Genomic DNA, 288358 nt, shown 5'->3' with positions numbered 1-288358 from the left:
GTGATAATTATAAACCTGCCCTGACTTACTAGAAGAGTAGATGACCTAGGTTTGTTCTCTCACAGTGCAATTGGCCCCAGCACCTACATTAGTAATGTGTTCTCACTTATCTAGTTTAACTCCACAATTACAGTAATATGGGGCCACAGAGGCACAGTGGCTACCTGAAGTGTGATGTGCTCTTGCAAAGGGGAATACAATACAGTTTTTTTCTCAAATTATTCCTGGATTTGGCCAGTTCACCTCAAGGTCCATCAGGTTGGAATTAAATCTGTGTTTTGGCCTGGCAGCTCAAGGATAGTCACATACTTGCTCAGTGTTGTCTTGATTGAATGCTTCAGGTCACTGTCGTGCTGAAAAATGCAATGTTGCCACCAGTATCAGGTCTTGCTCACTCTGGAGCAGGTTTTCCTCAAGGGCGTCTCTTCATTTAGCTGCATCCATCCTTCCCTAAATTCTGAATAGTGGTGAAATATGCCCATTGAAACAGCACCATGCCCTCAATGTAACCGGTTGTTGAAATGTATTGGACATGACCTTCTTGTCCTCTAAGGTAGATATGACCCTGTGAAAAATTACCTTAGAACATGACATGAATAAAAACAGCTTCATTTCAGATGGCCACTGGCTAAAAAATGTTAAGAGGAACTGGTCTAAGCTTATCAAAAATAACATTGTTCCTGATATCCGTCCTGTGTTGCATACAGGATACCTGCTGTACTTAATCCCATCCTGATACCTGTGGGTTAACGCCTGCTACGTTGCTCTATCCTCACTCTCCAGGCGTGAAATTACTGCTTATCTATTCTGTGGCTTCTATTCCATGTGCATTGTCCGACTAAGCAGATTCCCATCTTGTCCTCACAGAGGTAAACACACCACGGTGCATATCTGCTCCATCATGGCTGAATGATTACACACTGCAATAGGAGCCCAGACAAAGGCAAGCTATGTATAGGTGATATAATGTAGTTACTCTCTGTAAGAAAGGTAGGTATTCCCAAGACTGCAAACCATTAGAAGCTGCACACATCTCTCAGATGGATGTGAAGATAGAGAGGGTCGCCCTTTGCTTTGACAGCATTTGGCAACTCATTCCACAATCGAGAAACCAAAAATTAGAACAATCTAGACTGGGATTATCTTTTGTGCAGGAATGGCAGTGTGAGAGGACATTCCTTGGAGGAATGAAGTGGCTGTGAAGGAGCCCATACACATAAATTCAAGTAGACAGGTACAACATAGACTTTATAAAAAAAGCAGTCACGGGGTCCAGAAAGTGAAGCCAATGCGGAAGTTTGTGAAGACTGTATTCTCTGAAATGACCTCCTGGTTGCAAAAATAAAAATCATTTTGTATCGAAGTCTATGAGTAAACAACCCAACTTTTCACTTGATATATAACGTTAGTTAACATTTTCCAAAGGAGTTTATGGTCTCAATCTCTAGATTCAAGTCTTCTTCAAACAGCATGTTGTTCATTTAGTAAATTATGGTCTCATTTGGAGTAGGCGATAAAGTACCGTATGGAAACGTATGTGATTGACACCTAGTACTGTCCAATCGATGCTTGGTTGCAGGTGTATATGGACGTGCAGTGGAAGAGCTCTCGGTCAGGCCCTGCTTCTCCAAATATGGTTAGCTCTTCCAAAAAAACAAAAACAAGATGGCGCTGGTCAAAAATAATAAAAAAAAAAAAATCGAGGGTTTAAAACAGGAGTTCACAAACCGATGGGTGACATCACAGTGGGTTGCCACTTGGTGCAGACCCATGTAGCTCTTTAGGCACTTTGATTTGGGTAGCCAGTGGAGGTCAATGAGCACCATTGTGACCTGTGCTGGTAGGATGATTGTATAGAATATTGAATCATCTTTAATGGTATCACTTCACATGAAGGGAGGTCTGCCATAAGAGCCTTGCAGTAATCGATATGTGAGAGAGAAGAGTCCTGTACCAAGAGCTGGGAGTCAGGTAAGGCTTAATTTTTCTTATATTGCATTGTTCAAAATTGCACAACCAGGAGACATATGCAACATGGTCAGAGAAGAAAAGCCATCAAACATGAAACCCAGGTTTGTTTTGACCATGGTTGGGGTGAGAGATGAATGACTTGAATCGAATTCTTTATCCGTGGTGGGAACAAAATGTAGCTATTAGGAGGTGTTGACATCGTGGCAATCACACACATAGATTCTCTAACAACCACTTCCAAATCTGGTGCTACCAGACCATCCAGGCCATGCTCTGTTTTACATACATACATACACTCGTAATACAGTATATAATTATGAACATGAGCCACCTGCCACTGGTACCCTCCTATGGGTCCTATTAAAGGGTAGTGACAGGCGATCCATACGGTCATTTACTTGACTGACTCCAGGGCCTCAGAGAATACAAAACAAATGTATTCATACGCTATAGTATTTCTCCCTGGGATGCCTGAACTGATAAGACTTTATGAGTGTGCATTGCTAAATGCTTGAGTGCCCTTTCAATCTCAATTGAGGCAGCAAGATTTTCAAGGTTCTAAGGGGTTTTAAAGCCCCAAATCTTACGACCTCCATACGGGCCCCCTAGAGGGTGCCTGGAATCTCACGAGAGCAATTTGTCCTGTAATGGATCATTTAATAGTCTGACAGAGGTCTCACTCTGCTGTTTTTTTAAAAACCACAGACTGGGGCTTTTTAATTTTCCTGCTTAAACTGTTAAGACTCGGTGTCAGGCCAAAGCATGCATGCATGTAATTACTCCTGGGCTTACTTTTCTCTCTCTCTCTCTTTCTCTCTCTCTCTCTCTCTCTCTCTCTCTCTCTCTCTCTCTCTCTCTCTCTCTCTCTCTCTCTATCTATATCTCTGTGTGTGTGTGTCTGTGTAATTTTGCATCCATGTCATGGCATGCAGAGTTGTTGATGTGCAATTTTCAAACTTCTGTTCCACTTCCAGTGGAATCCCCTGCCCGATGGCCGCAACTTGAGCTGAATCTTAACAGCATTGTTGTGCAATCTGTCAAAACAATGCGTAAGCCGATTTGTATACAAAGGAACAGAATGTAATTGGGAATAAGAATGTGGGCTATTCATCCCCTCTTCACAGCCTGTGACAGGTAATTCTCCAGGGTTCAAATATTTCTGGATAACATAATCATATTTTCTAAGTCCCCCCCCCCCCCCCCTCCACCATTGACCTGCACTTCTTTGAGTTAAATCACATCACATGGATTAAAGGCAGCTATATAAACCAAATCCACCCATGTTTGCTAGAGGATGATATCAAACTTCAATTGGAGTTTGGGCTTTAGCAGTTCCATTTTGATCTCGATTGGATTTTCTACTCATTCAAATAAAGCCACAAAAAGAGTCCTCCACCTGCCACGCAGCGAAATTAATATGAATGTTTTATTTCATAGGGATTGGAAGAGTCAATCATTTCCTGGCAGATGAATTGTAATGTGTGGAGCCACACACACACACACACACACACACACACACACACAAACAAACACACACACACACACACACACACACACACACACACACAGGCACACAGGCACACAAACACACACACTGAGTCCAGTTCATGTGTGGAGTTTCAATGTCGTGGTTTCACCACGGCCCCCCCATGATGAAATCCATATTTTGGCTTTCATACTGGTCTGATAATTATTGTGTCTGTTGCACCAAACTATTATATGGTTAATCCCCACTTAATAATAATAATATATATATATATATATATATAATTTTTTTTTAAACCATTCAAAACACAGATAAGGAGTTGAATAATACAGAATGACATGTTATGCCATATTTAATTTAATTTTCAATTTTTATTGCTGCCAATTAATGAGTCGAACAAAATGCCTTTTAATGCAATGACACTGAGCCAAAAATGACATGCACACTCTGCAGTATGATATTTAGTGAATTTCTATTATCTAAGGCGACATCATTTAGCAATAGAGAATCACAGTGACATCATTAAAAGGGTTTTAAAATCCCCCTTTATGATTGGTCCATACATTTTCAGATGTTCGCCCATTTTGCCATATTAAGCGGAAATCAGACCAACATGATGCTGTTAAGTGCGGTGATTTATCCTGATTTAGCTGATGGAGTACGGTTGATGGTGTAGATGCTGACTGATTATGGAAATCAACAGTAAATTGTTTTTGAACGTGGGCCTCTTCTCCTCAGCACTCCATGAAGGGCATGGGGAGTTTCATGCCGTAACTCGCCACTGTGATGTCAGACTTGTAAGGTAATTACAAACCCATCTGTCTCTCATCGTATGACAAGCGCAAAATGTCCAATTATGGTTTCGTTTAAACTGTAATTAGTTCGGCCCAATTTGCCGTCCTCCAGCGTGCTGCATGTGCCTAATGAAAGGGAGATGCATGATTCTGTACTACAGAACCTGGGAGATTTTTACTTACTACACACTATCTGTTAGACACACTCTGCTTTTTAGGCAAAGCAGAAATTTAGGTGGCTACATTCTCATGCATGCTTCTCACTTGTATTTATTCAAGGGGGGCAGCAATATTTCTGGTGCCTGAGGCCAGACATCCACTGGCACCCCTGAGGGGGTTGATCAAATCATAGCAAATTATTTAATCATAGTGTAGTTTACTTCAAATGTATTCAACTTTGGGTGTAAACGCACACTGCTGTCATATCCCTGAGTAATAGCCATATCTCTTTTTGTCAAATTTGGGATGTGAAATATAAAGATATGTTATTTAGCTGTTGTTAATAGCTCCCGACAGGCCTAGTATACGCTCATTATATCTCAAGTGGCGTAGTTCGGCCCCACATGAAGCAGATGTTATCCTCAAAGAATAATTGGTATAGGAAATGGACAAATGGCAAGTTTTCTACATTTAGAATACTTTAAATGTGTTATGTTTTGCCATTCGCTGTCTTTCAAAATGACACAATCAATGTATTTCTCACTCCAGCAGATTACACATTTTAGAATTTGTATGAACACGTTTGTACGGCTCCGGATATTGATGATTTTCATTATCCATCAATCATTAACTGTTTTGCTGCAAATGCTATAAAAAGTACAAAAGTACCAAATGACACGTCCAAAAGATAACACTGATTATCTTGTTACATTGGCAACTTGTCAGTGGGTTGGGATATATTCAGCTGCAAGTAAATATATTTAGTCCTCAGGGGTGCCCAAGACTCATTAATGTGCGTGGGGAGCCCGTGAGACCTACACAATATTAGGCAGGTGGTCATAATGTTACTGCTGATCGGTGTATGATATTAGATATTCGATTTTTTTCTGAACAGGAGCAACAGACACTGACACCAAATCCTTAAATTAGGTGCTTCAGTTATGGAGGAGACACTGGTGGTGAGGGATGAAGTTCTGGGATGGCAATGTTCTTAGAATATTGACCCTGTTCGGTTATTAACATCCGTCCCAAAAAATATTTATCTTGGGCCACATTGAAGGTCCACCTAGTCAGCTGACCTTCTCTGACCAGCTACAGTTTCGTAATGAATCAAACACATTTTACACTTATCCCAATGTTAACACTGACCACCACGTATTGATTTATATTTGTATTAGTTTCAAATTAGTAAAATCTTTGTTAATCTGCAAACTGCACAGATTGATTCACTAAGCCCCTCCTTTCCCCGCTATCTCCCTTTTACTCCGACACACACAGACACACACACACATACACACAAATCAACAACAGACCCATAGCCTTAATGGTTATGAACAAGGCCAATGACGCACTTACGACCAACAGTACATACTCCAAAATTTAATCTATTTCTATGGTACTTTTCTAGTCTTATCGACCACCCAAAGCACTTTTAAAGTACAAGTCACATCCACCCATTCACACACACATTTATACAGTACTTCTATACACAGCATTCGTACACTGCCGGCACAGCAGTCAAGCCCAATTTAGGGTTAAGTGTCTTGCCCAAGGACACACGGACTGGAGTAGCCAGCGATCAAACCACCAACCTTGTCTTTAAGTGGACGATCCTCTCCAGCTCTCGATCCACTGCCTGCCATTGTTTCTTTGGCAACGTGGAATTAGTGGATATTTGAAGATTAACCCAATACAACAATGTTCAGTGCCCCTCCAGCTGGTGACAGCACGGCCTGGCTATGGCTAAAAATGCCAATTTGGTGGAATGATACATCTGCTCATCATTAAAGTGAATACTACTGTTTTTGAAATAATTGTAATATTCAATGTTTGTCATGGTGAGGGGGAATCATTTGAACAACCTCGTCTCTTCTGTATTTTTCACTGTTGTGTTTACTCTTGGTTTGGTTCTGTGTTTATTTGGATGCAAACTCGGCGATTCAAACAAACACACACTGTAAATATTATCTGCCTCAGAACTCCGGGGAAGCTCCTTCAAAGATAATGGACATTGATTTCATTCTCCGCTCGCTGTGGATTGCTCGTCATGTGGCGCAGGAATGAGGAAATCGAGTGGAAGCACGACGGCTGTAAATGTATTCAGGGCGCTGGTGCCGGCATTCAGGCCGTGATTAGCCCGTAATCAGCAACGTACAAACTGATTATTAACGCTCAGTTATTAGCTCAGCTGACTTCCGAGAATCTGCTTTCTAACCACCTATTTTCTCTCTTCTGCATATCTTTTCTTGACTACAGCACACTCCTCTGATTTCTTTAGCAGAGGCAAGGGCACTGTCTTATGTGTTCTACGAAGATTTTCATACCTTGCCTTCTCTGACATCCTCAGGATCCGTGAGGACACATTATTGCCTGTGCAGATGTGCCATATGACTGCGCTCTATTTTTCAAATACAGTTTTGGATCGGTCCGTGTCGTCCACCTGGGCAGAGCAGAGGTCTCTCATGAGTTTGTAAATCGGAAAACCTCCACTGTGACTCTGAAAAGGCAGTGAAAGCCCCTTCAGATTATGCAGCTGCGTTACTCTCATCTATGCTCTTTGAAAATTTTGGGATGATATCCCCAGGGTGCGCCTTCAGTCAGATATTGACACGGGGTCAGAGGTCATCTGTGCAGCGGTTTATTTTGACCCCTGAGTAATGATTTATTCTCAGGCAAAACTACAAATTATGGCGGAGAAGGAAGTCTGAAGTGACAACGGACAGGGAGGTTGAAGGGTCCACCATTTGAGAAAAATGTTGGCCATTGTTTCCTTTAACCATGTCCTTTCTACAACTATAACTGTGTGTTTATTATTGTCACCATGACGACACATGTCTTGTGGGCTTGCCTTGCATCAGAGAGCAGGGATAATTGACCCATGTGTATGGCGGTGTTGTTGTAACATCAGGCTGCCTCCACTGTGCTCCACCACTAACATCAATGGACTCATGCTATTAAAAAGCTAAATAGCCACTTGCAGACATCCATCCATCCATTATCTATACTGCTTTATCCTTTAAGGGTCGCGGGGGGCCAATCGCAGGGACAACATACAGAGACAAACACCCTTCACTCTCACATTCACACCTAGGTCAATTTAGAGTCTCCAATTAACTTTAGCCCAATCTGCATGTCTTTGGACTGTTGGAGGAGGCACAAGTACCCAGAGAAAAACCATGCAAACATGCAAACTCCACTAGAACTTTGATTTGAACCAAGGACCTTCTTGCTGTGAGGTGACAGTACTAAACACCAGACCTCCGTGCAACCCCCCCCCCCATGCTGACATGTCCAGTTAAAAACTGTTCCTGACCTTGTGATCTGAGTACTTGGCCACACAGAGGAGAAGGAAACAAGGTTTGTGCCACCCCCCCAACCGTATGAATCTGTTGGAGTGCTCTCCAATCTTGACTCACAGACTGATAACATCTCAAACTTGTGCCAGCTCGGTGGTTTTGTCATTCATAAACTGCCAAACAAAAGCGCAAGCCAATTTTATTTTTCAGTGGAAATTCGAAATGCACTTCAAGCGCAGAACAACATGGCCACTGCTCCTTCTCTGTTGAACCTCCACATTTTATGAGCTGAACCTAGCGCCGTAAGGGAGCAGGTCAAGGGCCTCATTGATCTCAGTCTCAGATGGCTGTATTTTGTTCAAAGCCCTTCGGTGCAGAGTGTACTGTGTACTTCGATCTATGGGTGATTTATCAAGTCCGCAGTGCCTGCGACTTGCTACAAGTCACAACACACTGCCACGGTGATTAATTATGTTCTTGAATGGCAATACAGACTGTAAGCTTGTACATGATGTGACAAGACGGGTCAATAACCAGCAGTCATTAGGCGCCTTCAGAGAGGAAGGACCTCCTGGTGTGATATTATTTTACAGCACCGGGCGGGGGGGAGGGGACACGTGGAGAAACATGGCATAACCCATATGCTTTATATACATAATTAGCACGATTACAGGTTGATTGCATATTATTATTGTTAAACACAACAACAATGACACATGCCGGCCTTGCTGCTCTCACATAGTCAGTGTCGGGGGGGGTAAAATGTATTTCACTAAAATGTATTACAGAACACATGGATTTTAATATAATTTCTAAAATATTCTATTGGATTATTCAACGTTATTAATTTTTTTTTATTTTGGTTTACTCCAACATCACTTATATAGTGTTGAACACTGTCAATGAATGTAACATTTACACAGTACAGCCACCTAAAGTTGACTGTCTCTCTGATACACACACACTCGTATACATACAGTATATACACACACATTTGGAAACCAGGACCACAACATGAGACCACAAATTTTCTTTGCAATGACTGCAAAGTCTCTGACATTTCAGAGACTTTGGGCACACTGGCTTCACTTTCCAGACCCAGTGACTAAATTAATTTTCATATACAGCCTATGGTTAGAGATAGACTCTTGATGTCTCACTTCATAAATTACCCCTTTTATATCACCATTCCACACAGGCCATGACTCAACAATTTATTTCCTTATTGATTAACTTTTTCCACTGTGTTCTTTTTCAAAATCATTATGAAGAGAATGCATGGAGCCAGAGTTGTTTCCCTCCATTAGATCAAGGGTTTTTCATGAACTAAATCTCAGTGTTGTAAAGGTTAATTTCTATTCATCTTTTCTGCAGTGAATGAGAGAATTTGTTGGGTCCCGTGGTGCTTTTCATTACAGAGTGAATTGATCAGCAGATGGGTTCAAGCTGTTGCTCTGAATCTGAATGACTTCTCCAAACATCATATTTTCCGAACAAGAATTTATTGAATACCGTCATGTCAACCCAATATGGGGCACTAAATCAACACTTTTAGCACTGTTAGGCATTTTAATTGCATATGTGTAATGATGCCACTTCACTCAGAAGTGTTTGCTTTTATAAAAATGAGGGGTATAATTACAAGAAAAAAATCATACTGTCTATTGTACCTTTTGCTTTGGTATTATCTCAATCAAACATATATATTTTTTCTAAATACATCTTTGATGGAATCACTGACTGATGGAATCTATCTGCCAATGGTTTGGACTCTGTTAAGCTTTCTCCTTGTCATCAAATCCGTTTGTAATATTCATGGACAGGATTTCAAGGTGCAGCTGAAGTGGGGATAGTGTCCAGTTTGGGAAACTCAGCATTGCGTCCCTGTTTTTTGCAGATGAGGTGGCTCTGTTGACTTCATCACACTGTGACTTCAGGTGTGTACTGGGGCAGTTTGCAACCAAGTTTGAAGCATTCAGGATGAGAATCAGCACCCCAAAGTCTGTGGATGCGGTAGATGCTCTCTCTTGGGGGTGTTGGGGATGAGTTGATAACCTAAGTGAAGGAGTTTAAGTATCTTGGGTATGTGTTTACGATGGAGGGGAAGATGGAGTGGGAGATGAACAGGTGGATCGGTGCAGCATCAGCAGTAAAGCCGGCGTTGTACCAGACAGTTGTGAAGATGGAGCTGAGCTGGATGGCAAATCTTTCTGTCGATACAATTTTTGACCCTCAGCAATGGTCATGAGCTTTTGGTAGTGACCGAAGGAAGCAAAGAACACAAACAGATGACATGATCTTTCTCTGTAGAGTGGCTTGGCTCAGCTTTGGAGATAGGGTGAGGAGTTCGGACATCCAGCGGAAGCTCAAAGTAAAGCCGCTGCTTCTTCAAGTTGAAAGGAGTCAGCTGAGATAATTCAGACGACCACTTTGGTTGGAAGTTTTCCACGCAAGGCCAACTGGGGGGAGACCTCGGGGTAGACCCTGAACTTGTATATCCTCACTGACTTGGTAAGGCCATGGGATCCCCTGGGAGGAGATGGAAACATTGCCGGGGAGAGGCACATTTGGAACACCACGCTTGGCCGTTTTTCACCTTGGCCGGAACTCGGATAAGCAGACAAAAATAGACAATGTGGGTATCTGTTTATGTCTGTTCTATCACAAGCCTTAAAAATCCAGTGTTAGGATGTTTTAAGGAATAAAATGTAAGGGATGTAAGGACCCTTGCTCAGAGTATATAATATATATTTTTTGACAAAACAGCCTTTAAAGTATGCTTTGTGAAATGTATCCATAAGGCGACATTTAGTACAATAAATACCTTGATGTGTATTTTGGAAATTTTCTTGTCACTAGTCTGAAAGCGTATGCTGTGGATGCAAACCGGTCCAAAATTCCAAAAATTGACCAGTGCATGACAAAACTATGCTTTTGCTTGTTGTATCTACTATTTGACATATTGTTTTGGCTTCATGGCTCACATACTCTAGAAAACAGCTGCCTAGAAATGGAATTGATGAGATCCTCAGATGTTTTTCTGGGGGAAAATAGAATTAAAATGTTACTGGATATGTAAATTGGCATCTGTGTGTTTCTTATTAGTAGTAAGTATGACGCGGCATGTTTCTTTATTAATCTGTGCCGAAAGAGATTTCTAGAAGTACTGTCTATCATCTCAACCAACCATTTAATTGTAGATGAAGAATTTTTACTATTAGAAATACATTAATCTCAGAATAATAATTGTTTAAAATTCAAAGAGATTTTAATTATTCACCTATTTATTTTACTTAAACTGATTTATTCTATCTACATAACTGTTTTTGTAATAGCAAAGTAGCAGCTAACATGACAACAGATAATGGGGATCAACATAAATGAATTGAAACAACATTATCCTACAATTTTAACCTCTGTACTGAACCCTGATGAATCAGTAGAGTAAGCTCTTTGAGGTGGAGTTACCCTAACAAAGAAGTAACAGCTTAACTCCGGTACACAGGCATTCACTCTACCCTCCTCTGTCCACATATTCCAGCAGCTCTCTCTCTCCTCATTGTTAGGATGCTTCTCATTTTAATGACCTTGGTTTCATGCCAATTGCGTTAATTTCCTCAATATGTAAATTTTGCTAATGTGAACCCCCCTTTGACTGGCAAAACTGTTGTTGAGTTAATGAGCCTTTTGTAATTACAATTGCTATAGCAACAACGGTACCTGGGCCCAGATAATATTACATGCAGTCTATTTTCACAGTCAGCAGACACAGGAGACCAAAGCCGATTAAAAACGTCTCATAATGCAGAGACATTGCCTCGGAGCGCAAATAGGTAAAAGCACAATGCATCGTTAGCCTCTGAAAAACTTAACACTAACGCCATTAAGCCCACAGCATGCAGCATTACAACAGGCCCAGTATTTTCACAATAGCTTTTCATTAGATTTTGTCTGGAGCTGCTTGGCCTAATGAAACCAACAATGAACCAAATCAGAACTTGACAGTCTAGTTCAGAATAATACAAGATGCGCACAGCACTTCATAATTACTGAATTGAATGTGAAGACATAAAAATGACGAATGAGAGCCTGATTAACCTCTATACTAAAAGATGAAATGAATACAGGAGCTCCAGAAGAGTGACGAATGAGAGCCTGATTAACCTCTATACTAAAAGATGAAATGAATACAGGAGCTCCAGAAGAGTGAATGAGGGGAGATGTTTCACTCAGGTCACATTGTGATTTTATATCTTCTTTAATTAATTTTTTAAATGTATTAGATAATAAAGCCATGGACGTACATTTTTCCCAGAAGTAATTTCCAAAAGACCTTGTATAAATGATTATGCTATTATAAAGAAGTGAGCTTTGGTTGCGAAAATTACCTACTTTACTGTAGTTTAGAAAACAATAACTTCAAGGTCTACTTAGTTGCTGTCTGGAACTAAACCTCCTTTAAGAGCTTATTAAAAATAGAAATCAGTGACAGATGAGCAAATTTCATCTGTAGGTATGCAATTTAATCACGCTGCTCCTTCTTCTTCAAGCACCAATTGGGTTTGTGAGGCAAGCGAAGTGGACCAATATATGTAGTAATATATATTGCTATTGTCACTTATTGTTTTCATGGCACTAAATGATCTTGCTGCTCACCATGTTGTGCGTCATTCCAAGATCTTGAGAATTTAAGAATAATTTGGTGATTCCACCACTAAGTATGGGTGATCAGTTAACCTATCCCTTCATATATAACCAAGCTTTTGGCTTGTTTGTGGTAGTCACTGACTGAATATACAAATTGACAATGTGACATCTCCCAAAAGTCAAGTCCCACAGGTGGCTGGCCTTTTTCTTTTTTCAAAGATGGTTTCTGGGATTTTAGGTATATCATAGTGATATATGTTAAAGTGTTTCCTATTCTGAGACGTTCAGTTTTGATTAGTTATTTGATGCTATACAAAAGGGTTGAGACATCATTATTGACAGCTGAGGTTGACCTGCGATTCGGTTGGATGGGTGTATCATGTGACCTTGATACAGTGACCCCCCCCTCGATAACAACTGTAAATGACGACACCAGCACAAGATGGCAAGCGCCTATATCAAGGTTATGTTGGCTTCAGAGGGAGGAAGTGGAGAAGCGTCATGCAAATGTACTTTGGTGGTAGTAATTTGGTGTAAAAATTATCACAGAAAATCCTTAGTAGAAAATCGGTTCTACTTTGCCACTACATCAAATTCACCCTCCAGTGACAATAAAGATCTCTGATCTCTCATGATTCTTTTTTTGTGTGTGTGTGTCTAATCCCCGTCAATACATTTGAATATTTCGTTTGATGGAAGAAATATACCCGTCTGCCATCTCTCAGACTCCCCTTTTAACATTTTTTTTTGGGCTTTTTCCGCCTTTAATTTGACAGGACAGATAGGTGAGAAAGGGGAGAGAGAGGGGGGAAGACATGCAGGAAATCGTCACAGGTCAGATTCGAATCTTGGACCTCTGCGTACAGGCATAAACCTCGAAATATATGTGTGCCTGCTCTATCCACTGAGCCACCCGGGACACCTCAGACTCCCCTTTTAGATCCACAGAGTGAGGCACATTGAGAGAGGAAGCCCAGCAGCTGACAGCCTGTCATAGTGTTAAACTCGGTGTCGACCGGGCGACACTTTCTCACTGACATTAATTGCAGGTGACAGGGCTAAGTACAAGGCTCTGCACAATGACAATGATGACTCTGGAGGAAATTCTTCATGGTCTCCACTCCGCCTGCTGTGACAGGAGTGATTATGCAGACTAGGAACTTGTGAAGACCGCATTATTCGACTTTGGCTGACTGAGGAGACCTAATATTGGACAACTGACAGAATCTAAACAGAATCAGTAACCATTTTTCCCCACTTTGTCTGATTTTGCCTATGGTGTCCATTTCAGTTAAATAATAAACAATGTTTATTTTTTTAAAATCCAGATTCTGGAGTGTTTACTCCAGTTTTCCACAGAATAGGGATTTTTGTTCCACCTACTTCCCACCAGGCATCCTGTACACCTTACCCCCCATCCTCCGATGCTTTTTTTAACGCCTTCACTTGTTATCCACGGAGCCAAAATGTCTGTTTTAATGGCCCTGATGAAAGTGCTTTGAACTCATTGAGTGTAATCACCTTAGAAATGTCCCACTGAATCATTTCACATATTTCTACTGTTCCAATTATTCTATAATTTATGCCCTGCTCTGCAGTCAGGGACACTTGCACTCATGACTGAAACTCTGGGCAATAACAATAATTGTGCTCTGGTCATGAAAATTATATGGAATTCAAATTTTCCATTGGAATAAATTAAAGTTCAAGATATACAATATAACAAATAAAAAATAAAAAGCAAAAAACACCCAACTGAGACGAGGAAGAGAACTTTTGTTTGAAACTGTTTGGAGAAGTGCTGGTGCTTTAAAACATATTCAACAGAAGCTTGAGTCAGTCAGGAAAACACATTTCCATTGAGAGAAGCTTTTTTTGTCATTATTTGTTTGTCTTAAATATTCTCCAGTTCTGATATATATGATGCTATAGCAACATCTTCACTTACCTCTTTAGGAGCAACCACTGTTGATAACAAACAGTTGCTTCTTGCTGTCAAATTCCTCAACTTGTGAGCAGATAATTACAAGAAAAATAAAGTATAATGTGGGCAGCAACGTGAGCCATATTAGTTTACATTCAGGAAAATTAAGTTTACCGTATCAACTGTAATCTCTTTTGCTGTGCACGTTTGATTATACACATACATACATGGATTGGTGTGGCCTATAACATGCGATGCAGTCAAATGTAACCAGTGTGCAGATTTAACCATTAGTGTCAGTCACATTTCTGAATATCCATCTCTATACAAAAGTATGAGACTGAATTAGATTTCTTTTTATAAAATGCCCCCTGGAACTCAGTGAATATTGATTGCATTTGCAAGTAGATCAATATATGGCACGCCTCGCTAACATATGTGCCGACTGCAAAGAAAGAAAGTTAGAAAGTTATTGACCAAAATACGCTTGGCTTTATTGTAACACAATCTTATGATGGACCTGGATTATTTCTATACATCTGATCCACTCTCTGACCTCAATGCCCACCCTGAAGATTTCACTGTTGCACATTTCCTTTTTTAAACTTGAATTAAATATATTAATGTTAATTAATAATTTGATTATTATTACTACTATTATTAGTACACATAACCCACGTAAAAACATTTAACCCCACACTGATTTATTTTTATTTTTTTACGAAGTCAAATTCGACATTATGGTCTAATGTTTGGTTCATGTGTGTACTGTGTCCGTCGGGGTTGGCGCTGCATGAAAGAAAAAAAATCCATCAGACAGAGCCAGTGTCTGGTGTGTGATGAGCCTGTCACAGGAGGAGAGAGCAGAGTGGATATTAATTCTCCTTTTGATTCATATCTCCCTGTTCTCAGGGAGTCACAGAAACCCTTGGCTCACCAAAGCATCCCATCTGATTGACGGAGATCCTATTTAAGATAGGCTTCCATGCTCGAGCTGATACCGGCCGCCTGTCCTGCACATTCTGCAGCAGCTGCTGGCAGCTGCTGTAGCAAGTCTTTCCCTCACATCTTACTCAGCTCTCAGGCTGCTCAGTGTGCAACCTGCTCAACTCTTCTTTTTCTCCCCTTACAGGACAGTGGTTTACAAATGGTTCCTCAATGGTGGAACGAGCTACCCATTGACATCAGGACAGCACAATCCCTTCAATGCTTTCATCGCAGACTGAAAACTCACCTGTTCAGACTGCACCATACTCTTACTTATATTATAAATTGTATATTTCTGTACTCTTATTTATTATTTAAAAAAATACACAAAACAACAATTAATTACAAATAGCGCTTGAAGCATTTTTTGCATATATGATGAATCTTATTTATTTTTGCACTTTGATTTATATCTTCATGGTTGAATGCACTTATTGTAAGTCGCTTTGGACAAAAGCGTCTGCTAAATGAATGTAATGTAATGTAATGAATCCTTTTGGATTTGTAATATTAATGCCTAACTTTATGTTTTGCACTATTTGCATAATAGTTGAATTGTGTGCAGCATCGTTTCGCTTGCTCTTTCTCACTCTAAACTGCATCCATGCAAACAGTGTTTTATTTATATAAAATAAATAGAGAGAAATTGGTGACCAGACTCCAAATAAATGCTAATGCTAATCAGGTTTAGCAGAAAAAAAATGTATCCACTTTCGAGCAAGATACTGTATATACGGCAAAAACTACTGGACACAATGGCATTGCATTTTCATTCAAATTCTTTAGATATTAGACTAGATGAATTTTTCATGATCCAAAATTTCCATGGGACCTACCTTTGCATGGTAAGGTTTCTCAAAATCTAAGGGCTGCATTTCCATTCAAATTGATTTGGATATTTATGGTCCCCAGAGTGTGAATCCAAATGTTTACAGTAAAGTACAGCCTCACAAAGCTGCTGGTGTGGCAGCAGACATTTAGCTTTGTTTTTAGTGTTGAATATCCCTAATGCAGACTAACACACCTCTAATGTATCTGTAATGACAAAACTCTGGCTGCATTATTGCCTTTAAAAATGAATTAATACAATTTTTTATGTAGAGAATTTTAATCAAATATCAACATTTGTGAAGATTATCTATATTACTATTACAAATTTATTAGTGACATGTACGCTCCTGTTACTATGAGCCTGCATGAAGGTGTTGTATGTGCACAGTATAGAACAAGGATGGAGCTTTCAGCACAGTCCCAGCTGCTGTTTTGGCTGTTCAAGCATGATTGCCCTTTGAAATTATGAATAATGTGATGGAGAAAATATGGAGCCCATTGAAAAGATGGGGGTTTTGGAGGCTTCTGAACACAGGCAGGCCGGGGTTTCCATCACCCAGTGTGAGGAGGATATTGAATAACATGTATGTATCAGTAACACTTAATCAGGTAGTCTTATTGAAATGAAGCGGAGGTTTCCAAAGAGACACCAGACCTCCACCAAGGATGTTATGATTTCAGCCCGTTCTAATTGTTTCTTGGTTTGTTTGTAGGCCAGCGAGATGAAGCAAAAAACTACTGAGAAGTTTTCCACAACACTTGGTGGACGAATGTAATACAGACCAAGAGAACCTATACAATTTTGGTTAAGGTCCTGTCATTCCTAATTTTGGTATCAAGTTAAATGGGCAACAACATTTTCAAAGTTTCAAAGTTGTGACTGTTAAAATGTTTGGTTAGAAACGATTACGTTTGTCAGTTGAATGTTGGATGGAATGCATGACATTGACCAATCCAAGAAAACTCCAAGACACTCGCCTTAAAGCAACTGTAAACATGTAACAATTCCAGCTGATGGGGTTTCAGTGGCCTTCATCATTTATCAAAATGAAATAAAAGGGAAAACAAAACTAGCAATTATATCCAATAGATGTTTGCAATAAAAAATGGCAATAATTATACATAACCATAACCAAGTGTGTTGGTTAGGTCCTAAACCTAAAGGGTCCTACAAGTGAAAACACTGTAACCACTGCACAAATGTAATGCAGAAGGCATTCATGGATTTTCCTTCTGAAGAGGGAGCTTGCCATTAATCATTTCATTAACAGTATAACTATTTTTGTTTGGTCTTTAATTTGATTTTGATAAATGTAGCTGGCCATTGCAACCACATCTGCCTGAATTTTTATGTCCTACATGTACATATAAAGTAGGAGATCTGATTGACGAGGCTTTATGCCTTGACATTGTTTGGGTTTCATATGACATGATAAAACAGTCATAATAATTGTCGAAAAGGAGAGTGACTGAGTTTTATGTGTTAACATTTTACATCCGTTTCAGATCATTTCACACTACAACAAACAACAAACATAAACACCATATTGCTGTATAATTCAACGCAGCATAGGAAGATATTCAGCTATGGGCAGTTCACACTTGTTTATTTTGCATCCGAAGTTGACCTTTTGTTGACTGAGCCACATATATGATTCATTTACATCCCGTTCTACGTTTGTGTGTCAGATACACAGGCTACTATTAGAAAATTAATAATAATGGGTGAATGTTCGGCCTTCTACTAGGGCATCCACAAAATACTGCTATTCACGTTCTTTTCTGTGTGACACCTAAACCTATAATCCATTTATTATAGTTGCCATGACAAAGTTCCGACATTAGTATGCACATGCAAGCATATCATCGTTACCATGGCGATAAACATCTGGAGGCTCCTACATGCTTATTTAAGATTATGGGATGTATATTGTGTCATAAAACTGAAGAAAGAAGCTTTGAACGTGTTTCAAGCGTTGAAATCCAATAAAAAAAGTTTTTGCAAGATTAAAACAAAGTTTTGAGATTCAGACCTGTCGCTTTTCCCATGGTGTACTCAGTACATTGTTTGGTTTGAAACCTAAGAAATAATCATTTGAAAACTGAATATGCGAGTCACGTGATTTCTGGCAGTGTCACATAGGATTGGACTGTACTTCAGCAGAGGAGACTAAAGAGCAAATGCCCCTGTCTCTAGGATTACCTGTCTCAGAGTTTCAGAGCAGAGATACGAGACAGATAGAGGAAGTCTGCTCTGCAAGAACAGTCTGAAATACAGTAAAACGACATTTCCAAATAATAAGCTCCAGTGTTCCCCAACTCATGCACACCAGTTTTCAGACGATTTACAAAAACTTGGTACCTGGAAAACAAACGACATACGCACATGGAGAGCTGTTGAAAATGTGTGAAACACTGTTAAAGAATTTTCCGTCTTCTACATTATGATTATTGAAGAGATTAGAACCCTAACCCTAATGCTGGTACAGGTGTGTTCTACCATCAATGGTGGCTGAATTCTGAATCAACAGGTGCAGCAAGAGTCAAGTCAGATAACAGACAAACAAGCACATTGACCTATGATTAAATGCATTGGACATGGACATACATACATGGAAAGAAAAACATGAATGAACTTATTTTTGTGATTGTGGCTGAGTGATTGATTCATCAACACAGAAAGTATAATTGTTAAGTGCTAAAATTGTGTAATTTTAGAAGATTTCTAAATGTAATTTGACATTTGTTGCCAAACAGATATTTTCAGTCGAAAGAATATTAGAGCAGAGTCATCAGAATGGAAAGGAAACAGGCAGACATTTGCATTTATAGGGTTTGCTCAACAACTGTATCTAATAAGCAACCTATTCGCCCGACTTTGTTTTTCTTTTTTTTCTCCTTTTTATTTGCGTATGATGGAAAAATTAGTTCCTGTCCGTCACATCTCGCACAGCTGTCACAACCAATGAAGGACTCCATTTGTTTCTAGACATTCCCACAGTGCGCATTTACACCAATACCAGGACACAGGCCAAGGTAGGCCAACAATCAATAGAGAATGGACACAGTCCAGCTCCTGCCTCAATTCTCCTTTTAAGCAGAACGACTGCTGGGAGAACACACCTATAGAGTCCAGAGGTAAACTGGCCTCACCTGCAAATCTCACTCCCATACTGTAATGAGATGAGCGAATGTATTCATTACTGCATGTGGAAAAATGCGTAAGATATCTAAATATGTTTGTTGAAACTTTGATTTCTTTCTTTAATATTGCAAGTCGTGAACCTAGAAAATTGACATCCGCAATGGGGAGGCAAGCTAGTTAGTCAAGGTGAAACAAGAGCAGTACATTGTGTGTTTGAAGGTAAATATCTAAAGGAGCCAGAGAAAAGGGACGAATATCATCTGATATTTTATTAATACTGCACAGAATATTTTCTTTCTAACCCATCATTCTCAAACAAATTCGCCTCATATAATTTAATTAGACCTATACATATTCAGGTTAAAGCCGTAGTCACAGGAAAAAAGATGGACTACATTGTGAATGTTGGAGCAAAACCCTTTTTGCACTGCAGCCTGTCTACAAACAGAGCTCGGTACTCTCAGACCATGAAAATATAATGAAAATTGTTCAACAGGCCACTTCAAACAGTGTGTGTCAAAACATTAGCCATTTGCACGTTTTCAATGAATTGTTTTTCTTACAAGTAAATTGTGTGTCAAGATTTTTTGTGGGTTCTGCCGGTTGAACCTTTTCTCTATATTTGAGTGTGTTTTATAAAAAAATTTTTTTTTACATTATTCTTATCACAGATAAAAACTAAAATATATCAACACTAAAATAATGACAACAATCATACATTATTTTGCATAGTAATTCTCAATGTATTCATAATGAGACTCCTCACTAAGGACATGGCTGAAAATTCCCTTGAGCCTCATGCTTACACGTCATAAAGGTTTGGACATATTCCCAACTGGACAATGTGTTGTAAATATGCCAAACCTCATCTAGCTGGCCTAGCTGATACTTTTCCAAGAGCTGTCTGCAGCTCCAACAAGAACAAAACACCTGATTGTACATCTCTTCACTGCTCTTGTCTCCATCATTACATGTACAATGTATGTAAAAGATGCCTGGATAGAACGTGCAGACGATATGTGCAAGAAATTGTTGGTCCCTTCTTGTACCCCTGGACGAAGAGGGACCAGTGTTCATGATGAACTTTGTCTGCTGGAGCACCCATTCACAACAGAGATGCCTATTGGAAGGGACTGTGACAAAAGACGATCCAAAGACATATAGAGCAGGACAGGGCGACAAGTTAAGTACCAATTTGGTGACCAGCTCACAGGACATGGATGCACATGGAGGTAGCAAACAAGGTGTTGAGCTAATTTTAGGAGTTCACAGATGCCCTGTCTGGTGAATGCATATGTAGGCATCTCATACCTCAAGCCAGTACTCCACATCTTCAGTGAAACAATTCAGGGAGAAAATGACACTCAACTGACCAATGGCATGAAGACAACCACTAAAACCTACTTGAATGGAATGTACTTAGATTCTTGCACAGATCACCTTGTAGATATGGCTGCTCTTCTTGATCCCTGCCTTCAATACAACGTCAAGAGTGGGAAGGTTGAGCACATCAAAACTAGCACAGTAGAAGAGATCAAATCACTGCAGACAGAGCAACAGGCATGCGCCACTGGCACTTCATCAGCTCTCCCATGGAGTCTAGCAGTAGCAGTAGAAGCTAAACCTGAGGTAAAATGAAAAAAAGACTTTAGCCAGCCTTTTTTTTCAAAACGCAGGGCAGCAGCACAGCTTGGAGGAGAGCAACTCTCTCAGATGAGGGGACTATTAAAGTGGAGCTGAGAAGCCACCTGCAGACCGTGGAGGTCGACGGTGTCACAGACACTTTGGAGCGGTGGACCTGCCACCATAAAATTTCCCTTGTGTAATAAAGCTATACAGGAAGGACCGCTGGAAACATTGTCAACTGACACACGTCCGCACTGTGGACAAGCTGGTTTTACTGGCACAACATTTCTAATGTCTTGATGAGCTTCAAATTACCAAGGCCTTTTTTGTAAGGGTGATTTGTGCTGGTAAGCTTCATAATGTTTCTTGCATAAATATACCATGCTGACATCAAAGGATTTAATTTCTGTGAATGTTTAATTTTTCTAATGGCAAAACAAGAGAAATAGGGCCTTGAATGCTTGAATACTTCACCTTGAATAACATAATGTAAAGTAATATAATCATATAAATACATAAAAAATGCAGAATGCTTGTTAGATACAGACCCACGGGAATAGAGACTGGTAAAAGCCCATTTTGATACAATATAAGATATTGTGAATCAGTCTGGATTTTGAAGTCCCACAGGATCCTAGCTCATCCATTCTCAACCAGCTTTGGAGGTGTCTTCCATTTTGACCTTGGGACTTCCAGCCCATACTCAGTCAAGATCGTCCTGTACACTATGCCGACCACTTGATTACGGCATTCCTGCCCGCACCTGGTGTCCTTTCTGGTGTGGTGGACACCAACCTCAATCCATCTTGTGCTTAGTGCCTGTTCTTGTCCTGCCATGATTAGTGCCTCTGTGCTGTCTTTCAGAACAGCCTTTTCCAGCCATTGGTAGGATTTTGCGATATCAGACACTTCTTCTATCTGTTGGTGGTATGTCGAGTAGGGGCTTGTGATGGTTCCTCCTTCCCATCGAGTTTTTGTCTGAGGTATTCTCTTAGCAGGTCATCGCCTGGGGCCATCTTCCTGATGTACTCATGGATCGTTCATTTCATCCTGGATTGAGGCTCTGATGCCCACTAGTCCTAGGCCTCCTTCCTTCCACTTAGTGCATACCCTCAGGGTGCTGGACTTGGCATGAAACCTCTCCATGCATCTATATATACACACAATATCCACAAAACCTTTAGCCCTGCAGCCTGCTGACTAAAGACAGGAGATGTAATACAAAACATATTTTAAGGAGATAAGACAGATATGAGAAGCTTGCTCATGTAGACTTTTGTAACTCATCAAAAGCTCCCTAAATGTTGATCTAACATCAAAGTTAATTTTTGATTCTTGGGTTTTAAATTAGATTCTTGGATGGCAAACTGATGTCTATGTTTGGCTTGGCCAATGACAATCATCTCAGGTTTATCTGAATTTATAAGCAGGTATTGAATTTTAACTCTGTTAAAGTATGCAGTATCAAATTATTTTTGGTAAAAGTTTCACGTTTTTTTTTACCTGGACCTCTCTGGACATCTTTGATAATCTATTAGCATCGGATGCAGCTATTCACACCCAATGTTTTCTCATTATCAAATGTCACTAGTTATCCTGAAAAAGAAAAGGTGTTATCCATCCATGTTTGAAGCAACTGAGAAACTCTCAGAGGCTGATAAATGGAAGTAGTTTGTCCTGGGACTGAGTTAGAAAAGTATTAAATGGGTACTCAGTCAACCAATGAATGTATATTGTTAAAGAGGGACAATTGCTCTGATTTTACATCATGAATCCACATAAAGAGGTCAAACCAAAACAAGTGAAGCTATTTCCCTCACTATGGTCAGCACAATTTTTAAGATCAAAGTTGGACTGACCTTGGGGACTTTTATTTTGCAATCTGTAATAATATCAAAGATGATGTGTAGTCTTATGAATTGTATTTAATGTCAGTGAAGCTGTAAAAATATCCCTTATTCTCCAGGATCCAGATCTGCCTGTGTTGACCCTGTGGAGTCACCTTGGATGTAACAAATAATGCAGACAGCTCAGGAGTATAACTGCACAGACTGATGCCATTTGAATTCTGGCACGGGTCACTTCTTGAAGAATATGCCTTCCTTTTGTTTCTGTATGAGAAACACATGGATCTAAAGAACAGTGGAAGGAACCAAATGATGCAAGGATTGCATGGTTATCCCGCAATGGCCTCACAAATATGAGTGATCATCCACAGCTATAGTGCTAAATGAATGGTTGACATGGCTTTGTATGTCAGAGAAGTGTATTTTACATTTCACAATTTGAATTCACTCACAGGATACACATCTACAGTATAGTAAAGTATCTGCTTTTAATTTAAACATGCTTAAACAACACACAGAGATAAACAATGCAAAAAGCTTAAGCACTTGTCCTACATTTTTAGCTATTGTAAACAAGTATTTCTTATATACAAAAACCATCCCATTAAAAAAAATTAAAACATTCACATAAATAAAATCCTTTGATGTCAGCATCTCGGTATATATGCAATAAAGATTTTGAACCAGCACAAATCACCCTTACAGTCAGGTGATCACCACAGTTATTAGGACTCATCCTCTATGAACCAAAAACTGGAAACCCTCAACCAGAGACGGTAGTGAAACGCTGCTCCCAAGCGTAAACCAAGAGTAAACATTTGTGACTCCAAAGGGTAAGACCCAAGGAAGAGAGTTACAACGTTTAGGAGCTGGTTAATAGTCACTGCATTGAGTAAGACTTAGGTTTCTGAAAGAAATATTCCACAAAAGAGGATTATGGATGAAGGTCTGCAAGGACTATTGGCCCATTGTCTGCTGAGGAATTCAAAAATACTAAGTGGTGAGAGTTTATCGCCATGCCATGTTGTAATAATGTTTAGACGGTGGTGAAGTTTAAACAGCTATTTTTCAAGAAGAGTTAAAGAGGACGTGTTGTTGGATATCATTTGCATAGGAACCACACAAAGGGCAAAAAAATCCCAAAAAATAGCCAATGGGCAGAGCCCTCCATAAATAAGCGTATAACATGTTTTATTCTTTGAATCCCAAATGTAACGTGAACCCGAATAAAACAAATGAGGAGAAAGAAATATGAAGGTATATTTCTGAACTGAATTACTTTTACTGGGTGATAAGAGGCTAAGTCAGGTCTGCAGACACAACATTATCAGTACTTCGGCAGCAGACAGTCATTGGACTCAGATGAACCTCCGTGTCCTCATAGTAGATTTAGTGTGAGTGAAGAAGTGGACCACAGTGCCAGCCGTCACACAACTCACCTTAAGACTCAAAATACTGTGTGAGAGTACTTTCTAACCCCCAGTCAGAAGACATCTAATTGCTAATCTATAATCCTTTTAATACGCTTTTGCCTTTTTCCGATTGATCCTTTTCCAACCGGAACAGCAGCACTGGGGGCAACATTAATCCTGTTATTGAAAGCCTGGAGTGTAGCTCTAGAAATCCAAATAGCTCTTTTACCCTTGTCACCCACACTCCCCACCCATCAGGTCCCCTATTATTGTCTGTAATTGATAACCCCATCGTAACGAAACAAAAGGAAGATAAGACAACAGAGGTTGTTTTTTTTCTCTGCATTGTTTCTGTTGACAAATCTTTCCTTTTGGAGCAATACATACCGCAGTGCTTAAATCATACTACTTAAACATACACACAATGTACTGTGGGCTGTTGAACTATAAGTGATGAAAAGTGTTGAGGGACTACACAAAAATTACTGAGGAGGGAAGAGGGGCTATACTTCATGTTCCACTTTTTTTCTGATGCAGTGTTGTGAGTGGATAAACCAGAGTATAAGCCAGCTCAACCAGCTCCCGACTACCGAGTCCCCAATGCCAATAACCGTAATGGCGTCTTTCTAATTCTAAATATATTCCAGTTCTAAAATGTAATTGCCTAAAAGCTTCTTTTTTTTAATCACAAAACCAGATGTGTACCCGATGCATGGTGTGCTGGTGACAAGATGACAAGAATGTGTTTAAAATCCACCCATTTGTAGAATAACTGTGTGATACCCATTCTCCAATTGGCCGTGCTGTGGATGGTCATGTAATATGTTCGACTTTAAGACCATACATGGTGTTATACTGTATGTCGTGGTAAGCTCAGCCGCTGGCCCCGCTATATATATTTTATTATCTTTCATCACCTTTGATGTGACCTCATGTGTAAGAGAAATATAGAACTATGGTATCACCAGCTTAAGATAAAGGGTAACAATTGTCTCATTGACTGTGCTATTACTGTTAATATGACAGTGATCCATTGATGCTTAAAACTGACTTGTGGAGAATATTTAAATGGCAGCTAGTCGAGCATTTAATTTTTTTTTTTCTTTTTCAAATATCAGTTCTGTTGGTTCTATGACTGCAGGCAGAGGATTTTAAAGTGCAGCATCTATCATTTATCTTTTTTATGGGCTCTGAGTTTTAAACTTATTAGCATTTAAGCATCACTGTGGACTTTTTTCTTTTATTAAATATCTCCTTAGCACATATGTATAACCCTGCACTGTAATGGTATATACAATCATTTAACCTGACCCTTGAGGTCACGTGTGGAGAAAAGTGACTTGCCCTGCAATGGACTCAATTAAAACCCGAGCCATTTAGAACACAATGTTTCTGTTGGCGCTGAGCTCCTCAGTCAGAAAGGTTGTACATAGGAGTGCTTCACAACGGTTGTGGAATTAACTGTGATGAAATCAGAGAGGAGGAAGGAAAAGGTCAAAAAGATAAGGTCAACGGGGTGGGGTTGGGCGGTTGAGGCAAAAACGGTGTGTGTACTTTAGCAGGTAATTAATTCTCCTGGATTAAAATGCTACATGTTTCATGAGACATTCTCCAAGGCCCTAAGGGCAGTGCTCTTTCAGACAAAATAGTAATTAAATTGTTTTCCAAGGAGTTATTGAACTTTTAATAAGGATAACAAACACCCATTGAGAGGCCCCTTCAGAACTGTCTAAAAGTCCCTGGGGAAATGTATATCATTAAATATGAGGGTAACCTTCATCTGCATATCATTTCAGACTCACTGAGGTCTAACGGAATATGGGGACTGTCAATGGGAGTGGGAGGGGGTTATAAATTTGATAAAGGCTGTCAAAATGTATTAGCTCAGGTGATTCACACTGATGCATCCCGATGACGGTCGTCATATGTTCAATAATGATCACGTCAAAACATAATAAGTCCTTAAAGATGTCCTGTGCGATGGACGTAACTGATGGTCATGATGTGCTATCAGACCAAATGGTCCTTGAGTGATTTCTTTATACATTTACTGAACTTTAGGTCAAGGTAGCAGAATGCTGGAAAATGGTATAAAATGTTTCACAATGGCTACACAGTCATAGTATTGAAACGAGATCCTGAGTTTGACCATTCAGATACAGGATGTACTTTAGCTATTTTTTTGTTGTTTTTTTGTTTAGTGAACAGGATTGGCAGTGTTTTTGCTTCAGGACAAATACTCATGGACTGCTCTAAACCCTCAACTTTATACTTTTTGTTTTGTTCTAAGGTCATTGTCATTTAAAGCAGCATTTAACCTTGTGTTAACAAAGAATCACATGGCTGTATTTCATGAGAAAGGTATCACTTTCTAATTTGGCATGTGGACCACATGAGCCTCTTTGAGTTCCTTGTTTTTGTTCGCATGAGTCCACAAACTCTGCTTTTGTCCGCCTGAATTTCAGCAGCAGCAGATTTTAGCTTTGATAAACCAACTGCACATAACCACCAAACAGTAGTTGATGAACAGTGCAGTTTGAAGTTTAAATGTGAAACAAACAGGAAGCTACGTACTGTATATCGGACAAACTGATGCAACATCAGGGCAACGTTTTCAGTTTGTCTGAAACTTTGGTTTACGAGGGGTGATCAAAAACTTGGGCCCAAATTAGTATGGGTGGTGCTGGCTGATACATGGGTGTACCACAACACTACACCAATGCATTCATTAAGCGTTTGGCCTAATAGAGAATATCTGTAAACTGAAACAGTTCTGACAAATAATCCACCACTGCCATTTAAATAAAACTTCATGAAAAGCTTCCTGCTGACTTTTTCATATTAAATTGCTTATTGGTACTAAATGCCCCTTCCTTAAAATTCACAAAATGCCAGAAAGTAGAAAATAAAAAGCACATTTTCAGTCCACCTTTGTCCTTTAACAATTTCATGCAAGTGCTGATGCGTCATCTTCTTGCTCAGCTGCAGTTTGGTATGACATTCAGTGACTAATTTGTTAAGTTGAAGAAAGAAGGTGGACAAGCTCTTGCTAAGAGCAAACATGACGGATGCAGAAGGAAACACAGACGTAGAGAGAGCCTGTGTCCCTGTAGAGAACCCTCACCAGCTGGGAGAATTCTAAGGGATTCAAATATCTCATCCTGTGCAATTTTCTTTTTTCAATGTCTTGAAGAGACCTCCAGGGACCTCTATAAAAAACTTGGAAATGGCTGTTTTTGTTATATTAATGTTTCTGTAATTATATTGGTTATTTCAGCACAGTAGTCTTTGAGTGCCTTATCGGAAAACACGAGTTTCCTGTAATTAAAGTTACCTTACATTCTCCCTCCATTCCATGTGCTATCTGTCTCGGCCGGCGTCGTCCAAAACCAACCAGAAGCAACAAGCAACAGTTTGGAGAGGATTTTTGTAATGGCCGGTCCTTTAACTGTGGAGATTCAGAGGAGATTGATGAAAACTAATATTTCATGGAAATTAAAATGATTAAAGCTGGAGGGCTTTATGCTGTAATTCTGAATTGCTGCAGGAATGAGGGGCAACAAAGCTGAGAAGCAAATTGCATTAGTAAGTTGAAGAGAAGTGTATTAAAATGCAAATGTACAGCTGTTAATAGTTCTTCAAAAACCAATAATCCCCCACAGTCAGTCATGTGTCAAAATGGTTAATGGAAAAATATCCCAGAGGCACGGTGGGTCCTTTTTCCATTCCACTTTTGATTAAAGCAGAAATTCTGTTTGGGGAAAACCGCAGTGTAGGTCAGGATTGGATTGGCAAAGATGGCTTAATGTGGGCAGAAACCCAAAGTCATTGTTCTGATGCCCTGATTTTGCAGATATGTCCCCTCATGGTAGGAACCCTTATCACGAACAAGAGGACACCAGGCTGCATATCAGATCTCCAGTTATTACAGGCATTCATCTTACAGCTGAGTGGAACACAATCTGTGAATGTAGAGGCAGAAGGCAATACTAACCACAGGCTGTTTCTCTTAATATGACTTTAACATTATTATTATTATTTGTAATTTTCTGAATTAAGCCATATGAATGAAAAGGCATGAGGCTTAAATATATGTTATTACATTTAAATGTATTTAAATGTTTGTATTGTAATGTCTTCACAAAATGACATCTTGTTTATGCCATGTGATGGTGAATGACTGATCATGTAATATTATTGTTTGCAAAAGTTAATGACATGACATCATTCCTACCATGTGATCATAATTGATGTTTTAATCTATGAGCTTTAGGTCTGGTTTATAGTCCTATAGGATGCAGAGACATCTCGAAAAATGCATTTTTGAACTGTATGCTCATTTTCTGACTTTTGAGACTTCCTCATGATGTCACTTATATGACATCATACAGTATATGACAATATATGACATCATTATCTCGCCATTATTTGCAGAGATATCTTGGAAAATGTTTGTTTTTTGTTGACATCAACCTTTGTCTGTAGTCTATTAGAGGATTGTTAGCAGGTTAGGCCATTTAGTGTGTCTGTGATAGTGGTGGTAGGGGAAAGGTAAAATGCTCATGAAAATAATAAGGGTTCATCCTTTGGGGAGCATTAACTCACTGCAACTTGGCAAAGCTATGGAGGATAAAGCTATAGAAATGTTCAGGTAGTGTCCAAAATAGAAGGTTTGGTTTGGGTTTCTTCTCTGGGACACCTTGTATGCTTTTCTTCAATGAGGAAAAACTCTTGCAGTTTGGCCATCAGTGTCAAGTAATCTGTGGTTCTACACAGTGTGCAGTTCTTTAGACCATTGTGGAAGGCAGCTGTCGTCAACTTGGATTCACAAATGTAATGATGGATTCCACCTGTGACCTAGTTTTGACCTTGACTTAGGAGCTTTCTCCAGCAACAAGTTTTTCCTGTGTCATTTCATACAAGTGCATGTTTCAAAAGTCCTCTTTTGAAATAATATGAAAATATGAACAGTACAGCTTTGCAGCCACGCCAACATGACTGAAGACATTTAAGTCATGCCACAAGCCTACACAGTGTCATAGATATCCAGAATCCAAACACAAATAACATGCCTATAAGGAAAGAAAAAAACGAAGCAAACCACTGAAAGAAATGCAAAAAGAAGACGCACGAGCTCAGGCTGCTGCCCAGCTGGTATCCAGGCCTGCTGGCTCTCTGGCAGCCTGCCTTAATGCAGCATCACCAATCCAGTATAATATTGTACCGCATTCTGCTCCAGTTGCCTCCCGATGCCAAGTGAAACCGAGTCATTATGCAGCAGTACACTCAAATAGGCTGCTTTTGTTGGACTTAGTTGCTGAGGTGTTCTTTTGGCAAAGGTAACCTGAAACTGAGCACATTCGCTTCCCTGTGGTAATGAATGGGTTACCTGGGGATATTTTGACGTACAGCACAAAGGTCTGTAATACCACTTTTATACATGGACCTCATGAACCGGCAAATGGTATTCATTTTAATCAGGATCTATGCTGTTCCTCTGACATCATATCAGTGTCATTAAACAAGCTGAACACGTGCTGATTGGCTCACAGTTATGCTCACAGAGTCATAGAATGTAAAAACAGCTGTTACAGTGTTGATATTGTGCCGTGTGTGCCATCAAATGTTAGTTGATAGACTGGTTCATGTTTAGTTTTCACCAAGATCAATTCCCAGAAATGGTGTTGAAACACTAAATTGTTGACGGGCTTAATTATGTTCAGAGGCAAAAAAAAGAGTTGTTTTGGGTGGATGAAGGGGAAACAACCGCAGGACAGTGAAAATAGAAACCAGGGTTCACATTCACACACTCATGTGTGGTTGGGTTTAGTCAACAAAAGGACTTTGGATAAGGTTAGGGGAAGATTGTGATTTTGGTTAAATGTTAATAAACACATTGGGTTTCAACTCACTGTTCCACTTGTCCCTGCAATAAACCAGAATACCACATTAGAACGTTGGCATTCCAAGACATACTAGTCACTAAACTCAGGGCACTCGGTCTGGTCACTAGTAAGGTTGCGACAGCTACATAACATTTATAGCCCTTTTGCCCAAAGTCTCATTTAGGGTTGTTACTGGTTACTTGGTAATGTATTTGTATTGAGTCATTTATATTCTGTCATATGTACCAGCCAGATGATACATTATATTCTTCATTTCACTCATTGATCGTGTTGTCAGTTGTTGTACCTCTTTATTCTGTTGCGTATGATTTATCAATGTCCATACAAGATGCAACATTCCCCTGTAGAACATCGGGGAATTCATAGACAATGAAAACATTTCCTCTACAAGGTAGCAGTGAGATGGAGGGGGAAAAAAAACTGACCTTGTATCCATCACACTTAGAATTAACACAAGGCGTTGCATTACGCGTTTGCCTGTACACTGATGGGTGTTTAACCATATACTATCACATGTTCAAGAAATCCCTGCTGGCTTGTTAAAAGTGAGCATGGAGGGCAAACTGTTGGAGGAAGCTCCTTAATGAGGACAGCTATAAAAGCACCCTGCAGACCGCCAATGAACACACAAACCTGGCATCCACTTTAATTACTGATAAGTTGTGAGCTAGCTAAAGGCAGCGGCTTTCCCTCCCCCAGAGGCTCTAATCTGTTTAAAGCCGACTGCTGATCCTAACTGCCTGAGTTGGAGGATTCAATGGCAGTTGCCACTGTGGAGTCCCAGAACAGACGCTATCAGTCTCGCATCCCGATCTGCACATCTCCCAGGGACCGAAAAAATACAAGTTCGCCTCCACGTGTCCAACTTTCTGGCACGCTGGATTATTAGGAAATCTGGTCAATCACACTTGGTGCGAGATCAGAGGAAGCTCCAAGAAGTAATTAAATTGAGGCGCGGGGGCTTTTGTGTTCTGGGTCGCTTCCACTGTTAAAGCAATGTGATGCTTTTCCACAGACACTAGGCATATGAGAAATATGGAGCCTGCGTAATTTATCATGACACATACTAAGTAATTAATCATTAGTTTATTAGTCATTTCCTACATACAGTAAAACAATAAATTGTATTTGTGAAGATAACTGGGTTTCACCAGGTGATAGCACAACTGAGACACATTTTAAAAGCATTGTATCAAATAACACATTGTGTGGAAGCACAAATGTTCAATGATTATTTATTTGTTGTCTTCATGGAGACTTCTGCTTTAGCACCTCTGTGTAGTGACTGGTTTCGGTGCAGCATCTGCGTGATCCAGCACTCTGTGGCAACCGGCACACTCGAGTGCAAAGTTTGTTCTCCATGGGCCTGCATCCACAAACACAAACTGCTGCAAACTTCCCTGTGGTCAGATTATGTATTGCATTTATTTGATTAGTTATTTTTTAGATGAAGTTAAAGGATGAGGGAGCACATTAGTAAGTCTTGGGCCTCATGTGGACAAATGAAAACATATTGCTCGACAGATGAACATCTGGCACAATCGCATAACTGATACAATTCTTTAGACTGAAGTTAAATGTCATCATATAAATTACAATGCATAGGGATCTGTACTGTTGGCTTTCAATGTAAATTCAAAATAATTTGAAAGCCTTCGAGTAAAAATCCAAGAGGCAGAAAATACTGAATAGCAAAGCAACCTTGAAGTGCTCTTACCGCCACGTGATTACATGCTTACCTGTTGGTGTTTACTCTTTCCAGACTATATGGACACAGGCATATCTTCTGTACATTTGTCTGTTCAACAAGGACAAACACTTGCACAGTACAGTGTCTTCACTGAAATTAAATTCAACCATGGTTTTCTTTCTTAGACACACAACACGACGGTAAGGGACTGTCTCTGTTCCAGACTCCAGTTCATACTGTTCCAGCAAAACAACATGTCTTGTTTAAGTTAAGTACAAGTGGGCTCGAGGTTGTGCATGTGATGATCTTTCATATAATCCGTTTATTTTTTATTTTATTTTATTTTGCTCTTTAAAAACACGGCTTCATCATCTATATGTATTTTTAGCTTCTGTAAATACAATGCTTTGGCCACAAATGCATTCATGTGCGTCAACCCAACATGAAGCACTCAGTCCTCGGCGGCTGTGGCTCAGGAGGTAGCAGAGTACGAATGAGAGGGTCAGTGTTTCGTAGCCTGGGACACAGACGAATTCTGGGAACTCATTTGAATTTGCTCTGCCAGAATACGGTCTGGATCCCCTCCATTGGAAGGTGATTTCCCACCGGCAGAAATGTTGCCGGTCCAATCACAACCGATTATCTGATAATGGGCGGGGTTAAGAGCACGACGCAGACAGAAGCGACTTCTGAAAACAACCAAGGCTGCCACTAAAGAACGAGAATTACATTGAAAGTAACAGCTATTTTGAAAATTCTCCCACAAACACGGCAATACTCGTTCGCAAACATTGCGGAATCATCATCACAGGAATCTCCTCTCTGTACGCTCTACTCTGTTGACATTTTTTGCATCGCTAAACAGACGTACCATCAGCGTCCATTGGTGACGCCTCTTGGAAATCGAAAATGAACCGAGAGGCCCCAGACTATCACGTATTTGAGTATTGGTCTGACTACGCCAGGCTAGGTGTTTCATATCCTGGCATGTCCGCTCCACATGCCGAGGTGTTCTTGGACAAGGCTCTGAACCCCGAATTTCCCCTGACACCGTGCGGGCAGCGTGTCAATGAGATGCATGACTGATAGACAAAGCACATGTGCTGTATGAATATGTGTGTGAATGGGTGAATGTCAACAGTTCTGTGAAGTGCTCTGGGTGGTTGATAAGACTCGAGAAGCGCTATATAAATACAGTCCATTTACCTTTATTACTTGATCAGTTTTAATTGTTGCTTTTCTTACTAAATTAGAATATGCATTACATACAACATCAGTACCTGGAAAAAATGGGGTGTTACAATGGAAACTGATATGTATCTTGTCTCTGGTTACAATGCTACAGAGGGAATTTAACTGTAAATCACTTGGTATACATTCTTTAATAAGAGAGACAGTAAAAACAAAATATACAAATATAAGTCAAGTCAAAGTCGTTCTGCTTCAGAGCTGACTTTGGCTGGTTGTGGCACAGATGCACTGTGGGCTTTTTTTGTACCTTTGATGTGAAAGTCTGCTCTGGCAGGTAGCCCTCACCACGAGGATTTTCTCCAGGGTTCTGTACCAGAGAGCTGGTTTCTACAGCTCTGATTTTATACCTGAATTCTGAGTTGAAGAACCCGGGGATGAGAAAAAGAGTTTTCAATCCTGAGCACAGTTAGTTCACTCTGAGGTAAGTACGTGTTTGGTGAATGAGAGACAGTCATCATCAATGGGGTTTCAATACTACGTGGCAGCGTGGCAGCAGGTGAATAAATTACCTTTGAGTGGACCCAGAAATAATGACGTGTAGCAAAACACATTTATCTTTAAAAAGCACGCGGCAATAGTGAAAGAGTGAGTTGTGTCAATGAACTGTGTCAATTCATAAAAAAAAAATGTTACATTGGATTCAGCCTTGACTCGAATGTCTTTTAAGGATGATGGTGTCGATGAAATTTAACTACGGCCGGCGTTTTCTTTTTTCCATTAATGATTACAAGAGTAATGAGACAGCGCCTAAGCTGAATAAATGGATAAAAAAATAGGTCAAGATTTCTCTACTGCTTACAGTGCTGCATTATGGGTTGTTTGTGGCCTTCATGTTAAGAGGCTTGCAAGAGTTGTCATGTCCGTTAATAAAAGTGTTAATAGTAGCAGTAGCAGTAGTAAGTATAGATGTAGCAAAGCACAAGACGTTGATGAGGGCCCCCATTTGCCCGCAGGCCAGACAATGTATATCAATGGTCTACAGTGAGAGTTTCAGATAGTGTGTGGTTGGTGCAGTTTAACCTGGACTAACTGGTTTTGAACATTTTGCAGCCACAGTTGAAATATATCATTGACCACTGGTGACGACTTCTTAGTGCCTCCTGACGTCTTTTCTGCAGAAATGAACCAGAAAAAAAATCTGTCAAAGAGCAAAGAATTATAGCTGTCACAGACGATGAGCTCAAGAAGACTGAAATCTGAAATAAATTTCTCTTCAAAACTTCACTCAGTTTGCTGGCTGGTGGCCACACCCACTGATTAGTTGACATAACAGAATCACATTTCTTCTGCTTGCGTACAGTACAATGTGAGATACAACAACATAACCCCCATGTGATGTGTATTTAGTAATAGTGTAATGATAATGGTCCATGATGTGAAAATGCAGTTTTTATTAAAAAATTACATTTTCTAGAGGTGCCATATTTAAGTAAACACATTTCCTCAGATCAGGATTTTCACTAAATGTGCTTCCTGTAATACACCCCATGTTAACATGGACATAAAATTATTGATTAAAACTAGAGAACAAGATCAATCAGACAAACATAACAAATTATTACATTTTACGTTACATTTTTTGTACAGTGGCAAAAATAATCCATTTATCCAAATCTCATCATGACCCATAACCATTATATACTGTACAGTTGCTATTACGAACATTACACAGAACAAAAAACGTATATGATTATATTCTTTGCTTTGAATGACGAAATAAATCAGATACTCTGCATAGCATCCGGTATTTGTATTTGTTTACATATTTATCATATTCACAATAGTGTTAACATACCTATCTGTATTACTTCTGGGGGCTGGATGACAGGGACCATGGAGGGGGACTGTCCTCTTGTCCAGTTGCCAGGAGCTGGGTGGGGCAAAGTGTTTTGGCCAGTACTGCAATCCCACTGGAATTTATCGATAATGTTTCAGTGATACATACTGTACACTGACCGTCTACAGCTTCGGTAAACTTGAGTTAGTTATGCCAATGAATGTTATATTGCGCAAACTCTGAACTCAAGTTTGAGATGGCACAGGAGAACAGCACAACACTGATATTTTTCTTCAGGGTTCTGCACACCAAGGGTCCAATTTCTTTGTCGTACATATGGATAAAGGTTTTCAGTTTGAAGGAAAAGTTGAACCGAGGGGCACTGGACTTGGCTGTAGATACTTGAAGATGTTTCAATGATGAACTAAAGATGAGAGTGGGGAAACATCTCAAAGTACTGTATCTACAACCCAGTCCAAATTCCACTGATTCACTTTTCTCTCTTGGATAACCATGACTTGGATGACTGAGAATCTGTTTTCATGAACAACCATTGCCATTTGGGAGAGATAAACAATAAATGTTCTATTTGTTCTCGTTTCAAACCATAAGCACAATCTTTCCTGGACACTCGCCCTAACCGCCACAACAATTTTGTTGTGAGTATACACTAACCATAACTCCATTGTTTATTTGGCAGACGTGATTAATCCCTAATCTTAATCATATTGTGGCTGCTTGGGCATTTATTTGTGTTTAAAAAAATCTAATCTAATTGCCTGAGAGCAGATTTCTGTGATCAGAGATTTTTCCGTCATCAAGCATCTGTTCAAAATTATCCTAATACGAGATATGAAGTGACTAGGGAACAACTTTTTCACTAAGATATCACCATGAAACCTCCCCTGTTGATTACTGAGAGTAAGACAATTTATCTTAGTATGATTAGTTTTCACAAATATTGAATTTAAAAAGGGAAGTCAGGCATTTTCTAACAAAACACTGTACTAATTTGGATACATACTATAATTTCCAAGTTCATTTCTAATTTAGTATATTACTACACACTGGTGTCCTTCCACGGCTGACAGGTGTAGTGATATGAAACCAGACTTCATTATCACAACAAGACTCACAGCAAGAACTCAACCAACGGGCATTCACTTGATAAAATTTACTGTCTTCTTTAATTCATATGTACATGTCCCACCCCCCACCCCTACCCGACACCCAGTAAAGAAAATTCTTTACTTAAATCAATACTTTTAATATATTTAATCAGTTGTACAGCTTCTTTACAGGACTGCTGTTATCATGAAATTCACATCTAGGGCAGCAACATCATTTTCTTTGCTAGAAGAACCAAAAACGAGCATAGATGGGGTGAACAAGAGGATTTAGCGCAGAGGGGAATACAGCTCATGGGGGCATGTATAGAAGCAGCGCAATTGGGATAAACTATGTACAATACAAACCATTCATACAAATTAGGCTCTAGGATATAGAATTCAATACATTACAGTTGATATATTAAGTGACAATGAGCAAGCCCCATCTCCCCGAACAAGTCACTGATCAATCGGTCAGGTGATCGGACATTCAATCAGCCGAGAGTGAAGCAATCACCCAAAGAAATCGACGTCTGCCTGCACTGGAAGGAACACAGCAGACGATTGACAGTGTTACAGTGTCTGAGCATGTTACCAACAGTTTCCCTCCTGAATGAGAATCACCTGAGGGAGACGCGTGCTGAGTCCAAGCTCACCCATAGATAGATAAGACCACCTCACATTTCTAAAAGCATCAAACTCACATTAATGTCTTCACTCCCCCTTTTCAGACGCCTCGCGGGCATCCAACTAGCATTTTTTTTTTTTATTATTATTTTTAAGTGAGGAGTTAATTTTCGTTTTCTAGTTATGCAGGATGAACTGCGGAGCGTAAATAGCACAGCAGAGGCAAACAATCGATATGATGGTGTCCAGAGAATTTAAGTATTATATATGAAAAATGCTTCGAGAGGAAAACAAAGTTGGTAACATTTAGTTTGACAGGGAGTGTGAACTAAAGCAAACAACAATAGGTAGAACCCAAAAGAAGAAAAAAAACCACCAAAGGACCAATGAGTTCCAACAAACCCTACACATAGTTTAACAGGGATTAAACATAATTCAGGAAAAAAAACCTTCTAATTAAGAATAACTATAGTAATCAGAGTTTCTTCATGTCATTGTATGCACATTACAGTCTTATGTTCCAACTTCTTTCAACAACAGTTAACAGATAAAAGTAATTGCTATCTCAAAAACGCCGGAATGCTAAAGTGGGAAATCGTTTGTGATGATTGACACTCTGGTGTGGACACGTATCAGGACAGAAAGGCTAATGTACATATTTCTCTGGAATAGGTAGACGCCCCATTCTGTGCTCCGCTCGTCCATGTTGTGACTGGGCGTATGGGACTGTCAGCCAGAGGGGAAGTAGGGTGTGTCACTGTGGTAGTTGTAGTCCGGGCACACTTTCTGCACCAGTTTGTAGTCGGTGCTGTAGAAGGAAATGAAGATGCAGATGACTTTGAAAGGTTTGGAGCAGAGCCAGGAAACGTGGCTCTGGGTCTGCTCCTGGTAGCAGGTCTTGGATGGGTCGAAGTTGCAGAGCGTGTTCTTGGCACCTTTCTCCACCTTCTCGTATTCAATACGACAGTTGAAGGACTTTGAATCCTTGGCGTCGATGACGGACTGCTGTGACGCCACATCGAACTCCACTATTTTCGTGGGAGGGACCAAGCTGACGGACACGTTGCCCTGACCTGTGGAGTTGTGGCGGAAGTAAACACTGAAGGTGCCATTGCCATGATCCACAATCTTACCAGTGATCAGCAGGTTGAGTTTGACCGTCTTGATGTTGGAGTGGAAGTCCCCCCAGCCAAACATCTTCTTGAATTTTCCCGTCTTTACCATGGGCCGCCGTTTAGCCCGCGGCCGCGAATCCTGCAGGTCTGTGGAGTTCCTCAGCCAGTCCCACAGGTCCTGCTCCGAGTAGGGCTCTGGAGTGTCATAGTGAAGGTCCAAAGCTGTGCTGTTTTCTTTGCCATGCAGAGTCTGTGTCAGCAGCCTGCTGATTGACATATCCTTACTGCTCTCTGTCCATATATGCTTTAGCGTTGATTTGGGGCTACCTGACTTGACATGGGCACTTGTAACCTGGGAAAGGGAGAAAAAAAAAAAACTTATATCAGCTGATATTTAATATATGTATTTTGGTGACACCACCTACAGAGTCAGCAGCTAGTACCTCACTTTCAGTCGGAACAGAAATCCAAACGTGTTTACTGACAATGGGAAAGGACTCATTTAACTTTTAACTGAAATCTGCATAGACACAATTTTTTGGTATGAAAACTTGTATGTTTCCAAGAGGTTTTGCTGGTAAAATCTGTGTTATTTAGAATTATTCATGGGCGATCTTCAGATAATTCATTCCAAGGATGTGTTTCGTCAGCGGGACATGCAAACATATGAAATTTGTTCACATGCAAGCATACAATTCATCATATACAATATAGAGAATTGTTAAAATCAGTTAAGTCACTATTATTTTTCATGTCATGCTCTTTACAGGCACATTAATACTTTTCTCAGCAAGTTCCTGTGACCAACTGTGCGTCAGTGCATAACAGCTCATTACTGATATCAAGTAAGTCTATGCTACACACACTATGTGAGGCGCAGAATTTAAAGACATGCTAGTTGTCTGTGTTGACAGTGCCAGTTAGTTCTACATTAGATTAGCCCTTGTATATAACAATTAAGAATCCTGTGGAATTTAAAGGCATTACTAGCTGTAAAGAAGGTCTGTTTAGGGCCCTTGAAGCACTTTGGTCAGCTCTGCCAATACAAGAACATACTTCTGGACTCGTTGAAGTGATTTGCCATGAGATATTACTTATCTTAACCATCTGTATCATTCAGGAAATATTGACTTTCACTTTCAAGGATGCCATTTCCTACAAAATTGACCAATCAAACATATTCCATTGGGTGTGCAAAATAATCAATCTTTGCTGAAAGCTTCAATTTCAAATCATGATAGCAGACAGTTTCAAATTGAGAATTATAGTGCAACAAGCTGGGCGAGAAAGAGAATACAGCAATCAAAGTAAAACATATTGCTCCCATCTCCTCCCTCTGTCTAAGAGAGGGAGTATCTACTGGCTCTCACAGATAAAGGCAGTGGATGTTCAGCGGGTAAAGACCAGACTATTAACTAAAGAGTGCCCCTTGAATTGATGATTGATGAACCCATGGGTTTTCACTATTTAGCGCCAATGAGTGGAATTAGGTTCATGCAGGCCCCACTGGAGTTATGTGACATTGATTGCCTGATTTTTACTGTAAGACGTGACAGCAGCTTCGTCTTGCTGAGGTTTTTGCATTTTGCTGGTTGCCCCCAGGATCGATACTTGGAAAATAAGGTTTCGCTACCAATCAGCTGGCCCTCTGAATTGAATTGCCTCACAGCGTGTCTCTAAGGACCACGGGGACACACAGTCTCCTTTACACATACTGTTACAAGGAGAATAGACCTATCTCCTACAAATTACGCTACTGTACAACTTAACTGCAAAAGCAAATACGTTTTCTAGGGAATGTCATTACAGCCTGGATAATCATTGAAAAGGGTTAATCTCTTTTTTTTTTAATGAATGAAGTGCAGCATTAATGAACAGCAGGAGCCAGGGTGGAAAGTTTCAAAGCTAAAAAGATATGGAACCGAGCTGTCCGAGTGTGTCCCACCTCCCAATAGGTCAGAACAACAACTGTAACCATAACGGTGGCTGACGGCCGAAGTATGGCGACAGCTTCATCCTCAAAATGCTTTAAAGACAAAAATGAGGCTAGATTTCCCTAATGTGAAGTAGACAAAGATGTCATAATTAATGTTGAAATTATCAATCAAAATTTTAGAGTGATTACAGCTAATATTTTTCCACCAACAGAACCACACTGATGCCAGGTTCAGAAATGAACTGTAATCATTAGCCACCACGCTTTGTTTTTCACAATTACAAGCCAACGTATAACTGAAAATCCAGACCTGATTGTACACTAAGCACAGACTGCCGGGTTACTAAACCAGTCACCCTCTGGGGAATAGACATGAAGGAAATCAAAAGCCAGGAAACAAACAGAAGCCGAGTGAAGTTAACAGCCCACTCAGTGGAGCCGAGGATCTCAGGGGATCTATCTTTAGCCTGAAAGGTTTAAAACTCAGACAGCACTCGGCTGCATGAGGCAGACACACTCAGCAATCATCTCCTGTGATGCTGAGTCAACAGGTCAGGTGCCCTTCTCATGCTGAACAGTATCACAGTGCGGTGGAGGGTGAGCATCCGTGATAATGCGACTGCTTGTGAAGATGATCCGGAAAAGTCCCCTTTTGTCTTCATGGTGTATTCAATGTAATTTATTGAAAAATGACCATGAAAAAACAAACAAAAACACAAGACAGGGTGCTTTTTCCCCTGTTTTTAATCTCTTAGAAATGATGTTTGTGCAGTCAGCTGTGGTGAGAAGTGAGAATGTATTGAATTTAATATTAAATAAAAGTATCAATGCCACATTATACAGATAAAACGTTCAATGTAAATGCTTTATATTATATATAACAGCTATTATTGCCAATGCACTTGAGGTGGGGCTATTTAAGTCCTGGTGGACATTATACTTTACTGCATAGGAATGCATCTTATTAAATATATACAATATACACTCTTAAACGAATCGGCGCAGTAACTAGGCAAAGTAACTATTCTAAATATAAAAACTAAGTACCAGCAGGGCCATATTAACTCACTCAGGGCCCAGGGGGGAAATGAACTTGATTGGGTAAAAATGCAGCACCCACCACAGCGCTCGTACCATTTGACTTTTTTAATTGGGCTTTAGCGATGCATGCTACTAGACAAATTTGCAATTAATCTGATTGCCAAAAAATAATTGCCTCGGAGAGACGCGAGGGCTTTACAGGCCGCTGGGAGTCCCTATTCCCTGAGCAGTTGTTGGCTTCCTTTAACATTTGCTTTAACACAGCTGCTTCTCAAAGACAAGCAAACAAGTACATTTGTTGTGGCGCCTTTAAACAACAGATTAATACTCTGTACTTTAAAGCAGTAGCAGGACAATGTGAATTGCTGTTGAGTTTAACCGCATCCCCTCGGTCTGACATTGTGTTTGCAGATTTCTGTGTGAGAGGGTTACTTTGTTCTGCGTTGCCCTGACCAACCAGAATTTGTGGACGCATTCCTCCAGCCAATGTCCTGTTCAGAAGCTGCATTAGCAGCTGCTCAGATTTAATTGGATGGTTTCCACAAAGATCTGAGAAACATTTAATTTTAAGTTATTGTACACGTAGGTCAACTTTACACGACTGCACTGCTGCGTCAATCTAATCCACACTCGTCATCTTTTATTTGCCCATTTTCCTGTCAGTATGTGGGAGGATGATGAGCCCTCTCTTAATCCCATCCACAGTTTTCTGATTGGTCAATCAGTTTCTCCAGCATGTTCTGGGCTAAGGGCCAGCAGGTCTGCTTGATCCTGGAGCTGCCAGCTGTAGTACGCTCACCGGAGGGAGCAGTGCATCTGGTAAACATGGCCGACACTGCGGCCAGCACAGGCCTCGCGGATTCCTGACCAGTGGCCAGACAGCCATTTGGTTGCCCCCAGGCAAGGAAGACTGATGGGCAAAAGTGAGCAGCACAGTCTCTGTCTGTACTCCTCATTCAGATACTCAGAACTTCTATAATAAAGTTTTTGCCTCATTCTTTGACTATAGTTTCAAAGTTATAAATGCTGCTAACTGAGATAAAGGCTGTGAATTAAGCTACGATTGTCCTTGTCCTTCTCAGCACAAACGTGTCTATTTTTCAATGACTGTATGTTAAGACAATCTAGACTACATATAAAGATGGACGACATTTATACACAAATTAAGTCAAAACATCTGTAAGCACTGTAAAATTTTCTTTGGCACAGCATCATGTCAGTGTGTATCATGAGACTTTGCGCAACAGAATGTATTACGTGTGTGTGTGGGAGCGATGCAGCGCTAATGTGAGTATTCACGCCGGTAATTGCCAGCATTCATAAACATCCATGTTAATCTTGCTGATATAAACATGTTAATCACTATGAGCGATTTATTAAAAGCTTGTCGCCAGTTCATAAAAGCGTTTGCATAATGTTGGTATACTCAACAACTGGCGTTTGGCTGTTTTGAGACAAATCTATGACAGTTGCATTATCAGGACAATAATGATTTAACACATGTACAGCGGGACGCGTCTGTGGTGGGCCTGCATTTAAGCCTCTCATTCTGCCTCACATGTTAAACCGCAAGTTCGCAAGAACTTCAAGATTTCCTACTGTCTACCTGGGGGAAAAAAATATAATAAAAATAGGAAGAGAGCCTTTAAATCAGAGTTCACAGCATGACATCACTTCAGCTTTGCTGCTCCCACAGTCAATTTAATATTCAGCACAGGGGTGGACTGGTAATCTGGACGCACTGGCTGGTGGAATTATGACATTTTGCCGCACCCCTCTGGATCGCAATGTGTGGTAAATGTGAATGCGGTTGTGCAGTGAGAAGATGGTGTTATGCTGCTATTTATGGAGTTAGCAGTAGAGAAGCCAGGTTAAATTGATAATCCTTTGACTTGACTACAGTTCCTTCATGTTTTAATGGTGATTAGTGAAATATCAGCTTTGTGTTTCTGACTCTTTTGAACAAGGTTCTCGGGAATTCTGGAGAAAAAAAATAAAGAGTTAGTACAAGCATGCGCAGGAGAGGACTGGACACTCAACCTACATAAAAATGGAGATTTGTGGTTATTAAACACACTGCCATGAAAGACGGAGGACAGACAGACAGAGGACTCTCTCCTGCCTCTCTCTCTGCTAAAAGTCATGTTTGTTAATAGAACAGTATTAAGTTTTATATGAAAAAAGGAAATTAGCATTGTTTGTGTCAACGTGACTGTATTGTTATCAGATGTATTGTCTCTAAGTTTTTAGTTGTGTGCCTGAACTGTAATATCAGTGGCTGAGAAGAGGACAGTTACTTGGCTGTGCTGTAGGTGAGCAATTAGCTCTAATAGTTAACTTTACTGTCGACGTCATTGTGAACATAAACTTTTTGTGATCTGTGTGAGGTGTGTATATATTTTTAGGGAGGAGACATTTTTTTACCCTATTTATGAACTGGATAGATGGGTGACTTTAGATAAGACATGTGTACCCATGTACTTATATGATATGTGTTTGATTTTAAGTACAACATAAATCTGTTGTCTAAATGCAATCCTGTGAAAAAGCATGGACAAGAGCGTTCCCCGAGTTGTGAATGTGGATCATATAGTACTTCCTAATTTAACAGATTACTGCCATCGACCTCTGCCAAACTCCTTTCACTCACTACAAAACAAGCAAGATATCATTTCTGCCAGCAGTTACTGTCTAAACAAGGATATGAACAATCAATAGTTCCTGAATGAGAATTCAACTCTGCCCTCACTTTGAAGATTGCGCCACGAAGTAATGTTGACACTTGTTTTAAAGACCAGCGGCTCCACAGTCTAAGAAAAAAAATAACAAGATGGCTTGAGCTGCAATACTGACGTTGAGGTGCTTTTATTAACAAAACACTTTGAGGAAACTAAATTTGGGACGTCCACGGCAAAAAAGGAAAACCAACAATATATATATATCTACACACAAAATGGTTAATCTAGTCATCAGTCTGGTTTACAGCCACCCCCAGACTCTCACATACCACGGTGGTCAGAGCCTTATAACTGTTAAGCCCCTCCCCCTAGACCTACCAAGTGCTAATCATATCAATTATCTATCATTTAACACTATCGACAATTTAACCGTCAGTTCCCACATCAAATAAACATATTCATTATGGAAATCACCACTTCTCAGTCAAAAACACCGTAAATAAACCCCAAACATTAACATAATTACATCAGTTAGGTCATACAACCCATGACCAGGTTGGACATGGTATGTTCCATAAAGGAATGCCAGTGATTACACACAGGTGTGCTGATGGCACACCTGTGTGTAATCACTGGCATTCCTTTATTGTGATGCGTTCACTAACCGCAACGACAGAGGGGCAAAATGTCCGTGACCACTTACAAAGGTTACCGAGTTTCGTTCGCTGCTTCACACGTACCAAGACATTGTAGGACTCGCGGTGAACAGGACAAATTTTTGCTTCTGTTCACATGTCTGCTGTGTTATTGTTTTTGACTTTTAAGAAACATTGTTTTCAAGTCCATGAATACAAACATAGGTGTGGGGAGGCCTGCCATGTAACTTAACAATGATTTTCATGTGGCAGTGGCAGGCTCTGTTGGCCTGTAAAACTGTGACAAGGAGTTTCATCCCAAAACTAACATGTTTGAAACAAGTTTACATGCGTGCATCACTGGCAACATACAATGTGCACCATAAACTGCCTGGGGGGACTTGATTTAGACATTCCTGCATGGCTAAATGCTAGAGGTATCACAGAACTCAAGTTACTATGATTTAAGGTTGTTTGTGTTTCCATTCTACAGCTGGAAGTTAGTTAACATAAAAACTGAGGAGGCAGGGGGCAAGGTGAAAGACTTAGTTCCATATTAAACTAAATGGACTGCACTTAGTTTTGCGTTTCTTTCATTCCACTTTCACCCATTATCACACACACACACACACACACACACACACACACACACACACACACACACACACACTGACAGCACAACCATCGGGGGCATTTTTGGAGTTCAGTATCTTGCCTGTGGACACTTTGACATGCTGGACAGAGGAGCAAGGTGATCGAACCTCTGACTTTCCAATCAGTGGACAACCCAATTTACCTCCTGAGCCACAGCCCGATGAAATGTACTGTATCAGGCGAGAAGATTAGTTTGTTGACTTCTGGCCACCACTTGACAATTGGATTGCGAAAAAAGAAAAACAATACTAAAAATCACCCATACAGATTTACTGCAGTGTCCTCAACTGTGCTCTTTTTAGGAGAAACCCTGGGCGTTCTTTCATTTGTTCTTGTAATTAACTTGTCGCTTTTCTGAACACGCAGGTATTATTGATGTGGCCATGTTACTGCCAACAGCTGCAGAGAGGGACAATAAATCAAATCACAGCACTTTCATTGTGATCCATGTTGTATTGTGAGCTCTATGTTAATTTGCTCCTCAGTGGCTGTAGAGGGAAATGGCGTCAGCTCAGACTGTATGAATACATACTGTACATACTGTAGCAGCTAGCAACAAACAGATACCCAAGGAACATACCCAGTGAAGCACATACTGTTAATGTCTGTTTTATGATGATCAGAAAACAAGAGTCGAACAGAATCCAATCCCAGGCTCTTCCTCTCTAAAGAATGTGCAGCATCGGCACCATCTCATTTGCTTTTTAACATTCATAAAAGACAAAGGGAAAAAAAGAAAGAAGATGAGATGAGCTCCAGATTCTCTGGCTCTTTTTTCTAATTTCTAATCATTGTAATCATGCAGTGGGAGCCGCAGTGCAGCGGCAGAGTGAAAAATCGGGTAAAGGATAACGGGCTGAGCACAATTTGGGCTGTGAAAGAAGCCCGATGAAAGCTCCAGAGAATGGAAACATTAAAGAGAAAGAGAAAAAAAGAAGAGTTTTACAATAGAGGAAGAGGAGGACTGAGGAGTACTGACCCTGAACATGCGGACTATTAACCTTCAGTTCAGCAGGGTGTATGGCTGTGCACTGATAAATGAACATACTTGTAAGGGCCCGCAAAGATGTTCATTTTACAGGTTGGGACATGGACACGTACACTACAACTAAAATCTTCTCTACAGTATCGCAATTCCCTGCTGAGCCAATCACACATCCACTGTGCAACTGTTACTCGGCTTTTAACATGTCAACGTCAGCAACACCCTTAAGTTATCAAAATGCACAAATTTTAACAAATCAATTAGGGATATTTTTTAGTGTGTGTCTGGCAATTTGTAGTTCTTACAAGGAATACGAGGACTTTGCTTTAGTATGAAGCTGCCAGATCCACATAGCTTACGCCAGAGTACAGGGGCTACCACCCAAGATACATTACCTGTGCATATTTGAAATTGAGTTGGCACAGGTTAAGGAAACTTTCACACCTGACTGTTTCGGCGGGGTTTAGATGCAAATACTTTTTTTTACGTTAAATACGTTTTCATACCGTCAATGAAACCGTGGTGCAGGCATATCAACTGGACTGGGACCAACTGACATCTGCATTGGTCTGAATATTGGTCTGATTCTTATGATAGATCTGTCATAACGTGTGTTAATCCTTTTTACACGTATGGATGTCGCCATGAGTAGAGTGATGTCACATTAGTCGGGTTTCCATCCAAATCTTTTGCACATTTTAACGACATCTTCAGAGGTAAAAGTAAAAGAAAATGAGAATTTTTTTTTTCTATCCCCTCATGTCATTGAGATAAACAGTAGGCGCCGCTTATTTTCTGGTAAGGTGCCATTATATCACTGCAGAAGTAGAGGGCGCAACGACATGATCAGCAGCAGAGGGTGGTGTCATTTCCATGTCATATGCCACAGCCTAAAAAAGTAAAACATTGGCTACAGGGATTTTATAGAATTCTAATGTGGGGGTTTTCAACAACCCTGCATGGGGCGGCTTTGGCTCAGGGGGTAGAGACGGTGGTCTGCTAACCAGAAAGTCGGTCTTTTCCGATGCCCGCATCCCCCAAGCGACATGCCAAATTGTCCTTGGGCAAGACGCTTACACCCTAAATTGCCTCTGATGGTTATTCCAGCAGTGCATGAATGAGATAGAAAGAGTGCAGTAAATAGCAGGGCTGCGTGAATGGGTGAGTTTGACTTGTTCAGTAAAGCACTCTGAGTGGTAGATAAGACTAGAAGAGCTCTTTTATACAGTCCATTTTTATTGTGCAGGTGTTATTGCCGACACTGATCATGTAACGGCTCACTTTTCCCTTATACCATGTCATCAGTTGACATGGAAACCCCTGTCTCCAAGCTCAGAGAGTCGTCAGCAGACGCGGCAATGGAGAGTGACAGAATAAAGGATGTGCCAGGAGTTTTATGGATTTTTTAAAATCTAAACTGAAGCATTATGTGCTTCACAGTGGACAAGGACAAACACGTACTTGACAATGAACACTATAGATACTAAAATTAAATCAGATTCAAGTCATATTATAATTAATTGACTGTACACCGAAAGGAGGTTTAGTGTTTAATAACTCTTGCGAGATTGTGGTGACATCGCCATTTTTATAATAATGTTGCATGTTTTCAGAACTTTTTTGGCATGCACTGACAGACGTATTTACTCACACAAAGTGAAAGTCAGGCAATGCGGCTGCGGCGGTTCAGTTCCTGGCTGTTTAGGCAAAACACTGAACCCTAAATTACCCCTGATGGCCGAGTGGCATTGTGTGAATGGGACGTGGAAGTGACAGACAATTTCCCACCAAATTTGCGTCAGCGCCGTCGGCCTCCGACTCTTCTATTTTCCCTCGGAACATGTACACCTCTTTCGATATTGTGTATGATGGTGCACAGTAATAGTGCTGCTCAGTACGGAAGTACTATTGCACATTGTAAAGTAAATTGCATGTAAGTGCTACTCAAGTCATTTCCAGGTGTCGAGACAAAGAATGGGTTATGTTTGCTCTCAAAGTAATGCAAAATAGTGGTGTTTTTCAGTAAACTCTGACATGTAGGGGAGAACTCTGTGGTTAACACAGATTACCAAAGCATCCTCTGATGTGCTTTCTGCTCTGCTACATTGAGCAGCGCGTTCACACATGGCCGATGCATTCCAAGGCTGCTCACTCAGTCCCCGTTACCACATCTCCTGAAGTGCTCCTCGGAGAAAATAAGTGATGAAGGGCAGTCGCCAAAGGTTATCTACACCCACATCACACGATGCGAGTTAAACTATTAGAGGCTGGCACCACACTGCTGCTAAGTGGTGCTCGAACATCAGTTTGCCCGCATACTGGCGCTGCCTGATGGTCATGTAAGCAGACCGTTAGACACATCATTAGAGCAGACTTTCTTCTGCTCCGTGGGAGTGCAGATGCACAGACAGTGTGTGTGTGTGTGTGTGTGTGTGTGTGCGTATTTGTGTCTGTGATTCAACCCTGTATGCTCTTGCTCTCACTTCTATGTCTTGGTATATATGTCCACAATTTAAACACTGCCGCAGATTCCGGCCGTTGCAATGATTCAGCTCCGATGAAAACTGACCTAGAATTCAACCCATACAGTACCGATGATTTCCCCTAAACGAAAAATTGTAGTAATAAAATTCCCCTGAAAGATGCAGCAGTGCTGGAATAAACACGCAGCATACTGATGACGGTCTTTTCAAAGATCCTGGCAAAAGAAATGAAAGAGAAATGTCCCCCGTGGGCAGCACTACAGGAAAGACCATGGGTTAATTCAACTCAAAGCAGAGTCATCTTCTGGGTAGCATTGAAAAATCGCAGTCTGCCCAGGAGATTTTAAAAAAAAAAAAAAATTCTGGCCCGATACTGTTGCGGGCGGAATGTCAGAAGGTGAAGATTATTTACGTCCATCCTCAGAGGAAAAGCTTTTGATTCAATCAAAAAATCTTTCACCGGGGAAAAACCACGCCAACACATCCTGACTGATGCCTGATGAAAAGCCAGAGTCGTGCAGATAAGTACCAAGTCCACTGTCTCCCACTGATTGTCGGAGTAGCTCTGTGTGTGGAGCACCAATTAATATACAGGTGGGGCCATAATCACACCGTATGTTCATGTTCACTATGAAATCTCGGGACTTATGTGTTTGTAATTAGTTTTTTGTATAAGACAGACCTTTTGTAAACCTATGACTATGACAGTAATGTCATCTACAGCATGCAGAGAATGTGATGTAGACTTTTGTTTTTATACAAAGTGATTTACAACCTTTGGTTTCTGTGTAATAACTCGAGGAAGGGCTTTTATGTGCTAATGTCCGTTGGGCCGAATGGACAACATTGATATAGCGCTTTTCTAATCTTAACGACCACTCAACGTGCTTTATACTGCAAGCATTCACAATTCACACGGCTCTTTTTTCTATCAGAGACACATTCAGTGTCTTTCCAAAGGACACCTCCACAAGTTGGACTAGAAGAGCTGGGGATCAAACCTCCGACCTTCTGGTTAGAGGACGAACCGCTCTATCTCTGGAGGTGAATAGGTGCACTGAGGGAGAATTGGTGCCGGTTTAAAAGCAAAAGTGGTCACATTAAAATACTGATCTGATATTTAATTTTATAACAGATACTATTCATCCCGTTACTTTTGGAAGCATCCTCACTTTACTGCTAGTGCATGACTGTACAGTGTCATCAGACAGGTCCGCAGTAGAGGGAAACAGAAAAGCAATCCTTCTCATAGACTACAAAGATGGACGCCATGGCAGCTCCCAAAGGCGAGGCCAACTTGGATAGACCTTGATACTGCAGCACCACTTCTCGATCACTACTGCACAGACTCTGGCTCCAAATGACGGCCGTCCAGGACCTCTCTGTGTGGAGTATACATGTTCTGTCTTCTGCGTGGGTTTTCAGGTACTCCAGCCTCCTCCCACAGTCCAAAGACATGCAGGCTAACCGGAGACTCTAAGTTGTCTGTAGGTTTGAATGCGAGTGTGAATGGTTTGTTTGGGCGGTACTGCTTCAGGGTGTCATGCGGGTTCTCCACTAATCAGAAGGTCTGTGTTTCGATCCCTAGCCACACCGAACCCTAAATTTCCATCAGAATGTGAATGATGTGCGTTAGAAAAGCGCGGCATAACTTGATGGGTGATTGAACTTGTAGTGCAAAGCGCGCTTTTAGTGGTCGAAAAGCACTACATAGATTCGTCTCCGTATGTCTGCCCTGTTGCCCAGATAAACCATCTTCGTCCAATAAAACGCACTCCGACTGTACACGAGCAGGTGAACGGCAACCAACAAGCACCACGAGATGCATCCTTGGTTTGCGTCAGATAAATACTGTGAATTCCGGTAAAAAGATGCGGTAAAACAAAAAGAAACGTCCGCACCCTCCTTGTTTCAAGGTGGCGTTCACGATCAGAGCCGGGATTCCTGCTGGTGAAATTCTGAGGCTAATATGTCCCGAGGTACCATAAATCAAAGCCAGCTTTATTTTGTCAGCACGCAGATGGCCCAAATACACAACTCACCTCAATTACGAAGCGAGGAGGGGGAGCTATAAGGGAAACGTGTTTGGAGAGGAAAAAGGGCACCTGTTCGCCTGTCATATCTGCCGCTCCTCTGATCAGCACCCCAACACCCCCACCCCCCCGAGTTGTTTCAGCACTGAATTAATGATGGCAAACAAAGCCAAAGCCTCCTCACGGCCCTTCTGTGAGTTCATTCTCTTTCCACTTTGGTCCCTCTCAACTAATCTTCAGTGTCACACTTAATGAGATTTTCAGTTTGTAAAGTAAGTGGAGCAATAACTCCCCCGGCACCCGCCGCCATTGCTGTTCCCACCATCGCCTCCGAAATGCTTTTAAGCAAAACCGCTTCTGCACCTCCTGTCTATTTGCTGCTCTCAGTGAAGGATGCATTATGGGGGATTATTACTTAGACAGTACGCCTGTAACATGTGGCATTATTATTCACAATGAGCGGTTTCTGCACTTCTCCGGTCCCGGGGAATGACAAACAATGAGTCATAAATCATCATGAATATTACACAGACATGCGTATCAACGTTAGCGTAATTAAACAGAATTCATTTTCGCCCCTCCGCAGAGGCTGTTTTATTTCATGTGATTAGTGTTTTGATGAGTGCGATCTTAAATCGAATGTGTCAGGCTACTGAGAGGATCTCATAAAGAGCAACACATTCAAGCAGTTAACTTTTACTAGATGCCGCTGTTCCCCTCTTGCTGTCATCAAAGTGCGTTCATTAACCTCGCATACTTAAAGTCTCAGCCTTGTATTTTTATTTTTAAATTTCACGTGTGTCAGATTTGTGCCGGGCTCGTCTGACTCGTTCATCACGGTCTTGTATCATCCACACACAAATCCAGCTATTTTACATGCTATTCGTTTGGTACTTTGCCAATGGGTGCAGGTGAGGAATAGGGCCAGGCATGACGTCTTAAACCAAGAGCCAGGAGCCGTCTGGAAATAACAACCGACTGCAGAAACAACTCCTCCGGAACATTAAGAAATCCCCTCTTAAGGCACTTTTGAATGTTCCGTACGTGACGGGGGACAGATATCAGCGCCCTCTTTCTCTGAGAGATGTGTTTAAAAGTTTATATGGAGTTAATAACAGGGCCGCACCCGTCCGAGTGAATCTAATCAAGTGGAAACCTCTTCCGTGGAGAGAGTTTCCACGCCGCACTGCAGAGGACGGTTGGGAGCACAGAGGGAACTTTGGAAGATGCTCACTTAATGTGTCTAACTTGCACAGCTTCAAGTCTCACACCAGCTTCGGGTTGGCTTCCAACTTCATGTTTGAACAAAATGGACCCAATCACCTCCATGGAACGTGCATTATGAAAGATTTATTATTGGGCCACTGCAGTAAAACCTTTTTTCATCCGGACTGTAGTTTTAAAACAGACTTTCATCCTTAAATACTGCAGGACTTCTCACACATTTCAGCCCGACAACCGCGTAAAGGGATTTCTGACCCCCTTGAACTTAATTCAACTTTATCTTGCTTTTATTGCCCTCCAGTGGCTTAACTTCTCACCTTGTTGCTGTGATGTACAAACGTACTGCAGGATTCTTCAGTGACACATGCTATCGAGCCCGTTTTACGAATTCTGATCTGCAACTCTTCCAGATTTGGTGCCAAAACAAAAAGAAAAGAAACACAACAACTGTACATGCATTTGAGTCGCAGTACCAGGCGACCTCACCGTTTGGAGGCAAACGTGCTATAGAACTTCGCTGCCTCCTCACAGATAATCAAAGTGTAAAATCTCTTGATTCCCATCACTAATAGCCGTCTGCTGACAACACACTCACCGTACACTCGTGTAACCTTCACCACTACATTTGGGTACATTCGATTGTTTTTCCCACAAATCCCAAAGTTGTCCACTGCCCCAAAATCGCTTCACAATCTTTTTTGACCGTATAAACGTCCGTTTTTGATGAAAAAAATTCAAATCAAATCAAAATGTACATAATGATTTGCTCATATTGTAAGTTGTTTGGCAGGGCTGGGAACATGTCATACGTAACTGCTATTTTGTTCAGACACAACAAATGTAATGTTTATGAGGATCCTTTACGGTGCTGACGACTTTTTCACATTAAATAGATCCCTCCGCAGACAGTAAGATGAACAAGTGATGAAGTGAAAGGTCAACAGATGAAAAAAAGATACACATGAGACAAACTGGTCTTTTGTAAGTATCGGGCTCTGATGACCTAAAGTGTGAAGGCTGACAAAGCAGTGGAGAATCTATCTTTGTCAGATGCTAATATGCCGTGATTGTATATGAAGATGGACGACATGACAGCCCTCCAAAGGGGAAGCCAAAACATCCGTTCCTGACCTCCGTACTGCGGCTCCACTGCACGCTCACTACTGCCGTTTGAACTGAATCTTAGAAGTCTCCGATATCACAAAGAAAAACACATTCAGTGGGTGCGGACACTTTATCAATGTTTCAAATTTTGCTGGGAACATTTTCCACAAAGCAGCACCAGACTTTAAACCAGAGCATGGCGCAGTGAAACTAACGTTGGCTTCAGTGAGCTGTTAGGGGTGTGCTTGTAGTATTCCCCTTACATCTGAGGTGCAGCATGCAGAGTTTTCCCCCCGTTAGTCTGCTGCTGCCGTTGTTTGAACACGCTGCTGTGGGATTAGTGTAATTATTTTGATTACTAATTTAGCATTAGGCTAATTCACAAGTCGCGTCCGTACAGTAGGGACGCTGTGTTTGCTCCTCACTCGGTGCAGGCTCTGCTCTAAATAAGACGTTTGAGTAGGGACTTTGTTTAATGCTTAGTCTGAACCACAAGCCCCTGTATTGTATGGTCCTGGCCAGTTACACATCATCCAACCACAGCCACAAGTCCATGTGACTGCAACATCTATTTTAATAATCGATTAATCTGTTCAATATTCTCTGATTTCTGCTTCTTAAATATTAATATTTTCTGGTTTCTTTACTCCTCTATGACAGTAAACTAAATATCTTACAAAACATAATCTTGCGAATTTGGGACATTTTTGGCAATTTTATGACATTTCATGGACCAACAACTGATCGATTAATCGAGGAAATAATCGACAGACTAATGGATTATGAAAATAATCGTTATTTGCAGCCCTAGATGTGACTCTCAAAGTTGCAGACTTGTAATCATTAGCTAAGTTGATGTCACAATTTCATATTTCAATACAACAAAGAAAATGAATTACATTGATATCTTCTGTGTAATGTGGAATTCCTCTTAATGACATTATGTTCTCTCCATGATACATGAAGATACGTTTCTTCGAGACGACCCCCGTGCATGATAAAATATATATTCAGCAATATGACTGAGACTGGTCTGCTGCTCTATTTGATTTGCTCCCGCACACAATGAAATTTGTCCTTCTCTCGAGAGGAGAGACGCAGGGAGATGAATAGGGAGTGTGCTGGTGCTGACCCGGGGTCTGTAATAGGATGGGGAGTAAAAGCACGCAGGTAAAGACGGAGCCGGAGGAGCGCGTCCGCAGCACATTACTATGCCGTGTTGTTGCCTGGAATTAAATTGAACCCATAATCCAATAAACTATCATTTTTTGATTCCACTGACCTCAGAGGACCTCATCTCAAGTCTATGACAAGCTGTAATCAATATGATATAAGAGCTGAAGTCAGCTGAGACCAAAAAAAGATGGAGTTACAGGCTCACTCTCGCTCGTTGAATTGGCCGCCTGTAATTGCATTTCATAAATGCTCTTTAGTTTGCTACTGTCCATCATTGATTTTCAGGTCATGAGGTGACATTAAAGAGGATGAGGAAGGGCAGCGGAGCCGGATTGGGCGACTGCGCTGAATGAACGAGTGCTGCAGACCATCACTTGACCATCGCTGGATTAACCTGTTCTCAAAAGGCCACACTTGATGTTTTGTGCATGTAACAATCAAATACAGTGAAATCAACCATATAGTGAGTAGCGGCAATGTTTCTGAATCAATTCAAACACACACTCTCGTTTCTAATTGAGCGATATTTTTATACCGATATCGATAATAATTGATGTTTGCTTAACACAATACCAGTCCTAAAACATTAATCAAATTGTGTATTTTAGGCGACATGGTAGTGGAACTTTCTGAATGCATTATGTGTTAAATCATGTTTCAAAAAAACAGTATTACGCCAATATTAGTATAGGCTAATTGTCAGCTACAGTATCTCATAGCAATACATTTGTCATACAAACTAGCGGGATTTCCATTTCTTAACACAAGGCCTCAAGATTAAAAATGCAAGGGCTCTATTCCGTCTCATTGTTTATTGAATGAATAAAGTTTTCTTAAAGTTATCAGATTCCAGAATTAGGCCTGCTGCTTTAGATCTATGGAACAGAAGAAAGAAGCAATCAATCACAATCAGACCCGTTCTCTTCCATAGAAAAGGATCTTTCTTGACCTCTCCTGTTGCTTCAGAGATGTCCTCTGTCTAGTGTTACTTCACAAAAAAAGAAGGCTACAATGTGGTAGAATAAAACTGGAAATGGGATGCCACCCCTGAATACGTCAATAAACGCCTGCAGCACAATGCTCTTTCGTCTGGCGAGAGTTGGAGAGGGCTTCTAACAGTCACTTTACGGAAGCAAATCTCAGTGCTATAGGACGCCAACACAATTCAACCTGAATGTATTAGAAAGCAGACAATTAAACAGCGTACATTTCTTTCAAAACGCTTAATGGGGTTTTTTAACGCGACACAAGAAAAGCGGAACTGTTGGAGCTTTTCTATTCACTCTCCGACATCCAATCAATGCATTTAAGGCGGATGATCTTGCTAGGCAGGGATAACAGGATTCAGCATACAACATGAAATAAAATAGATGTTCATGGATAAATGTTCGGACTCCATTCCACCACAGGACTGTAAAAAAGCATCATCAGGAAAATGGATGACTTTCCCATCATCGTCACCTGTGCTATGTATTTGGTGCTGAACAGCAAATGCTAGTGTACATTTTGACATGTCTCTGTTAGGGAGGGTGCAGGTGCAAATGCCATGTTATTGTCCGCTGCCATGATGCACAAAATATAGATTATTGCAATACAGGAAATGATCCAGAATACGTTCAAATGGAAATTTAAAATAAAAAAAAATCTGTAATAACTTCTCAGGTGTGATGAATTGAAATAAGTCCAACACCTTGTTTTTGTTGGAAAGTCACAGACAATAGATGCCCTTACCGAATCTCATCATTCTGTTCCAATTAAATTCTCACCAGCTGCTTCCTATTCGCAGCGTGTTGCCAAAGCTGCACTTCTTAAACACACGCCAGCGACAGGAGTTCATTTTCATTCCAGTGGATCTCACCTGCATCTCCGAGCCGCGGCAGCAGCAGCCTCTGAGAGGGCAGGCCAAGTGGATATTAGGGCCCCGCCACACAACGTCGATGTGGAATCTGGGTAAGCTCGGCTGTAAATGAACAGATTATCCCTTATCAGCCTGACTGAGGCCCCTGTGTGAGGGCAGGGGGGAGGAGGGGATGCGGCATGAGGCTAACGCTATCTCCGCCGCCCATTCTTTTTGAACCCCACAAGCCAAGAAGGTTTAAGAAGCACTTCCTCTATTCCAGCCACTAATGGGAAAATCAAAGGCCTGTTTTGCGCCTGAAGCCGGAGGGTGGAAGCCGCTAAGCGAACGCTGTGCTTGGGACTTCGTACCGTGTCTGTCTTCCTCTCTGTGTCTCATCAAAGTAGAACAGCAAAAGAACGTGCGCTCTAACCCGTTTACCTGAGGACTAATTGGCCCTTTAATACATCATCCATCATCGGCTCTGACCGACTGAGTGGCCACACGGTGTCATTTTTATCAAAGCTCTCTGTCGAGGTATGGCATAAAGCAAACCTGTTAAAAAGTCGCCCCTTCCTTTTCACATGGACTCAGTGGGGTACGGTCTCATCCTAGCTGACTGGCTATTACTGTGACAAGATGAGAGGAGAATACCGAAATGACCTGCAAACCAAAGATCTATGGGAGGAGAGATTTAAAAACCAAAAACATGCTCTGCTCTCAAATGTTGTGTGACATTAATTGGAGGGCAAGTGTCTTATGATTATCAGAAGCACCCGTTTGTTTTATTCCCATAAACCGTACAACCCCTCAACAAACTCACGGTGAATTGATACTACCGACAAACTGTGTTATAAATGTAAGATTATTAGTTTTTCTTTTACACAAATACACAGTAGAGTGTGGTCTGATGGGAATCAGACTACATCAGAATGTGAGTGTATGTTACAGGAAGAATCAGAGGAGAGGTGCCTGTCAGACTGTCCAACTGTGTCTTAAAGCCCCTAACAGCCCGACAATCATACATTGTGAAAGTTGAACTCTTTTTTTAATTTTAATTATTTCATATCAAGTGTTGAACAGAAAAATACAACTAATAAACAATTAAAGATTATACTTTCTATTCTAACTAAGGTGGGCCTAATGATGTAAAGCTTGTCGTGAGGGTTTGCCACAGAGGACAAAAACGTGGTAATTACTACGGGTTGTCCCCTTGGGTACATGAACATGCTAACTCTTTTCTCCCCTGGTGATAAATGAGGAAAGGTCATGAGGTCAAACAGGTTTACTGTCTGGGGAACAATAATGTGATCAGAAATTTCACAGAGTCTGGAAAGAGGAGCTGCAGGAATGGACAGTCTGAGGAAACGGATGTGTTTTTTTGAACATTAGAGCATGTAAACCTTCTCAATTAATAACCCAAATGAAAATGATGTACCTAATATGAGCATTATATGTCTAGTCATGGACCAAATGAAATGCATACTGATGGCGTTCGCATATTTTGCACCACGAGTGTGACACCTCCTTATATGTTTGAAAACAAATCAGGTTCAGGTTGCAGGTCGCTATTGCTCACCTTTGCATATATATATAAGGCTCAGAATAAAACCAATTTTGGAACAGCCCATTCAATAAGATTAATGGACCCATCCCCATTTATCGAGCCCTTGCTCCAAAAACAAGCTTTGAACAAAAGGTGCATAGGTTGACCTTGACTGTGTCAAGACCTTGCCTATTGTCCAGCGGCACGACGGGGCTTTTGTAGGAATAATGTCCATTTAAAATGCTTATTGTCCACCAAGTGTGCCTTTCAGCCTGACGCTGTGTACCATTAATCACGGGAGGACAGGAGCTGGCTGGAATCCTCGGACTGACGGCATGGCGGCAGAGGCAGAGTTTAATCGTACGGGGCCAGAGAAGAAGAGAGTTCGGCAACAGGGGGGCGTGCCATAGCATGTGTGTTATGAAGAGAAAACATTGAGCCTGATATTATTCCTCTGTGCTGCAGAGCCCCATTGTTGTCCAGAACACATCAGTGAGCCACACGGGGTGACATGGTCCTTCGTTTGCATGAGCGCGCGCACACACAAGGAGATCAGAGACGATTGTCCACTAACCTTGGCTTCGATCCCCGTTCCCCCCAGTCTGAATGCCGATGTGTCCTTGGGCAAGACACTTAAATTGACTACCCCAAACCCTAAATTGCTTCTGACGGCTCTTGAATGACGGAGAAATGACGCGATATATAGAAGTGCTGTGAATGAGTGAATGTGACTTGTGTAAAGCACTTTGAGTGGTTGATAAGACTAGAAAAGCGCTATATAAATACTTGTCTAGTTCCGGTCCATGTACTCACACACGCACACTTTGTAGTTTGCTTTCCCATAGTCCAATATACACCATGTAATCACTACAGCAACAAATGTGGATTAATCCGCCCAAGTGGTCCCGGCACCAGGACCGGGCCATTATCATAGCGCCATTATCAGTGCTGTTTTAATTCACAAATTAAAGCCACAACCACCATACTGAAGTCTCCTTGTGTCTTCTGTCCATTTCAAACATGTTAAGTAGTTGCGGTTTAAAATGTAAGTGTCCTAAAATATCAACTTTCTAAAAGGAGCAGTTACATATGAAATGTGACTGCAGAAAGTCCTGGCCATGCCAAACGAATTACAATATGAGCAAATCATGTATTCATTTTGATGAGGGCTATAAGTGATGGGAATCAAGACATTTTACAGTTGGATTACCTGTAAGGACGCAGCAAAGCTCTATAGCACATAAGCCTCCAAATGGTGAGAGCCTGTTACTACGACTACAAAAAAATACCCGATGGCAAGGCTGCAAGGTTCTGTTAGTCAATGGTGATAATCAACACATACGATCAGGCATTATTTCCCCCAAAAACCAAGGCAAAAGACTATACACAATAAATTCTGAGGAGCGAGTCTGGCACAAACAAAGGCTGATCATTCGTTTCACTCGGTAAATCCAGTATAATGAACATTACACATATAGCTTCAATTCAATCAGTGCTGTTTTGATTCGCAAAATTAATTCCAATGGCTCGGAGGAATTATCACCTTTGAGTAAATATGCCCTTAGTTTTTTTTAAACCTTCTATAGAGACGTTTAGTTTTATTGATGGTCGCTTAGCAGTGATAGAAAAGCAAAGTGGAAACAATCCAAATCAAGCAGAGTGGTAAAAATAACACAAACCTGTTGCACTGCTGGAATCAGTTCATCAAGACAACAGGGAAACATAGTTGAAACAGCAGCAGCAGATTAAAAAAAAAATCAAAAGAAAGAGGGAAACTTCCTAATAAGCTATACTTATTAAGTAACATGAAAAGGAGAAATATAGGCTTGTTTAAAATTCAAGAAAAAACATCTCTCTTGTCTGTCTGTGCCACTATTAACTGAAGCCAAGTTTCATGTTTTGGTTGCAGGAAGTGCAACGAAACGAACCGCCTCCGTCCCCGAACAACAACAGACTTCACATGCTATGCCCATCACACGCTCGTTTATCCGACAGAAAGTCGCACCCTTCATCCAAGAGTCGGTGATTCCGACAAATGTCTCCATTTGGCACCTACTGGCGAAAAAACAACTGCGATTTTCTCGAGGATGAAGTACACAAATACACAGTGAGTCTGCAATCACGTCACCATCCTGCTCGAGGGCGGGCGCACACACACACACGCGCGCGTGCCAATTTTTAATCTGGCGCGAAGCCGTCTGCTGCGATGCTGCAGAGTTTGAACAGTGAGATCCTCCACAGCATTTCCTAGTCATTTGAACAGCTGCTGTATTAGCTGTACAGGCTATTTCCCCCGGTGACTGAGAGCTGCTCATACCCACTGAGGATTTAGTCCAACTTTTTCAGCTTTCAAAAAAAAAAAGACAGGGGGAGTGGGGCTTAAAGAGCCAATTCCATCCCTGCATTCTCCACTACAGGCCAGTGCTGGAGCTCAGCTGACACGTGTGTGTGTGTGTGTGTGTGTGTGTGTGTGTGTGTGTGTGTGTGTGTGTGTGTGTGTGTGTGTGTGCGTGCGTGCGCGCGTGTGTTCTACCTCCTTTGCTGTCACAGTGAGAACCACGCATGGCTCACAGTGCGATAACGGAGGCCGAATTTCAGAGTGACATTCATTAGACACAACCCCTCAGACTAATTCTGAAAAAATATGTCCCTATATGTAAAATGTTCCGCCAAAACGCTCAAACGTTCCACGGGGGCCAAGGTGAGCATGAGAAAAAAAGACGCCACGCTAATGTCTTCGTAAGAACGGGACATGAGTTGTGATTGACAGGCGCGCATTTCACTGTCAGCGAGCAACAGCAGGCAGGGGCTTGTAAAAGACAGCATTGAGCACGGCGAACGAGAGGTCGCGTCCCCCTGACAAGTTGTGAAAGATGCTCCGGGCACGTCAGCCACGGCGGGGTCGACGTGGCGAGCTCAGCGTCGGACGCACCCCTTATCATTACAGCGTTTCCTGTCCCGTCCTCTGCCACCTGCTCTGCTACGCCGCGGCTAAAAGTCAGCCTTTTTACGCTGACTGGAAGAAATCTGCAAGAGCAAACACAATTAGACACCAAACGTTCCTCTTTTTCTTCTTCTTTTTTTTAAATTTGGGAATGGCTTCGCTGACTGAGCCATTAACTCGAGACTTAGAGCCAAATAGTTTTAAAATTTTTAGCTGAGTCGAAGATACAAACTGGGGTTTTATTGGGGAATGTGCAACGGCGGGCGACATTCCACAGCAGCAGTAGTGCACCCAGCTCTATTTAATGATGGCCTCGTTACTCAAAAAGGCAATTATACAACTTATTACTGTCTGCGAGCAGTAATTCATCACACAGCTTTGCTGTTACACCTCTGCGAGGGCTGAGTGTATCTGCTCACATCGTTGGAGATCAGGTTGAACCAGTTTCTTCTTCTTAACTCACTTGTCTGTGGCCGGCTGCAACAAAACCTCTGAGGTTTTATCTGATGTAAATGTTTATAGAGGAGCAGCAGTCTCATATCTCGTCGACCAATCCAAAGCCAACGTAGAAAACGCAATCCTTCTTTGAACAGTGCTCTTTATTTGCATAGACTGTATGTAAAAAAAAATGGATGTAGTCTCCGGGTCCGGAAAGTGAAGCCAATGTCAACTGTTTTTTCTCTTTGCCTTAATTGTGAAAACAATATTGTGTAGGTTTCGCAAGATACTCCAACTCACCTGCCATCTTCGGGGAAAACATCTCAGGAGCTTCTGGGATTTGTACCCGTAACTCGTCATTGTGGCAGAGCGGCGCTCGCTCCGTGTCCTGAGCAGCTACTGTTTTAAGTAATGGCCTGCGAGGCCCGACGGATCAGCGGCGCGTTCTTTCCCGAGCTGCGGGCCTGGTGCTCACCGGAGCCGAGTGAATCCATCAAGGGCGACGGGATGAATTAGTGCCACAACAGCTCACTACCCGTTAGGAGGAACTCCCATCAGCAGTAATTGATTTGATGAATGCTCGCCAGGGGGTGCTCTCTGTGACAGAGCCACGCGGGGCGAGAGGAGGGTCTCGTGCTCCGTCAGGATGCTTCACACGCAGCTCGAGGTTTCACTTTTTTGGGGGGTTTGACCACTCTCCGCATGTAAACCCTAATCGTTGTTATTATGCTGACACCACGCTGACTGAGTCATTTTTTAAAAGTCCCCTGTCAAGACCTGGTTTTATTGGAAAGCCTTTCCCGATTATGATGATCTTATGACTATTACGACCATTATTATATTAGCAGGGAGTGCAGTCCATCATATGATCCTAACAGAGCAACATATTAAATGTCAATTACAATACCGCAATAACGCAGTGGGAAAATTAATTCTTGTCATATTACGTATCACTATACTCTCTGAAAGAGGTCGAGAGCTCAGTGAGCTAAAATAAGATTATTCCATCAATTCTGACCTGTGTTCACGTTGCACACTAGTCGGAAGTTCGGGGGTTTGATTCACAAATTGTCCACTTCACATACTAAAGTGTCTTTGTGGCACGACTCGGAACCCCAAATTGCGCCTGACAGTTGTACTGGCAGCGTGTGAATGAGATGCATGACTCGCAGACAAAGCGCAGGATATAGAAGCACTGTATGAAAGTGGGTAAATGTCAACTGTGCTGCAAAGCTCTTTGAGTCGTTGATCAATTCAGGAAAGTGCTGCAGTCCAATTTTTCCACGATGAGCAACATTCCGCCACATTGAAAGTAAATGAATGAATATATTTTGGGGTAATTTCACTGGCTCAGATGGAGGCTGGCAGTCATTGTGTTCGCAGGCGGACAGGAGCTGCCACAGAGTTTTCATACCATCAAAACTGAAACTGAAGCCAAAGGCTCGAACTGATCCGGCTCGGGACCACCATGGTCCTCCACCACACTAACGCCCACTTCAGGGGATTCTCGAAGGGGGGGGGGGGGGGGGGGGGGTCCCATCTGTCGCAGAGATGCCTTGCAAATCTGTGTCTCTCTTTTAATTTTTTCATGGCCTGTGGACATCAGTAAAAGTGACACTGCCACTCTCACATCCTGCCCAGTTTTGTTTATTTTTATTTTTTTTTAGCATTTTTCAGTTCAGCAAGGGGTGAAGCTACACTTAAACAGAGTTAAGAAAGCTACCTCCCTCCCCTCCTGTCGGTTATGAGGTTACCATCATGTGTAATATCCCCACAATTTAAATCCCTCCTCTGAAGCTCAGATCTCAATTCAGGGAAATGCATGGGAGCATGCTCACACTACGGCCTGCATGGAATTCATTTTCTCCGCCTGAGAGGGAAAAACAGGAATTGATGGCATCGAAATGATAAGAGGGTAATATAAAATGAAGCAAACGGCAGACAATAAGGATAGGGTACATCTGATTCTCAGGGAGGAAGGGAGCGTTTGAAGTCGAGGGTCAGCTTAGATAAGACGAGTCATTCATGTGAATCTGAGGCGGGAGGGTGGCGAATAGAAAGGCGGAGAGAGCGCGATAACCGGACAAGGAGAAACAGAGAGGCTGTAAATGAAAACAAAAGCGAGATAAGGGAGGAGTGGAAGGTCTCCTCCTCCTCATCTTTTGCCACTGCACCACCCGTCCAAAGGATGATGACTCTCATCCCGCTGATTGACAGCTGCCAGGTGCGGACACACCGCGCTCCCTCGTGGCCGTGTTCTCTGCCCTCTGCTGTGACTTGCAAATCCAAATAGAACTGCAATTCTGAAAATCATTACGGCCACAATCTCCAGGGCCGCCGTGAGCAATGACGCCCTGTCATTCACCACAACAAAACACTGTAGACCTGCGCTGTCGAAAGTATTGATTAGTGGACAAGGATACGCTACATTAAAGTGTGGTTGCGGTGAAATTAACAAATTCAATTCAAATTAATTTCTTATTCAAGTTTAGCTCCTAATAATTTTTGTCGTAGCCCACCGAGTCATTTTTGAGGCACAAACTCGCCCATTTTTCTTCAAGCACAAATGAAATCCAACCACTCTTGCTACTGGAAATTAGTTTTAAAGCCGTGGGGTGAGAATATTTCTGGCCGTCTGAACATTGCCGCCTCTTACTTCAGTTCAGTGAAATATATTTATTAAACATTATTTTTGACATTAACAATTTGTTAAATTAACAATGCAAAACATGAAACATGCCACTCATAATGATGAGCCCTTATGTGTTCATTCCCTTCAGCGCTTTGCATGTTTTTGGTAGCTTCTTGCAGTTAGTTGATTGGGTTTTCTTGCCCACTAACTCCACTCTCACCATCATTTTCAGAAGCAGCCAGCAGCTGAACAAAAAAAGGTCAGTGCAGTGGTTTTATCACTGTACTGTACCAATCCAGCACCTATCCATGCTAGTGGCTAGGGCTGGTGAACATTTAAAAGCCAGATGTTTTTGGTTTTTTTACAGGAGCTGGTGGCGACCAAAGTAGAGCACAAACAAAAGGAGCGTGAACATTGGGCTTGCATTCTGTGAGTGAACACAATGAGAAATCAATGCTAATGCTGCTCCGTGTCTGATGGAAACATCCAGAGATAACATGCACTTCATGTGGTGACAATATATGCCAATACTGTGTTCTCATCCTGTTCTCCTGGCCCAGATCGATTGAGCTTTTCATTGTTATTCGCACGCAAGGCATTTATTTACGCACCAGAGCATCCTCATCTCAAGTTAAGATCTCATTTAGTAAATGAATGTGTTGTGAGTGGTTGGAGCATACGTTTCGGCACTAAATACCACCAGTTTAAAGTAAGGGACAAGTCTTGACCGTGGTTAGAGTAAGGCTTAGACATTTGGATAAGGTCTAATGCACCGTCACATACTTTTTTCAATATAATTTCTCCCTTTCCTACTGAGATACGAACGTCAAAACGTGTCTGCCCTTGATCGATTTTTGGTCTTGGAAAGGGCAGATGTTTTAGGGAATATTACCAACAACTGCCCTAGTGAGAACAGACTTGTTGGGTATAAATGCTACTAAAAAAATTAATTTCTGATTCCTGTCCGCTGTATTTGTATTTGTGCATTTGTAATATACGTCTTTGTGACAGCACAGGCCTCAGCAGTGTTCATCACAAGAAATAAGCAAATTAACTCTCCGGTTTCTGACCATTAAGTTGGTTTCACAAATGCTCCGTTTCCCTTTTCAGCAGATCGACATTTTTTCTTGTTGGTACCTGAAATGCTTCCTCCACGCTGACAGCTGCGGATGTTCACTGCCCTCTCTGGCTTTCCCTTCCATCTTTGAGCAGGGAGTGACAGAGAATTAGTGAGGAATAACACTGCAATTGTGCGTTTGCCGTTAAACCTAACTGACTATCATTTATTCCGTTTCAAAAAAAAAAAGGCTTGACAATCCGCAGCCTGCTTGTCCTCGCCTGTGTTACGTTCCAGCTTGTTTGCTTGGAGTGACAGCGACAGCACAAACAGCCCGGCCTGACAGCCATGTTGGTGTTGACGACAAATTGGAATACTGTACTCATAAAGCAGCCCAAGCATTAAAGTCACTCGCGCTCACCTCTCTTTCCTGTTTCTGTTCTACACCCCGAGTTTCTCTGGATTCTTCTGGCTTTGCGGTAGAAAGTCAGAAAATGAACCAGAGAGTTGCTGCTTTGAAGATTTAATGTCGGGATTTTGCTGTGCTCTGGTATGAAGAGGGAGAGAGAGAGAGAACAGATGAAGCACATGGATAGCTTCTCCTTGCATTCTCATGATAACGGCAGCCCAAAGTGAACATTGTTCAGTAAAAATGATTCGGTCTTTTCACTTATTCAAAGATATGATGCAAGGAATTCTTCAAATGCTTGAGGTCAGAGTCAAATGTTGATTGATTGATTGATGGATTGATATGATCTTTAGATGAAAAGACTGACGTACATCTACTGCTAACATTAACATACCCATAATAAACATAATGTTCGCATACACTTTTGACTAAAATGGTTTGTTATCACCCTAAAACAATAACACATTGGTCGGTTAGTGTGAGAGGTAAAAAAAAACCCAGATAGCATTGATCGTGTATGCAAACAGGCCATTATGACCCAGACTTTCATTTCATTGTTATTTATCATAACGGGGGCAATGGGTTGAAAAAAACAAAATGAAGAACATAGGATTTTTGTCATGTTTCCTTTGTGAAACTGGTTGTTTCTGTTCATCTTCTATCCATGAGTATTACACCATCTTTACCATCTATATATATATATATATATACACACACACACACACACACACACACACACACACACACACACACACACACAATGATGAAGTACCTATTTCAATCACCCTACCAAACAGTTCCATAACCTTAAGCGTATGATTATTATTGTTTACATGATAACTAGTGGAAGCTGGAAGTGACGAGATGTTCCAGAGCCTCAGACCGTCTCAGAGAGAAAGTCACTGTTGATGTGTGAGGTCAAGAAAGACTGTGCCTTGGACTACTTCCTGCTGCCCGTTTCAACGCTCACGTATGTTCAATTCTTGGGCAGAAAATCTGCTGAAGCACCCAGGGCGTTTGATATTAAAACTCTCCAGTGAATCTCCAGTGAGACTAAGAGAACTCTTTAACAGCTCTTTACACAGGGCAACGTAGGGGTTTGTTGCAGGATTTACAGTGTTGAGTAAAATTCCTCCTGGTTCCACTGTAATGATTTCTTTGCTTCGGAAACGGTGCAATACTTCCAACCAATATATGGGCTTAAAACCCTGGTTTTTGAGAGCTCACATGAGCGTTCATCGCTCATTGATTTTTTTTTCATCCATACGCGTCTCTGGAGCAGGGCGACGGCGTCCGCATGGCCAGTCACTGTAACGTAACAGGATGGAAAGATCTAAAGGAGAGGATAACGGACACGGCTGGTAACTCCCGCCAGTGAGCGCCGTGACTGCTGGACCGCGCCGCAGACGTGAGCCCCGATGACAGATCCATCACTGCCGACGAGGGAAGACGGAAGCATCACCCCCCCCCGACACACACACACACACACACACACACACACACACACACACACACACACACACACACACACACACACACACCCACCCTCTTCCTCTCCATTTCCACTATTTTCACCTCCTCCCCCTCCTGCTGCCCCCCGAGGACTGCACCATGTTTCACTAGTCAGTCAAGCCCATCATAAGGTCAGGAAGAAAGGCAATCCATCACCGTGCGACTCCAAATCCAATGCCCGCATCCCCATCGTGTCCAGTATCAGAGAACAGACATCGCTGGTGGTGCAACCGGTTGTTACAGACTAAATTCGGCCTGAGCAACCAGAACTGACTTGGTCAATAGCCCACATCTCCACTTTTATTTTTATATAGACACATATAAAAACTAGAGAATTGCAGACAATGAGTTTGTCCTGTATCATAGAATTTGCTGTAATGTATCTTGATTAAAAAAACCAAAGAACGCAAATAGCTGCCCGAGGCACATATTATTACAATTAATACTTATCGTAAGATTGTTTTCCATTGTGGTGTGACAAAGTCAGTACTAATCATTCTGTTCAATTCAGTGCGCTGTGTACAGCAGAATTGAGGATAAATCAATTTTACTTAATCTGTTATTGATGCGATATTGATAACTCTTTCCGTGCCAATGAATGAATCGACTTCCGTAATTCACTTTCAGAAAAATACTGACTCCAGATTCCCCTGACGATCTTTGCATGCAAATTGTGATCGACGATGTCACCTAACTGGAGAAGATATTTCTATATTCTTTCATTTAATCATGTGCGTGAAACGCTGGCTAACAATGCACTGTGTAGTACAGATGAGGGTATCGGGGCATTTCATCAACTGCACTTTATATTTAATGTGAAGTGTTTTCTAACAGCATCCATTACTGCAGCTGAAAAACCTGCACAACCAGAGAGCCGTAATCACATGCAAATGAAGTGATGAGTAAGAAATTGTGTTAAAGCTCGAGCTTGTGCCTTTTTTTTTTCGAAAAATGAATACTGTTTGCATGTACAAAGGAACTTGAGGACGTCTCTCTGGTGATTAGAAATAAAACGGTTAAATCATTCCCAATGATAAATGATTCGGTTTACTTGAAAACAGTGTAACAAGAGTGAAAAATGACACTTTCTCCCACCATGGGGGGGGGGTCGTGTTCACGTTCCTCTTCTGGCATCGATTAAACCCATACCAAATGTCATCCCTGCTCCGTAAAATATCCCTTCATGGCCTTAAATTGTTTTGGATGTAACGGTACACCTTTGCCTCGTTTAATAGTCTCAGATCTTGGAATATGCAAAGCACACATATGAAAGCCTGCTGGTTGAGTCCATCTTTTTAAGACTTGCCGTTGGTTCTCATTAACATGGTAAAACCTTGGATTTTCACCGGAGGGGGCTTTAACTCGTGTGCATCAGACGCGTGCAGTGGAGCTCCTCTTATGAACCGGAAAAAGACTGATGATCTCAGTCTTATCTGGTAAAAAGAAAAAAAAGAAAAAAGAAGAAGCTCCTGGGGTTGAGGTGTCGTGGTGGCCTGTTTAAAACAACCAGGTGATTGCACCACTCTTCATCTATGCATGGTTGTACTATCTGATGAAGGCAACAACACTTTTTTTTTTTTCACATATGCCATGCATACGAGGGGAAGCAGGTTTTTTTTCGAAAACTCAGGGGAGAACGCAGGCAGAACAGTGGTGACAACTGTGATGAGATGCAGCCAAAATGTTACACAGAGAGAAGAGTGTGAGAGAAACGCTGGGGAGGAGGTTTAATGGAGCAGCGCGGTGAGGCAGAGCCAGAGTCACATCGGACCAAATGTGTCACCAGAGTCTCGTTGTCAGGATGCACGCTCACCGCACACTTGGCTAATGCCGCTCATTTGGACTGTACGGCTCATTGTTAACACAACGAGAGAAGAAGAAAAAAATCACTGAAATTCAATATGCTACACAAACACGACGACAATTCCGGCTAAACGGACGCTCATTTTGGAGTCGTGAGTCCAGTATTCACCCTCCGTAGCTCCGCAGCCAGTTGCTGTAGCTGGGCAGGTAGTGAACAGTGAGATTATTAGAGCTTTCACTGTCTTACCTGCAAATGGCATTAATGGGGGAGCTGGGACTGAACCGAACTGTAAGGCCGCATGCCGTCCAACTAAAACAACGAGTGATGCTTCCAACAGCGGCGGAGCAAATCCACTTCATCCACTTCACCCATCAATGATTTTTTTTCTCCTTTTTTTGTGTTCATTTGAATTGCTAATTTGCTCATCGCGAAGGGGGTGAGTTATGAAGGATACGGTGGAGACGGGGGCCTGAAAACCTGGCCGAGTGCCATCAGACAGGGCTGTTGAATCATCTCATGTGAATGCAGATTTCAGTGCGAGTTTTGGAGAGAGGTCTGCTTTCAGAGTCTTGAGCCATGGGAGCACCTGGAGATGCAAAGCAGGGACTGACTACAGGTTATCTAGTCGCTCCCTGCCTTCAGAGACATTTCTCCCGGCCCCCCAGGCTACTTCAAAGCGCCTCTATCAAGGCGCCGCACGCTTCGCCATGAAAAGGATTGTGCTACAAGGAGAGATCTAGGGGTGTGAAGCTTCCCTCAGGAACAAACCTGGGTCGCGAACGGAGCGGGGGGGGGGGGGGGGGGTCGGTTTCCTGAGAACAACGCACTTCTGTGATCAGCTCCAGGTTTGACCTCTGAGCTGTGGAGCGCAATTGAAAGTGTGGAGCAGCGCACGGTGGACAGAATAGAGGCTGTGGTCATTAATCACGTGTGTGTGTGTGTGTGTGTGTGTGTGTGTGTGTGTGCTGCCGAGTCAGACTGACTGGTTATTCTGGGAATATTTAAGGCGTATTGCTCTCCAATTTAACACCGTCACAGATTCCGAATCCAGGGACGATCCCCCTCATTCACCCCCAGAATCCCCAGACACCACAGTCAGTGCTGCGTTATCGTCGACTTTGTGGCCAAACACCAAGGTCAAGTGTCGTTTTGGCTGTCTGTGTGTGTGCGAGCGAGCGAGCGAGCAGCCGCCTGGGGACGCTGAGCTCAGATCAGAGGAGCCCGGGACAGGTTCACAGAGGTGACGGTTCACGCGGTGTAAAGCGCTGCAACAAGACTCGGTCACCTTGTGCACATTCAACCAGCTCCCCGAGATGCAGTGGGATTCGAGGTCAAAGGTCAGCCTCACAAACGCAACCTCAGTTGTAATTATAGTTAGATTTCTGTCAAGTTCCATATTTAATATATATATATATATATATATATATATATATATATATATATATATATATATATATATATATTTATTTTTTTTAAATGCTTTTTTGGTGACACTGTATTTCATCATAATTTTAGTTCCAAAGTTCTGACTGTATGTGTCACCCCAAAGTGCTTTTTTTCCCCAGCAAACACAACAAGGTGAACAGTTAAGCAATTACTCAAACTGCGGCTGACTTGATTGATCATTCCGTTTTTTTCAATACAAATATTTACATTTGAGAGTAAAAATGTATGTATTTAATCTAGCCACTTTTCCGAATACATGACATATATTAACACTTTTTTTTTTTTTTAATCGGTGTATTAAATAATTAAGACCAAGATTTTAAAAACAGTGATCCTGATATCTTCCACTGTACATATGGACTTGTCAGTGCCCTCCGGTGGACAGACTCCGCGGGCACTGTTTCGCAATGACATCAAAACGTACGGTACCATCTGCGTGTTGACACTTGTTGTCTTACGAATCACTGTCAGTGTCACTGGTCTAATCTTAATTTGGCCCAAGATGATTTGGCTCGTCCTCCAGGACGCGTAAAAACAACTCCAGGCCTTGTGGAATACTCACTAGAATCCCTACAATCCCTCGAAAGAACTCATGACCCCTAAAATGCATCCGAACGTCCCCTGAAACCTGCTATGCCCTCTGAGGTCTCCTCAAAAAACACTCATTAAAAACCGCACAAACACCTTCGACACCCCTGGAAGCCCCCTTGCGGATGTCTGAAGACCCGCTGAGGTCCTCTCGGAGCCCCTCGGCGCTCCCCAGATCTCCACTTCCAGACCTCCCGCCCCACTTGCCACCATCTCGAGAGGGCGGTTGCACAGTTTCACTGTGAGAAAAGCTGCTGAACGTAACAGAGCCGGGTGGCGGGGGCTGAGCTGAGGGCCGGCGAGACGGCAGCGGGGGGGGAATCGCCGCGTTGTTCTCCAAGACTGAACTCTCAGCCCTTTTGTGCTCGGCTCTCTCCAGCCGCCGGGGGCTCGAGTAGCTCTCAAGTCACACCTCCACGCTGCTTTAAAAGCTAAGCAGCACAAAGGTTGGACAAGAAACCGAGAGAATTGTTCACTTTGTCGACGTCTGGGCTGAAAAAAAAAAAAAAAAAGAGCAACACTGCACATTCTCCACAGCTCCGACTTGATGGCCACACAATGCACTTGTCTTTGCGTGTGTGTGTGTGTGTGTGTGTGTGTGTTTGGTTGCGCAGCATGTGGGCCTTTACTATATAATTGAATTAATACTGGCCCACTCTTGATTCCATCTTCAAACAGCTCATTGAAAACGTATTGCCTTTCCATTATCGTGAGCTCATGTGGCCGCCTGTGGACTGAAGAGGGGGCGTGGTGGGCCTGGGGGTCGGAGGGTGTTCACACTGTGTGAACTGTGCTGTAGTGATCTCGGTGGGACTTTCCTTCCCTCCCCGCCGTGCAGACTGCTTGACACTGCAGGCCCCATTTGCGCTGTTTGATAATAACACTTTAATGTGACTGCTGTGGCTGCTGCCAGTGGGACTGCCGCATCTGCCTCTCCCAGGGGACACGAGGGAGGAGTGGGTTGGGGGGGGGGGGGGGGGGCGGGTGGCAATGACGGTGGCGGCGGGAGCCAGCAACCGTGAGAGACCCTCACTGCCTGACTTCACATAATGCTGCAACGTGGCTCTGCATGGCGAGAAGGATGTCTGCCATTTTTTTCTTCTTTTTAGAAAAAAAAAAAAAAAAGTCAACAAGGCTCAAATCCTTGAAGCCCTTCTGTAGTCTGAGTTTATGTCCTTGACCATGGGTTAAAGTCAAACTGATGGCAGGAAGTCTAATGATCCCTCTTTGAAAAAAAACAAGTAAATGATAATAATACAAAAAGGAGGGGGATTAATAGAAAGACAATCAGATTAGGAGGATCTACGCACTGTTAAAATAAGGTGTTAATAGCACACGTGCTTTGAAAATAACATTAAAAAACAACACTGCTATTCACGCTAAAACAGTAAATTATGAGGCAAAAGGCCAGATCAGGCAGTCATTTTTAAATTTCTCTCCTCTCAAATTACTCTTCATCGAGATTGCAGAAACTGTCCTTCTCCATCAGACAGGGAAAAATTAATACTAATACCAGCAAACCATAACAAACATATTTCATTCATAAATATCCATCTAACAACTTATTTACCTAGTTGAATTAGGGAAATCCTGCTGTAGCAAAATGGAAAGAGAACTATACACTAAATACTTCAGTGAGGGCAAATGAGAGCATTATGAGGATGCGTAAAGTGTCAAATAATAAGCCGAAAAATACACAACCTCTTTATCACTATGCGAACTGCTCTGGTTTAGACGGGCGGAATTCCCATTACAATAGCGCACGAACCGACATCTACGATAATCCCAAATGGCATTCTTTTGTGTGGGGAACAATGGGAGGTGGTGGGTCCACGAAATCAAACGGAGCAACACAGGCGCTGGCCGCGCTCTGCCTCTGCGTGCGGCAGCAGTCTGCCTGCACGGGCCGCGCCGAGGTCGGGGTCAAGGCGCGGGCTCTCGGACAAGAGGCTTAAAGAGGAGACCGGGGAGACAGAGGAGAGACTGGAGAGACTGGAGCCTCGAACACGGAATAAAACCATCAAAGTTCAGCTCTAATCCTCCGCCGCGGTGGGTCAGGCCGGTGGTTAACGGGCTGCGCAATGAGCTCCGTTTACTCCACAGGCGGGCCGGTTTTTGTCCGGGGGCGCGCGCGCGCGTGCGCGGGCTTTTTTTTTTTTTTACCAGCTACACAATTAAACTCGGCGAGCAGGGTTTAGTGTGGAGGGCGTTTTTAATCACCACTGCAAGCTGTGTTTTCTGTTTTTTTTTTTTGTTTGTTTTTTTAAAAGGAGGAAAAGAAAAGAAAAAGAAATCCTCGACAGTAGGAATATTACACTACATTCATACTGGCATGTGATGTGTAAAAATTGACACCAAACGCTTCAGATTTTAATTCTGAAAGACAACACAAAGAATATCGGGGGGGGGGGGGGCGCAATATTTTAGAAGAAATATTAATGAAGAAGAAGAAGAAGATGATGATGATGAGGAAGAAAAAGAAGAAGATGGGCGGCCCAAAAATGTAGGCTGTAACAGGTCAAATGAAAATGACGGTGAGAGAAATGTGTCCTAAGAAAAAAAATCTGATTTAAGTATTATTAATGTTCAATTTCAGAACTCGCATTTAGGGGCGAAATGTACCCTTTTCAATAAATATGTTGTGAAATATATGAAGTTTTATATTCTTACCCTGCATGATATTATTCCCTGTTATTGTAGCCTTCATAAAGAAAATTGGTTATTTGTGGTGGAAGGAAAAAAGGATGTGTTTTTCAGCACCTTGGAGAGCTCCTTGTCCACTTGATCTAGTCTTTTTAGTTTTTAGACAAATGAACAGCACACACACACACACACACACACACACACACACACACACAGTTCACTGTCTTGGCTATCATATTCATATGCAATTCATATAATTCACCCTTAAACCTGATCACAGCTGTTGGCAGCGGGCGGGTGACATTTCTCTCAGTGCCATGTTGAATATCAGAACCTTTCTCCCGTGTATATCACAGTGTTGAATCAAATGAAGCGTTTCATCCATGAATCTTTGAGGTGTATGTTTAAATCAGAGAAAGGGGGGTTTAGGAACGTCTCTGCTCCGGGCCTCTTCTCTCATGAAGTCTGGAGATCCAAATGGCAGTGGAAAATATAAAAGGGTAAACATGGTGTATTTCCCTTCTGTTTTGACTTCCCTTCTGTCTGTTTGTGTCAGAAACTCAGCACATGCTGCCTTTTATTGAGTCGAAATAAAGCCATTGAAACCCCACACCTTGTTTCCGTTCAAACGGCCAATTAATATATAGATATTTTGTTTTAAACAACTTAAGTTGAACTTTAAGAAAAAAAAAATACATCTCACATTATCATAGTTGTGACCAATTCACCCGAGAATTAAGGATGGATTCTCTGGCGGATTATAGCCTATTTTCTTTTTTTTTTCTAAAAAACAAAACAAAACAACACAAAACTTCAAAGCAACTGAGTTGGTCAATAAATCATTTTTCCCTCTGTCCCACACCATGCCCGCCTAGACAACCGGTCCCCGGGTCCCCGGCCGATCATCTGGGAGCGCAGCCTTCGCTGTCACCGTGGAGGTTTGGTTTGTTAGCGCGCCCCCGCGAGACCAGTCCACCACACGGGCCTGTTGGAGACGTCTTGTTTTTTTTTGGGGGGGGGGGGCACTACGATTCCCTTGGTATTTCTCCAAAATAAACTAAAAAAACAACACACGAATATTCTAAAAGGGCGTTTATACCGACGTCACAAAGCAATAACTTGGGGCCACCTGCATCTGTGTGAAAGCTTAATTTCCACTGCACTGGGACAAATGCGCATCCGCCGCGAGTTTCACTTTTCCAAACAATTGAGAGAACAAAAGAAAGAAAGAAAAGTCTAGATAAAGTTTGGAATACCTCCTTTTTACACACTCAACATATTACCCAGTGTGCCCCCTCCCCGGGAGGGGGGGGGGGGGGAATCAAACTCACCAGGCAGAGCACCGGCGTCAGGAGGAACACGGCGCACCAGCACGTCACCTGCATCCTCCCGGCACTCAGGACTTCCTCTAGGTTCCCACTCGGCGGACTGCCGCGGCTCTGCCGACCATAAATCCAGCCGGTGTCCACCTCACAGCGCGGCCAAGCCCCTCAGCAGCCCGGGCGAGAAGGACAGCGCTGCGCACCCCATGGCCGCGGAACGGAGCTGGGAGTCGGAGACGGAGACGGCGACGGGACGGCGGCGCGGCGCACGGGACGGCGCAGCCGGTGCGAGGGCTGGGGTCGGGGGGAGGGGAAGGGATGGGGGCGGGGAGGGCGGGGAGGGGGGGGGGGGCAGGGCCACAAACAGCGATTACTTAAAGAGTTAATCCAGGTAGCGAGAGCGGCGGGGTCACGGCCGTGGGCAGGTTGGAGTCCCGGGCGTTCTGGCTGGTGGCTGGCGCGCGCAGCGGTCGTTGCGCTCCGATGTGAGGGGCACGGCGCAGCTCTCCGCTTTATAACGAGCGCCTGCAACACAACCTGGGAGACCGTCGGGAGGGGGAGGGAGGGAGGGAGGGAGGGGGGCATATGAATGGGATGGGGCGGAGGGAGAAGACGAATAAAACGGCTGGCTTTTTGTTGGAGGGGGAGGAAGCCACATTTCCTCGCTCTCTTTCTCGTCCTTTTTTCTTTTCCTAGAAAAAAACAAACAAAAAAAAACCAACCCCGGCTGCTGGTGTGGGAATGAATGCGCTCCTCCGCTCAGCCCCCGAACAAGAGGCGAACCACGAACAAACACAGCAGCTGCCGCGCGCGGAGGTCATCCCAACACATCGCCGTCAGGATCCACTGTATCACCCCCGAGTGGGGCTTTTGCTAATAACATCCGCCAACGTTTGCCGAAATTCCAACAATGCAGCATGAATTGTTATTCAAACGTTGTGCCTGCTTTTTGCCTTACACTGCAGAAAAGAAACTCCTAATGTCCATCAAACTGGTTCAGCTCATGCAATTTACGTATTCCCTCCCCCCCCCCCCCTACAGTGATGAACTTGTTTCACTAAAATTTGTAAATGTGAGGGTCAGTATCATGCAACAAGAAAGAATACAGAAAAAGACATAGGCAAAAACAAAAATTGATTTCCACCTGAAGTCTATGGGTATAATAATAATAAAAAAAACTTTAAAATGTTAATCATACCAGTTAACTACATCTGATGGATGGTATTAATCCTGCTTTGTCCATCCAAATTGACTCTATAGTTCTCTATTCAGGGCTGGATCAAACCGGAGTGTGTATGCTGGTTCTAGTCCCCCCCCCAAAAAAGATAACTTTTTTATGCTCAGAACTCTGAGACGTTCTGAGCATAAAAACCACTGGTGCTGTCAATAAAAAAAATCAGAACTTAAAATCTTTAGGATTACACTGGGCAGCAGAACTGACCGGTGTTGCACACTCAATGTAATGAAAGTGCAGACAGAAGACCTGATGTCTAAACCTGTTAGTGATGTCCAGGCAAAAGTGAGCCCCCTGCTCAACCCTCCCGTGCAATATTTTGTATGAAACACAAACACTTGTTATTATTATGTTTGAATGAAATGAGGATGTGCTGTTCATTTTTTGTATTGGACAAGTCGTATCAGTTGAATCTGGTTTGTTGTTTGAGCTTGCAGGACGGTGTCCAATTGTAGATGACGTGAATGAAACATATCATTTAGCCAGTTATTTGAAGAAAGCGTGGGAGCTGAAGGAAAAACAAACTTTCTTTTGTTTTCTCTTTTCTCTTCCCTCCGCGTTTTCTGTGTGTGATACTGGAAGAGGATTATGTTTTGTAAAGTACAGGTGTCTTGTAATCCCAGAAATGGGATGATTCTGGTCTGGTTCAGTACAGACAATGTCCACAATGAACTCAGATACTATGTGTTACATTTACATTTAACCACAACTTTCTTTAACTTCAACTAAAGTGCTTTCGTTGCCTGAACCACAGACGGGACTGTGGATGTTGGCAACCACAGTGGATCTGTGTCCATGTGTCTACACACTCAAATACTAATGTAAGCATAATATTGATAACATATTAGATGTTTTTATTCCAGATCGTGACCTCAATAAAAAAAACAGGGACTTGTGATTGGCTCCAAGTTATGGATTAATTACCTCACGGTCTTCATCATTTCAGTTTTTTAATTGTGCTTTAAGCGGCACATTTTCACCAAGCAAAAGCGTTATTAATCTAATGACCACACAGTAATTTGCAACAAAGTCCCCTGAGAGTTCAGAGCCTCTGGACAGTGGCCTGCTTTGCCTGGTTGGCAATCCAACCGAGTCATGTCATACTTTTATGAGTTTATCGCACTATTTTTTTCTTCTTCTTTTAATTGTATTTACATTCGTCTCTCAGGGCCTGCGGAGTTCCAGGGCAAAGTCCTCTTCCCTCAATATCCACTTAATGAAAAAAGCACATTCCATTGGAGGCTAAGGTGACCTCCATCATAATGTTATGCATAGACCATATTCAACTCCCAGAAAGCTAGTGTAAATAAAGTGATTCAACGTCCCCCCCCCTTGTCCCATCCAGCCGACGGGGACTTATCCACATATGTTTTGGGAGTCTGCTTCAGTAGCCGGCTTCTGGCCAAAGATTTTTTGAGAATACTGTCCCCTATGTTAGGTTTCGTTGGAGCAGGACTCAAATGCTGGTTAGCGAAAAAGGAGTATTAAAAAAAGGTCCAAATAAAAACATACTTCCAGTCTTTAAAGGAGATATAAACAAAATACAACTGTCCAAAACTCAACTTCAGGCCTCCGAACGTAAACAGGGAACACCCAAACAGACGAAGCAAGCAGAACAAAGGGAGGCACAAGGACCTTATAGACACAAGAGGGCAGAGGTGATTGGACGCGGGAGACCCATTAGGAACAAGTGCCGACAATCACGGGGGAAACACAAGACAAAAAAATGAATGACCAAATAAGACGCAGGACAACAGTACGCGAAAGCAACATCCAACGGGAAATGCCCAACTGAAGATGAACAAGAAAAAATTGATCACGAGAAAGTAACTTCGCATAAACAGAGACACACAAGGGCAATCAAAGAAATCAGAGCCAGCAAAGTCCACCAAGAAACAAAGGGTTCAAAGTTCTTCTCTCGAAAGTCCACAGCAACTCTTGGTTCGAGCGGAACCATGACACCCTACCCAACTTTTTACATTCTTTTTAAATGAACACTTTGAATACTGTATCGGAAAAGTGAATCTTCCTGGCTGGATCTGCTGCCAGTCGAGCTGGCCGCTAACTTCTGGGAAGCCTCCTCGTACTCTTTCAAGCTCCCAAAAGTGAAGCCAAAAATTTGCTTCCCTCATCCCCGTCAAGGTTGGTTTCAATTAGCTTTTCGATGTTATAAAAAAAAAAACAGGCGTAGACGTCCCGATTGGAGGCCGACACTGACTGACGATTGGTCGAGCGGTGTATCGGCGGGACCTCAATACAACTAGCCTGGGACCGAGACGAATTCTGGAAGCTCATTTAAATTTGCTCTGCCAGAATGCGGGGTGAGGTCGAATTGTCAAATTGGCTTAGGAAGTTTCCTAAATCTTGACGTGACCCGGAAGTATTTGATCAGCAGCCATGATAAAGGCTGTTCGGATTCTCTAAATTCATGGGAAAGGAGCTTCAATGCTTCCTTTCCTATTTCCTTCAGCATAGGGTACACTGCACCTTCCTATGTGAGAGCAAGGAGATATAGACGACCCACAATTCATTGCGGCAGCGATATTTAACGTGACGCGCCACGCACGGACGTAAACGACTCAATCCTCAGTAGAAGTAGAAGAAGTAGAAGAGTATGAATATGTCCCAGAAGAGACGCCCGTCAATAACATCCACCGTCGTGTGATGACATGTACAGTGAAAGTCGACTCGGATTCACCAAGCAGCTCTGTCGGCTTTTCCGAAGTCCTGTCAGTCCTCCTTTACACCTTTCCTCGACCTCATGACGTTTGCCACTGAGGTCAAGGGATAGAAGATAGGAAGGACAATTCGACCGCACCATAGGTCCGGATCCGCTCAATTGGGAAGTGATTTCCCTCGGCAGAAAACTTGCCGGTCCAATCACGACCGATTATCTGATATTGGGCGGGGTTCATACCACGCTAAGGAACCCATTGATAAAAAACGCAGAACACCACTGGTAACGGGAACTGCAGTGGGAAAGGTTTTTATTTTGCTTTGATTTTTTTGTTTTTACTTTACCCTTTCTCTTTCTTTTCCTGAGGTAGTTTAAGACATGTTGTTTAACATTTCATGTCCATGGGCCAAAAAGAAATGTGTATGTGTCTACGGCAATCAGCTACAACATCGAAACATGCATCTGGTGTACATGTGCATGGAAGTGTGTGTGTGTGTGTGTGTGTGTGTGTGCCAGCAGTGGCAGGACAAGGCGACTGAAGCCGGCTCAGATGCTGAGTGCGTGTTTCTGGGCTGGAGATAGATAGGGCTCTTTTTGTCGGGGAACAGAAGGGGCAGGGAGGTGAGCGGAAAAGAAAAGGCGGGAGGGGGCTGCGCTTTAATAAATCCCCAAGCAGTCTCATTGCTACAACATTGCGGTGTTCTGGCATTGTCGCCATAACTCAGCCGGCAGGGCTGATGGGATCCTGCTCTGAATGGCCCAGATAGCCTTCCCAAGCCCAGCACGGCATGCGGCAGCAGAGCAGGTGGAGATAAATCACGGGGGGGGTCGGCCGACTACCATTGTGGCTGTAATAAAACACAGGCTCGTCTACGGTGAGCTAAAGGGCCCATAATTCAGGATTAGCCCAACCTTCCTCTTTTTTTTTTGTTTGGAGATACCAGGTGGGCCACTTTACAGAAGTTGAGCTGGGAGTCCAGTAAGGTCAGTACCTGGAGCAACCCAGGTCAGGGGTCCAAGAGATTGTGTCTGTATTGGTCAATTATGTGCCTGAGGATTCATATCCATTGCAGATGTTCAGTGTCAATGCGGGAAGTGCTGAGGCCTTAGGGAGTATGTAAGGGTGCGGAGGTCGGGGTGGTGGCACATTCAACTTTCATGTGGGATATCGAAGATCATGTTCTGTCACACAATATTGTAGAAAACAATAATTTAACATTGGTATTAGATATAAAAAACAAATGTGAAACTGCATGTAACCTCACGCATACATTTTCTGAACCTATTATAGGCTTGCTGAAGTTACTTGTGTGCAGAACCGGTGCTGATGATTTTCTAAACTTAAGTAGCGTTTCATTTTTAGATGCTTGTGTTTGCTACCGCCCAGTCAACCACTGCATCTACGGAACATACAATCTATCACGTGAACATGATGGCATTACTTTCCATTGACAGATACATTTTGTCGAACCTGATTTTTTTAAATAAATAAAATAATGTTTTAAAGGTTTGCATATAATTATACCATGGTAACGCAACGCTGACATGATAACAATGACATATAATGTCAGAAGCTTCTCTTAGTTGACTTCCAGCGTGAAATTATGTTTTCTTTTAAATGAATTAAAGTGGTCCTAGACACAATACACTTACAAATGTCATGTACAACATGAAAATTCTTTCCCTGACCACTGGCTGATTTAGAGATTAAATCATGTGGACCAAACACACTTTAAACTTAGAGTGGAAAATGTAATCCTCGACTTCTGGTCATAATGGGAGTGATGCTAAATGAGTTGAATGTTATTTTACTGTTATTTTACCAGGACAATGCTAAAAGCATTGGGGAGAGAAGCGATGTGCAGACTTTAGCAGCCACAGTGCATTAAAAAGACTTTTGCATCAATGCAATGTAAAACATAAATGCGGCCAAAATAGCTCAAATTTAACAGATGAAAATGAAATAACAGAAATGCATTATGTCTTACCAGTTGTACATTCGTCATTATCTCCCCCAAGGAGGTTACATTTTCAGCCATGTCCTATTGATTTTCAGTAGAATGACACAAAAACCACGAAATTAATTTCCACATAACTTGGAAGGATGAGAAATGGACCAAAAAATAACCAATTAAAATATGGTACGGATCTGGACAAAGGGATGAATCCAGGAATTGTTTAATCACTTTTTTAACATTGCGATATTAGGCTTTTCTTTTTCTTCTTCTTTTTTTTTTTTTTACATTTTCGCAGATTTCCCAGGGAACAATTCATGGCATATTTAGGGTACTAATATCTTGTGGATCCAAATAAAAATCTTGATGGGGGATTTAAATGTGGTGTCTCAGTGGGACTGTCGGGCCTTGGCAGATGTGCGTTGTACCGAGTGGCATTCTAGTTTCATGATCAAACTGAAATGCAATTTCCCTTTCCCCTTCATTTTTCAGTCTGACGTTGTGTTTAGTCCATTTCTGTTGGGTCGGGTTCATATTTCTGTCTTGTTTTGTTCAATCCAATCTTTAGTGATTGACGTAGAGGGTCCGTCCCACCAAATTTATTTTCTGCCAGCACGGAGGCCCGGAGCCGTTGCTGAGAGCAGTTAACGTTCCTTGTGACAGGTGAAGAAATATATTGAAAGTGTCGTTAATTCTTGTCTAATAGTTCGGTAACAAGATGACACCACTGCTCCAAATTTGACAAGGACTCTGATTGGCTGATTGGCTGCACCAGCTTTGACCAGGATTGTCCAATTTTCTACAAAGAAAACCAAAGATTGAAGACTGTTAGGACCCACAGCTGGTCCAGGGGAAAGGGGGGAGGGGAGTAACACGATTCTAGACGAGAAACATGAGGTGTCGTTTTTAGTTTAGTCTCATTTATTGCCAGAACAAAACAAAAAAACTCCCAAAACGACTTAACTTCAGGGAGAGCAAAGGCCAACATGACAAACCAAAACAACCCAGTGTAGGAACAAAACTCAAATCTAAAAACTATCGCAAGAGAAAAGGTCACAGTTCTACAGCTGCCTATTGCGTGATCAAACAAAAACAAAACAGAAAGAATTCTGGCATAGCTCATAAACTGAGATCAGTAACTGAACACTAACTTCACAAACAAATCTCTAGTTTCTCTTACAGAGACTTTTGTACGAGCAACGAGACAAAAAGTTGTTACACATTCAGGAACAGGCAGCATGTGCCAGAGCCAGTGAGGTGCTGCTTCTCAGTCCTTATATGCTCAACGAGGCCGGACTGATTGGGAACCACCGAGGCCCTGCAGCCGACGATCGGATGAGGGGGGATCCAGAGCTGAGACCCACAAAGGGTGCGGTCGAATTGTCCTTCCTATCTACTATTCCTTGACGGAGGTGGAAAACGTCATGAGGTCAAGGAAAGGTGTAAAGATAGGACTTTGGAAGAGCCGACGGCGCTGCTCAGAGAATCCGACTCGACTTTCACTACACTACGTCATCACGCGACGGCAGTTATTGATGCGCCTGCCGTGGTGAAACTAAAAAAAAATTCCGAAGATGGACTACAAAAAAACGCAGCGGCTCCATCGGCATGTCTCAGTGTGTTTTACCAGCGTGTGACATCAGATGTAAATGATTCATGTGCAACAGTAACTTACATGATGATGTGTGTCTCTTCTGGGTCATATTCATACTCATCTCCTTTGGATTGAATCGTTTACGTTGGTGCGTGTGACGTCACCTTAAAAATCGCTGCCGCAATGAATTGCGGGGCGTCTATTTCTCCTTTCCTCTCGCATTGGGAAGGTCCAGTGTACCCTATGCTAAAGGAGACAGGAAAGCAAGAATTGAAGCACCTTTCCTTAGCATTTAGAGAACCCGAACAGCTCTTTTTCATGGCCGCTGATGAAATATTTCCGGGTCACATCAAGATTTAGCAAATAAACTATGGTTTAGATATGGTGGTTGGGGTTAGCCAACTAAAACAACAACCTGACTGTGACGAGATGGTGTCGCACTCAGGGTCAGGGTAATAAATTAAAGTAACATCGCAGGTAGCGTCAGCTGCTGGAGTGTGACACAGAGGGCAAACTACTTCCTGGAGCGGCGCTGAACATTGTCAGTTGACGTAAATCGTGAGTCAAATGTGAACAGAACTTCAAGGCCAGCTCCTGTGAATTGTGTTGGGTTTTTGTGCAGCAGTCATGAAGTCGGACGGCCGTGGGGACGTCAGGTTGTAAAAGGTTGAATTCGTGATGCATAGCCGCGGAAAGCTAACAACACCGGTTCGGTAAAGACAGTGGACAAAGTGAAAGCTCTCGTCGGAGGGCACCTCGGCCTTGCCCGTGTCACCGGGTAAGTATGGGCCTCCGTGAATCACAGAGAGCGAACCGAGTCGCTGATTTGTGTCAGTGTCGGAGTGGAGACCATTCACGAGAGTGATGTGAACGCAGCTGGGTCCTGGCAAACCAATACAAAAAAGGGGATAAAAAAAACCCAACATGTTTTGTAGTTCCCAATCGAACACCTGGCCTCCTTCCTCTTTTCAGCAGCTTGTCTCTCGTTGATGGAGTATAATCAGGAGGTCGAGTTACTAATATTCCAAGCACACCTTTTGGTGCTCAATTCAGTGCGGGGGGGGGGGGAGGAAATTACAGGGTAGTCTCTTCCTAATAGCTCACCATTGAGCCGCAAAGAGGAGGGGCACGAGATAAAGACGGGAGACGGGAAGAGGATGATTGCTCAGCTGAGTGACGGCGGTGTCCAGTGGCATGAATACGTTTGGCTGGCTGGGCTCCATCTTTAATTGTGAGGGCAGATGTTGCCGCGGGCCCTCGGGCACGGCCGCGACGCAACAGCGGCACACTCGCCATGGCTGCCGCCCAACCAGCTGCCATCTGAAGTGTCGCTCAGCATCCGGCAGCCAGGGATGGGAGTCAAACCGGGGCTTGACCAGAAGGGGCCGAGGGGCGCGCTTTCCCGCGCCACGTGCGGCGACAAAAGCCCCCGCGGTCCGCAGTCACGGCTGCCGCTGCCAGTGCTTTTCAGGAGGAATGCGGAGGGGTGGGCGGGCTGAGGGGGAGCTGACAGGGACAAATGGCTGGGCAGAGCGTCGGTCGCAGGATGCAGCTGCTGCGAATCAATCGCCTCCTCATCACAATTAGAGCGAGTGCCAGCTCCAGCTTCGGGAAGTGGGGATGGAAACTCGAGTTCCCACGTGTCTAATTTGAAGGGTGTGAATGCAAGTCTTCAAGTCGACAGAGACTTGAGACTTGACAAACACTCGCAGAAGTTAACTCGGCTGGAGCGCGACACCTTCGTCCCTGGTGCTGCTCTACACCATCAGGGCACCCGCAATAAAAGACACTCGAAGAATTCCTAAGCGAAATGATTATGGAGATTATCGTCCAAATGAGGGATTAAACGACGCTCAGCGCTAGTGTCCTGTAATTAGCGATCATGGTGGTAGCGCGTCCAACTTAACCATACACGCCACGTGCAGATACAGCAGAACGAATTATGAGAATGCCGGCGCTGACTGTTAAAGGGACTCACGCGGTTTCTTGCCGGGTGTAGGAGGTGGCGAGGGACGCTTGCCAAAGAGCTTCCGCCATCATTGCGTTCACACGACACTGAGCAGAGCTACCTCAGGGCCGACTGGACGCGACAGCGCCTCGCCATCAGCAAGTGACGAGACCGGTCCAGGTTCAGCTGCTCAGCATGCTGCATTCTCTGGAGGCAAGTGATGAAGCAACAACAAGAACTAAAACACTCATGTCTCTTTCCACCAACGGAAACGGCAGTAAGTAAAGGAATGGAGTTTAACGCTGAACGTGCACACGTCTGCTAGACTGGTAAGTTTTGTCCAATGTCAATGTAATTGCCTGGCATTAGGTTTGGGCATCGCCGCACTGATGTACAAACATGCAAATCCAGAATAACTAAACCAATTCATTTGGAGGTAAAACTGAATGAAGATGTGATGTTTTAAAAAACGTATATACGCACAAAACTCAAGCGAGTTCAGTGGGTTCTCGTTAAACTCGGAAATTGGTCAGTAAACTGTGATGGATGTGTATAATGGGCGTTTTGGGAAATGATCTCACAACTCAATTTGTTTTCCATTCCGGATCATTTGACCAACAGAACGCCTTTTACATACTCACTTTGATTCACTGCCCCCCCCCCCCCCCCAGATGACATTCTACTCTCAGGTATACAGATTATTTTCCAGTCACAGCAAGAAAGCATTTGAAAAACTTAAAATGTGAGATGCACAATTACAAATAAACCTGCAGGGAGCGACATGTTTGCTTCTCCTTGTGTATGTATATATTTAGTAGTAAATCAGGTCTCGGTGTTCAAAAAGTCACTGCGACCCGGGGCGAGGGAAGGTCAGTATTTGTAAGGCTGTTTTAATTGAAGACAGACAATGATGTACAATCAAGTTTTCGGGAAGCCCTTCTTAAAGGCAGACCACCAATTCCCTTGATTGAGAGACTACTTTATTCTTATCAGGGAGATATGATCTCTTATCTCCGGGGCTCCTGGGAATAGAACTTAGAAACGAACAATGCTGCGTAGATGATCTTTGGTGTTTGACCAAGCATCCTTAATCAAATTTTTTTCCCCGCCAGATCTTGATGTCTCCGAGGTCGCCACAAAGTCACCCATTTGAAGTGGGTTTTACAGCATGACTAAATTGATTAGGGGAGACAGCAGGACTTCCTTTTCTTGGCAGGGGGAATTTAAGAGGAAGACAGAGACGTGATTAAGTGAAGTGCTGATTAAATGAGAGGGCCGAGACGTGTAGTGGGCGGCCCCTGCTTTACTTCCCCCAACGTCCGATCATAATCTGGGATTCTGATAATAAAGGCAATTACATTACTTCAACAAGCAGAGGACAACAGGCCTGAATGAATGAATGCACGAGAGGAGAGTCGGTGCATTCAGGATCCACCTGCAGCCTAGAAAAGCAGTTTGGAAAAGAACAGAAAATAGCAGAATAAGGCAGAAGCTACATACATGGATACAGCTATGAGTACAGCCACATTTCTGTATCCATTTATCATGGCGGAGGTTAAAACGCACTGATCCTGTCCCTCTCCAAACTCCTCTCGTCTTTTAGAGAAACGTGAGTGTGCAGGCTGCAGACATTTAGCTATCCTCTACTGACATCTGCTGGTAAAATATATTATGGCAGCACATTTGGACCAAATTGTCCTGCAACTGTTCACTGCTGAGCCAAAACGTCATGACTACCCAGGTCTATTATGCTTCTGCATCGTTGGTAGTGCCATCAAAACAGCCCCAACGCATCCAGGCATGGACCCTACACGACGACGGATTGCCCTGGCCCTGTAAGTCCTGGAAGTTGTCCTGAAGATCACACCTGTTTTTTCCTGTACCTCCTCCAAAACCTTCTTAACACTTGGCGGTTCGTCCCTCCTTGGACTAAGCTCCGCTGACCAGGAGCATCACAAAGCCTTGCTGTTTCTGGGATGCTCTGACCCAGGGGTCCAGCACATTTAGCCGCAGTCAAAATCATCCGACACGTTCAATATTAGAAATGTTCATTACGGCCTAACATAGCCCAGGACCGTATTTGGCGCTATGGTCATTCTGTCCATCCTGAGGTCCATACAAGCCTGGAAGAGATCCCTCCGTGAAGCAACTCCAGTGTTAGAGTCGGGAGACTGAAAAATGCATTGAGAAGGTCAAGTTAGGATAATATGATGGTCAGGACTGATGACGTCTGATATTAGCTTCAATGGAACTTTGGAATATATTTCTGCCATATTTGTATGAACCCACGCTGTGTTGACAACTACAATAAATTGCCATCTATTCTATAGTCAACTGAGCTCTGGGGTATCACCAGTGGCGCAGCATTTAGCATGCATAATACATGGTGGTAAAATACTTATATCAGATATTTTACATTGGGTACTATCTGTTTAAATCAATAAAGTATATTTTTATTATATTTAGATAGTATCGTTAGGTTTAAGTGTCACAGGTTTGAAGGAGCAGGTAAGAAGGAAAAAAAAGAGTATTTAATAACTAATGTAAATAACAATAAACAAAATCCAACTCTCCAAACCTCAAATCCATAACTCCAAAATATACTACACTGGCATAATAGAATTCCTGAAATTCAGTTATGGCTTTTGGTTTTGGTGTGCCATCCCGAGATTTTCAGTCGCCCCATCTGCCCCCCTCCCTGCAAAAACAATTAAGACACTCACGGTTGTCTTGTCGAAACTTAACTGCAGAACCTGTGCCATAACGTAGAGAGATCTGTTGCTATTGTAAGATGGATGGATTTTTTTTCTTTTAGCTTCAGCTCCACTGTTAAGGCATTGTGGGATATGTGTTCTCATTGAAAAAATGTAAAAGTCCTGTTTGATGATTGATGTTCTCCACATTACCAGATGTGGAGGGAGCATCTTCAACAAAGTCCTTCAAAATTTGTATATATAAAACTAGAATATGTATAAGAATCTACCTTCTAAAAAAAAACATTATTTCAGCAGATACTGTACTCACACGTTTGATCAAATTATCCCAAAGCCAGCCAGGGACCATGCAATACTCTTGTACGCCGTGCTGAGGGAGGTATGAGGCGTTACAGTGCGCCTCATTTGTTTCCTTCCAGGTAACTGATCCAACCTAGAACACATGCAACACAGTGAACATCATCTGAATTGTTGCTCATCCTGGTGAAATGGCTTCATGGAGGCCTTCAGCTGTTCATTGTTACCGTCCAACCGAAATGCAGACATGTCCTGTCTGCAGGTCAAAAGCAGACGGTAAGTGAACCCAAAGGTTATTCCGTTTCCATGTCTTTACTGAAGCATCGAGTCAATTTCATAACAGTTTCATAACTCTAAGTTAATGTCATTTCAAAACAATTTCCCTTCACCTCTGTGTTTGTGGACATTTTAAAAACAGTGATTTTGCAATAATCTGGGAAAACTAGTAGAAATTTACTTACGAGTCTCCAATATCCCATATCAATATGGGATTCATGATGACGCCATGTTGTCTGCAAAATGATTAAACTTCATGTTTCACACTGGGCAGTTCAAAAGTACAAGAAGGCACTTTGAAATATTTCCCTTGTTTATTATCAGCAATTAGTCAAATACATATAAACAAACGGTAGGAAAAGGACAGGTTCATCGGAGACACGAGGTTATCAATATCCCTTTTAGCACACCCACATTCACACCTCCAGTTTTTTTTTTTCTGTCTCCATGTATGCACAACCTCTTGTGTAGTAAAAAAAGGAAACATTATTATGGTACATGAACAATAAATTAGAAAAAAAAAGAAAAGAAATATTTAGCACTTTATTTACAACTCATATTCCGAGAAATATAAATTAAACATTCCATTAATTTACTAGCAACGAACTCCACAGAATATTAAAACAGCCGTTCTCTGGCAATGGTATGACGTCTTAGCACTAACAAACAATACAGTGTTCACTTTGGGGCGACTAAACCGTTAGCTTCCATCAGGCAGTGACGTCAGGCAACACTGTGTGGTTTCAGTTTTTAACATCGACATATCCCCATGTCAAGATGATTCCTCCTGAACTGCGTTCTCATCGCTGGAAAAGCTCCCGGGTGGGATTCCACACCGTCACGGGACAGGAGAGGTCATCCGGAGTGATACAGTCAACTGCTCCGCTCTCTGAGATACACGAGTGACGAGGTCGTTCAGACGAGTCTGATTGAACACGAATGGATGAGTAAAGCCTGTGAGACAGAGCTGAATGAGTTGGGGTTTTTTTATTACTGTAGCTGTGAACAGGGAGGAAGTGTTTGACGTTGTCCTGCAGCGGACAGCATGAGGCTGGATTTGAGGACTACGTCCGTCGGCGAGGACGGGACATCCCGAATGCACGAAGGCCTGTGTGAGGTCATTCAAGAATCAAACATCTACAGAAGATTAACACTTTAGTGGATCACTTCCCTAATCAGGAAACTGTTATGAATGTCATAATTTGTAGCTTTTCTGCATCAAAATATCAAAATAACAACTAGACCGGTGTCATCTTATCTTGACCCATCTTCCATGTTTAGGTCTCGTCTACTCGTTTTTCTTCCTTCCCCGTCACAGCTGCAGTGTTCCACGATGGAAGCCGTTTCTACGTGTCATGCAGTCTGAATCCATAACGCTGATATTTACCCAGAATTTACAAAAAAAGTAAAAATCCCAATGTCAAACTCGCAGTCCAAAACGCTTGTCGGGGAGTAAATGAACTCAGGCAGAGTTTGGGACGCGTAGCTGTACATACTAGAAAGGTAAAGTTGAGACCAGAAAAAAAGAAAGAAAATATTTACATCGAGTCCCATCGTAATCACATACAAGAGGTAATAGAAGAAAAATATGAACAAACATTGGTGGGTTCTGTTTGCAAAAAAAGTCTACTTTTGGAACTTTTTTACATTTCTAGCACAAGACTGTACACCATCTTGTATTGAGAGAGGCAGTTTCCTATGGTGAAGCTAGACATACGAACGTATCATGCTGCACTAATATAGTGCAAAATTATGCCTGAAGAAGTGAGACGGGTCAGGCAGGCAGAAGTGACGGCGGCTCTGGGATTCATTGCGCTCCCCCCCCCCCCCCCCCTCTGGTTTTATCTTTCCATTCTTTTTTCCCCGCGAGATGGACCCAGGCCATAATAACACTGACGATTCAGAACGGTCCTCATGGGACAGAGGACGCGACGGCTGATCCCACTCAGCTGAGGGCGAAAAACAAAAAAACTAACAAGGAGACAAAAAAAAAGAAGACGATTTGTGCTTTTACAGCTTTTCGTCCCTCTCAAGCAGCCATGGTTTGGATTTTACTGGCAGTAAGTAGATGGCAAGAGAAGTAAAGGCAGACTTCCGAAAGAAGACAAAGAATTCATGAAGGCTCTTCTGAAAGTATCAAAAGGGAAATAAAAAAAAAGAAGAAGAAGAAATAAGACAGGACATATCAAGGCTGCTAATGGACATGGACTTAGTATCTTGATCTTTGAGGTTTCTCTTTATGTCAAAAGTCATGGGGGGGGGGGGGGGGGGGGTTGTGTTGGAATGAACGATGCCCAGCGGCAGCCCTGACTTCAAGGGGGTTTCCATAGCAACCCCGTGTGCCCTGCGGCAGGACGAGTGTCTTTAGGTCAGTGCGGTCGGCAGGAAGACTTCTACATATCAGCGTCGCCGTCGTATGCGAGAGTCAGCGGCTTCAGTCTGTTGTTCATCTGCCGTCGTTGTGGCTTCTTTGGCTTTTTGCTGTGGAACGAAAAAAAAGAGACTGTTTAGCGTGACGACGTTTCCTAACACGACTCGGTCTCCGAGAGTCAGAGTACCGTTGAAGCTGAACGAATTTCTCATTCCCGACTTGACTTTGATACTTTTGCCTTTTTTTTTTACTACTCAGAAAGTCTAAATAATATTTCAGTAATTTCACAGTGATATTACAGTCAAATTTGAACTTTTTCTAAAGTGGTCCAGACTCATCGCCAACCAAAATGACCCATTAGACCGTTTTGTGACTATCTGATTAGGGTTTGGTTAAGTAGAGACAGGTCCTTGTCAGGTGAATGTAGTATCGGGCCGCGTTCGGGGCGACATGGTGGGCACTGTCGCCTCACAGCAAGAAGGTTGTGGGTTTTGAACCCCCGGTCTGAGTTTACATGTCCTTCCCCCGTGCCTGCATGGGTGAGTGTGACTAGTAGTTTATACCCCTACCTCTCGCCCAATCTCCCCCCCCCCCGTGATCCTCAAAAGATAAGCAGCGTTGCTGCTGGACGGATGCGCTGGGCAGGCTTTAGAACAAGTGACTGTGACACTGTCATTCTGGTTAGAAACGTACCCATTGTGTTGATGAACTCTACTTCAGTGAGACGATAAATGATAGATGGAATTGTTTTGTTCAGTTGAACGAATCATAGCCGCTGTCTGTGCGATCACACCAGCATTCAAAGGAGACAATTCAGACAATTCAAAAAAAAACAACTAATACTGTCTGCTTTCACTTAGAGCGGTTGGTTCAGTCCGTTGCTGCTTCAGACTGTTTCTCTTCTTCACTCTTTTCTAGCGTCAATAGCTCACCAGCCACCTTTTCTCCCTTTCTTTTTCGTCTAATACCAACTTTCGGGACACACTTATCACAGGTAAAGTGAAAACATAAGAGCAACCATCTTCAGTGTATATCCCACCGGAGCTGCGACCCACCCACACAGAGGAGAGCATGGAAACCCAGGACTGGGAGGCGACAGCTTTAACCACTGCACCACTGTTACCGCGTCAGGATTTTTTTTCTCTGCACTGTAGTACCTCAAAGAAAACATTGTCTGCTCACAATTACAATATCCGCAGTCATTATCATGTGCACTGTAATGGATCCATTGACCCACTCGTTCGTCCGGTGCGGAGCAGTGATTGGAGCACGAGAATGAAGACGAGTGACAAACCATTTAAAGTACACGGCAAGTGCCACGTGTCGGATGCATGCTTGTACGCGCATGGACCCAGTGGTGGCGACGTGATGATTATGTGACTACGTGAAATGGGGATGGATGACCACAAGATGGTAGCAGAGGAAAACAAAACCAACAGTCAAAGCTTTCCAGTCGGTGCACACTGGATCCCGAGGCTCAGGAGGAGGTTAGTGTTCAGGTGTAAATCTGATAATCTGCATGCTGCTGTAAGGCATATATATATATATACAGACAGGGATATTAACCTGTCTTTTTCTGATCTGATTATGCAAATAAAAACTTTTTTTGTTTTAATGAAGTGTCCTATACTTTGGGAATTTGTTGCAATTTTTTTTTACAAACAAAAGTGGAACTTAGTGTGAAGGTATATGGGGTTATATATGTGTTTGCAGCCAGGTGGTGCGTTTAATGGCAGTCGAGCGGCTCACCTCCAGGAAGTGATCCTCTGAAATGAGTCAACAGGCACTTTATAGGTGTTTGGCTACATGTGGAGATGAGGTAGAAAAGTGTGACGGGGGCGGGGGTTGAGGCGAGGCCGTGACTAAGTGATGAGAGTTTCAAAGTGAGGCGGTGGCTGTGGCAGCGACTGCAGCTGCTGCTGCGGTTGTTGTGGTTGTTGTGATGGAGGTGGCTGCTGCTGCTGTGTCTCATGTTGCTGCTGCTGCTGCTGGAGGAGGCCGAGCAGCCGGAATTCTTCTTGCTCTAGTTTCTGGCAGGCAGGACAGGTGTAAGGCACCGGGTCCATCCAGTAAGCCCCGTCCGGGGGGGTCTTGGACCTCGACTTGCAGCAGAGGCAACAACCACAGTGACTGAGCGGCGAGTGTGAGAGCGGTGGGGTGAAGGGAAAAGAAACACAAGAAGTGAAGGGGGCAAACGATGAACTCAAAGTCAAATGAAAGGTCAAAAGAATGAATGAACATGAGCAGTGATGGAATGAAGGTCAAACCCCATATAACTCCCTACTTAAATGACTTGACAGCTGGAATGTAACACAAGTTATATGATAAAAACTGAGTTCATGAAGAATTTGTAGTTTGATTTTTAAAAAAACATATTCAATGTGTTTGATACTGATATTAGATACCGGACCGATACCAAGATGGATCAGTATAGGTGACGGCCAATCTATTCAGTTCCGATTCTTTTATATTTATCATAACGCTCAGTGTACGTTTCATTTATTCACAATTCTCTGTCCCCGCCTTTTCTAACTGGAAGACTGCGGGTGTTTTTTTCGGTAATCCAATCAGATTTTGCTGCGATTTCAATCGGCCAATCACACTGTTGCTGTCAAAACTTTAAACCTGTGTGCTCCTCTCTGTGGCGGTCAGCTGTCATTTCAGCCATTCGCTGCATCATCATGCACTTTGAGATTTGCTTTTAGCAATGAAAAGTGCTCTATAAATGAAATTTATTATTATTATTATTATGAGTACTTTCACAAACAGAAGTAGCAAGTCTGTTTCAATGGCATTACAGATTCACCTTTATCTGAATGAAGTCTGTTTTTAAATGTATCCCTCATGTGTTTTTCACTTTCATACACTGTCCACGAAAAAGCACCAGTCCTGCGTCCGTTAACCATCAGCGAAAAAACGTGGGTCTGTCCTTATATACGATGACCTACATTACATCACTGAGGGAGGGCGAACGATGGCATGAGTGCAAACTAAAGTGATGACGTTAGAGACACAAATGAAACGAAGGAGCTTTACGCGTCGGTACATTACCATGCTAGGTACGTCATGGAGATTATGAAGACGAGCAGAACAAAGGCTCCCGCTGCGACTCCGTACACCCAGGTCTTCAGCTTCCCGTCTGTAAAGAGAATCCCACAGATATGTATGGAAGAGGATTAGGACCACGTGAATTTTGGGGGGGAAAAAAAAACATGTTTCTTATAATAATTGTTATTCTAAACTTGGATTCAGACTTCTGTTCTGGTTTGATTGTCATAATTCTAAAGAAAAAAAAGAACAATGATAATAACAATAAAGTCTGATTTTATCGGGGAATAAAGTCAGAATGCTGAGAATAAAGTCAGAATTTGGAGTTTGACTTTGTATGTTTAAAATTAGGTTAAACTTGGAATTATGAATAAAAAGTCAGAATTAGAATTATGATTACAAAAGAAATAGAATCCCCACTTCTATTACAATTCAGAGGGGAAAGTCTGACCTTTTATTTTGTCCCTCCCAAAAATTTCACAAGCCCCTAATCCCCTTCTGCACCATTGGCATTTTATTAGGTACACCCACTGTATGTACAACTATACAGATGCAGATAAATATACCTTCGTGAGGGTTTAGTTTTTTTATTGAATTGTTTTTGGATGGATGCTGATTCTACTGCATGTATTTTGAGGATGTCGCTTATGTTGCTGTTGAACTGCATTGCATCATACGAACGGTGGTTCTGCTTCTATTATTCAGGCTGGGGCTGGACAAGAGGACGGAAACGCCTGACTGTATGTGGCGGTGCAATTCAACTGCACCACAACCTGCAGCCTTCTCTGAAACAGCTTCAACGCAAACTGCAGATTAGAAACCCAATGAAAGGCAGATTCATTGTACAGCTGTTGTATTAGATTCAGCTCCAACTACCCACTGACTCTGCTACTCTGTTGCATTCCTTTGTCTGACCTAAGGGGGGCAGCAGTGTTTGGAGGGGGACTCCTGTCCACCGAATCATGACATGTAACACAGAAGCTACACACATCAACAATACATGGCCTTCAACGACAGCATTCATTACAGCGGGGAGGGAGGAATGTCGACTGCTCAATGTCCAGCCGGAGTGCAGCACCTCGTCTATACATGTGCTGTGATGAGTCCGTTTTAATGAGGAACGATAACGGCATGCATGTTCTTGCACATGTGGTTTCCTCCTGGTGGAAATCTAATTGTGAAAGCGGCCAGTCATTTCAATATGCACTGCGAGATGAATATTTGATGAGAGACTGTGAGGAAAAGCGTAAGAGCCGTTAGTGCTTCTGCTCCCTTCATTCCACTTTGTTGTATTCCGCATCAATCATGCGGTTCTTCAACTGATCATCGTTCTGTCCTCGTCCTGCACTTTTCTTTGCTTTCCCTCTTTGTAACTGATCTCTTTTCCTTCACTTCCTGCTTTTCTTCGCGACTTCTCCTCCTTCTATCTTCCTCCTTTCTTCCCTGGCTTTTTTCTCCTTTTCTTCTTCGTTCCCTCATGTCCCTACCGTCCTCCACGTTTTCTTTTACCTCCCCCCTTCATTTCTCCTCCCTTCCTTCCTTCCTTCTGAACCACCTCCTCCTTCAGCTCCTTCCACTTCCTCCCCCTCTGCTCCTCCCTTAATATCCTAGTGAAGAATAATATGTGTTCGCCGAGCGATCACACACCATTCCCTTGTCTAGTGTGGGTGTTTTGCCCTTTGCGACAGACCTTGTGAACGTTCTTGTGTGATCGCCATCTGCTCTTGTTTCAGTGAGCGTTTGATGGCGTTCTCCTGCATATCACCACAATCAACCGTTTATTGTCTCTCAGTTATTGATACCGAGCTTCAGTGTATTTGACTCCAGTTTGAGCTCGCAAAAGGCCACAGCCCTTTCACGTCGTCCAACATGTGACTGGCAGCAGTTCCAGCTGTGGGACGTGTCAGACTGTGCCGAGAGGCGTGTCACCTGGACCGAAGGGCTGCAGGAACCAGGTGCGTCCCACCCTGTTTGGCGTGCTGGCTGCGGGCTGGGTGGGGTTGAAGGCTCGGATGGTCTTGACGTCAGCCCTGTTGTCACCCGCGGTGGGGATCTCCAGCACGGGGATGACGGTGCACTGGTCCAGCCGGCCGTCGGACGACATCACCTCAGTGTAGCCTTCTTCACAGCCGCACACGCCCACCTAACGCAGGGAGGAGGCAGGTTTAACACAGCAACATGGGCAGAAGTGCTTTTTTAAAAAAAAATAAACGTACAGTTACTACAACCTGTACAGTTCATCTGCAGGTGTTGAACAGTGCTTAAATCAGGCAATGCTACACTTTTGATATTTTAATTATGCCATTTTGTTATGATTTCATTTAAATTTCACCAAATCAAAATTAGCACAAAATCACAACATACATACAACTTTACGCTGTAAGGTCAAAAACCGTACAAAAATAACGATGGCATCATGACAATTCCAATCAATCAGCTTAAGGTTGTGTCTATAGTCTTATAGGAAGCAGAGAAACCTGGACAATACTTTTTTTTAACTGCACATGACGTCATTTTCTGACTTCATTGTGACTTCTCCATGACGTCACTTATCATATGACATCGTGTGATGGGGAATCATTTTCTGATCAATATATATTTGCAGACATTTCTTGGAAATTGGGAATTCCGGAAAACACGTGTTTGACCTCGACCCCGATCTTTGACCGGTCAGCTCCGAAAGTTAACCGTCCGAAGATACCATGCCCAAGTAATGTTACGGCGCAAATTCGTCCACGTCCAAGTTATTTTGTACACAGTGCACATGAACATGATTTGAATTGCAGATTTTTTGTTCCTCCTTTTCTTCCATATCAATCAGTGAACACTGATTATCTTTGCTTCTCTTAATTGTTTATGCAAATTCGAACATGTTTTTTTTTCATTTTATGTTGTGACCGATACTGAAACTCAAAGGAATCGTTGTGTGTGAATCCTCTGCTTTCTTTTTATTTCTTTTTTTGTAGAATGAACAAACCTACAAAATAAACATAGCACAAAAAATGAGGAAACATGGGGGGCATGGTGTGTAGTTGTCTGCAGTACAGCCCTGCAGCCAGGTTGTGCGTTTGATATGCAAATGTGCCTAACAGTCTTTTGATTCCACGTTGTTGTGTTCTTTCTTTCTTGTCTTCATGTTGTCCTTGATTCATCCCATCATCCCGTTTCCTTGTGTTCCTTCCCTGTGTCTTTATTGTTCTTTTGTCTTCCCCCTTCATTATTTCCTCTTTCCTCCTGTCTTTCTCCTTTTTTTTGGTCTATTTTTACTTCTTTGTCCTTTCTTTTCCCTCTGTTCCTCGCTGTTTTCCTCTGTGTTTGTTTTCTTGTCTTTATTCTTGTTGTCCTTCCCTCATCCCTCGATTCCTTTGCGTTCTATCCCTCCATTCCCTACGCCGTTCTATTCTTCCTTGTTTTATCCTCTCTGCCTTCCCTCACTCATTCTGCACCCCGTGCGGTTTATCTTGCCACCCCTCGAGGGTGAACATGAATAATCAAATAAAGAAAAATGCCGACACAGGCTGAATAATCAAGAATGGGGGGAGGGAGAGGGGGGGGAAAGAAAAGATTTCGAATGAAAGGCTTAAATGACTTGTTGACACTGTCCCAAAGCAGCGGCAACCCCTCGGTTAGTTAACGTCTATCAATCTGTCAATCCCCTTATTCAGTATCATCCTTCAAATCTGTTCTCAGGGAGTCAATAGCGAAGGCAGCTGAGCTGGTGTGTTGCCGCTGTCTCTTTGTCCCGGTCGTTCACCAACACTCTGGAGTGTCACGTCGGTCGCAGTCGAGTGACAACGCCGTCAAGGAGCAGCTGGAAGTTTTACTGCAACGTCCACTGTGAGAGACTCGTTGTGACAGGACAAAGGCCCAGCAAGAAGTCTCGTCACGTGCAGAAAAGAACCATGCTTTCCGGCGGTAGAGTTGAATCCCCTCAGACTGCTCGGTGTTCGGAAAAGAGGCCATATATATACTGCAGCATGGAGCCTCTTTGTGCTAATACTGGAATTAAATCACATCATCATCTCTGATGTATGCAGCCACAGCCCAAAATCAGCTCCGTGGCTCTGGTGGGATGCTGCTGTCTGTTCTGTCAGACAGGGCGGGAGGGGGTGTGTTTGATTGTGTAGGGTGTGGTGCTTGCGTTAATGTGCGTGGAGGGAAGGTACCCCTCCTCCTCCACATCTCTCTGTCTCCCTCTCATCCCTGACTCCATTCATCACCCCGCGGGGGCTCCCCAGCTTCCCCAACTATCTCCGGAGGACGACTTCAAAAGCCGCCGCTGTGCAAACAGGAGCTGCGTGTGTCCAACAACAGACAGAGCAGGAAATGAGGCATCATTTACATGTGCTTGGTGGCAAACAAAGAAAAGAGACGTGCGCCTTAGCACCGCATCATTTCATGGCATACACACATATATTTATTTATATATGTATGCTATGAACTTTTCATATACACACACGTCTTACTGTAAGACAAACACAATTTACCTTCTGTTCTGGTGTGCGTGGTGCCTGAGGGATATATTTGCGCTGTAAAAACTTTGTCGTCAAAACTAGGGCTGGAAATCATCGAGTGCGAGGGGCTTGTCTGTCGTATAAAACATGTCAGAACCACGGACGTCGTTATTTCTCCTGTCATTTCCCCGAGGGTAATAAAAAACATCTGTGCTCAATGGATGCTATCAGTACATTAGTGTTTTAGTGTGGCATTAACTGGCCACTCCAGTGATTTACAATGAGGTTGGCAGACTAACAAGAAACCAAGAACGGTCGAACTTGAGGCAGCAGAGGCCAAGACACCCTGAACTTTAGTCACCATGCATCATTGGATCCTACTACATTACCTGTAACTGTGGAAGTCCCCTGCTCAACGCAACTGCAACACTAATGCCGTTTGCATTGGACCATAGCTGTGATCAACAGTGTTTTCTACGGGAGTAATGACCACATGTTGCTACTTCCCATTTTTGTCAAATCACAATAGGTTGACACTGGACGTACCAGTGGAATGTTCAGACATCACAATTGTGTTCAAAATATCTGACTTGAAGTGACTCAAGTATTGACAAAGAGTTTTATGGCTCTGTTCCGACTCTCGCAGCTCTTGGTTTAAGTTTTTAATCCTAACAAAAGGGATCTGTTGCCTGAACCAAAGTCGGGCCTGTCGCTCTCTAGGTGTGACATTTGTGCGACTGCCAACCACCCCCCAACCACTCAGCTGCCGTTAATAAATGTGGCGTTTCATTCATCGCATCTGAACAGAATCCTGCCTGTGATTATGTTTCCTACAAAATATGTTTACTGTTGCACTTCCGTTGTACAGTAACATGACTGATGAGCATGAACATGACGATGATGAGCAGACGAGACAGGGCGCGGCTCACTCTCTCGCCCCCCCTCATCCCCCCCTTGGCCTCTGTTTCTACGATTTGTCAGCCTCCGATGGCCAAAATTACAACCCCCACTGTCCCTGGAGGTGGTCTGAGCACACAAAGGACATTGATTTGAAGAAATCACCTACATGCACGTGTCATACCGTTTCATGCCGTGCAATAAACTGACCTGATGCTGTCATTAATCTGTCATTAATCTCCTCAGAGGTCATGTGGGGACAAAGAGAATCAGACGGCGGATGATAAATTATTTCAGTGTATGGGTTTATTTTTTATCAAAATATTATTTTATTCCACTATTATTCACTACAATAACTAAGTGAAGTTGCTGGCGCCTGCATGCCTGTTTCCACTTTTGTCATGGCCCAGGAGTTTCCATCAGTCTCTTCATGCCTGGTGACCACCGCCTACAGTACGTCTTTCTGAAGGTGGTCCAAACTGACCACGCCGCCAACGTTTTCTCAGACCCAACAAAAGACGCACAGAGGACGACATTGAAACATTTTCACAGGCTGAGCATTTTCAGTGATAGATTTTGTTAGATGATATAGCTATGTATTGTATCCTGGGAAAGGCTCAGCATTTGGTTTTATTTCCTGAAGATATTCTCAAGGACTTTGCTGCTTATACCCGACTGCAACAATGTCGACCTATAGCACTGTCACCACGACTGATGTACTTTATTGCCAACACACATACAAAACAGCTCCTGAGTTTCTGGTGTCACCCTGTTCGGCCGCAGATTTGTGACAGTACAGACGAAAAAGCAGAGCAATGGCAGGTCCCAGTTCGGCCTGACATTTCAGCCTAACAGCCATCTGAGCAAAACACTATTGATTATCCTCCTCCTCTCCCGGAGCAGCACTTTAAATTCTCCCCTGGCATTCACAGAAAATAAGTCTCTGATCAAAAGGCTCGACGTCAAAAAGTGAAGATGATGAACGCACAAATGCCAAGGACATCTAGGAGACGACGATCCTCTCCTAAGAATACAATATTTCTTCCAGTGTTGCTGGAGACTGTATGAATAGTATGATGACACTGTAAAAGCTGAACCAAAATATTAAAATCATTTGCTTTAGCCATTCGGAATTAGAAAATGCTCGCTGATCTCAAATTCCTGATCATATCCCTCATTCTATTTTCACAAAGACGATTTCACAATTTTTTTTGAGAGGAAACGGCTCTGCCAACCTCTCACAAGCATGAGACTGGACACGGCTTCACTAAAAGCGCAGCAGAACGGCAGCACTGTGGAATGCCGAAGGCCGGAATGCGAGCACAGATGTGCGCAGTGCTCGACATCACTCACCTCCGTGCAGAGGGAACGTGATTTGGTGCAGGGCGGGTCACAGGATCGGTCGGCCATCGGCTTTGCAGTCACCGGGCATCCACCTGCAGGGCAAAGGGCAAAAAATATATAAAAAATAGCTCAATCTCCAATGTCAGATGTCGACAGACAGTTTTTAATTCTTTGCGAGATGTTGGTAGTCGCTCTGTAACAATAACCAAAGTCGAGCCAATGTGACGGGAAAAAAAGCGTCCCAGGTTCCCAACAGTTCTACTTGCACCTCTGCAGTTTGTTGAGCCCGAGGTGGCGGAGCTATACCGCTCTCTCCGCTCCGAAGACGACTCTCAGCAAGTTTCGGCTCATTAGTAGAACGAGCCTCACCATGCAGTGTGACACTGGAATGAGTTCATAAGGAGGAGATTTTGGAAAAGCACTTGAAATGCCACTTCGATTTCCAGAGCGATTGTAGCAGCTGATATGAATTCTTGCTGTGGCAGACACACTGCGCCAGGAATGAGAGTGAACGTTCATGCAGAAGATATTCAATGCACATGCAGATTATTCGTTTGCCCCAATTGTGGTGTTTTCAATATAATAGCTTTGCTAAACCAACCAGCTCGATCTTAGTCTTGAAGTTGTCTTTGCATATGCAAAATCAAAACACAGTTTTTACATTCATCTCACCTTACTGAGAGGTATGTAAACTGCATTACCCGTCCCGACAATACGATGGCTGGTAATCGTACGCTGGGGGTCATTTCTCCGTCACCTCTCACACGAAGGTCTGCAGCAGACACTTCGTTACCGATCAGCTAACGAAACAGCGCCGCTGTTAACCCGGGCTGGGAGCAGTTGAGCAGTACTGAGTAGAACCAGGACACGGTTGTGCAAGTAGCCCATTGAAATGAGACGAAAACAACACCTCGCTCCCAATCAAACCCGGATAATGTGTAAATGTGTGCTTTGTCAGTGTTGTCGCTACATTAACCCTTGCAGACGCAATCAGCTTCATTAGTTAAGACTGTTACTGTACTCACCACTGTATGCAATCGAATGATGGATACCATTTACATTTGCAAGGCATAAGCATGCCTGTGTTTTGATTGACAAATGTGGCATCTAAATTGCTGAGACATTAAACATTCTTGCTTGAATTCCTCCACCATGAAGCTAGCTCACGGAACATGATCTTCATAAAAAAACTCTGAATACTGAGTTCCCAGCATGCAACTTGCAACTGGAATGAACTGCACAACGCATCCTTTGGGATAATTCGTTTCATCCCATCATTGCTATGCAATGAAGTGCCTGGAGGCCAAGGCAAAAAAGATCTTTAATTCCCACCACTCTGGAGTAAATCAGTGCAATGGCAAACATGGGAAGAAATCATTAACCTATGAATCTACATGCTTTTTAAAATTATTATTATTATTATCAATCTAATTCCTCTCCTGACTATGAATTCAGAATTTTTCCAGAACAAGAGTTATCATTATGTCACTTTGAAACAGGGTCCTTTCGAGGTTTTGCTGAGTTGAAACGATACGGGTTAAGCCGCGTGTATTTCCACTGAGAACGGAATAAGCTGGATAAGGCGGGAGACCGTACGACTGACAACGATCCGAGCGGCAGACACTTGTGTCAACACATGTCTGGGGGACCACGTTAATCTATCCGGGCTTCTTGAATATTTATCAGGCAGCGTGCTCGGGGAGCGAGCTCGGTAAGAATATTCATGAGGGGCACACCGCCGCTTGTGAGGAAACATTCACAAGTAGCGTGCCAATCAGAGCAGCCGCAGATAGGCACACCAGATGGAGTACTGGGTACACCGACACCCAGACTCAGAGTGTTTTAAACCGGCCTCACAGAAATGCGACGTGGCTCCAGGCTCATCCAAAGCAGGAGATGTGAATCAAAGGCAGATGCCCTGATGAAAGGAACTCTCCGGATAGCCCATCGTCTTACACCAGATGATAAATTCTTCGCGGGGCTCGCGGACAATGTTTCAGGTGCAGAGGTTAACCCTGGCGCGCGGTGGACGGTGAGATTAAACCGCATAGCTGTAACTGTAAAACTGCTGCAGATTAAAGCCTCATCTTCTTACAGCTTCCCAGAAGTCGCTGTCAAAGAAATGCTCGGAGTACTATCTGGGATTCTGACGCGCCGGATGAGACAGTTTTAACCAAGCTCATCCGCAGTATCACCTTGCCACGCAGAACCTCATGTGTCGGAGATGTGCAGGGACAGCTTAGGAGCTCATTCAGGTCACATTTACAACTATAATAAGGGCCCCAGACCGGTAGTGATAGCAGCTGAGCTCCTGTATCTCTGTGATAACTGGGCAGGCACCATCTGCTCAAGTGTGGATTCACAGAATGTTCAATATTGTCTAGTTCTTATCTTAAATTGCACTAATTCAGACCAAAACCTCTGGATGAATCCAGACTTTTGTCACACTAAAAGAGCGTCTCTCATTTTGACAGTTTGAGTGTAGCAGAAAGAAGCTTGAAGTCCAAATAAAAAGAAGAAAAAAACGAAATCCTGAAATCAAATGGAGTATCGAAGACATACAAAAACAAGTAATATTGAAGGACACAATCAAAAAGAAAAAGAAAAAAAGAGGAAACCAGGAAAAGCTTTAAGGAAATACAGACACAGTACTGGAGGTATTTTTTGATAATATTGGGCATTAACAGTTTGTGGCAGTAAAAAAGTACAAAGTGCTCAAGGCCTTTGCTCACCGAGTCCGTAGTTTTCATATCTGTACTGCAGTGGTCAGCACCAGTGGCGTAGGCAAATATCATTTTTGGGGCGGATGGGCCAGCAAAAAGGTGGGAGGGCTATCTTTTTCTCACAAAAAGGCACAGAGGATGCTCTTACAGAGCAGGTGTTAAGTGGAGGTCTGCCTGCCGCTGAGAACTGTACGCGTGTTGCATGAACGCAAGCAGTGAAAGTGGAATACTGAGTATATGCTGAATCCTGCCTGCCTGCAGAGGTCAGTGAAAACTGCACTGATGTTTTAACGGGCAGCTAGTGATGTAGATAGTGTAGTACCAGGCACAATCGGAAGGAGGCGTATCGGCAAGTTATCATGCTGACCTGTGACATTGAGTCCGTCTGAGCGCTGACACCAGACTGGGCGGGACGAGCCTCTCCACGGTCCAGTCTCCCACTGGTACTCAAAACACTTGCCGTCTGCAGGAAGAACAGATGCAGTGTAGGCAACAATGCAAAATTAACTTTTAACTTTAGCACATTTAAAGAAACAAAAAACTGCTCGTAGAACTTGTAAAATTGCCACAAGCACGGGCTGTGCAGAACTGACCTGTACACGGCCGTGCCTCCATCTCCTGCTCTGGACACTGCAGCAGGTTCTCTGGATCCTGGGCCACCACGGCTCTGGACCGGACCTGGACTGAGCCGAAACCCAGGTCGTCCCCACTCACACAGCTTAGCTGGCACGGACTCCACGTGGTCCAGTCCTTCAGGTAGCACTCTCCTACAGAACACACGCGCACAGACAGAGTTCGGCTACTGTCACAGAAAAATCATGTTCTCCAGCAGGACACGGCATCGCATCATGTGCCGTTCTCCGGAGCCGCTGTGGCTCAGGAGTAGGAGCGGGTCGTCCAATAACCAGAGGGCTGATGGTTCGATACCCGCAGTCAACCAGTCCGTATGCCGAAGAATACTGGGGAAGACACTTAACCATAAATGGCCTCTGATGGCTGTGCCCTGGCAGTTTATGAATGATGTGTGAAAGCTCTGTGTATGGCAGCGTTGTATGAATGTGTGTGTAAATGGATGATATTAATATTAAATTCTAAAATGAAAAAAAGAGCTAACCACTCAGAACCAAGCACCGCGCCTGGGGCGACTGAGGCTTCTCCATCGCTGCCCCCACCCTCTGGAACTCTCTCCCCAAACATATCCGTGATTGCACCAACCACTCACCTCTTCAAAACTGCTTTTAATGTGGGATTTTATTGTAGGATTTTATTTTTTGTTTTTTGAAATATTTTTATACACAAAGTGTCATTGAGTATGGTAACAAGCGCTTTATAAGTATAATGTATTGTTATTATTATGATTATTAAAATTAAAATTATGGCTTAGCAGTGACCTATACTGATCAAGGTTGATTTTTTTCACGCTGATACCAATACTGATATTTGAGAGTTTGGAAAGTCAGATAAAGCTACATTTGTTTTATTTATCAATTTATTTTCTTTCTTTTTTTAATTAATAATAATAAAATAAAAGTTAAAAAATAAATCTGTCAATACTCTCTGATGGTATCTTTGCAATTTATCCGCTGACATACAGTTTAAGCCAAAACCAATCCGTTGACAATGCGCTAATATCAGCCAAGTTTACCTGCATGATCAAATATAAAGGCTGGGGAAAAAGACAACCACTTCAATATCTGGAATGATGATGGTTTTTATGGAGCGGAGCTGAGCAGTGATCAACAAATCAAAGTAGAAAAGTGAACAAAAACAGTATTTCTGTTATAAGGAGGAAGTGAGAGCAGCAGCGTGTTTTCTCTTTCATCACTCTGTTGCTGTACTGTTGGCATTAGTGCTGTCGACATGCTGTTGTTATCAAAACAGGTCAATGTGTGGGAAGTGTTGAGTTCGCAGTAACAGCATCTTGAAACAGGAGTAGATGAGAAAACAAAGAAATTTTACTAAAATGTGATGTTCAGATAAAAAATAAGTTTAGAACTTATGCATACATCAAGTCCCACCAGTCCCTTCGAATTCACTCAAGCCACAGCAAATCACACACTCATAGATCAGATCAGTCTCCTGATTCTTTCTCATCAAGATCCATGACTTATCTAATTGAAATATCCTCTGGGAAATCAGTGAAAATGTCAAACATGTCCTATACCGTAATATTAAATAAAGTATAATACAATCAATATAATCACAATAAAAATGTGATAGCTTCTTTCTTGACCCATGTTCCATCCTTCCACCAAGTTTCATGGAAATCGATTCTGTAGTTTTTAAGGGAATTCAACTAATTATTTATTCTTTCAGCATTTGGATTGGAAAGCCTTTCAGCCATTCAGGGACCAAGAACTGTGCAGACTGGTGGATTGATTGTCAGTATCATTACATCTGAACATTTGAAAACTGGGGCAGAAAGTAAGCAGCGAATAACACCGGATCTCTTCTGATCATCGAGCTATATGGAATATTTCATCTGGGTATGGGAGCTGTACACACGTTTAAATGTCAACTTCACTCAGTGGCATGCAGGAGGTTGTGTGTGAGGTCAGTAACACACAAAGGGATGAAATGAAAATCTAAATTAAACCACCTCTTCAATATTTTCCTTCCAAACAGCTCAATCCCTTTTTTTCATTCCAATAATCTGCGCCAGAAGCATGATACTCTGAGCAAAAGAGAGGATTGTCAGTCAAATGGGTCACGCTGCTCCCTTTGTGAAGGCAGGGTGTGATGTGAGCACATTTCTACACATTTTAATTAATCCACACATTTAATTAATCAAGACGTGACCCCCTCCCCCCCAAAAAAAGGATCAGGTAATTAAGAACAGAAGTAGGAAAATCACATGCTCTTCCTCACTTTTATTAAAATAAGTCTTAATCGGTGTGAATGGTTTCGGTGGACACAAGCAGGAACTGGTCCGGATCTGACCGAGTCCTCTTTGACCTTGTGCCCCCTCCGTCCCCACTAAGCCAATTAGCTTCATTCAGGGCTGATTACGCCTACACACTATCCAAGCTGGAGTAGTCAGTGTACAGTAGGTTTACACATGTTCATACACACTTGAACACGTACTGTACACACACACACACACACTGCAGCTGCTGCAGCTCAGCGGCAGCTGAGAGGCCTTGACTTGAGGTACAATAAAAACCCGGCTGCCGCCACACACACACACACACACACACACACACACACACACACACACACACACACACACACACACACACACACACACACACACACACACACACACACACACACACACACACACACACACACACACACACACACACACACACACACACACACACACACACACACACACACACACACACACACACACACACACACATATCCATTATCAGCTTTGTAAAATGCTTTTCCACATCGTCCTCGGCCTCCCGCCAGTTAACATCAGCTCTGCATTGTGTGTGGCTCTCCGGAGCTCTCAAAGCTCTCTCACAATCAAACACATTTAACAGTAAGTGCTTCGGAGGGCTTTGTTGTTATTGTGGAAAAAGCACAATTGCTAGTGCTTAAGAGTCATCACGCTGAGGACGGTCGTACTTTTCGTCGCAGCCATCATCAAGTGGGTTAAGCTGCGCCGACACTGCACAGATGAGCCTTGAATTGGTTGCCCCCACAAATCTAATTACCTCCGTCTGAGGAGGTTTCGTCATCGGTTCTGTTTCTGGTCTGTTTGTTAGTTAGCAGGATTATTCAAAATCTTATGGATGAATTTGAATACATTTTTTTTTTTTATCAAAGATGGGCCTCGGCCATGGTAACAGGCGATTCAATCTCGGGAGAGATCCAGCTCAGGCTCTGGATCAAGGCATTTTTTGAAGGATTCTTCACCAGTGCGAGACAGGGCAGAACTTGACATGAGTCATATCTTAGAATCTGACATATTGAGTCACATCTTCACAAATACATGACATTTAGAAAAAAATGAATGTCATAGATAGAGATGGTAAAGCAAGTATTGGGTGAAACACTATACTGTTGGGGAATTGGTCTGTGCTCATTTTTTTCTTTGTCATATTTTTTGTCATGTTAAGATAGATGCAGCGGTCGCGGCAGCCAGGAGTCAAACCGGGAACCTGCTGTTCAAGGCTGGGCGACCATAATGCATTTGCCCTAATGGTTCAACAATCACGTCACCACCTCAAAATTTGTTTTTTTCTACCAGATGTTTAACAACCGCATGTTCAGATGATCAGATGGATTTACGGCAGCCCAGAAATGTTCTGGGTTTTTTTAATCAACACCGCACGGGATTGTCTCGTTTGAATAAACTTCACTGGAACTGTCAAAGGACAAAATATGTAGGGGGTCCTGGGAAGAGCAGAGGATCAAATGACCATGTAGGATCGGCTCTGATGGTCAACTTTAAAGAGTGTTGTTGTTCTACTGAACAAATCACCACACTGTCTTACAAATACAAAAAAAAAATAGCATTAGCAATTTAAATGAATTCTTCATTCAAGATACATTTTCAGTTAAAATAGAAATACATTTTGGGCCATTTACCTCATGAAATATTATACAGTAAGGATCATTCTGATTATTTCACACTTCTGTCGTTATTGTTCTGTATAGGTCAACTTATCAATCACATCTGTAAGCTGCTGACCCAGCACTCACGAACACGTTCGGCGAACCTACCTGGACAGGGCACAGTACAGGGTTCCTGCAGAACAACGCGCGTGTCCCCGTCCACCGAAGGCTCCAGATCGCCGCACAGCTCTTCGTCCACCAGGCTGCTCTCCTGCAGACCCGAACCGTCCGACACGAAGCACGACACGTTCCTGAAGCGCAGGCCTTCTCCACACCTCGCCCCCTGATGGGAGAGCGGAAGCAGAAACTTGTACAGGTCAAATACACGTCAATAGATGTTAAAAAAATTAAAATAAATTACTGTTTACACAAAATACCGCTAATACGACTCGACACAGAGCAAAAAAATGTCCAGCGGCAAGTCAAAGTAGTCAGGAAATTGACAAATGTTCAATGTGTGACAGGTAACAGGAAGTACACGAGACGTAAACAAGGGAAGAGGAAATCATTTTTAAGAAGAAACTATAACATGGCAGACAGACATAGAGAAAAAAAGAAGAGTATGGTAATGAAAAGTCATTGACAGTTGGTGAAAATCATTTTTAATTTTTTTCTTTTATTCTGATGTCTACATGGCCCCTCATCCTGCACCACCGTCAGGAGAAACTTTGCATTCTCCACCCCTGTATTGGCAAGGCCTCGGAATGGCTGCGCACTGTGGAGAGTGGAGCGGTGAAACCCGTTTGCACGTCCCCTCGATGAAGAAGTGGTGCTGCTGTCATTACTTTGTTCACCATGTGAGGTAGCTAATTACAATCCCTCCCTCCCTTTTGGACTGTTTTTTCTCTTCTTACCCCTGATAGGTCAGCGCTGTCATGGTGATTTGCAAGTGGTCATATGTGCAAATTTGCATCTCTAACTTCACCATGTCAATAGAAAGCAGTGGGTTTTTATTTGTTTTGCCTCTGCAATGCACGCTGAAGGAGAAGATAACCTAATAAGCTGATGTCAGCTCTGTTATAAAGCCTTAAAGAAGGCCGCATGATCAGCATTTAAACCTTCCATCACTTTTGTACTGTAATGAATAAATGAAAATTCTAGGAGGTCTACGTTTATTGTTTTCCATTACTTTTAGTTTTCGCACTTTATCCTGGTGAGAACACAAATAAAGGCAACGGATCTATTTATCCTGTCGATAAATTTCACTCAGTGCAACAATTTGAATCTCAAAACGATGCCATGGGAAAGCTTTCACTGCAACAGGGAACTCGAATGTCCATCCAACAGTTGCTGGGATATTTCAATCTGGACCAAAGTGGTGGAGCATGTCCAACCAATGGTGCCATCCCGACAGTCATGCTGCTCGCATGGATAAACAAATCTTACACTGTGTATTAATGATTGCCAGTTTGCGATTGAACCCTTGTTTCTCTAACCTTCAGGCAACAAATGTGCCCATTAATAAACAGGTTTTTGGAATGTTTTGTTTTGCAAAATCATATAGCTGTAGAACATTGAATTTCTTCTGGATCTGATGATTATGTGTATTTCCTTCCAGACTTGAATATTACTAATGTCATTACCTGTAAAGTTTGAAAGTGACCAACTTTGGTGCCCCCTGGGGTAGTATGAAAAACACAACAACAAAAAAAACAAGACAATCCAACACACAGTCGGTCTGACCTCGGACTTGCACTCCGACCAGACGCTGTATCTCCAGCTGTAGCAGGGCTTCACTAGGCAAGGCTTCCACTGCTCCATCTGGGTCGGACAAGGTCTCCCATCACCCTGAGGGGCCTGGGTCACTGTTCGTCTCCTCCACAGCTTGCCTGAAGAACAGTAAAGAAAAGGAAAAAAAAAAAATATATATATATATATATAGATATTTTTATGGGGGGGTTAAATGGAATTGTGAAATCTGAAGTCTCCATACGACTTTGTTAGGATCATGAGAACAGTTGGATGGACGTCTGTTTGATCTCATTTGAACATGTTAAAGGCTAATGTATGTAATGAAGTGATAGATCACAATCTCCTTCAGATGTGGTCTGGTCCCCATGATTGCCATATGCAGTATCTTCAGCTTCACCATCTCATCAACAGAGCCCCAGGACAAATCATCTCTCTGTCATCGGTTGTCGATGACATACTACATTTTAATGCTTCAGGGTTGTGACTGTCTAGATAACATCAGGTCTTATTTTGACACGGGGTTGAATGCTCATGAAGTTCCAGCAACACACTTCAAATAGTCAATTCATCTTTTGGTTTTTTTACAAAAATCATACCGAGCTATATTAGGTTCTATTCGTGTCTCTCCTGCTGTCAGTTGAAAATGGTATTCGATCTGCTACATGTGAAAAACAGCTAATATAGCTAATTTCTTCTTAAATAGAAGCCAAAAGGATCATTTAAATTGTTTTTTTTTCTGTTACCTATTCTGCTGATGAAATGTAAACACAATATTTTTTGTAATTTCCTTCATTCTAGTAATGAAATCAAATGGTTGAAACATACACAGAGTGAATGGGTAGAGTAATTTAAAGGTGAGTGCACAGCCTCCTTGCTATGGCAGATTCTTAAATCATAGCTGTGAGTCATGCGATGGTCCAAATGACAGAATAAAGGCAGTCTATTCAATAAGAAGAGAGTAAACACACACACAATAAAATGAAATAACTCACGTGTCTCATCATAACAAAAATGAATGCTGTTCATTTCCACAGCATCAATTCCATTTGTCCAACTACAGAGTCATGTCTCTCTTAAAGCTCTTTACAAATGAGAAAAGACAATGACTAGTGCTAACAATCACAACACCTATACTTAATATAGAACATGGATGGGGTGAAATGGATAACAAGCTTTATTATGTTGTCATTCTGATCAGAGAGGAGACATGACTCATCTGAAAGCCACATGACAAGCCTTCAACGTTAAATGAAAGAAATAAGTAGAAGTAGAAATAAGAAGAAGACATAATTGGGATAGATTAGGACATACAGTATCAGCAGTTAAGATGCTTTTACTGTGAAACATTAAATGAGCAAGTGTGGGATTTCATTGACAGTGACTGTTAATGCTTATAAACAATGTTCTCTAGAAATTCCGCAGCCTAAAGGTCTTATTTAAATGAGGTGAATGTGTGATGTGATGCCTCCGGACATTGTCCCATGTCTATGCTGCATTTCTAAAGTAACTTAATGTATGAGAGAATAAAGTCTCAATTCCCCTTTCTCAAGGCAATAGTTTCCCCGTAGCCTTTAAATATTGATATGGTTGGTTTTTTTTCCTGTATCAAAATAAGACCTGTGATTTTCTTAGTTTGGCAGATATGAGTCAGGAGGGGGTTGGGGGCTCTTTACCCAATTCACTGTGCATTTTCACTAAGAGCCTCAGGGGAGAAATGTAAGAAAACCCTCGTTTAGCTGCTGCCTCAAAGGGAATGCATGAGGTTTTGGCCCACCGCACCGACCTAAAAACAAATAATACATGCATCTGTAATGCTTCACTAGTGAAACTAAATTATATCACAGACCTTTGAAGCATTTCAGCCTTCATTCAGATTCAAATGCATCTTCCATCTTACGCTGTGAAATTCAAACAGCTCTGGAGATATTCTCAAAGGTACGGGCCTTTGCAGAGAGTCCATTCACTCGCCTTCTTCAAATACATAAAGGATGAATTGATACAATCTCCAGGGCTGTTGTGTTGAAGCCACGTAACACTCCTCTCGATGCGGAACACTATCGGCAGTTACATCACCGTGTGATGTTTATCCCAACAGCAGACATCACCGCCTTCCAGCAAAGCAAACAATGTGTATGAACCGCACGGGGAACGGAAATCCCCCGTGACCATGAAACACAGAGGAGGCCTCGACCAGGAACCACTCACAGGAGCAGATTTGAGCTCAAGCACCACAGGTGACTTGACCTTGTAGCATTCAGTAACAAACAATCCTCACGAGTCATCAAGATGCGTTTTACTAGTCCTGTACAGCTACTGTACGTCTGCCTCCTTCTATGGGACTGGGGGGACATATAGCTAGAGAAAGGAAGCAATTAGCTTGAATAACATGAAGACCGAAAGTAAGAAACTAACCTGGCTATGTCCTAGTTCAAAAATATACCCAACACCTCTAGATCCCCCAAATCAAACTGTTTTACCTAGTTAGGGAGAGACTTTCAGTGACTTCTTAGTGTCTTGAGGTTGCCTGGCAAACATTGTTTTGCTCTTTATTAATTCCTTAAAACAGATCCGACTCTCTCTGATAGTCCCCCTTGCGAGTTGCAAAACTTTCTTTTCAATTGGTTCTAAAGGTCTTCACGGGTCTACCCAGAGCCAAAGACCTTTGACCTGACTTGGGACCTGTATGGGTTCACATCAACGTTATATTATCAGTCTGATCTGGGTCAGTTCCCGTTCTATTCCTATGGGCCCCATTCCAGCCTTACGAGTTAGTATAGAGAGGTCCAATCTTTCGGCATGGATGAAGTTTGTCAGCTTTCTTCAGATGGAGGATGGATTAAATCACAGCCAGGCACAGGTAGGAAGGCTACTGACGGATCAGACCAGATCCACATTTCGTAAAGGGTTTGGCTGCAAGCTTCCGAGGAAGAGACGGGTCCATTTCAGTCTCGGGTTCAGCAATTTTTGGTTCTGTGTGGGTCTGGGTCCCAGTTTTCAAATGATAGGTGGGTAAGTCTCCAGTGTGGGCAGTATATTCCCAGGTACTTCTGAAAATAAGCGCCAAGTGAGCGGTGGGACTGATCAATACTATAAATACATACTAAAACCAACCACGAGGAAGGGAAGCCTCTTTCACATTACAAATGACAGGTAGAAGGTAGACACCTCCACTAATTGTCTCGGCCACAGTTTTCTCACCAAACTCCAAGATTTCGTGCTGCTTTGCTCATTGGCTGCTTTTGTAGAAGATGCTAGCATCCTATACCCACAGAAACTTGTCTGCACCCTCCATTGTTCAAGCTTTGGTGTTCTCCCTGCTGGCGGCCATGGCAGAGTTTGTGTGAGTGGTGGGTGGTGGGGATGGCTGCTGGGTGATTGAAGGCCCATGCCAGCTGTTTCTGTCAAGGTTTGGCTGGAGAACACACAGTGCCATTATTATCTATGCACACAGGTTGACACGTGCAGGGAAATAGCTGTGTTTTTACACCGCCTGATTGATAACAGCACCTCGCTGCTTCCAGGTATGTTCGTTTGCTTGAAATAACTAATCTAGCTCATTGCTATTCCTGGCTCGGGAACAGAAATGAGCTCCTCCAGGGAAGTATGTCCTCAGAGCCAGCCTGGAGATAAAAGACAAACACAGGGAGGAAAGCGAGAAGGCCCTCTCTTTTCATGGCCTACCTGCTGTTTCTCTATAAAGGGAGAAAATCCTTCTCGCCTGGGGACAGATTAAAGTTACCACAATAGCCAACGTCTGTATTGGTTTCAGGTCTACTATTTGCTCTCGTTGCTTCTGGCCGCTACTCTTTTCAAGGACTAGTAGAGAGCAGAGTGCTCCCTGAGCCCCCAGAGCACACAATCGTAATGGACCGCCGATCAATGGCCTGATCCTATGGAATTACACGCGTGGACATTATTATCCCTGTCTCATCTGCTTCAGACTATAACGCCATCGTTTCTCACATCGTAGCGCGTTTCCGGTTTCCACCGTTACCGTAAGAGAGGCCGGCCTTTTTTTGGCACACAGCTGAGCACCGCTGACCCCCGGCAGTAACGGATCAGTCTCGGTTATCAATGTATTACCCTGTCGAAGCTGTGTGAAGAGGCTGCCATGTTGGAATAAAGATATCAACTTTGCATTAAACGGGGTGAAAAAAAGGAAAAAAAATAAATAGGTGAGGGAGGACTGAGAATGATAAGACTCTGCTGCAACCAGAGCAATTATGTTTTTGGATTGTCGCTGTATTTGTCCCTCTCTTGTGAACACAGTCTATCAGGAAGGCTATGACGGAATTTCATCAAATTTTGGAGAAAATTTCACTCGAGGTCACTGCGACCTTTCAATTTGTGAATATGATTTCAGGAATACCTTGAGGGAATTTTATTACATCTGGCACAGAAATCGACTTAGACTGAAGGATGACCTGATTAGATTTTGTTGGTCAAAGGCAAAAGGTCAAGGTGACTGTGACCTCAGTTCATTAGCCATAACCCAATAATGAATATGCTTATTATCAGAAAATACACTCAATACTGTTCATTAATTTCTGTCAAAGTCTTCACTACATATTTTGGACAAGTCTGGACAGAACATGGACTTAAATGGTTTGCTGAAATGTAAAAAACGTGAGGCGCAGAGTGTAGTTTGACAGGGGACTCCGGAAGACATTTATCAGGCAGGCACGTCAACAAATGGTCCTGCATTAAGGTGGCATTCACTGTTTTTGGAGCTTGACACATTCTTAGATACAGCAAGTCAGCATAACCGGGCCACAATTCATTTTTAAATGGGTTTTTATTTGTGTGAAACCACTGACCTTGCGGCAGTAGTTTTGTAGTAATAATTGTATTGTTATTAACATTATTGTGATGAGTCATTCCATACTCATGTAAGTGTGTATGGGATTCGCAGACAAAACCAAAGGCAATGGAAATGACAGGTCGATCACTCATTGGATAGCTGTGTCATTCAGCATCACCAGCTCTACAGGGACCTTCACCTGGAGTGCGGTCCTGTTGCTGACATTAAATCATGGATCGAATATGGAATGTATTATTTATTTTGTCTGGTGGTCTGAGTGGTAACTAAGAAAGAGTTGTGGTTGAGTATTTGAGAAAACTGTACTTGAACTTTAACTCCACCTGTCACACTGTACATAATAAAGAAGAGCTACTAGACAGAGGAGAAACCGTATCAGTCTTATCACAAAGACGGGGACGTCAAAGCAGGAACAGAACTGAGACCTAGAGTTTTCAGTTGATAAAGGTGCATTAATTTAGTTAGTACCAGGGTTTGAAAGGTACCGCAGGGTCCATGACATATAAACAGAGCTGCAGACATACCTGCCAGCCCACAGCTGTGGGTGCACTCGGACCACGGTGACCAGTCGGACAGCTGGCAGTTGACGGGGCACTCCACCACACAGGAGGCGTTCATCTGCCACTTCCTCTCCAGACCCAGCTGCAAGACAAGGTTTCACGTTCACTCTGCGTTTCATTCGAAAACCTTCCGAGTGCACAAAGCTTGGAAAACACGCGGCGACACACATCTCACCTCCTTGCAGAGCTTGAGGTCAACCGATTTACTGTCGCTGCGCACGCAGTCCAACATGCGGGTCTTGATGCCATTTCCACAGACGGCCCTGTCGCTCAGCTGACAGGTGCTCCAATCTGCAGGGGTGTGGCGCAAACATCGGTGTCAATGGAACGCTAACACTTGACCGGGAATTCTGCTGAATTCGTATTGCATGCAGTTAGCCCTGCTTGTCAAGAGTCCCACCGGTGATGTTGTAGGAGTAGTGGAAACAGTTGCTGTTCAGTTTGCAGGGCTCCGTCTCTTTTGTCGGGGGGCACTCCTTCTCTTCTCCGGGCTGGCGGAGCGGGTAAGCACTCCTCTCCCGGGTGTTGTTCCCACTGCACGGCTGGGAAGCAGAGGAAACCATTCATTCTGTCACAGTATGTGCACACATGATAAGCTAACTGCCTTTGTTAATGTCCTTATCACCCATCCACAATTTTCATACTTGAAAGGCTCAGCAGTGGAGTTTGAAGCTTTTCATTAAAAAGACGGACGGCCTTCACACTACACCACAAAACAAGACAAAACCCTGATGATTGTCTCTTTGAATTGAGTGCGGATTGGAGTGTTGCCATGCATGCAATTTTTTTCTGACCACTACCTGACACAGACAGGAGCTGATTTCAACGCCAACCGCAAGAGCAACTTCTGCCTATTTGTGATAACTGACTTAATGTCGTCAAAACCAGTTGGCAGAAATTGAACAACATATTAATAATGATGTTTTCATGTTCATGTCAGTCTCAAGACAGTCTTGAGATAAAGTATGTTGCGATTTGGCACTAAACAAATAAGATAAGATGGCAATTTTTTTTGTGACCTCCAGGCCATCGTGGACTTTTCTCCACACTGATTTGCTTGCAATCTGCAACGTCACCACTAGATGTCATTTAATCCTAAACAGTGGTCCTTTAAGATACATTTTTGGCCATATTTCACAGCCTTGGGTGCCTTTGATATTTTTTATTTTATGCCGGGTTTTTTTACAAGATAGTGATAGTGATTAAATAAGACTAATAGAGAAAAAATAAATAAGTTTGTCTTTGGGTTATTTCATAGTCAAAAGAAAACTTGCACAAGATGTATTGTGGAATAAGGAAACAAATGCCCTTAAAAGTCTTCTCAAAAAACAATGACAATGATAGCAACCAAAGTAATTGAATCATTAAATGATTCAATCAATTTGAATCAAATTGGATTGAAACAAATAAACGCTGCAGGTCGTGTATCACAATTCAAATGAAACAGAGAGCAGTGGTGATACAAGCTATGGCAGAGTGCCAGTATGAGCTCCTCCTCTATCCTAATACCAGCTTGGTGAGAGATTATCTCCCAGGTTCATGCTCTCTCCTCCCTCTGTCTAGTCCTCTTTCCCCTCCCTGTGTATTGTGTCACTTGCACTGAGTGGAGTTGTGGAAATAGCCATGGGGACCACAGCACAGCAGGGCTGGTGCAGAGGAGAGGGAGAGTTGGAATGGACTTTGAAGCACAGTCTCAAAGGGTTCATTCGTCTAGTTAGCCCAGTTTAAAAGGTCTTTCAGCACTCTTTCATTCAAAGACCCCGGTGGTGTAACTTTCTTTTAATTGAAGAGTGCATGTGTTAGTAAAAAATGGAATATGGAAAAGTTGTGAGCAAGGAATTTCATTTTGCCATTAACAGGGTTTATTGAGGTATCACACCATCAGTTAACTGCACAGTGATTTTATTTCCATTCGCTTCCAAAAGACAATGTGTGTGTGTGTGTGTGTGTGTGTGTGTGTGTGTGCGTGTGTGCATGTGTGCGTGTGTGTGTGTGTGTGTGTGAGAGAGAGACAGAGTTATCTTAATATCTCCGTCGAGGAGGTTATGTTTTCACCCCTATCTCTTCGCTGGATTGATTTTTTGACAGCAGGATTATGCAAAAGCTAGGAGGACAAAGGCGCGGATCCAGGAATTTGTTGAAATATATAATTATCCCCTTGAGTCTGGTACCAGATACATCGACAAAGAGGGTCTGCAGAGTAACTGGTCTGACTCCTACTTACGAAAGAAAAACCGTGCCAGTTTAAAAAACGAATTACCTCTCCTGTGAAAACACTGTGTAGAGGAATGGTACAGGGGTACAGCAAGCGATAGATCATTCTCACCAGTGCACATGAGCTCCAGTCTCCCCAGTCTGATAACACGCAGTCTTCGGGACAGGGCAGCCGGCTGTTGCGGGCGCCGAGAGGCATCTCCTCTGGGTCACACAGGTAGTCCTCCACTTGCTCAGAGGGTCCATCTATTGTGTTCAGCATACACCTGGACACATATGGGGTTCAACTCAGCGTCTATTTCTGTAAAACCCTGAAGTCTGTGACAGGCATCACATCGGACTGATAGGAAATGTGATAATATAATCATATCTCCATTTTTACTTGGCCTATCAATACCAAGCCAAGCCACATGGCTTTGTTTTTAAGTTGCAACATCTTGAACCAATCGTGCTGTGACAATGGAACTGTCCACAAGAACATCAGTACAGACAAGAAGGAAGACCGAAAAAAAAAGTCCTGTGGCTGGCTGTGTACACATCTTACCTTACTTTCCTGGTCTGAACACCTTCGCCACAGTTGTCCCTCAGGTCCACGTTGCTCACCTTCCACACACTCCAAGGCTCTGCCACCCAGACGTACTGTCCACAGTCGCTGAGGCAAGGCACGACCTCATACACCTGACAGATACAAACAGCACAGTGACCTGTCGGATCTGTAGCTTGGCAACGAGAAATATGTCCTTCAATACTGGAGCTACTAGATTAACAATTATTCATTTAATTAAAATCAAATTTTATTTAGATTTTACCCATTGCGACATGACTAAAAGCAAGGTCATGAAAAACAACACTGGAAGATGCAACTTCAGAGAGAAGTAAAATCAAAATCCCAAAATTATTACAATTAAAAAAGGGTTTCAAATTCATAAAATAAAAGCAAAGATCTGTGTTATTACCTGAGCCTGTGGATAGAAGCCATTCACCAAAGAAGAGATGAGAAGAAAAGGAAAAAAAGGTCATTACATTTATATGTAAGGCTTCATAAAGCGCAGAGTGCCTCACACATTACAATACAAAACACAGCACAGTGAGAGACAAACCACACTCAATTGAAGCGAAACATAAATCAGGCATGAAGGTATATAAAGGCTTAAAAGATCAGCTTAGAGGCCACTTAAAACAGTTTAAAAATTCCACTAATCTGATAGACTGGGGGGAAAAGGATTCCGAAAAGGTTTGAGGCTAAAACAGCAGAGTTGTAGCGCAGGATGGGGAAAAAGGCAGAGATTTGAGGATCAGTGTGACCGAGGAGTGGAATAGAAAACAAGGAAATCCGAAGTGTAACTGCAGCAACTGATGTTATCAATGGAGGGATGCAAGAAGAGGAGTGGTGTAGGACTAGACGGCTAGCTAGAAGCCTGGCAGCTTCACATGTACATGTGCACGGCATAACTCTTGAGTTTGAATTCATAGTTTGAAATCTGCAGAACAGAAGAAGATGCATCTGATTTTAGTCATGTTTTTAAGATGCAAAACAAAAAGTTCAAAAGCCTGATCAAAGATGATACCAGAAATATATCAAGTAATAGGTACAGTATATGGATAGGTATTCCTATACTCACTATATATATACTATAAACAAATATATGTTATGAAAGTAGGATGTTACATTATAATAAATGAAAGATTCCCACAAAATATTTTGCTCAAAGATTAATCACACAATCCAAAGTGAGACCCTTTCTCTCACCTGGTTGACATGGTCCAGTTTAGGACATGGTCTCCCGCCGTTATAGGGCTTTTCTCTCAGCCACTTGGAGCGAACTTTCACGCCACTGCCGCAGGACTTGCTGCAGCGAGACCAGTTGGACCACTCGCTTAGTTTACAGTCAGATGGACAAGGGATGATGCAGGCCTCCTCGATATATCCTGTAACCAATTATCGAACAGAAAAAGCATCAATACAGATCCATGATCCTCTACATCTGTTTTTCACATTATAGCAACTTTTTTGGTTGTTATAGAAGATATTTAATGGTAAATGGTCTTCACCAGGCTTTCCAATGGTACCCAACTGGGAGGAGACCCTAGGGCAGACACAGATTCGACTGTGGATTCAACAGCAAGAGTGAGAGGACGTTACTGGGTCGAGTGAACATCTTGGCCACCGTGCTTAGACCGCTGCAACCACGAGAAGTGGTAGAAAATGGAGGTTGAAAACAATGTAATGCAGGGTGTGATAACCCCCGCCATCATGAGATTGGCCACCAAACGTATTCAGAATGTGGATTGTTACGATGATAATATGAAAAACAAAAATGTACTGCTGTTCTCAAAAAGCTTTTAAAAAGGGAATTCAGTGAAAAATGTTCAGGGAAGAAGTCCCTCACCAAAAAGTGAAAGAAAAGGGAATTAATAAGTGACATGGTGAACAAAAACTACAGTGTATGCACATCCATTGTACGATTTTTGACTGCAGTAAGTGATCCAACCTCCTACGAGAAGATGTAAAGGAGATTAGATCCTCTATTTCAATCATCTGATTTACTTTTCAAAAATATAAACTTGCAACCACCGGCCTTGCTGCCAAACCCAAAACTGAGGACAAATATCAGTGTGTAGGACCGGCCAATTACCATGATACTCGCAATACAATGTGGCTTTAGGTAGCCAGTCACCGACTCCTAAATCAGAGATGCCGAGCAGCAGCATTGATTCTGAGCTAAAGTATCTTGTTACTGTTACAGCTAGTTATCATCATGCCTCCCCATACTGGGATGAAAACTTTGCTCATTCAGAAACCCGTCTCATTTTAAGGCAAACACAGACATAACCCCCCAAGTGCTTCCATGTGCTCTGTGTTTTTCCAGGGTTAGATTGCAGAAACGCGACAGCACTGTGATTCTTAATTCCCTTTTCTGGGACATACTTTGGAATGTTAATAAAACTCACAGCAAAGCGGCCTGACAGATTCGGGCTGGTGGTAGCAAACATAGCTCCATGTTGCAATGATCGACTGTCAAACTTACACTGATGGTTTGATAGAATAATGCATCGGTATCTGACCCTGATATTGAACAAATGTGATCCACCAGAGGGGGGGACTGATCCCAAATATTTGGATAGGATTGTATGTGGAAGAACATTATCTAAAATGGATTGGCAGTCATACTGGGGCGGGTTTTGATACAATGACGGTGGAGTAACCAACGGGACAGCAGCTGAAACATTTCTGCTACTGACCAAGGTGGCTGGTGCGGAGGAGTCTGTCGAATCAGCTATTGAAACGGTATTATACAAAGTGGACAGCATAGTTCCTCTTCAAAGAAGAACAAAGAACTGCACGTTGACTGCTTGAATCCTGGGGTTTAATGACTTGTCAGCAATTTGGGCAAAACGTCCACATTTTTCAACGAGTGAAACTCACCATGACTGTTGCAGCGCGAGGTCTCCACTATGCGGTTGTCCTGGTCATAGCACACCATGGCCTGGTAACGATATCCTTGGCCACACTCCTTGATGTCGCCTTGGACCTTCATGCCCAGTTGACCCTCCATGCGGCCGCCCTCGGGGAGGATACAGTCCGACCAGTTGCCCACAGGCTGGGCATTGTATTTGTTACACGGGCAGTACTGGGTCTCGGTCAGAGGATACATCTGGTGGTTTTTACACTGGTCACGCTTTTTGCTCTTGCCTTGAAAGAAGAAACAAACAAACAGTGTTTGCCACATTATAATTATTCACTGAACAAGGATATGAACTTTTTTTTGATTTGGCTTGCCAGATTTGGGCAGTTTGTGAATTAAAATATAGAAAAGAACATGCGACCTCTGTCAGCCGTACTGCAACTCCAAAAGGTGAACACAATCCGGAAGTCTGTCACTCACCCACGAGCATCCTTTTGCGGGCCCTGACGCCCACGCAGTCGGCAGTGCAGGAGGAGAACCTAGACCAGCTGCTGAGCTGACAGTCTTCCTGGCAGGGCAGCTGGCAGTGCTGAATGAGAGGCGGCATGGAGCTGGCAAACTTGAGACAAGCTTCGACGTCTGCTTGCCCTCCATCCTGCTTCCGGCATGAAACAGCTAAAGAGAAATGGAGTGATGGAGGTTTATGAAGAAGAAGACTTTGCTCTCTTTGCACTACGAAAACACCCAGTCGATTGTTGGGTCTGATAGTGTAGTCTACGTTATCACATGACTATTCAGTAATCGTTTCAAGGTCATGACACCATTACTCAGGAGTCATCATCACGTCATTACACAAGTACTGAGTAGTCATCACTACGTCATTAAGCAGATACTCAGTAGTCGTTACTGTGTCATTGTTGTCCCTCATATTTCTGACAGCATATACTATGATGAGCTTGTTGCTAATTAAACAGAAAAGAAAATCCCAGCAAGATTTCCCCATGACTTATTTCAGACATTGGTTGATTCATTCCTGGTAGCCACAAAGCATTGTGCACATTCGGTGAGTACACAAAAGAGCCAGCTTTTTGGAGTCACCCGGTGCTGTCCTGCACCGTAATGGTAGTCCACACACTCGACCTAATCCGGCCCCGAGTATATGAGTGGTCACAAAGTCCAACAGACTTTCAACGAGATAACAACAGAGGTTATCAGAGCAATGCACATGCCAGATTTAGATTCGACCTGTGGGTCATACAGCGTATAGCAGTTTAGACTACCTTGGCTTGAGTCGTCTCAGTGTAGAATAAACCGCTGGCTGCTTAAATGGCCTCATCTTGTCCATGATCAAGCTGCCGTTAAGTTACTTTTAAAAAAAAAAAAATAGTGTAACCAATATTAACTATGATCATTTCAGGGCATCCCTCGGTCTGCCTGTCTTTTACCCACAACATAAACAGCACGCCCACAGACCCCGGCCCATCAATGGGAAACTCTAGAATTAAGAGCAGCAAAGTGACTCTGGCCCTCCACACGCTGTATCGAGTGAGCCGATGAGCAGTAAGAGGTTTCTATCGAATTGTCTCTCCCCGGTTCAGAGTATAACATTACATGTAATGGTATGCAGGCCTTCCAAGATGGAGGAGCAGGATGCTCATTATTGAAATCAGATAATGGCCTCCGTCTCAGAGACTTTGAACAGGCGTGAGTGTGGGCACTGATAACAAGTCGGCTGTTGGGCTGAATCCTCACTCAGGCCACAGGCATGCTCACGCAGCAAGACGTCTTAAGGGGAATAGTGCATATTTTTTAAAGGAAGTAAGATCCTGATCATGACAAAGCATAAGCGTATTTGTGCTTTGTTTGGGCAACCTATAGATTTGTGTTTGAAAAATGAATGAAATATGCAAACGAATCTGTTTTTGTCGATAGGTTGAAAATTTGACAGAGATTTCGGTAAACTTGCTGTTCACTGCGATGGATTATGCCTTTTTTCAAGGCCGCGGGTAATTGATTTTCTTATCTCACCACAAAAATACCTTTTGTCTAACTCTTTTTGGATTTCTCACCTCTTACTAAAAAAAAAGCAGCGTGCTCTGCTGATTTCAGAGCAGTGCTGTGATAATGAGGTAAAGTTTAGTCCAAAGCAAGTTGTGCTAGTCAGCTTTGCTGGTAATGGCGAACAGAAAAAAAGCCAGATGTGAGAGTCTGTTATGCTTAAACTGTAACATTCACAATCCTTCCTCTTTGTCCCATCGCATTTGCAGCCGGACTCGAGTTGTATGCAGCCCCGGTGCGTTCTGCTTCAAACCCAACTGCCTTGTGCTGGGCTCTTGCTAAGAGAGCGTGTAACCGGATAAGTCTACTCAGTGGTAGAACCACATCTCAGCTGCGTATCATGCCTTCGAGTGATGACTGCGCGTGGTTATGCTGTTCTCCCTGCTCTGTTTAAGTAATGTGTTCATACAGAGAAAAATAATCAGATGTGAACGTTTGTGTGGTCTAAGCGCGTGTGCGTGTGTGCGTGTGTGTGTGTGTGTCTCGGTCACCCACCTCGAATCTGCAGCCCGGGCCCGCACGTTTCTTCAGCTCCAGGACTGTCCTGACGAACTGACCATGGAACTAACTGACACCGCCGCCACTTGTGAGTTTTCCAACTGGAGAGCAAATAGCGGGGAGAAGGGTCACTGGTTAGAAAACGCCGCTATACGTTTAAAGCCCTGGATAGAGGGTGGGCCGCTTATAAAATCAAATGCAGGAGAGTGTAGAATGAAGCAAACAATGCACTGATAATCTCTTTTTATTTTTAGAACATGGAGCTGCCGGTGTGCTTCATTAGATTTGTTTTCGTTAGATGGTTGAATATCTTCAGAAACCCCCCCTCCCCACACACACTTCCTTCTTCATGCTGGATTAAGGGAGGCTCTGTCGATGTCTGCCACTTTCTGATAATCCATCGTGCTCTCCCACTTCACACAGAGACTGGCCAGCTGTGTGGAGGTGTGGAAGAAGCCAGGGTTTTTAAGCTTCTTCCCTAAGCTTGCCTTTACTCTTTTTTACACAGCACGCGAGTGCCACACCATGAATTTCTTTCGTTGGGAGACTGTCTGCTGAGAAAATGTGCAACATTAGCTCCATGTATAAGGAGTCGGCTTTTCACTCCATCTTCCAGCATGACTGTTTGGAACAGCAATAAACCCTTCTGATGTCCAATGAGGTTGGACAAGATGAGCCAACTCCTCACTGCTGGCGAGAGCAAATATGGCGTGTCGAGTTCAGTCAGCCATTACCATGTTAGATTGTATTGTTATGTGGAAGTAGATGACGTACACATGTGGACATTTGACATTTAGGCTCTGATCATTCCCCACAAGGAAACGCCAAGTTTAGCACTGCAGGCGGTGGGTAGTGACGGAAATGATTTTCTTGCTTGTTGGCGCGGAGGTGATTGTTTTTAAATACCATATGAACAGCAGCAGGAGCAATAAGTGAAGCTGTCAGGCCACAGTCACATTAAAAACAAGTGAGGGTGTAGCGGTGCAGTTTAGTCCAGCTCATAGGCGTCCCTCCACTTTGACTCCTTGATGAAACTACAGAAGAGGCCATGGATTCACCATGAATTTACTTATGATATATCAGGGCGTTTCACCTATTAATGACCACGCTGACAGTGGAAAAAAAACCCACAAACATTCTGCTCTGCTTACCACATTGATACTTGGTTTCTATCTTATAACTGAACTCCAAGTGATGGCAGCTTTGCAGCCATTCTGGTTCCTGTTTGCAGACACTTGTTGATTTTTTTCGTCGACTGAGAGATATCACAACCACCAGTAATATACTATTAAAGGAGAGGCATATGCATGAAAAGAAACAAAAAAAACAATTACCGGTATCCATGACAGACAGATGGAGCCTCACACTCTCTCTCCTGCGTCAGCACTTCAGGGCAGTCCTGTCCCCCATTGGCTGGTAACTGGATAATAATACGTTTCCTAAGCTGTTTCTTCTTAGTATTACCGCCTGAGGGAAGCCACAAGAAAACAAATGTAATACATCGGTTTTAGTAGGTAGTTTTAGTAAATTGTACCCCCCCCCCCCCACAAAATCTTAAGACACACAGTTACAGTTTCATTTTAAAACTAAAACAATCTTTTTTTTCAGCTCTTTTATCAGAAAGAATCTCAGCAGATAATGAACAGGATATAAACAGGAAAACAATGATGAAAGGTAAGAGCAGGAAATGATTTTCTTGGACCAATGACAAGGAGGAACATTTACTGACAGTAGATGCTTTACATGCACCACTGATTTTCCAACCACAACCCCGGAGTCTTCAACTAAAACAGGTCCAGCAGCGCAACAGCAACTCTCCTATTTTCGGAAGTCAAAAACTCCAGAGCAAGTGTGGATGCCGGGCGTAAACTTAGCAAAGGTGATTACGATTGTGTGACAGCAGGGAGACTGGGTTTCGTTGAACGCGCCGATGTACACCATTTTCTGTAATGCGCCCGTCTGCTCACCCTCTGCTGGAAGTGACCACTTCAAGGGGAAGGCTAATACAATCAAGTGGAATATTGAATTTTACCCCACATCATCTGCGGCGCTATCTAATACATCTCCACGGGTGGTAGAGGTTATGGACTTTACAGGAAGTCTATACGAGGACTATCATATCGTATTACAGTTGTTATACCGAGTCGTGGTAAGTCGTCTTCAGAGCTGTGATGACTTACAGAATGTGGCAGCGTCGACACATTGGACAGGGATGTAGAGCTTTCAGAGAGCTAAAAATACAGGGATCGGAAATTTTGACACGAACCGCATCAATCAGGATTGCATGTCTATGAGTATGTGTTAGCAAAAGCAAGTGTATCGCAAGACTAAAGGATGTGTCAGCATGACAGATGGTACAGTGCTGTTCGCGGATGATATCATGATCTATCAGAGCTGCTGAAAAAAGGAAACAACATGGATACTGTGTATAGATAGAAGATGACGAAATGATTACAGGATTTGTTCAGCGGCTTATGAGGAATAACTTTGCCAATACACTGTGCGTATGAAGCAAAGCTCAAGAGAACAACACTTCTAACACCGAGACTAGGATGTGTTTTGGAGCTCTGCTGCTGAATCTGGCTTGTTTGTTTGGCAGATAGGTTCCAAATTAAATCTACCCTTTTTATAACATTCTACCTTTGGGGAAATACGAATAAAAGGGCTGTCACAGTCTCTGCAGCATGATGCTTACTACCTAAAATAAACAACTTCCTGGTGGGAAACACTGATTTCATAAGGACATTTTTTTTGGGAGACACTCCATTTCCACTGAATTGCGCGCGCAATGATTTTATTATCTGTCCGCCGGTGTTGAAATAACGGCGAGCACATTTGACGTGCTTCAACTATCGAGAACACAGCCTTTCACAAACTCTCTTGGCACTGTCGCAATTGGCCCGCGTGAGGGAACGCTACCTGCTCGACATGTTGACGGACAGGGGCTCCAGTCGCTGTAAGGGGTCACAATACAGTCCCTCTTGCACGGCAGTAGGCAGGGCCTGACGGTGTCTGGGCGCAGACTCTCTGGACACCTGAAAGTACATCATTGACATGCTCAGTCGCGCGCACACACATAAGTACCCTTGAAAAACTGATGGATCAGAGCCAAAGAAAGCATGGCTGGGAGTTTGCTTTTAGGCTCAAAGTGCCCCTGGACTTCACTACTGGATCTTTGTGCATGTGTGTGCGTGTGTGTGCGTGTGTGTGTGTGTGTGTGTGTCTGTGTGTGTGTGTGTGTGTGTCTGTGTGTGTGTCTGTGTGTGTGTCTGTGCTGCAGCAGTGGTTGAAATGAGAAACTTCCATTCTTAATTAAGCTACACTGATGATATACTGCATGCTTTTCCTTGTTTTATCTCAGTGCTGCAGCTTATTCAATTTGAAGAGAAACAAAGTTATAAAATAAACACAGACAGCATCGGCTTGTTGAAATGCTTGAATACAATATATATATATATATATATATATATATATATATATATATATATATATATATATATATATATATATTATTGGAGATATGACTGAAATGATGGGAGGAAGGAAGAAGAGAGACAAGGAAAAAAAAAAAAACATTCTGACAGTGCTACAAAACTTTGTGGAGGTCGAGGTGGATTAACGGTTCATGTTAAATATTTCCCTTGATCTAACCAAACCTCAACAGATCGGAAAAAAATAGTAATTTTTGTAATGGTAAATAGTTTAGAGAATGTTTTGAAAAGTGCATATACCCATTAAAAGAAAACACGCACCCACCCACCCACCCACCCACCCACCCACCCACACACACACACACACACACACACACACACACACACACACACACACACACACACACACACACACACACACACACACACACACACACACACACACACACACACACACACACACACACACACACACACACACACACACAATGCTAATGCATTAAAAAGCTCTGACGCCATGTGTTAGGGTGAGGGGTTGGCAGTCCTCACACCGTGTCCACAGCTGGTGGCGCTGGGGAGAGTAGGTGTCCCCCTCTCCACTAATGTGAAAGTGTGTCCCAGGGCGGCAGGCTCACTGCTCAGCATGTAACTGTAGGTTCAGAAGTAAGCCAGATTAATTTCCATACACAGCATGGGAGCTGGTGGGGGTTTGCCCGCATGCGTACGTGTCGCCGTGCTGCCAGAATAATGCTCCCGTTCTACTGAATGCATAAATAGATAAAGAGTGGATCCAAGCAGATGCCTCCAGGAGGGGGAGACCCGTATGTTTAAAATGCTTGGACAGCAGCTCATCAGCTTACCCCTCTGCCAGACACAGGTAACATCAGACTAGCCAGGAAAATGAACAGTAAAATGTGCAAAACCTGCAACCAACCAGTAATACATATTAAAGCATCGGTAATAAGTTTTAAGCCCTCATTAATACGAATGCGTTTTGAGCTGACGATGATTCAGGAATTGATCACCCCATCCTGTCTGACAGCGTACACAGCAAAGTATTTGCATGTCATTCTCACTTGTCACCGTTGTTATTATCATGATTTTTCCTCACTACAGGATTTTTAGAGATAGTTAGGCTAAATGTCCCCCACCATTCATCCTGTTACCAGCCGTGGACAGGGTGCCACTACAGAGACAGTTTTGGAATTCTCATCTTCTCGCTGCTTTCTCGACTGATGCTGGTAACAGGTGACAGCAGTTACACTGTCCACATGTGCACTTTTTTTATGAGCAGTAGTTTTTTTTAAACCAGTTTGACTGCAGCTCAGACTGCATGGTCCCACTCACAGAGCTGAAACACTGCCGAACATTATATATTCCCCATGATCTCTGGCTTTCAGAACCCAAATTGCTGTCGCTGTCACAAACGCGCAAAACTCTATTTTAGAAGTATTGATATTTTCCAAGTGTCTCAGCTGAATGAGACGGATGCTGTTTTTTAATGACATTGTAGTGTCTTTTTGTCCATATACGGAATGAGAGGGGAATATGTGTTTACATCTCTTTCTTTGGAATGCCAAGTTAGGGGCCTCCTGATGACCCTTCACCTTTCCTTGTGGCCCCTTTAAGTTCCATGTCTTACATAGCATAACTTGATTGTAACCAGAGGTTCTTACACAAGTAAACAATGGACCTATAAATATTACCCCCAAGAAGAGTCGGGAGGGTTGTCCTTTTGGCCGGACACTCTCCAAGCTCTGCAGGGCTTGAATCGATGCTGGTCTTTTTGTAATAAACCTTTATATACAATCAAGACGGTGTCGGCGGACTTCTCTTCAATACATCTTCACATCATCGCTACTTAGTATACAACAACATCCAGAGGGATCAAAAGAAGGATCCTATGAAAAAGATGTGCTTTACTATTATCGTACAGGACTTACAGCTAGAATCCGGCTCACAAGTTTACCAGATAGATTTTTACAGGCCTTTAGAAACAGAGGTCAAGGGGGAATTTTGTTTTCCTCCAAGACTAACAGCCAAAAGAGTGGACAACAAATATCATGTTTAATACCTGGTTCCCATTTGAAACTAGCGTAACAGTCCTGTTTTACAATTCATTCACAATGAATTGGGACTATGGGGAAATCTTACTTTTTGGGAGGAACCTGGCCCACATTGACCCGGATACAGATGACCTTGCGGGTTTGCATCCCCACTGAGCAGGAGGCGTCATCCCCACGTGTCCTGCTTGCAGAAGAGTTGGTGACCGGGATGGACGAGTCCTCTATGCACTGCCCCCACGGGCCGGTTTGCCAGTGGTACACCGTGCAGGGGTGGTCATTGCAGTTCCTCACCTCTTGCAGGGCACTGGTGTTGGGACAAAGGATTCCACCTGTGGAACAGTGGAACAGTATTAACTGGGGTCAGTAGTACTAGAAGCAATATGAAAAAAATAATCTAGCAGTGATGCAGGAAAGCCGGATTTAAGTTGTGGCATAAAAAATAATTTGGGTACAATTGTGTGAGTGAAAGACACAGAACTCCTTGAACTTGTTGGACGCGTTTGACATCCTCTGACTTAAATTAAGTTTGAATCATCAGCTGTTAACGATTTCAGAGCTGATGAATTCCAGCTTAAAATGTCCACTGTCTGAAATGTCATGAAGACATGTAGTAGTCAGACTGCAGTTCTGCCATAGGCACAAAGGTGAAGTCAAACCCCCGTATGACTGCGGAGGAGCTGCAGGAAGATTGATCTGACACATGAACAGCTGTACACCATCCCGTGCCGTTGTTACACATAGCAGGATTCAAAAGGAAACCGCAAACCTGCCACCTCATCACCAAAGACAACGTCTGCAGCAGCTGCGGGATGAGTCATTTTGGAAATAGGCCACAATCTCCAAAGTTGTATTTGGAGGTGAAAAAGGAAGGAGGAATTCTTATAAGTGTACACAGATTCTGGAAGCAAATGACCTAAAGTGAAACGCACTGTGTGCACAGCTGAAGAAGATCTAAGACCATAAGTGATCTAAAAAGAGGAGTGGGTGAAAATTCAGATTAATGAAGTCAATCTTTGCTGGCTATAAAACTTGTTTGCAAAACCTGATATCTGTCCTCAACATTTTGTACATGCGACGGTTACTTTAAAAGTGTGATCTATGTTTTGAGTCCATGAAATAAAAAGTAACGTGAAGAAAGACTGAAAAAATTGCTTTGTGTGCTTTAGGGGCCCCCAAACCTTTGCACACAACTGATTTTCTACAGCAACTCAACAAGTAAATGGGGAACACTTTGTCCTTCAAAGCCCCCAACCAGTTATAGTATCAGGATAGGTTGGCTAACAGTAAGTGTTGACTATCACTTGCTTTGTTGGTCTTTGTGCAGAGCTATAGATTAACAATCAGCCTTGATTTTCCCATGACTTGTTCGAAAAGCAAGCCTGGCTGAAGCAGCATGAGAGATAAACCCTGAGGGTCTCCAGGGGGTCGGGCTGGCGGCAAGGATTGACGGAGAGACGAGATGACCCATGGGGGCGGTTGTCTGTACAGAGCCAGAGGCCCGGATATGGACCCAGGTGGGGCGTGCACACCATGTGGCCCACTTCATCACGAAAAACCTGTCATCAGCAGCCGCCATCACCTTGGGGAAAAGGCAACCCAGGTGGAGAAGGTCAGCCATTAGCGCCTCAGACGGCGCTGAACGACATCCACCGGCCAGAGATGGAGCGCTGAATTGTGACATGAGAAAGCGGCTCAAACAGAGGAGACGGGTGACCTCTGCGTAACAGCTCAGGGGTGATGTCCTATAGAGGGTCATTTAGAAGAGATATTATTGGATTTCTTCACGGTGGGAAGTCATCTATCAGGTCTGGAGCCCATTAACACATGAGAGGACAAACCATTATTGCTGCGCGGGCTAATTAAACAGTTAACTGATAAATATTTAAGTGTCACCAATTAAACTCAACGTGTATTTGAAAAATGAGCAGCTCAAATGGCTGATAATTTGCCAGGTCACAAGAAATAATTCTCCGGCGGTCCACTTCGACTCATCATCTTCCTCTTCATGTATTATTGGCTGAGTGGTTAACGGCGTGATTTACTCAACAATGTCCTGTCAGGTAATAAAACCACTAACCCCAACCCCACCCCATCATTTCCAATGTTCGTCTTGACCCTGAATCATGAGCTCATACCAACACCAGTACACGCTACCTTGATATGTGTAGTAGTGTTAACAAAGTGCTTCCCTGTCTGAACGAGCTACAGTTAATGACAACGAGACGTCATCCAGCACACACCACATCAACCCGTCCGGCTGCTCGCTCCGTCATCCATCCAACGCGGCGGCAGTATCTACTTTACTGAAAGCTGCTGAACAATGCGCGGCACACAGCCCGCTTCGTGTCACGGCCATGGACGCCGTCCTGATGCAAGGACGTGCGTCATGTGCAATCGGTGTCTCCTCTGCTCCAGCGTGGACACCACTTTGTTTGCGAACATAACGAAGCGAGCGGATCATGCAAGGCGGTCCAGAAGTCAGATGTCATGTGCTGTTAGAAATATAACAGGGGCGTAAAGGATAAAATGATCATCCGCTGCCAAGCCAGATGTTGTAACCATCTGTGCTGCCTCTCATTTTTCCCTCGTAACGAGGTTTGGTGAGAATGGGTCACTCAGTGTGATTGGCAGCCTTGGGCACCATTTAGATTCCCACTAGTGACCTTGGGGTTTGAAACATTTAGTGCTAAGGGATACTCAATACTACTGCTACCACTTGTGTGCAACAACTTCTGTTTTTGATTCTATTTCAACTATTATTTAGTCTATTCTTTTTTTTAATTCTAAAAGCAGAGGGATTTTGCTGGGCCAGCACATCGGCGGGGAAGAGACGACATCAAAGTAGCTACATTTCTATTTCCCTCACGTTAAACAGATAGAGACTTTGTACTAGACCACCAAAACACCTCTTGCTGTCTCGTCTAATGACATCAAATATATATGTACCGAAGATTGGACGCACCAGCGACAGCAGGGAAGGACCTTGAACAGAAAGTAAATGCAAAATCCTTCTTTTCTTTTAAAGGCAAGAAGATATTGTACAACACAGTTTGACAATGTGAGTGAAAACGCTGTGCTTTAGCCTCGTGACGGTTCGGTGGGCTTGTTATCCCTCTAGTCACTTCTTACCCTGCATCACAGTAACCCACGCCACAACCTTTGCAGTCGCTGTAGAGGAACACACAGAATAATTCATTTCACTTTGAACATTTTACTTGTGGTATATATAAGGAGAAGAGGCACATGAGATATGCAGCACACATTGGGAAACTAGCACAACTAGCAACACTGTGGAATTAGACCAATATACGGTAGGTTTGTGAAGGCGGAAGCTGATCGTTGTTGATAACTTGGTTGGGGTTAGGTTCATTGTCTTACTGATTCCTTTCTTATTCCTAAGTAATTCAAAGGTCCATGTAAGTTTCAACATTGACCCTTTCGACCATGATGCTTGCTTTGAGTTCCTACCTTCTCCTGCGTTATAGGCGAGGATGGAGCGAGCTCTGGTCTGTTTGCCCTCTGTGTTTTTTCCAGAGCAGGTGTGGGAGCAGAGAGACCAGGCCGTCCAGGGGCTCAGGACACAGTCCTTTGGGCAAGGCACCTCACAGATCGCGGGCATGGGCAGGATGGCGTCACGGCAGAGCTGCCTCTCCACATATTTACCTGCAAGATGTGGCAAATTTTGTGCATCAATACACAGATAAAACAGAAATAAAACAAACAAAAAAGGCTTAATGTGCTTCATGTTCCAATCAGTAACTCAATTAAAAGGCTGAAGATGTAATGCAGAATATTTCTGTACACACATACGGATATTGCATGCTCAAAATAGAAGTTTTTTTTATAAAACACATGTTAGTGTAAATCATACTGAAACTATTTTACAATTTTACAGGGTACAGGTATGAATGTGTTTGTTCATTTCTCTGTTAGCTACTCTTTCTTTCTTCTTTCTTTCGATGTCCCTCAGGTTGTGGCATATTGATATTGATCTGTTAGCATTTCCTTTTGGATGAGTAAAATGTATCTGCAAAATCCTGCATGTAGAGATTGTGGTGGGTGTTTGGGTGTAATTATACGATGACTGAGTGGTGCCCACATATTTCGCTTCCATACAGCGCAATGTCAAGTAAAACACTATCATCAAGATTATCATAGCATTGTGACTATGATTATGTATTCATTGTTGTAAAATATAAAAAAAACAGAAAACAACCTGAAAACAATCAAACGCTAAGGTAGCCACGTCAATTTAAAAGTGAATAACAGAGGTGTAGAGCAGAAGCTTCGAAGCATTTGGTTTATTGGACAAACTGAGTTGTGTTTGATGCTGCACTGTAACAAGTAAAAGTTGTCCCTGTTATATTGAGATCATCAAATGGTTCGACTCACATGTGCTATATAGTATTCATACAGGCTGTTATTCTGTCTGTGTGAAAAGGCCCCATCTTGACCTCTGATAGGAACTATTAAAGTTGTTAGCTATAAATAAATAAAGATGCTGTACGTATCAAAACTACAACTGTGATTTGAAATTAGCTTGTAGTAGTATTTATTCCCCAATACTGAGAAAAAAAATATCAAAGAGAACATAAAACCTGACTGAAACACAACAAAATCAATATGTCTTTTTATGTAAATGCTCAAGTTTACAAGAGCGGGTTGAACACGAATGAAAGTGCACAGTGAGAGACTGCCGACTTCTCCACTGAACAGAAATGGGACAGTGGAATAATATGTACACCATTAATACTCACTGGAAAGAGGTCGTACAGCAATGACACTCTACTTAGCATTAGCTTATATTATCAGGAATCTATGTGCATACTACTTCAATCACAGCAATACATAAATGACAGTCTTAACCTCTATGAATAATTTTCATATGTTTACTACAGAATACTGCTTAACTGGATGTAAATATTATATATTAATATAGTTCACTAAGTCAAGTAAGTCATAGTTGAGCAGAGAAAATAGATACTTTAAAAATATAAATACATGTTCATATTAGAAAAGCTAAAACTAAGTGTGATTTTGTTGTGTTGAAAAGACATATTTGTACAATTGTAGGCAATGTATGAAACAATTGTTTGATAGTATGTATAATTGCTTCTTTGCAAGAATAAGAAAATGAGAAGATAAATTAATTAATTTGTCAGCTCCACAAGGTTTGAATGAATGTTAACGTTTTTTTAATTTGTTTATAGAGACAAACCAGATACTAAAAGCTTTCACTAAAACTTTGGAGTTGATTTGAAGAATTATTTTACTCTGCAATACAGGTTTACATTGAAGGTATTTTCAAGGATTTGCTTTAAGAGGGATGTGGCTGTTGAGCTGCTGATGTGTTCCATATTGATCAAGACCTGTGGGCTGTCTTCATCCCCCCCACCCCCCCCCCCCCCCCCCCATCTTTTCATTTCATCCCAGACCATCCTGTCGCTGAAGGACCATATCTGAAAATCTCATTGTGAAGGAGAGGAAGAATGGCGACTGGAAAGTCAAATGACATATCTGGGACCCCAGGGAGAACACAGACCCATTTTCATCAGAGGGACAACAAGAGATCAATAAAAAGGCCAGTCAGGAGAATCCCTCGGGGATGCCACATGGCTGTGGGAGAGGGTGATGGGGGACATATGGAGCCCTGACAGGAGTAATAAAAGATGGCCATGTGATAGATACTGGAGGAAATGATTCAAGTGCCCGGCATTCAAGTGATGGCTTCCGTGATGTCTTTTGTTAGTGGAGATGAGTTCTTGATGATTAAAACACCATAGTCAAAACAGGTCAACACAAACTGATAAACCAACATAAGGCACAGGGAGACACCCAGCTGGTATGACCATTTAACAGTTGATGAAAAAGTGTTGTTATATTTGATGTGTTTTTTCCCCATTTCAGAGAAAGGGGAGGTGGTCAGGTTGGTAGGCAGGTAGGTAGGGGAATAGTGCACATGCCATGATATGATACAAAGCTTTTGGGAAACACAACTGATACAAATGGCTATATATAAATAGTAAATGAAAATCTGACTATTTTAAATTTGTCTAATCTGTCAGATCTAAAATGATCAAAAATGTGACTGACCAAGATCTGACCAGGATCAAAACTGTGTCTATTTAAATCATTTGTGGTCCAGAATCAGTGTACAGGTATAACCCTTATCATGTCTTTTTTACCCGACTTTAACCAAACATCAAAGATAGCAGTGGTGGCTCAGAAAATGCTCATACAGTTTGGAAGGCTCATATAGGCTGTTTTGGAAGGCACATACCCCCGTTGTACTTCCCTGACAACAGGGGTACCAAATCATCAAATTTCTTTTTGTGGAAGGCAATGACAAATTACCTGTTTTGCCATTTAGCATGGAGGTAAGGTTTAAGCTGTAGGTTGACATGAGCAACTAAGACACATTCCAGGAACCGGCATCTCTGACAGAAGAACAAAACAAATGTATAACTTTTTGGGAAATTAATGATTTTCAAGGAAAATACAAATCATGTCAAAAATGGGGCCATGTAGTGTAGCAGGTAGGAAGAGATTCGGAGAAAGTGCCTTCTTCTATCCTGTTCCACATGGTGTTCAAAATAATTCCGCTCACCTCACAGATCTGAGAAGCTCAAGCGATAACAGTTCGCCCTGAGCTCAGCAAGCAATTGACGCGATCAAAGCGACGAATTTTCTTTTTAATATTACACGCATCAGACAAGTCAAACCTCAGTCTGAACCTGTGTTGATGGAAATGTACCCGACGGAATCTGACATCTCCTCTATTCAACTCTGCCACATCTGGGGGGGAGATTGCCTCTCATGCAGTCAGAGAGAATGGGGAAGAAAGGAAGACTAAAACCAAGCTGACTGTGCGGAGCAGGCTGCGCTAATCTAATTTACCAAGACGTCTGATTCAAGCAGGCACCATAAAAGGAAGCCCACGTCTCTTAAACTGAACGCGTTTCAGAAGATCGAAGGAGAGGAAGAAAGAAAGCTGAAGATGAGGTCACCTTGAGAAAAAAAAAACCTGGACTGAAAGTACCTACCTGCTTAGGGTTAGGGTGGAAGATGCAAATGAAACATGAATATGTGAGGGTTGTTTAGAAATTAAGTGATATTGTAGATGTATGTATATGCATATATAAGTATGTATTCACTCTATAACGTACATTGATGCTAACTTAAAAGTTTAGTTGAAATAGGTTCTGTTTTACTTGAACTGCTTTTCAATAAAAACTAATTGTACTGCTGTTTGTTTTATGCCTAAGTGACATAAAGTGTACTTGGCTATGGGCTTGATTCTCCTTATGGTGGTACTGTATAAAATGTATTTAAAATATCTACTATTTGCTGTGACTGCAATTTTCAATCACATCACATGAGTATTTTTTTTTACACTGACACCTATTGGAAATGTATGTTGACAGGAAAGGTTCCACTTGAAAATTAAGTCCAACAGAGGAAGATTTGTGATTTGACTCCAACAAGGAAGCGTCTTTTGGAAGAAGCAGAGGCCGTTGTGAAGACAGGATTAAGGATGTGTCTTCAGTGTCCACAGTGAGATGTGATCACTCTGTCCCGCTCACGTTACATCCTATACTCTCTTTACATGGGTCCTGACAAACAACAACCAAAAAGTAGAATCCATCTTCACTCAGTTCACGAGTGTCTTCAATATAGTCCATAGTTTGGAAATCCCGCCCGTCCCAGATGGTACACAGACCAAGCTAAAATGTAAAAGTGCACGCCAAGATAGTTTCATTTTCATTGTTATCACACTGATGTATGTTCAAGCGTTGTTTCTGATAACTTTTTTTTTTTAAATAGTCATTTGATGCAATATAAACCGGGTGAAACTGAATCGCGATTGGTCAAGCGCGTGTATTGACGGGGTTTTCGATGGCGTGGCTTCACTCCACGATCACTACCGTGCAGGCTCCAAATGACGTCACCGGCACAAGATGGCAGAACCAGAATCCAAGATATTTTAGCTTTGTTTTTGTACAGTGGGAGGCAGTGGAGACTAGCAACATATTGCAATAATTCAGAATCAGAGTAGAATATCAGGGTGTATGAGTGGAAAGGCATTGCCTAGTGCTGACAGCACAGATAAACATTCCCTTCCACACTCTCTCTCTCTCTCTCTCTCTCTAGAGCCTCCATTAGCAGTGTTATGGAATCTACCCACAATAATCATATTCTCGTCACCTATAACATACATTTTGACCATTGACCTTTCAGATTATTGTGTACTAGCCTTTTTTGTACCATTGTTGTTTAATGGTTGTTGTTTAAGTGCAAATAAGCTTTCTCTCCGTTACAGAATTTGAAATATGGATCGGACTAATAAACAGTATTTTAAGGTTGTCGCTACAGCCATAGCTGCGGCTTTTAGGATCACCATGACTCTGACAGTGTCAAAGTGTAGGTGACATACAGGGCTGTGTGAGTGCAATGACGAGACATGGTTGTGTTGGCTGAGCATCACAGGAGATGCAGTTCCTGAACTGAAACGAAGTTCTGTCTCCACAAAATCTATATCTCAGCCAATGTTTCCATCTTAGGAGCTGTGAAGTTAAAAAAACAAATTTGCCCAAGTCTACTTGGAACTACTCACCAACCCCACAAAACAATCCTGCATCTTAATGCCATTTGTTTGTCTACATCTTTTCCACACAGTCAGAGAAATAAGAAAAAAAATCGTCCTTGACATACTGTCAATTCAGTAATAAAGTCAACACCACAGAGTTTCTCCCGTGTGGCCTCTGACAGCACTGCCAGCCAAGAAGTCCATAACACCGAACAGAAGAAGGCAGTGAACCCGCGTCTGGCTCAAAAGTACTGTATTTCAATAACATGATCTCTCATGTGCTGAGAGAGTTAGAGGAGCAGGTAAAAACAAGTTGCACTGCTCTGCGTCACTCTGCCCTTTCCATTACCATTCCTTACTTCCATTACAGGTGCTTTCATAGTGTGAATCAGTTAACCACCAATGTTATACCACATTAGTTGGTGTTCTGACGCACCATCAAAGCTATAGCTTGGCTGTGACTGACATAGCTTCAGCCTCCTCTGGAAATATGGATCAGAGGGAATGCAAACGTATCGGGAGGGAAAACATAAGTAAAACAAAAGGGTGGAAAAAAAACCCAGTGTTAACCCAGTTTTTTTTACAACTTACAGTATATTACAAAGAAAATGTCCCCCTGTTTAAGAGTTATCAGAAATAGAAACTGTGCCAACATCCCAGCGCACCTTTGAGAACACTTGTCCTGATGATGGCCTTTCATGTAAAAAAAAAAAGAATAAATTAACACCTGGATCCACAGCATCCTCAAAACTGTCATGGGAAAGAGAGTGACGACGATTGGTTGCAGTGAACGAGTCAGTTTGGGAGGAGGAAGGACATAATCATTGCCGCTGCGACAGCATAGTGCTCTGCAGCCTGCGATTGTGGACCTTGATAATAAGCATAATATGGAAACTGATGAGCAAGCCCCATCTCTCTTTCACTCCCCAGAGCCCTCATTAGCAGCTTCTGTGTCTACCCACAACAGCCATATCCCCTCCCCCAGAACATTTCTACCATTGACTTCTCGGGCCATTGTGCACCAGTTCTTTGTGGTTGTTTGGTTGTTTTGTGGTTGTTCTTTCATTGCATATAACTCAGCTTTTTTTTTTCTGTCCCCCCATTACTGAATTGCACGCTTCTCTCTGACGCTACATAATCTGAATCTCAAATCGTAGCCCTGAAAATAAAAAAAATTAATAAAAAGCAATTCTCTTAAGGGGTAATGTTCCCTGCAGTTTACTGTAACAAATGTTTACTTTTCCTCAGGCTGCCTCAGGGAATATGTGAGAATGACGTTTAGCTTCTGTTTGATTTAAGAGAGCTACACTTAATTTATCAAAAGGAGAACAGAAACGAAGCGGGCAGACATTTCCCACAATCCAGTTGTTTCCTGTTTTCCACCTGCATTATTATTCTGTCACTGCTTTCCGCAGAAGTTCTGAAAGTTTGAGCTCCACTTAAGTACAAAAGTCCAGCAGATTTAACTTTTAATTGGACCCCGTGGCACATGATGTATAATGCAGAGTGGATACTGCTCTCTGCGTTTTGTTTATGGTTGATCTCTCCTGCCTACTTTTTACAGCCTTGAAAAAAAAGTTAGTCTTGAAAAAGTGCAGGGTATATATATAGTTTAACGCAGAGTCTCAGGATCAGTAGAACTGCAGGAGGGATGACTGTGATATCGTGCAGAAAATTCACAATGAAGAAATAAAGCGGGTCTGCTCCGCAGCAGCAGATATGTGGCCTTTAGAAACAGTCAGTAACCCTAGACTTTTTGTTATAACTGCCACTCTTTAGTACAGTACGACATGCAAAGATGAAAAACTAAAGAATTAAAAAATGTCTTTGAATTTCTCCCATGTTGAAAATAATTGAAACCTTAAGAGACTTTCTAAGTCTGTAACTTTCTATGTATAGGCATGACGTAGAAAGACAAAAAGCTACGTGCTCAATTGTGTCGAAAATAACTAATGTGTTGATGTACCTGCTGTTTCGCTGATTAGGTGAGGGTGAAGTGTGTGTGTGTGTGTCAGTCAGCTCGGTTTCATTTCTAACCCTTTTGACAAAAACATATAACCATCACAACCTCTTTCACCGTGAAGAAGACATGATGTTGTCGAGACAAAAAACAATCATTAACTGGGATTAAGACATTTTATAGTCAAGTCCTCAGTGAAATCATATGAGGTTTAGGTGTTTCTATAACTAACAGGAGAATTAAATGGTCTGAGTCTTAGATGACTGAAACGTCACAAAAAAAAAAAAGGATTCACTAAATGTGACTAAACTACATTCACTTCATCAAAGGACAAAAGACTGAAGCTTAAAAAAAAAAGCAGACAAAATTAACACTATTGCCCAAACCGTTTTTTCTGGCGCCTCACATTCTCTTCCAGGAACCCAGATGCAAGCAGCTACGCATACAGGAACACAATAAAATTGCTTAGAACAGCTGAAAACAATAGAGCGATATCTCCCTACAACTACTGCAATTACAATGATGGGCGGTGAGCCAAGGCTGTGGGGCCCACAGTGTGGTGGTTCAAAGGGAGGCCAGGCGACTCGGTGAACTCAACCAGCACCACATTGAACACAGCCTCCAAGCAAAGCAGAAACGGGTCCAGGCATCTGGTGATTAGCTCAAGGAGTCACACAAAACACTCAGACGTTTCTTCTTATGTCTTAAGTCTTCTTTACATATCTCAATTCTTTTTTTTCTTTTTTTACTTTGTAGCATAAAGATAAAAAACAACAACTCCTATGGTAAAGAAAAGTCCTGAATACACAGGAAAGACCACTGTAATGCTCCTGTAAGTCCCATACTTGTGTTATTTCTCCATTACAACTGAGGAAATCCCAACAGCTTAGTAAGGCTAACAATGTGTCCCAATTCAGGGCCTGCGTCTTTTGGAGGACTCGGTCGAACCCGAAGGCCAAAATTAAATGCGATTTTTTTCCTATTTTGCGTCAGCAGTTTTTCCCATCGGTTGCTGTAGCATCATCGCCTGCAACTGAACTGCCAACTGGCTGTGTCACCAGCGCACAATAAATCCTGGGATTGGTCCCATTGGACCCCTCGTTGCTCTGGAATGGAAGGTCACATTTCTTGGCAATTTTTGAATAGGACATTTTTGAATAGGACAGTCTAGCCGTGCTGCTCGACGGGATAGTTCCGAAATGCGGCCTCTGAATTGGGACACAGCTTGTGTCTCATTTTTGCGTTCTCTCGAACCCACACTCAGTGCTCTGCCATTGCTGTAGGTGTGAAGACACTTATGCACTTAAAATACTCAGTACACGGATGGTGCAATGGTAAAAAAAAATTAAGTGTGAGACACTGGGCACGTCTTTCACCTCACTGCCATGGGGAGTGCAAAAAACACCGGCGTAATTATTTCCATCCATTAAAAAGGGAGATAGCTGAAGAGCTGTGTTGCGTCGTGTTCCATGTGTCTACTCACCGTCACTGTTGATACACTGCACTTCGGGGATCTGAGTTCCCGGTCCACACTCCTTCTCATTGTCAGGGATGCACTCTTCCAGTTTAATGACCAGCCAGTCGAAGCAGCTAGGGTCCTCACACGGTATGGCCTCCACCAGGTGGGGGCAGTTCCCTGTCCCGCCCGATAGCTCGTTCACAATCTTCCTCTTCCTCAGTTTGAAGCCTGTCGGAGAACAAGAGGAACCTAATGAAGTAAATGAACACAAGCCGTACACACAGTAACCAAGCACAGGAGCCCCCTCTGTGTGCCTTGATGATGGTAATTGTGATATTGCATGTGACGTGACAGTCCATTAAGCCTGGGGTTGACAAATTTCAAGAAGAACTTCACTTAATGACTTTTTTTTTTTAATTCCCCTCTCAGTTTAAGTGACAAATGCATGCAGGAATCCATTGTTTCAACTGGGCTTTGCTCTCACGGGTTTGTCATTTCCTCTGCCCAAGGGCATAGGATTCCGTGACCCGGGTCCTGAGAAGGGGGAGGGTGTTAACTCCAGCCCAGCTAAGGTCACTCACCCCATAATCCACACTCCTGCTCCAGCCCGATAAGGCAGCAGAGCCCTGGAGTGCCTGCAGGTCTCAGGTGGAGGCAGCAGAATCTTCCCTTTTATATGTCTGTGTCCCCCCCCCCCCCCTCCTCAAAAACCTTTATTTAATCAGGCAGCCCTGCAGAACATGTACCCACCATGTGTCTAGACCCATTGATGGAGACTTTATCTATGGGGGGATTTATGCGGTGGTGTATGGAGAAAGACGAATCTTGGGTTGCAGGAAATTCCATTCTATCAGGGATCACTCAATTGCTAACAGCAGGGTGTGTAATGAATGGCATGGGTGCAAGCTACCAGCGTAGCATACTGTATGCAACTCATGTCAAAGATAGATGCTTCATTTTGACTGAAGATATATGAAGACTTGATTCTCAAGGAAAGGTGAGGGCAGAGGTAAAGGGAAAAATCCAAAATCACAATTTAAAGGGGTGCAGTCTTCAAATCCTCTATAAGGCCTATACATCATTAACTGTGTCCTAATGTGAATTTTGACCATTTCATAACCAAAATGAAATGGCAAATATTGCCCAGAACATTTAGACGAGTAAACTTCATGAGTTCACCAAAATATAACATTCTTAGATGTTGTCTGGATAAAACTCCATCTTGAATGCCAGGGTCTCTACTATTTATGTTGAGTCAATTGATCCACGAACCAGAAGGTCAATGGTTTCATTCCCAGCCCCTCCAAATCCACGTGCCAATGTGTCCTTGGGCAAGACACCTAAGGGCTGTGTATGAATGATGTTTGATTTTGGGTGAAAGTCATGCCAATGTCTGGTAACATTTCCGCTAGCAGGAAAGACAGACAATCCAATGCCGTTGTGCACAGATTAGAGGCTTCCTGTGGACTGCACCTAAGCAGCTATCAGTCCCCTTAGCTACTGTGGCCAGACATAGGTGATCCAGCCTGAGAAACAAAGACACCAAAACCCAAACCTTGACAGCAGTACGGGATGGCGATAAGTGCCAGCTTGACTTTGATGTTGTGACAGAAGCAGAAATGGGTAAGGCTTTTTAAATTAAATTAAATATTCATTCTTTGCTCTGAAAGGGCGGGGTGAGGGTGAGAAACTCAGTCCAGTAGCTGGAGTTCTAAAAAGAAGAAATAAAAAAATCACATAGACAAGATGATCTACCACAGCAACAATTTAGATGGTTAGTTATTTTTTATACATATTTTTTTGTTCACAAAAGGACAAAATAGCTGTGAGAAGGTTTTGACACTGAGTTGTGATGCCCGCATTCGAGAAGAGCTGCTTATTATGTCAGGCAGATGTGCCATTGGTCAGGGGAGACACTATCCCAGAATCCCTGTCAAAATGTTGGCCTTGTTAGAATAATCTAGTCTACAGTAATGAAATACACCGAGACAGAGGCTGTGGCTAACCAACAGCTGTTGCAGTTTTTAATCATGTAATTTGTTTAGGTGCACATTGGTGCAGACCATAATCATCTGTTTATTACATTTTCTCATTTTACAGCTGAAAGGATAGTGTCGAGAACTTTGTGCGGTATTAATTGTGACAAAAAGCAAAAAAAACAAACAGCTGTGAGGCATAAGCAACAAAGTGATCGCCAATGTTGCCATTTGCCTTGTCACTTGTTGTGATCGGTTGATCTTATCTCAGATGTAAACAGGTTAAACTGTTCCGAGAGTGAATAAAAAGACACATTCAAGTTGGGTAGAATTCCTGTCAGTCTAATCTGTCTATCTTCAGTAATATGATTTAAATTACGTGTGAAAAACGTTGTGTGCTACAACCCATGTACCGCTCAAGTCGACATCAAGTACTGTCAAAATGCAAATCCAAAGTGCTCTTACTCTGACATTTTTTTTTGCAAACGTTCTTTGGGAGATGAGTTTTGATAAACTACGGCTGACAAGTATGCCACATGGATGGATTACTGACAGGACAAAGTCTCTGCATGAAATGACTGTTAATTTGTCTCGTTGGAAAGTCAACTTAACAACCATAAAGACATTCTGAACTTCTACAAAGAGATATGACCTCAAAGATATGCAAATTACTACAATGCGATGTAAGAGAATCATAAAGAGAAGTAAGACGACCATAATGTGATGCAAAATGACCACAAAATGACCACAAAGTGACGTGAAGGGAATCCATGAAAAGACCTTAAAGACATGCAAAACAACTGCAGGGTCACAGAAGCACCACAAAGAGATGGAACATGACCAAGTTACCAATGACAGAGTTACACTAAAAACCAATATAGGTACAACAAGAGGAAAAAAAAACTTGTAATTTTCAGTGTCTTGCCCCAGTGTTGCATCCAACAGTGGCAATGGTTGACCACACAATCTATACTAAACATACTACCATATTATCAGATTTTTTATGCAAAAACAAATTAAGTCGTTGATGTGTGATTTTATTTTATGCAAACACATCCTGGACATAACTTGGAGTTAGATAAAAAAAATAAAATTATATATATATATATATATATATATATATATATATAATGCAATTCAAATCTTCCAGTCAATCTTACCATGTTAGTTAAAAAAAAAATCACAATTAGATGTTTCTGCCCAAACTGTCGGTAACAGCGATCACTGCATGCAGGTCAAATCCTAGCAAGATATGCTTCCCCCTTTATACAGTGCAGACTGTAATCACAGCTAACTGATTCCCATGTTCAGTGCCTGGATGATCAAAAGAGTTAAAGCCAGGAGGATACATTTTGAGTCCACATCCGTCTGTATAATGAGAACTGAGATACAAAAACTTGATGATGTGCGTGCGTGGTGCGTTTGTGTGCCGCTTTGCACAATGCACAGTTAGACGGCAGCAAGAGCACAAGTGGCTTAGTTAGCACGAGAGCGTGTGGGAGCGGATCCATCATTAAGATACATGGGGGAGACTTTGCAGCCATCTCGTTCATTTGAGGCGCTTCATTAAGGCAGAGTCAACATGCATTAGTCATGGCGGACGCCGCTGTTCCAGGGATAATTAAGGGCTGAAGCAGGGACTGTGTCCAGCCCGCTGATGGAGTAGCACAACCTGCCGTCAGAGCCGACATATAGGAAGAGGAGATGATGATGCTTGGAGTGCTTGGATGATGCTTTTTTTTTTTTTTCCAATTGTTGCCAATGAGGAGAGAGTATATGTGAAAAAGCTCTGCACCCACGTCTTTTTCAGAGGACTCAGGCTTTTTTTGTTGTTGTGTGCAGCAGCTCCGATTGATTCTAGTTGAAAACTTTGTGCTGGTGTCATCACTGTATCTCCCTTTCATAGTATTTTCAAACTTGTCTATCCTGAGTTGTACGATATGTCAGACAGAAACTATGACAAGAGAGACTGGCCAGACTCTGAATTATGTAGCCGGTGACGGTTTTGCTTTTATCACTTGTAAGCCAACAACAACAACATGGTTGATATGTTGTCAAGATATTGTTGTCAGGGAACCAAAAACCGCTGTGTGGCGCTTTATTTGATGGAGTGCTGGGATTAACCGCAGTAACAGACGAGTCCAGTCGCAGATAAAGACAGAGGGATTCGTTTGATCCAAACCACCAACCGAAAGTGAGACAGACAGGCGGGACGAGTGTTGCCTTTGAGAAAACTTCTAGTGTCGACACAAGAAGCAGCAGCTCAACAGCCACAACCATAAATGTAATGAAGTATTATGGAGAAACAAAGTAAGAAGTAACAAAGAACTGCAATATAATGACAATATCATTCTTGAAGTGAGCTCTTACCTTTCTTGGCTGCCTGGTCTTGACAGTTTTCATAGGTGCAGGGCCCCCAGGCACTCCATGAAGACACCTCACACTCGACAGGACAGCTAATATGGCAGAGCTGGGTGGTGTTTGGTGGGATGCCCAGACACAGATCACTGTCCACTGGTCGCAATGCTAAGGAGACAGAGACGGGATCAATTGCACAGTAATGGAATTATGACCTCATGATGAAATAATGGTTTCTATCGAAGCAAAGTGTAATGGGATGCAGGAAAACGGGAATAAACTAGACACATCAAACATATTACAGTCCACAATTTAAAGATGTCCACTACATATTCTCAGCACCGAACAATGCCCCAGAAACTTTGAAAACCTCACAACCTTGAAGTATTTATTTTTTTATTTTCCCAGCGCAGCAGACCAGACTTTGATTTGGCCTGATTCTCTGCAGACCTCAGCACCGAACAGCTATAGGTGACTCTCTTCAAGGTCGTCAGGCTGATGAATCATTCTCACTGTGCCACACCAGCCCCATCCACATGCAAATTACCTCCGCTTGGCCAAAGGTGCGTCCTTTAATAGTGTCGCTTAAGTGTGTGTACATGTACCATGCCCTTGAGCACTCGTGTAACACAGGAGAAAGTGATGTGCTCAATAGTATGACATGAAATGTTCTATATCTACTATGCATCTGAGTATATTTTTTCCTGTATACACTCTTGTATACATATATATATATATATATATATATATATATATATATATATATATATATATATATAATTGCTTTTGGTATTGGGTATCAATCGGTTCCCACGGATCCCCACAGAACAAGAGCGCTAAAAAGGGAATTAATTACATTACATTTCACTGTTATATTTTTAAATTAAATGTCGTCTTCTTCTTCTGCACCCCGCCCTCTATTTCATGAATCATCCCGTCACATCCCTCTGTGGCTGTGTAAAAGGTCCAAGGGCCGTGCTGTGACTGGCCATGAAGACAGTGATTAATCTGCTGCTCCTATATTAATAGTGTGTTTGGGTATGTCTCCATTGACTGTGCATATCTAGCACTTTGCGATAAGCTTTCAAGACTCCATCTCAACAGCACATTGCAGAATGCAAAGACCTTGATGGATGACCTTATCAATATCAGCACTATGAATTTTATACATATACTCTAAAGACAGAAAAGGTATTTGTGGTGGTCCATCCCTGAAATGGAGGTGATGGATCATGTTGCTGAAAGATGGTCCAACATCTTCAAGAAGCCAATAAAAGAATACCTGTCAATTATGGGACTATAAACATCTTTTTGAGGCTGTACTAATGCTGACATGAGCATGAAAATATTCTCATGCTGACAATGGCACAATGAGAGAAAGTTTGTAAGCGCAGTTTAGTAATCATCCTCATTAGAAGGTACATTTAACATATTCATCTTTGTAGTTGGTTGGTATTCATTTTGCAACAAAATCCCCTAACTTCAGAAAAGTATACTGCATTTAATAACAAGCAAAGTTGCAATAGGGTAGCCTACAGCACATGCAAAGGTGCAGTGTATTTGATTTAAAAAAAATACATGTTTAAGAATAAAGAGGTTCAATTCCCTAACAAATTGGAAATTAACACAAATACCAAAATCATATGGTGCTTGGAAATGATCAGAGCCCCTGGGGGCAACTGCCTTCTCTGCCAGGTTGGCAATCCCCAACCGTTAGCTTCAAACACAAAATACACCTTATGATGATGGGAATGTCATTAGGTTTGCTGTTCTTCATCAACCAATTATGGGACAAATTGATAATATGACCTCCTAATGGAGCTAGTTGTGAGGACGATTGTACTGTATGTACAAAATGTCATGGCGACCCATCCAATAGATTATGAGATAATTCGATTTGAAGCAATTCTATCAACCAAAGTCATTATGGATTCATCCTCTGGGAACCTTGGATTTCTGTGAAAGATATCATGACAGTCCGTCTAATTGCGGTCGAGATATTTCAGTTTGGGCCAAAGTGGTTCACCAACCAACTGGCATTGCCATCACTGCAGCCATGTTACGGTTACATCTAAGAATTGGAAGAGGCAAGCCATTCTGCTTTTGAGGTGTGTGTATATTGGAAATGCAGATTATAATTGCAGAGAATATCAGCTGTCTACACCAAATTGTAACTAGCAATAACTTACCCCTGGGAGGTATTAGGCAGACAATTAGCAAATATGCCACTGTGCAAAATGGGTGCCGAATTAAGAGCATCTAAATGCCATGTGTCAACACACTTGTTAGACATTTCTTCTGATCATGTGGTTTCTCATCTTTTGGAGGACAATAGCCTCTTTGTTCTCCGGCCGCCTCGTCCAGTCATGAGCAGCTCTCCACAGCCATAACAAAGGCTGATTAATGGAAATCTCCACACAGACTGACCTTGCTCAGGTAACTCCGTTGCCAGATGGTCTAGTTTTCCCTGTGCTGTGCCTCCAGCCGCCAAATAAGGAACCTCAGAGGCCACCGCCCTGTACCGCCACATGCCAAATGCCATCAATAATCTTACTCCCCAGTTCCTTTCCAGTGGAGGATTCAAGACATCACAGTGGCACAGCTGTTACATAGCATGTCACTGTTTGCTCCCCCAAGTGGTGCAATTGATCAGAGCCAGCAAAAGGGAATTAAGGTAAACAGCTGATACAACGTATCCCCCTGCTCACAGTAACAGTTAAAATACTGCTGTCTAAGAAATTGAGAAACATGGTGATGGAATATGTACCAAGGAGAATAAATAGCTTATGATAATCAAAAACCCTAATCCATTCGAGAATGGAGCATAGCAAACAGGGATGTCGTGAGCAGTAATCTTTGCAGAAGTGCAGGACTGAGTAAATCCTCCACTTTGTGAGTGAATCTAATCAGGAGCAAGCAGGGATACAAGATGGCAGAAGCTCCTAGGATGATGTGTGTGCAGAGATGATACTGACAGACTATCCTATCGCAGTCACTCTGTGAGATTGCATAGCCTGATCATCCCTGAAAGCAAAATGATAAAATTACATCAGTGTAATTGGGATATGGATTTCCTCCAGTCGTCACAATGAAATCACCCACTGCAGGCTCTGACACAAGAAGTAGAAAGTAATACAGTTGCTGTGGTCTTGATAAGAGCATTCGCACATCAAGAGACATTCAGAAGCTGAGTGCCGGTGCTGAAAGTGGCCTAAGATGTAGTTCCTTGAAATCTGCTGACTCCAGAGGCACTCAGAGGCAAAACCCAGTAATTGGCAAAATCGCCCCAACTGCTCTTATGGAATATAAAATCATTGTTTTTCCCTACCAAGTAAGGATCCTAATGTGTTCACTTTTTCTTCATGTCTGTCTTGTGGCACTTTCAGATTGATTGTTGCATTAAGTTTCCATTAAATATCGGTCTTTCAAAATAAAAAAAAAGTTTATTTGGATTATCTGGCTTCAGTTACTGACAAAGACAAGTTCACATTGTTTCACATTCTGTGATAATTTCTCAAAATACTGACGTACACCCATTGTTGTGACTATTTGTATTATATTGTTCTTTATAATATGTTCCGAACTGGCTTCTCACCAATGAGCAGTTAGCTTCCATGGTGAGTAGGATAAAGGGGCTTAACTTGATCGCTAAAGAAATGTAAAATTAAAATATATATTTTTTTTAAATCTATAATCTAAAGCCTTCCCATTTTAACTAAAGCATGCATAACTACCAATTCTCACAGTTGCACTCCATCAATGAATTATTCACCAAAAGTAACTGCAATTCAGGCAAAAAATATATATAAATATATATATACACACATATTTATATACTTCATTTTCACTTACAATGCTACAGACTCATCTTAAACCATGGAGGAGATTCAAACAAAAGTCAACTCATCCGAGTCATTTTCCCGTTCATAGTTTCACTTTAATGCAGCCTAAGACTGGTGAGTTTGTGTAAACAGGGTTTATGAAATATATAGACATTAAGCCAATCCAGCCAATTAGTGGGCGGTGCATGAACACAGAATCAATCAGATCCATCAGCATTGCCATGCTTATCGAATAACCCCACTAATGTCCGACCGGGATGAGGGAGAGGGTGTAGCTGACAAAGGAACAGCAGAAAGAAGGAAATATGCAAATAAATATGCAGGATGGATAAAGAGGCTCATTTACATCATCCAAGTTAAGGGGTAGCTGAAATTATACATGACATTATCACACAACAAAGACAGGGTGGGAAGTGGGAGGAGGATGGGGTGCTGAGCCACCTCACACATTCCACTTTTCTTTTTTCTCAATTTTTCTCTGTCTGCCACCGTCCTTTGTGTCTGCGTACACCTTGAAGCCAAATCTAGACACTGTCATAAAACCTTCGTTAACGGTGCCCGCTTCCTGCCAAATAACGATCTCCATAACAATCACTGTTAACATGCAGGCTGGGGCAGCCTGGCCGGACATGCAGCCCCTGTTTCCTATCTAATCCTGACAATACATGTAAAAGGGATCGGTGGAAAAAGCGTGAGGTTACTTTTGTTAACAAAACTGGCAGTGTGGACTGGTGATGCTGACAGATGAGAGCACGCGGTCGGTTGGGAGCGTCGGATCTGAATAATTTGCTGCAGCAGACACCAGTTCATTCTCCCCAAGCTAGACAGGCTGAGACGTATTGTGTCTGTGTTGGATGAGCCCAGGCCTGCGACCAGGCAACTTCCAGCCATGCGCTCAGTGATGACATTAAATTTACATGAAAGCTCATATTTCATCTGCTATAATCTCTGTGTGGCTTAGGCACATACGTACATATTCATATTCAAAAAGCTTTGTCCCAGATTTAATATGAAGGGGAAAGTGCTTTTATTCTTCATTCCGCTTTGCACAAATGCGGCTTGTAAAGAAGGGGAGGATGTCAGTGACTGTGTGAACCCTAATGGGACTATTAAAAAGCTCATAAACAGCGTTCATTGTCCTGTATTGTCAAGTCAAGTAGTTTTTAATTGGACAATGTCAAAACAAGTGCTATCAAAAATATTATTTGTTAGACAGAATCATTTCGTGACAATTTTCCTGTATGAAAAGAAAGTGGTACTGTGGTTGTCAATCATAGTGACCTGGTGAGTGAGAAAAATACACACAGATGGTGTGAGCTCATAGCCAAAGACACACCATTAGGATTTTTTTATTCCTGGCAAAGAGAAGGCAGAACAGAAGTCCCATACTGTAACATTTAGTGCCATCTAGGTGACATCTGAATCGTATGTGTGAAATGCAAGGTCACCAGACTGGATGCTCGACACCCCTCTGACTGAATCTGTGATGAAAATCAGAAACAGATGCAGTAGCAGTTGCAGGCGGTGCACTCCAGCATCCAGGGAGTTTTCAGGCAGACGCTCAAAGGAAGCTTTGGTTCGTTACACCCTGGTCTTAAAATTTTTTTGTTGAAACATGGAAGTCAATTCTTCAGATAAATGTAGGGGTTGATATAGATGTAACTAGGTCCAAGGTAATGACAAAACTGTAGCTGCTCAGAAGACTGTGTATACAGCAATTGTGAATATAAAGAAGTAGATTAACTCAACAAGAAAGGCATGCTGGGAGAGTTACCTTCTTTGCTCCTGAGCGAGCTGAGGTTGGGCGGCGTATCAGTGCTGGTTTGGACACAGTAGACCTCCCTCGTCTGAATGCCGCCTCCGCACAACCCTGTCTGGTTTCCACGCCGACGGTCCTGTTGGCTCAGCAGCACATCCACCCTGCACTCCGTCCACTCTGTGGTCTTCCAGCTGTAACTGAGGCCAAAGGGGGGAAACGAGAACAGTTGGTATGATATAGTTTAAGAAGGAATATTAATACTAGAATAGAATAAAACAGGTTAAAACAAAAAATCTGTTGGTGAATCAGTGTCAGCCTTCCAGAAAAAGAGGCAAGGGAGGGTTTGTTTAAATCTGGTGTTGAGTTGCTGCATACAGACTATTGACTAATGGTTTGTTGGTCTGGTCCAAACACAATTCCCATCGACCACAGGCATATGTGAAGATAATGCAGTCAAGTCAATTCATGTTAAGTGTCATTTCCTGGGACCTTACCAAGCACCGATTACGTTTGCAACCAAATCAATGGTTCCATTGGACAATGTTTGACGCTTCTCAGGCAGCAAACAGTAAGTGATTCTGAAGAAAACTCATTTCTCTCTTTTGTTATTGTTCTGATTTTTCTGTTCTGGCCGTGCCGCGAACCCGCAACCTTGGTTATGGGAGATCGAGCGGAGTTGCAGCGTGACTCGCTAGCACGTCTCTTAAAGTGTCGATGAGTGTTGTTTACAAACTGCACTCGCAGTGTTGTGAGGTGCTGTCCGCACAATTTTTTCATTGCACACGCAGAACCGACAGCCAGTGGACCGTGACGAAATATTTGCAGATTTTTACAAAATGTGCATTGCTTTAGAATCACCTACTGCCCCTTTAATTGACTACAACATTCACAGTTCAGCTATATACAGGCTGCGTTCAGTGTTTTGTAGAGTGATGCTTTGTGTCAGATGGGGATGTAAAAGAGATTGGAGTGAGTAATTGAATCTGATTAAGCACAGTTTTAAAGGAGTAGTATTGAAAGGAGCAGGCCAAGCTTGTGTTAATCTGCGCTCGCTATTGTCTCATTAAAGATTGCCGATTGTGAGGATAGGCAGTGGGAGGTTTAGGTTCAATAGTATGTGTGGCCAAATCAAAGCTATTCAGCACTGAGATGGCCGACAACAAAACTATATATTCATATTTCCTTTTTTTTACTGAAATCATTAGACAATCAAACACTTTTTTCATCATCATTGTTGTTGCCATAGCTCACAGTGTGGATGGCTTTTTGCAGGCACTGAATAGCATTTGTTGTGGGTGAGTGAGTCACAGTTGTGAACAGTGTTGAATAGACTTTTTGTGTTTTCGACCTTATAGATCTCTGTTTATACTGCACTTCAGGACTTGCAATTTACACAGACTGGTCCTGTGAGTGCTTTCCAAGACTCAATGTTTTAAGCAGAGAGGAGGTAGTTAATTGCATCGGCTATTCATACGTGTTGTTTGTGTGTGGTTACTGAAATGGCAGCAGTCTGCTTCAGCAATAAAGCATTGTGGTTTCCACCCTGAGGTCAGAAAATGTAAACCCCCTGCCTCTATCTCTGCTGATAATGGAATTCATTTGAGGTCGCCAATGAAAGGCTCCATATTCATGAGCGACGTCTCTGCCTCTCTCTCAGAACTGCCGCGGCACAACGAGGCCCCTGGGAAAGCGTTGCATCTTGCCGCTTTAAGTTGCCCAGATGGGGTCACTCAGACAGATAGGGTCTTCAATACTGTGGACAGAAGTGCTGCCTCTCTTTCTGCTGTCTGTCAAAGGGAAGGCAACAGGAATTGATGGACATCAATTTCCTGTTTCATATGGGTTATATAGAGTTGAAGTGGAACCAGAACTTATAGATTCTGTTCCAGGGGTCAGAAAACCTCAATCAAAATCGGTTTACTTACCGAAATATATATATTTGTACGCAGAAGTATGTCATGCAGTTCACTGCATGACATACAGTTCACTTTTTAATAGATATTTTAAGGTTTAATTTTAATCTAGGATTCACTGGCTCTGTATTTGGTCTGTCTTTTTATTTATTGAGACCTTGGACTTTGACAAACCCCTCAGTATATTCACTGTAATTGGTGGAAAGCAGGACGGCAGTGACAGGATGCGACATGGTGGAGTAAGAAAGCGAAAGCAGACACCACATTAAGTTCCTCTCAGAAACTCCATTCGACTATATATGGTGCCACAAATGGTAAATGGACTGTATTCATATAGCTCTTTTCTAGTCTTATCGTCCACCCAAAGCGCTTTACAGTTCAAGTCACATTCTACCATTCACACACATATTCAAACAGCACTTCTATACACAGCGCCACACACTGCCTGCACAGCCATCGTAGGCAATTTAAGGGTTTAGTGTATTACCCAAGGACACTTTGGCACATGGATCGGAAGAGCCCTTAATCAAACCATCAACTTTCTGGTAAGTGGAGGACCCTCTCTTGCTATTGAGCCTAACAGCTGCCCACAACAACTCCCCTCTCACCCCACTGGTAACATTATGTATATGTAATGATACAGCTTAGTACACTGCAGGTTTCTTGCATAAGTAGCTGCCAGTGTCTTCTGATAAATCACATGAAATGATGTTAGATGCCCATTAGATTATGAGCATATGAGAGACTACACGTTGGTACAGTACCTGACAAATCATAGTGGGACATATTCAACGACTTGCGTGATGTCAGGCTATTCTAGCATCACTTATTAAAAGTGTTATTTGTGTAATTGCATTCAATTGACAAAGAAATATTATACTAACATGACTGACACTTTTGGATATCCTTATGGAAGTGCAAAATGAATTTAGCGCAGCCTAAGCCACTATGTCCAATCTTAATACTCCTAGCCAGCACAGCGTTGATGTTGGTTAAAACTTTTATCCATAAATCACTCATTTTAAATAAAAAATTGACATTAAATCAACTCTTAGCAAAACAGCAGCTCTTGTAATTTAGTTGTATTCCTCTTCCTATCCCTGTCCTGTACTTACACAATGCAGGGTGGCACTCCGTCTCCCTGGGGGCTGCAGGGCTCCTTCTCCTCCAGCTCTGGGCAATCTCCTCCTCCACCGATTGCAAACTGGCTCACTTTTCTGGTACGAGTGCGTTCACCCTTGGGCCCGTTGGGGTCATAGCACTCCTTGGAGCAAGCTGACCATTCGGACCATTCAGTCACATCACAGTCTTTGGTCATGACACAGGCATGGAAGGTCACCGGCAATGTCTCCTGAGAGCACAGGCTGTAGGAAACAAACACAAACATACCATTAGACAATATGAAACATTGTTTGAAGAACTATTCTCATACCTGCAATTCTGCATGAAAAAGATGACCTTTAACACAGACCCATTTGACTGCCCTGAGCTAATAGGATTGTGCAATGGTATAGTTTCTGTGTCATTAAAAATAAATCTATAGTATAACCAACATTTAACCAACATTACATCTCTTTAGGTATTGCAAAAATTTAAAAAAACAATTCTATAATTGAGTGTTTAACATTGTGCAGTATTTTAATACCCTTTCAAATACATTTGAAAGGGTATTAAAATACTGCACAATGTTATTTTTGCCAAAAAAACCTGCAACATCAAACTGCAGCTCGACTTTAACTGGAAATAAGAGGTGCAATCATATTGCACCAGATTTAACTAATGTTCACATTGTCAAACATGAGCAATATTCCACTGATTTTAAATAAGTGATTTTGTGGCCTGATCTGAACGCAACTTAACTATAGTTTGATTGATATCTCCACAATCTTAAATAACAAAAAAATACTATTTTGTGTCAAAATTCCGATATAACAGGATTATAATTAGGTTTTAGTTTTAAATAATTAAAACTTGTAAATCACCATATTCATAAAATGAAAATAAGCATCCGATTGACAGCCGTACACACAACAGAAGATAAAGAGGAAGGCAGAGAGTTGCATTTCTTTGTCTGAAAAAAATGTAAAAAAGTACAAACACTTTACTCTCAGAGTAGATTACTAAGAACCATACAAAGCGACTGTTGTGCAGAGACTATACAGGCTGGGAAAATCTGGATGTAGCTCCTACAGCTTTTCCTTGTCTGACTCAGGCTAAATGATAAACGTGGTTTGAAAGTTGTTCGTCAACAAACCCAAACAATTTGTTATCTGTATTTTCAGCAGCAGCTTCACACCACCATGGCTTTGTTCAATAATGGGATTACTGTGCAGCTAAAAGACACCGTTTTTTTTTTGTTTTTGTTTTTTTCACTGTGTGTTTTGTAGAGGCTGATTAGCCATTTGGGATAAAGAGAAGCCGCTTCCCATTTTACTCTCAACAATTCCGTTTTTTTCTGAGTTTTTCCTGAACTTCTAGAGGCTTTCTGAAGATTTGTGAACAAACAAACTGTCTGCTCTTTTGGGTCTGTTTCTCTTTCTTCTGTTTTAGTCATCTGTCTTATCAGAATTCCCCTGTAGCCATTGAGGTTCATTCTCTGTAACACCCTTTAATCATAAAGTTAGAACAGCAGCACAAAATGTAAGTTTGGACTTTGAAGTAACTTTGCCCATGGTTTTTCCAACTAGTCACCACTAACTGCTGCTATCATCATACCCATTAAACTAATGTCATGAGAAACACCAACCAGAAGCAAAAAGAAAGCATGAATGCAAAGTTAAAAGGGACATATTATGCTCATGTTTAAGTTTTCCATTCATGCAACTTCTCTTTCCAGCCTCCTGCCTCTTTAAGGCCCCCTCCCATTGCCATTCCCATTTACTTATCCTTTTCCTTAAGTGTCATATAATTATTAGGAAAAAAAACACATGAGGAAAACGACAGCAAACCCCACATTCTTCGATTCTTCCAAACACCTGACCTATCATTGCATAAGTTAGGCATAGTTCTTGGTTTAGTTTATTACGCTTAAAATTATCAGAAATATTTGGAATCGTCCTGTGGGGACAATAAGCATTTATTCCGAATATAATGTAATCACCATCAATGATTGACCATAGTTGTGTTTTGGAACAAAAATTAGACCCCTTTTTTTGTAAAATGTTTTTGTAAAAATTGATTCAAAGTCAATTGCTTATTTACAATAGTATTCAGACCCTTTACTGTGGCACTCCATGTTGTCCATTGTGTTTGCTTTAATCATCATTGAGATGTTTCTAGAAATTGTCCACTTGTGGGAAACTCAATTGATTGAAATTGTGATGAGGCACAGATCGAGACAAAGGTACAAATCCATTTCTTCAGCTTTCAGTGTTCCAGGGAACACAGTGGCTTCAATAATTGTGTAATGCCAAGGTCGCAAGATGTCATTGACAAGATGGACAAAGGTCATTTTAAGCATTTGAAACAGTATGATTAACTAATGTGGTTTTGTCGTTTTCAGGATTTCTTGTTCTCCACCAGTATTGATATTCCATATAACCCCTCTGCTTAAACTGAGCCAGAGTACTTGTGTCTCTCTAATGGATTTTAGTCTTTGTGTATTAAGCAAATATTAAGTAATATTCTGCTTGAACACATAATATGATGAGTGGCGGTGGCTTGAAGTTTGATTGACGTATGATTTCTGATCTTCTCCTGGGCATTAAAAGCAAATGTATATTACAAATGCCTTGATTTTCTCAGGAAGTAATGGACCCTGCTCAGTGGCCTCCATTAGAGCCGAGGAAGAGCAGACAGACAGAATGAGGCCAGTCCTCCCCTACAAAGAGCATGGCTCTCAGACACCTCATGCACATTGACATCACTGGATAAGAGACTGTGCATCTTTGGATGGACCTCACAGTGGAGTGTTGATGCATGCATGCATCCATTGCAATCGAGCTTGGAGAAGCTCTATGTACACCGAGGAAGTGCAATAGGAAAATTGATGTAGAACACTCACTAATTGAAACTGACAGCAATTTTCCTTGTAACCTTTAGCATTATTACCGAGCCTCTGCACTGTGGCATTATTAAAAATAAAAAAACAACAGACAGACAACTAATTAAGCTCAAGCCCTCATGTGGGATTTAGGATGATCTCATTTAGCAAACAGAGGTAAAACTGAAGGCTTACAGGGCTTCACAACACATAACCAACGACAGAGTTATGAGCACTGACACTTGAAACCAGTGAGTGCCACAGACCGTGCATTCAACTGCATCATGAAGCACTCTGACAGCACACAACAACCAAGCCACATTTGTTTAGTCCAAGAACTTTGTCTATGATTTTTTGACAGAGATGTTTACAGATTAGGTATTTAATGTGCTGTGCCAACATTTAAAAAAATATTTTTTATAACAATATTTGTCAACGGCAGGATGATAGTTTTGTCTGGGGGATGGGGCATTTTTCATGCAGCACAGTTTACAGACATTGTCTTGTACAGTGTTGACAAGCGAGGGATACATATAAATAAAGGGGATGTTGTAGGTATATGGTCTTAAACCCCTACACAGCCAGGACACCCTGGTATGGTTAAGGTTAGGGAAAATTATTTGCTTTTATGGCAAATGAACTATGGTCAATCTATTTTCAAGGTTAAGCAAGCAAAAACCGCGTGGTTAAGATCGAAGAAAGACAGTTGTTACAGTTACTGTTACTGTCAGTCACGCATAAAATCCACAATCCCGACCTTTGCATACAATATTGAATTTTTTGACACTCTACAAAAAGGGTCGCTTGAACGTCGGCACTAGTGTGTAAATTTGCATTGAGGCATATAACTCCGGGGGATATTTGTCTGCCATTCTGGTTTCAGTGGACGTCTCTGAAAACCTCAGTATGCCTCAAACAAACCAGGTCATGTAACGGGTCAATGAACAACCAAATCGGGCCCATCGAGGTATTTGATGCACATGTGACAAGTCTTTAATACTTTTGATGTTGTGTCTAATCAGAACAAACAAAATGTCATCACAATCCAATTCCAGTGTGTAGTTATGTTGTGATACTGAAAATGTACTAAAGGCATATTAAGAATATTGCAAATGTTATTATAGGAAGCACTCCAAAAACCTCGGGGGGTAGTTTGTGTCAATGATGTCAAATTAAAAGTTAAATTTAATGTATTTATTATCTTTTCTCCAAACTGAATAACAGTTATTTGTGAATGGTACGATAACACAGTGACAGAGTGAAAGCATCAGAGCAAATTGAGTATTTCAGAGATTGTTTCCTTACAATCAGTCATTTCAGCAAGTGCACCCTGACCCCATGAAATAACTGTCCATCCATCCATCACAGACAGCCTTCTACTTCACCTTTACCAAATCGTGAACCGAATTCAAAAACTTTGAAAGTCCTCAATTATATAAAAAAAAATCTACCATGATACAAACATAATCCTCATTCCAGTCTTGATTCTGAAACAACCTTTTTTCATCTAGAATAGCCTCTGAAACATCTGAAGTTCATCCAAAATCCCATTACAAAGTGACACATGAGGAAACTTGTCAGTCATTCTTACCTGAGAGCTTCAACAGTCCCACTCTTGTGCACACAAGACACCTCTCGGGTCTGGTAGCCGACCTGCAGGTCCCAGAACTTTCCTCCCTGGCGGTTCTGACGGTTCCTGGTCCTCTTCTTCTTGATGAGTTCTCTCGTCTCGGGATCCTTTGGCTTGCCCCTTTCCCTTAACCGATCTCTGACTTTCATTCTCATTTTCTCTCTTTTCTCCTTGTTCTTAGCCTTTTTCTGTCGTTTGGGCCTGTCTGCCTGTCGGGATGGCCTGTCTGGTTTCCTGTTTGCCCTACTCAGTTTTCTATTGGGTCGGGATGGTTTGTCACCATCTCCGGGCAGTTTATCACCCTCTTTAGACCATTTGTCTCCTCCTTTGTGCTGTTTGTCCCCAACTCTGCTCTGCTTGTCCCTTCCCTTTGACTGTTTGTCACCCTCATCAGACTGTTTGACACCTTCTCTGGACTGTTTTTCACTCCCTCTGGACTGTTTATCTACATCTTTGGAAAGTTGATCACTTTCCCTGGATGGTTTGTCACTATCTCTGGGTGGTCTGACAGCTTGTCTGGCTTGCCTTGGCAGTGGTACAGAGCAGGGCCCCCAAGGTCCCACCCTGAGGCTGTAGAGGCTCTCCTCTCCCTCACAGAGCCCTGGCTGGCATGTCTGAAACTCAGTCAGGTTCGGGCAAGCTGCCCCACCAAACAGTGGCGGAGCCAGAATGAAGCGGATCCGGTTTTGTAAGCCCATCCCACAGGTTTTTGAACAGGTAGTCCACGGGCTGAACTCTGATACCACACAGTCCCGAGGACAGGGGATTAGACAGGCCTGCTCTAAGCGTGGTTTAGGCTCGAAGTATTCACAGATTGCATCCTCTGCGGGCTCAGCATTCGCTTTCTGGACACATCCCACCTCGCGGGTCTGGATGCCCTCCTCTCCCCGGGTGCACACAGCAGGGCGCTGCACCCCGGCACTGCGCATAGACACTGGGACACACTGGTTCCAGGCACCCAGCTGCCAGTCATAAAGATCTTTGTGCCAGTCGCACACTCTGAAGCAGCTCTGCTGGTTGTCAGGTCGCTCCGTCTGATCGCAGTTGGTGTGCAGCGTGGTCCAGCCTTCAGAATGGGCGCACCATACCGCCCTGCTCTGGCTGCCTCCAGGACCACACTCACTGCCCATACAACGACCCCATGGACCTGTAAAGAGTAAGACAACAGAGTGGTCAGGGAACGGTCAAAGGAATCGAATCATGATTTTTGATTAGGAAAGAAACAGAGAACTGCTTGTCACTAGGATTAGATTCCAGTTTATTACAACATTGGTCCTACACTTTAAATGTAGTTACAAATATAACATCTGAGAACAGCATCTCTAGCTGTTCTCAGATTTAGCCATCATTTTGGTGTGTATGATGCTACCATTACCAGTATTCTAGGACGGTGAGACCAAAGTTCTAAGAAAACCACAATCGTTCTTTAACAGCTGCTGTTCAAAGCTCTTAAGTGGGGCAGCTGCTCTGGTAGATCTTCTCAGTTTTACAATGCACTGCTCCCAGAGCGAATATGACTGTGTTAACTGTGTGAATGGAAAACCACGCCCATTCATGTTGAAAATGCTTATAGCCTTCCATCAAAAAGCCTATAAAGAGAGAATAAACATGAAAAGTATGTTTCATGGACAGCCTTCCATCCCACTGGAAACCATTCAATCCACATCATTACCAGCTGATGGCCGCAAAAAAAAATCCTCCATCAAAACACAATGTTTTATCAAACCAAAACAGCACATATTTACAATTCTAAAGTGCTTCTGAAGAAAACTACTGCCTTTCCACATTGGGTATTTGAAGTGCTTCCGAGTGCAATAATGACGTCCTGACAAATACTCACTGTTGAATCACCCTCTGTCAATAGTGATTGCACTTCCACTGGATTTATGAGAATGCAATTAAAGGTCTAAGTAATCATCGACTTTCAGCACAAAGCCCCTGTTAGCAGCGCAGCAGATGCAGAGCCACAACAGCCTAAGACTCAATCAGTACAGGAGGAACATGAAAATTAGCTGACAGGAGGAAGGGTGCCGAGATGAAAATCATTAGCCCTGTACGGTTTTATAATGCTGGGAACCTTTGTAGGTGAAGACACGGTTGTGTGCACCCGATATAGGAGAATGCATGATGAGGTTGTTTTGTTGTTGATGCTTTTTTTTTTTCTAACAGGTACAGAATATTTAAAAAAAGACAACAAAATCAAACCTTGTTGTGTTTTATGGAAACACAAGCAGAAAACAAATTCCACATCAACCCTTCATTCATAAACAAGTAGGCACTTCATGTCTCTGACCTTTTAATAAAAACAAAGCATAAATATGCTGTACTGGTTTAGTTATCTTCATATTCAGGTTGCCTGTTGTTCAGGGGGAGGGGGACCTGGCTGATCTATGGCATCTTCATCACAGTGCAGGAGTGGGACCTTTGTTCCCATCTGCAGCAACGGGACCCGGCAGTGAAAACACCAGAGGCTCTGATGACCTGACTGCAGGGGTTTACCCTCAGCATACATGACCCAAGAATTGGAAGCTGATACTTCCAAAACTACAGTCACTGCCGACATTGAATATCCTTTGATTTCACTATTTTGTCTTGTGTAAAAACTACTTCTGGCTGACTTTACAGGCATGTCCACATCATAAGTAGCTTATAAGACACTAAAGTCTTCGGATTTCTTATTTGAGTACCTATGATATCTGTTCTTAATTCAATGTCTTCCCATCCTGCTGTCTGAATCAGACACGCCTACCTCATGGTGGCACTTGAGTCTGAGCATCATCAAATATCATTGAGATTCATCATGTGGAGAACGCCGACATCTGTAAAAAATGTCATTGCAATCTTGGATGAATCCACTGAAACGGACCACTGCTGGCTTTTAAACACAATTCCATCAAAACCACAAGTGCAATGTCTAATCTCCCCGGCTGTCTCACAAAAAGAACAAAAAAGAGCTCCAACTGTCTACAGCTAGGTAATAAGTCAGAGGCTCCATTAACCACTAGTGCTTTACGGTTTCAATCTATAGAGCTGAGATACAGCAATGGAAATGTCAACAGAAGAACCAAATGGCATTAGCATACAGCTGTAGGAGGAGGATCCGGATCAATACGGATCAATAGCTGTAGCAAGAAACTGCCGCAGACACGAGGGACAGCTGCAGTCGCAGAAGTGACATCTCTCACGCGGCTGCCATTATCTAGTTGGGCTGGGAATGACGAAATGCAGTGCTCATTTTCTGTAGCATTTACTGGAGATAATACATTGTGATGTATTGGAGAGGTCGGTGATGAAAAAAACTTATGGCGGTAAATTGATTTTGTAATTAAGGATTTAGACAAAAAGGCTACATGCTGCAAGGCTAAGTAGCCATCTGGGCTCAGGGTTTTCCTCCATATCCTGCTCTCTAAAGAGGCCAGCATGTTTACAGCCATAAAAGATTAGTTCCCTGGCAGGCGGCATTGTCTGAGCTCTATGCAGGTGCTCACAAGAATTTATGAACATGCCACTGAATGACACAGTTATTTGAGGGCCGATGGCGAGCGAGCCCAAAAGCTGATGGAGGAGGGAGGGGTTAGTACTCACGCTGGCCTACATCACCTATTACCCACTTAGAGGAGCCAAGCGGCACAGCGGGGCACTGTGCCAACAAGACTTAAACTCCAGGAGGCTTGACACGCACATCTAATCACACCCTGCCTCCATTTTTTCTTTTACTACAAACACCCATCACTGATCTATACCAAGGAGACAAAGCAATGAGGAACAGCTGTGTTTTTATAATCACAAGACTCCAGGTAACAATGCCGTCTCCTCCTGAGATTTATATCGCCAGCGTTAAAAAAATTATGATGTTACTTCTCTTAATTACTCTGATATTACTTCTGTTATTTCATCCAATTTTGTGAAGCCTCCACACACACACACACACACACACACACACACACACACACACACACACACACACACACACACACACACACACACACACACACACACACACACACACACACACACACACACACACACACACACACACACACACACACACACACACACACACACACACACAGAAAACTCGAAATCATTAGCTCCGGTTAAGAATTATTGGACCCCTGGTGCTCACGTTTCCGCCCCTTATTAGCAGAAGCATTGTAATCGAGTCATTATTTGAGGACATTGCACAATGCACAACGGAAAGTAAGCTAAACAGTAAGAGCAAGAGGGTTGGTCGCATTGATATCCAGCAAGTGTTGATTACAGATCCTTTACTGGTCTGCAGAACACTTGATAATTTCTCAATTTCAGTTTCTCACAAGCATTCTTCACCCTTCTTCTTCGTTGCATTACTCCTCACTTGGTAAAGGTCAATCATTCCCCCACATTTCTAGCCACTGTGCCAATCTAACGCACTCTGGACCCGTCTGTCTTCTGAAGGCAGAGAGAAAAGACATATGTCCTAAATAACACACAGAGGGGCCAGTATTATATATGTATATATAATTATTATTATATTGTTTGTTAACTTGTTTACGTCAGTGCAATAGGAGATATGACAATGATCCCGGATGTCAATATCAAGCGAAAGACATGGCCGATTTGACAAGTGAGAAGAAAGATGAGTGAAAGAGGTCTGCCTCAGCCAGGCCCGTAATTGGCCTTGTACCCACACTCCACTGGCCCTGTGATCCTCAGCCCCAAGGCTCTGCTGGGAGCATCTATCACTTGATTTATCTCTCTCCTCCCCACATCAGCACCAGTGCAGTCACAGTGGCTTCTGCCGAGACCACTGGTACAGTGTGCAGTGCACTAAACACTGGCCATGGGCACACTCACAGCACTCACAGCAGCCCACTGTTCTGTTGCTGTTCCTCAGAATAAGCAAACAGACCAGCCACTGAGTATAAGAAATGCATTAACAACTTTGCAAGAAACACAGAGCACAGCCCGCACACACACACACACACACACACACACACACACACACACACACACACACACACACACACACACACACACACACACACACACACACACACACACACACACACACACACACACACACACACACACACACACACACACACACACACACACACACACCATCTGAAAGCTCCACTCTAATTCCCCATCAAAGTCAGACCTTTTATACATCAGTCATGTCCCATTGGAACTGATTAAGGGAAACCAGATGTTCCTTCCTGGAATATTTACAACGAAAAAACAGTTCCCAAACATTGATACATATCAACACACTCCTGGGGCGAGAGGACCCACCAACATCATTTTGGAACCAGTCAAGTAAATGTCCCAGCATGCTCTGCCATTGTCACCGATTGATAGAAGTCTTGGCTATGAAGGAAGATCATCCTTCATGTATTGCAGGGCAAGATTTATTGTTTGTAATTTCAAACAGAGCCTTGTTTTCTCTGTGATCAAAGAGTTTGAGGATAAGGACAACAACTGAGAGCAGGGCATTGGAGGTGGCAGTACGGATTTGGGAGCCACAAAAGAAACAAAATGATAAAACATTTCAAGTTAATTAGCCAATGGCAGGCCATGCTTGGCACAGGCTGCAAATGTAGGTAGTAACTACAGTACTGTGTAGTACTGTCAGGAGAGACACAAATGCATTTTCAAAAATTGGTTACATAAAAATAGCTTCTAATGAAAGATGATTAAAACATGTGGTGAATTTGCACCAACATAAGATTCTATCCATCCATTCATCTATCATCTGTACCACATTATCCTTAAGGGTGGAGCCAATCCCAGCTGACATTGGGCGAGGGGCGGGGGTTCCCCCTGGACAGGTGGCCAGCCCATCACAGGGCCAACATACAGAGACAAGGAACCGTTCACTCTCACATTCACACCTATTGTCAATGTAGAGTCTCCAATCAACCTAACCTCAATTTGCATGTTTTTGGAAGTAAGGCAGGAAGCCGGAGAACCCGGAGAGAACCTACACATACACGGGGAGAACATGCAAACTCCACGCAGAAAGGCCATGGTCGGTTTGTTAGTTTGAACCGAGATTCAGCCTAGGAACCCTACTACTGTGAAGTGATACAAAATAAGGTTCAAAGCTTTTTTATTTTTTTTATTTTCACGCTTTATACTTCTACTGCCCAGACGCCAGGTTTTGCAACAACACAATGAGTCGCTTGATGTGTTTCCTGTTCAGCTGTTATAAAGCTTTTGTACAGTCAAGGGTCACACAAAATTCAAACACAGACTTCCTCACTTTCACACAGAAATCCAATTCAGTCTCACTTCTCGACTTAATTTATTTTGCAGTTATTTGTTCAGCCTTTAACACGAATCAATAGAGCAGACAAGGTCAAACATGAAGTAAGTACATCTTGTCTTTAGAGCTACAAACAAAACTCTGAGATACGTTTACTTAACTGCCAGAGGGGACGAGAACAAAGACCTTCTTTTTTTTAAGTTGTTGTTTCAGGTTCATCTCCTGTGTAGTTTGCCAGCCCGAGAATTTTTTTTATCCGGGAGTGATGATTTTATTTTCCCCTAAATAATGGGATTGCTCTTTGTGGACACCACCTACCCTGCAACCCCCCGACCTCCCACATGGTTTCCCTCCCACTTTTCCCATGGTGCCAAAACAGAAGATTGGCGTTGGCATTTGCAGGGATAATGGAAACCAGTGTGAGATGTGCATCCCACCAGTGGCTGTGGGATAGAGAGGCGAGAGAAAATGAGAGGAGCAGCAGCAGGCAGTCAATCTGTATTCATACATATCTTTATCGCAGACACGTGTCTACGATAAAGAGACAGCGCAAAGGGCAGGGTTTTGCCATTAACTACTGGATGCCTTGACGCAGAGACAATATTTTCAGGAATTCACATTCCAGGTGTAAGTCCATAATAACAGGCCTACAACAATGATGAATGCCCGACAATGTTTAGACCCTGTGCAGGAAACCGCTCTCATTTACGAACAACAGAGCCCTTGACCCACTAACCTGTTTTTGGATCACACGTGTAAACAGCATCATTCAGTTATTGTCCTCCAAAAACTGCATGCTTGCCTATAATGAAATAAACCTTTGACTGCTCACTGTTTTTCAGTTTTGATTCCATTTCTCTTTCCTAGAGCGGAAGCTTCAGTGAGATCATAGTCATGGGATTTCTGTATGGCATCATATGTTCGCAGGATCTGTTTTCATTGCATTGTTGTATTTACTTTCACAGCTTTTCTCCCAGGCAGAAAAAAATCATGTTAAAGTACCAATTAAAAATGCATATAAAAAGCAGCTTGATGAAAGTGTGTGTGTTCATGCCTGGTTTACCTCTCATGATAATAATAACCTTTCAGCTGATGCATCACCAGGTCTGCATTGGAATTCTGAAGGAAAGTCTTACGTGGATACAGTGAAGAAAAGAAAAATTACATACTAAATTGACGTCGTTTGTGTATTTTGTCAGGTTCTATTTTCTTTTCTTTTCTGTGCAACTGCTCAGCAATGATCCAGCGAGCACCAACATCTCTGGTGAGAGCACTGCTAAAACAGTCACATTGTATACTGTATATATTTAACTACACGCTTGTATTCATGTAACCTGATGAGAGAATCCATTTAGATCTTTGACGGCACCCATTCTGCAAAGAATATATGGCAGTGTGAAATCTGGAGCAAACCCACAATAACCCAGAGGCAAATATATCAGGCAAAAACAGACATCTCATCACGGAAAGGGCAGCTGTAAATCCTGGGTAGCCTCCACAGTAAATCTGATGCGCAGCTCATATTGGATAAAGGCTCATATAAGTGTGGCCAGAACAGCAAACGCAACCTGACGATTATTTGGAGACTCAAACACCACAAAAGGAAAAAAAAAAAAATAAAGACCCCAAACAACATATAATACGTTTCTTTATCATTGTTCTTGCACAGTGCAGTTATGTTCTGCAGTTTCCCTGACAAAAATATAAAGTTACCATTGTTATCAATTGAAATCAACGGAGTGGGTGGGGTTAGTTTTGTGGAAGCACCTCTGAAAGTGAAGCTGAAAGCTGCTCTCTATTTTAGGAAAGCAACACAAAAAACTGCACTTTGTTGTCTATGGGATGCTAAGCAGCAAGCTACTCAAAAGGTACTTAACTGGGGCATTATATATCATATACACTAACTCGTTTCAGCCAGCCTGAGGTGCCTCTCTGTGTGCATTACACAGTTCTTCCTGGGAACTTTCACAGCACTACAATTGCCAAGCCCCAAACAAGCTCAAGGGAAAGCAAATCCTTTACTGATACCACCGAACACAGATTTCCTCATCATCTCTCTGCAGCCTCAGCCTCTCTGTCCGGGTTATTTAGCACCCTTCTCTCTGTAACTCCCCTGCATTCAGAATATCTTACACTTTCCTTTTACTGATTTCATCATAATTTTTTTGTCTTTTTTCTTGGCTCATCATCCCGTCATGTGCAGTGTCTTGGATTGTAGTGGATTAAAGAGAAATTGTGCATCTCCGTATTTTTCAGGGTTACTTGACTCGCCACAGGAGGCACTAAATTATTTACCTGTTCACTGATTAATCACTGACACAACACAGATTTGCATCAAACCTGGAGGAGGATTTGCACCGGGTCACAAAAGATACTGAAAGTCAAATGTCAACTTGTATACACTATTCAAGGAAGCTTTAGACCTTATCCTTCTTTAATTGTTTGTCGTGGGGTTCACTTCATGCGCCAAGATAGAAACAAATCTAATATAAATAATGTAATGCCCTATTTCCCGAAAGGCCAAGTTAATTGGGAGCTCAGTGTCACCAGCTCCACAGCGGAGGTGAGTCAGTATGGCTCCTTTTACATTCAGCAACCCCATTGTGCTAATAATGGCGGGATGGGGATGCTGAATGTAAAATCTTTCCAATTTTATACAGCAGAGATGACAGCTAACAGTTACAATGATGCATTATGTGTACTGCCACGGTGGTAAAAACAAAACTGGGGCTGTAGGGATTTTTCAGGCAAGAATCCTAACAAATACATCATAGTTTTGTTGAGATCACAAAGGCATCGCTCTCTAGTTTGATTCTGTCCAGGGTTTTAATAGAAGTACAACTAATTTACAACAACGAGAACGTAACTGAGCCCGATACAAAAAACACACGCATACCAGTAAAATGTTCACAGAAAACACATTTGTTTTCCGTCGAAACATCCAGTGTCTGCACCTGTGTACAGTATGCTTCTGGCTGGACATGACTTCCTGTTCACTCTTGCAAATTATCCCAGAGTCCCGACCTGCATCTCCTAGTCGAGACCACAAAGACTCTTCAGTATTAAAAAGACCAGTTCCACTGCATCTTTGTTCACCATACAGAGGAAATTACTATTTTGAAGCTATTTTATACTGTTTTCTAGTATTTCAGTGATTAACTAACTTAAAGAAGAAAAAAAAAACAGAAAGCACAAGTGACGACAGAACTCTGTAAGAATGTATTCACATTACTGTAAACACAAACTCACTTCTGGGGAACAATTTTTCATCTCATCATATTTCACAACAACTTATTGTCTGCTGCAGTCTTTGCAACACCTGCTTGTTTCAGGGTGAGCTGCTATCAGAGTGTCTGTACTGTGACTCTGGCTGAGTGCCTCTGGTCTGTGATCTGTAGAGAGCATCATCAAACGAGAAGCTGGTGTGGAAATGAGCTCTGCTCGTCCTGAGGTCACCAAAGACCAGATGCGCTTTCACATGATTGCATGGCATCAGTCTCCAAAACACAGCTGCACAATATGGATACTGGATTTGTAAGGTTATAAAAAAAGAAAGAAAACAATTAGAAACCAAAGGTATAACATACTATATCATAAAAAATATGACTATAACAGTTTGGGGTTGTTTTGTGTTTAAGTCCAAAATAATCCACTGCACTGCATTTGGGAGAGAGTTCCATAAGAGTCAACACACCATCTGATAATGCTGTAATAAAATTTAAAGAGAGGATTCCACAACTCACTGTTATGTGTCAATATAAAAGAGGACAGCTATCACAACTTTACTACACTGGTTGATGATCTTGTTGACAGTGCAGCAGCCTCACTGAGTATATACATAATTTCAACGAGCCTGGAAAGTCTAAGAATACAAGAAAGCCCTCCATGATGCCAGAACCCGCTATGATTCATCATTAAAAGAAGGAAACAGGAACAATCCCGGGTTTTTCTTAAGCACTGGGGTCAGGCTGACAGTCATAGCTCTACTGAACTATCTACTCCATAAACTCTCAGCTGTAATGATTTCATGAGCTTCTATCCAAATAACAGTAAAACTATTAGTGGAAAAATACACCACTTCTTCCCCATGACTGGCACAGATGTATTGTCCAATAGAGTAGCCTTTAAAATCAACGATAACACCTGATTTATGTGGACTGCTTCGCGTCTGTAGATTTCGCAGAAAACGTCTCTATCCAAACCATCCATTTGTCTTCTAAACCCTATTCCATTTAGTCAGTGTAATTAGGTTTTACTTTTAATTAACACTTGCTCATTAGATCTATTCAATCCATCATTATTACAGCCTTACGTACCGTGGGCTTTTAAGGTTGCAGTAATTAAACGTCTGCTTAAAAAGCCTACTTGTGACACAAATGTTTACTCAAACTATAGACACTTGTAGAACCTCTTCTTCATTTCTAAAGTCCTTGAAAAAGCTGTTGCAAACCATGTGATTGTTTGCAGAGGAATCGTTTGCTAAGCCTGTAAAGAAACAGCACTTCTGAAAGTTACCAACGACGTCCACACTGCCTCAGACAATGGACCTTGTACTCGTCCTGCTAGATCTTAGTCGTGCATTTAATACCATGGATCACAAGATTTCATAACAGAGACTGGAACATGTTATTTGGATTGAAGTAAAAGCAGTAGTCTGGTATAAGTCTCTTTACAACATTATCAGAAAGCTTCACAAAGAATGTGCATCGTTACGCAGATGAAACCCAGCTGTATTTATCTATGAAGCAGGATCAAACAAATCAGGTGATGAAACTACAGGATTGTCAAAAGAACTAGGTGACAGAGATGATGTCTGACTCCTGCACAATATTATGAAAATTAGAAAACACTGTCTCACAAAGAATGCTGAGAAACTAGTCCATGCCTTTATTATTTCAAGACTATCGTAGTTCTTTATTAGCAGGATGTCCCATTAAGTCTGTAAAAAGCCTCCAGTTGAGCTAAAATGCTGCAGAAGGAGTACCGTTGGAGGTTTCTTCCTTTTCCCTCTGTCACAGAGTGCATGCTTTTGGTGGGAAATATTATTTCTGTGATATTAAATACTAAATACCTATTGTGTTAAGTGTGCTGGGATAATGTATGTTATGATTTGGTGGTACACAAATAGAAATGACTGGAAAGTGTATGAAGCATTACAGTATATCCACAAAAACAGGCAACACTGGAAAAAAAACTAAAAAACAATTCATGGTGTTTAGACATTGTTCAATTTGTAACCTAAGATCATAGTGAGAATAATACAGATAGAGGTATGCAGAAGCACCATAGGCTCAGACAAAACAGCGTTCATGCATCTTTCATAAGGCTTGTCAGAACAGCGGAGCCATCCCTTTCAGGAGGGGACATTACACGGCTCATTTGGGGTGTCGTGCTGCTACATGGAAAACAGCTCCGACTACAGCAGAGCACAGCAGACCATGCTGCTTGTTAAATGCAGCGTTTGGCTCAGGATATTGTATTTCAGACCTGAAGCAAAACATGAACAGATGGTACTAACCTTTTGTTTTTCTTTTCTTTTTTTGCCCAGGTCCGAATTTCAAGGCATTTTTCTAGTACGAGCAAATATCTTTTTATATTTTTAGAAATTCTCGTAAACACATCCACATGGATTGGGTCCATTTTAAACCAAAGCTGCTTGAATTTCATGCACAGAAGTTCAAGTAGGTATTCAGCATTGGTTCTGCAATTTATATCAGTATGGGAAATGACACAGCTTCTGGTGTAACATTTTTTTGGAAACATTTAATTCATTTATGTTTGTTAAGATGTACCCACCAGCACAGGGATTTACATAGAGAGTTACACATGTCCAGGACACAGGGGCATGTGGAGGGAGAGAGCAATGGGATGTCAGTAGTGTTCGGCTGATTTGTCCCACTTATCAACATGCCAGCAGTTATAAGGCAGCAGGGGTAGCTAACCCACACCTCATTTAGGGTGTACTTTAAAACCCTTAGCACCCATTTGCTGCAATTTGCATCAAGAGTCATATTCCTCAAAGTCACAACTTAAAATCTCAATGCACATATCTCCACATTCAGAGTGACTTGCACGCATACCACATGTCCAAATGAATGTCCACAGACCCATTAAAGAAAATCTATATATACTTTCAAAACTTGCATAATAATCATTATTAATTACAACCCAGTGGTGGTTGTACATTAATGGATACACTGGTAACAGGTAATGCTAACACTTTTAATGCCAGTTAATAAAAAATATATATATATATATATATATATATTCAAATATGGGATTTAAAACAAAACAAAACACGACTCAAGTTGCAGCCCACAGCAAACCCACTGACTCATGACAACATGACACTTTCTGTATACATTCCCTCAGAGCATTGTGGGATGTTTTCTCCATAAGAAAGGTGTAGAATAATAAACATGGCAAAATGCCCATTCTAACGGGATGTACGAAGGGGGACGTGGTTGTCAACACCAAACGTTCCCATCTTAATAATTTACCATGACTGATAAGGATCAAAGGCAAAATCTGTTTTAACGTGACCGTGTTTCTCTACATTGAGCATGACAGCCTCACATTCCCCCTAGGTGTATCTGTGGACTGTTTGCATTGTTTGTTGTGGGCCAAGCAGTTTGATTAACTTAGCTATATCAGTGTTTCTATGCATTCACTGCTGTCATCAGGGTAATGGTACACTCACATGTACACATTGCTTCAACGCTTGACGCTGGCACTATCATCATAATGGCAACAAGCAATCACAGTTTCCTGCACAGGTTTCACAACGTTGGGTTTAGAAAACGCGACCAGGGCCGACTTTGCAGCATCTGCACCTCTCTCCAGGCTTTACAGGACACAAACAAGGTTCCTCTGCTTTGTGCCCAGGTAAGTAGATAATGTCTGATCATAGAGAACAGGGTGATTCCCCACCGCAACAATCAATCTCTATAATTTCTTCATTATGACATACATTTCCCATGCAACCGCAAACTATCTTTTAACAACGTTTTTCCCTTTAATTTAAACACACTCCATGCATCAATAAAAAAATTCGTACAGCATTTCATGTAGATTTTCCATGTTTGCAATTCAAATCTTCCACATTTTTCATCTACACCTCACCTTCAAACATATTTGGATGGACCCATAACTGCTAAATATTCTGTGAAAATGTTACAGCGGTTCTGCCTGAATAACTGTAGAAGTCATTAAAGCCTTCAGATATAAATCTAATCCTTCCCTGCTACTACATTCATTTCCACCTTCTCCTGCCAAGGTTTTATTTTTCTTTGCCTTCCCCCTGACCTTTGAAAATGTCACAGGCAAAAATGAACAATAATACAGAAGAGAGAGAACCTCAGCTACGGGGGGAAATGTGAATGATATCTCTGTCTGGAGAATTACACAGAAAACACAAACAAGAAAACTCAGACTTCACTTTCTCAATTAAAATCACAAGAAGTCAACTATTAAGAACAATGTTTTAACCTGTGTTAATCTTACCCTGGAGAAATTAGATGGTACTCTTGATAGTACAGTGTTCAATAGGATTAGAGTAGTAGCTAATTGGATAGACGTACCGTAGCTTAGTTCCGAAGTGGACAGATGGAGGTTTATGTAAATGTGAGTAAAGGGCAAATTATTTTGCTGCTAATAAACACGCAGAATCAGCTACAGGAATACTGCTGTAGTGTCACTAACAAAAGTCAGACTCAATGCCTAATGAATATACACTACAAATACACAACTGCTGCACATTTCCTTTTTTGTGTCTAGTGTGTTGTCCAAAACTATCCTCTCAAGCAGTGTCAAAAAAGTGTCTCTCTGGAATGTGTGGTCCTCACCAGATTGTATTCACCTTGAACATCTTAAGTGACTGTTGGTAAAATTTTCAACGTTTCAGAAAAAACTGTTTTGCACCCACAATGTAAGGAGAAAACCAGGCCACAAACAACAATCGTCAGGGATCCGTGCACATAAAAAAATACATTTTGTGTGAGTTACGACCTATATGTGCCTTCTGAAGTGTATGATTCTAAAAGAGGGCACAGCCCTCTGCCAAGGCTGAGCAGCCCCCCACCTGTATGATGTTTCACCTTCCAGATCTCGATCCTTCCTGTTACCATTGTCGAGAACTATCTTTGATTCAAAAAAAATTGTCCGTGCAAATCTGTCCAAAACTTGGGTAATCCAGACAAAACCATAAACAGACAAACCGACCCAATCACTGAGGTTAATATACGACTGAATGCATCTCATAGCCTTGCAGCTACTGTGGCTTAAAACACAGGGATTCAATGAGGGTTTGGCCATGATTTGTCATAAATACTGCAGCTGACTTGCTGGTTGTTGGAAACATCCTCCCTGCTGCCACGTGGAAATATATAATAAGCATCTCTAGAAAGGGCCTCCAGGATCATGTCAGAACTGAGACACAACTAGTGCACAGTGGTGTCGTATGCAGACGTCTCATTAAAAAATAATGCATGAAAAACTGGGATGGTGTCATGTTGCTGCGGCCATCCAGCGACGTTAAAATGTGCTACAGTGAATAGTCTGAACAGTGTTGACAAAGAAGGCTGCCTTGCACATGGCTTCATATAGTAATGACACAGATTAGATCTGTATGCTCCACTTTGTTTCTTTCCAGCGAGTGTGATGGAGGAAATCCAGTTGAGTTTTTTTGCAATGTTTTGCCCCAAAAATGTTAATAAAGCATGCCAGATGAACACAAAGTCATACAATTTACAAAAACTCAATAAAAACTAGAATGGCACTCCGCCAAGTTCAAACCATTTATAGCTCTCAAAATAAAAGGAACATGAATTGATCAGGTTCTCCTCTGGCCCATACTCCATCCTTCCACCAAGTGAGGTGGAAATCTGATCAGCAATTTTTGTATAATCTTGCCAAATACACTGACAGACACAGGTGGAAACAGTGTGTAGAATTGTATACATGTTGGGGGGGTTGTATCTTGATGGGGACTTCAACCTGGAACACACACACTAACCCGTGGTTTAGACTTGGTTTTCGGGTTCAGGTTAGTTAGGTCTTGGTTAAGGTAAGGTTTGTGTTTGTGATATCGAGGTGACCTGGCCCTTTGAGACAAATAACCAAGCAACCTATAGATGAGCTTTGCTGGCAACCTCACAAAATGTATCATCAATCTGCGTTCAAATAACAAAACGTTACACCAATCCTTCCCATGTGATTTGGGTTAAAATGGTCAGGTTTAGGCAAAAAAACCCACTTAGTGCTTGGGGTTAAAACCGTAATTCTTTTAGGGTTGAACGACACTAAAATGCGTGCCGGGATACTGGAAATGTCCAGTGAGTGGTCTGGAACACTCTCCACCACCAGCTAACAAGCCAAAGTCAACTCAGAACATGAACGTGACACTATATTGATGCCATCTGAGATCCATTACTTGGACATGCGAAGGATTGCAGGTTCTGAAAAAGTAAAGTTTTGTCATTTGTACAAATATTGAAGAGACTGAGCTGCAACCTCAGACCTGCAACAAGTTTCCTTTAATCGTACCAGTGTCACTGCAAACATTTTGTGTCTGAGCTGGAGATTTGTTTAAAGTGACTTGTTGAAGCGTGGCCGACCCGTGTGTGTGTGTGTGTGTGTTCTCTGTGCTCTCTGTGACTCATCATTATGCTACAGTACCTGTGTAGTCAACAAAAAAAGACAAAAGCACATGAGAGGAGGGGTCGCACACGTACAGTATCCAGGAGTCTACTTCATCTCACTGCACTGCTCGAGCAGAAAACAGATGCTAGTTATCTGTGGAAATATGCCGGAGTGACTGGGGAGAGATAAGAGCACATTTATCTCAAGTGTTTTCAAAAGGATTAATTACACGCTGCCACCCACTCGCAGCCCTCCCAGCCACGCGAGAAAACACACACGCACCACTGTTACGATTGCTGCTTGATATTCATGCAGCCGGCATTCAAATATACTAGCACTGCGTGGAGGCGATGTTAAGGACTGGTTTATTTCCCAGACTGGGTTTTTATAGAGCTGGTGTGGTCTGCAGGGGGGGAAAGCATTTCTCCCTACAGCAGCAGCAGCGGGTTCATAACCATTCATGACACACAAACAAGCTGGAAAAGGCATGAAGTTCCTGCCTTGTTTGCAACTACTAAATGTTTCAACTAGTATTGATCCATGGGAGATATTCTTGCACCCGTTCTGCTCTGTCAATTTTTTTTTTGCAAAGCACTGAAAACTCTCTTTCCCTGTGAAGGAGGGAACAGTTCGGGATGTGGCAGCAAACACAGGAGCCAATGTCCGTTGAAGGCTACCATAATATGAAATGTAATCAATTACTTTCCTAGGAATATTTGAGGCTTTTGCTTACGCCTCTGACCGTTCCATGTCTATCTTTTTAAAAATTTTAAGAAATATTGAGTGGGCAGACTGCCAGGGAATCTACTGAGCGCATCCATGCTCACTAAAAGCGTGAACCAAAGGCCTTTGGGAATTCCACCAGGATGTGCACTAAATTGTATAGTTGAACCTGAAGAGAAACTGAATTGAAACTGGCGCAGATACTCCACATATGTCACAACATGGTAAATTGAACGCCTCATAGACTATCTACAATGGCGACATGGTCACTTTTTCTTCCATGATCTCAGAAATAACCACAGGTTAACCTCCTCCAGTATCGCCAAGTTTTTTACTTACAGAATGTAAATCTGAGAGTTCTATATCATTTAGTGGAATACACAAGTAACATGGGTAATACACAGGTAGTACAACTGGCTAAAGAGTAAGAAAATCTCCAGCCTTAGGCTTTTTTGCAGGAGCCTTGCTAACTAGGCTAATGCTATTTATTCTGTAACAAGGTAATCGGATCCTGTGGAGAGATCTGCTACAACTGGTGCCATTGCTGCTTTACAATCACTGTCACTGCGGACGGCAGTGTGGCTACCCGCTGACTAGTAATGTACAGTCATATTCAAGTGCACATCAGGGTCATTATAACTGACACTTCATGCTGATACCTTCATACCTCTTCAGGCGAACACAACTGACGACACCTAAACCATGACTCCCTGACAATGACTTGGCTGCTTTGGGTTTCTCCCCCGCCACACACTCCCACTCCCCTCAAACCTACCAGCCCTCAAATGTTTCCAGCATAGCAACATTACCATTGCCCATAGCTGGCCCACACCCAACACTTTAATTCGGCCCACGTACCGTATGGAATGATACTCGTTTGCCAGATCTGGGCCACAAGCAAGCCAGAGCAATGAACGCATGTCAACCAAGAACGATCCAAATAAACCCGATCTGTCCCAAATCTTGATGAGAGCACCGCATGTTAACTCAAAGAAAGGCCCACTTTGGATTGGGGATGTTGGGCCACATTTGCTATTTAACATGTGGGCCATATCTGAATGCTATCTGGGTAAGATTGTTTCCTTCGTTCTTTACCTTGACTGTGGGTTGAGAGTGAATCGGCATTGCCTGTTACCACAGACAATGAATTAGAAGAATCCTCTAGATTCATAAAGTTATCACTGCTCCTCTTCTGAAATTAAATCAACCTACATTTGTTTGCGTCAAACCAGCAGTGGTAGAATGGAATTATTTGAAGCGTCACAGAAATATGAGATAGTCTAAATGCTGTAGGATTCGAAAAAATAAAAATAATAAAGATAATACTAGCTGCAGATAAAAACATACTCACATCTTTTAAATATATTTGAGCAAAAAAAAAAAATGTAGTTGTAGCTGTACTGATTGATGACCTCTGAGCAGCAGGGACATATGAAGAACCACCACGCTTTGAGTGGCTGCCGACCTTATCGAGACACCTGAGGGCCTGGCTACAGTGAGGCTGATCTGAAAAGGCTTTTTTCAATGAGAAACAGCCGCCCTGAGGGAGGAAGAGGAGGAGGAGACAGTTAGTCACAATGTGGACAGGCCGAGAACCAATGGCATCAGAGAGGAGACAGTGCGACGGCTCTTTCGCGGAATCTGCCCTTTAGATGGAGAGGCATTAGTCAGCCAGGACCAGGGAGTGGAGAGGCTAACATGATTGGATTTGGCTGGGAAACACGGGTAAATACACTCCCTGAGGATGTGGGAGGAAGGATGGGAAGGCTGGTGAGAGAAAAAATGATGGACAGATGAAGAACCTTTGAGTTGGGGGGGGGCGGTATGTGGGAGGTGCTTGGTGGCTCTGGGTCTGCTGAAGTCCGTGCTGTCCTCATCTGATTATGAGATTCTATGCCCTCATGCTCTACCTGCTCTTACCCATCCGCCACTTTGACATAACCGTTAAAGCTGCATGCGATGAGCCCTATACCCACAATTCCGAGCAGCAGTGCAGCTCAATATCAAATGAAAATGTCAAAGGTGAAGGGATCAAACTCAGAGGAGCAATGCAGGGCTGTGGGCTGATTTCAGTGTATAGGGCCTTATATGGGGTCACTTTTTTAAGCATCTATTCAGCAACTAAATGTTAAATTGGTAAATGTTAAGGTTAGACGTCATGGTAAGTCCCAAAATAATTGTTTTAAATTGATCCAATCTGAAAGAGTCACAGCAAGTGAAATCGATGTGTTGCTCTAAATAAAGCACACTACTTTCTGCATTGGCACTGATAGTAAACCAAGGACATGCATACTGTACATTGTGAGGTCCAGAATTGTCCACTCAAATAGCTTTGCTGATTGAAATACATTTCTAGCCAAAATAAAGACATGCCAGTAGCATTGCAATGTCCAAGACACAATTTACTGTAAGTACTGTATGATAAGAATGCATGAGATCAAATTAAAGAACCACTGGAAGAACATAATGAATGATTTTGTGCCCAATTAAACTGTGGTCGTGGTGTTGTGTCTGAAATGAGTATCATAACAACACTGACTGAAAGAAAAGAAAATGAACTTGCCTCTAAGGGCGTTTTTCTCTCTACCTAAATCAACAGACAAACAAAAGGCGGGGAAAAAACGATCCTGCAGAAAAATTATGAATACATACATAAATGTCACGTGCCTTATGGGGCTTCTGTAAAGAGCAACATATATGAAAAAAATTAACATAGATGGGAAAACAAATCCGTTTGTATGAATATGGGAAGATCTTTTTTCCATGTCTTGCTCATTTGATGATCACCATTAATCAGCGTGAGCCAGGTTATTAAAATATTAATATCAGGGTTCAGTGAATGGAGGTCACTGCCTCTGTCTTTTGACCTCAATAAAAGCTTGATCAAGGGCTTGTACTGATCACATGAATGGGAATATTACGGAATCAGTCGCTTATTAAATCCGCTAAGTGAAATGTTTAAGGAGGGAATCCAAAGCTGGAGGAGAGCGGAGTGCAGGCTGGAGACAGACGTGTGGAAAGATATCTCCTTCAAGACAGTGCAGGGGAACAAAGAGCGGCGGGGCTGCTGTCAGTGGGCGGGGGTGGGGGGGGGGTTCGGTGGTCGAAGCAGGGGGCAGGTTGATTAAATTACAGTGAGAGTGAGGTGAGATGAGAAAAAAAGGAAACAAAGAACTGCAGATGGCGGTTATTGAGAGGTTATACAGGGGAATGACATGACCAAAATATTTCATCACTCAGCTTCACCAAGAGCATCTCAATGAGTTAAAATATAGAACTCTTGAGTTTGGCTAGTCGCAGAGTTGGGACGCGCCGAATGCATTCCAACACAGGAGTGTTACATCCAGATGGTTAAAGATTTTTTTCTGAAGACTCTGACTTTATACAATCCAATATTTCAGCAACAAGACACAGCGGGTACCCATTGCCTTTATTTCATCAGCACGCCAAACAGAATGCAATGCAAATAAAGCGCACGGTACAGGTTTTTTTCATGGTCTTTTATCAGAACCTGGCTCTCCTCGAGTCTAATTCAATGGTTTTACCTCCTTCCTCACAGGGCACATTGCCAGGAAATGACAAGTCCTACCTGCCAGGAGACAAGGAGATAACAACACACGGGCGCACATAGAGTATCAGCGCTGGCCATCGGCAAGAATAACAAACTGTTGACCCTTCGGGATAGTAGAGACCTTTCTCACAGCAACGCACAGTCGAGATAAAATGTGAGGAAAAATCGGAATTGGACGCCGAAGCCATAGACAATAAGACCCGCAAGATGTTTTAATACAACAGTTCAAATCCGATGTTAACGCTGATCTTTTCGATGACGATGAGCTGCTGTCACCATGCACTGTTCTATTAAAATGGCTTTTAGGCGGGACTGGACTCGCTGGTAAAGGCCAGATTTAAATAAAATGCAGATCGCAAAAGAGACGTTTGTACAGTGGACTCAGCAGCAGCAGCAGCAGCAGAGTAAGAAAGAGAAAAAGAAAAACATCTCCCCATATCTGATTTGGGTGATAATTAAACATTCAAATTGAGAGTTCGAGGAAGTAAAAGAAAGCAGCATGACATTCTCATAAAGCTCTTGAGGAGGGAGTTAGTGTGGATGATTACTATTTAATACTTATTTAATCCCATCCTAAAGGTGGTAGATCTCAAACTGCTCATTTGTTTGGGAGGGAGGGGGACGGCAAGAAACCTATATTCCGAAAATCTGTATTTATATTACTTTGAGTGTCACTGACATTTAACCAGCACAAAGGGTAAAGAAGATATGAGCTGAGTCCCTCATGGGTCTCTCAAGCCAAAGGTCTAAGAGGGGTCATGAGTCCGGATCTCATTAAAGCTCACTTAAAGATAATGGCAGGATCAGCAATTTCTTTGGGCTTGAGAAAATCTCTGGAATATGGCCTCTGACGGCAAGCCTCGGAAGGGAAATCTGAAAATCCTAATCCTTTTCCTTGTTACGTTTTACTTTCGGTTGTCTTAGTGGAATCATTAGAGCGAGAAAGATTATGGGAGGAGATGAAAACGGGAGACTGATGCCGGAACTAACGCCAAGGTCAATGGTATTTGATATATCCTTAATATGCGGAGTGAAATTAGTCACATTATTTATTTTGAATTAAGACAGGGGATATCCATGAGGCTTAACTGACAACAATGAGGTGGACAGAACGGACCGTCCGCTGTGCTCTGAATACTAATGATCAGTGGGGGAACGACAAGGTCACAAAAATGAGCATGCTGGGAGTTAGTTGCTCCCGAATCGACATGAAATCCCCCCCGAAAAAGCTCTGAATATTCATCAGCGCAGCCTCGTCTGCCTGCGAGGTCGAGGTGAGGGCCGCTGAGCTCGGCGAAGCACAGCGGGTCGGAGGCTCCGAGCGGCAACCCCACTCGGCACCGGGGGGCACGGATGTGACACATGGATCAACGTTTGCAGTGTTATGCGGCACGTCCGACACAATTTTAAGTCTACAGCCACACTACTACCTGTTCGTTTTTAAAACGGCCCCACTTTGGTTACGGGCATGCCCGCCGTGCCCGTAACCAAAGTGGGGCCGTTTTAAAAACTCAAGCCCCTACAAATGGAAAACACAATGGTGGTTGTGTTTTAGCCTGGACCATAGACTGTAAAAAAAAAAAAAAATGGACGCCAAAATATCTTGGTGGCTGCAGTAAATGTCATAAACCACGCCTCCTCCATATTAGCAGAAAAAACAAATAAGTCAAGGCACACGTTAAATACGTTTTTAGGTAGTTTCTTATCGCATGGTGTTTATTCAAGTGCTCCGGTTTTAATTACTTATTTGACGCTATAAAAAACAGATTGTCACGAAAACTTGCTCGCGAATGGTCGGTCGTGCGTGTCAGCGGGAGCTCCACACCGCCACTCCACACCGCGAACACTACTCCGCAGACCTCTGGCTCCAAACGATGATGTCGCCGGTGCGAGACGGCAGCACCCATATCGAGGATACTTTTGGCTTCATTCTCAGGACAGTGGGAGGAAAGCGGAGACGTGTCACCCGTCTTTATATGCAGTCAGTGGTCTGGACGGTAGACTTTTTCTTTGGGAAACGATGGTCGATGGTCTCCCTGATTCATCACGCTCCTAATCACTTGACCCTTTTTCCGGAGGAGAGCAAACGCCGTCAGCCTCGACTACCACTGATGAATGCAACGTGGATGATGAGTAAAAAAAAAATAAATGTTGTCTTTACTAGTAGCTGTTGCGCAGTTTGATTTTGCATTCCACAAAGCTACGGCATGGCATCAGTGCATGTGAATGGTCGTGACATACAAGTTCTCCGATAGAAATCATTCCCCACCATAGAGCAAAGGCAGACAACATTTTCCTTTTAAAAGTTGTTCAAAAATAAAAATAAATAAATAAACACGGACAAAGTCTAAATCAGGATTCATCAGAGATCCAAAAACAAGAGAGCTCCTCCGCCGCTGCGCTTAAGGAGCCGTTCATTCTCTTTGAATTGTGGTGATTAGTCAAAGTGCGAGAAGGTGAACGCTGAGGGGAATTAAAGGATGAATGTTTCATTGTTTGTGTTCGACAAGCGCTCGGTTATCGCCTAACAAGAGAGGGTGCTAATCTTTTTTTCCTTTTTTGGTTGTTGCATTTTTCCCCCACTCTCTGCTCAAGTGAAGTGCTCCCTCGGGCTGTTTATGCTTTACATAATTTGATTGGAGAGAAGAAGGAAAAACAGATCCTTTCCTCTCGTGAATTGCAGAGTGAAGTAGTATATGAACCTGGTCGCACACTGCTGCAGAGTCAATTACTTCTTGAAAATTGTCCTCTGTGTGTGTGTGTGTGTGTGTGTGTGTGTGTGTGTGTGTGTGTGTGTGTGTGTGTGTGTGTGTGTGTGTGTGCGTGTGTGTGTGTGTGCGTGCGTGTGTGCGTGTTTCTGTTTTTAAAAAATAAATAAACTTGCCGTGGTCTGAGATTACCTTGTTTGCTTAGGGTAGGTAATTCAGCTTCACTGTTGTGTTGGGGTTACACTGTCATCATTTAAAAAAAAAAAAAAAAATCTCCTCGGTGGTGCTTTTCATAAGTGCTCCCACGTCCAGGAGCTGACAGTCAAATCACTGCATTTATCAGCAGCAGCATGTAAAATAGCAAACAATACGGCAGCAGGGCAGCATGAAAGAGTAGCAGGAGCCAACTGTGATGGCCCGTTCCACAGGCAAACAAACTGAAATATGGTAAAACCACACTCCACATTTAAAAAAAAAAAGAAATTCAGTTTTTGGTAGTTTCCCTTGCAGTCATTTAAAATACATAAAACTCAACCACCGTTTTAGCTGGTGCAAGGATCAGGTTTGTCTACATTTGGACACGACCGTGTGTCAACCTGTTCTGCCTCTGTCAGTTGAAGTAACTAATGTGTCTTTGTCTTTGAGTTACCGTGTTTGCCGCATCACTCCTCCTTCCTTCCTGGTTTGGCCAAAAGAGGAGGCCGAGGGGCGGAGCCCGATTAAGTACATAGGCCCAATGGTTGGACCAGACCAAGAGCCACATCAGCAGTGGGGGTGGTGCTGTCGGTTTTGTTTTCCCTTTTTGTTTTGTAAATGGTTTGATCGAGTAGTAGATGTAAAAAAAAAAAAATTCTCATCAATTTGCATCTAAATCTACCGGCAATCTGACATTTTTCTATTGTATAAGACTGTGAAACTCAAGTGTCTGCTCTCTGTGTGGCTGATCGCTCGACCAACATGAGGTGATATGTGTCCTTGGGCAAGACAATTGACCCTACCTCTGACAGCTCTTCAAGCAGTGTATGAACATGACAGACACGGTGCTGTAAATGGCAGCGCTATGAATGTACGGGGGACTTGGACTTGTACTGTCAAGTGCTTGGAGGTTTGGCCTGGAAAAAGCGTCGACGGTATAAAAGTTTTATAATTTTAGTCAAACGTGCAAAACCACCTGGAAGGAACTTCTGCTAGCTGACTCAATATTCACTCTATACTCAAGCGGAATACTATTTGACCCATTTCCCAGATGCCAGGCGAGCAGGTGGATGTGGCTCAGTGGTGGCCGTAGTGGTGCAGCATTGACAGCGGCGGTGAAGCGTTGCCGTCATTAGCGGCAGCACTGTCCCGGCCTTCAAGTGGAGAGTTTGTGTCATTTGTGTCAAATGCCGTTTCGGAGGCTTTTCCACTTTGACGGGGAACAAAATTAGCCCAGTGTGCCGAGACACGGGCTTGCCTCACAGCATTAATTCAACGGAATAAGGCCAGCGTGTCAGTGAGCACACACAAAATGCACTGGCCATGTAAATCAGACAGTCTACCGGGGAGAGTTACAGTGTCATGCAGCAGCACAGTTGTGCAAAGAGGTTATTATTTCCTGTGCAAGTTAAATTCGTCGCCTTCAGAACAATTTTCAAACACACAAATGTGGTCCTGCTTCTCATCAACAGCCACGACACTAGTGAAAAGTTGATGTTGGAATCGATTGGATCCCGTCCTTGTCACTGTGGTAGAAGACTCGAAGGCACCTTGATGTAGAATTTGACAGAAATGAAACCTCAACTCCGGGCCGCCGCCGCCGCCGCCAGCGGACTGTCTCCTGCTCTAGGCGACGCCTGGCCGTTTACTGTGACCGGTGAATAATTCAAAGCACTGGATCGGGCGGCGTTGTTCTTAGAAGGTGGCAAACACACATGAAATTCAAAATGACACCTGATGAGTCATCAGTCGAATGAGTCGGGGAAATCATTTGACCACACTGTGTTTGCAGTGTGGAAGTGGACGAGGGATTCCAATGCGTTGTGTTTAAAAAAGAACACAACGAACACAAGCTTATGCTGAGGTCAGATCATATGTCTTAATCGATTTTTAGAGCCGCGCGGTGGCCGAGAGACATGACGGACGACACGTTGCTTCCTGACACAATCCCCGTTTGCCGACTTTACCAGGGACGAGAATGTTAACAAGCATGGCGTCCGAAGCAGCCAGTCTCACACACGTGCTGGGAAAAGCCTCCAAAATCACCCTGCCACACCGGCAATATCGTTCCTCTTGCTCTCGCCCACGTTTACATTTGTGTGTGGCTGCATCTCTTCCAGCAGGGCTCTGTCAGCCGCGCTACTGTTGGTCAACGTGAACAGGAGGTGACAAAACCCATTGTGGAGGGTTGGAATGAAAAGAATCAAACACGCTTTAGTCTTCATGTCAAGATGTTGTGAGGTGGTGCGTCGATGCAGCGTCGGCTCTCGTCCATTATGACGCGAGATTAAGCGATTGATGACACTTTAAAAGTATAAAGGCCGCTGACCAAATGACACTGGCTCTACCGATTGAAATGATATCAGACTGTGCCAAATTTCCATACAAATCTGGGCGGGAGAGTAAAAGATTAGAAAAGATTGTTCTAGTCACTGTGAGTCAGAGCAATGGCGCAAGTGTGTGGTCAGGGGGTTACGGTCACTCAATATTTGTGTTGTGAAATGTTTGACCTTACCAGGTCAAACACAAAATATCTCAAATCTGATTAGCTGTGCTGTTTTTTTTCGAAATCAACAGCAACACGAGTCCAATGGATTGTCCCGGCAGCCTGGGCCACAACGGGATATATTCCACAGCTCTTCAAGTTGACGAGTAAAATCAAATACTAAGTAACATCTGTTTTAATATCTGTCATGTTTCACCGAAAGAAATAAATGTCTTGATCACCCTCTCTTTTATTCAGATGATTGTTTTTTCTTGTAATCCCTACATTCACACCTGTCATATACCATAATGCGCAGATATACTATTAACAATACAGATGACCCGAGTCTTCAGGAGGAGCTGTCATCTCCTGTCAATGTCTGCCAGTCGGCCTGTGGGGCATGTTCTTCATTAGAAGCTACATGCTGACATGTGGGGGATGGGAGTCGCCCCACAGTCCCCCCCCCCCCTCCCCCCCCCCGCCCCCACACACTAGACTCTCTCACTAACAATGAAGACATGTGCGGCAGAATTCAACAGTGCATTAAATGCCGTCTATAAACTGTAAACAACAGCAGACTGTTAATGCCTTTTAGGCAGCCAGGGGTGATTTTTTTTTTTTTTGCAGGATTCGTGTTTGAAACCATTGATTTAACGCTGCAGTAATTCATATTTTTTGACATTAATGATATTAATGTGTAACATGAAAGGCCACTTCCTAGTGCTGGAGACAGCGTGTCATCCTTGAGAAACACATGGACTCTTCACACATAAACAACGACTGTAACAAAAAGAGCATCTCCTCTCGATGAGACGCTCGGAAGAATCTGATCTGGGTTCAACTCTAAAATGAACAACCAAAGATACCAACAGTGATTTGTCTTCTGCAAATGGTTCGACCTTCACACTGTAGCAATACTCTTCATTCCTCTGATTTTCTTTCATTTATCTTTTTTAAGGGAAGGCGTGCCTCTGGAATTTTGCTCATATCCATCTATACACTAGCTGTTTTCCCAGTATGTATGACAGTGTATTCACAGTGGATTAACAACGGCAGAGTCCCCGGGAGGTGCTTAGTGAATTTATCATGTACTGAACTGTCGCAACACATTCCGCACTTCACATCCACAGCGGCGTGTGGTTTAGGCAACTGGTTTCAGCCATGGTGGTTTGATTTAAATGGATATGAACGTGATAGGGTATAAGTCAGTGTAGACTTATTCAGCTTCAAAACCAGGCTACAGTCTTTCCCTTACCTGAACCGTGAGCTGCGAGTGCCTGAACATAATCATACACAAGTGTAACGATGGAACAAGTGGATATTGTACTTTAAGATCACATTTATTGGTGGAAAACCAATATGTGCCTGCTGATAAAACTCGCCAAATATGTCAATTCAAAACACATCCTTAATATCATACCAGAAAGCCTAACAATGTTTCATTCAATACATATTTGCTGTTGCAATGATATTTAGGATGATAACATCTAAATAGAATTTGTTGGAGACAGGAGTGTTCGACTTAACCAGCAAAGAGTAGAGTAGAGGCGTGTTATGAACATGTACAGTACGAGCCTCTACACTAACAAGGTATACAAAGCAGAAGTGGTCAGAAAATGGATGAAATCGGTATTTGTGTCGCAAACTGACGGCAGGAGAGTGAAGAGTGCGATCAAAGTTGTCGCTGTGTTATTGTACTGATGAAATGAATTCTGTGGAAACGTACGGATGCTGAATTAATAATGTGAGTTCACCACCCCATCAATAAACAATCATTCGTCCAGCCCTTATCTGAGATTAGCCTTTTTAATTTTAAGTATTTATTATTTGGGACTTGGCTATTCATTCAATAGCTGTTTTATCATGAATATTTATTAATTTACTCTGGATGGTGAACATCTGAAGTAAGGAAAAAATCTTTCTTGAAAATGAATGAATTATCTGACGCGATAAATTGGTTTGGAATAGTACAGGATAAGGACGCGTATCGCCACTGGACGATGTATTTCCGGTTGCCATGCAACTGAGGGGCTCAGCTGAATACCACAGCGCGTCTTTTTACCACAACGTAAAAAACAAAATAAACCTCCCCCGAAAAAGGGGGGTCGCCTCGACATTCACATGAAAGTCACAGGGAAAATGAGCCAGTGACCCCCTGCTTCTGCACCGTCTCCCCCTGCTCAGGCTAATTGCAGTAAACACAGCAGATGGGGTACAGTTGCACCTGAGGGAGGGCTTCACGGAGGTGAGGGTGGGAGGGGGGTAGGGTAGAGAGGAGGGGAGGGGGAAGGGGTGGATGGAGGACTGTAGGTGTTGATTAGCCCACCATAGACTCACTGAGATCCTGCCAGCGATATATTTAGCTTCATCACTCGCAGTCATGAGCATTTCTCACATACAGATACAGGGTGGTGGGGGTGCGGGTGATTTTCCAGCCTCATGCAGTCGGCGTGTTGTTTCACTCACTTGGCAAACAAGCCCCCCCGCCCCTCCCGACGCGCTCTCTCTGACAACCCAAAGGGCTGACGCTTAATCCATTTTTTTTCCCTTTTTCCAGAAAATGTATTAATACACAGAGTTGCAATCCATCTTCCTGTGTTCTGCACGCACACCGTTTACCACGCACAAAAGCTTCCAGTGGATGCCATCGCGCGCCGCTGTCATCGAGAAGCAGGATTCCAATTAAATCTTACAATGCGGAACCCTTCCGGTGCCGCGCAGTATTAGATGAGAGCGCCATTGTGAATTTGCCTCGATTGGGATTCTCCAGATGAGAAAATGATCTGCTTCGAAACCGAAGACACGTGAGACATAAGTGGGAGACGTAGATGTACAGATAGCTCCTACACAGAGTCAAATGCATTTCCCTAATTGATCTTACTCTCTGACATCCACTTCTCCATCCCGTGCACAGCGTATGATCAGGCCATGCTGACTGTTGCATATTAATATATTCAAATCAGCATATGGCTTCATTGAAATATTAATGTCCATGTGCCCTAATGAAGATGGAGAATGAGCAGGGATGTGTGCAGCTCGGCAGCTGGATGTGCCGTGACAGTTAATTCATGCTTCAATTTGATCCAAAAGATGTATTACTAAGATCTAAATGCATTATTGTTTTTCATCAATAATCATACACTTCAGACCAATTGAATATTCATGTTAGCTTCCTGTCATACTGTAAACATGCACGTCCCCTAGTTATTCAAGAAAACTCCAATTGTTCAAAATGGGCTACTGTTATTTTGGCTTTTGTTTTCCTACTGTTTCATTTCCACCTGGAACTTTAGCAGTAATAAGCATGTTTGGTTTTGATGGCAGGGTATAAACACACTTAAATGGGCTCTTTATCAACCGCCTTATTACATATAAACCCCCGTTGTTTGAAATACGACCAATGCGTTTTGACGGAAGACCAACAAAATCCATAAAGCTACAGGAGATTTCTGACAATACTGACTCCTGCAGCTCTGCCACTTCCACCCTGAAATTCCATTTAGAAGGTCTTTATCGCCCGAGAAAAAACAATAGCACCCTCAGCACGTGCGTCCTTCGGGGCTGCGCAAACGCACAGGCGGCCCTGACTGACAGCTGCTGAGCACAAAGCTTCCTCCTGCACATCACCGGGCGGGAGGATGAACCACTTACTGACCCTGCTGCAGTTTGCCTCCAGGCAATGGGATGTGCACTGCTCCGCGAGAGCTAAATTACAAGATAATTCACCTTTCACCTTATAAAAATCAAAAGAATCCACGGCAGGTACTCGATAAAACATATTAAAGACGACTTGTCAGCATGGGAAAAGTCGTCTGTTGTAAAGGACGTTATTTTTTTGGGGTTGTTTTGTTGCACTCTGGTGAAGGGAAGCACAGCATCCCCTGGCGTTATGGCCATACCTGAGGAATATTTCATTATTCATATGCAATGCTAACAGTGTAATTAGTGGGCTCTTTATGTAACAAAGCAGAAGGTAAAGGATGGAGGTCAGGTCATCATAGATCATAAAACCAGTGTAGTTGCTGTGTAGTTGCCACATTGTGCTGATGTTGTTGGATTTTTTTTTGAACAATATTAGCTATTAATATTTAAAAAGCACAGTCATTGAAAATAACTTGACAGAAAACGAAAAATTGTGGTGACATGCAGTCAATACAAAAGTGGAAATGGTCCAGATACACGCATATTTTTCCTGGGCAGCATTAATTGCACGAGTTGATATTGTTCAGACATACAGTACAGTATGCTGTGTAAGTCCTGTAGTGGCTGCATAGTTTCCTTGTAAGCATGAGCTCACATCGGAGGTGAAACCATTCCAGCCCTCACTGTGCTCCGGGTCAGACAGTGGACAGCTCCTGGTGCTGAAATCAAGTCTCACAGACCAGACCCACACCACACAACTGTACCTTCCCTTACTTTCGTTATTTATGCTCTTATTGAAAAGTTCTTATCCACACTGGGTTCCACGCTTCACATTCCACTTTATTAAACTGACACCTCCAGAAACGTCCACAAGGCAGGTCTAATGGTATTACTGTACTGAAAATATGTCTGCAGCCAGGGACTAGTTCATCATATATTTATATTGCATTTGCTTTTCTTTTTTTTTTACTAATTTATGTGTTCATTTTATAAAATGTCAGTAAAAGGTAAAATGTTTCCCAGTGTCATGTCTGTACAATTAATTAGCTCTTCATGGTTTAATTCATGACACATCAAATCCTCACATATTGGAGCTGGATTAGGAGGATATTTGCTATTTTACATGATTCACATTTTTGGTAATTGGTTTATGGATTAATGACTAATTGTTTCAGCTATGAACTAAAAGAGGCAGGGTTTGCAGTGTCTACATTGAATAGCAAACACGTCTTTTATTTGAATTCAAGATACTTTAGCTGGGGGCTGCCGTAATGGCTGTGTAGTATGAACAATGAAGTTATTTTTTACAGATATACATATTGTTAGATGTCCTCACCTCCGCTGTCGCAGGGGTGCGATAATTGGGCACTTCAGGAGTTGGTTCAGCACTGAACACTGACATCCAGAAACTAAAATGACAAACGGGCTCTCGAGGTTCCCAGAGTACATTGGTCCGGCGCAGGGCACCACTGTCAGACAATAGCTCGCATCAATATTTAATGTTAAAGTATCATTTCATGCGCTGGCTGGGGAATGATTGCCTTGCCCTGCAGTGATATTCACCTGGCTGGGCATAATGGAAAACTGAGGACTCCCTCAGGACCGGTTTGAAAGAGCTATGAATGCAGGGAGTGCTCATCTTAATCTAGACTGAACCTGCTTCTCTAAAACTCTCCAGAAACACACCATACACACACACCATGCTATCACTGGTCTACACAAAGACAAAGCACAGGAAAACCAACATACATACACAAATATATATGTATAAATATCTCATAATTCAGCGTTTCAGTCAGCCACAATCATTAAGCTATCCCACAGGGCGAATCGCTTTTCACAGCCAGAGACTGCAGCTCTCTGTTTCACTGCCCTTTAGTTTCTGTGTGCTCTCTCATGCCACAAAAACCCTTTCGTCAGATTGACTTGGTTTATTATTGTATCGCACGTTATGTGTGATCTGACTGCGCAGCACGAGGGCAGCCAAGTAAAACATTCATCGCATCACCTGCATGTGAAAAGTCTGATGTCTTGGAATTCAAAAGACTGATCTGTAACCATGTGAGGGACAAACATTAAAAGACCATATGTGTGATATGTATATAGACAAATAAACAACAGCAACAATTTCATGGACAGACAGAAGGTTGGCATTGTATTGAAATTTAAAATAAATAAATAAATACAAATACGAAATATACTGTTTTCAAAAATATATTGTAAATCTAATGATACAGGTATGTATCAAAGTAGGATGGATTTAAAGAAAGAATATTAAAAGAAAAAGATTTCCATTTGGCTTTAAGCGTTTAGGAAGTTGAATAAGTGCATTTACTAATGATGTGTCATGACATTACTACTTTAAGTGGGTCATTTATTTTTTCACGCAGAGGAATTAAGGAATAATATCCTGCTCTTTAGCCCAGCCTTTGATAACAATGTCTCCCACTTTGGAAACAGCAATAAGTAGCAATGTTAAATGGGATGTTTATGGTGTTCATTGCCAAGTCACAATATATTCAGCAGTCACTCAGCAGGCTCCTCCCATGGTCAATGTTCAGAGAGACCAGTCCTCTGTTTTCAGAAGAGGATTTCATTAGGTTGCTGGCGCAAAATTACCCACAATGCCCATAAGTGCCCCAGGTAAAGCAGTGTGGTGGAGTCTGGGGTGGAATGGGGGATGACAACATGTAGTGGTACAGGTGAGAAGGGAATTGGAATACATGAAACACAAGCCTGTGTTGTTCACTCTCTGTTTATTATAGTTGGTAATGTGCCACCCTACAACACATGCAAATCACAAAATGAACATTCCAGTCGTATATTTAGAAAATAATACGCTCTATGCTATTTTATACTCTTCCAACTGCAATTATCACATGATGTCTTTGGTCCAATCACGACCCAGTGATCAGGCCTGCGGTAAAAGTTAGGCTTAGTTTAATTAGCTCAAGATGGATAATAACCCTGAGATTGCAGAAACCCCGCGGACATATTTAAGTCAGCAGTTATTCCACGCACACACACACCCTCACCATAATAAATATGATCCATTCTGTGCAGCAGTGTTGGAATGGTGATTTTCTTTCTTTTTTTTTTTTTTATGTGAATTTGTCTGTGTGTACGTAAAAAGTGTTTTATATTCGGTGCTGGTGGAGCGGAAACACAGCTGCAGTGATTGTGGCGTTCAAAAAGGAATGAGAGGGGGGAGAAAAAAAGCAGAGCGCACAGCGGATGAAATAAAAGATGTCAGTCATCAGAGCAGCGGCGTGTCTCCATAAAAGCTGTTTTTTCATCAATTTTTGACAACTTAGCGGTGTGTGGTTATAAGGAGGTGAGGCGAACATGTAGGAGGGGAGACAGCAAGAACATCTGCCTGTGGCGAAGGTGGGCTGGGCACACTGTAAAAGCAGTCAAAAAAATATTAGATGGGTTTATTCACCTTATTTTGATCTGATGTGGACCAGACTTTATATTGCCTGTTAAAACAATTGAATATTGTTAGGCGCTTGTTGAAATGGAGTGAGTGACTACAAAGTTGTTCAAGAGATCGAGCTTTTAACTGTACGTTGTCTCATGCTGGCTTAACATATTAAGATTGGCTGGGTATTGTATATGTTTTTCATTTAAAGGAAAAATGTCCTTAGTCTAAGGCAAACGGCAGCCTAAGTTCAGGGATCACTGTTATGTCATACAAGGGTTCAAAGGGGACCACCACTGTGGCATCATGCAAGACAAACAGACAACATTTCATAATATTATTCACATTATGAAATGCCTCTGTCGGGTATAAAGGCATTAGTACAGCATCTGTGTGAATTACAAATTGTTAACCCACTATAATCAACATTTAAACGAGCCATCATGCTGTAAGGGGCTTGTGAGCACCTGACTCTCCCAGTGCTGCTACTGCTGCTGCTGTGTGTGTGTGTGTGTGTGTGTGTGTGTGTGGATCCACTTTCTCTGATGGGATATTCATGGATATTCATTCACTGTCCACCTGGAAAAGAACTGAGCTAAGCGGCTCATGCCAGTTATTTAAGCAAGTTTCCCTCTACATTACTCAGGTCCCGCATAAGAGCTTGCAGTAGAGACAGGCTGCGGTAAGATTAACTGTGTTATCTATCCCAGTTATCTATTAGGAGAAACCCTTTCTACTGCAATAGAAATCAGCGTCTAACGCTGTATGGGCACGGCTTTAATCCTGTCATCACAGTGCAAACAACGAAGTGGCCCACAAGCCCTGGACATTGTGTTGTGCAAATGTGCAGCACATGATTTAGACCAGTGTTCAGGGCCAGTGCAGGTTGTGTGTCCTTTAGGGGGGGTGTGGAAGTAGGGGGGCTTGTACTGTTGTCACATCCCGTCACTGTCTGTGCAGCCACCGTCTCTCGCGAAACCAGCTGCACTCATCATTTGTTTTGTATGAGCATAGGATAAACATCAGTATGTTCTGGGTAAAGGTGGTACAGTTATCAGTAAAAAAGCTCTGATAATCTGTCCAGCACCAAACCGCAGATGGACAGCAGCTACAGGGCACAGAGTCGGTGGAGACCAAAACAAAGCCAAAAAGGAGAGTGAATATTGCGTTTACATTCATTATCATCTGTGCCAGCTGGGTGTGTAATAAATAAGCAACTGTTCACCATGGCCATTAGCCATACCAACTCCCTGAGGTCAAATGTCACTGTTGCGTTAGCCGCTTCCACTGCTCCACATGTGGCCAAAAAGAATCAGCCAGTGCACGTGCGTGTTCACTGACCAATGCTTTAGAACCTTTCTGTCTAACAAATAATCCCAAATGTCACCATATCAACAAACCGTGACCGGGAGCTGATAGCCAGCCCGCTGGGCAAGGTTTCAAACGAGACCAGCACAAATGTAGCGAGATTTCGATTTTAGAAGTGCGTCGAGCATGGCACCAGACATCTCACTTTCTGCCCACGTCTCACATTTGTTAACACGTTCGGTGAATGAAGCGAAATTGACTCCCACAGACATGTAGGTCGGCCTCCGGGGGACGCGTTATGTCACATCCAAGCCCTTAATTGATGTCTCTGCAACTATTTGGACCGCGGTGCAACTAATGGAAATGCTAAACCCATTTCACTGGTAACGTGGAATTACTGTGGCCTCCCCTGTGGGAATTTGTGTGAGAATACTGTCTCAAGATGAACCTCAAGATAAGACACAAAGACAGAAAAAGATGGACTCGTGCTCGTTTAATGGTCACTGTGTTGAAGCACAATGATCTTGTTGGAGGTGACGATGGGGGTGATGAGAGGAGCGGAGCAGTAGTGTCGGGGAACCACGATTTAATTTGGTCGCTACTGAAATTAGCCGTGCAGTTCTCAGACCGAGGAGGCGGTTTTGATCCAGTTGTACAGTCAGTACATTGTGCACAAGTTTTGTTGCAATCAGTGGAGAATGTGAACTTAACGTAACCTTTTGTCAGTTTTCGGCCCTATGTCTCCTCCGCGTTCCCTCTGACTCCCTGCAGCTACTGACCTTCGTGCCTCCATTCCTAAAACAACTCAAAGTCTCACAGTAACAGCCCGAGTCCGTGCGCCAGGACGGGCCCAGAGACACGAGGGGTCAGAGGGTGTGCGGCCTCGATGGTGGGTGGCTCCTTTGTACCCACAGGGAGACTGTGAAAGAGAACTCACTATGGGGGATGTGGTGTATGAAGCAGATCTGTGCAGTCAGGTGCTTCGAAACTGTAATCGGTTACTAATTCAAATAACTTATTTGATATAATTTCATCTCATATGTTCAGTCATGTCGTGTATCTTTGCTTTTTTATCTTTATCTCCTTTATCAATAAACTTGACTGAATGCACGTTACATAGAAACGTAATTGCATTAATTTACTAATAACGGACAAAGCGGTTACTCAACTGTCAGCTCCATCAAATGTGGATTCCGTATAGAACCGGGAAATAAGACATTGCAGTTTAACAAGCAGGCAGCCCCTTGGTTTTATTGACTGAGCATCCAGCAGCGCACTCAGCCCTGGTGACGGCACACAGCTCTCCAGGAAGATCAGTTACACTCAGTTACACACCATGCAACTCTAAAAAGTAGTTGGAGGGTTGTGACAGGGCAAAAAGTCAGCCATCCAAGAATACATGCGATTCGAATTAAATGCCTTTTTTTTTCATCTTTTGGTAGAAGCCTACTGCATGCACCTCAGCCATAATCCAGAATCCACTGAACACGGGGAGGCCAAACAATTCTCCATCAATCTCCTGCGAAGACAGCGAACATGCCGACCCACAAATGTTGACGTGGCAGAACCTTGCTGGGATTAGTGACTGAAGCCCAATGTTATTTCTAGTCTTCAAATTGTAACCGAGCAAACACGTGGGGGGCTGACGCTTGGTGCTGATGCGATCGTCATGGCGACAACGTCCAATCGAACTTTCCTTTCTCGGGACAAATTAAGCAGCTGGCATCCGCGCTGACGTGCCGTGCCAGCTGTCCGTCCAACCCTAAAAGGGAGGTCTAGTAAATTAAATCCAAAACCAGACGAACACAGACCAGGTTCACCCGCTGCCTCTGTCTCCTCCCTCCAGGCCCATTCTGATGTTCGATGTCTGGCTGTGTTTGCATTGACGTGATTTGATTGGCTGGTGTCTGAGCTGCCGCTTGAAAAGTTGACCTTTACTCAGCTCCTGCCGCACGCAACGCGAAGCAAGGCGAGGCAACGGAACCACTATGCACTTCTTCAAAGCAAGACGTCCAACCATTCAAAGTGAACAAGCAGCGTTACCGTTGTTACTAAGTGATGCATTACAGACCAACACCGACTCATAGTCAGTTCCCTGCTATGTTTTCTGGGTAAAATACAGACCCTCGGTTTACAGTAGAACAGACATCAAAACACAGTGTGATCACAGCAAACGAGGAGCACACTGCCTCATTGTAATTAGCTTGCTGCAATGTGCCATTAGCTCAGGGAGGGCCTCTCCATCGCAGCCTCTGGTTCCTCCCACTCCGCTGCTTGGCTCGGTCTCATTAAAGAAACACTGAGCATCAGCGAAAAAGGCCGGCGGTGGGGAGAAGCCGACGCCGGCCTTCCCGGGACACTCAACATCCCTGAATATGCAGCTCGCACTGCAGCGTGCATGCTACCAGTGATTGCACAGACAGCTATAGGAAAGGGGTAGGGGGTGGATGGCGGGGGGGGGGGCCCAGTGGGTCCTTTTGATCTCTCTCCGAAAGGATAAAGAGCGGGCCTAAAATGTAGAATCCTGCTGACTGACTGGCAGTTCGGCTTCAGAACTGCCAGTGCTCTTGCTTTTCTACAAACACATGCGCGAAGTGAGTGTCTGGAGTTGAGGGAATATCACTCAACTTAAAAAAAAATATATATATGGAAATCAACACGATTAAAAACGCAGTCTGACATTTCAAATCCAATCTTGTTGGATGTGGAGATAAACTTCAAATGTATTTTTTAAGATACTGGATTTCTAAAGGGCGACACTGGCACAAAGAAAGATATGTCAGGAAGTATGTTTAAGGAACAACAAAGGAATATTTTCTTATTTCTAACCTTCTCTCTCTCTCTGCGTGTGTCTGGCACGATTTGTCGGTGTCCCACGGAGCAGGTATTTGTGCGGATAGAGATAACCACAGTGGTGTTTGGACAGCTGCTCCGGCAGACCGGATACACTCCAGCAAAAATGCTCGGCGGCCATGCAGTGACAACACCTGAAGATTAAAGTCCATCTGCCCTACGCTGTGTCACTGCTGGCTTCTTCGCTCTCTGGTCTCGAGCGCCAGTAGCCATTGACCGGAAGAAACCCGCGCCATACAGGTCCTAGAAGTCAAGGTACTGCAGGAGGAATGTATGGATCTGATGGAACTGCCACTTAAGGGTCAGAGTTGTTGTGTTGGCAACTGCTCATCCCAAACACTTCACAGTTTTACAATGCAACTCCTGGGGTCCTCAAAAATACACCCACCAAATTTGAGGTCTCTTGGATGAGCGGTGGTTTTTGAGAAAACCGATCATGCAGAGATTTCTGGTGAGGAAATGAATCTGCTCTATCGCAAAATGTTCATACAGAACAGAACATCTGCACAATGTTCACCGACACAGTTGCGTTTGTTTCCCAACAATATCCACCCTTGCGATGCAATATTCGACTCCATAAATATATAAGTCAATAATTAACTTAGGCGGCACATGTTTACTTTATGAACATTAACAGTCCTTCCCTAACCTTAGAGACACCCCACAATGCTCTTTTGGTAGGAAGGGTGGGTGGGATTTGCATCCTGTCTCTCACTGTCAACATTGCTTTCTTTTTAACCAAAACCACCATCTTTGCCAGAATTTAATAAATTTCGTTGCCTGCATTTTTGTCCACATGGCAGCATAAATACCCTTTAAGTTGGTGACCCTATTAGCAGTTTATCTACATATCCAGCAGTTGCAGAGTTATCTGGAGATTCTGGCCTCCTGGCAAATGCACGTCACCGTCTTTTCAGCTCCATGTTTTGCGGCCTTTTGGAGCTTGGTCTCTTGACCACAGCTGGCCCAAAAAGGACGGCATGAGACTGGCGAAGGGCCAGCCAAGGCTCCACGATGAGTGGCGACGCACTGTAAAGCTCCGCAGAGCTGAGGAGGTAAGACTCGCTCTTAGCGTCACTGCGATGAGCGACCCCTCTCACACTGTCACATTACCAGATGCAAATGACGAAAGCCGTTTACGCGCAGATGAAGAAAATCTTACTGCTGATTCGATGCCTCTCCAGATATGTAGCAGACGAGATTTTTATTCGCAGTTAGGGCAAGGGTCAAGCCCATTTGCGTCCCCTACTTGCAGTTCTGGCTCTGCGGTGCCATTTTCACAGATAAACTCAGGGCAATATCCAGAGAATCTGGTCCAGACATTGTCTGCAGTTGCCCTTTCAAAGATTGTCTGTGCGAGACGTGTCGACCCCTAATGGAAATGCTTCGTTTAGTTCCGGCGAGGGGCAGAGCCTGGCCAGAGCGAGAAGGATAAAGATGTCATCAACATACCCACTCTCTCGTTGGGTATTCTCTATCCACTCATGGGCTCAGTCAGACATCACACGGCCTTTGTGCCAGGGAGCTGGCAGGGTAACATCCGACTAACGTCCGGTTCAACTTATTCAGACATCTGTGTTCTCACATCTCACACACTCCTCTGGGTGATGTCTTGCAAAGTTCAGGGTTGCGGAGGGTGTGTGGAAGCAGCTTATGTGGGGAAGAGCCAGACTTAATGTGCAAATCCGGTTTCATCGTAGCCGCCTTGAGCTGCAAACACCCAGAGCCTTTTTCCTTTTTGCAATATAATTAAAACTGTGAACTTCAGTGCGTCTTTCTCATGTTCCTGTCTGAACGTTATCTGATGACGACACAATCAGCTGAACAGAAAAAAACACTTCAGCCCTGCCTGTTGTTGCCCTTCTGCTGAGAGCGAGCCAGACGACAACACTTACCAATTCCAGCTGTAATGTTTGCTTGCCGTTAGCCCTGCAAGCGGCGAGCAAATTACAGCTATTAGGGAGGTGGGGAACTTGTCGGCCTGTGACATTTTGTTAAACGCACTGGCAGTTAGTGATGAAGTGGAAATAATCATTTTTCTGGAGCGCGGAGGTTATGAATGGCCAGAGTGAATCAAGCAGTTCCACAGAAACAGAGACATAATGATGTGTGCATCTGTGTGTGCGTGTGTGCGTGCGTGTGTGCGTTACAGAGAGAGAAGACAGACACAGGCAGTTTGCGAATGTGTGTCGACAGCGGGATGCATTTGTACGTTTGTGAGTTTGTCAGTGCCGTGTGCAGACCATCTCATTTTGCTGGCTAGCGGTGTGAAACGGACCCGCCAGGGAACGTCACTCCAGACACACAGACATCTCAGGCCAACACGGACCGGTGAAGTTAAATACACAGGACGGCCTGGCAGAGAGTGCAGGCGCGATGGACACGAGCAGACAGACTGAGGCAGTGCAGGAAAACAGCCACATCAGCATCACGAGGGCCAGAAAGGAAAGTTGGTAGACGTGTAAGCGCAAGTAACCTTTGACGTGCTGTAAACCCCCATGCACAACAAAGTACTTTATTAAAAACCTTGGCTCTTATAGAATGTATATACAGTGTAAGCACCGCTCAGTTTTGCGGTGAAGCTGCTGATGGGGACTGTGGCCAACCCTGTGAGGATGTCCAGGATCCAGTCGCAGAGGAGAGGGGTTTGAGGCCTAGCTGGCTGGAGGGCAGATAAGAGCTCAGCGGAGTGGTACGCAAACAGGATTGAGGTTGAGTGTGATGGGGAGGCCAGATTTAAGGTGCTGCCCTCTCCCCTTCTGGGGCGTTTTATGGCTCGGCGGCTCCGAAAAGGTCAGTGTTCCAATTCAAGTGTGAATGATGTGATGGAAAGAGTGCTCTCTGTGTATGGTAGCGGTGTATGGAAGTGTGAATATGACTGTACTGTAAAGCACTTTGAGTGGTTGGCAAGATCCTCAGCAACATCAGCAGTCCAGCCTATTGTCCCGTTAGTGGGTTTAGCCTTCCTGTCACATGGCTTTTGTCACTTCGGACTCTACCAGTCTCTAGAAGATCAATGTAAAATAAGTCCTTTTTTTTTCAAAAAAGATAATCGACTGCCTCGGGTCTTAGCTCGCTCGCTCTTGCTTACACTGTTCTTGTTCATCTGCCTCCACCTTTTGTAACTTTTTATTTTTCAGAGTTCAGAGGTTGGTTGAAAATCTCTCAGTTCACTCCACAAAATCTTTTCTCACACATTCTCAAGAAAAAAGCAAGTTTCACCGGGATGGTCGTAGTAACATCAGCTCTCCATGGGGGTTTCCGGCAATGCTCCCGCTCATTCACTCAGGAAATCTCTGTTCTCTAGCCAACAAAAAAAGGATGAACTGCTGCTCATCAACAGGACAAACTCAGACTTTTCATGCTCGGCAGGCTCAGTGAGTCCGCCCCAGACAGCTCATTACAGCCGCCTGGTTTTCATCTCGGCAGAGCAGTAACGGAGCAATCAGGGGAAACGAGGGGAGGTGGAATCTGCCTTTAGATGAACAAAGGTTGGTGTGCAGATGTCATGGTGTTAAAGAAAATGTACAGTTTCTCATCATGAACTGCAAACCTTTTTCTTCTCTGCGGGAGATTTTGTCCTTTATTCTGGTTGGCGCTTAGATCCCGGCCCACGCCTGTGTCCCTGAGGCGTTACAATACCTGGCTGACCAGATAATCAGCATGGAACACGAACATCCGGGCTCCCTCCTGATCATTTAAGGCGTGTTAAACAGAATTAACCGCAGCCATGAAAATATAGGCAACAAGTGAAATGTCTCACCAGAGATATGAACACACCAAACCACTGCCGTAGCATTTTTAAGCAAGCTGATGAGCCTGCGTCAGTTTGGAGAGGCCTGCAGGACAGCTGAACCTACAGGAACCCCTCCCCCAGCACTGAGGAGAACCACCTCCTACATTAGCATTCATATTCACACCCCTCACCTCACACAACCAACGGAACCTCACACAGTCCTCTCACCCCTCCCCACTAACTCCCCACCTGCACTCAAAATTTGTGAAGTTGACGTGTGTCCGATCTTTCACAGACCAGGAAGACACCGGGCCCAGATGGTGCGTCACCCTCAAGTCCGAAAGTCTATGCTGACCAGCTGCCCCCCCCCCATCTTCACTCAGATCCTCTACAGATCCCTGGAGCTCCCATCCTACATGTCTCCAAGAAACCTTCTATCACTGGATAGACTGACTGGAGGCCTGTCGGCCTCACATCTGTGATCATGACGTCCTTTAAGCTGACTGGTACTGACCAACCTGAAGGACATCACTGGCCCCCTGCGGACTACTGGGTGATGCTGTCAACATCCTACAAACACCTTGACTACTCAACTACATATGCAAGGATCCTGTTTGTGGACTTCAGCTCAGTGTTCAACACCATCGTCCCAGAAAATTTGCCCGGGTCAGTGTCCTAGCCTCATACCTGTGACTGGATTCTAACTCTGTAATGAGAAAACACCCGTCCGTTACCTTCCTGGACTCATGGCACGAATCATCCGTTAATCAGAAGATTGGTTTGGTCTCTGGCTGTATATACTGTACACAGACAAGTTTACCTACACACACTGTGCATAACCTACTGGCTGTATATTCAATAACTTAGTACACAACCCATTTAAAATTCATTTCAACACTCCTGGTGTTCACCACTTGTTTCATTGCTTACAACTTCAGTAACTGGTGGACTATGTGTACTGCACGCTGTTTGTTGATGCTATATTTACATGTATGTATCCTTGTGTGCTGTGTGTATGTACATTGAGAAGTCTGCTAGAGGTCGAATATGCACATACTTAGCCAACAAAGCTGATGCTGATGTTAGAGAGTAGAGACACTGGTATTTAACTTTTCAGTATACATTCATATGATTACCTATAATACCTATAAAACCCCTGCAATTCAAGTGTAATATTATGATTACAGCCCTCAGTCTTTAAAACATAGCAAGTGTCACAAAAAATACTGCGATGCAATCAGGACAGACTAACAGATTCAGCATGAGCCAACACATACACACACACACACACACACACACACACACTGAAGAGAAACAGTGTGCATGAGAAAATGGGTTGAACGGGATAAAAGGAGAACAATCCTAAAAATATCTACTCTGGCATGGATTTCACACTATTTGCAAAAAGGCTGCCAGTTTGCACCTTTCATAAGAGCAGTAAAGCAGCCCAGAAAAGTTAGTGGAAAAAAGGGAGCAGAAGTGTCTAACAGACATTCTGTAGTTGCTTTGACTTCCTGATTGTAGATGGGATTCATCCCTCCTTAAAGATACATACAAAAGGGATTAGCACGAGGAAGCTTGCAGCATAGTGACTATATATAATGAATATGTCAACTTTTTGACAACGGCATTTTTTTTTTTATCAGACCAAATCTTTGAAGAGATACCAAACTGGAGCAGGCACAACATTTGCTTAACATAGGATGCTTCCTATGGGCAATCCATTGGCATGATTTGCCTTGACATAAGATCTTGAAGCTGTAGGCTCGCAAACTATGAGTGGTGAGCAAATTGTTATCAAAATATCTCAAACACTATTTTCCAGCAACATCCTGACCCTTCATCTGATATCACCATCAAGCAAAAAAAATGTATTTGTATGGAGGAAATATCAAAATGTTTTTTTTGGATGTGAGGAATCGCTTCACTCAAACAGTGGTCTGACATGAATTTTGCCAAGTACAGATGCATACTTTAAGGAGGATTAACTATTTTTGTTCAGTGTATACCCTGAATGATATTTCACTCGTCAAAAACTATTTACATGGTCAGTGATGGCCTGCAGCAACCAGCAGTTCACCTGTTCCCAGTCTAACATCATATGATATGAGGTCAACAGTAAAAAAACAGTATAAACGTGTTGCATATTGAACAACAGGAAAGAGAAGTTTTGTATCTGCTGTCAGTAGAGTTACAAGGCCGACAGGTCCACACTGAGCGATCAGCTGGAGAGTCCCACACTACATGAATCTGATGAGCCAGTGGTGGCGGAGAGCAGCTGGTGGGTCGGGGGTAATGGTGCATTGTGGGGAAGAAAGAGGAGGATTATGTGAAAGAGTGCAGCTCAGTGACTGCCAGAAGTATGATGAATGGAACCGGTGCATGTTATCCACATAAGGTTACTCCAGGCCCTGTAGACAGGCAGATGAAAAATGTCACATGAAACCAGCCTCTTCTTCTCCAAGGCTTGTCATCTATTCCACTTACATCGCTCTCTCTCTCTCTCTCTCTCTCCGTGAGCATGTGAACACCTGTAGTGGTGCTTTAGGTAAAGAACAGCCATGGAAGAACAACAAGTGCAGTAGTGGCAATGGCTCATCCACTATTGACAAAATGAAAAAGTGTTACCCTCTGCAAGGGCCCATACAGCAATTTGTACGTCATGAATGAATTCAGGGCAAAGCCAAAGTGTACAAGCACATGAAGCGACAACCACCGATGTAAACACTCTCAGGCTTTCACTCACACTCAACCCAGAGTATATTTTGGGGAGAATGCTCTCTCCAGTAGACTTCCACATACTTTGAGAATCTAAAGTCCCTTTTACACAGCCTGTTCAGTGTGAAAATGATGCACCTTTATTCCCCCTCTCCATTCCGTATAAGAGGTGCAAACATAGAATGTGGGTGTATTACATCAGTCTGATTCCTGCAAACCCGCATGCTATCAAAAATGTCAGTTTGTTTGGTTCAGTGTGAAGAAGCAAAGGCGGCCTCATTTGGGGTCTTCTTAATGGCAATAGCAGGATCTATCACTGAAGCTGCACTAGAGGCTTGAGGTTGGAAAGAACCTTACTGAAGAATAATGACTGCATATAGAAATGGACCACCAGTCTCCTGTTCCTCCCAACTCCCAGCCAAAGTATACCGGTGCTGCCATCTTGCAGTGGTGACCCCATCTGGAGCCAGAGTCTGAGGGGTGGGGTTTATGACCTATACTGAAGGCAGCAACCAGGGGGCGATCCAAACGAGATGGCTACCCTGTTGAAGACCTGTCATGTTGTCCATGTCAGTCATGCAAAAGGCCAGGACACACATTACAGTTACAAACGATGGATATACATGAGTCCATTCTACTCTGGACCAGTTAACAGTCACCGGAAAAAGAAATAATCAATTAATAGTTCTAGTCATTTCCCTTCAGACCAAGTCATTTGCTCACTTATCTCCCTAAGATCACTCTGATCATAAGCTTTATGCCTGAATTCCAGTACCGTTGACATCACGTAGTGGGAGATGATCAGATGAACACTGAACAAAGTGAGTCCAGTTGAATCAGGTTCAGAGTTCTCAGCCCTTGTCACTTCTACATATTTCAATCTACAATCACATTCCCCTTTCGTTTTCCTTTTGTTTCTGGTTTTATAGACTGTTTTACACATTTTTACACACCCCTTGTTCACAGTACACTTGTTTTTGTTCTGTGAAGAACCAAAATAACTCTATATAGTGATATAAATACAGTCAGTTCCCGTGGTCTTTGTAGAGTTCAGTGATCTAAAGTCTCTTCAAGCTTATTGTTTTAGATTTTTCGGGCCGACATTTTTTTCTTCGAGGGCATCGAATTAGCTCTGACAAACTCACTGTGCACCACCTGTCCAGCATCAAACTGCAGAAACACAAAGTTAGAGAGTGATTGGTGAACACAGTGGAGCATTTAGCGGCTAAAGAGGGAGACTCTAAATGAACCCCAGTGTTGATTCGTGTCTGCTGGATGTGCAAATAGGCAACAGGTTACTGACATGTTAAACATACCGACCTTATAATGTGATCATGCATCAATATTGTTTGTTCCGATGCCTCCATCCCCCATGAATTGCTAACCATCTGTTGCCTCATTATACACTAACATTTGCATTCATGTCAGAGAAACACATTTGCAACTCTCAGGCTGTTTAATCTCACTTTTAACAGAAAACACCTTTTTTTCCCCACCGACATCAACACTTGCTCAATTTTCATTGTGCACATCGCTCCTGATCCTTCCCCCTTTATAAATGAAGTTGTGATAGCGTTGTTTTCTTTTTGTCACCCTGCATACATTACACTGTGCTTCCTTTACATAATATACCCAGGAGTGTTTATTCTTAGACGAGGAACTCGTGTTTGCAAAGTCTTAGCCAGTTTCTTAGTTGTGTTGCTGTAGGATGGTGATTGGTCTCCCTCAGCTCTAACTTTGATTCCTGACCCTGGTGATTTGATTAGTGTGTGACCCACAGCGCTCCGAAGCCCCCCGCAGGGCTCCCTGAGGACCTCCGATCGACTGCTGCGCCGGGCTTCATGTTAGATTATGTGATACGACCCGATTTGTAAGACTCGATGGGCCTGGTCACAGTCAGTTCTGACATTGAACTGAAAGGTGGCAACAACTAAATATACGGACGCATGTAAAAATGAGAAAGAAAAAAATTCTATATGATGTTTGATAATGTAACTGTTGCTGCATTGTGATGATTCTGAAGATTTCAGGCAGTCCGTCAGCAACACAACATGAGAGCTCTCTATCGATTTTCACAATGTGAAGGCCTATTTCAAACTGACTGGTTCGTCTCAACGACAAATCAGGTGTAAAGTTGTCCACCTGTTGCGAATATCCAAACGGTTATTTATTTAGCAGTTTTTTTTTTTTTATTTAACCTTTAATCACCAGAAGTCCTCCCGAGATACAGTACATTTTCTCCTTTGCCAGGGAGACCTTGCCAAATACATCCCCAGTGTCTCTGCGAGAATCTCTCCTGTCAGAGGCCTTCACGCTAACTCACATCAGACTCAGTGAATTGGTGCAGCAGACAGAGCCGGTGTCATCACCTTCAGCATAGCAACCCATCCGTTCAGTTTGGATCACGGTGAATGAAAACTAATTTTGAACTTTACACTACAAAGTTTAACATTTCACAGGAAATCGCAACTGACACAGTTCAACATTTCAGCGCTGTGTCGTATGGTAGGATGAACTGAGGCTCAAGATGAGGCAGACGTAGGGATGGCAGTTATGACATAACTAATATGAAATGAAAGTTGGAATGGCATATCAATTGAAATGGTAGTTAAAATGACAAAATTATGAAAGAGCAGAATATCTGGTTTAAGTGTAAGTGCTGAACGAAACTGTCAGTTAATGAATGAGTGCTGAGTGAAGATCAAGTATCAAGCTGGAGTGGAAGTACTGAAATGCTTGCCATTAATTATGTCTCAAATGGAGTGGTCTCCAGTTTAAGTGCAAAACTGAATGAAGACCTAACCAAGATCATAATGAATGAAACTTAAGAAAATGATTCTCTAGAGGCATCTATCTCAAAAAAAAACATTTATAATCAACAGTTTCACTGCAAGATTACTCAAAGAGTCTACCCCGTACATGTGTCAATGAATGTTAAACATTTTAACTAACGGTTGTGGGAAAACATGGTTAATGTGTCACATTTCAATACAATGAGTGACAGAAGGACTACCATCAAAACACAAAGGAAAGCCTTTGGGAAGGTGGGGCATGATAGAAGAAAAAAAAAAAGACAATGTCGTTCTTTAATTAAGTCGTGTCCAGTTCCAGTTGCACCTCAAGCCTGTGCTGTCTGCGTCCAGATGGTCCTTGGGAGGGTGGTGTGGTCATTGGTGGGGGTATGCGCAGTGTCATCTAATTGCTTTTGTTCTGTTACGAATGGTTATGGAGCGTTTCTCCCCCCCCCCCCCCCCCACCACCACCACACCCCCTGTGGTGATGGTTGCATGCCCAGTGGTCCTGTCTTGACCTGACTCGGACCTCGATAAGTAAACGATGTTTGTCTTTACTTATGTATTGATGTTTTTATGTGTCCGCCCCTCGATTGTTTTTTACTCAGTGTGGTTTTTCTTACAAAATTGTTTCCATAAAAAATACAATAGTGAAAAACAGTAGATCTCCAATTCTTAGTATGGGACTATTTTCTTATTAAATCAACTGTTTGGTAAAAATCAGATGGGTCAGTCTAAATGAAATCAATAAATGCCATCAATGATACGCTCAAAAATGAAATACATTTGTAATAACACTGGCTCTATTAAGATTTCCATCATTCTCATCCACTTGCAATCAATCAATATACTTTTTGAGGAGATAACATCCCCTCATCTCAGTTAACTGATTTGCTGGGCTGTCAGTGAATGGAGAGGCAGAGCGAAATGTGGAACAGCAAAGGATGGCACTGCTGTGACACAGTGCCAGATAATATTTTATATGATGACTGTGAATTGAATTTAACCTCTTGTTCACAGGGGGCAGTGTGCCCTGCTGCCCCTTTGTGTTATTTTCACTACTGGAGGATCATTTATTAAAAGGGGTGAGTGTGACTCTTTCGACCAGGAAACAGACAGCTCACTCGCCGGACTCTGGTTGTGTTTTGACTTCGGTGGCCTCCTCGGGGCCACATTAGGCCAAGGATGACTGGTGTAACTGTGTTTGTGTCTTCCAGGGAGCGGCTGCCTCCAAGACCCAATGAATAATACAGCGATGACTGCCGTTAAAGTGTTGCTATTTAAGGGACTTTCTGCAGTGTGTTGCTGGTGTGAGGAATAAATATTTCATATCTCATATATTTCCATCTTTCTCTCTGTTTCTCACCCTCAACTTGAATTTAGTTTAATTTAATTCAACTCAAAACAAGACTAGGAGTCGAAACCCCCTTAGAGACTGCGATACAGTATTCATGACGCACCACATTGCCAAAGTGTTGCATACTACAAGTACTACAGTGTGCTAAAAGTTTTGCGTCTTATTACCTTTGCCAAAGGGGTCATGTTTTCACATGTCTGTATGCTTTATTGTCAGCAGATTACGCAAGTAGTACAGAACTGTTTTTCACTAAACTTGATGGAAGGATTGGGGCATGAGCAAAGGAAGTGTTATTTATTCAGGCACATGACTGGCTTGTACTCATGGCCTGAGTTGGTTTGCGTTTAGATAAGAAAACGCCAATCTCAGGCACAGTAGGGCCAGGTCTTCACCCACCGTTGGCGAACTTACTTGGGAAGTATGTATAACACTTTGGTGCCGATCTTGAAATCACTTTGCACTTTGGATTTTTCAACATTTTTGTCAGTTTTTGAGGAAAAATTTCCTGATCTTGATGCATGTAAATAATCAGATACATTCATGGTGTTGACACCAATGACTTTGTATAATTTACAGTTTGTATAGCCTATCAGACCACTTCCTTTATCATTTTTGTCATTAACAGAGCTTGACAGATGTGTAGTATTGTTTGGCCTGGCAGCCAAAAATGCTCAAATGAGTACCATTCTAGTGAGTGCGCTGTACAAACAAGTAAAGTTTATGCTGAATGAGGAAAGCTCACACGCAAAAATAGATTCAGCGAACTTTATGTTGACCTATGCATTTGATTTTGATTGGATAGTGCCTCTTTATGAATGGCCCAGGGTCTCTATAAGGACGAGCTGCATTAGGGAGCCCTCTAGAGAGCTGAGGGTAGTGCACAGGGTTTGAGGAAAGAGGGGAGCACGAATGAGTTCAATGTCATGTTGACCATTACAGTTTCCTCGTTATGGAAATGTGATCTTTTTTTCTATTATTTCTACTGTACTTGCATCAAAATGAATGAGTTACCTTTATTTTTCTCTCAATCACAGCCTCACTTTATGTACGTGTGTGTGTGTGTGTGTGTGTGTGTGTGTGTGTGTGTGTGTTATTTGTCTGGCTGCACAGCTTTGACTTCCAGAGCTAAATCTCTCCTTGTGTCAGCTCCTTGGCTATTAATAACACATCACACAGAACTGAAATTGTACTATCCACCATACCACTATGTGTGTCTGTGAGGTTCTGACAGTGCATCGTCGTAATGTAGAGAAGATTTTCAGGGGCTGATGGCCCATTACTGCATGACTCCATCATTAAAGCCATTATATCACATTGCTTAAATCGCATTAGTAGAGGCTTTCCCTTAATAACCCAAATGTAATTATGGTGTAAGACATGTATCTGCACACAAGAGGAAACAAATGTAAATGTAAATGTAAACGTGAAACAGTCAAACAGAGAATGTTGGCCTGTGCATCTTCCCCTCTAGTTTATTTGGTACACCTCACTAAAATGGCAGATCATTTTATTGTGTTGAGGGTAAGCTAAATAACAGATTTATAATACACTGCAGCTCAACAGCGCCACAAGTAGAAGTGACATCCTAAAAAATATGCATACAGTAGATTTTGCACCGCTCCAAATCATCCTGACCTAGAAAGGCACTTACCTTCCCCGAGGCCCAACAGTCCCTTTAAGGAACCACATTTAAGTCTCCTAGATCCTGATCTTTCTATAAATCCATACCAACTTGCACACACTCATAGATATAAGTACCCCTATTTATTTTCTCATCTCAGCTAAGATCTAGATGGTAAAAGGTTCTGTTTTCCTTTTTAGTTGGAGTTTGGTTTTGCCTTTAGAAATGTCCTGAATGTGAAGTTTTTGTTTGTTTTGCCTTTCTTCATTTGATAAAGTTTGGCTTCTGAGTGTTCTTACAAGATTTATTTTTCCACTTGAAACTGTCAATGTACCACTTGACTCTGTATCCATTCAACTCACGTCAAATTCTTTCCCAATAAATTCATGCTGAAACAGGGCCATAGCAGGGATTTCATTGATATATTTTGAGCATTAAATTGTCATAATAGTTATTCCCCAAAGTAAGAAGCATATAGGTCCTAATTCCTTATCCCTTTGTTTCTTGACTTGAGTAGTTAAATCATAGTACATCATGTCTAAACTAATGTTTGAGTAATGACCTCAATGTGGCAGGGGGATGTATAGCTCTTGTCTGAGCACACCTTCAGGCTTTGGGTTTATGGAAAATATTCTATTTCAAATATGAGTAGGTTTCGGAATAATGTAACAGTGAAAGGTTATGATGTACCTGTGATTCCTCATGTCTGCGTTTACTACCTGAGGATAAGAATTGCTGGCTGCCGTTTCAGATCATGTGTCCGTTTGCTCGAGGTGATCGCTAATAGAGGCTGGCATAGAGGGTAGGAAGCAGGTTGATCTCTTAATGCCGCTTAGGCCAATCCTCCAGCACGTTTCCCCAGTGCTAATCGAGCCACAAGGAGAGCATGAGTTTGCCAGAGGGAAACAGGGGTTTATCTGGGTGCAGGGAGAGAGAGAGAGAGAGAGAGAGTGCTAATCACTGTAATGTGGTTAGTTGGACTGGTATTGTTCTGGACCACAGGCTGCACCCGCACACAAACAGTTGCTTGGCATGTGATGGCCGCCACCACATGCTCCACATGCCTCCCTTCTTATCTCACTGTCTTTTTATAATTAGTTCTGTTAGTTAGGCAGTGGTGTTTGCATTGTGGTTTGATGGGTGACCCGTGACAGATATGGAAACTAATTGATTACAGGGATTATAGAGAAGAAAGTAAAATGCAAGTTGGATGCTCCAAATTGCGAGCGCGTTCATCAAAGTGGTGCATGTTCTAAAGGGATATTCCTGTCTTCCATGTGTTTATTCCAAACAAATTCAGCCATGCCATACCATAGTACTCTTTCTCTACCCATTTCTTCCCCTATGTTTTTTGTTTTTTTTAAATCTACCACACTTGCTGCATGCCCCTAGGGCTCACACATTCATTTCTTTAATCACATTAAGGCGTTGAACAAGAAATCTATTGGAGTGGATGAATACCAATGATTAATTCAGTAATTGCCTGATTTTCCTCTGTTGCCCCAGTTTTTGTTGTTGAAACTTGATGCCCATCCGATAGATTGCCACCAGGTCATCAGAGAAGGAACTCCAACAACTGTATTGATCTCCTGGCTTTTTATCTACAGACGGGATGGCACAGAATCTGATACAGATCTTTGTGGCTCCCAGAGGATGTATCCCAGTGACTAATGACCAACACCGGATGACCTGAATGGATAACCATAACCTTTGGAATGGACATTCGTACTATAATCACTCACGTGAGCCCCTGACCCTTCATCTAGAGCTATCACAATGTAAATATTCTTGGTCAAAAACCTGCAAAATGTTCCTATCTGCCATGGAGCTGTACTTTGTGCTGTCCAAGGAGGGGTTTCCAAGTCAGTCCCTGATTGCACAATTAAAATCTTAAAGTGCCTCATTCAACCAACAACAGCTTTATTCGCTGATGTCAGCAGGGCCAAAGGCAGATTTCTTGAAAAAAAATTGAATGAGCAGTTTCCTGTTTCCTGAGAACCCCTGCTGAGTATAATCACCTCTAGCTCTGTCCTCAATGACCAACTCTACTGTTGCAACCCCACAAAAGGAAAGGCTCTAAGAATACTCATTATTTAGCCATGAGTTGTTGGCCCTACCTAAAAGAAGACTGCGGCTCCTCCTAGGGGGGCCGTCAGCCTCTCTCTAAACTGGCACGTTGGTTGAGTAATTGGCCAGTGTCAGCCCTGTACATCTGTAAACCCATTTATCAGTAAAACCTGAGAGTGTATTTCGTCTGCACTGGCCTCTTGTCAGCCAATGGACGAGGCGGTGGCCGTGCAGTGGAGTTGCACCCTAATCGAACAAACTCCACTCCCATGTAATTACTCAGCCTCCCTGGGTCCACTGCCGGTTGGTGGCAAGCTGACAGCAACACTCCTCCCCCATTGTCAGCCCCTCTATATGGAAGTAATGAGGTATGCCACGCTCACATTGCCCATCCCTCTGTGCGTGTGTGTGTGTGTGTGCGAGCGTGTCCATGTGTCTGTGTAAATGAATGAATGGGTGATGCTTTAGCTGTATAAGAGTAACAAATAAAAGAAACTGAATAAAATAGCAAGGAGGAGGATGCGGGACGAATTGCACGAACGTCACTCTGCTTTTGTCAGGGTGGTGAGATTCTAAACTACCTTATTACCGATCCCATTTTACTTGTCAAGTAAGAGAAAGACGAAATAAGAGTGTGCTGATGTTAATGGGGATTACAGGCTCCATTAGAGACAGCAGACGGCTGAGAGAGACAAAGACAAAGTGCTGAGTTCGGTGGAGTGCTGCTGTGTACAGTACATGCACCTGTGTGTGAGTGTTTCCACACACAGCCACACCACCTGGGGCAGCCTGGCAGGCAGGGTTGAACAGCTGGATTTAGCTCCTTCAAACACACACCAGAATAATGGCTGCAATTTGGCACCTGATGAATCCCATTGAAAAAAAAGAAGAAATAATTCCACCCGCCTCCACGATGCCTCGGTAGCACTCCTCGAGCCCCTTGAGCTCCAGGCCCATCTGACACAACACACGTCTGTTTCAAAACAACAAATGCCTTTTAATTACTTGTTAACGTCCATATGTTTTCACTGAAACGGTTGTCCGACATCAGCAGTGCACAAGAAACGGAGGGAAAAGGTTTCCAGCCCTCCAAGCTGCGCATGCTGCTCCACACACGAGAGAGTTGCGACGACACAGTCAGACACGAGGGAACAGGCTCGATTGTCTTGAAAGTTAGATGAGAGAATTGATAGATCAATCAAATCAAACACAAGGGAGTCATGTAAAGACAGAGGTACAGTTGGGTTTGGGTTAGCGTGAAGATAGAAAGCAAAGAAAAACTAACCTTGTTTGTCAGCAGTGAAAAAAATCACACTTATCATTTTTAGAAGTTGGACAACATTATCCAGAGAGGAAAGGTAGTCACTGATAGGCCCCCATCCAAGAGTCATATTTGACAAGAGTAAAGAAAATGCTAATTATTGACAACGTCATTGTAAGACAAACAATTTTGAAATGCAGCAGGCTGCAATAAAATAGCAGCGTTGGAAAAATGCAATCTGGTAGTAGGAGATTGGATGTGAACAGCTGTCTAACTGAACCCCTTCAATCGGCGGTTTTGTGGTGCAATAACAAAAGCGGTTGAATATATCTTATTCAACCAAAACACAACTGTAAACATAATATGGAAAAAGTACAATATTTTCATCTCAAATGTAACAGAGAAAAATCTGATCATTCCTATTCCCACAAGAACGCGGTGATCAATATCTCGCCACTTGGAAGAAGAACTCGGCAGCAACTCAAAAATCAAACAAGCTTGACATCTCTTACAGTCTTTTCACACTGATAACGTTAGCAAACATTTTTCTCATTACACATCCAGCAGACAAAGTGCAACAATTTTGGGTCGTATTTCTGGTGAGCTGACAAATGCAAGTGCAATATTCACTCTCCTTTCAGCTCCGTTTCATTCTACGCCAGCTCTACAGGAAAAAAAAACTATCTAGCTCTTAAGCTGATGAATGTTTTACCATGGTCATTGATCGGGTTGCTCAATCAGAGCTTTTTCTCTGCACTGGCCAGACCACAAAATAACTATTTTGTTGAGTCCCAGTGCAGTTTTTAATAAACACATTACTGGGATTTTTAGATATCAAGTATTGGTGTCGCTGCGTCACCTTCATATACCTAAATCAGTCGACCTACTGTTCACCCACAGCTTATTAAATGTACTAGTGTAAATGGCTGAATTAAGCACTTGACACTTGATCCGGAGAAGCTGCTGTATTTCACCCTCCACCCCCGCCTCCTTTTCCCCGTCGATACCCTCACGAGACCCCTCTCAGTTCTGAGGTTAAAGGTCACCTTGAAAAAGGGGAGAGGAGGGTGACATGACGTGTGCGTCTGCGGCGGGGGGGCTCGGGAGTAATTCCATGGGGACATTGGAGGAGGAACAAAGAGCGGGCCATGTGACTCGAGGTGAAGCCTCCTCTTTCTTTTGTGCGCCACATGGACACGAGCATCTGCGGTGGAAGGCCTGAACAGAGACGTGCGCCGCGTGGGAGACAATGCAGAGACACTGTGCTGTTTTCTGTGTGGTTCATGTGGCCCTAAATGGCCACTATTCATCGGATCTTTCTGAAGCCGACTGGGTCTGGAGAGAGGAACTGCCCCGCTAATTACCGACAGTCACTGCCCTGGTTTGTTCAGCTCTGCGGAGACCATTGTTGTCCTGCACCAGAACAGGAAGTCTCCAGCTACACTGGCATTGTTTGTGATGGTTAAAAACGTCGCTTCGAAAAGACCAGTAAAGGCAAAATGTAAATTAACATCAACAACAACTGTTTTTTTGGGCTTGTAGAAAACCTCAAAAGCCACTGCAGTTCATGAGGATCTGTGTGAATAGTGTGCATGCCATTCTTCCAAAGTTTTGAAAATCTTCACTATACACTGTACTGTAAGTGGGCTTATATATATGTAATATCGACATGAAAGACAAGACACTCAGATCACTGATTTTTCACTGTGCTGTTCCAAAATTGGGAAAAGATATTTGCACTGCATGCATCATGAAAAAATGACAGTTGATTCATGCATACAATAGATTGTTTAGGTCATTTGTCCTATTCCTCAACTTGGGCAACAAGTCTATCGGTCACCTATCCCTATCATCAGACACAACCTTGCTGTATTGTTGTGCTTTTGGTGAAAGAAACACATTTCTGAAGGCAAGAGGATCTTTGTCAAGGATGGAGGATGATTACAATAAAACACGCGTTGTGGATAAAAGGAACAATGGTGTCCGTTTCAAACAGACTGTGTTGCTCTATATAGAATGTCAACTAACGTCCTCCTTTGTTCCTGTCATAACTACAATGGCCACTATAGGCTGCCTAATGATAAAACATGACTATGGTTGTATATCGTACAGACAACCAACGGGCCATCCTCAAGAATCTTAATTGTGTTTCCTGACCGCTTACTTCACACATTCACAGGTTTGATCAACTTTTGGGAAGTCCACGTCTTCTACTTAACCAAAGAATATCCTAAAATGGTTTCACCAAAGCATCACCCATGTTTGGCCCTGATTTCCTATCCCTGGCAGTGGTTAACCTGCCTGCAGGCACGTTTACATCCATGAAGGTTTAGATCTGCAGAAAAATTAATCTTCTGGCCTCTGAAGAATTAACACCATTTGTTTCAACCTTACCAAAAAAAGGCCAACGTTGTTAAAGAAACATTATTTGTACTATGTATTCCTGACCTGCAAAATTTACCAAACACAGAATCTCCAGTCATGTACTGTACCAGATGAGTGTGGGAGGAAATCCTAGAGAGCAACATTTAGGAAAAGGAATAATCCCCAGCCTTCTGTCTGTGGCTTCTGTGCTTCAAACAGTGAGACAACATAAGCAATTCTATTGCCAAAAGACATTACACGCAGTGCCAAATTACACAATGCCACATAATACCATACATATGCAGATAGTGTAGGGGAGTGTAACATGACCACTCATCTGTTTGTTTCCTTTAACATTTCTGGCCCGTTGACACAACCAGTCTTGGTATTAATCCACAGGGGATGATGAAGTTGATCAAATGCTTACAGTACATTTGGAGAAATTGCATTTCCTTTCGCAATTTTGCACATATTACGAGTTAAAGTTGTCTCTTGAGAACCCACCCTCACATAACACTCATTTCAGTTGCCCATCTGTACATCTGTGGATGTGACCAATTTGTCTCTGGAAAAAATATTGATGACACTTTCTCAGATCTCATCATTCACCCTTTCGGCTCCTGCCACTCCCCACGAGACAAAAGCTGCCGGGGTCCAGAAAGAGCCTCCTGTATTGTTGTGTTGAGTATGTGGGGACGGCTCAGAGTGATGATGGGAAGGCAGGATCTCACTAAAAAATCTCACTGTCATCCAACTCAACATCGGTGCCAGCGTCCTGTCAGTGGGCCAAACCAGCATCAGGGAGTCAAGTGCCGACGCACTTAAGCCGAGGGGAGACACATAAACATGTCTACACGGTATCTAGGTTAACTTTGTCCGGCCAATCTGCTCTGGTTTCTCTATCCGTAATCTCCTCCCCTGTCTTAACACAGTGGGAGGTACAGCGCATAAAACCATAGGATTTCCATTCCTTCGCACAGGGTGTGAACAATGAAGCTGGTGAGCGAAAAAAAGGAACCGTCACTGAAGGTGCAACAGAGAATGTAAAGAGAGTTTGACCCGTTTGTATTTTTGGAAGTTTTAAGTTTAAGTTTCTTCATGTCCAGTGCCAAAATTGTATAGCTAATATAAATTTAGGGCAGGTATCTGATATTTAATAAAAGATACTAGGAAAACGAAGAAACTAGTACAGGAGCTAATGTCCTAGAATACATTTCTTCCATGAATGTTTTTTTCAACATCTGAATCTTGGCAGTTGAGATGATTGACTTTCTCAAAAGAATATAACACAATATTTCTAACATCAAGGAACTGAACAGCAATCTTTCTTCCATATTTTCAAATGTAGGAATATTCAGGCAGCTCAAACCAGCCTATGGACCCATGAAGACCATTTAAAACACAACTTTGCGTTCAAGACTTTGAACAGCGCCATTGCCCAACAATGTTTACTCATGACTTTGCTCTGAGAAATATCTGACTGTGCAGAGCCGATCCACTGCCACACAACTGACATCAGGTCCTCGTTTGGCACCAGCCCCTCATACGCCATGCTGCTGGCTCATGTTGCACAATTGTTTAATCGTTTTGTTGGTTTGTCAATGTAGCGAAGCCTCGTGGCCCCAGACCCCTATGGAGTTTTGACGGCAGATTGTGATGGGAAAAATAAATGAAATGTAAATAATTTCTGGGAAATACAACTTTGACCAAATACAGTAGGTACACAAACCAAAACAAACACCAGGGATATAACATATCATTTGATTTCCGCGCAAAAACAAGTCTTAATTTCACAAGGACTGCACATTGTAGATATCACAAACAAAGGTTATTAGCAAGTATGGATTACATTTAAAATTCCCACTAAAGCATGCATTGATCCAATGCAGCCTGAGCTGCATCGCAAGGACTATACCCATTGATCAGGAGCCTACTGGTGGGAAGCGGCTGTAGCGTCCCAGTGAAACCAGTACATTGATCAACAGAAACAGAGAGAGATTAGACAGAAGGGAAAGAGAACATTGATCTCCAACTGCATCCGAAGGGCACTCCTGTCCCGATGGGTTGAGGGAGATCCCCCCCCATTCTCGCTCCCCTCCTTTTCCGACTCCTTCACTTTGCTCGCTGGACCATGCATGAGTATTGTGTCCCTCTGACCATGTGCTGCTCTCTCACAGTGAATGAGCTTTCCATCAGTGGGAGGCACCACCCAAAACAGCGACAACAGAGAGCCTTGTTATGTACTGCACAGCTGCCTATACTGTAATGCTACTGTAATCGCAAACACTCTGGTTTAACTCGTGAATATTCCACTCCGGGTTCAAGCACCTGCATCATCACTAAGACACTATGGAGTGTTTTCATTGTGTCCTTTGTAGCGTGGTAGTAGTTCCTCTGCTCAAAAAAAGAGGCACATGTGAATAGCGTGAACACACAATTTCTCATCAATTGCCCACACGTCAAACTGTGATTACTGAGTCCAATAGCAGGACAGGGCAGCCGAGGAGTCCCAGATGCATCAGCCGAGAATGGAGGCAGTGCAGCCATACCGACAAGCAGCACAGCCTGCTCCTCTAACCCTCAGTTGTGGGGTAAAGAGACATACACCTCAGGGATTGCAGTGAATATGTTACCCCACTACACTGTAGCAAGATGGCTCCAATGCATCAACCTCTGCCACATGCATTGTCTGCAGAAATAGAGTCTCAGGAAAGAAACTTTTACTTAAACTCATTCGTTTCTCTTCGTTTGCAGGATTATTTGATGCAAATTGCGATACTATAGATGCATAAAAATGTCAAAAAACACATGAAAAGCACTTTGAATAAGTTCAACAGCTCCCTTGTATCCTGTTATATACACAAATATTCACTGTTAATATTTCAGCAATGGAACCAGAGTAGTAGTGAATAGGACATTCATCCAGCAACTCAGCATCTCCAGGAACCCTCTTCCCCCAAAACCCTAGGGGGTAGGTGATGAAAGAAGGTAAACCGTACCTGTTTGCCAGATGTACAGGGGTTTATTTTCCACTGCGGTTTGAGCATCCAGCTCCCAGATGGAGAGAAAGAGCAGTGCTAACCTCCAGAGAGAGGGGAGCGGTGCCCCACTCGAGACCCCCAGTGTCCCCATAGCTCGGATGGCCAGCCCCTTGGCCACCACACGGCAACTACAGTAGTTCCCAATGCAGTCAGCAGGAAAAAAGCAAGCCTGGCCACGAGGTAGAGAGCTGGACTTCAGTGTGTTTTCTGCTTTGTCCACACCAGTGCGTCCAAGAAGAAGTAATCCCGGGTGGACGGGGCTGAGGTCTTCTCTCGCTCACCTCTTCCTCTCCGTTTCCCTTTCTCTCTTTGCTCCTTAATGAGAAAGAACGAGGTCTGGCAGCAATAAAACAGGGAACAATAGATCCCTAAGCCCAGCCTGCTGCTGCTGCTGCTGCTGTATGCCGGGTTGATGCAGCACCTCCCTCTCTCCCTCTCCCTCTCTCTCTCTCTCTCTCTCTCTCTAACACAGACACATGCACACACGCCCACCATCTCTACTCTCCCTGCCTCTCACTCATCTTTCATCGCTCGCTCAAAGGAAGTTGTTTTTGCGCTTTGACTGAAGTAGTTAGGCTAGATTGAGCAGATGGAGGTGTGGAAGTGTGTTTGTTGCTGAAAGAGTGGCTTAAAAAAAGAAAAAAAGGGTAAAGATGAACAAGTCAAAGAAAAAGTAAGAGAAAAAAGGATTTTTATTTCAAATGCGGGGATTCCACAGGGTTCTTTCTTTGGACCACTGCTTTTCAGTTTATACTGTTAATAAATGATTCACGAAAATCATGTCACTGAGCAAATGTTCATGTATGCAGATGACATTGATGTAAACACCAGGGTATTTCCTCATTGGATGGCCCGGTGTTGCAGTATTTAAAATGTGTAGAAGAGAACTGTTTGAAATTTGCACTTTACATCCAAAAAACCATGGCATGATATTTTTCATACAAGGGTTGGCACAGGTTTGAGATGTAAAATATTGCTCATAATCTCATCTTTCTATCTTTGATAGATTCCAATCCAAATCTAAATTAATATGTAAAAGGGATGATCAAGGTTGCACAACCTAATGTAGACTCATTAGTGATGTAAAAAAAAAATTGTAATCACCTCTGTACCACCCTGACCATTTGTTTGTTTGCTTGTTGGGGTTTTGGTTTTTTTGGCAGCAGGATTATGCAAATACGAATGAAACGATTTCTATGAAACCTGGGGAAAAGGATGGGACACAGGTCCGGATAGAACTGATTGAATTTTGGCATGGATCTGGCAGAAAGGGCTAACTCGACAGCCCAGCTCTAATAGTCATTGAATTTTACGATAAAACCACCAACTCATACACTGTGTATGCTGCATCATGACAGAAATGATAATATAACCAAACTGCCGCAGCCAGTATGTCCGCAGGCAGCAGGGATCAGGAGCAATATTGACAGGCTAACAAGCCAACAATGTACAGTCTGGTACATTAACAAAGGTGGGCACTGCAGCGGTCTTTGGTATACCAGCGTACTAGCTGAAGTTTAGCATGTACAAGAAGCATAGGTAGAGGTCAGTGAATCCGTACGAGAGCAGTGGCCAAGTCCAATCAGGCGTTCGGTTTTGCAGCACTGAATGGTCTCAACTTCTCCTAGATCTATCCATGACTTCAGCAGCAAGAACATACAGCTCTGGTAAAAGCCCCAATGGAAGAACATATCAGTCACCTACCAATCAGCTTAAGCTAGATGAAGTTTGTCCCACAAAAGCTTTTGCTATGTTTTGTGCAGCGTATAGTACAGTATGGCTGTCTGAATATCAAACTCATTTCAGTGCCAGCAGAAAAGTTTGGCACACAGTTTTGACACAGTCCATAATAATCCAGAGTAATTAACTGTATGTTAGACACAATGCTATTCCTTTAATTTTCATTTAATTTGGGAACAGTGATGTTTCTGTCAAAACTCGTTTTCTGTTGCATATTACTGGGTTGTTATGCATTTGTGCTGCCACTTGAATTATCAACAAGGGGGACGTACAATATTAAGGGATTGATGATCAATAAGTATATAGTATGTACATGTAATCAACCAGTGATTTGGTTCCTAATGCCACACTGGTAGAGGAGCACAGCAGGCATACACTCCTGCTCAAGCCCTGAACATCTGCAATTTTCTAAAAATCGCTGTATAACCTGATAGCCACAAATTGAAGACTGACTCACTTTTCTGTTGAGCAGCATAATGACAGCACTTGTACTTTGTTGAAAACTAGAGTCCTGTACACATTTCTTAATAATGAGGGAACCAGCATGGAATCATTTTGGATATTTAATGATCCCCTGTGGTGCTGTATGACTCTGTTTTGCCATCTCTTCTGACAGACAAACAATGCCCCCTACTACTCAGGACCAGATGCATGGACATACAGAATCATTCTTCTCAGTCGTTCATGTCAGTTCATGGTACAGCCTGCAGAACACTGACAAGAGTTCACGCGGGTCATCTCAAGGAGGACGAAGGAGAAAACAGGGAGAAATTGAGCTGGGGTAAGAGCAAGGCTGAAGCCGGGCTTATCAGGGCTCTATGGGGCTTCTATCTGACCCTGATTAGTGGGGATCTGCTGGGTGGGATTACTGCTGCGTTTAAGACGACAAACAGGCAATGTGAGGGGGGGGCAGGCAGGTAATAGAGGAGCACAGCCAGTCAAGGAAAGAACTTTATGATGACAAACATTAAATTTAAAAATATATATATAAAAAACGATATTAGAAAAGAAGTATACCACAGTACAATACAGCATACAGTGTTTCCCACAGAATTAGATCCTATCCGTAGAGTATACAGTTTATTGCTATTGTCTTTGTTGCATTTGTCTGGATCCAATTTGTTTGAATAACATTGTGGTCTGATGCAAACAGTGCAAAATGAACAATGGGCATGTTGAAGGCCCACACCAAGTCCTCCCACTCATGCGACGAATTACGTCGCATGTGGTAAAAACGACCATATCGGCCGTCTCCTAAAAAAGCACCTCTACCGGTGACGGGAGCTTTGCCACAAATTATTTTTTTTCACCTCAGAGCATTGTCGGCCTCTGTTTGCTTTACCAACACATGGTTGATGAGCTTGTAAAGGTAAGGGTGGTGGTTAGGGTGACATGGCAGAGAATCAGCACGATTACTTACAGAAGCAAATCCATTCAAATACCCAAACTTGACTGGCTTACCAGGTACCATCACTGACCTCTAGCGACTGTGTATATCACTACCACTAGAGGTGGGGGTCTTTTAAACCGGCCACACACGTCGTAATGCGCCACTTCAAAAATTACCCATCTGGTCGTTTTTGGTGGAGGACAGTCTCCAAAGGCCGTTATGTAGAACAGTGCAATGAAAATACTGTGCGTAAAGAAAACTTAAAGAGTTCTTAAACAGTAGGCTACATGTTACATAATAGTTTCTATTAACATCTCCCACACATACACACACACACACAAACACACACACACTTGTCTACTCAATGAACTAAAGTCTCCAGTCTGCACTATTGAGTTCGGGCTTCCTCTGGGTTAATGACTCTGGTTTAGGGTTCTTTCCAGCGCCACTCCTTAGCAGGTGTTAACTTGGCTTCATCATATCTGCTTAAAGTAGTTGATGCTTGATGCCATGCCTTGAGGGATTTTCGAAGATATTTTTTGGTCCTGGATTTTGATTCCCTTTTGAACAATGTTATTAGCACATCTCTTGACAGCACCACTCACCTCTTCTCATGCCCCTCTTCCATGAAGAGTTCCAAGTCACTTGTTTGAGCATGAGGAGAAAAGAAACGGTGCTCCTCAGGTAAAAAACAGTATTGTATTTTCTGTACTGGTTCACTTGGCCAGCACTCATGCAGTGCGGTATGGTGACTGAAGGATTTCCTCCAGTAAATTCTCCTGTACCAGCTCAATGTGAGCCTAGACAGTATGTTCAACATGACACAAAGATCCTGAAACCGTAATATACGACTGGTGAGACGCTACTCCTGTGTCCATGGTGGCCTGTCTCCAGTTGCCACCAAAGTGAAATGCCTGCACCAGTGACCAATTTGGAAGCACAGTTTTCTGAAAAGTCCATGTGGTGTAGAGCCTGTCTCACATAGGCCCCCCTTCAGACATCTACTCCGTTCTGCTTGGTGGAGCCAATTATACTGGTGTCTTGCTAGAAAGTCAAGCTTACTATTGAAGACTGTCAGATGGTCATTCTAAGTGCCAGTTTCTGTCTTCACTGTGTTGGTGAATGGCTCGTCCCCTTGTAGATTTTTCTGTCTGTCCCACTGTTTGCCACACAAGCCAGGTCTCCAGAGCCTGAACCCCCCACAATCTCTCGTCACAGCAGCACTTGACACAACAACAGTATGTTGTATGTACGTCTCTGCACCACAGACAATTGATTTGCTTAAACAAAAGAAGAAACAAAACCAATTTTTTAAAAAACCTTCATGCAAAAATTCTGATAAAAGGGCGCACACAATTGGCCCGGTTGATCCGTGCCGTACTTAAACGTGATTCCCCCCCGCTGGCCAGGCCTCCACTCACACTGCTTCAAAAGATCCGGGCCAAGGCATGATTGCTTCTTGCTTATACATCATCCTCATCGCAATGCATCGCTTTGTTTTTGAAAACGTGCGGCCTTGTAGAGGTTTTAGCCACATACTGGAGAGCAGCACAGTCGCATTGGCGACCGCCGTCAATGCTTGTGTTCGTACATGTGCAATCGTGCTGTGCCGAAGCCCACCTATCTCAACCTCGACACCTCGAACAGCAGGTCCCCGATTTGACTCCCAGCCCTCCATCTACTCTGTCCCCCATATGGGATGGGAACAATTATTCGCAGGATTTAATCTACCTGCGCTTGGTCTGTAGGTGAGTCTCGGTCTGGCTTGGTCCTTTGGTAACAGTGAAATAAGCTGTTGATCCATCTTGCAACAGAAAACATAATTCAGACCCTTTTGTGCTACTACAGTCCCAAATTTCTCCCAAAAACATATCCTCCTTGGAAAAGGGAAAAAAACATACTCATTGAGCGCAACAACATCTTGAGTCATAAACCACTCAGGGACAGATGCACTGATGAAATTGCAGTTCCACATATCTTATGTTTAGCATGTCTATCATTCAGGAAGATACATTATTATCATCACGACCACTGAATGAACTGTTGTTCAATGCACACCTGTACTGCATAGGAATGTCGAGTACTGGCATGGAAGTGAATAGTGAGTGCAGCATGTGTGTGTATGTGATAGAGATATGTCGGGTCTCCATAGAGACATAGCAGGTGACATGATGATGAGAGAGAGAGAAGTCTAGCACAGAGAGAGAGGGAGAGGGGTGTATAAATAATAGGGCTGAATAAAAAGACATCCAAACACAGGCTGAATAACTCAGATGCAAGTATATGGTCGCACACAAACAACAGCCTCCACTCAGATGGTTTCTGATCCAGCGCCACACATTAATTCCAGAGTTCAAAACACTCCTACCAGCTACGAGGATTATGCAAGGAACTGTACGTATCACAGTGGGCCATGTAATAAAAACCCTCCAGGCACTCAAAGGCTGACAGTAGCATATAAAAGAGTTATTAGAGTCTCCATTAGTAGAGCATCATCATAACTCCAGGCTGCTGCCATAACAGGAGGCGGCAAATGATAAAAGGATTGAGGACTTCTTTCTCTCCGCCTCCCTTTTTCTAGTGAAATAATTCAGATTCGAGACAGGTGGTGCTTGACAATATGATGTTAAAGAACACTGATGAGGGGTTAGAGGTAATGAAAATGAACATCTCTAGGCATGTGTGCACAGTAAGTGGATGATCTCACCCTGAACTGAGACATGGACATGAAGCTACGTTATCAATTGGGACTATAAGAAGCCGTAAGAAGTCAGAGCCTCCCACCAACTGACCACACCTTCACTGCAGTGTTTAACTTTTTTTGCAATGTCCAGAAGGTAAATACACATTATTTATTTTTAAATGTGTACCGTCCTATGTTAGTAGTACTATACTAATTCAATGCAGTGTGTAAAAGTTGTGATGCTAAATGTGATTAGCATGCATGCGTTACCATGCTACGGTGTTAGCTGTGATTTATCACACTGGCATGCTAGTGTGGGAGTGTGTGTGATCAGATCACAGACTGTGTATACAAATGGACGACATAACCCCTCTCAAAAGTAAAGTCAAATCATAGCGATCACCCCCTGGTGGCTGGCTACAGTATAGGTCATAAACCCTGCCCCCTCCATGTAAGCAGATGGGACATGGGCCAAGCAAAAGTCAAGGTTAAATACATTTTTCCTGAATGTTCTCTGTCCTTCTATGTGTTTAGGAATTAGCTGGAGACATTCATGCTCCCAATCAGATAAACTAAGATATGTATTTAAGTCTCAGAACTTGCGCACTTAGAACAAGTGCACAGAACAATACTGCAAGTGCCAAACCATACTTGTGAGGAAGCATTTCTACTCTGCAAGCGCACAGAACATTATCCGCAAGTGGGTCTTAGATGAGCCCCAACTCGCCCTCCCCTATGCGCTCGCAACTGCTCAATGCGGCACTCGCTCGCTCGTCAAGTTGAGGAACACTCCAGTCCCCAGTCTGTCTCCAGTCTTCTAACCCCTTCCTTGGCAGCAGAATCATCAAGATTGGTCCAGTCTGTCCAATCAAAGGAGAGGAGCATCAGTAACTGTCCCCGCCTCCACAGTCTCCTAAGTCAACTTTTTGAGCGCGCGTCTGAGTGTGTTGAAAAGTTGCGAGCGCCTAGGAAAGGGCGAGTTCCCGCTCGTCTCAGCCCTGCGCTCACAGAGCAGACATGCTTGCTTGAGAGTATGCCTCTGCTCACGGGATGCCATTCTGTGCACCTGCACTGTGGAAATGCTCCCTTGCAAGTAAGGTTTGGCACTCGCAGTATTGTCCTGTGCACTCTGTGATTTTACTGACTTCATAATGTTTTTACCTAGCACAGCCCTCAGGATATAAAAGCTTACATTTTTTTGCTACAGTACCATGTTTCATCATCTGCTCAGGTTGGTGAACAAGGGTGAACCATTGCCTGTATATCTGGCCCATAAGGCTCTATAGCATGTATATTGTATATTGATTTTTTCCATTCAAGACTTTTGCATTGAGGGCTGTAATGTACATTGTAGCCTCTGGTAGCCACTTGACTTTTATTGTTGTAATTTTGTTCACATTAAAAAGGAGGAATGTAACACATAATGCTGAATATGCTCTACACTTGTAAAAAAAAAAAAAAAAATCAGGGAGGTCATTATTCTTGCATGTACTGGATGTTGTTTTGCCAGTTCCTGTTCCATTCTAAAAGGGGTGAGAAGGGGTTTACCAATGGGCCAAGTGAAGCACATCCAATTTAAATATGCAAATGTTATCGCAGGGAGCCGGATGGAGGAACAATGTGGCAATGAGGGAGGACACAGAAGAAAACAGTAATGTAATTAAATGTTTACTATTGTTGGCTTCCACCATTGAGAAATTAATTATCGCTTTTAGAAGTTGTGGAAAAATGGGAAATCTCCCTTGTCTCGTGTCTCAAAGGAAATAAAGGAACAGCGATTGGGTCTAGAGTGAAACGCGAAGTGACATGTTTGCAATGAAAAGGCTAATTTGTTCATGTCAGAGAAAAAAAATTAATAGGCATACCAGGCACACAGCAAGCATCGAGTAAAACTGCTCATCTCATTTGTCCGCTGACAGTGAATGTGCATTTACAGCGGGGACTTCCCTGTTGGAGTTAACGGAAGCAGATCTGTCTCGTGGCTCTGTTCGACTTCAGAGGGGGAGACATCTGAAGGCAAGCAGAGCCGTGAAATAGCATGTCAGGCACAGATAGTGCATGGTGTTAAAATTTAAATCTGTCAGAGGGCATGTTATGTAGGGCCGCTGTGCTCTCAGGAGCTTGTTTTGACCCCGTCCCCAAACAGGAACAAAGAGACTCAACAGTAATCCGAGCAGCTTATATCACTCAAGGCAAATCATCCCTGAAATGAGTTCAGCCAGGCTGAGGCCCCGACTGCAACCAGCCTGTAGCCTCATCCCTTCTCTCCATTGTTGTCCGCTTCATTGGCTCAAAGCTGGTAACCAGATTTGGGGGAACAAAGTCGAGGGGCAGGGGGGGGGGGGGGGGGGGGGGGGGGACCCTCCATTGATCCCTAAAAAAGTCCCACTTCAGGCAGTCTGCTGGCGGAGCCCCAAAAAGAGGATTTAAGTGTGTTACCATCCACAACACAAGAGCAACCTCTGGGGAAACGCACAAACAAACACAAAGCCTTTGTGTAATAGCTGGGTCTAACTCTCTGTAAACCTGTTTTCCTGCCATTACTCACCAAGGAGAGGATTTCCCTCTAGACAATACAGCACACCAATGGTGATGTTTAAAGAACTGATTCAATTTACTGATATGTTTACTTACCAAAAATTCATTTATCTGTCTCATTGGTGTCAACGAAAACTCTGTAAAAAGCGCTAAGACCATCTGGGGGGGGACGACGACACTACACTACACTAACACACACCGGATAAATAAAACAGTTTAAGAGGGCTACTTAAAAATGCTTTACTTCTGTCATCGAACAACTTTTGTGTTTCCTCTTCAAATGAATATTTCTTGGTGTTTTAATCAAGAACAGAGGGCAACCCGGCTGACCAACGAAGATACAGTTGAAAGTTTTTTTGTTTTTTTTAAATTATCAGTAGGTGTCACGGAATGGAGGTGGATATTCATCAGAATAAATTTATAACGTTTCAAATTATAAATTGGTTGTTTACTCAGATTGGGGAAGCAAAGCAACTCCCAATCACTTAAATCCTTCAATTTTAAGATGACTTCATGTTTTCAGGTCGGGGCACAGTCAGGGGAAGGTTAAGTCTAGGTTAAGTTTTTAGGTAGGCAGGTTTAGGTAATAAAGTCAGAGATAATCTCCAGGAAGTTATTATGTGTGTGTGCGGCGCGGCTTTCTGGATCACCTCTGTCGTGGCTGGACCTCAGCGTCTGCTCAGTCTTCCACTGCACACAGTTTGTAATGATTTCAAACCTTTTTGCCAAGTTCGCTACTAAAATCTCAGGGGAGTGTTGAACGGTTCACGAATCCTCCAGACTCTGAATTAACAGAGCCCGCGGAGCCGACTTTTCCGTGTAGACGAGATTAAACTCTCAGGTAAGCGCCGTCCAGGTCACCTCCTGACAGACGTGTCGTGGCTTGTATAGGACAGAATTGACCCTTCTGTGTCATTTTGCAACACGCGGGACCTGGTGACATAGACAATGACGGGTTGCCCCTTGACAGAATGGTCGTCAGCATCTTAAGCACAAGGAGAATGTGTCCTGTGTCCACAAATAGCTGCTGGTGAGGGCACACAGAAACACGCCGCTGTCGGCTTTCATTCACAATTACGAGCGATTGCTGACATCATCATGTTATGTTCCTTCTTTATTCGTAGAGTTAGGGCTGTAGGGTAAGACAAAAGATGTCTTTATGCACAGGCCACTGAAAGGGGTCCCATGCCGATGTTACGACATCATGGAGGATCATCAGAGCAAGACAGAATGACTCTACCGTATTTTGTAAGGCCTTTTTTTTATACTGGTTAGAGTTAGATTGGGTTCGGGGAGTTCTCAGAGCTTAACACTAACCATAGTTACATTTATACCTCATGCTGTAGCCTGCTCTCTGTCATTTCATTCACATACAATCACATTCGCTCCAAAGACACAGAAACATACTTATTTGTGGCCAATGTTCATTCCAGTGTCATTGAAAACACCTATCCTTATCTCATCCTCAGTATGCCTGGGTTGACTGATTGATTTGTAATTGCACAAATAGCTCCGTCACAGTGGCGCGGGTGAAGAGGCTTTTCATCGAGGCCTGCCACGCGTCGCCTTGACTGCAGCCTCCGCAGGGACACTAACTCAATTCTTTCCAAGCAAATTGATAACATTAGTGGGGTGGTTTGCGGCCGCACACTTAACACCGGCGGCGGGTCTCAGATCCCCAGGGGAATTCAAAGAGATGCTGATATTGCACAGGCAATGCCCGGCAGGGGAATCACCAGCTGCCATCTCTGTGGAATGTGAAGAACATAATCTGATTGGGATAATCAATGCTGCACGGAGAGCAACACAATAATAACTCTTTTGATTTACACAGACATTTGGTGAAAGGCCATGCAGCAATCTTTGGAAAATATTTTGTAAACTCAAGTGTATTTAGATATTAGTGGAGGGAAGAGCAGGGCCACTATCTCATCTCCGGTCGTCCATGAGAGTCTTGATAACGAAAAAGTCATGTTGGATTCCCCGGACCAAACAAAATTGTTGCCAGTAGTAGTAACATGTGCTGGTGTGCTTGTCTTCATTGCTTATCCCTAAGATGGGTTAAATGCAAATGCAGGTCAAATCCCTGTGTGTGTGTGTAAACATACTTGACCGATAAAGGATTCTTCTTCTAGATCCAATTTTGTGCTCCTTGGCTAATTTGCTGCTTAATGCTACTGAGCCTCTCAATGCTTATTCATCATGTATGCTACTACCTGGTTGGATGGTGAGTGCAGGGATCTGTATCAGGGTGCATCAGTGTAAATTAGTGACAATATTCATTATGATTCTAGGCATGTATCGGACTGCAGTTACAAGTTACTTCAGAGGTCCCTTTGCAGCCCAAGAAAAAATTGCCCGCTCTGCAGGACAATAACAGTCTTGGATCACTACCTCTTTTTGTGCCATACCATCAAAACTCCATCATCATCATTCATCGAAGACAACCAGCTGTGGTCCGTCAAGATGGCTGCACAAGTGAGGTGGATCTGCAAGGGATAGCCTTAAACTCCGTGCTATGTTATCTTGGGAGGTAAAAAATATCTTGTCTGCGATAGGGTAACGTAAGTTTGGAGGGAGAAAGACAAATGGTTCCTGGTACTGAATTAAGTCAACCTAAGCAGGGGCATTAATCAGAGACATATTTCTTTATTCAAGTTAATTTCTTAGAAATGTAACTTCATCTGCTGACTTTAAAAATGTTAGTCAACTGAACCGAACCGCATTGTTTATGAGTTAAATTTAAAAGAGATACATTTTTTTTTTAACTAATTGTTATCTAAATTTAAGATAGCTGGATGTCTCATCTTGCAAGGCTCCAAAATATTTGCATGTGGTTGGACCAATCAGCAACCTGTGAGGGAAGAACTAGCTGTGGGCTTGTCTCAGGTGTGACAACAACGAGAGGCTACTACTGTTCAACAACGACAGCGGCACTGGCCAAAAAGTCTGGAACACTCCAGTCCCCAGACACCAGATCAAATCGTATTTGCTGATGGGTCTGGGTCTTCTCATTTTCAATATCCAAGGAGAACCATCAATGGCTGCTGCCCAAAAATGCAGATAGACCTACAACCAGTCGGAGCAACAAAATGTTTGACAAAGCAAAGAGTGACAGAAAAATGTCAACACACCGCACTGTAGCAAATTCAGCGTCACCATTGTTTTGTGGCAAAAGTGGATTCAACGTCCTTCTCTGCATCAGTGGCATCGGTAATCTTGGATGTTTATGAAAATGCCTCAGCTGCGTTCTTTACATTTTAGAGACATGGCTGTGAGTGGCTCAACCAGTTTCATCACAAATGGATATCTATTTAATAGAGAGGCGGATCAGACCCATCTGTGACAGAGAATACACATTGCTGATTGGTCTGGTTTCCAGGCCAATGCCAAATGACCTACACTCAGTTCTGTGCCTGAACTGGCACAATGGAGCTGCCGCTCCTAATGTGTTGCTTTCTTTCCACAACCCACATTGTGCAATACTTCCTCATCTATCCTACATCTTGCCTGGGTGTGTGCTTTCTCATTAGTCAGTATTAGTGTTTTTAGTCAAGACCATTTTTATAGATTTTTCTTGAAATCTTATACCTTATTGCAAAAGTAATAATAATAAAAATAAAAATTATAAGTGGGGGTGTCTATGATTGGTCTAAATGTTGTTTCGATGTAATGAGAATATAATTTTATGGAAACACTACAAATTAATTTTGTATTTTAAAAGATTTTATTTTTGTACAGATTTAAAAAAAAAAGCAACAATACTGAGTACTGTATTTGTTAAGGTTAAAATATCGAAAGATCACATGTTGAGACTTAAAAAATCCATATAAGGGCAGCCCTTTACAGCCTCAGATGGTGCACACACATTCATATTTTCAACAGTAAATAGTCATGAATATTCTTCTGGCTGTGGGAATATTTTTTTTTAAAAAGGCATATTTTGAGCTGTAACTAGGTTGCCACATACTTTGCAGCAGAGTAATAATAAAACATAGTCCATCGAGACCTCGGTGATAGAACTTAAAAGAAATTATACAAAGTGGCGCTGGCAAATCCAGCTATTAGCTGTAACAAGGTTGGAGGAACCATGCGGTCTTGTTTTTCATCTTTTCTCCATGTTTTCCCCACCCATCCTTTCCCCCATCCCCCAACACCCGAACCCCCCACTGCACTCTCCGCGACCCCCCCAGGATCTTCGGGGGCTCTACCAATGAGAGATGTACAGCGCCATTCCTTCCTAGAGACAGGAGCCTCCAGGTCTGGTGCATCCTTCCCTCTGCCTGTCATGCTGCTTAACACATCATCACATGCTTGGCGCCAAATGATTCCGCATCAGAGAGTAACTGAATTGGCAAATTGCACAATGTATGTGTTTTCATGGTTACTACCCCTAGGCATAACAGCGTCCTGCCTGGTGAAGCTATGCACATGAAAAAAATAACACATTTACCATGTTTATTTCTCCTTCTACGGACTTGAAATTGAAAATCCAGCAAACGCCTGCTTCAGACATTTGATCCCAATTCAAAGTCAAACCAAGTACTCCAAGGCAACACTGGCTTGTCTCACATTTCCAGCCCTCACTGTTGGGAGTGTTCTCGTGCATCAGAATGAGGCTGGGGTGGATATCAAGAGCAACTTGCTTTGGATTAAATGAAATCAGCTCAGCATAATGTCAATATCAGTGTCACAATATGCCAGCTTGGGGAGCTGAGATTACATTATATTTATAGCCTCATTCAATCCAATTTCTCCAAATGATCTGTGTGTGTGTGCAAAGCCAGAGCAAATCTGCTGATGAGAAAAATTTCAGGGGCTTTACGCTGTACATTAACAACATAATAGTGAAATGGATATCAAAATAGGAATCAGCTGTTCTGTCATGAACCATTCCAACCCAAATCAATAGGGTAAGGACTTGTGTAAACGTAAATGGGTCAACAGATTTTGGGGGGTTTCATGTGGTTCGCTTAATGCCCATTGGACTTAACAGTTAGATGAAAAATCCAGGTCATTAAAGGGAAGATGTGGCTTTAAATGTTCATTTCTGCAGGAGGACGAAAGAAGGCCAAACCCAATGGGACAAACTATCTTCCTCACTTCATGTTTGAAGAGTAATGAGGCTCAACTGTTTTCATTTGAGAAAGTCAGTTATATAAATCGAGATTGGTATTTGTGAAAGCAGCCTTTTTTTATTTGTAGTTTGACTGTCAGACAAATCATCTGTGTAATTATTTGACTGCTGGTGTTAGAAGCAGCCACTCGCTTAACAAAAAAAAAGGGTTTCCCATTCGTCAGAAACAAATGATGTTGATGCTATATTGTGTACACGCATCACAATAAAACTACAATCACAGCTTTTACATGCACCCACTGAATACATAAGTTTGAGGAAATAATTTAGTTAACACGGACCATGTCAAACCTGGTCATGGGTTATATGACCTAATTGATGTAATTGTGTTAATGTTTGAGGTTTATTCAAGGTGTTTTGACTGGTAAGTGTTAATTTCTATAATGAGATCATTATCTGATGTGGGAACTGACGGTTAAATTGTTGATAGTGTTAAATGAGAGTTAATTGATTTGATCAGCACTTGGTTGGTCCAGGGGGAGGGGCTTAACAGTTAAAAGCCTCTGACCACTTTGGTACACGAGGGTTAGTCTGAGGGTGGCTGTAAACCAGACTGGTGACTAGAATAACCATTTTGTGTCTATATTATTATATATCATTATTTTGTTGGTTTTCCTGTTTTGCTTTGGACGTCCCAGTTTTTGTTTCCTCGCTATTTGTGTAAATAAAAGCACCAAAAGTTCAACCTAATTTTTGCAACTCAAGCCATCTTGTTACTTTTTCTTAGACTGTGGAGCCGCCAGTCTTCATAACAATAGCTATTTCGCCAATCCTTTGTAATTACAGAAATGATTCAATACAAATCGTCTCGGAGCTTCGAGATGGAATAAACACATCATTGTTGTAGCTGTACTTTGTTGTTATCGATTGGGAATAAGTTGTAGGAACTGGTTTCCTCGAGGGTGGACATGGGTTTTGTCTGTGATACATACATAAAAAAATTACATTCCCATATAAAATCCATTGCTGCTTGAAGCAGCAACTGGAAATACTGTCACAGTTGAAAATAGAAAAAATACTCTTTACTTAGAAGAAAATAGAAAATGTGAAAGTTGCACATCTACAATGTCAGAATAAACATGTAAACATTTATATTTGTTATTCAGCTTAGCTCATTTTTTAAATAAAAAATAGAACATCAGAAGGGATGTTTTTTAGAGCATAATATTCTGATTATAATTGGCTAAAATAGAATAAAAAATACGGACCCAAACGGATTCAAATCTCAGTCGGTTGCAGAAGGGTAGTTCAAAACTGTTCATAAACTGATTAAAACTGTACCATGCCATTGATTTAACCTGATCATATTCTGGCTGCGTTCTTTCTTTCTTGCTGTAAATCCGTGGGGTTGACCGTTTCTCTCCTTCCCAAAAATGGGAGCTTCCATTTCTCCTCTGCTGAGAATTTGTTCTTTAGACAAACTCTTAAAAGGACTGAGCATCACTGGATGCAAAGTTGGAATCACAATAAGAAATGCTGATAAGGGAACAGACGCACACATTACGTATTCATCCGTTATGCACATGGCTCAGCTGTCCTGATTAAATGCGTGAGCTCATTTGCAAATGCTGGCCAGGCCATATCAAATCACATCCAATTGATGGGACTGATGAGACAGCGGAGGAAACAAATATACCAAGAGTTAAGATACAGTTTAATGTTGACGGTTAAGTACCTAATAGAATCTTCACACGTGTATGGATCTGATATGGTTCCATTAAGAATAACCTTACTTGGACATAGACTGGGGTTAAAGGCGGTCACCAGGAAGGAATCCTTCAGAAGAGGGTGGCATTACACACTGCCAACTTGTATCGCTTGTCTCCATTCACCATGACCCATAGCTTCAATGAAAGCTTCTCTCATCAGCTCATGAGATTCCCATCAAAGGTCCGGGGTACGCGGCATGTGATGAGGTATTGATGTGATGCCGAAAGACAAAGGGAATCGGCTATTTCCTGTCAGGTGCGCCGTTCTGTCGGGGAAATTACCACTCACACTCGGCGAGGACGCCGGGACATGGGAGAGCGCCAGTCTGGCTGTGAGAACACAGCAGGGTTAATAGGAGCCACTTGTTTCTTTGTGCGGTACACACAGGTAATTGATGTCCCCAGTTTGCTCAGCTGTTGAATTGGAAATGTCACACTCTTAAGTTTGCGATCAGATCGGCGGAACAGTCCGCGTGGTTTGCTGAGGCAGAGCGGCGAGGGTCCAGGAACATCGGCAGGGGAACAGGGGCATTACGAGAAAGGAGTGAAGAGGCCATAGAACATAAAAAAGACCTGATATGAATTTTTTTCAGCAACTCTATTCGCTATAGGTGCAGACGTGTGATCTAGTTTTAGTTGTGGGATGCACAAATAATCCCATGTGTGTGCTTGTGACAAAGTATCTATTATTCAGGTCCTGTAGTAAGGGGTGATATTCCTAGAATGTGGGTCAGCCATGTTTTTCTTCTCCAACAGAGGCGGGAGAAGCAGACCACTCCCATTTCTACGGCTGAGGGGAGACAGGCCAGGCAGCAAACGCCCAGCAACACATGCAATAACAACACTTAACAGCCAAACACCTCACCATCGGCCTCTAGAGGTGATAAAACTAATGACACATAACTGATAATGTTGCTTTTGACAAGAGTGAGGGGGGAAACATCTGAGAATAGGTATGAATATTTTGAGAATGTCATCATTTCAAGAAAAAAAAATGATGTAATGTCTCGAGAAAAATTCACAATAATTCAAGAACAAAGTAGTTCAATTCTTAGTCATTTTTTTTTTAAACTATTGTAAACAAGTGAGACAAGTGTCAAAATGATGGATGCAAATGACACTAGTGAAGTTATATGTTTCGATTTGAGTTTAATGAAATGAAATAAAAAAACAGTCAGATGATATAGAAGCCCAGATTTGCGTGTGTTTTGAAGCAGCGGTAAAAGAACGGCAGGATTTTTGGTTTTCTCCAGGCAGCAGAGTCAAGGTGTCACACACGGATTTTACAGCTCCAGCTGTGAGAGAAAAATGTACCATCAAATTGTATTAATACTGAAAAACAGCGCACCCTCCGATTCTGGGATAGCACATGGTCTATGAGATAAAACCCTTGGCGCATCAAAGGGTGCACCTCAGATAAATCAATCCATTTTTGTATATATTGTAAAATTGCGGGCTTTTCCCAAATGCTAATTGGGAACAACTGGCACACACTTTTATTTTACAAGGACAAGGGATTCATCATCATAAAAACAAAGGTGTGAAAAAAATCGGAGGTTTCAGAACACAACGAGAATCCGATGTAGACTTTTTTTAGGACCTTTCTCCAGAACAAATACAAGATAAAAGCTAGGAAGATGTTGATGAATGAGGCCCATTTTCACTTTTCCACCAAACCATCACCTCATATTATATATAAAGTACACATTATGGTGTGGTACAAATGAAAGGATACAAATATAACATGGTGATAAAACGGATCATAGAACATCTTCAGGCCACCAGGCTCATATGCATTCATATTCCAATGCCATATACAGTTTTCTTCCATGTTGGATGTCAATAGACATTAGTGTAAAAATATTTAGCTATTTAAGTCAAAGATGCTGCCACTTCTTATAGAATTAACGGCAGTTAATTGAGATGTAAAAACAACATTAACTTACCTGTGCAGACAAAAACACTATCTTGCTTGGCAACACAGTCGTTTTTGATGCTCTCCTAGCAGTCAGTCATTCGCTGCACACACGTCTAAACATCACTATGAGTCCTCCGCAATCTGCTGCAATTCCAACACTTCAGTTTGTACATTCGAAATCCACTCAGCCTCTGGTCTCACTGCGCTCCACAAGTGTTCAAACATTGAGCTGAAGGAGCTCAGTGTTTTTCAAAAACAGTAGGCACAGTGAGTGGCGTATATAGTTGGTATAATGTAACATGAATGTGATAGTCCCAGACACAGAATGGTCACATATCGTGGCAAGTGTGTTTTGGTGGCTTCTTCTCAGCTGCTACTGAAGCTAAAAAATGATTTTAACAGTGAGGTTTGAAAAAAAATTACTTAAAGTGTGTAATTTTTGAAATTTTCCGGCAGCATCTGGTGGCACAGTTGCAAACCACAAAAAACTCAGCAACCGACAAGGGGCACTTTATGAAAATTCAACGCGAATGCGACGTATACTGGACCGGTTTGTGCAACCGTATTCAACACGACGTAGCCGTCGGATTAGACAGAGGTCAGGTCCACCTCATGAAACTGTATTTAACATTCAAAGTTGACGAAAAATCATTGCTTCTTTGTTGCAGGTGATACAGGTGATACATACATATGAAAACATAGTTATGGACAATATATTCAAATTTCGGTGAATGAGTTCTTCTAAATATTACACACTGTAGCTTTAAGAATGAAATTACTGAGTCTTAAATTAAAAGTCCCAACTCTAATCATCAGCATTTCTTTAACTGGGACTCCAGCACTGTCTCTGCAAACAGATGTCACCACTGTACCATTTTGTCCCTCCGTCACTCACGAAGCTGTAAACTTGGGAGAGCACAATGTGATGGCACGGGCCTAGCAGGTCTGGGAGTGAGGACTGTTTAAATATTTAGCATTATGAGCTGGAATACACTCACTCTGTATGCCAACTAGAAGAGCAGGATGCCACAAACACAGTATTTTAACACGTATACGTACAGAGCTTTAACAGGTCAACCCCAGAAGCCAAAAAAAACAAAAACCTTTCATATCCCTGCACCGCCATGTGAAATATAGAGTTTTTCAAAAAACTGTTACCCCTGTTTAAATGTCTCTATGGTTTGAATGTGAGAAAGGCTCTATGTTAAAACCTGTATATGCTGTGCAAAACACTGGATCAATCTTGAACTGTTTTATCAACGGTAATTTTGTCAGTTTTGTTTGTTTTTTACTTTTTTATTCACTGTGCATTATCAGGGCTAATTTTTTTTATCATAACCTGTATGCTGATATTTTCCTTTTATGAATTTATTCATCCTACCATCCTCATCTGAATTTAAAGGTTCATTATGAATTGATGTGCTTATAAAATGCACTTTGATTGTGCCTCATGTGTAAAATGCGCTGTATGAAACTGCCCTTACACAGTAACTTTGTGTTTGTGTGCATATAGCAACCCTTGTCAGTGTTAGATCCATAATCAATGCATGCTTCTATCCACTGCTGTTGTGTGAACTTAGAACTTGACTACTGCGGGAGCACTGAAATGCCACCAGTTCATTAAGGTCAGAGCAAATTGATATCCCGCATCTCCGCATTCGACAAAGAACCAACTCTGAAGTTTAAAAGGTTGAAATTGTACTTTCTAGTATTTTAGTGACCTAAACTTTTTCTTTCTTTTTCTTTTTTTTCTAAAACCTCTGGTAGTTTACTGCTGACATTTGGAAAAAACAATTTAAGGTTATTCACTGGACTTGAACTGCTCGAATTTCAATAAAAACTAGACAAATCTGTATTACTGTGATTCCGATTTCTTGAGGAAACCGGGAACTACGGCTGTTTTACGGAGGCTCCACCCAGTATTAGTATTATGTTACTAAAGTGCTTGATGAGTGTATATTTACACCGCACAGTATTTGTATGGAGGCAGCGCCTGTATAGTTGAGGAATTACACTTGTGAGTCTATTGACTGTGGGTGAACTTCACACAGACACTCTTTCATGGTGTTAACACACCAGCACTCCGAACGCTGTGGTGTGGATCCATACAGACACATGGAAAGTGTTGACGTGAACTCTAGCAGTGTTCATTTTTTTTGGTGGCGACTCCGCTTTGTTCAGCGTGTGACATGTAGGAGGCGGTGTGTGTGTGTGTGTGTGTGTGTGTGTCTGTCGTCCCATGGGGCTGGATGATGATGATTCAGTTTGCTCCTCAGCAGTAGCAGCTGTGTTAAACATTGCATTACATGTTTTCCAAGCAGTAATGGTTTCTTTGCCCGGTCTAATAGATGGTAATTGTTTAAAGCACTGCTGAGGTGACCCTAACAATATTACAGTGGGTGAAGATGTTTGTTTCTTTTAATTGTGATTAATTATGAATAATGGTCAAAAACAACATTTTAAAATTCAAGTTATGTACAAATATTTTACAGGATACTAATGATAACTCATAAAACACATGATATAGATGATAATGTCAGCCATACAAACCAAGGCATAATCAAAGCTATTCAGTGCTAATCTACATGATCCTCATCAGCGGGGTTGCATTAGAGAGGGAAATAAATGGCCAGCCATGAAAAAGACCATGGAAATCAAAGGGCATTAATAATTGAGCCAGCAGAGACCCTTCTTCATTGATAACTTTTTTTTCCATTCCCCATGCACACACTTAACTCAGAGATTACATACTGTGAGTTGATTGAACTCATTCCGATCAGCTTTTCTCAAACTAAAAGGTTTCCCCTTTTAGGCCAAGTCAACGCTGAGTTGGCCCCTCAGGCCCTCCTTAACTAGTTCACAAGTTAATAGAAAATACGTACGGCGTCAGAACTGAAGCTTTCCCAGCAGTACGTATGGCTTGCTTCATAGAGTATGCCGAGGTCGGAGAGGTTTTGAAATGATCTGACAGCATTGTTTGATTTTTTTTTTTTTTTTTTAAGCCCCAGTGTGTCATTTTTGTAATTTTCGGGTCCACACTCTGTATCATGGGGATGCAGGGTCAGCTCAGACCATTGGCAGTATACAAACTGATGGACGACATGACATCTCCCAAAAAGCAAAGGTTGGGTTTTCTTCTCCAGATCCGTTACTCTGTATGTTTTTTAGCACGTCCTTCTATCCTTTTGTTTTTTCTTTAGCTGATCCACTGTTTTTGATCCATGTTTAAGCTAACTTTAACGTCTCTTCTGTCCTTCTTTCAGACTGCCGCTGGAATTGATGGTCTTAAATTATAGCACTTATTATATTATTAGTGTAGACGACACCTATGAAGACAGGTGAGACACATTAGGAGCAGGTGCAGACAATCACAGGTGCAGGAGGCACAATAAAAGTAAAGTGACAGACAAGAGACATGGAAACAGGAAGTGCAGAGAACATTACTTCAAAATAAAACTGGAAATAACAAACTTGAGATGAAGCAAACACAGGGGGCAACAAAGGTAGCTTAACTAAGACTTAGACACAAGGAACGTTAATACCAAAAAAAAAAACAACAACAAGGGACCAAGGAACCAACACAAGGAATAGCAATCAATCAGAAGTCCACTAGAAACAAGAGTTCATAAGTTTATGTGGGCGGAATAATGACAAAAGGTTTTTAATGTTTAATAGCACATCCTGAAATGGATGCCAATTTGCATTCATCCACAGAAGCTATCGAAAAAGAGGCCGGCCCGAACTTGACATGATTAAAGCTATTTATAACTATCTAGTGGCAGAGCTATACTCGTCGAAAAATAGCAACAGAATCTTTTTTAACTCAGGCCTGTCATCAAGTTGATATGACACAACTGATGCAATGAACTACAAACACATTTGGTATTTTAGCCGACGACAGTGACACTAAGCACCAAGTCAACATGCGCCGCATCACTAAGGAAAATAATGTTTGCTAATGATACTGATATGATAATTATAATACTAGTCGACGATTTCATCATCCATTGGCATGTTTTGACCGGCACATCACCATGAGGCAAAGCAGTGGACGTTGCCCAATCCTAGTGAGAGAACTAGAGTTGGCACGAATGTAGGGATACAAAAGATACATACCTCAATACTGATAACCACAAGTCTTACCATAACAAAATTAGTCAACATAATGTCAGGCTTTGGAAATTAAGAGAAAACACAGTTCAAATGCATTATCAGGTGTATTGCTGTGCTGTGAAACAGATGGAGCCGCCCAGGGTTCAGCAGAAATAAAGAATAAAGTCCAAAACTGTGCCCATGGTTTTTGCAGTCAATGCACATGGTTTATAAATCTCCCACGCAGTTTGTAAATTTGTTTTGAGGAAGAATGTCCAAAATGTCTTTACTCAAAAGCAAAAGCTGTGCACAGACTACACCTCAAATTCTCCCTCCCGATCCACGTTTGATATCACAGGTTAGTATATTATATGTAATGAGCAGTAAGCCTATGTCTCACTTTTGTTATCAGAGGATTGACATAATCAGGTAAGAAAAACAAAGGCCTCCATTTCTCTACTGGTTCATTCTATTAAAAATCTAGTGCAGGGTCGAATGAGAGGAGCTGCTTCATTTAGATCACACGTGCTGAGCACACAGCGCAGCCAGACTAGCTGTGCAAGGCCAAACTGGAAGGGAGTTTGATACCCCACAGCTGCATTAATAATTTGCACTCAACACAAAGCATTACATATTTGCAATTTCTTTTTTCTCTTGATCTCTCTGATTCCGGTGGATAATGAGATCACTCACTCCCCCCTTCAACATGTTTATACTTTTCAATATGATCCCTGCAGAATTCCACTGCTGCACTTCCATCCTTGCTCTGGATGAGCATGCATCTGCACAACAACATTTCCCCATTAGAGACACTGAAGGTACACGTAACGCTGTCACCATAGTGACCATATCTGTACACTGACAGGGTATGACCTTTGCTAATTACAATACATAAGTTGAGGCTTGGTGGGAGGTATGAGGGAAACAAAAGGAGGAGGCTAAAACACACCAGATCACATTTCCGTATCAACTCAAATGAGAAGCCAGGGCCAGAAATTATTCTTACACAGTATAATTAATCATGACTTGGCTGTGCAGGACAGTTTTTCACAGCCATATGATGTCATGGTCACATAATGGAGAATTGGCTGTGTGAAGATATTTGGTAACCGGGGAAGAAAACAGGATACCTGATGAGGTTTGTTGTTGATCCAGTAGTTTTCTAAACCAAAGTAAATTGTTTCCAAATTCTGAATACTGTCTTATGGTTGGCTGATGCTGTGATTTACTCTATACTGCTACAGTATACTGCTTTGATTTTAACCAGGGTATTGGCCGGCATATAGATCATCACTCTTGCCTCCATTCATTTAAGATAGAAAGATGGCGACGCTGCAATCTTCCTACATAGTGGCAAATCGCTCAAAGTGGAGAATTATTCGGGGCTCCTGTGGTTTTAACGACTAGCACTTCAGCATTGTCCAGTGTGCTCCAGGCAGTCACACTGGCCATCAGGAGCACTAAGGCCAAATCCCAGTGGGCTGCTGCATCAGTGAGCTCGGGGCCCTGTCTGTTTTCTTACCAGCCCTCTCCATCAATCCAGGGCACAGTCACTGCTTCCTGTTTGCTCCCACAGTCCGAAGACATGCAGCCCGGGTGACGGGGAAAACTCTAAACTTCACAAATACCGTAGTTGTGTGAGCAGATGAACTAATGGTGTGTATTTGCCGTTCACCCAATGCATGATTGGAGCCCCTGCCTCAGGTTACCTGGATATTTGTGACCAGTATGAAGACAGCTAGAAATTTACTGACACGTGGTTGGTGGTAATACCCCCCACTATGTGCATAATTCACGCAGATAAATGGATCAAGGTTTCCGCACACACTCACATCCACGTGAAGCTGTATTCTGGGTGCCGTGGTGGAGGAGCGCACCATGACCCTGCTGCTGTTAGTGAAGGTCGAAGAAACTTGCCGTCGCAGCACTTTTTTGTGCCACTCAGTATGCAGCAAAGACAAAGCCCCAGACAACTCTCTGAGAAGTGCTGATTTGCCCAGGCAGTCCTCTGACACAATCACTGCCTACTTGTGCGGCCGGCGGAGATGACAATGGCAGCAATTTTGCCATTAAGACCAATCAGAAGCTAATCAGCTGGAGCTGCTTCTTCGAACTGCAGGCTGAAGCAAATCAGAGACACTCAATGAAAACAGTCCCTCAATCTGCATTGAAGAAGGTCAAAGGGAACATGCAGCCCTGGCGATACATGCTATTTGTCAGCTGTCACATATTAGTTTTGTCCAGCACTGAATATAAATTTGGTATTATAAAACATGTTTTGTCATTTTTCAAGCAGAAATGAAAACCCTTCTGACTACAGCCTCTAAGGATCTGTAGCTATTCTGTTCTGTACAGTTGTAAAATAGATTTTGGAGAGTCAGTCACAACATATTCAGGGACATTTGTGCTCTTAAAATTTGCGATGGACAATTTCTTTTGTTTTGTAATCCTGTTAACATTGAATTGATGTATCAAGAAACAATATTTTTTACACTTTTGCTTCTATTCGATGGTCAATATAGGGATAGAAAGAGTATTCAAAATGAAGGCAGTTAGTCAGGTTCTAATATAAAATATAAAGAGGTAGATGAACCAAGTCTCATGGCAAATTGTGCAATAGTCCCAAAATGTAATCCATAGATGGATTCCTTTTTTTTCTCTCATGATAACTTTCACACACGTACAGTACGCATTTCTTTTTGCAACCCAGTGTCAGGGCAGTGCGTCAAATAGCAGTCGTCATCTGGAGCGACCTTGCACCGATCAGACAGATGACACAGCAGTCAGTGTGCAACACTGTCAAGGTACAGAAACGCTCACAATCGCAGTGACAGGCTGTCAGTGAAAGTAAACGGGTTTCCACATGTAAGCCTGCACATTTTAATGACATATGGTTGCTGTTTTCTGGTCAAATGTGAGTGCAGGGAACAACAGGTGAGCTACCATGTTTAATTTGTGAATTATCACAAATCAAAGTGATTCATCCGGGGCCAGAAATGTTTAACCCCCCCCCCCAAAAAAAAAACAATTATATTAATAATGATATTCAAATAAATAACAATAAAAGCAACAATAAAAATCATCTTCCTTCTTCTACCCATTATAGTATAGGTTGGCAATGTCTCCATTGTAAGTGAATGACTGAGGTTACAGGTATGTGTGTATGTATGAACTGTGTTGATACTGTAAACCAGAGCTACAGGTCGCTGGCGAACTGAGGCACAAGGCAGCAGCAGCAACACAACAATTAATCATAGCTGCACAGAATATAGCAAGTGAACGTTGCAGTGGCTGCATGAGTGATTGCACTTGACCAGCGGCAGCATGGATGCTCGTGCTCAGGAAACAAAACGGCGCTTCTGGAGTGGGAACGCTGGACGGGGAAGGTGACTCCTACAGCCGACAGCTGCTCTTCAAGTGTGTGCATGAAAGGCTGCAACCTCTGCTTCGATGTGATAACGGCTGACTGACCTGTCGGATTACAGCAGGGTGAAATATGACAGCAAGTCCGCTGCAGAGAATCAAAATATAATGCTTCAACTTGTGCCCTGACTGGTCAGACATTTGAAACCCATGTGTGGAGGGAACAAAGGTTTTGGTCTGACTTGAGCTGAGATTACAGAGACACAGAAGCCATGTCTCCACATCTGCTGGCTTTTAGACCACCTTAGTCTATATACTAAACATTGTGTATATTTGACACTACTCCAGATTCATATATTTTCCTGCAGCCGACTGATTCAGGTTGTAGGTTGAAGGAAACAAGCCACCTTTAATATGCATATTTCAAGGTTTTGAAATATGCATTTTATTTTATGAAAGTATATTATGAAAGTTGTGAGAGGATGTCCCAAACACATGAGAGGTGGTTTGATACTAATAAATTCATAAATGAGTGAGCTATTGAAAAAAAGACTTGACAAATTGCATATTAAAGCAAAATGATCACTGATAAGGATGCTAAGGGATTTGCAAAGGCCTGTTTCACAAGCTAACAGCTGTACAAGTTGTGAAGGATGTCCCAGACACACCAGAGGTTTGATGTCATTAAATTCATAAATGAGTGAGCTATTGAAAATGCAAACCTTAAAATACGGACATTAAAGCAAAATGCTCACTGATAAGGATGCTAAGGGATTAGCTAAGGCCTTTTTCACAAACTAACAGCTGTCGAAGTTGAGAGAGGATGTCCCAGACACATGAGAGGTGGTTGGATGTCAATAAATTAATAAATGAGTGAGCTATTAAAAAAAAGAAAACCTTTAAATATGCATATTTAAGCAAAATGCTCACTGATAAGGAGGCTAAGGGATTTGCTAAGACATTTTTCACGAACTAACAGCTGTGAAAGTTGTAACAGGATGTCACAGACACATTAAGGCTGGTTTGATGTCAAGATGATTTTTATAGATGTTTGGTTTGACATTCATATGTCTAAAAACAAAAAATGTATTGAAGATCAAAATGGGTCGTCCCTGACAACGCCTATAGTGATAAAGGCATTCAATACTTCCGCTCTCCACAGCAGCGAAATCTGATGAATGTCAAATATGAACATGACATCACCCCGGTTAAAGTTCTGAGGTTAAATGCTGAGCCAGGTGACTGATGGTGACTTCAGTGTTTGAAATAAAGTATAACACAACCACATGTTTAAGGGGATCCGAGCTGATAGCCTGACCTGCATAAAGAGCTTGGATAAACACTGCCACATAGTGGGGGAATCTGTTCATCGCAGTTACAGAGGTACAGTACACACTGACAACATCACATTCGGTTTTGTGTTTTTCCACAAACAAATGTATCAAATGTAGAAGGAGCTCAACCCAATGAAATGTGATGCTGGAGCTGGTAGTCTTGTGGCTATTCATTGTTTGAGGTTGAATGCTCTCGCACATACTCAGAGCCCAATGTTTGAAATGTTGAAACGACGATGCAGCTTGATGTACGTGGGAATGATAAAACAACAATTGAAAATTCAGATTTAAGAACAAAAAAATAAACGCTATGAGGAGGCAGGATCTTACTTCTGCTGTAGCAATACATTTCATTTGAAACACAGACACATAATTTCTGGTCTTCTTTAGATAAAGCAGATTGCAATAAGCAAGATGTTGATCTGGATCTGTTGGGTTTTTTTAAACGTGAAGCCTTCAGGACACCGAAGCAAAAAAAAAAAAAAGAATTTAGCTTATTAGCTTTGATACAATCTTGGTACAGCTTTGAAAGTGTATTTGAATTTATTTTTTTTGGTTTGGTCAGTCGGTTGAATGGATGTTTAAATTTGAACCACAAGATGTCGCCATAACATGTATCATTGTGATACTGATGATGGCTTCATTACGGAATTATTGTCATAATCCCTTAAGGTGCCCGCTGCCTGTTCAAAAGTGTTTGTTTTTTAACTCAGTATTCTTGTTTGAACCCTGATGAAGGTGTAAGTTAAAAAGGTAGGCTTTCATTTAACAAATACTGTTGAAGTAATGAAGTAGGCTATATCTGCTTTCTGAATGCATTTCTCAGTGGTCAAACACACCAACGTCATGCCTGGTGATGGTCCTCAGTTGTTAATGCCTATGAGCAAGGCAATCAGGGGATTTTCTCTTTCGTTGCTGTCGCTGACCGCTGACCACTCTGTATTCAGAGAGGCTGCGTGAAGCTGGGAGGTCACGATTCATGTCATCCTTCTGCACATCCTCTTCCACCAACATTTACAGCTGTATTTACAGTAGGCTCTTAGCAATGACATCATGTGGCACCAAGTTGTTGCTGGACCTTCAACCCACAGAGCGTTGTTTCTGCATGCTTCTAGAATTGTCTTTCTCTTTGGACTTAATTTAGGGCTTCAGAAGTACTTTGACTTAATAGTTTTCCCATCTTCTGTCTTAAATTCCTGTGACCAAAAAAAGAAGCACAAGTGGCAAAAGACACAAAGGCCTCCCAAAGAAGTTTTAGCAGGTGCCATGCATCCAGGGTCACACTTTTTCTGTGGGATTGCAAAATAAGAAAAAAAATAAGAATAAATAAATAATAAATATAATAATAAAGTGCTACAGAGTAAAAACAAAAGATTAAAAATGAATCAAAAAAATAGGTTTAAATAGGGCTTCATGTGCTTGGTAGTCAGTAACATAGGTGTCATTTGCGCTGGGGACGCCGGGGACATGTCCCCACCACTTTTTGAAATGGACAATTTGTCCCCACCACTTTTTAAAAGTATAATTTGAAAAAAAAAAATACCGTGCACAAAGAAATGTGATAAATGAGAACACTTCGAGAGAGGTTTATTTGCACAAGAGAACAATGTACAATCTCAGGAACGGTTCGTCCGTTCACACTTTGTGGGTGTATTTCTGGGGACACTAGTGGTGCAATAATGTGGACAATGTGACACATTTAATATGAGTAAACTTTGAAAAGAAAATAGAAAAGTAAACATCGCTCCAACTTTGCAACAGCAGGGCGTGAACTGCACTAGTTGTCAAAAATATAATAGTTTTGTTGTTTTTTTATCTGAAAAAAAGTGTCCCCAACGCTTTTCAAAACAAAGTGACGCCCATGGAATATATCCATGGATACAGCCCACAAATAATATTGTACATTTTCCAAGTCGTACTTTTTACCCTATAGAGGCAGAAGTCATTACACTGCCCGCGCGTTCCCGCTTCTTTAGCTGCGCGCGCTCCCGCGACGGGACGGGATTAGGGACACCTCCTCCTCCTCCGCAGAGAGAACTCTGCGCATCCTTTTCGCGCATGTCTATCTCACCGTGGATAAACAAATCTGCCTGACCACTGCTGTCAGCTGTAGTCTGCTAAACTGAAGAGTCACATTCAGGTATTTCGCTCTTGCCCCCCCCCCCCCCCATTCGTTGTTTTGTTGTTGTTGTTGTTGTTGTTGTTGTTGTTGTTGTTGTTGTTGTTACAGTGCGCCAATCGGAGTTGTAACGGACAGACGTGTGCTCGGTGTTAACTAGCTATACAACATCAGCTACTGTGTTATTGGCCCCGGCTAATCGTCGTTGTTGCACAGTGTGTTAGCTGTTAGCTAGCTCAACCGGCTAGCTTGTTGTTGATGTGGGCGGTCGTGGAGGTGCCGTTGGCTAACATAACGTCAACGCTGGCAGTGTGTGACAATTCGAACGCTACCAGCTCGAACTCTGAAGTGTTCATAGGCCCTGCACTAGGCGGACGGCGTTAACGTCGGTGTTAACCAGTTACTACTCATTGGTAGACCGTCCTCCGTACTTCGGATGTCACCAAGAGCAGCTCTGGGCTTTAGCAGTCGTTGTTTACGGTGGATTGGCAGACGTGCTAACGCTAACGCATGCTACTCAACTTTGTTGGGTTACCCGAGCCTCAGCAGCAGCAGCAGCAGCCCCCCCCCCCCGTCTGCCCTGATGCATCCTCTGGACTTGCTGACAATCACTGGGGTGAATCATTGGCATCTGATCTAAACAAACCTCTGTCCAAATTGACCCCCTGATTTGACAACAACTGCCACCGCAGATCAGCATCTGGCCGCTTTTCCCAAACGCCAAACGTCCGTGAATGTCCAGCTGCTTCCTGAAGAACAGTCAGTCGTCACCAAGAAAACCCCAGAGGCACTATTTAGTAGAAATCATTTGGCAGAAGAATGAGATGGAAGTGGCAAAAGGAGAGGTGAAATGTGCACATGATGAACGGCACTGGAACTGCTCTTTAAAGGAAAATATGTTTGGATAGGAAACAGGATATTAATGAGTTGACCAAGTTGGCCTGTCACGACAATTACGTTAGCGACTTATCGTGCGTCACATGAATAGGACCTCCATAATAGCCATTGTGTCTACATGCGTGCTGGTTGACATAAGAGTAAGTGAGTGTCAACAAGTCTTGCTGCTTCTGTCCTCTAATCTGTTCTAGTCGTAGGATTTATCAATGACATCATTTGGTCTACAAAGTGTCCAAAAATTGCGATTTTTCTAAAGGCACCATGTGTGCACAAATCGTCTAGGACTTGCACGTGCAAATGACCAATAGGCCTCTACTGCTTCCTCACATGATTCATTATCATAAAAAGGGGGCAATTTCTGGGACAATATATTGGGCTGCAAAAAGTAGTAATGGTGACAGGCCTGAAACTAACAGTTCAGGTGAAGGTGTAGCAACAACACAACAATCAAAAATTGCAACACGTGAACACGTCATGACATTGTGACATTTATTTATAACAGTCCAAAATTCAGCATTTTCAATTTCCTGTGATCTATGACAAAGAAAAACTGAGTACATTGCTTGATTTTTTTTTTTGAGGGTGATACAGATTACTGTATCTGCGGCCTTTCATCAAAATCCAGCGTTACCACTGCCTGTAACTCCAGAACTAGTGTTGTGGACTTTGCGGTATGTGCCTTATTGCACCGTGTGCTGTTGTCTCAATCAGGATAGGCACCTCCTCCCCGTTAACTGTTTACACACTGGCCAAGGCAGGGAGCAGTTTAAAGCGGTCACTGCGTGCAGGTGTGGACGGTGTTGTTGTACTGAGCTTCTGCTTGTGTGAGCCGCAGACTCTTCACTTGTAGGCCTTGTGTTTCTTTGTTTTCATGAGCACAGGTGTGACTATGGGGAAGTCATTTTCCCACCTCACCAAGCAGGCGGGCAACGACGAGGACAGGTTGGCCTCACCCGAGGACGCCCTAACTGAGGATGGCAAGGACGGAGACGTCTCCCAGTTTCCTTATGTGGAGTTCACAGGACGGGACAGTGTGACGTGTCCCACGTGCCAGGGCACCGGGAGGATACCCAGAGGTAACGCCATTGTGTGCGCAGTCGGGCTGTTAAAGAAGCAGACTGAATAGTGAAACATTATCTGTCTGTCTTCCATGGCCTAGTCCACATATTTATACAGTGTCCTGAGCTAATCCAGGGTAGTTGGACCATGGACTCAGTTTCCTACCAGCCAATAGTGACTCATGACTGTGTGCTGTCTGTGTTTCAGGACAGGAAAATCAGCTGGTGGCATTGATTCCATACAGTGACCAAAGGCTGCGGCCCAGGAGGACGTAAGTACATTCATCTGTCTGTGTGTGTGTCTTTTCTAAAGACTGTTAGAACCACCCGCACTATTTAAAATTTGAACAGGCACTACTGTGCACCTCTTAAAGCAAAACAGCTAGCGAACACACTCAATTAAATAATTTCCTTGTATTTAGAAATTGCCACAAAAGTAACGAGCATTTACTAATCTGTGTGTTTAAAAGGGATAATGATTAGGTTGTCTCTGTTCTTTTTAGAAAGTTGTACGTAACCGCGTCAGTGGCGGTCTGCCTGCTACTGTCCAGTCTAGCTGTGTTCTTCCTCTTCCCTCGATCCATCGACGTGTCCTATGTTGGGGTGAAATCTGTTTTTGTCAGCTACGACCAGGACAAGCGCAGCGTCTATCTCAACATCACAGTGAGTTTTTTTTCACCACTCCACAGCCTGCAACTGTTGGAAGCCGCAGTTTGATTTAAATACATTTTAGGCCAGACGAACGCAGCGACACACCAGAGTTTATGATGTTCATGTGTGGCAAATAGACACTGAAGGAGAGCATCAAATGGGGTGAGAGAGTAGAGCCCCTTTCACACTGGCCAAAAAACCCGCTTAAACCCGGTAACACCCGGCGTTTTCTACAGTGTGAAAACGTTTAATCGGCATTCAGCCCCAGGTCAAATGACTAAATCGCGTAATAATCGGCTTCACCTCCAATCGGCATCGACGTGGACGTCACTAATTTGCGCAATGAAGGAGGCAACGAAGGCTCGACTCCTCCGTCGGTAACTGCTGTTACCTCACCAGCTGTAGTAAAAAGACCTCTCGCATGTAGCTAGCTCGCTTAGCCTAGCTTTGGCTCGTTGGTGGTAACAGCTAACACAATCCAGATCATCGATGAGGTTCAGAACGGGGCACTTTATTTCAACCCTTCGGCATAACATACACGGCCTGATCAGGCGGTCTCTCATTACACAGTGGCCATAAACTGTCGGTAACATGGATGATGTGCGGAGCACATTCTCCTTGTGGCTGCAGCTACGTACACAAACGCAGCGCCAAGCTTCTTCTTCTCTCATACACACACTTCAAAACCCATATGGCCACCTGCTTAAAGGGCCAGGCCAGGCTCGGCTCGTGACACTGCGCTGAGTTTGTAAACTTTGAAAGAGTGACAAGTACAAGATCTAAGGTAACGTTGACCACCGGCTCACTGGCTACCATGCTTTCTGTTGTTTACTACACTGTTCTTCTTTGTTTTATGGCGCGCACCGCCATCTATGGCCGCAAACGGTCACTACACGATCATTAGACCCTGGTCTGCTCGCGGTGTGAAAGAGGCCAATTGCCGATTAAACGCAGGTCGACCCGCGTTTAAAAAAATCCGGGTCTACATGGTAATTTTTGGGTGAAAGAGGTATAGGGTAATATGACATGTCATATGCACACTCACACAGTTTGGTCACATGACTCTTTCACTGAATCAAATATACCTGCACACAGCCCAGAAAAAGAATGTGATGTCACATTCCTGATGTTGGTAGTAAATCAATCAGCGATCACAAACAGTATATGAGATTGATGCTACAGCCGGTAGTGTGCTAAATGTGATATATGTGAAATCTTGCATTGGCAAATGTCATGTATCAGTGTTTCTATTGGCCGACTGTCGCTATATGGCTCATGGTTATTGTTCAGTGATTTCAGTTTTGTCTCATTAACGACCTCTCTGACGCTGCTTTTCCTTCCAGAACACTCTCAACATTACCAATAACAACTACTACTCAGTGGAGGTGGCCAACATCACGGCCCAGGTGCAGTTTGCCAAGACAGTGATCGGCAAATCCCGCATCAGTAACCTCATCGCCATCAGTCCTCTGGACATGAAACAGGTACAGCTCAGCATCTGCTCACAAGGTGACCACCGGTCTTGTGCGGATACAGCTCTTTAAACTCTTTGTTTTGTTCACTTTTCTTCTGTTTCCAGATTGATTATATGGTTCCCACCATCATCGCAGATGAGATGAGCTACATGTAGTAAGTAGTGTGTACAACATGTCCAATGAGTGTTGTCTTCACAGATGTTACATTTTGGACTCCCAGCTTTTAGAATAAGCTCTTTAACTGTTTGGATTTGTATCATTTGCAATCCCAAACCAAGCAAAACTCAACCTTTGTACCATTATTTTGGTCCAGAATGATATATTCCTAATATCCTTGTTGGCCAGAGGATAAATCCTCCTGATTGTGAACTGATTATAAAGATGGAGGATGTGTATCCACCTACTCCCACTGTCCAAAAATTACGCCAAAATAACTGAGATGTGGGTGCTGCCATCTTGAGCAGGTGATGTAATTTGGAGCCAGTCTGCTGACTCTCAGCTGTCAATCATGCCATTTCTTTTTTTATGGCATCAAATAACTAATTAAAACTAAAACATAAAATGACAGAAACCATCTTTGGGAAAATGTATTTAATGTTTACTTTGACTTTTAAGTTTGGTCCATGTCCCATTTCCTAAACATGAAGGGGGATTTATGACATGTACTGCATCCACCCACCAGGGGGCGAGCTCATGTCATGAAATATCTTTGGTCATCCTTGTCTGACTTTCGTCAGACAACGATAAACATTATACTTGCCGGAACATCACCATTGTGAGCATGTAAGCATGCTGATGTTAGCATTTAATACAATCTCACAGAGCTGCTAACATGTCCTTCACAGCAGTTGTTGTTAGCCATGCTTTATGTAGTCATGAAGTAAAAACACCGGTATGTTGCAATGGAATGAAATTCACGATTTGTTAAATATCAGTATTATGATTTGATTTGGAACATCCCTACTTTGAATTTCAGCGTACCACTTTAAATGTGTGTGTAAACTGACACTGACACTGGTTAGGGCGTTTATTCACTCTTGAAAACACGTGACATTAATTTTCTAATTGCTCCACAATGCCACTAACAAGTACTTACATTTGTTTTTGTTTTTTATTTTCCAGTGACTACTGCACCCTGCAAACCATTCGGGTTCACAACATTGTCGTCATGATGCAGTAAGTTGTGTTGATTCCTCTGCTAGTGTAATCATTCAAATCTCAATCTAAACCTTTGATTAGAGTGTGCGTAAACTCCGCCCTCGTCCCTCTCCGCCCTCCGCAGAGTGACCGTCACCACGATGTACTTTGGCCACGTGGAGCAGGTGTCTCAGGAGATGTACCAGTATGTGGACTGTGGAGGGAACACCACCTCTGTCAGAGGGATGACCAAGCCGTTCAGCAGTCCACATCCTGCTGAGTAACCCCATCCCTCACGGGCCCTGGATGGTGGCCATAGGTGATTCACTGTGTTCCCACTTCTCCACCTGCAGAGTCCTAACAAAATGCTGCTGTCATTGCTACACTGAAGGGAATCCATACTAAGATAAGAAATGCACCCAGCAAAAGTTCATTTCATATGAGGAAGCACATTGCATTCAGCAAGAAAGAAATTTAAGACTTTGGCTCGTAATTCTAACATCTCCTACCGAAATGTTGAGATGCTAGACAATCATCTCAAAATTACAAATCCCCATCTTCTAATAACAATATACAAGTCTCATTTGTGATCTATAAATGCATTGACTTATTAAAGAATCCTTTGTCACTACAAGAAGACTACAGTATCTCATAACGAAAAGATCTGTATCTTGCATTTAGAAGAAAGACTATCCCAACAACATATTTTTTCAAAAGAAAAAAAATTGGAATACATCATGAGCATATTTACAAGATGTGTTTCTCAATATTACAAAAAGCAGTTTTAAGATCACAAGATTGTTAACTTGAAATTACAAGAAGCATTTGCTAGTTAGATGATCCAATTACTTGTAATAACAAAATACATTTCATTATTATTTCATTTTCTTATAAGAATGAAATTATTTACTAACTTTGGGATCTGCATCTTGTAACAGTGTGATATATGCTGATAAGATACAAATCTTATTTGTAAGTGCAGTTCCTTCCAATTGTCATATTTGCAAATTATGGATCTCATTGTTATGATATGATAAGGATGATCATCCTGCAGAAGGTCTCATATTTTTTCCCTTGGTGAACACAGTGTGCGCTCCACCCGGTTAGCCAGTGAAGATGGCTCCACCCTACAGTCGTAAATGTGGCAAAGTGTTTTAAGATGTTTGCAGCCCAGATTTTTCAGTTCTTTCTACTGATCTCCTGTTGTACCTGGGCATGAGTATGTGAAGTGATGAGGATTTTTTTGTCCCACCACTGTCTGAAAGCTGAGAGCACCTGTGCTTACTGTACACTTTTAGTTCTCTAATGTTAAGGTAGCAAATACTGTTTTTCGTGTGGCTCCAGATTATGTTCGGTGGTATCCGATGGTCAACTGCTAATACTTATTTACTCACTACTTGGTTTTTTTCTAACGTGCCAATGTGACAAAATAATACCAGAGAAACAACCTTTTTCTTAGTTTGCAGTGTTGAGGTTTGATACCCTTATCATGACTGTTCTAAGTTTTTTCCTTTCCTTCCACAAGTATCATTTATATAATTTAAGTATTTGATTTCAGTATTTCTAACAGTCACTGAAATATCATAACATCAGTTTCAGTGAAAACGGCTGTTACCACGATCTGTGATTATGATCTGTGTGTCTGTTAGAATAATAAACAATACAAAATTATTATTAAAAAGACATAATGCACTTTATACGTATTTAAAATGCAGATTTTATCAATGGTCTCAAGTTCTCTAAAGCCTGTGTATTCACCACAGTGTGTTAAGCTCTGAAGATGGACACTCTGTGTTGCTGCTGTGTCTCATTCTGGGACAAGCTCATGTTTTTCATGCTTTGAATCTGAACAATCTGCTTACTTGCCTGCAGTAGTGTTTGATAAAACCGAGGCATTCCTGACACATTCCAACGTAAAGTTTGAAGTGAACGTTCTCGCGGTGGCAGGTGGTCACACTACTACTGTTGGTGCGTTGTAGTGGGCCAGCCTTTTGAGAGAGATTTGGTTGATAGATGTTTTTGGTTGTTTTTGTTTTGGGGTTTTTAATCGAATGTTTGCTATTTAAAGGGTTGTGGCCTGGTCACACCAGAATTCAAATAAGGTTTGGAGCTAAATCTGTTCATTTCAGAGGAATCAGTGGGATACATTTGTTGGGGCGAAGCGCATCTGCCGCATAAACTTCAACTTTGGTGAACTAAACTATCTTAACATGGCTGATGCCTAGATAGAAGGACAACTACAATTAGAGTTAGCTGTGTTACACCAGGTGTTTTCACATAAGCCTGCTCAAAGTGGAGTAGTGGAACACTTTCTGGTGTGACCACAGCAGCCCTTCAAACAGCAGAAACACACATTGTATGTACTGTATATTAGAGTCAACTTGGAGAGAAACCGCCTATTTTTCATTCTGTAAATACTTTGAAATTGTGTTTATAGTGTCTTCATAGAAACTGGTTGGTTGGGAAAACTTAGATTACTACTGCTGTAACAATAGTAGAATAGTTGTAGATTAGAATTTAAAGACAAACATTTGGGTTTTGGTATTTTTAATCCTAACATGCACTCGTAACAATCCCCTATGAAATTATTTAAGGTAAACTATTTATTTCAGACTCCTAACATTCACCCTTAACAAAACACATGATTGTTTACCTTTTGCTATTCAAGATTCCTACCTCTCATGGCATTTCACCCATTTTGTTTGTATGTATTGCTTGTGACTGTTTGTAGTGAATAAAGTTTTACAACACAGGGAGTGACTTATTTTTTTCTTCCTACCTACCTACCTACCTACCTACCTACCTGGCAAAACTCAATGGTTCTGTAATGTTCTGCAATTTAAAGCTAGCTAAGAACCCAACTAAAAGAAGCACACAGCAGTGTAAACAACACCCACAGACCTGAGTACCCCCTACCCCACACTTGAATCCCTGCATTCCTATAGAACTTGAAAATACATAACATTTTGGAATCAGTGATTTAAGTACACTCCACACAGACGGTCTTTAAAGGTGGCCTATTGTGCTCATATTCAGGTTCATACTTTTAATTTGTCTTACCACTTGAAAAGGTGTACATGTCCCAATGTTCAGAAAAGGCATCAGTGTTCTCATACTCTGCATTCCTGCAGCTCCTCTTTTCACCCTCTGTCTAAAAGGCCTGGATTTCTTTTAGCCCCCCTCCTGATAAATCCCAGTCTGCTCTGATTGGCCAGCTGGCCCAGTCTGTTGTGATTGGTCAACCGATATCAAAATGTGCAGGAAATGTGACGCCCCTTCACCAGAACAGTGGAGATTCTCAGATTGCAAGTTCGTTTACCCCAAAAGAGTCCAACTGTGACATCACAGTGGGAGAGAATTCTGAACCAGTTGTTCAGAGCCACACTGGAGGGTTAAGCAAGCTCACAAAAAAAACAAAAGGGTGGTCTTTTTTCCCAGTTTGTGGCAACACAGATACCCACATTTATGTGCACAAACACTGAAAAAGTAATTTTTAGATTGTTGATATATAGTCTGTCTATTTAGGTGGTAACAGCTCTTATTCTTAGTTTGCAAAAGGAAAAAATGTTGTTGTGTTCACATTGCAGTGTCACTTCCTCCCAGCAACAACCAGTATGCTCTGACTCGTTATTGTCACTCCCTGCTCTTTATCCAGTTTCCAGTTTACTACAAGTGACCAAGTCTTTAAGCCAAATATCAGTTTTGTAATGCTTTGAATTGTACATTCAGTAACATTGAAATGGTGGAGAACATAAAAATAGTCAACAGTAGTTAAGGTTGGACACTGCAGGTGACCAAGAATCTCTTTACATTCATGGTAATCATGTGGCAACCAATATGGAAGATATAATAATAATTTCTTTCTAAATTGCAAGAACATCGGTTATATATTAACAGGCAAAGAGGAATTAGCAGACTACAGTTTCCTGTCTTCATCCCCAGTGCCATTTAACAACTATCATGAAACCACATCAAATTAGAGTGGCACACACCTCTGCCAAGGCCCAACAGTCCCCTTACGTTCAGTCAAGCCACACCAAATTACACACACTCACAAGTATGAGTCCCCTAAATACACTTGATTTTTTTTTTTCCCCATCAAGATCCATGCAATATTCCCTGAGAAAAAGATATAAAAATAATTTCTTGGATCCTCCCCTTTTTCCAAATCTCCCCCAAAATTGAATGGGTTCTTTCTTGCCCCCATGTCCTCATACTCTATTATTTTCTCTATTTTAAATACATTATAAAATGAACAATTACAGTGTGAACACAAACACTCAGTGTTGCTACATTGACTGTGTGTACAGTTAGTTCTTGCGAACTAAAAATCGCAATTCATGCATCCGTATTTGAGGATGCTGCTGTGTATTTTGGCAGGCAGTCGGCACACCCACTCTGTGTGTGTGTGTGTGTGTGAGTGTGTGTGTGTGCGTACGTGTGTGTGTGTGCGTGTGTACAGGCTGAGTGTGGAGCGGCAGTGTTTCAGCTTCTGCTTTCTCCACTCAGTCAAACAGAGCAGCAGTGTGTTCCCATTTCTTTCACCCTACTCTCGCCTCACCAAGGATCCTCACCCGTCCTCGGAGCCTGACAGCAGCAGCAGCAGCGGCAGCAGACATGGAGCTCCACCACAAAGAGTTCACCGGTGCAGGCAAGGCCAGCGGCCTGCAGATCTGGAGGATCGAGAACCTGGAGCTGGTCCCCGTGTCTGAGGGCTTACATGGGAGCTTTTACGCCGGCGATGCTTACGTGATTCTCAGCACCGTCAAACAGAGGGACAGCTGTTTCTACCACCTGCACTACTGGCTGGGTAAGTGAGTGAAAACGTGGACCTTCTCAACTGGGTCTACTTCTTTTTTGAGTGAAATGAGTGACACCCGGATGTAAAAGCCTGTAGACTCATTAGGACGCACTGGGAGGAAAGTGGTGTAGAGCAGGGGTAAGAGATGCCCAGTATCTAGACACCAGGAGCTTCCTCGGGCCCGTCCTATAAGAAATGCAACAGTGAAACAAAGGAGAAATTATCTTCCAGCTGTCACGCTCAAGTCAAAGTGCATTTTCAAAAGCAAACTTTTCCAGTTTGACTGCTCACCCAAGCCAGCGACAACATACTGACAACCGTCCTGCGAGCTGTTTTTACAGTGCGCCTGCATGGAAACACAGACGCACGCCGCGCACTGACCACCAGCCTGTCGTCTGTGTGTTGAAGCAAGTGCAGACAGTGCGTGCTGTGGTACAGTTGCTGGAAAAAGGACTCGCGTCGCTTAGTTGCGGCAGCATACGAGAAAAACCGACTCAACCCTCCGATCAGTATCAGCACAAAATCATGTCCACGCGATACAAGTTCATTTGTTTTCAGCCGAAATTCCGAAAGGAGCGAAACTAGTTGATTTAAAAAAAAAAACCCAAACAGAAATGTTTATTTGATGTGTGTGGCTTCAGTTGTGATGACAGATTCCATCGTCCAGGGGCCCGTACTACGAAGCAAGTTCAACATAGCAAGGATACGTTTTTGTTTCTTTGTGTGATTTCAGAAGAAACGCTTGTCTGTCGTGTTTAAAGTTCTACTTTCAGCTCTTCGAAATGCTGAATCAGCTTCTACTAGTTCACCAGAAGTGGTTTCACCCTCAGGCACATTCACCAATTGTCTTTCCACGTTGGCACTTCATAGACATGTGGATTGCTCATGTGACTCCTGCCGCAGATGTTTTCCACACTGAGGTCGCTCTCCGTCCCGGGTCACTATGTCAGTGTTGTGCCGGCTGGAAGTGGGGAGGTAGCAGCGACTCAATTGGAATGACTCAAATGAAAAAAAGGTGTTCTTGTGAGCGACCGATTCTGATCGGGAAACGGTACATGAATGCACAAAGAAAGAGAAAACAACTCAAGAAAAATAGTGAGTGAAGGAACCTTCCCTTGCGCTCACAAGACGCCTGTGAGTCTTTTTTAAGAGAAGAACCTTTTTTTTTGCCACGCTGAGACTGCGTTAGATCTGGGGCCGCTGTTTTTTAAGTGGTCAGGATAAAGATATTACGTTTTAAAGGGTCACTCCACCAACTTGACCGGCATATTGCGTAAAAAGTCCAACTCAGCCTTTAAAAAAAACAGCTGCCGATGCTCTAAACATAACCCCATCTGATGTCATAATGACGTCACCGTGTTCACGTTAGCTTGTACTTTGACACAGAAAATCTGGATGGGGAATTATGTCAGACATGAAAGTTGTTCATATTTTGCGTTATGTTAACTAAAAGGGACACTGGAGAGAGCATCCTGTACCTCCTTGGCTAGTGCCATATCTCGCCTTGTTAAAGAAAAAATCTGGATCTGCTCCAAAATGTAATGGATTCTTTTACTTTGCCATAGCTATGCCCTTCCACCAAATTTATAATGCCATTAATACACAACTGCATAATGCGATGGTAGACATGTGTAGGTGTTGATCCGTGGGCTTACTTCCTTCCTGCGGTACTGAAACTCTCTCCATTACCTCTGGGAGTTGAACGTCAATACAGCAAAGCTGTGCACTCGCTCTTGCCTTTAGTCTGAGAACCCATCAGCGTCGATCGATAGCCATCAAATATGCAAATGGCCATCTTACACACTTCCTTCCTGTCATGCGGGAAGATAAAACACTTTGCGTGCGGCCTGTGTAAATGCAGAGTGACTGTGGTTAGGACACAGCGAGCATTTGAGCATGATGATGTTTCATGCATTAAATGAAATTACTGGTCCCTCAAGTATCTTAAATCGAAAGCTAAAAGTCCCATCAGTATAGATGCCTTTTTTATTATTCTTCAACCGTACAAACAAGTTCATATACTATAATATAGTACTCCGGCTTCTTCCCCCACTCCAAAGGTCAGGTTGATTGGTGACTTGACTATAGGTGAATGGTTGTTTGTGTCCATATGTCAGCCCTGTGTTATGCTGACAACTTGTCCAGGGTGTTCCCCGCCTCTTTCCAAATATCTGATGGGATTGGCTCCAGCACCGCCCCGTGACCCTCAAGGCATTAGTGGTATAGATAATGGATGGATGGATGGATGGAGTCTGGATGAAGCCTTTGGGTGCACACACTCTATTGACAGGCCATCACCATGAAACTCCCACTAAAACCGGAAATGGTCCTCTTCCCACTTCTGTTTTTGTACAGATGAAACAAACTAGACACAACATGTTAACTGGGGATTTAGTAGTGGTGGTAGATGTTTTGGTTTTGTTTTTTTCACCTTTGACAGCGTCTGATGTTGCAGAGAGAGAGAGAGAGAGAGAGAGAGCGAGCACAGCTTCTCCTGACTGTCCTTGTTTATAGTGAAGTTAATTTAGCTTTGGAAACCAGCGTATTGAGACATGTTTTTATTTCTATCTAACTTTCCGTTTTAGTCACACTTTGTTTTTGGACACAGTGATGAGTAATTTTCCTTTAATTTCACCCGAGCCACATTACTTTCCATCTCAGAGGATCCACCTTCACAGTAAGTTTGTGAAGCTCACTTAAACCATATGACCAGGAAATCGTTTGTCTCTAACAAAACACTACAAGTTTTTATTCCAGTCCTAAGTAATGAAAACTTTGTTTCTTGTTTGCACAAAATTCAAGTAATCAGGTCACTGCACAAACCTAATTAAGGCCCAATCACTAGATTAGAGTAGTGAGAGGGCGTGTACAGTGCATGCAAAGGGGGTTTCATTGCTGTCATTGGTGTTGCTGCCCAGTAAGCTACAATAAAAAATACGACAGAAATTGATGTATCCATGTTGTTTCTCAACGAGCCTGTGTTTGGTCAATAAAGGAAAGGAGTGCAGTCAGGATGAGAGCGCCGCGGCAGCCATTTTCACGGTGCAGCTGGACGACTACCTCGGTGGAAAGCCGGTCCAGTACAGGGAGCTGCAGGGGGTCGAGTCAACAGCCTTCACCAGCTACTTCAAGGGAGGGATCACTTACAAAGTACGCATCCAATTCATTGCTGGTCTTACGATGACTGACTGAAAAATATGAAGAGCTGTGACTTTATGCTGAATCATATGTGAGTGATATATTTGCCCAACACTGGCCTTTCACCTCCCAGGCTAAAGCCGAAAGGAATTCCATTACAATAATGCTGTAAGTAAAGTAACTAAGTGTTAGACTAAGTGATCCCCTACTTTTCCTCTGCCGCCATCATTGGGTCCACTTTTCCATTTGTCTTATCCTTTAGTTTATATCACTCTGTCTGTGGTTTACTAATTAAAAAATGAATTCATATTATGACGACCAATCACGAACATGTCACGCTTGTCATTTTAAGCATATTAGTACCGAGCTTCATGACTGTAGACTCATAAGTCCTCTACATACAGTCCGCTCTTCAATCCAAAACCGTTGACACGTTGTGTCAGCCGCGTTTACACGCAGACTCCAAAATATCATTTTCGGGAAGTGATAGGACCACACGATCATTGATAATTCCATTTGGTCTCACACTGTGAATTTTCACGATAATTGGAATGGTCACAGACATCAGACTCAGTGAGCAAGTTTTCTGGGCCGATTGATTCATTTGATGAGAGATTTCAAGAAATGCAAAATGAAAAACTTGCTGTTGAAAGACTTTTAGTCTGGTCTTTAGCCGTGTCCTTCTGCTCTTTACTCTTTTAAAAGGGGTGCTCCACTCTTTCGAGTAAAATTCTGAGAAAAAATCTTTGTTGTCTTACAAGTTTGAGCAAAACCATGAAGTTCCACAAAATAGTAACCATGTAAAGCTTAAAAGCAAAAAAAAAACATTGACATTAAGTAATGGAAGTTGAACTTTTGACTAAACCTCAGCCTTTCCCCTCGTGAATCCCATTGCAGCATCTGAACAGTGACTCACGGGACAGAGGGGGAAGTTAGAGTCTAGAAAAAAAACTGAGACAGCATTTTGTGTTTATGCCTGCACGTCAGACGGGAGGCGTGGCCTCGGGTTTCCACCACGTGGTCACCAACGACCTGTCGGCACAGAGACTCCTCCACATCAAGGGCCGGCGCGTGGTCAGGGCCACCCAGGTCCCCCTCAGCTGGGCCAGCTTCAACCGGGGAGACTGCTTCATCGTCGACCTCGGAAATGTGAGGACCAATATGAAAACGACTGCACGCCTGCAGAGGGGGGGGGGGTTCATCGAATGAATTATCTATCGAGCAGTTAATGTTTCCCTGTCCGCCTGTGTGCTTACATGTGTAGATAATCTATCAGTGGTGTGGATCCAAGTGTAACCATTTTGAACGACTGAAGGCAGCACAAGTGGCCCGAGGAATCCGTGACAACGAGAGAAATGGCCGCGCAGAGCTGGTGGTGGTGGAAGAGGGAAGTGAACCGTCCACGTTGACTGATGTGAGTCGAATCTCGCTCCGTCTCACCTTTTTCTTCATTCGTAGCCCTCTCATTACAGACGCTCCCCATGCCGTGATATATTTTTTCGCTGTGTAATTGTGGCTTCACGGATTAGCCGGACTTCCTTGGATAGATTATTGTCTTGTAATATGCAATCACACTTCATTACAGGTCCTTGGAGTCAGGCCCGACCTGACCGAGGGAGATGATGAAGATGATACAAAGGCAGACATGTCCAACAGGAAAATGGCTAAACTTTACATGGTAGTGCTAACACACACACACACACACACACACACACACACTGGACGTTAACATCCCTCACGTAACTGTCTGTAAACCATCACTATGAAAGTGAATGGTTTTGAGAAATGTCCAATCCTCCGTGGTTGATTGTCCGTCTCTTCTTTCCCTCAAAAGTCAACATTGTCAAAATGATGATTCTAAAATTCTGTGGAGAAAAGGAAGACAATCTGCACACGAATGCTTTGACAGGCCTGGACCACTCATGGATTTTATTCAGATCATTCACACGTGCAACCTTAAACATCAAATGTCTTGTTCGGATGTTTGCGCAAGTAGTTCCTGAAGAACCTGACCGGTGTGTTTACGTCCAGGTATCTGATGCATCGGGATCCATGAGAGTGACAGTTGTGAGGGAAGAAAACCCATTTAACCAGAGTGACCTGCTGTCAGACGAATGCTTCATCCTGGATCACGGCAAAAACAAGATGATATTCGTATGGAAAGGTAAACAGACTATTTCCCTCGCTGCTTCCCTTTGAGTGGCTTGTTGCCCTTGTGACAGTGCAGCATGACTGTGTGAGTTTGTCACGTCAACACTTGTGTCTAAATCTTGTGCGTCTCCCACAGGGCACAACGCCAACCCCAGTGAAAGAAAGGAGGCCATGAAGACAGCTGAGGGCTTCATCAAACAGATGGGCTATCCAGCAAACACACAGGTTCACTTTCACTTATCTACCGCGTTTCCTTCATATATCATCGAGCAACGCGCCATTTCATGTTCCTTTGTGTAAAAGTTCCAGCGGTTCCATTGGTAATAGTTGTTGCTGCCGATGTGGTCCTGCAGATCCAGGTGCTGCCAGAGGGAGGAGAGACCCCCATGTTCAAGCAGTTCTTCCTGGGCTGGAAAGACCGAGATCAGAGCGAGGGCCTGGGGAAGGTGTTTGTCACGGAGCGGATCGCCAGGATCGAGCAGGTGGAGTTCGATGCCTCCAAGCTCCACGAGTCCCACCACATGGCGGCCCAGTACAACATGGTGGATGACGGGAGTGGGGACACACAGGTTAGAACCATGCCAATGCTGTGTGGTTGACTCTTTGGGTTGAGAAGCACACAGTTCATATGGAGTGGGTCTTAAGCGGTAAGAGCACAGAGAGATTGCAATACTGAGTGAACAACGGTTCAATATTCACTCTCCTTTTAGCTCTGGTTTTGGTCCCCTCCAACTCCACCAATGGGTGGCATGGTGTTGCAGTAGCAGTGCTGTTGCCTCACAGCAACAAAGTTCTGGGCTCTCCTCATACATACCGTATATGTTAGTGTCTGTAGGGTCATCGGTACCTGAAGATTGGCTTGTGATTGATATGGGGAGAACATTAACTCCATGAGAAAACAACTTTGTGTATGTTCCAGCAAAACAAACCAAACAGTATGGTGGTCATTGTGTTCTTCTGGTTTTCCCATATAACTACCACAACTTCAATGATGCTGTTGTTTCAATCTTCCAGATCTGGAGAGTGGAGAGCAGTGGCAGAGTCCCGGTCGACACAAAGAGCTACGGTCAGTTCTACGGTGGAGACTGTTACATCATCCTCTACACTTACGGGAAGAGGCAGATCGTCTACACCTGGTACAACCACCATCCGACACTGAGCTGGTTTGCATAGGCCACAGAGAGCTGCGACTGTCTCCGTGATATACTCTAATGCTCTGCTTCCTCATTTATGTTGACCACATCCTTGGATTATTTTTTTATTTCTCCAGCTGTACTATTCACATGACCTATTTAACAGTTTCTTCCTTTTCTAATAGCAGTCGTTAAAGCTTTGCTAACTCGAACTGCAGAGATAGGGATAATTGTCTGTACTCATCATCCCCACGAAGGACTCCTTCACATTACATTTATTCACTTGACCCACTGCAGATATAAGAATATTAATCAGTACACTTACGTGTACTCCTGTGTCACCCAAACTCCAAGTCCTAATCCCTGTTAAATGTCTCCCTTTGGCCTGTAGGCAAGGAGCCAGCTGCTCTTTGGACGAGCTAACAGCCTCTGCGTTTCTGACTGTGGAACTGGATCGTTCACTCGGAGGGAATGCAGTTCAGGTACAACCAGAATGAAGTAAAAAGGAACAGGGAAGTTATTTTTTTCATGATATTACAAAAAAAACTGTTACAACAATACACCGTGTGCACTGGGACTGGGCTCACTGGCCAATAATATGTAGTCAACAATGCCTATTGACTACATGCACCAGGCCTCGTGACGTACTTCCGTTTCAAAATAATGCCGCTCGTCTATTTCCGGTCTGTTTACCGACCTGAGAAGACGATGGCTGGTAAACACACGTTGGGATCATTTCTTTGTCACCTCTCGCGCGAAGGTTTGCAGCAGACACTTAGTTACCGATCAGCTGACGAAACAGCGCCATTGTTGAACCTGGCCGGAAACAGTGGAGCAGTACTAAGTAGAACCCTGAAGTGGTTGTGCAAGTAGCCCATTAGAATGTTATAGTTATAGTAATTAGTTGGATGTATATTGGTTTGTAATCAAATACATGCAAAACTAAAGACATTTCCATGAGCATTTACCGGCTTATTGCCAGTTACCAAATGTGAGCATTAGGACACAGTTGACTAAAGCTTCAAGAGTACCTGGAACTTTTGGTCCCAGGAACCTTTTTCAGGGAACTGAAAGGTTCCTCTGTTGTTGTTTTCCGGTGGAATCAATGTGTCTTGGTATTTGTCCGTGTCAATGGCACACTGACAGTCCTCCACTGTCTGCCCTCGATCAAAAAAGACCCTGTTCCTCTTTCATTTTAGATTCATTTCCATGAGCATTTACCGGCTTATTGCCAGTTACCAAATGTGAGCATTATGACACAGTTGACTAAAGCTTCAAGAGTACCTGGAACTTTTGGTCCCAGGAACCTTTTCCAGGGAACTGAAAGGTTCCTCTGTTGTTCGCCTGCTTTTCCGCCGTGATCTAAAGACCAGGAAATATTAGGCAATTTGGCCTGCTGACTTGGGAATAATTATTATTATTCCTGTACCTGCACTACTTCACTGAGTAGGGACTTTTTGGGGCGGACAAAAACATTTCCCCAGAACTTCATTGAGACCCCTCTCCCTGAGGTGGAAGACCACAGAGTTTCTGAATCCTGCAAATGTTCCTATAGTCCCTGCAGAAAGTAGAGCGAGTACCTGCTGTACATCAGCATGTTGTGTGCAACATTGTCAATGTCATCGAGGAATACGACCCCGTGGCCACATCTTGTGTGATGGGTGTTTGGGATTGTATGTTCTTTAAACTTGCCTTGTCACAGCTATTTTGTGTGGCTGCAGGTCAGAGTGTGCCAGGGTAAAGAACCCCCCCATCTGCTGAGTCTCTTCAAAGCCAAACCCCTCATCGTATATAAGAGTGGTACGTCCCGCCTCGGAGGCCAGGCCCCTCCACCTCTGACCCGACTCTTTCAGGTTCGAAGGAACCTGGCCACCATCACCAGGATCGCTGAGGTGAGGATGTTTCCCGCTGTATGGACTGTATTCACCACCGGGACCAGCAGTTTCATTTGAAGATGCTGAACTTCCTGTTTGTTTCAGGTTGACGCCGAGGCGACCAGTCTGAATTCGAACGACGCCTTCCTCCTGAAGATGGCCGATGGGCGGGGCTATCTCTGGAAGGGCAAAGGGGCCAGCGAGGAAGAGGTTAAAGGAGCTGAGTACATAAGCAAAGAGCTCAAGTGCAGCAGCAACAGCATCGTGGAAGGAAGTGAACCAGGTCACCATCTGCGTCGGATGTACTGTATTTACATGAAAGTTATAAGCCATGTATCTGCTGTATCAGGGATTCACACACACTAAAGCATCTGTAGTGTCTCATAACCTGATTTTACTTTAGTCACTTCCGACATGCCTCGTGCAACTGCAGCAGACTTGAAGTGCTACAAGTATCAGGGCACACAAGAACAAGTCACAGCCTCACTTTGACTCTGACTTTTAAAATGTCACACGGTGAGTTTTTTTCTGTTGCAGCTGGATTCTGGGCTGCGTTGGGCGGTGAGACAGAGTACCAGACCTCGGAGCGACTGGAGAGTCGTACCATGACTCACCCTCCACGTCTGTTTGGATGCTCCAACAAGACCGGCAGGTTCACAGTAAGTATTTCAACCACATTATTCTCTCTTCACAAACTGGTAACCTACCTTTTGATACGTTTGGACTAAATTGCTTTGCTTTGATTGAGCCAAATGTGCATACAGTAGGCATTCTGTGCTCCCAGTTTGCCGTTCCTTCTTCACACGAAGAAGAAACTTCTTACATGCTCTAACGTTCAGAAGAGCCATCGGGGCCCATTCCTGCAGCTCCTCTTTTCCCCATCTGTCTAAAACGCCTGGATTTGTTTTAGCCCCATTTGAAAACGTCAAATATCACGCCCCTTCACCAGAAAATTGGAGATTGTGAAGCTGCTGGCGGGGTTATCCCCAAAAGTGTCCGTCTGTGACATCACAGCCAGAGAGAAATCTGAATCAGTTGTTCAGAGCCAGGCTTGAGAGGTTAGCCAGCTCCTAAAAGAAACGACTGGGTGGTCTTTTTCACAGTTTGTGGGCCGGCAGGCACCACAGACACCCAAATGTATGTGCACGAACACTGAAGAAGTGATTTATGCGTAATAGGTCACCTTTAAATCACAGCTACCAATCGTTTTCTTTAAAACATCTCTCCACGGCACTCAGGCACGCCGTTGAATCCCTCATGTGATCTTGTGAAGCCCACTCCAATCTGTGGCGTTTCGGGATGTGGTCGGGTCAATATTCCAACCGGTGTTGCCGTGTTGTGTGCAGGTCGAGGAGGTCCCAGGAGAGTTCACGCAGGATGACCTGGCTGAAGACGACGTGATGCTGCTGGACGTATGGGATCAGGTACAGTTCGCTCACGTCTGTAAGACAAGTTGTACCAGTATCCCTGGGCAAACTGGACAGTCACTCTAACACACAGGCTTTTGCTGTAGGTGTTCGTCTGGATTGGGAAGGACGCCAACGAGGTGGAGAGGACTGAATCTGTCAAATCTGGTGAGGTTTTGGGGGTTTAATAGTGTGTGTATCTGTTGGCATCAGGAGCTAATCAGTAATCTGTTTTCCGGTGGAATCAATGTGTCTTGGTATTTGTCCGTGTCAATGGCACACACACAGTCCTCCACTGTCTGCCCTCGATCAAAAAAGACCCTGTTCCTCTTTCTAATTTAGATTCATCATAAGACAAGACAAAATCTCCTCAATCTCTCTAGTCCTACTGTACCACTCAAGTAGTTTGGACTCATCATTAGTTGGTTGGGGGCTCGGCAGTAACACACACTGATGATCAAAGTCCCACATGAACATATCGAAATCCCAGCAGGGTAGCCACCATGAGCGTGTTCACCAGCGTGCACCTGTTGGTCACACAACACTGTGTGTACTAGATTTGGGTCACTTATCTGCCCACTCGATGCTGCATTGAATCAGGCAGTTGGCAAGGACCCCGGTACAATACTATTAACCTCAATCATTCATTTTATGGCACTGTTGTACCATAAAATAGTCTCTGTAAAATTGCATATACAGATGTTTTTTTTTCTTCTTTCTGTTAAAGCAACATCATGCAACATTTTGACCTTAAAAAAGCAGCTTCCAAATTAGTTCGCCCTGGACGTCTGTCTCGCACGTAACGTTGGTGAGCCGGTACAATCTCCTGCGGGAGGTGCTTAACGGGATGAGAGGTGCAGCCAGAACCAGGCCCAGCAACTCCAAGAGTAATGCTGAACTAAAGATAATATATATATATATATAGATATAGATAATTTACACAAATTTAAAGTTCAGTGAAAACATTTTCTGAGCCTTACACTTTCATTTTTTGTAATGTTGCAGCCTTATAATGTTTTCCCCCTTACCAATCTTCACTCTATATTCCATAATCACAAATCAAAGATTTTGAACCGCGAAATCGAACATGCATGTACAGAATATATTATTTCCTTCATGGCCAACAACACACAAAACGCAAACATTACCTGAACCACCCTTGGTGCAGGAATGTCACAGTCCCTCCTTCATGGGGCTGAAATAAATGTTGCCAGTGAATCTGATTTAACAGGAATTATGTTTCCTCCGAAACATGTTTGGTCGAGGCCATTAAAAATAACCAAAAACAAAAAAAAAACACTGAGCCTTCTTTATAGGCTGCCTTCTTTATAATCCCTGCTCTGTAAAACTGTCCAAGTATCTAAGCTGAGCCCATGGGTCCTCAAAAAAAACCGTAGGCAGTCACAACGTTTGCACAGGATTTCTCTTGAATTTCAGTTACCTCCTACTGCCACACGAGGTCACTACTAACACGTGAAACTGTTCCTGTGTGTGTGTGTGTGTGTGTGTGTGTGTGTGTGTGTGTGTGTGTGTGTGTGTGTGTGTGTGTGTGTGTGTGTGTGTGTCTTTCTTCTGCAGCCAAACAGTACATTGAGACTGACCCTAGTGGCCGCGACAAGCTCACTCCCGTGGTGGTGGCGAAACAAGGCCACGAGCCCCCCACCTTCACAGGCTGGTTCCTGGCCTGGGACGCCTCTCACTGGGACTCTGTTGCCAGGAGTATGAAGTCTATGACCCTTTAATGCTGATTAATACTGATCGACCCAAGTGAAATGTCATCCTTCATATAGGCAGTGTGTGAAAAGGAATGAATGCAATGTCTTCGAAGAATTTAATTCATCCATGATTTTTATAAATTGAAAATAGTAATAAAGAACAATTGTTGCTGTCATGATGTTTAATGATATACGATTACACAAACAAAAGCCTTCTGGTATGTTCCTAAGCACTTATTAAGCACGTATTAAGTGTTTACATACATCAGTTAATTATCCATATTACATAATGAAAATAATGGGTCTTAACTCAAGCGCCACTTCTCCTGGAACTGACAGCTGCATCCCATGGCCTTCATCGACAGGTCCACTTTGCACAGTTGTCATGGAGGGTGAAGAAAAACCTGGGAATAGATACTTCACAGCCATATACAAACCTTTTTAGTGTCCGCCGAGGGTTTTGAATGTTATGCATAGATCTGTGTGTGTGTGTGTGTGTGTCTGTCTGTCTGTCTGTCTGTGTGACTGAGCTAAGATGAAGAAGAGAAGTCCGTCTGTAAATGAATGTCAACTATAAATCATGGAGGCTTAGTGCACCTCAACAGAAATCAATGAACAGCAACAAAAACGAAGCACGTTGAATGAGACTGCCTCAGTTCAATTACTGATGTTTCATGCTTTTAATGTTGAATGATTGTGTCGTGGGTGTGAATGCTGCTCTCCCCAGCAGGGGTTGAAGGATCTGAATTTCAGAGCAAAGTAGAAGTACAAATATTAGCACCAGGATGATACATCTGACGCCACGGAGAAGGAACTTCCCACGTTTTTTCTCAAGATCACGAGAACAGAGAGGCATCCGGGCAAGCGCGAGATGTCACACAGTCAGTCCCACATCTGTTTATTTTACCATCTGTTTAAACCAACTCCACACCGTGGGCATTGTTCCATGCTTAATCTTGTGTGTGTTGCAGCCTCAACTTCCCAAAAAGTTTGCAGGGTTGTTCTTTTTTGCCCGTTCCGTTTTTTGGGAGTGGGTGTCAATTATGTGCAGGCATAGATTTTCAGCTTTTAACCTTATTTCCATGAACAATGTGTTGCAAAATTGACGCTTTGTGAACACGTAGAGAGGGTAAGTAGACGTTAAAAGGATTATAAAGTCAGTGCCAGCAGGTGATTGTTAAGCTGGGTGGGGCTACAGGCACTGAGAACTTCTGCACACTGGCAACGGTGTTTCCGACTAAAGACAGCTGTATTTACTCAGCAACTGCATCGGAAAAGAAAAGGCCTTTGCCGCAAAACAAAAAAAAATTGTTGCGTTTACCTTAGTTTTGATTTTCTTTTTGGTTCACATCCTAAATTGTATTTACATGTTTATACAACAAGGTCAGAACCATATTTGTACCTGAAGATTAAAACATTTTTAAACATGTGACTGTAAACTTGAACACAATGTCTTGCTGGTGATTGCATACAAGCAACCAGTGTGTATCCTTCCTGTGTATTGTGTAACCTCTCATTCACTTGTCTGGGATTACTGTCTGACTGTTCTTCCAGGGCGTAACGGCCCATTTCCTGTATAGATGGCACATTAAGCCCCTTTTCTCTCAACAACCAAGACAGGAGTGGCCCAGGTTCATCCCTATGCGGCTGGTTTGTTATAAGCCACTGTAAAGACCGGTGTGAGTACACGTTTGACCACTACACCAAAAAAAAACCCAACTATCTGACAGTTGGTGGCACCACATTAGACTACGTTAAATAATAACAACTCATGAAACCACACCAATGCCAAAAGAGAATAGCGTACTGTAGTGTAAGCCTACATTAGCCCAAAGGCCAAGTTCCAGCACACAAATAACTTTAACATCTCCCTTCATGGATTAAACAAATGACACCACACGTGTTAATTAGTGACAGTTTAAAAAGTGAAGTGGGCTAGTGTTGTAGTTTTTTTTTTATAATGCAAGAATTTACATATTAAAATTAACTTTCAACAATAAGCAAGCACTTTTTGGTGGGGGGGGGGGGGTCTTGGCTGTGGTTGAGTGATAGAAACAGGTGACGTGCGTGTGCTTGTGCGCGTTGACCTGTGCGCGTGACCGCGACAGGCGATGTCCACACACCAATCAGACCGCGAAATATAGCTGCGTCAAGTCCATCGATTTAAGGCAGAATAAAACCGGAAGAGTAATCCTCTTTTCTTCACAGTAAAACTTAAGGTGTCCACTTCAAGACGAACCAGGGACATCGTTAGATTATATATTGAATTACACCATGGAAATGGGAGTGAGGCCCAAAAAGTTAAAGAAACGTTTTGAAATAGAATATGTGACAGTCTTTTCTGCATACAAAGCAGAAACTTGCATATCAATGGTTTTGATGGTTGAATGAAGTTATAGGTAGAAAAATGTGGAAGGAGCAGAGGGCCAACAAAACAGGCTGAACAATTTTCAAGGAGGATAACATAACAATAATAAACTAAATGTGATGTCATCCCCGTTGGTGCAATGATCAAAGGGGCACACACACACACACCCCTGTGACCTGTGATCTCATCATCAGAATCCTCTCAGAATCCCATTTGAATTATAGCAGAGGGTGAGACACTGAGTCACATGGACACATTTGACAATACAAAACCCGTCCGAGAGCACCGTCCGGGAAGACGAGCACAATTTCTCGAGGAGCTCTTGGCAGAGACGTATGGCGTGCTGCTGGACAAAACTGGAGGAAACCTATCAAGTCAGGGATCAGCTGAGGGGTGAGGGGAGACTTTCTGCCAACTTTCCAGAGATGGCAGAGGAAACTGACGTGACGTTCTGCTATGGTGAAATAGCTCATGAGAAGAACATTATTCAAGAGCAGTCCAAAATTGCTTGGCAAGTGCGAATGCTGACCGGAGACCCACTTTCTAGTCAACAAAGCTTCTTTTCTTTTTGTACTGCCCCCATGGGGGTTTTCTTGTGCACGTCTTTGGCAATGGAGTTTGATGGCTCTTCGCAACAGCTGGACGTCGTCTGTCGCTTTGCCTTTTATTTTGAAAAGCCGAAAGCGGAAGTGGCATTTTCTCTGCTGGCTCCGGCGCCGCTGTGCAGGAGAGAGGGGGCCAGTGTCTCACCAGGCGAGGCGGTGCAGCCTCAGTTGGTCTCAGGACACGACCGGAGTGAGGACGGAGCGCGGCCACAGTCCGTGATGGATTAGCATCGTTTTGTGCAGGTAAGTTTCCCCAATCGGAGGTTTAGGACTTGCGCTTCCGACGCGGGAGGCCCCGCGACGACTGCTCCATACTGACATTGGGTGCATGATGAAATGTCCTCCTTTGATGAAACAAACGGTGGCGTTTCCTGCGCGTCGTCGCGTAACGGCCGGCGCGTCAACTGTGCCAACGTCAGTTTGGCTGTTATGGCTGTTTCAACACCTGTTGGCGTCGCGTCGCGTCGCGGCTCGGGCTGTAGCGCAGAGAGAGAGAGAGAGAGAGAGAGAACTACGCTCCATTTCCCAAAAAATATATGAATGAATAAAAAACTCATCCAAAATTAGGATGGCCTCATCCGTCGCGTTTGGTGTGAACTGCTCGCGCTCCCCCTCGGGCGCGTTTTGATTTCGGGCTTTAAATGTATTTTGCATCAAGTTCTTGTGACAGTTCACCTGTTAACGGAACCCCCCCCCCCCCCTTTCCAACCTCCAACCTCCTCCCTTACGCGCACACGCAGCGAGCTCGCAAACCCCGTTGGAAAAGAAAGAAGAAGAAAAAATGCGATTTCAGTGCAGTTCTCAAAATTGCTTCTAATTCAAATCCATGCGCGTGTCGAAATTCATCCGAATCCCGCTGCGATGCGTCACAAACGTTGACCGGCGTGTTGCCCACCTGTGCGCGAACGAGGATTTATCCATTCTAATGTGTAACAGGCGTTCGCCTCATCCTCTCAGCATAAGAGACGAGTCGCTCTGTGTTGCCGAGCAACCCCTCCTCCCCTCCTCCCGCCCCATCTTCTTTTTTCCGTGAGGCCACTCGCTCAGTGCGCTCTTGTTAATCAGCCCTCCTCTGATCCTGCCCTGGACACTGGGCGATCAGCTCAATCCGGGGGACCGGTGAAATTCAAAAGGCCTCCATGCTGTTGTTAAGTGATTCACGGGCTGAATGGAAATTAGCCTATGAAATCCCCGTCGGCCGCCGCGGCGCTGCATGTGCAAATGAGCCGTCGTCCACCTTGCTGTTCTAGCCCTCCTCCACAGAATAATGTGAGGATGTGTAGTGGAAAGGGAGATGGGGGTGGGGTTTTTTATTATTATTTGAGTTACTTGTTGGGTTGTTTGGTCTTTTGTAAAGCAATGGGGCGGTGATTGTTTTTGTGCTTCGACTCATTATACACCTTGTGTTGACCCCGCCAGGCTCCAGAGCTTCACTCCAGGCCCAGGGGCGAATAAAAGCAGGGTGCTGAATATTTTTTTTCGGCAGCAACTCCTCCTGCCCGGCGTGCCGAGATGGGGAACGGATTATCGGATCATCGCTCCCTTCTCCCGTCCTTCAAGGCTCTTCACATTGTAATTCTGGGACTGGACTGCGCGGGCAAGACCACCGTGCTGTATCGCCTGCGCTTCAATGAGTTTGTGAACACTGTCCCGACTAAGGGTTTCAACACGGAGAAGATCAAAGTGTCAGTCGGGGGCAGCCGGCGGACGGCGGCCTTCCACTTCTGGGATGTGGGCGGCCAGGAGAAGCTGCGGCCGCTGTGGCGCTCGTACACGCGCTGCGCCGACGGCCTCGTGTTCGTGGTGGACTCTGTTGACGCCGAGCGCGTCGAGGAGGCCAAGACGGAGCTGCACAAGATCACGCGGCTGGCGGAGAACCAGGGCGTGCCGGTTCTGGTGGTGGCCAACAAGCAGGACCTGAGGAACTCGCTGAGTCTGGCCGAGATGGAGAGCATGTTGGCTCTGGGCGAGCTGAGCAACTCCACGCCCTGGCACCTCCAGCCCGCCTGCGCCATCATCGGCGAGGGACTGCAGGAAGGTCTGCAGAAGCTGCACGCCATGATCACGAAGAGGAGGAAGATGCTGCGGCAGCAGAAGAAGAAGAAGAGATGACGCGCTCGGTGCAGGAACTACAAAAACGCGAGCTGGACCCGAGGCAACGCGAGAACTACTGCGAGCTGCGTGAAGTCGGCTGGTTCATTGGGTTTGCTACGAGAAAGAGACACAACCATTCTTGTCCAGTAATTCGGCCGCCCCTCCCACGCCTGACCGGCCGAGTGTGAGCATTCCAGTGGACTGTTGTGTCGGCCAGCGCTTGGCTCCTGTGGAGGACAGAGGGGTTGATTTTTTTCCCCCCCTGCGGACTTTCCTGTGAAGGCAGTATAATGCTTTACAGCAGCAAGCTATGAAGTTTACACTGAAGACAAAGAGAGACAATGAGCTCAGATTTGTCTGTTTTATGTTTTTGTTAATACGCGTGCTGCTTCTCCAGTCTTTGGATTTTTTAGTCAAAGCTTGTGTTGAGCTTGCAGACAGGGCCATATTAGAGAAAATTCCTCAAAGTGGTGTATGTCAGCACAGCAGGGGTGAACAGCGCACTGGAAAGTTGTACTCACAAACAGTACTGTTTTCTCTAAGGACATTTTACTCAAGCAGGAGTAAACCTACTTGTGTTCTCAGATAAAAGTAATGAGTAAACCAGTACTCTCAGTAAACGGGGGGGGGGGGGGGGGGTTACAAAATAAATAGCTTTAAAATATAAATGTATGTACCTTATATAGAATACATTCCTTCTCTGTAGACACAGACAGGCACTTTACATCCCGATTGAAAACACCTCCCTATAGCCTTACCAGGACAATCTAGAAACAAAGAGGGTAAAACTTCTGAAAATTAAACAACAATGACCTACAATAGATAAAGGATAGGACAGGCATAGGACAGTTTGACACTCGTTCCAAGTAGAGACGGCACAATTGAGCATCACTTTGTCCAACAGTGCGGGGACGTCAACTATACAAACCCCACACGTGTATATAAAATGAACAGAACAGGCCTGTGTAGTGCACACACACACAACGCTACCTTGCTAAGGAACATAGTGATCATCAGTGATTCGTTGTCCGATTTGCCGTCATTCTTTTAGCCATGTGACGTCCTCAAAGTAACCAAGTGCAATACTTAGGAGTAATATTACTCCAAAAAAAATCAAAATATTATTAAAACAAATGGCTTTATTACAGCAAGGAGAGTACGTGTAACTTGCCAATCACACCCCAGGAGTACAGTAACAACATTTTGTGTCCGTGTCGCACAATGAGAGAGTCAAGTCAAGAAGTTTACATGCCGATAAAGTACAGTACAGGGTGTACAATGACTGACTATTCTCAGCAGCACACGTCCATCGTCCAAACGCGCCAGTGCTAAATGTCAGGTTTTTGGTGTCTGCCCTTCAGAATGTAGAAGAGTGGGTTTTTCTTTTTACTCCGACATGAAGTCAGCAGTGTTGTTGTTTTCAGCACAAGGCTGCTACTTGCTCTGTACCAGAACAGGACCTTTGCCGTTGAGAATAACTGAAAGTCACATTACAATTTAACACAGATTTATCGGCGAGGGTGAGAGCCAGTTAGAAACAAGCAACGTCACTTAGATGCCAAAGAAATTTGAAATAGTTCAGATTAATTTAAAATCATCGCTATACCATACACCTGAAATGTTATCAGGTTTTTAAACGTGCAACCGGTGATATTATTATTGCCTTTAAAAATGTGGTATTGGTAAAGCCGTGTTATACACTGTGCTCCAGCAGTATAAGCTGTTTTATTTCATTGAATCCGCTACTAGCTAGTGGCTGGTTGCCTTGTGAGCTAACATTGATTTAGGACCGTCAGCTGGCTCATCTTCAACACTAGTATTGAAACAATAGCCCAAGTTTTGGTAAAGAAACCTTTTTTGATATCCTGCCATGAGAAAATGTCAATGTATGTTTTTTTTCTACAAAGCTCTGTTTTTTTTTCATCAGAGAAAATGAGCTACACTTGTCAAATGTCATATGTATAAACATAAGCATCCGTACGTTAGCTTTCCATGAATAAAAGGCTAAAATGCTGCTTTAATTCGAATATTTTGATAAAATAAGAAGACGCATTGAGACGCCTACTTGGCAGTTTACTCACTAGCTTACATGTTATTGCTCTCCTGATGGAACTGATTTTAAAACCCATTTCGATCGTCTGCGGTGCAGTTTGTTCATGTGAGCTTACATTAATTTCGCTTACATTAGTTTGCACCCCATAACCTACCACTGCTGTTGACAACGATTCTGTGCTCATGCTTTGGGAGCTGGCTATTATTGTCCGTCAAGTTCATTTAATACTGCGTCATTTGTCAACCATCAGTTGCACTCATATTTTCTTTTTCAGTTGTAGTCTATGTTTTGATTGTTATTAAGTCACACGCGTGATGCATCATTTACCGCGATGAAAGGTTTTGGAGTTGACTACTTCAACACAAAATGGATGATTGTAGAAAATAGCCCGAGAGCCACCCGTCATCTCCCCGTGGCTGTAAGAGGTTGAGAAATCATTGGCTGGGTGAAGCTGCGACTTTGTTACCTGCATAGCTCCCTGCACATGTGTCTGGATGTGAAAACGTGGTGATCAACAGGCCCGGCAGAAATGGCTGCCTGTCAAGAGTCTGGAGTCGGACACCAGCCTCGCCCATCTGACCTGGCAGTCACAAGAACCCAGCAGAGCCGGCACCTGAATGCACTTTAGCTGTCCCTTTTCCCCAAAACTTCAAATGGACACTGACCCGAGTTGTGATTCTGAAACTGAAAGAAGTGGAAATATTGCTTCAAAAGAAGCGTTATAATGTATAAATGAAACATGTTGTTCCCAGGTGTCACTCTCCCACTCTGTTTGTCAGGGTGTTGCTATTTATGTGTTCTTATCCACTTTGTCCACTTGGAATAAAAGCAACAAAAAAGGACAGCGGCTGTTTTTCTTTCCTCATCTTATCAGTTTAGCTCTTGGTCAGTTCAGAGTCCACCAGGCCCCAGGCTTGTTCTCCACTCACTTGTTTATGTGTAACTGACACAGCAAGAGGCCGAGTCACAGCTGCTTTCTAGAATTAAGAGGTTACATTCTCTATATATACTGTATGTGTCTTATTTATAAAACTTCATGAATTTTATATTCCACACCAGAACCTGGAACAATGACACAGCAGTGGCATTAAATGTTGCTTTACTATGGTTTTTTAGAGAGGACTCATCTGTACTTCCTACAATCACGATCATGAAAAATACACTGCAATATTTACCAGCTGCCTTATCTCTTAGTTTCTTCTTCTTGTTTCAGCCATGTATGGACTAGTGACCACTGTTTACTAGGTGCAAAAATCCAAATAATCATTCAAAGAACCCACAATTGGGGTGAGACTGACTCACCAAACTGACTCACTACAATTCAACACACAGTATAGTATTGTGCATGTTCTTCAAGAAAAGATTTATGTATTTTTACTATGAACTGTACCAAATAAGGACTGATTGGTTCCTAATCTGGACAATTTCACTGTGATGGAAAAAAAAATGTAACCATGACTTATTAAAATGATGAGACCTATACGATACAGAGGGCTAAACTAACATGCAAGTATCATGCACTTAACAATGCTGGTGATGTCGAAACTTATAAAGGTCTTGGGATTGTAGGGCATTTTTGTAAAAACAACTTTAAAAAGGAAATATAAAAAAATATTGCACAGATATTGCAATGTTTTCCCCAGAGAAATTGAGTAAACTGCAGCACATACGATGGTTGTGTTCCAGGTCTGGATTTTAAGTAATATGAACTGTTAAAAATATGTGGATTTTATTACAGACAAGGATACTGGGCTAACATCATCACTGAACAGCCAACATTTATAAGATGATCAACAGGATCCATGCTAGCAGGGACGCATTGAATTCCCAAGATCCTGAATGTAGTTTGCTGTGAATCCTGAACATTTACTTTGCAGGACACAGATAACAGTGGCTCCGCCACGTGTCCCTGTTGTGGTGCACTGTTAGCTCTGGGAGCTGTGCTCCACGTGTGTTCAGAGAAGTGAGGGCAGTTCTGGCTCAGACTGGGTCTGCTCTGAGAACAATACCTGGCACGAGCACATGGAGGAAGGAGATTACGGGGGAGAAGCACACAAACTGTTATGGTCTGATTTCTGTCTGATTTCTTTCTGGTGAGTCTGGAAGTTGAATCACTTGGTACATTTCCACACACGCGCTGCCTCCTGGCCATTCTGCTTGGAATAATGGGGTTGAAAACTGGCACATACCATAACCATTTCAGAGATAATGAAATATGTGGGCCGACTGGCTCCCCAGCATGCCCAGCTGAGTCCAACCCCCTCAAAACATATTTCAAATGGAGTTATTTGTGCCAATTTTAATAAGTTTGCAACTGGTGGAGCGCTGCATAAAATGGGTAAGAAACCGTTGTATTAATCTATATTTTACTAACCAAGGTTCATGGTAAAAAAGTAAGCCTCATTAGTCTGCTGTCCTTCCTGCACTGGCAGCATCCTTCCTCCACAACAATATGGCTCCTGCCCAGCGACACTCTATATTTTCCATTACACGAGTTCACATGGGGCAGGGTGGCATGCCAGGTTGAGCCTCGCCTCATGACCCTTGGCTGGACGATGTCCAATACGCTTTCCCACAGTGACAGAGGTGGCTTTCATGGGTCACTTGTACCCAAACATCCCCATCAGCTGACCTGAAATCGTGGAACTGCACGCACGCACACACTCGCACACTAATCGTGACACCTCACGTTGATCCTGGACTGTGATCAACAGTTGCTTTTTGCATGAGCAGAAGGACCAGCTGAGACTCTTGGTCTGTGATATAAACACGTAATGGTCTCTTAACAGTTGCACACGGCGTCCTCTCTCGATACAAGTCCTCCCATATAGACCATCTTATAACCTGATGTTGAACCAACTGGAGCATTTCAACCAAAAAGGAATTGGCTCAAAACCTTAAACGTCGGTCCCCAGCTAGAAGCAAAAACGAGCAGATTTTCAAGCGCAAACCGCATCAGTGGGCGTGTCATAATGTTTTGTTCGAAAGAGCTTTTCCAAACTGCATGAACTGTGCAACACCCTCCGGGGATGGCACATCCTTACTGACGGTGGTTCTGCTCAAAACTAATGGAAACTTTGGACTGGGTTTGTTGGATGGTACCAAGGTTCCAAAAGTGCTGAATGGAACCGATTCAAGAACCAGAGCTAATTTGTTGGAGAAGAGCTATTGGAGGTCTGAATAAGGTTGATGCAGTTTTTTTAATTTATACATCGGTGATAATAATCCAATCAACCCTGATGTCATCAAGACTCAAGAGAGTTGTCAGAATGACTTATCATTTAAGGCCTGATAGGGGAAGCAGTTGTGCAGAGCCACGATGTGAACAGCCACGAGCCACACAGGTCCAGCGCAAGTGTTTTCACCTAACAGAGCACAGAAAGGTAAAGTTGTTGACCTTGATGGCGAGAAGTGCTGCTCACAAACCACAGTACGAGTCTGTTGCATTGCAGCTCATTTCAGCGTGCTGTGGCCGTTTCTGTTTGTACCGTTTCTCACTGCAATATGTCAAACTGATTCGGTAACACAAAGTTATCGTCTCACCATTGGAAAGCTTTTAAAATGTGATGTGAGCGAGCAACAGCAGGACATCTTTGCTTTGCAAAAAAGTAACTTAACACATACAGATGAAAAATCTTTCAGATCTGTTCTCGGGTCGCCTCATATTTAGATACGCATGTGAGTAGAATCTAGTATTTGCTAATGTGACTTTGCCCTAAACCTGGAGTCTTATAAGATCACCCTGGGAATTGCCTTGTGGAGACAATTTCGCAATGTTCTTAACATCTGTACATTTTGTAGTCATTTCTTATTTGGCCCACAAATTAAATCCTCCTCCTTTTTTTCTTTCTTACAACATGGTCTTGTAGTTGAGTCTTTACCAAAATGTATATTGGTGAGCTTGTGTATTTCAGCCACATGCAGTCGTCTGGTCTTTGAACCCCCTCTTATTCCTGAGGAAATGGGCTATGAAAGGCCAACAGTCCATCTGAAGAGTGTGTATCCAGCAGGATGGATGTGGGGTCTGCGGGGTCTGTTCAAGCTGATTGATGACTGTGTGAACTGCTAATCTGATCCCCACTCAGCGAGAGCTGCAAAAGGGTGTAAACAGTGCGATGATCACAGTGGAGGACAGGAAAGGAGATAAGGAAAGAGGAACCACTCCCTGCCTGCCTCAGTTTCCTGAGAAGAGCCTGGCTGTCTGCCACTGCAACCCCACCCCCCCGAAAACCCAGCCATCCTCAAGCCTCGAGAAATGGCTTCACTACACATTCACAACACTTACCTCAACGACACTATTATGAAATTTACTAAACACATCCACACTCCCTGGCGAATGAACACTTTTTTTATTCTAATGAACGCTTGACCTGCCCTCATCTACAACTATCCTTAGATCCAAAAATATCAGACCTTCAGACTAAATCTTCATGAATATCTCTGAGAATTCCAAAATAATTTGTATCCCTAAAACACTGAAGCCTCAAACTCAAGACTATAAGCAAGTATTCAGACGTGCTGAACCTGGCTTAACTTTTAACAATGCACTGTGATGTCTTTCCATTAAGTTGCTGCTTTGGCCTACCACATGCATGCCAATATAATGTAACACAATGGGCCTCATGCAAGAACATGAATGTCACCTGTAAGTATAGAAAATTAGCATAATGAATACCATTATAATACCAAAATACCATATACGGTTTCGCTATTACAAACCATTGTACAGTGTTGTGGATTCTGTTAAACCTAAATAAAACCCATTTATCTGTTACTTCAATAGGACTCATTGGATTTCTCAGCTCACTGGTACTTTACACAATATGGCGCCACGAATACAACTTTCTGTAAATCAGGTTGGGGTTTATTTTGCTATCTTTTGCAACTTCAGTCTTAGGATAATTTTATTTATAATCAGTACCAGATTAAAGTTGTTTTCAAATGCATTTCTGGAAAATGACTTCCTGAGTGTAAACAAAACTCCCAAATTCAGAGGTACGATCAAATTGTGCCAAAGCAATTGTTTCTTGAAATGAATGAGGAGGCTAACCCTAGGGCAGAAAAAAAAAAAAAAAAAATCTGCCACCCTCCCACTGAGCCAACGCCAAGCTGAATGAACGCAGAAAAACAAAATGGCAATTCAGTCTGACTATCAGGTCATGTTTCTGTGTCTATTCAAAGATATCTACTGTAGATCTACATAAATCCACTGTTTAAACCATATATCTCTATATACACACAGTATTTTGCAGCTTTGATTTCAACATGACTGGCTAAAGCAACCTGGTATGCTGACCACGGAGTGTCATTAGGTGACGCTGATGGCCCCAAACATCCAGAGAGCAGCCTGTACCGGGACTTGTTACATAATCCTGACCTCGGAAAGCTCTTTCCACTGTTGCTCTCTTTTATCTCTGTTTAAACAGGAGCAGCCATCATCTCCATTTAAAAGGAAGCAAAAGTACTTTGAAGTTCTAAAGAAACCTTGGACTGCTCCAGCTTGTTTGTCATATACCTGTACTGGAGGGGGAAAATGGTCTCTCTCTCTCTCTCTCTCTCTCTCTCTCTCTCTCTCTCTCTCTCTCTCTCTCTCTCTCTCTCTCTCTCTCTCTCTCTCTCTCTCTCTCTCTCTCTCTCTCTCTCTCTCTCTCTCTCTCTCTCTCTCTCTCTCTCTCTCTCTCTCTCTCTCTCTCTCTCTCTCTCTCTCTCTCTCATGTTCGGATTTTCTCCTTTTCTGAGCAGCGGTTGATGAAATTGAGAGGGACAGTCCCAGCAGTCATGGGTGCTGGGTTACACACCACCACCTTGTCCTTGGCTGGAATTTGAAAAAAGAAAAAAAAAAATCAGCCTCAAGTTATCTGTGTTCTGCAAATCATACCAGCCTGATTTACAGAATTCAAATTCACACTTCAAACAGACTTCAACTTTACTGAAGTATCTTCAGGTTGTGTAGTTCTGAACGGAAAATACCTATTATCGTGCCCTCACAACACGATGTTTGGATTTGCTTCCCACATTTCTTGCTGATTAACATTTGTGTTTGTGAATGCAGCATCTCCGTGTACAGAACTGACTGAAATCCAGTTCCTGTAAACGCAGCATGCAGTTAAGTCTAATTGGACACAGCATTAGTTCAGCATCTGCACTCATTTGGCAGATAAAGTATCTATCAAACTTGATACAAATACACTGAGGTACAAAAGTCTGGGAATGCGGTCTCCCACCTTTTTTTTCCATCTCAATGCATTTTGGCATTGAGCTAAATTTCACAGGAAATTATTATTAGATAAATTTCACATGGGGTAAATTAAACAGTTACATTAAGCAATTTTTCAAACCCTTTTATGAATGCAATTGGAACCTTAAAAGTATTTCAACTTTTGGAAGGTTAAAATACACCTGATAAATCTGCCTTACGTGTCTGCTTTGTTTGTAATAAAAATATTTCACAGATTACAACTGTACAAGCCCTTTCCTTGCCTGGCATTCAGCAGACCAGTGGACAGAAGGTGTAAATGGGTTAAAACTAAAACTAGTAGTGTGGATGTAGACCTGAAGTCAATGGAGAGGATTCTGGCAGAGCTGCTCTGTAATTGCAGGTGTTGTAGTTGGAATGGATGGAGGGAATGAGGAATGGGGCTAAAATCCCCTTAAATTGTCAGTTGTGACAACTTTGATGGTAATGGCACGATGTTGTTCTGCACCAGGTTTTCCTGGCACTGCGATCAAAGGAAGTGCAACTGACTGGAAATGATTAAACTCTGATGGGGTCGGGGTTTTCTTTGGCACAAGAATGATACTGGATGTTTTCCAGAGGGTGGCAACTGTTGAAATCCGGTATAATTCACAGAAGAGTAAATGACGCACTGAAGAGATGTCCATGGCACAGGTCCTTAGCACTTTCACCTCTGGGGGCCGTGCCTGAGGTCACAATGGCTAAGCTATTGCCCCGGACGTGGTGATACTGGGACCGGTTGAGCTCTCAGCAGCCTTTTGACTCGGCGGCACAGTTCATGATGTCACAGAAGCCAGAGCGAGTGTTCAGGTCTTTAGCGAAAGTGACGGGATAAGTTGTCGTGGAGAGGCTGGGTCATGAGGGTCTTTCCTTTAAGGCATACTTGTCTGGTCATCATCATATTATTAAAAATCCCTGTTCAAGTTTACCTTTGTATATGAGATTAACCTTTTTTAATGTGGTGATAATGGTGGTTGGGGAGGGGGGACTTTTTTCTGTACCGTACCATAAATAAATACATACCCTGTTGTCCAGGGTGCTTTCATGGAAAAAAAACAAAAACGGTTTCGATTCAAACTAATTCCCGGTAGTCTGTTTAGACTGATGTGAAAGGTGTCAGTCAAACTGGTGTGGACCCAACAAACCAGACTGAGAACCACCTTTTAAGATTTTTAAATTATCAACCCAACTTGGTGCAGATTTTTTTGTGGCATAAAAGGCAGATCAAACACAGGACTTTGTGGTTTACCTGACTTTGGGGTAACCAATTAAATCCATCAGCTGAGCATCTGTACAGTATAGGTGACATGTCTATGCCGGGTTATTTGTGCGGCAGCTGAGGTTCATGAGGAAGAGTGGGAAGTCTACTTGGCAGACAGTATACTCCAAATTTCCACTGAGGGCTGTCTGGCATGAATGGCGTCTGACAGAAAAAGTTAGCAGTTGTGTGTGAATTTGACTTGTACTGGAAAGAGCTTTGAGTGGTTGATACGAGAAAAATATTAAAGAAATACAGTTCATTTAGTCCATTTACCATTAGTGAACCACTGTAACGTGTCTGTGTCACTCACTACGGGAGTGCAGAAATTTCCTGTGAACAGTTAGAAACTAAATTTATATAATACATCCGACACAATTGAAAATGCAGAGCTAACTCCTGTTAATCATTCGGTTACTTGATTATTTGGTCCCATCCCGAGAGTTACAATTTTGGGTGTGACTCGGAGTCCATTTAAAGCCAATATTACATCCCAAAACAAAAAGAGTGAAGATGACAATACAGTGTGCCCAGGCCTGTCACGATAATAACATTATCGACTTATCGTACAATACATGAATATGAACTCAATCATTTTTATTGACCTGGATAACAGCCATTGTGTGTACATGCGTGTTTGTCGACATAAGAATGAACATCAACAACAGTCCAGCAGAGTGCCGCTGCTTCTGTCCTCTCATCTGTTCTCGTCGTATGATTTGTCGATTACTGGTTTGGGAAAAAATGGATTTCTTAATATTTTTGTAAACCCAACAATGTCTTCAAATTGTTCGTTTTGCCTGAGGCCTAAACGCAAAGTCTAAACTTTGCATAACATTTCTCTCAGCAGCAACACAAATCGTGTAGGACTCACATGATTCGGTATCCAAAAATTGGTCTTAAAATGCTTATGATGTTGTTTATCGCAATCATTTCTGGGACAATGCATCGTGCAACAAAAAGTAGTAATCGTGACAGGGCCTAAGTATGCCTTGACTTTCGGTCCAACAAGGTGAACATGCTTTGAGCCTTTTAACAGGCAGGCCTCCGCTGTAGTGAAGTCCTGCGTTGGATGTGACAACGTTGCGTTGCTGTTGGCACCGGATGCAAATGGACGACACGCGCGTGACATTGGCGTTGCCCAAATTATCAGCGCCACGCAGCGGATTGCAATTGATGCGGTGACTGACAACCCTAGTGCTACAAAAAAACAACAAAACAAAAAAAACACAGACATGCTCAGTCCTACGTGTTTTTCGGTTTCCATTTTTTGGTTGAAATTCAAATGACAAATCATTGTGGCAAATTATCTCTGCCACCCGACACACAGTGAACAGCCGCTCACCGGGAACTCTTCTATTGACAACTCAAAACACAGAATGGCCTAAATGCGGCGGGCCGCTGCTCAGCCTCACGTCGCACATGCTCTCCTCTGTCTCCTCCGTCATCTCCGTCTCCTGCTCCTCACAGGCTTTTAAACCAGGGGCACTGATTAGACAACTCAAGTCAGCTGTGCTAATCACTCACTGCCCTGATGCAGCTGCATGTCTCTCCTGAGCCACCTCCGACCGTTCATTAAATAAACCATCCAGGCATTTCTCGTACTGCACTGTAATCTCTTCTCAACCTGTCTTATTCTACTTTGGCATGTTTTCATATTTCTTCTTTTGAAAAACCGCGAGTGGACCCGCGTTTTAATCGGCAATCTGCCACTTTCCCGCTGCGAACAGACCGGGGTCTGATGATCGCCCGGCAGGAAAACAGTGTGGTGACAGGTGACGCTCACGGGTGGCGGTAAAGAGCGGAGTGCGCGCCATAAAACGATGGCACAATTTACAGTGTGGTAAACAACAGAAAGCATGGTAGCCAGTGAGTCGGTGGTCAATGTTGCCTTATATCTTCGTATCATCGTACTTGTCACTCTTTCAAAGTTTACAAAATCAGCGCAGTGTTATGAGCCGAGCCTGGCCCTTTAAGCAGGTGGATTTATGGGCTTTGAAGTGTGTGTGTATGAGAGAAGAAGAAGGTTGGCGCTAAGCGTTGTGGTTGTGTGTACGTAGCTGCAGCCACAGTGATAATGGGCTCCGCACATCATCCATGTTACCGACAGTTTAAGGGCACTGTGAGACGTGGGAGACCGCCTGATGAGGCCGTGTATGTTATGCCGGAGGGTTGAAATAAAGTCCCCCCGTTCTGAACTTCATTGATGATCTGGATTGTGTTAATTGTTACCACCAACCAGCCAAAGCTAGGCTAAGCAAGCTAGCTACATGCGAGAGGTCTCTTTACTACAGCTGGTGAGGTAACAGCAGTTACCGACGGAGGAGTCGAGCCTTTGTTGCCTCCGTCATCGCGAAAATTGGCGCGTTCACCCGGGTGTGACGTTCACGTCGATGCTGATTGGAGGTGAAGCCGATTATTACCCGGGGCTATTGCAGAGTCATTTGACCCGGGGCTGAATGACGATTAAACGATTTCATACTGCAGAAAACGCAGAGTGTTAGCGGGTTTAAGCAGGTTTTTTGGCCAGTGTGAAAGGGGCTACAGTTTTATTTCGAGATTAAAATCTATCTGTGTTTTCAATGGCACAGAGTTTATATAGCTTGTCTTCCCGCTCCACGTATCATAGTAGTTCCTCATTTAAAAGTGATTGAAACAAGTGACATTTGACAACCACACAGGAATTATCCTGCTGTAATTTTTGTAAAAAAAAAATATTTCATTTTGCGTCATTAGCCACGGCACAGGAGGACCAGCCTTTGTCTGGATTAATAATATCAGTGACACGATTGATTTCCCCATGTAGTGCTGAGCATGCAGGAACTAAACTTTGCATTCATTTCATCAGACCAATTGATTCATGCCATGTCATGTGTTTGTTTTGTTTGGCAAAAGTGTAAACACTTAGTTGTTTTTTTTACTTCACGCCTGTATCAGTGACACAATATACGAGTGTGAAAATCTTTCTGGTTAACAACTGTCTTGGATTTCACACAACTTGCAATCTCATTCACCCAACAAGTAATATTCAGGTTCAGTATTTCGATACACCCACGATTTCCGCCTCGTCATCAGCTGGAGAACTTAGATCTTGTGGTTTGAATTTACTTCATTTTACTGTGTGATTATATACAGGCGCAGTGCATTGATATATATTTTCCCTGTGTCATACTTATTAGGCAAATGTTTTGAAAAGCTTAAGGGGTTTTGTACTTCTGCAGCTGAAAAACACGGCGTCCTCGTCCAGTCAAAATATTATTCGTCCCAGATGCAGTGTTCTTATTTTCTCCAGGATGTGCGATCTGGCCAAGAGCAGTTGGACGGACTGCAGGCCTGTGTCTTTATGCTCCACAGATGCCTCCTGTTTGAGCCACGTCAACCATTTGCACCAACGTCGCAGCACAGAGGAACACTCGCTTGCAGCTAATCGGACCGCCGCAGACACACACCAGCGCATTTCCAGCACACAAGATCATTATCATCTGAGACGGCGCTTTCGTGGCTTGTCTGTGTGTTGAGCTGTAAAGGTCTGCCTTTGATACGGACCACAAAAGGGCTGCAGTAGGTTTGGTTTTCTACTGTATTTTTTATTCAAAGGCGCCTCAAGCGTTTTTTAAAAGCAATTTATATCTTTTAACAAACTCCAAAGACTTCATGGCAGACGAGTGTTAGTTAGTTCGATGATGACTTTGGAATCAGACAAACTGCACCACATCATATACCCACCTCTGATATGGACCAAATCTAATTTTCGGAAGATGCCAGTATTTCAGTTGAATGTTCTGGTGTAGTACGATCTGGTTTAATAGACTGAAATGAGTTCAAACTGGGGCTCTGACAAAGACAACAAGGCTGGTGTAATTCTAATATGTTATTCCTGTGAGTAAATCACTTAACAATACACCTAAAACCACCAATGTGGTGGTTTTGCTTTCAGTACTTTTGAACCTCTCTGAATGTGCCTCTGTGTTCTGAAAACCAAATATATACATTACGACACACACACACACACACACACACACACTGTCATTGCCTTCAATTCACACGAGTATTATTTGTCTTGTCAATAAATCGGTTGAAGTAAATGTTGACAGGCTGGATTATGCTAATCTCTTAAACCACTGTAAAGTCCCTGTCTCAGTAGGAAGCCCCCTCTCCCCCTGGTATCATTCTTCCTGAGCTGCGGGACCACGACACTGATGTTAATGACCTCAGCGTGAGGAGAACAATGGCTGGGTGGAATGTGTTTTCATTTGGAAAGAGGTGGAGGAGGACACAAGGAGGTCCGCTTTAGCTGTAGTCGTCCGAACTGCAATACAACCTCTGCGACCCACAATCGGTAGGGTCACAGGTCAAGGTTTGTTTGTTTTTTCTTTTTGTCAGTTTACAGACCTGCATATGAATTTGAATTTGCTTCAACAGGCTCAAGTTTAAAGGGGAATATACTGCATATACACAATTACACATATTTATATGTATATATATACATATATATGTGTGTGTGTGTACATTATATATACAGACATACACAACATATTCTCTGATAAACATGTCATTATAAATAAATCTCTGAAGCAGAAATCTAATTGTGTCTTGTGATTCAGGGAGTTGGGTTATCCTGTTACATGACATTCAAGAAGTCAAGAGGTCTGGTAATACCCTGGTCACTTAAAAAAAAATTAAAGATAGACGATTAGCATGTGTAAAATACAAAGCAAAAAAAACCCTCACTAAATGTTCACTGGCATCCCTCAACATTCTAGCCTCGGTACAGGAATCCCTGAATGAGTCTTACATCATCAGCTTTCTGGTCATCTGAGCAGGAATCATTTTTACTATAATGTTCTTTTGAGTGATATTGTTGACAGTTTCCCTCCCAAAATGTACAACTGCATATTTAGGCCTGGATTTCAAGTAAAAATGAGTGGAGCAGTTATCACATGTACAACAATTATAAAACACAGACGTTTTCAACTAACTACAACCATGAGCCATGATATAATAGTGTAAACCTACAATAGAGTCTAGGGTCATGCTACGCACTCCTTTGCAGTGTGAGTAGTGGATTGGTTGGATGTTAGTGTGACAGATTTTTATAAGTAGACTGGACACTCGAAATTAATGCAAAACATTTTGTGTCTCTGACCTAAGTAGAAAGTATGTGACATCATCTCTTTACAGTAAAGACAAAATCAATATGGAGACTAGGTTCAGTCAAAAATGAAAGTGCAACAGGACAAACACCACATAACTACGTCAGGAGAAGGGTGGCTCTGGTCTTATCACAGAGGGGGCTGTTATCTGTTTCCTCCTGTTCGGCCCAGTTAAAGACAGGACTCAAGTCAGAGGAGGCTCTAATGAAGGAATGAATTGATTAATGTCCACTAAAAGGTTGAATTCTTATTTAATTTCATAACATTTGTTAATTTTCATCACCAGGTCCATTTGACAGCTGTTATGGAGCTTTCAGTCATATCCCATGGTCCTCATCAGCAAAATTAATAAATATGAATCTACACCATTCAAGTGGATGGTTAAAATTAAAAGACCTATACATCCATTATCTGTACCGAGGGCCAACATACAGAGACAACCATTCACACTCACAATGGACAATTTAGAGTTTCCAGTTAACCTAACCCCAATCTGCATGTGTTTGGACTGTGGGAGGAAGCCGGAGTACCCGGAGAGAACCCACGCAAACACGGGGAGAACACGCAAAGTCCACACAGAAAGGCCCCGGTTGGTTTGTTGGTCAGAACCTGGATTAGAACCAAGAACCTTCTTGCTCTGAGGCGACAGTGCTGACCACTTAAATGAAGAGGGTTGGTGGTTTGATCCCTGCTTCCCCCAGTCTGCATGCCAAAGTGTCCTCGGGCAAGACACATTACCGTGGCTGTGCCTACAGTGTTTGAAGGTGAACATTAAAAAGCCGTATGTGTGAATGGGTGAATGTTAAGCACTTTGAGTGGTCGATAAGACTAGAAAAGTGCAATATAAATACAGTCCATTTACCACGACGATCATTCCTACAGCTAAATACAAAGACTGAGATATATTCGTGATTCTGAACAAGATCTTAGAACTAAGTCTGTTGAACATGCAGCAGTGGCTAAAGCACGGAGGCTACAAGCCTTGACTTCTACAGGAAGATGACAATAGAGCTCTTGCATCAGAGAGGATTGATTCATTCGGGGGAAAACAACAAAACATTCACTTTATTTTGTTACGTAAGGATAGAAAGGTGGTCCAAAGTAAACCTATCACAAGGTGAACATGCGGAATTATTGATGTTTCTCTACTTACTCTGGACCTCTACAGCTGATCTCATCCACAGACACTCAAAGATAAACTGGGTTAGTTGAGTTATTTACCAGACCCATGGCCCAGAAAACATGAGGGTCATTTTCCCTGTAGCAACAATTGTGACAATAAGGTAAAAAAAAAAAAAAGATGTCTGTAAAGATTCTTAGTCATCCAGGTCATGGTTATCCAAAGAAACTGGAATCGAGGGCAGCTGGATTTGGTTGAAGATATTTGAAGATGTTTCATTTCTCTTCCATGTAAATCTAGTGAAAAGAATCACCACCATCTAATCCTGCAACCTGAACATTATTACCTTTGTGAAGGTAGAACATACAACTACCTTCACAAATCCACACAACATGTGGATGAAAATGCACCCAAAGGCAATCAACCTTATCCTAAACATTGTTTATAACATTCAATATTCATTTCACTCCAGAGTGCCATATTTGTGTTTTTAACAATTTGTGCTTTTGACAACCCTGACAAGTTCAGTGTACACGAATAGATTGTTCTGTATGGCGTGCAGTGTTTAGTAAAATGCAGCTTTCTGATATAATCTAATCTTGTTATGTATCTCAGCTCTCATGTTGAAACAGGAGGACTAGTCTCCACTGTAAAGACTGTAATGTCTGCAAGCACATTTTTTGATATCACCAATCACATACATTGCAAGTGCTCATTCCTACTTTGTAATGTCATTGACGTGTTTCTCCCGTTTACCTCAACAATGTCACGATGAGAGATATACTGATTGTGAGTATTAAACCCCATGGAATGAGCTTTTCAACACGTGCAATCAATTCCTCCGGTTGGATCCTGGATCCTCCCAGATCCTATTTCATTGTACTCACCGGCACATAAAACAACAACCCCATCCAGACTTGCATTGTTCTAGCACAGTGCAAACGTCTGTGTGAAAGCAGCGGCCACGTGTGTCTCGATAGACGGGGATAGGGAGCAGCTCATATTACTGACAGTGTGAGGTCTGGGTGCATGAACGGTGGCAAGAACTGGGATGTCGGAGTCAGCGTTGAGCCGTAAACTGTTTACCTGTTCAGTGTTTGCATCCAAATCCGCAGTTTCACATCATTTTCATCATCAACACTAAAAAGATGGACATCAATCCTTCTTCCTCTTGCTTTTCCCCCTTTGGCAACTTACAAAACGGCGTATCACTGCCACCACCAGGTAGGGAGTGGGACTGAATGGACAGAGCATTTTGACAACTACGGTATAACCAGATTTTGATTTTATTTTATTTTGCATTAAAGGTGGTTTGAGCCATTGTCTATCTCTGAAAGAAATAGACAACGGATATTTAATTTGAAACACTTGGTCACGGTTAGGAACACTGAGGTCATGGTTAGGAATGTCTATTCTCAGCAATAAACCTGCCTCTTTGGGGGTTTTTTCCTTACTGAGACCAAACACCAAACATTCAACAGTATATAGCACAATATTACAGACTCTACATAAGTTTTACGTAAAGAGACGGGCATTTTGCATAGTCTTTCAACATCAATGGTCCAATTTGAGGAGGAGGGTGAACCCTCTTCAAAGTTACTCAAGGAATGCACGAAACAGTCCTTGTCCTAATTAGTGAGTGAACTGAGTTTGTGAGTGTGGGAGCCCCATTACAGAGCTCCAGTTTACGTTTCATCTTCACGAATCGGTGCCCAAACATTGTAGTCCAAATAAATGACACTGCCCAAGTTTCGTCTGACCTCCTTGACCCTGCCTCATTTCTGAGGCCTGTCCAAGTATCTGGTTTAATGAGTGACGTGAAGACATGTTGGTCATGAGGCTAATTTGAGGAGTCGCGCGACAACTGTGATCTATTCTGCAGCCACAGCATAACTCGTGTATATAGCCAACCATTCCTCTGACCTCATTCGTACACAGCATGTCAGTAATATCTCCTGTAAATGCCGAAGGGTATGTTGTAAAATTAAATACACGGCTTTAGACAGCTTTTCTAAGTAGCTCTCATGTGGCTACAGTTACTTCTATGTAATCCTCACTGTGCGTCACTTCTGTAAAAAAGTGTGTGTGTGTGTTTGTCTTGACCCTCCACAGCTGGTCTGAGAGGAGCTGAGCGGATGGACGTAAGAACATAATGGCCTGGCCGCTCTCCAGAAATACATGTGTTTTAATGACAGGAAAGAAGCTGTCGCAAAGACAGGAAACCGGTCAGTTTGGAGGAAACACACTGCAATGTTACGCACGGCTGTCGAACATTTACAAAACATGGACGAGTCTGCCTTTTCCATGTAGGACCCAAGAGCCATTACGAGAAAGACAGAGGCCTTTTTTCAACCCAGCAACGTCACCTTGGAACCCCCGGTTGAGGTTTAGAAAATTCAAATGCTTCCAAGTTCCTCTCAGGAGTCTGAATGTTGTGCAATATGTTTTTTTTTTGTTCTTGTGGAAACTAAGGGGTCATGAAACATCATCAATCCTTGAAGAGCAATTGCAGATAAAGATCAAATAGAACCATCACCATACTAGTCTGTGTGGTCTTCAGGCTGTGGAAGATAGGGCTGTCTGTGGGCCCTGGTCAGCAGACTATAGCGTTGCTGTGCAATGTGAAGTCGTGTTGACATGCGTCCCCGCTACAGCCTCACAACAGTAGGCTGTCGTCTCAAGTCACACTGCTTTGGTTTTGCTTTCAAGCAAGGCTGATCAGAGCCATGCAGTAGCCTAATTTAATGCATAGACAGCACTTGAGGCAGCACAAGTAGCAGACAAGGGTCCATCATGCAGGTCAGCTGACGGCATGGAGCTCAGCAGTCCCTCTTAGCTTCCGTTGACCACAGACGGCAGAATGTTCAACGTCAAGACTTCGGCCAGATGTAGCTGGTGGAGGCAGCTTGTAATGTCAGTGTTTGGTAAAGAGCAACCTTAAATTAAAAGGGTCCACACTCCAGATCAGTGTCAGTGTGATGGCGAGCCCAAAGAGGTCATGAGTGTGGTTACACTTCTCATAACTTGACGCAATCAACACTCGCTGCAATATTTGCAGTGTGAAATGCGCAGCCGGCCAAGACAACATGTCTAAATAGCCAGTTGCATTAAAGCTACAGTGTGTAATAGGTAGAAGAACTTATTCACAGAAATTTAATATATTGTCCATAACTATGTGTTCATATATGTATAATCACCTGCAACAAAGAACAAATGTTTTTCTGTCAACTTTGAATGAGTTAAATACAGTTACATGAGGTGGACCCGACCTCCGTGTAAGTAGCCTTGTTTTTGCGACATCGTGTTGAATACGGTTGCAAAAAATGGTCCAGAATATGGAATTAGCAGGTGCGCCACCATAAAGTGTCCCCTGTCGGGTGCTCAGTTGGTTGCAGTTTGCAACTTTACCACCAGATGGCGCCAGAAAAGTACAAAAATTACAAACGGGCAAGTTAATTGTTGTGTATGATGTTAGCTTAGCATTTTCACTAGCTGCAGAAAACACTCAGCCACTGGCTGCATCTATAACTCGTAACCAACATGCTGTTTAATATGCTAAAACAACGTGTGAGATTTTTTTAGTATGTTTGAAACCCTAGTATGAAACTAATAGTATGTGAATTGCAAACCATTTATGGGGGGATATTACAATATGCACTGGACTGCGACAGCAGAAACATGCTACACCTAGAGAAAGTCAAGTACCTTTGAATACAGGTACAGTATTTGTTGAAATTTCAATGGTATCCAACCCTAAAATAGTGATGTTTAAGTTGGTTGCCAGGGCAAATGCAGCATGTGGAGAAAGAAAGACGGCCAAACCATCAGAACCAATACTGCGCAGCCTTGAGAAGTTATTGTCTTAGCTGTTTTACTCCCCAATTTAACAATTCCATACTGATTTATGCTGTCAGATGACACCAAATATGAAATATGAAATTCAGCTGTTCATATAAAAAAAATGGGTTTCCTGAGCTCTCAGACAAGGGCTGCTGCAGAAATTGGAGTGAAACAGTCAGCTGGAGTCTAATTTCCTTGGTTTTATGTCCGAGGTCTGGAGTCAAGGATTGCTTTGAACTCTTAATGGAAAAAAGATGATCCAAAAAGAGGGTTGTGTGTGTTATGTGTGTTATCAGATGTTGTCCTCCTCTGTCACACACACACACACATACACATCGTGTGGGCCAGTTTCGAGTATGGGAGTTGAAGTGAAGAGTTT

At 42.8% G+C, this 288358-nt stretch overlaps 5 protein-coding genes across 6 annotated transcripts; 3 read left to right on the top strand and 2 right to left on the bottom strand.

Annotated features, from left to right (window-relative positions):
• Window positions 1-36000: 36000 nt before the first annotated feature.
• Window positions 36001-74227, bottom strand: nxph1 (neurexophilin 1). The gene is made up of 2 exons (XM_035621439.2): window positions 73737-74227; window positions 36001-37952 (listed from the first exon to the last, which is right to left on the bottom strand). The coding sequence occupies exons 1-2, from the start codon at window positions 73788-73790 to the stop codon at window positions 37215-37217; spliced, it is 792 nt and encodes a 263-aa protein (XP_035477332.1). The 5' UTR covers window positions 73791-74227; the 3' UTR covers window positions 36001-37214.
• Window positions 74228-86717: 12490 nt separating this feature from the next.
• thsd7aa (thrombospondin, type I, domain containing 7Aa) lies at window positions 86718-214171 on the bottom strand. Of its 2 annotated transcripts, XR_007030342.1 has the most exons (29): window positions 213753-214171; window positions 156004-157189; window positions 151546-151794; window positions 148533-148714; window positions 142929-143084; window positions 138607-138810; window positions 130045-130239; window positions 126665-126905; window positions 123999-124114; window positions 122414-122546; window positions 121077-121180; window positions 119004-119198; window positions 118544-118810; window positions 116867-117045; window positions 116073-116078; window positions 115661-115794; window positions 115229-115382; window positions 113303-113444; window positions 113078-113193; window positions 112867-112984; window positions 107515-107660; window positions 105940-106114; window positions 101853-102026; window positions 101627-101722; window positions 98546-98628; window positions 93771-93984; window positions 91845-91932; window positions 87257-88903; window positions 86718-87209 (listed from the first exon to the last, which is right to left on the bottom strand). XR_007030342.1 is itself a non-coding variant. In XM_047330306.1 (28 exons), exons 1-28 carry the CDS (start codon window positions 213883-213885, stop codon window positions 88816-88818), a joined length of 5274 nt encoding a protein of 1757 aa, XP_047186262.1. In that variant the 5' UTR covers window positions 213886-214171; the 3' UTR covers window positions 86718-88815. The 2 variants fall into 2 exon arrangements, 1 of the variants encoding a protein (XP_047186262.1); XM_047330306.1 differs by having other exon boundaries at window positions 86718-88903.
• A 27511-nt stretch (window positions 214172-241682) lies between these two features.
• Window positions 241683-249787, top strand: tmem106bb (transmembrane protein 106Bb). Its single transcript, XM_035620851.2, has 8 exons — window positions 241683-241838; window positions 243596-243790; window positions 243981-244044; window positions 244276-244435; window positions 245767-245907; window positions 246003-246052; window positions 247021-247074; window positions 247181-249787. The coding sequence occupies exons 2-8, from the start codon at window positions 243604-243606 to the stop codon at window positions 247317-247319; spliced, it is 795 nt and encodes a 264-aa protein (XP_035476744.1). The 5' UTR covers window positions 241683-241838; window positions 243596-243603; the 3' UTR covers window positions 247320-249787.
• A 1731-nt stretch (window positions 249788-251518) lies between these two features.
• On the top strand, window positions 251519-263429 carry scin (scinderin). Its single transcript, XM_035620487.2, has 16 exons — window positions 251519-251845; window positions 254832-254986; window positions 255962-256123; window positions 256239-256388; window positions 256560-256652; window positions 257006-257138; window positions 257262-257350; window positions 257479-257694; window positions 258140-258261; window positions 258650-258740; window positions 259980-260150; window positions 260238-260415; window positions 260670-260791; window positions 261479-261556; window positions 261646-261706; window positions 263117-263429. Exons 1-16 carry the CDS (start codon window positions 251653-251655, stop codon window positions 263278-263280), a joined length of 2178 nt encoding a protein of 725 aa, XP_035476380.1. The 5' UTR covers window positions 251519-251652; the 3' UTR covers window positions 263281-263429.
• Window positions 263430-266153: 2724 nt separating this feature from the next.
• arl4ab (ADP-ribosylation factor-like 4ab) lies at window positions 266154-271215 on the top strand. The gene is made up of 2 exons (XM_035620488.2): window positions 266154-266469; window positions 267646-271215. The coding sequence occupies exon 2, from the start codon at window positions 267739-267741 to the stop codon at window positions 268336-268338; it is 600 nt and encodes a 199-aa protein (XP_035476381.2). The 5' UTR covers window positions 266154-266469; window positions 267646-267738; the 3' UTR covers window positions 268339-271215.
• The last annotated feature ends 17143 nt before the right edge of the window (window positions 271216-288358 follow it).

This window comes from Scophthalmus maximus, chromosome 22, assembly GCF_022379125.1.
Source record: "Scophthalmus maximus strain ysfricsl-2021 chromosome 22, ASM2237912v1, whole genome shotgun sequence".
NCBI classification, from domain to species: Eukaryota; Metazoa; Chordata; class Actinopteri; order Pleuronectiformes; family Scophthalmidae; genus Scophthalmus; species Scophthalmus maximus.
The sequence above is the reverse complement of the archived record's forward strand: the minus strand, read 5'-3'. Positions and strand labels throughout refer to the sequence as shown.

What these genes read in the sequence shown, in the direction of transcription:
- nxph1 (XM_035621439.2), bottom strand. Translation starts at nt 73,790, where the DNA reads ATGCAGGTGACGTGCTGGTGCGCCGTGTTCCTCCTGACGCCGGTGCTC. An exon ending in TGACGCCGGTGCTCTGCCTG is followed by an intron (nt 37,953 to 73,736) that starts GTGAGTTTGATT and finishes TCCCTTTCCCAG; the next exon opens with GTTACAAGTGCCCATGTCAA.
- thsd7aa (XM_047330306.1), bottom strand. Translation starts at nt 213,885, where the DNA reads ATGGGGACACTGGGGGTCTCGAGTGGGGCACCGCTCCCCTCTCTCTGG. An exon ending in GTTCAGACCAGGAAAGTAAG is followed by an intron (nt 115,383 to 115,660) that starts GTAAGATGTGTA and finishes ATATGTGTCCAG; the next exon opens with GTGTATGCTGAACACAATAG. An exon ending in TCCATGACGTACCTAGCATG is followed by an intron (nt 88,904 to 91,844) that starts GTAATGTACCGA and finishes TTCGTTCCACAG; the next exon opens with CAAAAAGCCAAAGAAGCCAC.
- tmem106bb (XM_035620851.2), top strand. Translation starts at nt 243,604, where the DNA reads ATGGGGAAGTCATTTTCCCACCTCACCAAGCAGGCGGGCAACGACGAG. An exon ending in AGGCTGCGGCCCAGGAGGAC is followed by an intron (nt 244,045 to 244,275) that starts GTAAGTACATTC and finishes TGTTCTTTTTAG; the next exon opens with AAAGTTGTACGTAACCGCGT. An exon ending in AACATTGTCGTCATGATGCA is followed by an intron (nt 247,075 to 247,180) that starts GTAAGTTGTGTT and finishes CGCCCTCCGCAG; the next exon opens with AGTGACCGTCACCACGATGT.
- scin (XM_035620487.2), top strand. Translation starts at nt 251,653, where the DNA reads ATGGAGCTCCACCACAAAGAGTTCACCGGTGCAGGCAAGGCCAGCGGC. An exon ending in ACGGGAGTGGGGACACACAG is followed by an intron (nt 257,695 to 258,139) that starts GTTAGAACCATG and finishes TCAATCTTCCAG; the next exon opens with ATCTGGAGAGTGGAGAGCAG. An exon ending in ACAAGACCGGCAGGTTCACA is followed by an intron (nt 260,792 to 261,478) that starts GTAAGTATTTCA and finishes TGTTGTGTGCAG; the next exon opens with GTCGAGGAGGTCCCAGGAGA.
- arl4ab (XM_035620488.2), top strand. Translation starts at nt 267,739, where the DNA reads ATGGGGAACGGATTATCGGATCATCGCTCCCTTCTCCCGTCCTTCAAG.